Genomic DNA, 288,358 nt, shown 5'->3' with positions numbered 1-288,358 from the left:
GCAGCAGACCACTTTCCTTGCACCAGCCAGATCTGACAGTAGTAACAGATGCTCCACTACTGGCTGGTGCAGCCATATGGAAGAGGTGGGGATAATAGGACTCTAGTGTCTGGCGGAATACGGACTCCACATCAACCTGTTGAAGCAACAAGCAATCCTACTGGCATTGAAAGCCTTATTACCCTCCATCAAGGGAAGGCTAGTGCAGGTGTCCATGGACAAAACCACTGCTACGTGATATTGCAACAAACAGGGCAGGGTGGAGTTGTGCACCCTCTGTCTAAAGGCTCAGCTTTTCTGCACTTGGCTGGAACGTCGGGCATGTCCCTGGTGGTTCAACACCTGGCGAGATCTCTGAACGTCAGAGCGGATGCTCTTAGCCAAAGATACCTACCAGTTCACAAATGGCGCCTCCATCTGGAGGTGGTGTAAGGTCTCTGTCAGCAGTAGGAAGAACATTTGTGAGATCTGTTTGCCAGCGCCAAAAAAGCTCAATGTCAGCACTTCTGCATGCTGTAGTTTCCAAGGAGGCTCTTGCTTGTGGACGCTTTTCATCTTGAGTGAAGCTCCAGCCTGTTGTACGCCTTTCCTCCCATACCACTCCTGCTCAGAGTTCTCAAGAAGATCACGAATGACCAGTCCCAAGTAATTCTTGTGGCTCCAGACTGGGCTTGGAGAGTCTTGTATCCTGACATGGCCTTCTGTCCTTTGATCTGGCTGCCACTTCAGGAGGAACCTCTGTCACTGCCCCAGGGTAGGATTCTGCACCCGAACCCGTGAGCACTCCTCCTTTGTACGTAGAGGTTGAGCTGCGACAGTGGTCAGCTTTTGATCATCCACCTGAAGTCTATATGTTATCTTGACAGGTCGGCATCCCTCCACCAAGACAGTCTACGCCGGCTGTTGGCACAAGTTTGTGGCATGGTGTACAGCCAAACAGTTTCACCCCTTACATGCCACCTCTCCAGTCTTGTTGTTTATCCTTCCCCACGTCCAGAAGAGCTCTCCATTGGTTATGTTAAAGGGTTACTTATCTGCCTTATCTGCGTTCCTTATTGTAAATCGGTTCCTTAAAGGTCTCTATCACGTTTCCTCCAACTCCATTTGTTATGCCTCAATGCAACCTTAATTTGGTCTTTACTTCTCTAATGTACGCTCCCTTTGAGCCGCTTAATGACTGCCCTTTTAGGCTTCTCACTGTCAAGACAGCCTTTGTGGTGGTAATTACACTGCAGTCTCTGTCATCTCATCCTCCATCTGCGTCTTTCTTCCCAGACTGGGTGTTCCTTTGAACTTGAACGTCCTTGCCAAAGGTAGTCACCCCTTTCGAAGTAGGTCAGTCGATAACTTTGCCTACCTTTTATGCGCTGGCTCATTCCTCTAAAATTCCACAGGCTGGACACAAAAAGAGCATTTTCGTTCTACCTTGACCTCACAAAACTGTTCCAGGTCGACGATCAACTCTCCATTTGATATGTCTGACCATAAAAGGGAATGCCGTGCAGAAACGAACCTTCTCCCTATGGATTATACTCTGCATTAAGATCTGCTACACATCGGCCAAGACGCAGCCGCCAGATGGCTTGCATGCTCATTCTACCAGACTACAAGCACTAACCACTGCATTGGCACGCAGCGTTCCAGTCCTGGACATTAGTCTGATATGTCGGGATGAGTATTTTGCCCGTTCGGTCCTGCAGGACTTTGGTTTAAATCATGTTTACCGAACCACCTCAGAGAATATATTGCATGGGTATCTATTCTAAGGTGTGGAATCTGCGGCTAAAAGTCTCTATCAGATGAACAAGTCTTCCTTTGGTAATGCCTTATCTGTTGAGACTGTCTAGCTGCAGATTCCTTATCGTCCCACTCGTCCTCCCTGCAAACACATTTTAGAGTTGAGGTCTGTTCCCCTTTTCAGGGCCTTAGTTCCACACACCAGTGATCAATGTTCTTCATAGCTCTGTGCTTCTGGAGTGGAAAGTTGCTAAACAAAACTGGAGTGGCACCTATAAAGTCACCAAGCATGTCACTTCCGACAAGGATGATGCCACGAGGAGCCAAACTATGCCAACTACCAGTGCGCTGGGGTACGGCTCCTGAAAAAATTTCCAGATCCAGTCTGATGCCGGGGATCATTCTAATGTGAGGAATCTGCGGTTAGATAGTCTTTACCAGCTAAAGCATTACCTAGGGTAAGTAACTTGTTCATAATGTATATAACAATGTGTGTTATATGCTATAATGCAGTTCTTACCATAATTTTGTGTGGGGAGGATCATGACTCATTAGAGACGAATGGGCTATTCATCAAGGTAAACTTACACCTGTGAGTAAATTACACATGTAATTTACACTTTTGAGCAACGCTACAACTTTTGGCTAGTCACAAAGTCAAATGTAAAGTTACTCAAAAGTGTAGATTTACCTGTCTTCACCTCCTGAAAAAAGGAGTGGAGCCAAATTTAAGATTGTAAATTACTAAAGCCAAGAAATGAAGAGTAGTAAGTCCAGCACCACACATGGCCAACTTCTGATACTACAACATCCTCTCATAGAAAATATTGAAGACCGGGCCTTAAAACTGTATAGGAAATAATTTGGAATTATTTAAAATATAAATAAATATAATGTTGAAATGACCTAACAATAACAACGTTGAAAAAGTAAATTATTTTAATAACCTTTTTGAATTTATAAATTAATGTAACAATCATTTTTATTAAAATATTTTAAAACTTGTAATTATGTATATTACTTTTAACATTTGTTAATGCATAATCAAAAATATATATATTTTTACTTTAGATGGAAATTTATTTTTAAATTTAAATGACAAAATAATGTTGATTAATTTAATATATCTAATATAGACTTCTAGCCACAGATGCATTATCTTAGAATTATCTCCAGGCGTCAGACTCTATCTGGATTTTTTTTCTGAGCAGTATCCCTGCACGCGGGTAGGTGGCATTGTCAGCACCAGAAGTGACATGCACGGCGCTTATATAAGCGCACCCCAGCGCGCGGACTAGCTACCCCTAGTCACTTTTTGACAAGCTGCTTTTTTTATTTTTGTCTGTCTTTTGAGAGTTTTTCCTCCTGGTGTGGCAGAAATGTCAATTAGTAAGGCTGGCTTTCAGCCCTGTGTCGCCTGTCACCGATTGATGTTAATGACAAACCCGCACCATTGCCTCTGGTACCTTGAGCGTGACAACATGAAGACCTGCGTTGACTGTCGCACAATAAATCCAAAGGTCTTAAAAGAGCAGTCCCTCAAGTTCTTGGCAGCTCAATGTGCAGTGCAGCAATGATCTCGGTTGAGAGGAAGGTTCTGGAATCAATCGCAGAGCCTGAAATCTTCATCACACTCTGTCGTCGGGACACTTGACTAATTTCAACCACTAGAAGAAGAGTAGGAATTCTAAGAGGTAGTCGGCTTCACCTCATCGGTTGACCGACGAGGGAGCGTCATCATAAGGCCTGGCTCCATAGATGAGCCAGCGCCTGATTCGGCTCAGTGTTTCTGTGAGTTTCCAGGAGCCGCAGTGACCCCTGCTCAACTCCAAGAGTATTATGAGGCCATGCGCCTCATATTTGAGCGTCTCGCTGGTGTGCCTTCGGGCCCCATGGGCTTCAGAAGTGCCACTACTGGTTCCACACCGGCTGCTTTTGCATCATTCGGGCTCCCTGGATACACAGATAGATCCGGGCCGGAATTGGTCGTACCACCTCGACTTTTCCCGGCCCCGGTGTCTACACTCCCAGCACAAGTAGTGGCGTCGTCCCCATTCCGAGCCCTGACACAGACTGGAGTCATGCCTTCCAGGCTGGAGGCTGAGCTCTAGTCCTATGGGCTATGACTCGGGAAAGATAAGGAGGGGGTCACTGGGCTCTGGGAAATACCAGCTTTTAGATCCATAAATGGCCTGGTGTGAAGACTTGGCAGAGGCCAGTGGACTGGACACTTCTCCAGATACTGGCATGCTTTCTTCCGCTACAATGGCTACAGAGAAGTGAGCGTCCTTTGCAATGGTGGTCAGAAGGGCGGCTGAGGTCCTGGTCCCTAGTTTGCCCCGACTGGCATTCAAGACAAATGTCTTAGTGGTGGTGCTTCAGCTGAGTGTGTCCCCCTTCAGAACTGCTACTCCCATTTAATGATGTTCCTACAGATGTCCTGCTTGGGGCCTGGTACTGCAGTCCTTGAACACTGTGTGCCTCATGGGACTTTACTTCCATGCTCTATGGAATTTCGTTGTGGAGTAGCTGCCCATGGTTGGTGAAGAGGCCTGGGCTATACTCTCTCAGGCTATTGCCTACGGGAATGACGCAGCTACATCACTATCAGATGTTGACTGGATACTACCAACTCACAGGGCACAGCGGTTTCTTTGGCGGTAGCCTCAATGCGCCACCTCTGGCTGAGAACAACTAGCTTTTCAGGGGATCTCCAAGCCTCGCTTATGGATCATGCCCTTTCATGGTTCAGGTCTCTTCTGAGGCAAGGCAGATTCAGTGCAGGAGCGCTTTGAGGACAGCTGGGCTACAGCCAGGTCAGTGAGCCTTTCCATGGCCCCTCTCCACCCCCAATCTGTCTTTCGCAGCCACAGAAGAGGTTTTCAGCCAGGTCTATACTCTCCAAGCCACTGTGGTGCGCAAGCTTCCCAACCTCTGTGTGTCTGATGATGCGGTACCCACAAGCCACGTGAGTCGGGCAGCCAGAGGTCAGACAGGTCTACCACTGCCCTGGCAGCCACAGCCTCCAACCCCTTATAGTCTGCACTCTTACCATCATGGGCACTCATTGGGTGGCCAGACGCCATCACCTGCCCCACTTGAGGTCTATAACATCAGACTGATGGGTTCTCCAATTTGTCCAGAGGGTGTACTCCCTGCCCTTTGTGACTACCCCCTACCCATTTCACCCTCTTGCAGCAGAGTAACTGAGGACCATCTCTTCTTGCTCCGCCACAAAGTAACAACTTTCTTGCGCAAGGGAGCCATTGAGAAGGTGCTGTCGCCAGAAGTAGGTTGAGGTTGCTATTACTGCTACTTCTTGGTGCCCAAGAACAATGGAGACCTTTGTCCTATCCTAGACCTGCACCAATGTTCAAAATGTTCATGCTCACTCAAGTGCTGTCTGGCCTGAACCTAGGAGGCTGGATCATAACGTTGGACTTGCATGACTCTTATTTCCACATTTCCATCATGCCTGCCCACAGGTGTTACCTGCGTTTCACGGTGGGCCACAAACACTTTCAGTTCACCGTGCTCACATTTGGTCTTGCCATAACCACATGGGTGTTCACCAAGGTGATGGCAGTAGTTGCAGCTCCTCTGTGGAGATCAGGGGTGCAAGTCTTCTTCTACCTTGACTGACTGTTGAATGCTGACGCGTCCCAGGTTGCCGTCACCCACCTCCAGGACCTCCTACATTTGCTGCGATTCACTATCAATCTGCAATTCAAAGCTGTAATACTGTGCCTTAAGTTATAAATGGCTTTTTTCATTTTACAGCTCGGCAAGGACAGCACTGTGCTAGTCCTATGCTTAAAGACTTTGATGTACAAATGGCAAAATACTTTGACCTTTTCTATCTCGGCGTGGATAGCACTGTGCTAATCCAATGCTTAAAGACTTTGATAGAAAAACAGACATTTGAGGTGATCAGATCTAGAGGGTCGCTGGTGTTGAGAGTGCTCTAACAGGAGCTCCTTTCCACCTAAACTGGAGAACTACCCAGAGTTCTCGCCTTCTTTTTTGCATAATGTATGTGTCACTTTATGCCTGAAAGGGTTTTGTTTTGATATATATATATATATATATATCTCTTTCTGATCTCTTGCAGGACGTCCAGTGTATCTTATCTTGTATCATTTATTGTTTGTTTATTAATCAGTATTATAGTTTGCTCAGTTATTGATCCATGCCTTTAGACTATAAGTTTTCTACATATATTTGAATCTAATGCATTTGGTATCTGAGACAGCTTTTGTTTAGAGAGTATTATGTAATAAACCCCAAGCCTTATTCTAAAAGTTATAGTCTTTGCATTTTGTTAAATAAAACTCCTTTTCAAAAGGTGCTGTTTGTTTTGTGTTGCAGTCTTGTTGTGCCAGGGGTGGTAAAACATGCTTAAAAGTGTATATTATTCAAAGGTGTAATTATATGGGAGTGCAGTGATTGGGTGTGGCTTATTGGTGAGAAGCCACATTCAAAACAGTAAACAGTTAAAAGGTGCAAGACACAAATATGCAAATAAAAACGGTGGAGCAATGGTATTTAAACCGCTCCCACATTTAAATCATTGCTTAGCCTCGTTTCCCTTTAACGCTTTGCTGCCTCCAGTTCCTTCGGCGAAGTCCTCCATTTCTCCTCCAGGCTCCGACTTCCCCAGCTGGCTCCTCCTCCCTTCATTCCCTCTTGGCTTCAGAGGCTGATCTTCTTCCTGCTCTTCGGACCTCAGCTACCCCGAATCCTGCAAAGAAAGTGCAAGTGAAATTAAAGCATGAATAGGCAAGCAAGACAAGGTAAAACGTGCAGTCTTAGAGTTACATCAGTGAGTTGGACATTTGTTTTTCTTAAGAGTGCACACAGATTTAAGCTTGCAAGTAAGCAAAACGCTTTTGGGATAATTACAGAACTTGTGCTAGGATGCATTAAGGATTTCAACTTGAAAGAACTAAGACAGTTTTATGGTGCTTAAAAAGTCATAAATACAGAGAAGTCGGACTACCAGAAAAGTTGTTTGTTTTTCCAAAAGTTCTGTTTCTACAGGAAAGAATGAACGTGGACTTTTAAGGTCCAGTGCATTTTTATTGTTTATTTCTTACTTTCATTTTTTTCCCTTTGATAATATTTATCTAAAAATGTGTTGCAAAGAAAAAGTGAAGACTCAGTCTAACAAAACTCGGGTACATATTTGGCGAAAGTGTAAATTAGATAAGTTACACTAAGAAAAGGTTATCTGATAATTAAATGTACCTTTCTGTTTCTATAGGAAGATCATATGTAAATCAGGGTCTGTGGTTAAAAGAAATGTTGTGCTGTGATGACATCTTTAGAATTGTACTAAATTCATATGTTGGTATATCTCTCACATTAGTAGCCTTAGAGTTGGTAATGTTCATGTTTTTTCTTTTACACATTAGAACGTTCAGAAAAATCCCCTTTAGCAGAACTCACTGCTATTCCAAAATTCCAGACTCCGAGTTTTCAAAGCCATCCACCGACAATCCTAGTGGTGCTTCCTTGGATCAGCGAAAATCTTTGATACCTTCGTCTGTCTTGTCTCTTTTCTCTTGTCCCTGTCCCCTGGGGGCTTTCGAATTGGCTGTGTGTTGCTTTCAATTACTGCCTTTCTGTCCGTTCCCAGAGGATTTGAGGGACACCCATCGCCAAGGCACAGCAAATCTGGAGTGCAGGTGAGTGGCTTGACATTACAATAAGACGACCTCGTGGTCGTGCTGACGGCAGTTCCCTTTTTTCTGCGCTGTCAACCTCTAGCAGTTTTTTCCAGGGCTCTCCATTTCTGGGAGTTTTTGTTGCGAATCTTTGGGTCTTTCGAGCAGTGACTATGGCTACTCAGAGGAAATCCAGATTCAAGCCATGCAGGGAATATGGGGGTCAGATGTCTATCACTGACCCCCCATGAAGACTGTTTTTGGTGTCTAACATCAGACCATGACTCCGGGGATTGTTCGTTTTGCAGGCGCATGAACCCCAAGTCACTGAAGGCGAGGGAGGCCAAATTGTTCATGGCCAAAGCAAAGAAACAAAAAAGGGGTCGAAGAAGGTCGTGGTCCCGATCCAAGACACCGACTCAGCATACTTCGAAGTCATTGAGGAAGCAAAAGAAGAAGCGGCGCCATGGATCTCTGTGTCGTTCGTCGAAAGTTGCAATGCTGAAGTCGATGTCTCCAGTTCCCTGGCATCATCGGAAGGATGAAGTTTCTCAGTCTCCTGATGTGACTCAGGCCCTATTTCCGGCTCTGAGAGCGGTGACTCCACCAGCTCCAAGAGAAGCCATGCCTCAACTGTTGCTGACCACTCTATCTCTGTCTCCAGGATCCCCGGCGCCACAACGGGAGCTGAATGTCCTGCCTCGTCGAGTGGCTTCAGAGCCTGCAGTACTGGATCCAGGGTATCCTGCCTTCCTGAGTCTGGGTACGGATCCCTTGCATCAGCTTGTGCGCTAGAGTGGCAAACGCTACTGGTGCGCCTGTTGGCCCAATGGACCCTGGCATACTCCCTGGGAGGTTTACCTCCTCATTTCCCTCAGGCACCTCTTATGACTTTCATGCCGAGGGCTCCAGGGAGTTGGCCTATTCTCAACGCTGAGATTTTCGATGCTGGAATAATCTCTGGAGGGGCGAGTGCCACTGGAAGGATCTTCCCCAGCGCTTCTGGTTTTGAACCAGCGCTGACTCAACTTTGATCAAGGTCAACTACTGTCCCGGTAGACCTTCCTTCGACGCCGATCCCGAAGTCACTGGTGCCACGTCTGGCATCTCCGATGCTGGTTAAAAGGTCTTGAAGAGAGGTACAGAGGTTAATGGAAAAGGAGGAGTACGAGGAACATGTGGAGGCTAAGGAAGGGTAGTTGTGAATCCTGATCAGGATTTCGAAGGTCGCAGGAAGCTAGTGGCCTGGATACTTCTTGTGAATAGGAACTATCATCTCCGAAATGTTTCCCAACGCAGGAGGTGACTTCTTATCACTCTGTGATCAGCAAGACAGCGGATCTGCTGAAGTTGCCTCTTCCCATAGCAGAATTGAAATCTAATATTTTGACAGAAGAAGGGGAATGGAGCACCTCTATCTCAGAGCCTTTTCTCCCTTTCAACGAGGCTTTGATTCTTGATGTGTGGCAGAAGCCAATAACTGCTCCTGCGGTGTAAAGGTCTGTGGCGAGGAGGTATAAGGTGGCTCCGGGGATCTTGCTTTCCTGTCCACTCATCCATCACCAGAATGTTTGATCGTCCAGGCTTCGTGGTCATCGAAGCAGTCTGCAGGGTCATTCCCATCTACACCTACAGATAGGGAGTCCAAACACATGGAGCAATCTATGAAAAAGGTATTCTCTTTAGGCAGTATGGCTCTCAAATCAACACATGCGACATGCCTTTTGGGTCACTACATCCATGCACTTATGAACTCGGCAAGGGAAGTGCTCCCAAAACTACGGGAGGACGTTCAGGGTCAGTTTTCAGAGGTTCTTACAGATGCTCAAGCTGCGGACCGCCACATCATAAAATCTTGTCTAAACACTGCTTATCCGATTACCAAGGCAATGGGATTGTCTGTGGGGACCAGGAGGCATGCTTGGTTACGGGGTTCTCCCCAGATGTCCAAGCTACTCTGTTAAACCTGCCTTTCAATGGATTTCGCCTGTTTGGTGCCAGCGGACTTGATGCTGTAGCTCTTTAAAGACCGTAAAGCCATGGCAAGACCTTTGGGTCTCTAGTCTCAGTCCAAGGGTGTTTGCTATCGCACGTTTTGTTAGTTGGGCAGGACCATATCCTTTCTTGCCAGGCAGCAGCTGCAATAGCAGCAACCGCATGCAAATCTCCTGTGCAGATCATAGAGGGGAAAGAGTAGAGGTCGTCTGCTGGGTGCAGCACTGCAGCAAGTCTCCTCCTCTTCTGCCCCTCCAACTGGTGAGGCAGGGAAGACGCTCTAGCTCCGCCATCCTAGAGCATGCCTGTCCCGTGGGAGGACGGGTGTCCCATTTTCTACAGCATTAGATTCTGTTACTAAAGATCTCTAGGTGTTGAAAATCGGATAGAATGGGTACATCCTACCCTTCCGGGAGTTTCCCCCCATTTTACCCTCCCCCACTTTATCCGTCCCATCAGGGTTTGTGCTCAGAAAAGAACCTGCTGTTTCCCTAGCAGGAATTTCTGCCATTAGTGTAAAAAGTTGCAAACAAGGTGGTTCCGGAGCAGAAAGGGGGTCAGGGATGCTACTCCTGGTACTTCCTGATTCCCAAAAAGGACGATCACTTGAGGCTGATCCTAGACCTCAGAGTCTTGAATTTTCTATCTCAAATAGGAGAAATTCAAGATGTTGACCCTGGCTCAGGTTCTTCCTGCATTGCAGAAGGAAGACTGGATGGTGTTGATCGATTTGCAGGATGTTTATTTTCACATTACCATCCTGAATTCACATCGGAAGTATCTTCATTTTACTTTGGGGTCCCAACACTATCAGTTTGCGCTCCTTCTGTTCGGTCTTACTTCCACACCTCAGGTCTTCACAAAGGTGGTGGCGGTGGAAGCAGCATATCTCAGAAGATCGAGTGTCCCTGTTTTCCCCTATCTGGATGACTGGCTGCTTAAAGCGAAGTCACCAGAGATGGTGCTGCATCATTTGCAAGTGACAACAGAACTGTTGTTCAAATTGGGGTTTTTCAATAAATGTACCCAAATCTCACCTGGTGCCCTCTCAGCACAACCTGTTCATAGAGGCAGTACTGGACACTACTGTAAGTTGTGCCTTCCCACCTCTATAGAGGATTCAAGACATCCAGGCTATGATTCTACTTTCTTTGAATGGAGCAGCTGTTCCAGTCCTGAAGGTCTTGTGCCTGCTCGGTCTGTTCGCTTCCTGCATACTGTTGGTCAACCATGCTCGCTGGCATATAAGGGCCCTCCAGTGGTGCTTCTGCAGGCAGTGGTTTCAACACAACGGAGATCTCGAAGAAATGATCAGAATCTCCAGAGGGACTGCAGCAGAGTTGTTATGATGCTATGTTATAAAAAATGTATAAAGCGCACGTACACCAAAGTTTCATTGCGCTATTCTGTACTGGTCGCAGCCAAAAACAAAAAAGAAAGTGTTAGTCTTGTGCTAGTTTAAATAACCATGTTTTGAGAAGTTTCCTAAAACGCAATAGTTCTGTGTAGGACCGTATCTCCAAGGGGAACGACTTCCACAGCTGTGGGGCCAGGTATGCAAAACGACAGCCTCCATGTCTTTTCCGGTTGAATTTAGGAGTGACTAACAGGTCGAGATGTTTGGAGCGAAGATCCCGGGTAGGGATATACCTAGATAACAAATTATTAATGAATATGGGACTGTGGCTATTTAGTGATTTAAAAATTAGGCAGCCTGTCTTAAAACCAGACCGTTGGGGCAGGGGGAGCCAATGTAGTTTTTTTAAGAGAGGTCTGGCAGATTGCCACCTGGGCTGCTGGTGGATCAATCTTGTTGCCTGATTCTGCACCAGCTGGAGATGCTTAGTCAGGCAGAGTGGTAACCCTAAATAGATCAAATTAGCATAATCCAGGTGGGACAGTACCAAACCTATCACCACCTATATTAGTGCTGCATGAGTAAGCAAGTGGCGAATCTTCCGGATCTTTCGCAATTGAAAGAAGCAGGTTGAGACCACTGTCCCTATTTGGGTCTTCAGAGATCTGTCTATGGTCACCCCAAGGCTTTTTACGGAGGTTAAGGGCTTGGGGGGACCCAAGTTCTGGCCAATAGTGAGGGCCACAGGAGACCTGGCTACCCCCTTTCAGCAGCACCTCAGTCTTACCTGAGTTTAAGTTTCAGGTTATTGTAGTCCATCCAATGACGGATGTGTACCATGGTTTCCTGAAAATTAGTGATTGAATTGAGGGAATTATCTATGGTGAATGTAAGCAGTAAATCATCTGCATAGTTGAATGTCGTCACATTCCTGTCTTTGAAGGACTTGGTTAAGGGAAGGAGGTACAAATTAAACAGGTGAGGGGATAAAGAGGAGCCCTGTGGGACCCCGCATGTAGTAGTCAACTTGGGTGCTGTAAAGTTAGCCAGGCGTACTGCTTGGGTGCGGCCCTCTAGAAAGGATTCAATCCAAGCTAGGGCAGGGCCTTGATTACCAGCCTGTCTGACACGGTCCCCCAGTATCCTGTGGTCAACCGTGTCAAACGGGGCCGACAAGTCCAGGGCCACCAAGACCTAAAGGTGCCTGAATCAGCTTTCCTACGTATATCGTCCAGGACTGCCAGTATCACTGACTCCTTGGAGTGGGCAGGACGAAATCCTGCCTGATGGGGGTCCAAATAGCCAGAATGTTCCATAAAATTGGATAGGCATTTACCCACATGTGCCTCCAATATTTTAGCTAGGTAGGGGAGTAGAGATATTGGACGATAGTTTGAGGGGTTAGATGGATCTGCTCCAGCATTTTTAACCAAAGGGACCACTATTTCTTCTTTGAAAGATTTAGGGACACAACCCTGTAACAGTGACGCATTCAGGAGAGACAGAGCAGGCTGCGGGAAGGTGGAGAAAATTTCTTTCAAGATATATGGCGGGCAGCAGTCCCGCGGAGTGCTAGATTTTACTTTCGACAATAAGAAGGAGAACGCCTGGGGGCTAATCGCTGGGAACTGTTCCAGCAGTAAGTTGTTCATGGGTGTAGCCAGAAGAGATTAATTGGGAGAAGGGCATGGAATGCTGGCTTTAATTGTGGCTATTTTCTCAAAGAAAAAGTTGTTCAAATTGTCACAAAGCTCCTGAGTAGGAGTAGATTTGAGCGAGACTCTTTCGGCATTTGAAAGCTCATTCACAATCGAGAAAATCTCCTTCGGTTTGTTACTGGAATTCCGAATCCTAGTAGAGAAGTGAGCTACCTTTGCTGTGTTGATGGCTTTATTATAATTTTTCTGCGCCTCTGTATAGAGGAGCTTATCTTCGGGAGCGTAGTTTAATCTCCATTTTCGCTCTCTTTGTTGGAGTGCTAGCTTCTGTTCTCTTAGTTCGTTGGAGAACCATTTATGCGCATCAGCCCTTTGATTCTAAGTTTCTTATATGGAACAAACTTATCGCTGGCAGTTTGGAGCCATGATGCGATATGGGCTTCATGGAAATTCAGATCCTGAGTAGGCATTGGGATTGAGCCACCTAAGGAATTCATAAAATCCGTTCTATTGAGGGTACCCCAGCTTCTAATCATGCCCCCCTCAACCGGGGGGGACTTAATACTGGGAGGCACTGTAATCGAGAATGTTATAAGATAGTGGTCGGACCATAAACATGGAAATATCGTAGAGGCAGAGATAATAAGATTTATGGTCCAGACTTGGTCGAGTATATGACCCTTGTTATGTGTTGCCGAGGACAAGTGCTGAATAAAGGTAAGGTTAGTTAATAAATCTGTGAGTTCGTGTGAGTGAGGGCCACCGAGTGTGTTGCTAAACCAGTAGTTAAAATCACCAATTAGAATAATATTAGTATAGTTGGTCACTATATTTGCTATTTGCTCACTCAGTGTGAGGGGAAATAAAGGCATATGCTGAGAAGGCCTATAGATTACAACACAAATCAGTGAAGTAGAATCTGATTCCAATTTAATGACCAAATTATCCACTGTCACAAGATTCAGAAACTGCCGTAAATGTGTGGTTGTGATGGATAATTGCAGCCACTCCCCACCCGATTTACCAGATGGACGGTCCGCACTGAGAATATAATAATCATTAGGGAGTGCAGCCAGGATATCAGGTGTAGAATCGGGGGTCCACCAGGTTTCAGTTAAAATCAAAATATCAGGTCGATCAGTTACCAATAGCGTGAATACCTCTAACTGATGTTTAACTAGGGAGCGTGTGTTTAAATAGTATACGTGTAGCGCTACCTGTTTAGAAGAGATGACATCGACTTTCTGCTCCATACTGGTAGAAATTTCTAGAAAACTATTACGTAGCTGATAGATCCTATTCCTGTCCAGGCAGATTTTAGTCACCGGGTCTAGTGGGAGCGACGCCTGGTGAAGCCTTTGAAGTTCCTCTGAGGTAAAATTGAGGAATCGGGCAGAGTGACTAGCCCCTAGACCCGTGCTGGCGCAGACGGGCTTGCCTTCGGCGCGCCGCCGGCACACCGGCAGCGCGGGTCCGCTGCACTCCCGTGCCATTGGGGATTCAAATACAAATTCCCCGCCCAATTCTCCGCCCCGCCCTTAGTGATTGGCTGAGCAGAGGGAAACACCGTGGCTCGTTAAGGAGTCAGCGCCGGCTATGTTGGTAACAGTTTCTCCGTTTCGAGATTCAATTCAAATTCACAATTTTAAAAGGTACAGTAAAGTGCAACACAGCGGTTTTTAAAACAAGAGATTAAAAACATAGTGCAACACGAGCATTTTTCTCCCGCAAGGTAGCGGCACAGTTTTCCATTTTGGTGGGGTGTTGCAGGCAACCTGCCTCAAGAAAAGCTGTTTCAACCTCCTTCTCCGGTGACCACGGTGATAACTGATGCCTCCACTCTAGGGTGGGGAGCTCATCTTGGGGATCTAGAGGTCAAAGGCATTTGGTCTCCAGAGGAGAGGTTGTTTCACATCATTCTCTTGGAATTGCTGGTGATACATTTGGCTCTCAAGGCCTTTCTTCCCTCATTTCGCAATCAGTCTGTTCAGGTCCTAATGGACAACACTACCTCAATGTGGTACATCAACAAGCAGGGAGGAGTAGGATCTTATCTTCTTTTCAGAGAGTCTCTGTGACTCTGATCCTGAGCTAAGGAACGTTCAGGTTTGTGTGATCGCGAATCATCTGGCCGGAGAACTGAATGTGCATGCGGACAGTGTCAATCAGCAGTGTTCGGCTGATCACGAGTGGCTTCTCCATCTGGAGGTGGGCCTTCATATTTTGAGGATGTGGGGCTTTCCTAAGTTGGACCTGTTTGCCAATCACAAGAACATGCACTGCCTGTCATTCTGAAGTCTACAGTATTTGACATGGGGAGTGTTTGGGAATGCGTTTCAGTTAGATTAGGGCTTACAGCTTCTTTACGCGTTTCCTCCCATACCCTTGATTCCTCTAGTTCTGAGGAAGATTCACCATGACCGGGCCAAAGTCATATTGATCACCCCGGATTGGCCGCGAAGGGTGTGGTACACAGACCTCATTGCCTCCCATCGCACCTTCCACTCAGTCTCCCTCTCAGGGCAGACCTCCTCTCACAGTCACAGGGGCAGGTTCTACACCCCCAACTCCTGAGCCTGCCCCTTTATGCCATGAGATTGAACCGGCAAACTTGAGTTATTTCTCTCATCTACCGGAGATATGGTGAATGTTATTTTATCGCCCAGGAGACACTCCACCAAATCTGTCTATTCTGGTAGGTGGGCCAAGTTTATTAAATGGTGTGCAGAGAGATCAATTGATCCTTTGCCAGCCCATTTGTCTGATATTCTGACTTTCTTTCTTTCCCTGGCAAAACAGGGTTGTGAGTAGCTATTGTTAAGGACTATTTGTCTGCCTTGTTGTCTTTTCTCTGTTTGCCAGAATACCCCTTGTTGTTTTAATCTTCCATCGTTCTGAGGTTCATTAAAGGTATCACAAATAGGTTTCCTCCCACTCCCTTTATCAATCCTCAGTGGAATTTAAATTTGGTTTGCACTTTGATGGGTTCACCCTTTGAACCTTAACAGGGTTGTCTCTTAAGGTTCCTAGCATTTAAGATGATATTTTTGGTTGCAATCACTTCCGCTAGGAGGGTGAGTGAGTAGCTTTCCTGCCTAAGGTGGTCATTCATTTCTACCTAGGGCAATCCATCACTTTACCCTTGGTTTGCACTCCCCTCATCCTTCTAAAGAGGAGGAGTGACATAATTGCCTGGACCCTAAATGGGCAGTCAGCTTCTACCTGGACAGGACCCAGGCCTTCAGGTTGGACAACCAACTCTTCATCGGATTTGTGGGCAATATGAAGGGCAAGGCTGTCCACAAGAGAACACTGTCCAGGTGGATCATCCTCTGTATCTCGATCTGCTACGCCTTGGCCAAGAACAAGCCTCCTGAAGGAATTTGAGCTCCTTCTACCAGAGCTAAGTCTTCTGCTTTAGCTAGAGGTGTCCCTGTGGTATACATCTTCAAGGCAGCAACCTAGGGCCTTCCTCCACACTTTTAGGAAGCACTATTGCTTAGATTTGGAGGTGAGGAGTGATGGCTATTTGCACAATCAGTGCTGCAGGATTTCTTTTATATAGGTAGGCAGGCACCCTCTGCTGGGAGCAGAACTGCTTAGGGATTCAATTCAAAAGGTGAGGAATCCACAGGCAGATGTATCCATCAGAAGAAAAAGTTACTTACCTTCTGTAATGCTTTTTCTGGTGGATACAGAAAATGTCAATCAAAGAAATATGTAATACGTAAGGTATTTGAAGAGTTTCACTTGGACCAAATAAATCATAGATCCCTTATCCCAAACAATTCCATCAGGAGCTGGAACAGCCAAAATGTTCACCAGGGAAATGTCATTGCACGATGAAGAGTGGGGTTTCAAAGTCTCATTTACTAGTTCAACAGCAGAGCTTTCTGGGAGAGAGAGTCTATTCAGAAGCGAAAATGAAGAGGAAAAGTAAAAAAATTGCAATCCAAATGTATACACATGGAGGGATAAAGTATGTCTTTTTGAGCCAAATATAGAATTAATGTAGTCCCCTTTGTGTAGGTGGATACGGTTCTGACAAATCTGAAAAGAAGGTATCAAAGTCGATAAAGTAGCTGGAGGCTTTTGGCACAAAATTGGGAGACTTTTGGAGCTGTGTAGAACAGATATGCAGAATTGAAATCTGTGGTTCCGTAAATGATGATTTTATGGAGTTTGTTGATGTAACAGGAAGAAGTGTTATCTCTCCCCAGCAGGGAAGAAGAAGCTTCATCATCGGTCAAAGCTTTCAATGGGACTTCCTATAGGGTAGTGACATGAGACAGGTCACTACCCAGGAACCTTTTTTTTTTTTTTTTTTAATTTTTGAAGACCTTTATTGTGCATGTTGCAGAAGTACAAATACGGGCCTACAACCATCCGGCCGGCCACACAACTTATGAGCACAGGTGTCAACATTACGATCTACCGGCGGCAACAAATATTACGACAGCAATTGGTCACCGTTACACTGGAAGGGGCATGCCGCCAGGGAGAAGGAGCAATAAGGTCAAATTTTAAAGTTTTTGATGGAAGAAAAGTCAATGAAGGATAAATAGAAAGGAGATCCGAGTCCGTGCAATGAGTCCACATGAATAGGCGACAATAAAAATAAAATCAGTTACGTGAAGCTCTTTGTCAAAGCGGCAAAGCAATAAAGGAACAAAGCGGTCAACAGGAGCCACACTCGTGCCACTTCCAGTGCCACCCACTCCCAACCATCCCCTATCACTGACCCAGAGAGGAAGACAGCTTGAGAAGGCACAAGAAAATAAAAGAAAAGGCCCATAGAACTAAAAACAAAAATTAAATCTACCCCCCCACCCTGCACCAACGCGGAGGCTACGGCCTACCCCCCCCGACAATGTGCCTGTCGCCCCATAAAGAACCCGAAATGTAGGTCAAGCAAAAGAAGAAGAAAGGAAAAAGGAGGAAAAGTAATACAGATGTCACCGCAGAGTATTGAGAGTGAGAAAAGGCCTTCCTAATCTACAACCCCCAAAAACTACAAGTGAAACGGGAGGAGGAGCCAATCAAAACATTCCCGGTACCCCAGTCAGAAACACAGTCCCCACACAATCTTCGGCTGTTGAGAGCCAGTCATTAGTGCAAAAGCAGTTCAGGAAAAACATTGAGACATGTGCGAATTTAAAAGGAATGCACGACTTCCAACCCCGGTCCCATCAGCCCAGCAGCCGACAACACGTGGAGAACCTAGCCCCGATCCGACCCCAGACAAACCCAAAAAACAGAGCGCATGAAAAATACCCGCCCCCACCGAGACAAAGAACCATCATGGCCGCTCATCGACTTAGGCTTAGCCCTGGCCCGAACGTGGATACACCCCCAGACTCACCCCCCAAAAGAGGCCCGCCCACCACATAGCAAAGGAGTAAAATGGCAGGAGGGAGGAGGTCATCAACAAGAAAGCACAAAATGGCCGCAATGAGTCACCAAGGAGTCCCACGGATTTAACAAAATGTACCATGATCCCACCAAAGTCACTCGTTGTTACATGCAGGATAGAAAAGAGGCTCAGCGCAATAGGAATAGGCGGCTGCAACGGCCCAGGCAGGTCTCGAGGCACATACGACAGGGAATCCAGCCACAATGTTGCACACTGCGTCGGGAGGGGAAACAAAGTGTCCCATGTAGAATCTTCAATCCAAGGGTCTCGAGCAGCAGCGGGAGACACAGCGAACTCTGCTAAACCACAGGCGAGGGAAAGCGCAGATTCCCGACACGGTGCAGGCAGCGACAGGCGGCAACCTGGAGGTTCCAGTCCAGTAGTGCACCGTCCCGACCCAGACACCAATTGGTCCAGCCGGTCCCCCAATTCCAGGCGGCCGCGTCGGACGTCCAAGCGGAGATCGTGCAGGGCTGACAAGACGGTTGCAAGCGAGGGTTCAAGCTGTTGCCCCCAGGTCTTAGTTCTCCGGGGGGTCTCTCGAGTCGCCGGTACTCCTACCGTCAGGGCGGCACCGGTAGCTGGCATGGGCGAGCGCACCTCACCACAAAGCCTGGTGGCGCACTCCGCCATCATGTACAGATGGAACCAACAGTCGCCGACAAAAGGAGAGCACTGGCGCCCTCCCCTCGTAGCTGCTATCCGGGAGCCGTGCACCGTGTCCACAAATCACTCCGCTCGATATAGGCGACCCTCTGCGTCCGCAGGCGGCGAGGCACGGGGTCCGCGGGCAATGCGCGACCCAAGATGGCCAGACAGTCTCCTCCCGTACTCGCCGTCTCTAACAAGGGCTCCGCCGCGCCGGAGTCCAACAGCTCCGCAAGCCCAGTCCTCTCGCCGCCTGCCTCACTCCGTCTCAGGCGACCGAGCTCGAGAAGCGCCGCTCAGGGGTCACTCTGGTTCCGCCACAGCCAGCGCCGGCAGAGCGCTCCAGCCGGCAGCTAGTCCCCGGGGCACGGCAGGAGGGGTCCTCGTCCGTGGGGTCCAGGGTCAGGAGGCGAATATCTTCGGCTGCCGGGCGAATCGCGGGTCCGGGAAAGCACCGCCGAGATTAGCACCGTTTCGCACACCGTCCACCATCAAGTATGCCAGGATTTAAATGCAGGATTTTAGCGAGGCGGAAAAAGACTCGCGGAGCCGGGAGTCTACAGGTCCGCTCCGGTCGCCATCTTGGCTCCTCCCCCAGGAACCTTTTTGACCTTCTGCATAGAACCAGTCACATGATGTGGTTTGATGAGATGGATTGTCACAAATCTCTTGTGTTTGCTGCCAGCAAGGGGTGGCAAAAGTATAGTTCTGGTTCCTTCAACAGCCAGGATAGGTATAGCCGCTCTGTAGGATAGCCCAAATTCCTTCTTGTCCACTATCTTCTCCCAGACTAGATCACCAATCTTTGGAATACAAACTGGAGTTGCTGGTTCTTCCTTCCCTTTACCACTGGCAGAACATTTCTGCTGGGCGTTGTTGCTCTCAGCATCTCAGAAGTTGTACAGTTCCGGTAAAACATCAAAACATTCACTGATAGAAAAAGTTGTTTCCAGTACCACTGCACTTGGCCCATCGAGTTCAGGAACCCACATCTCAACCCCAAACAGGATCTCATAAGGAGTCTACCCACTCAAGTATTTCCTAGGCAGATTATTAAGGGCTCTCTGGGCCCTATATACATGGTGGCACCACATTCAACCTGAATCTAATACCCTAGCTGTTAAAGACTGCTTCAAGTCTTAGTTCTTCCTCCCCACTACTGCGTTTCAATTGGGATGGTGGGAGGAGTCCTGCACAGTTGCAACCAATTCTCCCATGTCTCTGTAATCCTTAGAGGTGGACGCCGGGCCCAGGTCAGAATGTAATGTGTCTACTGCATGTGTCCCAAAGAACACTTGCAAGTCCTATAACAGTTGGAGCATGAGCCAATCGCTGTGGCCAAATCCATAGGAATCGAGAGCAGAAATTCACTGCTACCATGATGTACTTGTAAAACCCATCAGAGTGTAAGGGTCCGCAGTGGTCCAAATAAACATAAGCCAGAGGCTTGTCTGAAATTAATAGAGGTGTCTGTCGTGGGCGTGCTATGGTATAAACCTGTATCTGCTAACCGATGTCACATTTAAGGACTACGTCCTTTGTCTGCTTGTATAAACGTGCCCACCAATAGGGTTGCTGCAATAATGAAATTGTAGCCACCACCCCTGCATGAGTAGATGCTAGGCCCTCATCTGCTGCTAGGCTTAGGCCTAACCTGTGATCTAAATTAGGTATTACTCTATCCCCCACATCGGCAATATGAGAAAATTGAATGTTTTGGGCGTTCAACTGGTAGGATAATTTAGTTGAAAAATCTTTCGCTGAGTGGTGCCATGGTGCGCAGCGTTGATGTCTCCATCTATCCTCAGATTAGAAAAAGTAATTGCAGTGACTGCAGCAGTTTGCACTGTTGCTTTTAAGCTTGAGCAGCCATGGAATTCCCAGCAACGTGTATTCCTATATGCTGATGACTCAAAGTGTGTATCACATGAGTCTGTGATAAACATGTATTTAGGTTGGTCACCTGTCCTCAAAGCATCGTATGTTTTATTGTGTACCCAGTAGTTTAGGTACACATTGTAAGACTGGACACAATAATATGGATCACACACAATGAGTGTGGGGAATCCATATTCTCTAGCACAAGAACTACAGCTTTCAGTACAGCTGTGGTGTGCAATCACCAAGTGACTTTGTGTCGGTTTTATCCTTGTGGAATTCTCCGTTCTGCATTTTACCCTTTACTGCTGAACATGCTGCAGAGTATTAGTGCTTTATCCCAATGGCAGGCTGAGCAGAACCATAAGGATATAAATGAAATGAAAAATTGCATTTGTATAGCGCATAACCGCCCTGGACCCTCGCAGCGCTTGAAGATAAAATGGTTTTAGCGCAGGCTCGGGGCATATCAGAGAGATTTAGCAAACAAATGCGTTTTTAGGGCCTTTCTGAACGAGAGGAGGTTGCTGTTACCCCGGATGGCAAAGGGAAGGGCATTCCAGAGTCTGGTCGCCGAATGAGAAAAAGAGCGGCCACCCCAACGGGCTTTGTTAATTTTAGAGGAGGTGGCCAGCTGCAGGGTACCAGACCGAAGGGGGCGTGTTGGAACATAAGGCATAACCAGAGGGTGCAGAATCGCTGGGCCTACACGGTGGAAGGATTTGTGCATGATGCACAGAGCTTTGAACTGCACTCTGGCAGCCATTGGGAGCCAATGAAGGTCCTTCAGAGCCTTCCTCGCCGACTGCCGACGGGACAGATTGAACAATAGGCGGGCCGCACTGTTTTGTGTGACCTGGAGCCTCTGAAGGACCGAAACCGGTGCTCCCAGGTAGAGAGCGTTCCCGTAATCCAGGCGAGAGAGAATGAGGGCCTGGACCATGATCCTCCTCGCCTGGACAGGGAGCAAAGGGAGCACCCGCCGGAGCATCCTCATTAGTCCGAAGCAAGTGGCAGCAGTCTTTGTAGCCTGGACAGAGAAATCAAGGGCAGTGTCAAGCCAGATCCCGAGGCTCTTTATCTGAAACTTGGGCGCAGGAGGAGCGCCAAGACATGGTGGCCAGACGGGTGCAAGAGCAGATGGGGAGGGATTTCCAAGGAGAATGATGTCTGTCTTCTCCCCGTTAAGCTTGAGACAGGAAGCTTGCATCCAACTGGCAACAGCCTCTAGACAGGGGCCTAAGGTGTTGGATGATCCATCTGCGTGGTCTAACGAGACCACCAGCTGCGTATCATCCGCGTAGGTGACTATACGCACACCAAAGGGATGGACTATCCTGTCCAGAGGTTCCATGTAGGCGTTAAAGAGGGTCGGGCTCAGGGAGGAGCCCTGAGGGACCCCACACCTGAGAGGATGTTTAGGAGAGACTGTCTCACCCTCAAAGACCCGGAAAAAGCGCTCACTCAAAAAGGAGGTGATGATATCATTATACTGATCTAGAGGCATGCTTTCACTTGGCAGAGGATATTCATGTTCATATTGCAGATATGCTTGTGTTTGTGGTGTAGAATCAAATGTGTAATCTACATCTGTTGCTGTAAGTGAGTTGGCCAATTATATTCATCTTGGATGTAAAGCTTTTGTGTTTGGAATGTTTGCCTTTGTGACCGTCTCTTAGGCTGGAACCAGAGTAATGACAATGACAATGATGTGTTTCTCCTCAGCCAATGATCTTTCTTTCACTGCAGAAGTCTGTACCTCCATCAGAATCTTCTCTGCAGCTATCGATTTGTATATAAATGAAATGTATATGCAGTGGGTACTGTGTCTCCTTCATTGAAAGTGACGTGTATTCTGATGCACCCACAATTATATGGATCACCAGGTTCATGGTATTTACATGTGTGTGGAAACAAACATGTCAGCTTGTACTGAATGTAACATTTGTTTGTGTTCAGCTGTTGAAAAATCTGGACAAATCAAATGAAAGAGCTGTTTTACCCGTTGGGCAAAGTCATGTATGAATGTTCTGCCAAAATGTTGACAGCCCAATATTGATTGGAGTTTCTTTAATTTGTTTGGTGGTTGTAAAAGTACACACTTTTCTAGGAAGTGTGTTGCAAGGCTTCTGCCCTCACTTGACAGCTCGTATCCCAAAAACAGGACACTGAGGTAGGCTATTGTTGATTTCTAGAAATTAAATTTGTAGCTCATGTGAGCAAATCCCAAAACTATGTGATTTACTCTAGCCAATTGAGTTGATAGATCTTCATCCGTTAGGTATATGTCATTGACATAGAATAATGCCTGATTGTCAAAATCTTGTAAAAGTTCTGTTACCCGGGCTGTTCTTATACCCTTGGGGCAATCGACAGAGCTGTTACTGAGAACCGAGGGTGCTGAGTGCAGTCAAGTCCCTATTTTCAAGCACTCTATTTTGGCAGAAATATCTATTTGATATGTGTAATGTGGTTTTGTATTTCTTTCGCACTGTTATTTATTAGTGCCGAGCTGTATGCGTTTTGTTCCGCGAATGTGCATGTAGCGGTATTCAAGTGTCTGTAATCTAACACTTAACAATATGAATGATCTAGTTTAATCAATAATAGTAAATCAAAATTGCCTGGTCTCGGGTTCAATGCTGTTTATTATTTATCAGAGTAAACAGAACAAGGTGGCTGGACAGGGAAAATTCATATCATGAGTAACAGCAACGCAGTCAACATGTACTACGTAACCACGGAACTTATGTACCAAAACAAATTTATTTTCTTTTTATCTAGTTTTTCAAAATTTCAAAAACACAAGGACAAACCAAAGACTGTCATGACAGTCAATTCATGAGTACAATATCTACAAATATACAAGAGCACAAGTATGCAATATTTACAAAATGAATGAAGCACAACAAATAAGGACAAATAGAAATGACACACCAATAAACAATAAAGTAATTCAGTATTCAAAAATCAATTGCATTTATATACAGTGAAAAAGATTCGTGCAAGAAGCAAGGGTACAACCAGTCCATGGGAATATGAAACCAAGGGACAGGCGGGGGCAGATGGAATGGGACGCCTGCCTGCCTGACAAAACTGTGGTTCAATGTTTATATTGGGTTGCACAACTAGGATCCCAAGTGGTGGACAAATTCTTTTCCTAGATGCACCCTTTTGAGTAACCACAGGGTGGAAGTGTCGACGCGTTTCGAACCGGAGTATTAACGGTTCTCTTCAGGACGGGGACTGGGAACAGTGAGTCTGTAACAATATACAGAATAGGTGTCAGAATTGTATACCATAGTATTGTGACAAATAGCAATGACTCCACACAATTGAGAAAACTTTTACCTGCACGTGGCAAAGAGTATGCCGTGGTGTCGGTAATTCGCAGAGAGGTGAGTGTTTCTGGAAAGACATATACAAAGAGTGCTTAGCACACTGGTCCAATGAGGAATAATAGGCGCCCCTCTCTTTGCTCTTTAAAAGAACAGGAGCATTGGGCAAATGATAACATCCACCAGACCTCCACCGAAAAGGGATCCTCAAAATACAATCTTTGGAGCTAACCCAGTCACGGGGCATCGCAAATGTGGGACATGTTCCGTCTGCGAACTTACAATAGAGGGGTCACTCTTCACAGATGGGAAGAAATTCTGGCGTCACAATGAACACACAAACTGTAAAACCAAATACGCCGTGTATGCCATCCAATGCCCATGCAACATGCTGTACATCGGCAAAACTACGCAGGAGGTCCGCCAGCGTATTATCCAACATCGCTCAAGAATCAACAACAAAACCATGACAGCTCCACTTGTATCCCACTTTTTACAAAAGAAACATTCCAGTCAAGACATTAGATGGACAGTCCTTGCAGTCATCAGGGGTGGTAGTGGAGACCCCGATCTCCGCCTGTCCCAGAAAGAAGCGTACCTCATCTTGAAGTTTGACACATCCAACACCGGCTTGAATGAAATGTCTGAAACTTCTAGTCTATGAACTAAATTTTAATTGCCCGGCTGAGCTTGGCTATGCTGCTGTCTAGAATTCTCTTTTTTTCCCACCTCCCACACACTAAAAAAAACTTCCGCTGTCTGTCAACCTCTCTTGGCACTCTGTTTTCATTGGGGAAGGGTCCACAGTATTCTTAATTTACCATGCGATTTTTTTGTTGATGTCAAGTGCCCAGTATTGATGTTGTACACATGACTGTAACTCCAACCTTGCATGCAAAGATCTATGTCAGGGCAGGACCAAGCTCGGGATTTTAGTTGTACCCGCCAGCCTTTAATTACCATCCTGTCCAAGGAGACACTTACTTTGGGAGAAGTACTCCACTGTTCCAAACTACATGTACCATCATGCTCCAGTAACCCCGCCCCCAGACACTCCTACCAGTCCACCGACCCGGTAGTTTCCAAATACCCGGGCTGAGCATCGCGTCTCACCGATAGACTGTGTGTTTCCTCGACTGAGAGAGATTGAATCTTCTAAGAAAAGTAAGTGTACTGCAGGCCTTCTGCACTCGTGTAAAGCGCTACACCGCTGTGGCTCCCGCTTAACGGGAACGTTTTTTAAACAAACACTCGCTTTGTTTAAACACAGGTCCCGGCTCACTGTGACATCGCCCGCCGGCTCCAAATTGGCCCTTGTGATCAGACGCCCTATTCTGCTAAAGCAGCTTTCTAAGGTAGGATTTGCCACTCTGTCCCGCAATCGCCACAACAGGTTTACAATAGAAAATCCGGCTAACCTTGCATACCTAATTTTCTGTGTCCCCTCCAGCTTTCTAAAGACAACACAGTTAAAATGTGAGCCGTTTCCTCTTTCGAGTTTGTACCGCGCGGCGGGCAACATATCTACGAGAATTACACTCGGCTAACCACAGGTATGAGCTATCATCCTCTATAGCCTCAGGTGACCTGTATCAGCCTAGACTCCCCATTATTCCTCATTGGACCAGTGTGCTAAGCACTCTTTGTATATGTCTTTCCAGAAACACTCACCTCTCTGCGAATTACCGACACCACGGCATACTCTTTGCCACGTGCAGGTAAAAGTTTTCTCAATTGTGTGGAGTCATTGCTATTTGTCACAATACTATGGTATACAATTCTGACACCTATTCTGTATATTGTTACAGACTCACTGTTCCCAGTCCCCGTCCTGAAGAGAACCGTTAATACTCCGGTTCAAAACGCGTCGACACTTCCACCCTGTGGTTACTCAAAAGGGTGCATCTAGGAAAAGAATTTGTCCACCACTTGGGATCCTAGTTGTGCAACCCAATATAAACATTGAACCACAGTTTTGTCAGGCAGGCAGGCGTCCCATTCCATCTGCCCCCGCCTGTCCCTTGGTTTCATATTCCCATGGACTGGTTGTACCCTTGCTTCTTGCACGAATCTTTTTCACTGTATATAAATGCAATTGATTTTTGAATACTGAATTACTTTATTGTTTATTGGTGTGTCATTTCTATTTGTCCTTATTTGTTGTGCTTCATTCATTTTGTAAATATTGCATACTTGTGCTCTTGTATATTTGTAGATATTGTACTCATGAATTCACTGTCATGACAGTCTTTGGTTTGTCCTTGTGTTTTTGAAATTTTGAAAAACTAGATAAAAAGAAAATAAATTTGTTTTGGTACATAAGTTCCGTGGTTACGTAGTACATGTTGACTGCGTTGCTGTTACTCATGATATAAATTTTCCCTGTCCAGCCACCTTGTTCTGTTTACTCTATTGTTGAGATCCGGGCTGGGTAGACGTAGGATCCAAAACCTTCACTGTATCACAGTTTATTATTTATCAGCAGGTATGAGCTCTTTATTGAGTTTGGAGACTCATTGTTACTTAACTCATTTCAAATGTTTATCTTACTTATACATTTGCAGTAAGAGGTTGTAACACGTCCTAGATCAATTTATACACATAAATCATAATTCAAAAACCAATTGCACATGAAGAAATCATAACATGAGTAATTTGCATAAACATTACACACATAGCATAAATCAACTTTATAGAAAGGTACACCAGAATTTTTAAAGTTCAGTCCCTTCTCTTGATTCCTTTTGTAGATTTTTAGGACTGACACACTATAGGCATATTGTTTGTAAAAAGTTCAAAACGTCCTGCATTGCGGGACATGTTTTCTATTTATTGCCTTGTAGTGGGTTCTAGAAATGGATGACGTGTGGAAATGCCGACGCGTTTCCAAACCCGGTGTAATTACTCGGGTTTTTCCTCAGGGCAAACCTGGGTACCTGTTGAATTAAAAACCAAATTTTAGTCTCTGCTCTTTCTCTTATTCTCTACGTATTAGCATGCTAGTGGGGCATGAAGTACCTGTTTGTTTCAAGTACGCGATGTCGTCTATGTAGTTGGGTTTCCTGACCTTGACTCTGTATCAAGAGAAAGGAGACCGTCAGTTATCGCTTTGTCTCACTCTCTTTTGAACACATGGGCATATCTATTATTTAAAATAACTACACTTACTCAATGTGAAGGTATGTGAACGTTATTCTGGATTTCAATCACGCTGTCTTCTTACTGCGGGCGCTGGCAGGAATGAATTTTGTTTCCGCGTTAGGCGCGTTTCCCTTGCTGAGGTTGCATCTTCATTTTGATTGCTTTTAGCTGCAAAGTTTACAAACGCTCAAATTAGTTCGGCGTTTCGCTTCGGTCATAAGTAAAGCTACGGGCGGGAGACTACGGGAGCTCACCTTGTTGGATTCGATCTCAGCATTCGTTCTGTCGCACTGCTCTGCCGGCTTTCACCCGGAAGTGACATAAATTAATCACCTGACATGGCCCGCTGACCGAGTTATGGGAGTTGTAGTGCACTTCTTGTGAAAGTTAAGAAAGGCCAATTCTTTAGTTTTGTTTGAAGGTTGGATGGGTACTCCAGAAGGAGCGGTGGCATCACAGGAGGGCTCACTAAATGTTTCTCTGTAATTCAGTTAGTTCATTCATCCCCTCAATTACACAGTTGAACTTAAGAATTAGGTATGCTTCTCGTTGTAGCAACAATGTTTCTACATCTCCTCCTCTTGGTGGAATTTTTATTCCTGACAAGACTGTCCATTTAAAATCTTTTTCTGTATGCCCACTTTGATTGAAGTGTTGAACCATTGGGGCTGTTAATACTTTTTGTTTGATTCGGGACCGATGTTGGGCCATTCGTTGATTTATTTGCTGGCTCGTTTTCCCAATGTATAGTTTGGGACATGGACAGATTACCGCATACACCAGGTTGCGGCTTTTTACAGTTTGTGAATTCTTTATGGAACCATTTAGCGTTGTTAAATTCAAATTCAGTGCCTTCAATTCAAAAAGCAATCAAAATGAAGATGCAACCTCAGCAAGGGAAACGCGCCTAACGCGGAAACAAAATTCATTCCTGCCAGCGCCCGCAGTAAGAAGACAGCGTGATTGAAATCCAGAATAACGTTCACATACCTTCACATTGAGTAAGTGTAGTTATTTTAAGTAATAGATATGCCCATGTGTTCAAAAGAGAGTGAGACAAAGCGATAACTGACAGTCTCCTTTCTCTTGATACAGAGTCAAGGTCAGGAAACCCAACTACATAGACGACATCGCGTACTTGAAACAAACAGGTACTTCATGCCCCACTAGCATGCTAATACGTAGAGAATAAGAGAAAGAGCAGAGACTAACATTTGGTTTTTAATTCAACAGGTACCCAGGTTTGCCCTGAGGAAAAACCCGAGTAATTACACCGGGTTTGGAAACGCGTCGGCATTTCCACACGTGATCCATTTCTAGAACCCACTACAAGGCAATAAATAGAAAAGATGTCCCGCAATGCAGGACGTTTTGAACTTTTTACAAACAATATGCCTATAGTGTGTCAGTCCTAAAAATCTACAAAAGGAATCAAGAGAAGGGACTGAACTTTAAAAATTCTGATGTACCTTTCTATAAAGTTGATTTATGCTATGTGTGTAATGTTTATGCAAATTACTCATGTTATGATTTCTTCATGTGCAATTGGTTTTTGAATTATGATTTATGTGTATAAATTGATCTAGGACGTGTTACAACCTCTTACTGCAAATGTATAAGTAAGATAAACATTTGAAATGAGTTAAGTAACAATGAGTCTCCAAACTCAATAAAGAGCTCATACCTGCTGATAAATAATAAACAGCATTGAACCCGAGACCAGGCAATTTTGATTTACTATTCTGAATTTGTCCTGCCTGGTCCTGTAGGACAAAACCCCTCTAGCGAATACTAGTTTAATCAATGGCAACAAAGGATTATTCATTGGTGAGGTGCAGCTTTCTATTACACCTTGGTAATCAAGTTGTGTCAGCATTTCGCTAACCTGTTTTTTAGCTTCATGTTTAATGGCATATTGTCTTTGTGGTTGTGGGGTTGACCTCGCAGGAATGGTGTGATAAGGGTAACCGTCATCCCACCCCACATGGTTGCCATATAGCGCTGGAGCTTGCGCTAAAGCTCACTCCTTGCCGTATGAATGTTTTACTGCATCTGGCACAAAGTCGGAAAAGATTAGTAAAATGGCTGGTTTTACTATAGGGCAATCCATAAGAAACTCTGGTGGGTAATTCTTTTCAGTAAATAGAATGTCATAGCCAAATGACAAGTTCTCCCAAAAGAAAACATTTATGGTACGTTGTATATCCCCCTCCATGTGGAGTTGCCATTCATATACTTGGTTAGGAATAGCCTACCTTGTGGAGAAGTGTGGCTCACTGGTTAGAGCAGGCAGACCCTGAAGCAGAGGTCAGACCCGGGACCAGGGTTCAATTCCCGACGCGGCAGGGTCTTGAGCTCAAATGTCCATGGACTCGATAATTCTCGCTTCGGTGCCTGACCTAATCATGGGTTCACACTCTGCAACTCTGGGCAATAAGCTTGCTTAATCTCCACAACGGCCCCCCCGCAGCGGGATACCTGTCTTTCACCTTGGGGATGCCCTGTAGGGGCTATCTCACAGGGAAAAGCCAGGACGGGTTCCCAAGGCAAGCGCGGAGATACCCCTTCGGGGGTCGATTCAGGCGCTATATAAGAAACATAATAATAATAATAACAACACTCGTCCCCTATCCGGTGTTTCCACCTGAATATAGTCACTCATTGCTACTTCCGCCAGACACTCCATTAGATTCCGGTGAACTAATATGACTTTTGCCATGCCGTGCTGTCCCAGCATAGCCCACTTCCCACTCAGAAACAGTGTCCTCATTTTCTTTGGCACGCTTGAATTTAGGACCAGATACCTTCTTTTTAAATTGAGGGTTGGGCTGTTTAGATTTGTCTTCCTTTTTTATTATGAAGTCAGAAGAGCATTGTGAATCCTTTTTTGGTTTCACATACTCCTCTGTCATGCGCTCTGATCATTCTCCTCTACCCGAGCTGGACGTGTATCAGTATCCTGATGCTTGTCAGGCGTTCTAATAATTTCACGGTTACTCGGGTTGTAGCATTTGTCAATGGGCTCCTGTTGAGGAGATCTACCCTGTGATTAATCTTTTCTTTATTTTTCTTACTATCCCACTTCTCAGAAGACTTGTGTCCGTGCTTCGGGTTATCCTTTTCACAATTACCCTTAATCTATAGTTTACTATGTCTGGCTCCCAAATTATCTCTACCTATTGATGCATAGGTTTCCTCCCAGATTTTAGGTAATTCGCGCTTCTGGTCTTCCAGAACCACCTGTGTGAGTCGCTGGCATATAGCCAATGCTGCTCCTTCCCTTTTTATGTTATTTAACATTATGGTGGATACTGCGACAAAGTTGCCCATCAGTTTTGTCCCCAAATCCAGGACAGGGGCTGCCCTCTACTGATTTTGTATCTGTTTAAGCACCTCTGGCAAAATGGCTAATGAGGGTGTAACATGTGTTCTGGCATATACTGCAGCAAAGTATGTTCCCCAAGTGGCGCAGTCTTCCACCGGGGGAACCATCCCCTTTGGCAGGTATATTGTGAGAATTCTGTTTTTCTTGGTGCCCCGTATGGAGTAAAACTGCTTCAAGCTGATTTGTTTTTGTGCAATCCAGAGCGGAATTCCCTCCCATCTGGTGGGAACCTAACACATGGCTTCTTCAATGGTTACAGGGCTAATTCCAGGCATGGTCAATTGTGCTTGTACAGCATGAGCAGCCCTTGCATTGTCATTGTTTGCATCACATATTGTGTCAAACATCTATATGCTCTAACCAGATCTGTGTATAGTATTCGTGGCTCTGGTGCCGTCAGATTTCCTATATCTGGGTAGGGGTGTGTAACAGACTAAGATTGGCCATGTTGCTCGCTCATTACAAAGGGGACCTAGCCTAACATTGTTTCTTGTATATAGTAGGATGCCTTCAAACCAATTTTGGTGTTATTGATATGTTAATGATATTTCTAGTGCTTCTTAAGCTGCGTATTTGTTAGGAACTGCAGCCTCAGTGTAAGTGTGCAAATATCTTGAGTGTTCATTTACTGCTGGGAATGTAAGCCATGAAAAGAATACATCTGTCTTGTACACTTTGTGGGACTCTAGCACAAGGGTAATATCTGCACCCGCAAGGGGAGTCCATGTTGTTGCATCATTTGTGTAACCGCATGGCTGAAGTTTACTATTATGCTAACTGGTGCCGCGTTAGCCATGTGAATATGTGGGGTTCAGAGAGGGTACCTCTTTTGGATGATCTATTTAAAGGTTTAAGCTTGTACAACCTACAGCCAATATATAGGATTCAGCTACTCAGCTGAGGATTTTTCCCTCACACTACAGACGTCTCTGGTAAATTGGTAAGTAGGGGTCTTTGGGTTCATAAAAGAAAAGTACTCTAGTGATCCATTATACTAGAACCCAAACTAGATTGCTGATGGCGTGTGATGTTTCAAGGATTTCAACGCAAGGTATCCGGTATAAACAAAAGGCAATCATTTTTCCACAAAATATACAGGCACTCCTGCTTCCTACGTCTTTGGTCCAGAGGTAGGGGAATCTGTAATTCTTCTTATCTTCCACCAAAGAAAAGGGCGATCCTCAAAAGATACAAAACAGAAAAAAGGCTATTTAGGACAACCTGTCCTGAGAAGAACCTAACTGGTGGATTGGGAGTGAGGGGCAAGCTAAACACCCGGTTTCTCCACCACCAGTGTCACAGTTTTCCTTTAATGCTGCCGGCTTTACGCGCTCTGAGCCCCACAGCTATTTTTCCGCCAAGCACGCTCAACCCCCTCTCTTCTCCTTTAGCAACGTCTGAGGTGCCCTTAACAAGCCACCCCCTGAGGTGGTCACGTACCTCAGAGAGCCACGCTCCTCCAGGAACGCAGCTGACCGTTTTGTGATCTTGGATAGAGTCCGGCTCCCTCCTTGCACTTCTCTCCCAGCTCTTTGGCTCCATGTCCAGTACGGGAGCCTTCCTTGCACAGCTGTCGATACTTCCGTTCCGGGTCTCTGTGTCCCATATGCTTTGGTTCTCTGTGCTGCCATCATCCCGCCTTGACTCCTCCTGCTCACTCGGCATGACGCTCTTCTTCCTCGGGACACTGGATATGTAGTCATTGTTCCAGACTTTGAGGGTTCCGATTGTTACATGTGATGAGGTCACGTGGGTCGGCTCAGCTTCCAGGAAGTTGAGCCTGTTAAAGGTATCTCTGATACCACCCTCAGCCAGATCTATGGGCGACTGCAAATAGAGTAGTGGAGAGACGTTAGCAGAAATACATCCTCACTCTCTTACTCACCCCGGCCCGACCAGGCAAGTGGTGACATGGCGCAATGTCGTATTGCTTATACTTTCGCAGTAAAACTGTGCATTTTTTTTTACTACATAAATGTCATAAATGTGACAGACTGATTCTAAGCATATCATGAGGTTATGTTGGCCATAGTCCTGCTAGCTCACAGCACACTATCTGTACCCCTACCTAGGTAAGGTGGCAGGTGGAATATGCAACCTCAGAACATGACAACCCTGACCCCCAAAGGAAATCACTGTAACAGATCTAGAATTGGTTTGGTTACTCATGCATACCTAAAGAGATACACAAGAAATACACAACCTGGTGTTTTAATATTTATTGAAGCATTGTGATTCTTGATTAAAATACCTTGCAAGGATCAATAGAAGCAAACAGAATAACATGATCAGCATTATGAGAATAGTGAATAATTAAACCATTGTGCAGTAACAGAGTATATATGCTTGCTTACAAATACTGTTCTATTTTGTACTCCTACCTAGTCCTACCTAACCTAGTGTGGCTAAGGCTGGTGAATCTGCCAATATCCTGTAGGGTGAGCTAATTCCCCCATTACCTGTGGGTAAGTGTCATCAGGGAACCCGTCTTAGTGGACAGCTGGGCTTGATCCCTCGCAGGAGGTAAACAGGAATCAGCTAGGCTGGCATTCTGGCATGGGGCAACCTCACAGTGCCAGCTAATGATCCTCTAACTAAACAAAGGTTGATGCAATTTATACAATAAACATCACCCATGTTCCCATGCTGATGTCCCAGTCAGGTTGATATTGTTGATTTTCTATGATACCTCAGTCGCCGAGTGAAGGATGACAAGCAACAACATTTTGCACAGTGAACTTAGCCCTTGTACAGAATGTTCAAGGTATTTGATAATGCGCCTACGAAGTGGAAATGTAAGAGAATATCATTCTACACAGAAATGCAAGCAAATGTGTGTTAAATGTCAGTGTGTTTAAGAAAAGAAACAACCTAAAAACATGAGCATGTAAAATGGTAGTGTTTCTACTCCGGCCACATGTTATCATACCCCATGACATAATGCTCTGCACATCTCTTAAGTATTATTTCTGCCATGGAACCAGGTTGCAAGGAGTTACATTTGCGCAGTGTGTAAAACCATACATGGAGACTATTAGTAAAGCTGGTTCCCTGTGTAAAGTTAATGTGGCATGCAATCTGTAAGGAAGTCAAAATAATTTTTCTTCTGTCGGTTTTACTGTACTGTGGTGATATGGAATTTGAAATTTCAAGTTGTTTTTCTTCGAAGAAGTCTTTTGGGTCACAAGGCCTCTGTTACTCCCCCTCTAGGTGTAGATGCGCATTGTCACAAACTCCATTGTTAGATTGTTTTTTTTCTGAAATCAGGTTAGGAGGTGATCGCGTGAGCTTCCACTCTCGACAAGATTGCTGGTTCCCATTGTGGCCCTGAGTTTGCAGACTACCACCTTGTCGCAAGTACAATCTTCGATGCAGCACTGTCTACGAGTGTGTCTGTTCCGAGTGTTGGTTTTGTTCAACAGCAAGCATCTGGGCCTCTGGCTCTTGGGGGCCCTTTGGGCCACTGCATGCTCTGGCCTCTCTTCAGGGGATGACAAACTCCTTGAAGGGATGGAACGGACGCCTTTAATTAGATGCGCCCAGTGCCATTCTAAATATACCTGAACAGATCTTCATGTAGTATGCAATTTGTGTCACTCTCCGGACCATGACAAAAGCCGGTGCAAACTGCTGTTCGCATTCCGAAGTAAAAAGACTCTCTGTGAGCGCCTACATCATCAGTGGTCTCACCCGTGGATGGCACAGTCCACTTTGGAAACACCCTACATCTTCGAAGAAGCCGACCAGAAGAAGAACAGCAGGTGGATGTCGGTGAGTCACTCAAGCTCCCAGCTTGACAGCCTAGTCCAAAGTACATCCACTCTGATGCCTCAGACTCTGGGAAGTAACTCCTTTAGGAGGAAGAGGAGGTCTTGTAGGGAGCTGCATCCTTGTCAGTGGGACCCGAGCAAAGCGCCAAAACAGCAGAATGCGTTAGCAGTGTCAATGCCCCTCCTTCAGATACCTTTCGTAGGCATCTGCATGTCAGAGATGAACACTGCCTTGTAAGGTGTTGAGCCACCTGCACAAAGCACTGCCACCTTCGGTTGCTCCACTGCTCTCCAGCGCTGGTTTAAACTAAAGTAAAGTCTCTGAGCTGATGACAGACTACTTCAGACCATGGTCTTCAACCGGCCTCGAGTCTGAAACCACATGTTGGTGCTCAGTCACAAGTAGACTTTGCGACGTCCAAACCAACCTCACCGCCGAAGGTACTCTTGATGCTGAAGCCATTAGCAAAACCACCTTCGATATTGAAGACTCGTACTCTCGACGTCGAAGAACAACCCCTCCTCAATAGGTTACAGGAAGAGCTGGATGTGAGACAACGCAAAATTGTCATCCACATTCTCACAGGAAACATTGAGACTTCTACCCCAAAACCGTAAAACACCATCCGAGGTTGCTCCACTAGAATGTTCGTGGTCCTCCAAAAAATCCCATCCTGCTCCTTGTACTCCTCCCGCTCCTCTTACCCCATCACCTCCTCTTCCTCCGTCTTCACCTCCTACCCCATCTCCCATACTATCGCCACAAAGGTCTCCACAGTCCTACTCAGACACAGGCAGCCCAAGCCCTTATTGACCGGCAGAAGATTTTGCACCTGTGTACCAGGGGGTTTCTGGTGACCTTTCCGAGGATTATGATCTGGACCCTCCAACAGATCCAGACTTAGAACACATCCCAGTCAGGACCTTACCACCCAATGACACAACAGCATATCATTGTGCCATTCAGCATGCCGCCACCGACTACATGGTGGATTTGCATACTACCACAAAGAAAAATAAAGTCCTTCTAGAGACCCTCTTTACAATACCTCTCTGAAACAGAACGATCTATCCAGTATCTCCCAATGCTCAAAGGGATGGTTAAGTTAGTTCCTGATATTTTTTAAAGAGCCTGGAAATCTTGCGTGGTTACGCTACGTATTGACAAGAAATGTAAACCAGCTCCCTCAGACCCACTCTACATCAGTGGTCATGTCTTCCCGAATTCCCTAGTGGTCACCACTGCGAGGAAGCAGGCTGCAGCCCACGCTTCTGGGGAAGTGCCACCTTCTGATAAGGAGAGAAAAGCACATAGATGCTGGAGGAAAACGAGTAGTGGGAAATATGGCAAAACACTGGTGCATCACTACCTCAGTGGGTCTCCAATCTAGATATGACCGGGCCCAATGGCAGGACATGGAGGAGCTCTTGCAGCACCTCCTGCCAGAATTAGGTGTTCCTTGGATGCAGCAGACACTGCTGCAAGGGGCTTAAATACTTCCATCATTTTGTGGGAAGCACCTCTTTGGACTACAGAGGGGCACAATGTTTGAGAAAACAAGCATTTTCAAGGCCAAAAGGTCTTGCCTGTGCAATAGCTATTGGCTTTGCCAATATTCTTTAGCCGTGTTGGTGTAGAGCAGAGTGAAATGACGAAGAGTGAAGCAGAGTGTTGTGGCAGAGAGTGTCTTATATTAGAGTAGCATAGAGTGGAGTGGTGTAGAGTGGCATACAGTGGAGTGGCATAGAGTGGGCTGGTGTAGAGTGTATTGGCAGAGTGTTGCGGAGTATAGTGGCATAGAATGAGGTGCAGAGTGCAGCGGCATAGAATTAAACTGTGTGCAATGCAGTGCCATAGAATGAAGTGGCGTAGATTAGAATATTGCATAGTAGAGTGTAGAGGTGCAGCAGAGAGTAGAGGGGCATAGAGTGCAGTGGTGCACAAGGGAGTAGAGGGGCGTAAAGTACAGTGGTAGATAGTAGAGTGGCACAGAGTTAAAGAGAGTGCAGTGGTGTAGAATAGAATGGCGTAAAGTAGAGTGAGATGGAGTACAGTGGTACAGAGTAGAGTGCAGTGGCATGGAGTTCATTAGCAGAGAGTGTTGCTGTCATATAGCTATTTCGTTTCTATATACTGTGTTAAGTTAGCATGAGCTTATTTAATGTTTAAACGCCATTTTTCCTTTTGCACACGACACATAATTGTTGTTTTTGCTTTCTACCCAGAAGAGCTTTGTGATTTACTTGAGAAATAATATGTTATTGCTCTGATATCAGTTTTGCTTGGTACACTGTTTGCACAGTGAGTGCTGAAGGCTCCACTCGACACAGTGTTGTTGTGAGGTCTGATCTTCGCACCTCCATAGACATAACACACATGCTGCTGCCAAAATCTGTCTCTAAGTGGGTTTTATATTGTTGTGCTGAAAACACACGTAACACACTTGATGTTGCTTCGCATGCAGAGAGCTGGTGGAAGATGATGTGATCCTGTGCCACTGAGATTTTGAGGTATGGGCCCGCCCTGCTAAAACCCAAATGAGACCTTCATAGATATAAAATACTATGCTAAATAGGGAGGGTGAGAATTAGGTGTTGTTAATTCCTATTCATTACAGCATCTTAGTATGCTGTCACCATTCGCCTTTTATGGACTAGTAACTATGCTGATAACTTTGTTGCTATTGCTTGCATTATATAAGATACTGCTTTTGAGAACCCTGCATTAGTAAATAAATATTTCAAATATGCACGTGTCCTCATTTACTCCACGTTCTGGTTTGAAATGATTATATAGCGAAAGAGTGTTCATGTGTTTCACGATACCTGAGGTAATCTAAGTTCGTGTTCTGGTTTGTCTACACATTGAGAGTTTGTTATGACCAATGAGACACTGTAGCTAGCTCGGTAAGGGGATTTTGGGTACTGAGGTGAGTTTTGGGCCATCCTAATTCACTGAGGTTCCAGGTCTCTATGCACAGTTCTGTAGAAGAACAGAATTCCCGCTACATTGCAGAGTATGCTCACATAATGTGCAGTGGCATAGAACTCAGCACCATACAAAGCAGCATTGTAGAATGCAATGGCATAGATTAGAGTGGTGCATAGTAGAGTGTACTGGTGTAGTTCAGTGATGGACATTGCAGTGTTGCATAGTAGAGTGACATACATTTCATTGGCATAAAATGCAATGGCATGGAGGGGCTTAGAGTGTAGTGACATAGAGTAGATTGTTCCAGAGTAGAGTGAAGTGGACTTTTGCAGGGTAGAGGCTAACTGAGTAGAGTAAAGTGGTGTAGAGTTCAGTGGCATACATTGCAGTGGTGCAGAGTAGATAAGAGTGGTGAACAGTGGATTGGTGTAGAGTGCAGGGGCGTAGAGTTGAGTGTTCGATTAAAGTGCATGATGTATGGTGCAGTGTTGTGGAGTGGTGTGCAGTGGAGTTGTGCAAAGTAGACTGGAGTGGTGTTGAGTGCAGTGGCGAAGAGTGGTGTGGTACAGAGTGCAGTGACATTGAGTGGTGCAAAGTAGAGTGCAGTGGAGTGGCACAGAGGACAGTATACATATTGTGGTAGCACACTGCCATTACAAACAACACACTTTCAATTTAAATGACCATAACATTTGCACCGACATTCAGTTTTACTAATAAAACTATACAGCACAGAAACAATGTGTGGCAATTGTATCACCTAGTGTATTGATTTGTTTGGTCATATTAAAGTATTTGTTTACAACACACTTATAAATTAACAAAACATTTGCTTCATTTGTGTGCTTCTAATTCTGATATATTCTGAAATACTTGCACAGATCATTTAAATGCTGTTCTGTCCTAGAAAAAAATCCTTTCCTACCCCGGTATCCATTAAGTGTAACATAAATACTCTCACTTTGAAGTCAGAGAGAGAAAAGTAAACACCAATCTCCCTTGGAAGTCAGAGCATCACATTTTACCTCTGTCTTTGAATGCATAGCAAATGTAACAAGATAAGGACAACCTTTACAATCCATTTTAGAGAAAGGAGCACTTGTAGAAAAATGTAAGTTACAAACCGCAAAGCCAATGGTAAGCAACAGGTAGAATACATTCCCAGGGAAGCTTTAAAAATGTTCCCAAGCTGTCATTAGCAAAAATAGGTTTCAATCTAATAAAAAAGAACACAGTTACTGCGAAGGCCATGGGCGCCTTGCAGAGTTCTTCTGGTAGAGGATCCTTTTGCAAGCACGAGTACAGATGAGGTTCCAAGCCCACCTTCCCAGGACCCTTCCACTCATACCAGTGTCACCAGCAGGGTTATCAACTACAAGCTATTAGAGGTTTTACAGAGGACTCTTTTAGGGGTAGCAACTGCCAGGGCTGAGGCATCCCGACCTGTGGAGTTTACCCTTCCAAAAATTGACTTACCCAGCCCCACCAATCACACAACACCTGTCTGGGGTAGGACTTAAGGGATTTTTTCCCCCCTGGGAGAGATCACGGATAAGTGGGTTCTCTCTATTATAAAGAAAGGCTTCTGTCTAGAGCTTGTAGCAATCACACCAAGCATCCCCCTTGAACCCTCAGCATCTCATATGCCTACAAGAGGAAGTTCAGGCTCTTCTATTCAAAGGAGCCATAGAGTTTGTACCCCTGCATCACCGGGGCAAGGGTATCTTCCCTATATTTCCTAATCCTCAAGAAGAACAGCTCACACAGACCAACCCTCTCAACAGGTACTGAGAGGTCAGAGGACTTCCGCATGGTACCCCTACAGTATGTGATCCCTCTACTGCAGCAAGGTGACTTCATGTCCATGCTCGACCTGAAGGATGTCTGCTTTTACATCTCAATCCTTCCAGCTTATCACTGCTGCCTCCAATTCGATTCATGCTAAGTAGTCAGCACTATCAGTTTAAGGTTCTAGTCTTTGGAGTCACCACAGCAACAAGAGTTTTCACAAAATGTCTAGCAGTGGTAGATGCTCATTGAAGGAGACCTTAACGACTGGCTGATAGAGTGCTAGCAGACAAGAATGCCCGGTCCACACTCTGTCCACAGTCTCCCTCCTTCACACGCTAGGGTTCACAATAAATGCCAAACAATCCCATTTGGAGCCACTTCAAATCCAACCCTTCCTAGAGTCGGGCCTCAACCAAAAGAGAGGAAAGCCTTTGCCAGTCCACAAAGAGTATAATCTTTCCAACAGTTGCCTCGTTTTTAGCCACAAAGTCACATCCCAATTGGCACTCTTGTGCATTTGCTAGACATGATTGGCTTTTTGCATTTCTATAGTGCCCCATGCATAGCGTTATGTGTCCGCTTCAGGAGTGCCTCTCCAGTCAACGGTCACAAGTTCAGGGCCATATGAAAGATCTAGTGTTGATAAGGCCCACCACCCATCGCTCTTTGCAGTGGTGGAACAGCAGCAAGTTGTTGCGGTGCAGGCCATTTCTAGACCCTGTTCCGCAAGTGACCATTACCACAGACACATCCCTAAGCGGCGGGAAGGGGGGAGCACATCTGAACAACATGACAGTACAAGGTCTGTTGTCACCTCATCGCAGGGTTATGCACATCAATTGCTTGGAGCTTTTAGCCCTTCAATTAGCTTTATAAGCGTTTCTCCAACAGATTCAAAGAAAAACATATCTGATACGTACCAACAACATGAATGCAATGTTCTATCTTCAGAAGCAGGGAGGCACTCGCACCCCGCTTTTGTCAGCGCTAGCTCAACAGATATGACGTTGGGCCATCCATCACTGAGTTCCTCTCTAAGCAAAATATCTGCCAGGAGTGGACAATGACTGTAGACCTACTCAGCAAGGTAGCAACTAGTCTACGAGAGGGAACTCCACCCGCAAGAGCTGCTCCCTTACTTCAGCCGGTGGGGCACACCAGACATAGATCGGTTTGCCGCAGCAAAAAAACACACACAATGCCAATACTTCACCACCAGATTTCCTCACCCCCATCCCGTAGACCGTGCTCTGTCAATCAATTTCAGTGGCGGTTCCTCCTGCAGGGCGGAGGGAGCGTTGTCTCTCCCGCTGTGAGTGCAATAGCTGCAGCAATTTGATTTAGTAACCCACACTCACTGTCGCCTCTTGGGGCAGGGCCATTCCTACTGCTGATTGGCAGCAGGAATTACTTGCCTAAAGAGCGCATGTCAGTTTGGTCGGCGGTCTTGCGACGGCTGGCCCCCATTGCGCTCTGTAGCCCTCATCTATGTATTAGCTAGGTGAAAGCTGGCAGACTGCAATGCAAGCGCGGGCTCCTAACCTGAAAAGGACCAATCATGGAGATAGCTCCAGGATTGGGTAGGTTCGTTGGCACTTTACTTCAGGCTCTGTGCGTTTCTTCGGGGGACAGCGTGAACTACCGTTTCCGAAGACACAAACCGGATGAACCGACATCAGTAAGTAAGTACTTAAAAATATATATATTTTTAAAGTACATGATTTCCCGGTTCACAGGGAGGTGCGCTCAGTCTCTTGCTGCATGGGGTCACGTCTCGGTACTTCTTGGTGAGCTGCGCCAGCACAACATACATTGTACTGGGGTTCACTCTTGAGCGAGCTTTCAGCAACAGTGAGTGGGCGAAGCGGGCTTCGGTGCAGCTGACCAATGGAGCATCCTTGAGGGTAAAAAGCATTCATCATCTAAGCCACAGCTTTCCAAACTTTCCACATCGGTGACACACCTTTTGGACAGTCTTCATCTTGTGACACGATAATGCGAGCGAGCGCAGCGAGCGAGGCAAACCTCCTACAGGGTGTTCTGGGGGGTACCAATGGTGCAGTTTCAAGCAAAGTTGAGAAAGCAGGAAGGTTCTAACAAAGACAGTGACTAGCAAAACTGGGTGTAAGCAAGGTTAGGTGTGTGCCTGAAACAAGAATATAACCATGCACACATTGACACATGCCCCATTGATTTACAGCACAAAAAGGGGGGTGCACGCACTGCCAACCCTTCCAACCATGCACAAAGTCCACCTGATGCCTTGCTGAATATGAGTTATACAAAAATCCGTTCAGGAACAATCATGCAACTTATCAGCCGTTCTCTGCATATTAAACTCAGGTTAGACCGCTTTTCTCAGCGCAGCGCGCCAAAAGGCACATCATCCTTACTTCACTGTGCCTTGCTATCCATCTCTCTCCCACCTCTCCCTCTCCCTCTCTCATCTCTCTCTCCTCTCTCTCTCCTCTCTCCTCTCCCTCTCTCCCTCTCTCCTCTCTCCTCTCCCTCTCTCCTTTCCCTCCTCTCCCTCTCTCCCTCCTCTTCCTCTCCCTCTCCCTCCCTCTCCCTCCTCTCCGTCTGTCTCCCTCTCACTCCTCTCCTTCCTCTCCCTCCTCTCCCTCTGTCTCCTCTCCCTCCTCTCCCTCTCCCTCTGTCTCCTCTCCCTCCTCTCCCTCTGTCTCTCTCTCCCTCCTCTCCCTCTGTCTCCTCTCCCTCCTCTCCCTCTTCTCCCTCTCTTCTCTCCGTCTCCCTCTCCCTCCTCTCCCTCTCCCTCTCACTCCTCTTCCTCCTCCTTCATCTCTCTCCCCTCCCTCTCTCCCTCTCCTCTCCCCTCCCTCTCCTCTCCTCTCCTCTCCCTCTCCTCTTCCTCTCCCTCTCCTCTTCCTCTCCCTCTCCTCTTCCTCTCCCTCCTCTCCCTTCCTCTCCCTCGCTCCCTCTCTCCTCTCTCTCCCCTCCCTCTCCTTCCCCTCCCTCTCCCTCCTCTCCATCTCCCTCTCGCTCTCACTCCTCTTCCTCTCTCTCCCTTTCCCTCTCTCTCTCCCTCCTCTCCATCTCTCTCCCTCCTCTCCCTCTCCCTACAGTCTCTCTCTCCCCCTCTCTTTCTCACTCTCTCTGGCTCTCTCCCTCAGTATCTCTCTCGCCCTCCATCCTTAAGTCTGTCTCCCCCTCTCTATCCCCGCTCTCTTTCCCTCCTCTCTCTTTATCTCCCTCTCTCCCCATCCTTCAGTATCTCTCTCTCTGTCCCTCCCCTCTCTCTCTCGCTGTCTCCCTCTCTATCACTCCCTCTATCTCTGCCCCCCATATCTCTGTGGCACCCTTTCGCCGTTACCCTTATACTGCAACTGCTGAGAAATAAATTCAACAAAATAGACAAATACAATGATGTAATGTTTATAAATAAATGTGGAGGTCATAAGATAAAAAAGCCCATGGACCTGAGGCTGGACAGAGTCCCTACCTCTCTAACGCCTGAGTTTTCGAAGTAATAAGATGCAGCGCCTTGAACCAGTGAGCCAAGCAGAGACTCCTTCCGAAACTGCTTGGAAGCTGCCACTGCCAGGTGTCCGACAAGGTCAAGGAATCTTGTTCGCAGCAGCCGGTGCCCCTGGCTAAAGCTGGTGCTTGGCAGCCGAGACTGGTGCCTGCTGGGCCCAGGGTGGCGGAGGCGCTACAGAGCATATTAACAGCAGCAGACACCCCCCCAGCGCAGAGGCGCAACTAGAGCCACATTTCAGGGGGGGGGGGGGCTGAAACATTAAGCAGTGGGTAGGGTGGGGCTGCAGGGGCTCTTAGAAGGGGTGAAACACCAACAAAGCCTCTTTAACATGCACACGGTCTTTTAATGACCTGTGAAGTGCTCGGATGCGGCTGTGTGTGTGCCCGGGAGCTGTCTGAGCCCGGGCTGCCACACACGAGGGGGGTCATTGTCAGGCGACACACCCACAGAGTGGAGGCGAGACAGTACGGTGTCGCGGCACACACTTTGGTAAGCTCTGATCTAAGCCCTGCAAAGGCAGACCCCAACCGCTCGCCCCTGCCTCTAGCAAAAAAACAGGGAACACTGGCAGGCCGCTGTAAATCCAAAAGGCCCAGAGCTCTGGAGGGTCGTATGCAGAGCTGAGAGGCACAGAGCTCTGGAGGGTCGTATGCAGAGCTGAGAGGCCCAGAGCTCTGGAGGGTTGTATGCTGAGCTGAGAAGCCAAGAGCTCTGGAGGGTCGCAACCCGTACAGAGAGAACCCGGTGCTTCGGAGGGTCGTATGCAGAGCTGAGAGGCACAGAGCTCTGGAGGGTCGTATGCTGAGCTGAGAGGCCCAGAGCTCTGGAGGGGCGTATGCTGAGCTGAGAGGCCCAGAACTCTGAAGGGTCGTATGCTGAGCTGAGAGGCCCGGAGCTCTGGAGGGGCGTATGCAGAGCTGAGAGGCCGGGAGCTCTGGAGGGTCGTATGCAGAGCTGAGAGGCCCGGAGCTCTGGTGAGTCGTATGCAGAGCTGAGAGGTCCGGAGCTCTGGAGGGGCGTATGCAGAGCTGAGAGGCCGGGAGCTCTGGAGGGTCGTATGCTGAGCTGAGAGGCCGGGAGCTCTGGAGGGTCGTCCTAGCTGAGAAGATCAGAGCTTTGGAGGGTCGTATGCAGAGCAGTGGCGGCTGGTGACATTTGAACCTGGTGAGCGGAAAATGATTTCCGCACTGTAGCTCGGGAGCGTGGCGCGCGTGCCCGAATACCCCTGTCAAGCCCCCTCCCCTCCCTCCCCCCCCCCCCCCCCCCCGAGAAAAATGTGAAAATCGCGTGGACAAATGGTGCATTTGCAAGCAATTTTGAGAAGGAAGGAAGGTTAATAAAGAAATTGTGAAATGCAGTTATGACGGTAATAAAGAGATGTCATACAACATAGGTAGCTACTTGCTTATCAATATGTGGCTTCATAACAGACTTTGAGATACAATGCATTTCTGGCTACCTCACAGAGGTTTTTTATTTAAAAACAAGTAAACAGATCGCAAACTAGCCGAATTCACCATATAGTTACTTTTTGTACTTAAAATCAACACGTCTGTCCTTAAGAGCAGCAAACTTTTCAATAACTTGTGTGTTGAACTCTGGTATTCTTTTGAGCAGCTCGCTCTCTATGGAAAGCATTGCTAAAGCATTCAGTTGTTCCTGAATCATTGTGTTCCTCAAGAATGTCTTAGTCCCCGCTTCTCGCCTTCTCCTCTAAATGAAAGGAACATTGCTCAGGGGTTCCACGTTTCCGATGGTTTGTGCTGATTTAAAGGGACAGGCAGGTAAAATCACTATTGTTGAAATGCAGTCCTCACAAGATGGCAGCTATTGTAATCAGACTTTTAAAAGCTCGAAATATCGCGTGGTATACAAGGTGTACAATCTTGCCACACACATTTTGCCTGCTCTGCCCACCATTTTATCCCCATGCGAGGAGGGTCACGGACCCTGCAATAATCACCAGGTTTGAAAATGGGCTACCGAGGTATAGCAGCGGGGTAATGAGTCACGGAGTTGGGAGCACGTAGAGTGATTGGGCACATGTAGATGTGATCACCATCACGGCTCACCTCAGTAGTTCTCGTCGATGTCCCCAGTTGCAGTAAGGTAATGGTCGTAGTCAGCTCCACGACGAGGCGGAGGCGGGTTTCAGTAGAGTTACCACCAGACCACGGCACCACCATCAGGACACGAACACTGAACACGATGTTTGAAGCGGGCAGCCAGCACTCACTGTGTGTGGCAATGGCTGCGGGTGCGGGGTCCGGGGTGAGAGTGACTAAGGAAGTGACGTCATGCCAGACATCATCAGGCAGGCAGGTTGGACTGACTTACTCCAGCTCAGGATTGGCTGGAGCAGCCAAATTCCCCACCCCATTAGGAGGCCGGGGGCTGCGGCATGAGGCAACCCCTGGTTTCCCAAGGGGGAGGGCTAGTGCGCATGATCCAGCTGGGCAGGAAAATGGCCTGTCCTCTAGGCGCACTTGCACTGCGCGTCTGCACAGCCCCACCCACCCCCCCTGTTCCCGATGGTTTCTGGTCCAGCCCGGTGACCGGCCGGTCAGAAACTACATGCTGAATTTGTGCTGAGCACAGAGTGTGGCTGTCCCGGGATGGCGGCAGTGCGCATTGGGAGGGCATCGCCCTAACGCCCCAATGGACGCACTGCCGCTGATGCAGAGCTGAGAGGCCCAGAACTCTGGAGGGGCGTATGCAGAGCTGAGAAGCCCAGAGCTCTGGAGGGTCGTATGCTGAGCTGAGAGGCCCAGAGCTCTGGAGGAGCGTATTCAGAGCTAAGAGGCCCGGAGCTCTGGAGGGTCGTCAGAGCTGAGAGGCCCGAAGGTCTGGAGGGTCGTATGCTGAGCTGAGAGGCCCAGAGCTCTGGAGGGTCGTCAGAGCTGAGAGGCCCAGAGCTCTGGAGGGGCGTATGCAGAGCTAAGAGGCCCGGAGCTCTGAAGGGGCGTATGCAGAGCTAAGAGGCCCGGAGCTCTGGAGGGTCGTATGCTGAGCTGAGAGGCCCGGGGCTCTGGAGGGTCGTATGCTGAGCTGAGAGGCCCGGAGCTCTTCCGGGTCGTACTCGGAGGCTGCACTCACCGCTAAAACAATGTATTTCAAGACCTAAAGGTGCATTATTGTGGCGCAGCCCTTATGGTTTACACCTGGGAGCAATGCTTTCCAGGCCAGGAGGGCAGATGCACACTCGAGCCTAACTGCCCTGGAGAGTTTATGGAAAGTGCAGGTTTGGGGTGATGCATTTGTAGATGGAGGGCAGGGAGGGAGAAAGTGCAGGCTTGGGTGATGCATTTGTAAATGGAGGGCAGGGGAGGGAGAAAGTGCAGGTTTGGGTGATGCATTTGTAAATGGAGAGCAGGGGAGGGAGAAAGTGCAGGTTTGGGTGATGCATTTGAAGATGGAGGGCAGGGAGGGAGAAAGTGCAGGTTTGGGTGATGCATTTGTAAATGGAGGGCAGGGAGGGAGAAAGTGCAGGTTTGGGTGATGCATTTGTAAATGGAGGGGAGGGAGAAAGTGCAGGTTTGGGTGATGCATTTGTAAATGGAGGGGAGGGAGAAAGTGCAGGTTTGGGTGATGCATTTGTAAATGGAGGGCAGGGAGGGAGAAAGTGCAGGTTTGGGTGATGCATTTGTAAATGGAGGGGAGGGAGAAAGTGCAGGTTTGGGTGATGCATTTGTAAATGGAGGGCAGGGGAGGGAGAAAGTGCAGGTTTGGGTGATGCATTTGTAAATGGAGGGGAGGGAGAAAGTGCAGGTTTGGGTGATGCATTTGTAAATGGAGGGGAGGGAGAAAGTGCAGGTTTGGGTGATGCATTTGTAAATGGAGGGGAGGAAGAAAGTGCAGGTTTGGGTGATGCATTTGTAAATGGAGGGGAGGGAGAAAGTGCAGGTTTGGGTGATGCATTTGTAAATGGAGGGCAGGGGAGGGGGAGAGTGCAAGTTTGAGGTGATTTGGAGAGAGTGCGTGTTTGAGGTGATGCATTTGTAAATGGAGGACAGGGGAGGGCGAGAGTGCAGCGATCCGTCTCTCCGTGTCTTTCTCTTCCTCTTTCTATCAGCGTCCTGTCTTTGTGTGCTATGTCCGTCTGTCTGTCTGTATTTTTGCCTCAGCGTGCTTGCCTCTGTGGAATGATTAACATGTTCTGTTGACTCGGGGAGAAAAAAAACTCTTCATGCCCAAAAGTTTGAGTGCAGCGTGAACTGAATGGAGGGCAGTGGGGACAGAATGGAGGGCAGTGGGGACAGAATGGAGGGCAGTGGGGACAGAATGGAGGGATGTGGGAACAGAATAGAGGGATGTGGGAACAGAATGGAGGGCTGTGGGAACAGAATGGAGGGATGTGGGAACAGAATGGAGGGCAGTGGGGACAGAATGGAGGGCAGTGGGACACATACTTCAGGGTAAATCGTGGCGAAGCTCCAGAGGGACTCACGTGAGTGGACACAGCTACAAATGCTGCTGATTTACCTCATTTCACCAACTCTTCCAGGATACCCGTATCCTTCCTATTTGGAACCGAGTCCGAGAGAAAGACAACGTGAACTGCCTGCGATTAATGGGCTTCAAACAGGAAGTTTGTAGTTCTGGTCTCCTTGTTCATTCTTCACACGTGCTTGTAGCTGCACTTCTAGAATTCATTCTGGAACTGTGCTGATAGCAAGTGTTTGCAGTACCCTGTTGGAGTAGAGAACACATCGGATCTACTTTATGTAGCACATTACACTGACATTTAACCCGTTTCTATGCTTGCAATTGTTGTAGCTAAAGGACTGGGGTAAAGGTCCCACTTAATGGTGATGATTGTGCTTTAACTCCCACCACCCTCCCCACTGACATACATTGATCTTCGCCAGTGGTCGAATTGGAGAATAAAAAGTAGGGGAACTGTGGGTGGAGAATCAGGGGGCGGGAATAACCAAAGATTGGATCAGTGGGCGGAGTCAGGGGTGTGGTTAGCAACCGCAAAACATATCAATTTTTTGTACGTTTAACATTTCACTGACCAGTTACAGCTTATAACGTTATTTAATTCAAACAATGGATATACATGTTTATTTGAAGTTTAATTCAGGAAAAAGCAAATACTCATATAGAATACACGTATATGTAAAGCGTACGCAATATAAGCAGGAACAATGGAATGGGCGCAAATTCAGGATGGTGAGTGTAAAAATTCAGGACAGGGGGTCAAAATCCCCGCTCCTTCCCTGTCATTTCCCCTGCCCGGTCACCACTCCTGCCCGGTCACCACTCCTGCCCGGTCACCACTCCTGCCCGATCATCACTCCTGCCCGGTCACTGCTCCTGCCCCGTCAATGCTCCTGCCCAGTCACTGCTCCTGCCCCATCACTGATCCTGCCCCGTCACCTCTCCTTTCCTGTTGCCTCTCCTGCCCCGTCACTGCTTCTGCCCAATCACTGCTCCTGCCCCATCACTGATCCTGCCCCGTCACCTCTCCTTTCCTGTTGCCTCTCCTGCCCCATCACTGCTCCTGCCCCATCACTGCTCCTGCCCCATCACTTCTCCTGCCCCATCACTGCTCCTGCCCCGTCTCCTCTCCTTTCCCGTTGCCTCTCCTGCCCTGTCACCTCTCCTTTCCTGTTGTCTCTCCTGCCCCGTCACTGCTCCTGCCCAGTCACTGCTCCTGCCCCATCACTGATCCTGCCCCGTCACCTCTCCTTTCCTGTTGCCTCTCCTGCCCGTCACTGCTCCTGCCCCATCACTGCTCCTGCCCCATCACTGCTCCTGCCCCATCACTGCTCCTGCCCCATCACTGCTCCTGCCCCGTCACTGCTCCTGCACCGTCACTGCTCCTTGCCCCGTCACTGCTCCTTACCCCGTCACTGCTCCTTGCCCCGTCACTGCTCCTTGCCCCATCACTGCTCCTGCCCCATCACTGCTCCTTGCCCCGTCACTGCTCCTTGCCCCGTCACTGCTCCTTGCCCCGTCACTGCTCCTTGCCCCGTCACTGCTCCTTTCCCCGTCACTGCTCCTTGCCCCGTCACTGCTCCTTGCCCCGTCACTGCTCCTTGCCCCGTCACTGCTCCTTGCCCCGTCACTGCTCCTTTCCCCGTCACTGCTCCTTGCCCCGTCACTGCTCCTTGCCCCGTCACTGCTCCTTGCCCCGTCACTGCTCCTTGCCCCGTCACTGCTCCTTGCCCCATCACTGCTCCTTGCCCCGTCACTACTCCTTGCCCCGTCACTGCTCCTTGCCCCGTCACCGTTCCTGCCCCGTCACCTCTCCTTTCCTGTTGCCTCTCCTGCCCCGTCACTGCTCCTGCCCTGTCACTGCTCCTGCCCCGTCACTGCTCCTGCCCCGTAACTGCTCCTGCCCCATCACCGCTCCTGCCCCGTCGCCTCTTCTTTCCTGTTGCCACTCCTGCCCAGTCACTGCTCCTGCTCCGTTACCGCTCCTGTCCCATCACCACTCCTGCCCCGTCACCGCTCCTGCCCCATCACCGCTCCTGCCCCGTCACCGCTCCTGCCCCGTCACTGCTCCTGCCCCGTCACTGCTCCTGCCCCGTCACCGCTCCTGCCCCGTCACCGCTCCTGCCCCGTCACCGCTCCTGCCCGTCTCCGCTCCTGCCCCGTCACCACTCCCGCCCCATCCCCTCTCCTGCCCCGTCCCCTCTCCTACCCATTCACCGCTCCTACCCATTCACTGCTCCTGCCCCGTCACTTCTTCTGCCACGTCACTTCTCTTGCCCCGTCACCTCTCCTGCCCCAGTCACCTCTCCTGCCCCAGTCACCTCTCCTGCCCAGTCACCTCTCCTGCCCTGTCACCTCTCCTGCCCTGTCACCTCTCCTGCCCCGTCAGTTTTCCTGCCCCGTCACAAAGCAGCCGTACACATTAAAGCTATTAACATAAGACACATTAAATAAAATAACATAAGAAAAAAAGCTGAGTAAGATATTAAACGTTTGTAAAAAAAAATGCACCAAGGTATTCTTTAATTTTCCCAACTTACGTGATGTTTATTTACGAGCAAGCGAGCATGGAGTTCAGAGGCAGTCCAGGCTCCTCTTGCAGACCCCAGTGCGGAGAAAAGAGCAGAGCTGTAAAGGAGGAGCGGGGGACCTCTGGGCAGGGACGCAGAACAATATCCAGAAGAGGCTGGTGGGGCTGGGTCAGCTGGGTGCCTGCCTTCCTCCTATTTTCCAGTTCTGGCTGGGTGGAGAGCAAATTTGCAGCCAGCCAGCTGATTCATCACTGAATCCCTTTTCTTCTTTTTCAGGAGGTGGTGTCCGTCAGTCTGGGTGAGCCTGAAAATAAAAGGCATATTAGGTCAGGGCGGGGCCACCAAAGCTTTCTGATGTGACTATTGTTTTGGTCACAGTGGGGGCAGCCAGGTAGTGTAGGCAGTAAATGAGCTGTTAATCACTGCACCATTAGAGCCATCAGAGGTAGCAGTTTTCGCACTGACGGCCCTTTCAGTGTTGTTTTACAGGCCCCTGTCCCCAGATACAGAACGGAAGGGGGAGGAGGTCTTGGGCACTTCTGAGGCCTTCCTCGATATGCACCAAACTGGGGACACGGCTGAATGATTAAGGCAGCTATAATTTTAATATGGCCCATTCCTGGGACGCTTTTTTAATAAAAAGAGGAAGAGTCAGAGGACTGTAACAAATTTAAAAAGTAAGGGCACGCCGTGCCCTTCCGGTCTTGCCCACTTCGACCACTGATCTTCGCAAGATCACACAGCTTTGCTCAGTTGTGAGGCAGCCACGACTTCTGCTTCCACAGCAGTTGACACCACTACATACCCAAAGTAGGGAAGAGAGCAGAGAAGGAATGCTGCTGGAGAGTAGTGTTCAAGGGTGGGTGCGACGAGAATCCCTGAAAGACCAAGTCAGTTCGGTCGGGTTTGAATTCATGAGTAGTTTGATGAATAAATAGAGTTCCAGGGGTTGACTCTACCAAAGCAATGGCCCCAAGGCGCCCATGGGTGCACTTGTGAATGGATGGATGGCGGGGTGAACAGACTTGTAGAGAAGGGTCCTATTGTTTGAATGCCGTCAAGCTGCCTTCTGTTTCTCTTGTGAATGCATGAATAGGCTAGTAGTGAATAACTCAATTGACTGAGTCACCTCAAGGACTATCTTGTGAATATGTGAATGAATGGGTGGATGAATAGGAATGTAGAGACTATTATGTTAACTGAATCGTCTCAAGGTGGTCCCTGGTCCTTTTTTTAAAATGTCGAAGAATTACTGAATTAATGAACTTTTATAGAATAGCTATTTTAAGTGAAGGGCTCAGGGTGGACCTCTTCTGAATGGATGAATAGGCTAGTACAGAATGGCGTAATCCAATTGCCTTAAAGTGCTTCCAGGTTTTCTTGTGGATGGATGGAAGGGTGGCTTATTAATTTATAGATTGCTTTCTGAACGTTCTTGCTTTCTCAAATGTGTTTGAAAACGCACCATTTTCCCATTTCTTTTTCAAAATGTTCGGGGGCGTAACCCCCAAATCCTTCTTATGATGGTCAGCCTCGCTCACTACACTCATTTGCCATAGAGCACTCATCCCGAACCTTTACACCTTACCACTTTCAAATGTCACCAGCCACCACTGGCAACAGGCAATAGAGTGCAACAGCAAATAGACACAGAGGAAAAGTAAGTGGCAAGCACATAAACCAATAAAAAGTAAGGGTGTGATGTAAGCCCCTTTTAAGATTTAAATTAAGCACAATAGGTTTCACAAACATAGTGCAAGCGCTGTGCAGGCGAAACCTAAAAATTACTAAATAATAAAATAATACTATCACAAAATGTTCCTCTTTAGGCCAGGTTATTTGCTTTTCTTGTTACATAATTTAGTCAACCCTGGTGATAATTTGGTCCTCTCCTGCCACATATTTCCAGTGGTCCTGAGCATAGGGCAATGGGGCTGCCCATTTAATTCACTGTCTCTCTAGCACTGTGAGTGATGGTATTTTCCCAGATCACATGCACACCCTCTAAAAAGAAGAGCAAATGTGCCAGGGCTGGTGTGTCTTGATTAAGGGGCCCCTACTTTATTTTTATTTTTTTAAATCATATATCATTTGTTTGGACAATAAATAAATAGCGGACTTGGTCAGGGATCTAATGTGGGGAAGATCTTGTAGATATTCTGTCACTTTGCCTGCAAAGTCTTGTTACACAAAACACAGCAACCACACTTCCATTCATGGCTGGAATAAAACACACAGGATTGTCTAGCCACTTGATTCTAAAATCCTTCAAGTTTGAGAAATGTTTTCTTTGGCATACTTTGGTCCTTCCTATTGAGCACCGGTTCCCGTTCTTGGAGTGAAGGGCACAAGAACAGTCATTTTACCACCACTTCCAGGTCGTAAGGAAAACAGGTTTATCTCTATTGACAATGTCAAGATACACAGGGTGGCCGATTCTTCATAGTATGACACCGGCAGTCTCCTGTCCTTCGATTGTGAGAAATTCTGTATTGGCCACTACTTCTAATGCTGAGCCAGAAGTGGCCCTCGAGATGCCTGCTGTTCCCAATCCTTTATTAAGTACATTTCCAGTGAATAACATTGATGACTTAGACTACGCCTATCCTGCTGATTTGTCGATGCCTGATTTACAAACGCGTTTGGCCACGGAATCCAGATTCTCATTTGACTCTGTTTCAGTTAATTCAAAGAAACCCTCACGTTTTGCAGTTTATGCTACATTATTTAAAAGACATTTTTTGATCCCCCCCCATGGACATATATTTGGCTGGTGCTTTTTTCAGTGTACCTTTTTATGTCAATTGGTTTTGTGTTTTCTTTTTTCCGTGTCTTTTTTCCAATGTCAATTGGTTTTGTGTTTTCTTTTTTCCGTCTGATTGATGGACACTATGTTGAGGAGAGAACATGCATCCGACATCTAAATGGAACTTTGGACCCCCTTTCCTCGTCACATTCTGCACACAGACTGAAGAGAGACTTGAATTTTGTAAACATCACTGCTTGGCCTGTTCTTGATGGGATTGGGCGGGGTGCAGTTACATTTCAAATCCATGGCCCTACTGAAGTGGTTAATTTCCCTAATGTACTCAGAGTGAACATGGGGGATGTGGTGAAACAAAACGAATGTTCTGATGATTGGGATGTTCAGGCCGTAGAATCATTATTCTCTGATTTAAAATATTATGCTACCTTTGATGCTGAAGATTTTTATTTAGAATCTGCTAATTATGGTGAATTATTTTGCTTTCAACATTTTGGTAACCATTTTCTGCATAAAACGAGTTCCAGAAGGGGTACTGTGAATTACACACAGTGGGAACATTGCCCAGTACCATTACAAGGCAGCTCCAGTACATTTTTGAAAAAGTACACTTATTTTACCGACTTTAATCAATCAAGTCCTGAGTCCTTTTATTTTAAGATGACACAAAAGTCCATGTCCAAAGTTAGACTTACCGATACTAAATTGTTGTATTCGAAGTCCTTTCTAGACAAATTAGCTGTAGAGGGCTACGAGCTATGGAAGGAAACCATTGACCTTAAATCGGTTTGGGGTTCTAAAAGTTGGCAGGTACAAGGCACTGAGGCTTTGCACCGTGCATGTCTCATCCCAAATCATATGTTGTTTTTAAATTCTACCATTTTCCAGACAACATGCTTTGGATTGGCTACTTCAAAAAAATTAAATACCCCTACTATTCCTGATTTGGAAGAATATTCCGTTTGGAATAATTTCACACAGTTTTCCATTCGAGAATTGCAAACATTAATGCACAATTCATCCTTTAATGCACGGGTACTCATAGTACGGCCCGCGGGCCAGGGGCGGCCCGGCAAGCCTTCCCTGGCGGACCGCGGACCTTGCAGACATGTACCCGTGTTTAAATTTTTTTTTTTTTTACAGTGTCAGCAAAAACCCTGCGGCAGCGCGACTCAGACTGCTTCTCTGTGGGGGCCGGGCGATTCCCTTCGTAGTCAGAGTGGGGCTGCAGGGGGGCTAAGAGGTGACAAAGACTCATTAACAAACGAAGTGTCTTTTGAAGACGTGTGAAGTGCTCCGGTGAGGCTGTGTTTGTGTGTGTGCCTGCCCAGAAGCTGTCTCAGCCCGGGCACACACGGGCAAGGTGGAGGGAGGGAGACAGGGAGGGAAAGGGAGGGCGAGAGACAGGGAGGGAAGGAGAGTGATGGCAGGAGAGTGATGGCAGGAGAGTGAGGGCAGGAGAGTGAGGGCGAGGGAGAGTGAGGGCGAGGGAGAGGTAGAGCGAGGGAAGGAGAGAGTGAGGACGAGGGAGAGGGAGGACGAGGGAGAGGGAGGAAGAGGGAGGGAGAGCAAGGGAAGGAGAGAGTGAGGGAAGGAGAGAGTGAGGGAGGGAGAGGGCAGGAGAATGAGGGAAGGAGAGAGCGAGGGAAGGAGAGAGTGAGGGAGAGGGAGGACGAGAGGGAGGGAGAGCAAGGGAAGGAGAGAGCGAGGGAGGGAGAGAGCGAGGGAGGGAGAGAGCGAGGGAAGGAGAGAGTGAGGGAGAGGGAGGTCGAGGGTGGAGGAGGGAGAGGGAGGGAGAGCAAGGGAAGGAGAGAGCGAGGGAAGGAGAGAGCGAGGAAGGGAGAGAGCGAGGAAGGGAGAGAGCGAGGGAGAGAGAGAGTGAGGGAGAGTGAGGGAGGGAGAGTCAGGGAGAGTCAGGGAGGGAGAGTGAGGGAGGGAGGGAGAGGGAGAGTGAGGGAAGGAGAGCGCGAGGGAGGGAGATTGAGGGAAGGAGAGAGTGAGGGAGAGTGAGGGAAGGAGGGAGAGGGCAGGAGGGGGATGGAAGGAGGGGGAGGGAAGGAGGGGGAGGAAGGAGAGAGCGAGGGAAGGAGAGAGCGTGGGTGGGAGAGTGAGGGAGGGAGAGTGAGGGAGAGTGAGGGAGGAGAGAGTGAGGGAGGAGAGAGTGAGTGAGGGAGGAGAGAGTGAGGGAAGGAGCGAGTGAGGGCGAGGAGAGGGCAAGGGAGAGGGAGGGCGAGGGAAGGAGAGAGTGAGTGAGGGAAGGAGAGAGGGAGCGAAGGAGACAGGGAGGGAGAGTGAAGGAGGGAGAGGGAAGGAGAGTGAGGGAAGGAGAGAGTGAGGGAGAGTGAGGGAATGAGGGAGAGGGAAGGAGAGTGAGAGGGAAGGAGAGCGAGGGAGGGAGAGCGAGGGAGAGCGAAGGAGAGGGAGGGAGGGAGAGCGAGAGAGGGAGGGAGAGGGAGGGAGGAGAGAGTGAGGGAGGAAGGAGAGAGTGAGGGAGGAAGGAGAGAGTGAGGGAAGAAGAGAGTGAGGGAAGGAGAGAGTGAGGGCGAGGAGAGAGGGAGGGCGAGGAGAGAGCGAGGGAAGGAAGGAGAGAGCGAGGGAAGGAGAGAGTGAGGGAAGGAGAGAGTGAGGGAAGGAGAGAGTGAGGGAAGGAGAGAGTGAGGGAGAGAGGGAGGGAGAGGGAAGGAGGGAGAGGGAAGGAGAGTAAGGGAGCCCGCCAAGAGTGAGGGAGCCCGCTAAGAGTGAGGGAACCCGCTAAGAGTGAGGGAACCCGCTAAGAGTGAGGGAGCCCGCTAAGAGTGAGGGAGGGAGACAGAGTGAGGGAGGGAGACAGAGTGAGGAAGGGAGACAGAGTGAGGGAGGGAGACAGAATGAGGGAGGGAGAGAGAGGGAGGGAGGGAGAGAGAGGGAGGGAGGGAGAGAGAGGGAGGGAGACAGAGTGAGGGAGGGAGACAGAGTGAGGGAGGGAGACAGAGTGAGGGAGGGAGAGAGAGGGAGACAGAGGGAAGGAGGGAGAGGGAAACAGAGTGAGGGAGAGGGAAACTGAGGAAGAGGGAAACTGAGGGAGAGGGAGGGAAACTGAGGGAGAGGGAAACAGAGTGAGAGAGAGGGAAAGTGTGAGAGAGGGAAACTGAGGGAGAGGTAAACAGAGTGAGGGAGAGGGAAACAGAGTGAGGGAGAGGAAGACAGAGATGGAGAGGTAGACAGATGGAGAGGTAGACAGAGATGGAGAGGGAGATATAGAGAGTGAGACATTCAGAGTGAGTGAGACAGAGGGAGAGAGGGAGTGAGCAAGACAGAGGGAGAGAAAGAGTGAGACAGAGGGAGAGAGGGAGTGAGACAGAGGGAGAGAGGGAGCGATACAGTCAGAGTGAGGGAGACAGATGGAGACAGAGAGACAGAGGGAGAGAGAGGGAGGGAGAGAGAGTGAGGGAGAGAAAGAACGAGAGAGAGAGAGAGAGAGAGATGTGTGTATGCCGGGTCTGGTGGCTCAGTGGACGAAGGCGTCCGCTGCGGGGACCTGTGATCAACCTCATGGTCACAGTTTTCTTTCTTGTTGCTCTAGCCCCGCCCCTTCCCCCACTGACCCCGCCCCCACCAGTGCGGCCCTCGGACATAAACCACACTGTAAATTTGGCCCCCTAGAGAAAGTTTGTGAGTACCCATGCTTTAATGTATCCAGTTTGGATCCAAAGGGTTGGCTGATGTGGCACAGAAGTTCTGATTCTTGCCAACGTCGCTTTCTGGGTTTAACGGAGGGTTTTACACAAGTCAGGCCTGATCCCCGTTTTGATACTGATCATTCTGTCACCACTTACTCAGTTGGCAAATTATGTCAGAATTGGCTACGACATTCTACATTAGCTGCAGTAAAATTACATCTATCCAAGTTGACTGATAATATGGATTTAAATGATTTCATAAAGGGCCCGGCTAGTGGTAGATCTAAACGGTGGATTTATGCAGTTTACAATGAAATCTGGAAACTTTCACAAATTGAGGCTGCTAAGCGCCTTAGAGCTATTGATCAAGCTAATTTGGAAAAGGTGCTTCGGTTGTTGATAACAGTATTAACATGCTTTCTTCCCGCATTTACACGTTGAATAATATTGTGTCATCTCATCTGTTGTTGATATTGTACATGATGAAGTGTCTGTGTTATACCATGGTCAAAATCAATTGCGTTCTATAATATAATTTGCATGGACCCTGCAGACGCTTAAGGCTGGTAAAGTGCCCTGGAATTACATGAACGTGTCCTCCCTCTTGCCCCATTTAATTTGACTGACAAACAGCGCATGCTTTCAATGCATGATGCATCCTTTTCCATGTTATACATTGAGAGGTTGGAATCTTTACCGTTCTCTGTACCGGAGGCCACTGCTGCAACATGGCTTACCCACGGATTAATCACATTACCATTTGCCTTGTACAAGTTTACTAATTGTATGTGGTATATTGCGATAGGGAGATATGAACCATTAGGTAGCTCATTCCTCCATTTATTTATTTTAAAAATTTATAAAGCGCAGCTTATACCCGTGGGTGTCTTGGCGCTATGACTCTACTAATTGTCTCTGTGATAAACATTATCGGACTTCAAAAGTGATACCGTGATAATTATTGGTCAAAGAGCCAAGTTTTCAACAGTTTTCTAAACTGAAGTAATGACGGTGAAGATCTAATCATCTTCGGAAGGGTGTTCCATAGTCTGGCGCGGTGTTAGTAAAACATCTATCACCCCATGTGACCGTCCTGGTCCGTGGCACTGCCAATTGGTGCAGCTGTTCAGATCTGAGTGATCTGTTAGGTTGATAGAAAAAAAGCTTCTGTTTGAGAAACACCGGGCCAAGACCGTTTAATGCTTTGAAGGTGAGGCATAAGGTTTTAAATCTGATCCGATTTCTCACAGTTAACCAGTGGTAGTTCCTGATCACTTCCTTAATAGAGTGAAATTTGGGAGTGCCAGATAATAACCTTGCTGCTGCATTTTGGATAAGTTGTAGCTTGGCCACCACCCGGGCTTGAGCGTTTGCAAATAATCCATTGCAGTAATCCAAGGACGAAAGGACCAAGGAGCTAACCACTGTTTTTCTTGCGTTGTCTGGAAGAAATGGTAGGATTTTTTTAAGGAGCCTAAGTTTGTGAAAGGCGGACGATGCTACTTGATTGGCATGGTTGGCAAAATTCAGCTTATCATCAAAAATTATCCCTAAGTTCCTAACCTTTTGAACGGGTACTGGAAGAGCTCCAAGTGGGGTGGGCCACCAGACTGAAGACCATAGCGGAGATAACTTTCCAAAAATCATTACCTCAGTTTTCTCTGAGTTAAGTCTTAGACAGTTCTCCACCATCCACTCCTTGATTGCCAACATGCCTTCCTGAAACCGAGCGGCTACTTCTTCACCATCATTCTTGATGACAATCACCAACTGGGTGTCATCGGCGTATGTGGTCAGGCTCATCCAGTAGTTTTTAAATAACCCTAGCTAAGTCCGACAGGTAGATGTTAAAAAGTGTCGGACTTAGGTATGAGCCTTGTGGAACGCCACATGGTAGGGCAAGATCAACAGATTTAAATGATCCCAATGTTACTGCCTGCGTTCTACCCGACAGAAAAGAAGCCAGTAGAGCCTTAGCCATTGAGTGAATGCCCATTTCTTCGACACGGTCAATCAAGATGGAGTGATTGACCGTGGCAATGAGGCATGGTTGCTTCCATTCACTTATAGGTGCCTGAAAGACGAGAAAGAAGTATATCTTAATGGAGAAGAATGCACAGTCCCCTGACCATTCATTGATATGCAGGCACATCCAGTTACATGGTTCTTGTAATCAGGATCGGCCAAATTTAGCCTGTGTTTTGAAAGGCACTCCGGTTCCCGCAATCGTTCCTACTTTCACATTACTGGCGAACTGTAGTTATTTACTGTTGATTAACGAGGAATGTTGTGGGTAAATTAAAGGTATCGCTTATGTGGTAACTGTATCAGAACGTGTTGTCTGTTGCAAAAATGTTCTGTATCCCCCTACGCATGGGAATTCAGATGTTTCCATCTGGCCGCGCATCCCAACCTTGAAGGCAGAGTTCAATGGTATGAGTAGAATAAGAGCCCTTTTGTCTCAAAAAGAGGTGGCCCTGAGTTCAGCCTGAGAAACATTCGTCCTTCACATAGCTAACACGCGCACAGAGGTGCAGGCGCTTTTAAATACTGATTTGCCGTTACATTTCAGCGAGCTGGTTCATCAAATCTTTAATTCCTTCTCCACTTCTGGCCTTGCTCACTTTTTTAAAATAGTTAGCAGTGGTCTTGTGACTTCATTCGAGAAAATATTTGGAGTCATCTGTGTCTTCTTTCATTCTATATTATCAAGTCTGTTTGGTGGCTTCCCTGTTTTGCTAGCATTGGCTGCGGGCATTTTGTTGATATTTTGTTTTATTAAACATGGATGCCCGTCCTGCGTTAGAAGCCGCAGAGCCCCTCCTGCCACTGTTTCGCAACCGGATGCTTGATTACTATGGCACCCTGCCGCTTGCGACTTTAAGCACGGCATTTGGATTATCGTTTCGTTTTCCTATTTCACATGTGTCCAGCCTGTGTTTCATTGCCTGAGCTCCGATTTCGACTGGGCCCTTGATTTGTGTCTCTGCATGACGGTGTCTCCTGACGTCGATTTTAATCATCTGATGAGCCCCGTAGTTGCTTACGAGTTGGTTTGTTCTGGCGAAAGGATTATGGCCTTGGCAGAGATGCATGGACTAATGGGTCATTGGGACATACTCGCAGCAGTGCATGAGTTCTTGGCACAGAGCTTTCTCGAGAACCCACCGAGTTGTCCTCTGATGATGCTAGAGGAACCAGTGCTGGAGGAGCACGTATGTTCTTTCCCACTATTTAATTGGATGGCTGAACTGTTTTCGGATGATGACAGTGATTTCATGTTGGAGGCTGTTGCTGCATATTTTGCATATTCAGTCCTATCCTGAGAAGCCTTGGAGACTTTTGTTATTAAGCACGTACCTGACTGCATTTTTTTGGGGGGGTGCTTTTTGCTTACAAACAATTATTTTTCTACACCCCAGGCCTATTGACTTGTACGAAAGTGGGCCTTGTGTTGAAAAGTTTAGACCATTTTATTTAGCCGCTGTAGGCCATCATATCTGCTTTTGAAAAACTAGCGTAGCTCATTATTATTGAACTCTGCTTTCATGTTATGCTCCTGTTCTGGTCTTACATTACCTTAATTTTTGACCGTGCTCGGATCATTGGGGGAGGTGTCATATAGCTATTTCGTTTCTATATACTGTGTTAAGTTAGCATGAGCTTATTAAATGTTTAAACGCCATTTTTCCTTTTGCTTCATTTTGCACACGACACATAATTGTTGTTTTAGCTTTCAACCCAGAAGAGCTTCGTGATTTACTTGAGAAATAATATGGTATTGCTCTGATATCAGTTTTGCTTGGTACACTGTCTGCACAGTGAGTGCTGAAGGCTCCAAGGATAACTCAACACAGTGTTGTTGTGAGGTCTGATCTTCGCACCTCCATAGACATAACACACATGCTGCTGCCAAAATCTGGCTCTAAGCGGGTTTATATTGTTGTGCTGAAAACACACGTAACACACTTTATGGCGCTTCGCATGCAGAGAGCTGGTGGAAGATGATGTGATCCTCTGCCACTGAGATTTTGAGGTATGGGCCCGCACTGCTTAAACCCAAATGAAACCTTCATAGATATAAAATACTATGCTAAATAGGGAGGGTGAGAATTAGGTGTTGTTAATTCCTATTCATTACAGCATCTTAGTATGCTGTCACCATTCGCCTATTATGGACTAGTAACTATGCTGATAACTTTGTTGCTTATAATATGTTTGCTTGTATTATATAAGATACCGCGTTTGAGAACCCTGCATTAGTAAATAAATATTTCAAATATGCACGTGTCCTCATTTACTCCACGTTCTGGTTTGAAATGATTATATAGCGAAAGAGTGTTCATGTGTTCCACGATACCTGAGGTAATCTAAGTTCATGTTCTGGTTTGTCTAAACATTGGGAGTTTGTTATGACCAGTGAGACACTGTAGCTAGCTCGGTAAGGGGATTTTGGGTACTGAGGTGAGTTTTGGGCCATCCTAATTCACTGAGGTTCCAGGTCGCTATGCACATTTCTGTAGGAGAACTGAATTTCCGCTACATTGCAGTGTATGCTGACATAGTGTGCAGTGGCATAGAACTCAGCACCATACAATGCAGCATTGTAGAATGCAATGGCATAGATTAGAGTGGTGCATAGTAGAGTGTACTGGTGTAGACTGCAGTAGTGCAGAGTGTAGTTCAGTGGTGGACATTGCAGTGTTGCATAGTAGAGTGACATAAAGTTCATTGGCATAAAATGGAATGGCATGGAGAAGCTTAGAGTGTAGTGACATAGAGTAGGTTGTTCCAGAGTAGAGTGAAGTAGACTTTTGCACGGTAGAGTAGAGTAAAGTGGTGTAGAGTTCAGTGGCATACATTGCAGTGGTGCAGAGTAGATAAGAGTGGTGAACAGTGAATTGTTGTAGAGTGCAGGGGCATAGAGTTGAGTGTTAGATTAAAGTGCATGATGTAGAGTGCAGTGTTGTGGAGTGGTGTGCAGTGGAGTTGTGCAAAGTAGACTGGAGTGGTGTTGAGTGCAGTGGCGAAGAGTGGTGTGGTACAGAGTGCAGTGACATTGAGTGGTGCAAAGTAGAGTGGAATGGGACAGAGTACAGTAGTGTGGCACAAAGTACAGTATACATATTGTGGTAGCACACTGCCATTACAAACAAAACACTTTCAATTTAAATGACCATAACATTTGCACCGACATTCAGTTTTACTAATAAAACTATACAGCACAGAAACAATGTGTGGCAATTGAATCACCAAGTGTATTGATTTTTTTGGTCATATTAAAGTATTTGTTTACAACACACTTATAAATTAACAAAACATTTGCTTCATTTATGTGCTTCTAATTCTGATATATTCTGAAATACTTGCACAGATAATTTAAATGCTGTTCTGTCCTAGAAAAAAATCCTTTCCTACCCCAGTATCCAGTAAGTGCAACATAAATACTCTCACTTTGAAGTCAGAGAGAGAAAAGTAAACACCAAGCTCCCTTGGAAGACAGAGCATCACATTTGAACTCTGTCTTTGAATATGCAGCAAATGTAACAGGATAAGGACAACCTTTACAATCCTTTTTAGACAAAGGAGCACTTGTAGAAAAATGTAAGTTACAAACCGCAAAGCCAATGGTAAGCAACAGGTAGAATACATTCCCAGGGAAGCTGTATAAATTTTCCCAAGCTGTCATTAGCAAAAATAGGTTTCAACCTAATAAAAAAGAACACAGTTACTGCGAAGGCCATGGGTGCCTTGCAGAGTTCTTCTGGTAGAGGATCCTTTTGCAAGCACGAGTACAGATGAGGTTCCAAGCCCACCTCCCCAGGACCCTTCCATTCATACCACTTTCACCAACAGGGTTATCAACTACAAGCTATTAGAGGTTTTACAGGGGACTCTTTTAGGGGTAGCAACTGCCAGGGCTGAGGCTGAGGCATCCCGACCTGTGGAGTTTACCCTTCCAAAAATAGACTTACCCAGCCCCACCGATTACACAACACCTGTCTGGGGTAGGACTTAAGGGATTTCTTCCCCCCTGGGAGAAATCACTTATAAGTGGGTTCTATCTATTATAAAGAAAGGCTTCTGTCTAGAGCTTGTAGCAATCACACAAAGTATCCCCAGCATCTCATATGCCTACAAGAGGAAGTTCAGGCTCTTCTATTCAAAGGAGCCGTAGAGTGTGTAACCCTGCATCACCGGGGCAAGGGTATCTTCCCTATATTTCCTAATCCTGAAGAAGAACAGCTCACTCAGACCAACCCTCTCAACAGGTACTGAGAGGTCAGAGGACTTCCGCATGGTACCCTTACAGTATGTGATCCCTCTACTGTAGCAAGGTGACTTCATGTCCACGTTCGACCTGAAGGATGCCTGCTTTTACATCTCAATCCTTCCAGCTTATCGCTGCTGCCTCCAATTCGATTCATGCTAAGTAGTCGGCACTATCAGTTTAAGGTTCTAGTCTTTGGAGTCACCACAGCAACAAGAGTTTTCACAAGATGTCTAGCAGTGGTAGATGTTCATTGAAGGAGACCTTAACGACTGGCTGATAGAGTACAAGCAGACAAGAATGCCTGGTCCACACTCTGTCCACTGTCTCCCTCCTTCACACTCTAGGGTTCACAATAAATGCCAAACAATCCCATTTGGAGCCACTTCAAATCCAACCCTTTTTAGAGTCGGGCCTCAACCAAAAGAGAGGAACGCCTTCCCCAGTCCACAAAGGGTATACGCTTTCCAACAGGTGTCTCGTTTTAAGCCACATAGTCACATCCAAATTGGCACTCTTGTGCATTTGCTAGACATGATTGGCTTTTTGCATTTCAGGAGTTCCTCTCCAGTCAATGGTCACAAGTTCAGGACCATATGGAAGATCTAGTGTTGATAAGGACCAGCACCCCTTGCTCTTTGCGGTGGTGGAACAGCAGCAAGTTGTTGCGGGGCAGGCCATTTCTAGACCCTGTCCCGCAAGTGACCATTACCACAGACACATCCCTAAGCGGCAGGAAGGGGGGAGCACGTCTGAACAACATGACAGTACAAGGTCTGTTGTCACCTCATCGCAGGGTTATGCACATCAATTGCTTGGAGCTGTTAGCCCTTCAATTAGCTTTATAAACGTTTCTCCAACAGATTAAAAAAAAAACAGATCTGATACGTACCAACTACATGAATGCTATGTTCTATCTTCAGAAGCAAGGGAGGCACTCGCACCACGCTTTTGTCAGCGCTAGCTCAACAGATCTAACATTGGACCATCCATCACTGAGTTCCTCTCTAAGCAAAATATCTGCCAGGAGTGGACAAAGACTGCAGACCTACTCAGCAAGGTAGCAACTAGTCTACGAGAGGGAACTCCACCCGCAAGAGCTGCTCCCTTACTTCAGCCGGTGGGGCACACCAGACATAGATCAATCAATCAATCAATCAAGAAATTTGTATAGCGCGCTACTCACCCGGAGGGTCTCAAGGTGCTTTGGGGGGGGAGAAGGGGTCCGCTACTGCTCGAACAGCTAGGTCTTGAGTTGCTTCCTGAAGGAGAGGTGGTCTTGGGTAAGACGGAGGTGGATGGGGAGGGAATTCCATGTCTTGGCTGCCAGGTAGGAGAAGGATCTTCCTCCCATGGTGGCTCTTCGAATGCGTGGAGCGGCGGCGAGGGCGTGGCTGGTCGATCATAGTTGGCCGGTGGGAGTGTAGAAGGTCAGGCGGCTGTTGAGGTACCTAGGGCCTAGGTCGTGGAGGGCTTTGTGTGCGTGGGTGAGGATTCTTTTGCTGACGGGGAGCCAGTGCAGGTCTTTCAGGTGTCCGGGATGTGGTTGTGACGGGGGATGCCCTGGATGAGTCATGCGGAGGCGTTCTGGATACGTTGGAGTCTTTTCTGCAGTTTGGCTGTGGTTCCGGTGTAGAGGGTGTTTCTGTAATCCAGTCTGCTGGTGACAAGTGCCTGGGTGACCGTCTTCCTGGTTTCGGTGGGGATCCATCGGAAGATCTTACGGAGCATGCGTAGGATGTTGAAACACGATGACGAGACGGCGTTGACTTGTCTGATCATCGATAGGGAGGAGTCCAGGATGAAGCCCAGGTTGCGAGCGTGGTCCGTTGGTTTGGGTGCACTGCCTAGGGCAGGGGGCCACCAGGAGTCGTCCCAGGCGGACGGTGATGATCCAAGGAGGAGGACTTCCGTCTTGTCTGAGTTCAGTTTCAAACGGCTGTTCTTCATCCACTCGGCTACTTCTTTCATCCCTTCGTGTCAAGTCAAGTCAAGAAATTTGTATAGCGCACTACATACCCAGAGGGTCTCAAGGCGCTTGAGGAGGGGGGGGGGGGTTTACTTATCAAATAGCCAGGTTTTAAGCTGTTTTCTGAAGGCTAGGTGGTTTTGGGTAAGGCGGAGGTTGATGGGAAGGGAATTCCAGGTTTTGGCCGCTAAATAGGAGAAGGATCTTCCCCCCATGGTGGCTTTGTGGATGCGCGGAACAGCGGCGAGGGCTTGGTAGGACGAACGCAGTTGGCGGGTGGGAGTGTAGAAGGGAAAGGCGCGTGTTGAGGCAGTCAGGTCCGAGTTCGTAGAGGGCTTTGTGTGTGTGGGTGAGGAGACGCAACGTTATTCTCTTGTTGTCGGGGAGGCAGTGGAGGTCTTTCAGGTGACCGGAAATGTGATCTTTGCGGGGGATGTCTAGTATGAGTCTGGCTGAGGCGTTTTGGATACGTTGGAGTTTTTTCTGTAGTTTGGCTGTGATTCCGGCGTAAAGGGTGTTTCCGTAGTCCAGTCGGCTTGTGACCAGTGCGTGGGTGACCGTTTTTCTTGTTTCGGTGGGGATCCAGCGAAATGTTTTTTTGAGCATGCGTAGGATGTTGAAGCATGATGATGAGACGGCGTTGACTTGTCTGGTCATTGAAAGAGTGGAGTCCAGGATAATGCCCAGGTTTTGTGCGTGGTCCGTCGGGATGGGAGCATTTCCTAGGGCCGTTGGCCACCAAGAGTCGTCCCAGGCGGAAGGGGATGCACCTAAGATGAGGACTTCCGTTTTGTCTGAGTTCAGTTTCAGACGGCTGTGCTTCATCCACTCGGCTACTTCTTTCATCCCTTCATGAAGATTGGTTTTGGCAGTGGTTGGGTCTTTGGTGAGTGAGAGGATCAGCTGAGTGTCATTGGCGTAGGAGATGATGTTGAGGTTGTGCTGACGTGCGATGGTTGCGAGGGGGCTCATGTAGACATTGAAGAGGGTGGGGCTGAGAGAAGATCCTTGTGGAACGCCGCAGATGACTTCGGTGGCCTCTGACTTAAAAGGGGGGAGTCTGACTCTCTGAGTTCTTCCAGCGAGGAATGAGATGATCCAGTCCAATGCTTTCCCTTGAATTCCGATGTTGCTGAGGCGTTGTATTAGGGTACTATGACAGACTGTGCCGAAGGCTGCGGAGAGGTCGAGGAGGATGAGGGCGACTGTGTCTCCGTTGTCCAGTAGGGTTCAGATGTCATCTGTTGCTGCGATGAGGGCGGTCTCGGTGCTGTGTTTGGCTCGGAAGCCAGACTGTGAGGAGTCGAGTGATTTGTTGGTCTCGAGGAAGGCAGCGAGCTGATTGTTGATGGCTTTCTCAATGACTTTGGCAGGGAATGGGAGGAGCGAGATGGGGCGGTTATTTTTGAGTTTGGTGGGGTCGGCTGTGGGTTTCTTCAGAAGGGCGCTGAGTTCGGCGTGTTTCCAGGTTGGTTCTGGCGGTGTCGGGGTCGTTGGTGAGGGAGAGGATCAGCTGGGTGTCATCGGCGTAAGAGATGATGTTGAGGCTGTGATGGCGTGCGATGGCTGCGAGGGGTCTCATGTACACGTTGAAGAGGGTAGGGCTGAGTTATGATCCTTGTGGTACGCCGCAGATGACTTCGGTGGCCTCGGATCTGAACGGGGGAGGCGGATTCTCTGGGTTCTTCCGGCGAGCAACGAGATGATCCACTCCAGTGCCTTTTCTTGGATTCCGACGTTGCTGAGGCGTCCAAGAGGATGAGGGCCGCTGTTTCCCCGTTCTCGAGCAGGGTTCAGATATCGTCAGTGGCTGCGATGAGGGCGGTTTCGGTGCTGTGGTTGGCTCGGAAGCCGGACTGCGAGTGGTCAAGGGATCCGTTCGTCTCGAGGAAGGCGGCAAGCTGTCTGTTGACGTTCTTCTCGATGACTTTGGCTGGAAAGGGGAGGAGCGAGATGGGGCGGTAATTCTTGAGGTCGTTGAGGTCTGCCGATGGTTTCTTCAGGAGGGCTCTGAGCTCGGCATGCTTCCAGCTCTCTGGGAAGGTGGCGGTGTTGAAGGAGCAGTCGATGATGTCCCGGAATTGGGGGGCGATGATGGAGTCGGCCTTGTTGAAGACGTGGTGGGGGCATGGGTCGGTTGGCGATCCGGAGTGGATGGTGTTCATCGTGTGGATGGTGTCTTCTGTGCTGACTGGGGTCGAGGCGCGGAGGGTGGTGGTGGGGGGCGTTGGTTGTATGGTTGGGTGCGTGGACTGTTCGCCGAAGCTGTTGTGTATGTCTGCGATCTTGCTGTGGAAGAACGAGGCGAGTGAGTCGCAGAGGTCTTGTGAGGGAGTGATGTTGTTGTTTCCGGCGCTGGGGTTGGAGAGCTCTTTGACAATGCTGAAGAGCTCCTTGCTATTGTGTGCGTTGTTGTCTAGTCGTTCCTTGAATGCTGACGTCTTGGTGGTGTGGATCAGCTGGTGGTGTTTGCGGGTGGCGTGCTTGAGGGCGGTCATGTTGTCTGCGGTTGGGTTCTTTCGCCAGGCTTTCTCGAGGGTGCGGCAGTTCTTCTTGGAGTTCTTGAGTTTGTCGTTGAACCATGGGGCTTTCTTGCTTCCGGTCCTGCTGGGATGGGTTTTCAGGGGTGCGAGGTCGTCGGTGCAGTTGGTGATCCACTGTGCGAGGTTGAGGGCTGCTTGGTTGGGGTCCGTTGATCTGGTGGGAGGGTTCTGGTTTAGTGATGTAGTAAGCTAGTCGGTGGTGATCTTGTTCGAGTTCCTGCGGGGAACCTGTTGTGGGAGGTGGTGAGTCGTGGTCTTTCTGAAGCTGAAGTGGACGCAGCTGTGGTCTGTCCAGTGGAGTCCGGTGGAGTGGCTGAAGGAGATGTGCTTGCTGGAGGTTTGCCGCAGCAAAAAAAGCATAATGCCAATACTTCACCACCAGATTTCCTCACCCCCATTCCGCAGACAGTGCTCTGTCAATCAATTGGACTCAGTGGCGGTTCCTCCTGCAGGGCGGAGGAGCGTTGTCTCTCCCGCTGTGAGTGCAATAGCTGCAGCAATTTGATTTAGTAACACACACTCACTGTCTCCTCTTGGGGGCAGGGCCATTCCTACTGCTGATTGGCAGCAGGAATTACTTGCCTAAAGAGCACAAGTCAGATTGGTCGGCGGTCATTCGACGGCTGACCCCCATTGCGCACTGTAGCCCTACCTATGTATTAGCTGGGCGAAAGCTGGCAGACTGCAATGCAAGCACGGGCTCCTAACCTGAAAAAGAGTGCTGTATGAACCTGCTCCGACCAATCATGGAGCTACTCTCATGCTGAGAGCAGCTCCAGGATTGGGTATGTTCGTTGACACTTTACTTCAGGCTCTGTGCGTTTCTTCGGGGGACAGAGTGAACTACCGTTTCCGAAGACACAAACCGGGTGAACCGACATCAGTAAGTAAGTACTTAAAAAATATATATATATTTAAAGTACATGATTTCCTGGTTCACAGGGAGGTGCGCACAGTCTCGTGCTGCATGGGGTCACGTCTCGGTACTTCTTGATGAGCTGCTCCAGCACAACATACATTGTACTGGGGTTCACTCTTGAGCGAGCTTTCAGCAACAGGGGCCGTGAGTGGGCGAAGCGGGCTTCGGTGCAGCTGGCCAATGGAGCATCCTTGAGGGTAAAAAACATCCAGCAGAGACCTGGCGCTTTTGAGGGTCGTATGCAGAGCTGAGGGGCCTAGAGCTGAGAGACCCAGAGCTCTGGGGGGTCGTATGCTGAGCTGAGAGGCCCGGAGCTCTGTGTAATGCCCTAGAATCAGTTAGCATTCTAGTGCTAACTCTGTATCTACACTTAACACCCACCCACCACTGATGTCACTGGTCATGTGACACAGCATCAATAAAAGAGGCCGAGCGCACGTGCTCTGGGCCAGTTGCACCATACCTCCAGTGTGTCCTGCGTCAGTGTGTGAGTGCCTGCCAGCATGAGGGCCTAGGGCCCATCACAGCCCTTTACACTCTGGAGGGTCGTATGCTGAGCTGAGAAGCCCAGAGCTCTGGAGGGTCGTATGCTGAGCTGAGAGGCCCGGAGCACTGGAGGGTCGTACTCGGAGGCTGGACTAAGAGGCTGTATTCATCGCTAAAACAATGTATTTCAAGACATAAAGGAGCATTATTGTGGCGCACCTGGGAGCAATGCTTTCCAGGCCAGGAGGGCAGATGCACACTCGAGCCTAACTGCCCTGGAGAGTTTATGGAAAGTGCAGGCTTGGGTGATGCATTTGTAAATGGAGGGCAGGGAGGGAGAAAGTGCAGGTTTGGGGTGATGCATTTGTAAATGGAGGGCAGGGGAGGGAGAAAGTGCAGGTTTGGGGTGATGCATTTGTAAATGGAGGGCAGGGGAGGGAGAAAGTGCAGGTTTGGGGTGATGCATTTGTAAATGGAGGGCAGGGGAGGGAGAAAGTGCAGGCTTGGGTGATGCATTTGTAAATGGAGGGGAGGAAGAAAGTGCAGGTTTGGGTGATGCATTTGTAAATGGAGAGCAGGGGAGGTAGAAAGTGCAGGTTTGGGGTGATGCATTTGTAAATGGAGAGCTGGGGAGGTAGAAAGTGCAGGTTTGGGGTGATGCATTTGTAAATGGAGGGGAGGAAGAAAGTGCAGGTTTGGGTGATGCATTTGTAAATGGAGGGGAGGGAGAAAGTGCAGGTTTGGGTGATGCTTTTGTAAATGGAGAGCAGGGGAGGTAGAAAGTGCAGGTTTGGGGTGATGCATTTGTAAATGGAGAGCTGGGGAGGTAGAAAGTGCAGGTTTGGGGTGATGCATATGTAAATGGAGGGGAGGGAGAAAGTTCAGGTTTGGGTGATGCATTTGTAAATGGAGGGGAGGGAGAAAGTGCAGGTTTGGGTGATGCTTTTGTGAATGGAGAGCAGGGGAGGTAGAAAGTGCAGGTTTCTGGTGCTGCATTTGTAAAGGGAGAGCAGGGATGGGAGAAAGTGCAGGTTTGGGGTGATGCATTGATAAATGGAGAGCAGAGGAGGTAGAAAGTGCAGGTTCGGGAGTTGCATTTGTAAATGGAGAGCAGGGGAGGGAGAAAGTGCAGGTTTGGGGTGATGCATTTGTAAATGGAGAGCTGGGGTGGTAGAAAGTGCAGGTCTGGGGTGATGCATTTGTAAATGGAGAGCAGGGGAGGTAGAAAGTGCAGGTTTGGGGTGATGCATTTGTAAATGGAGAGCTGAGGAGGTAGAAAGTGCAGGTTTGGGGTGATGCATTTGTAAATGGAGGGGAGGGAGAAAGTGCAGGTTTGGGTGATGCATTTGTAAATGGAGGGGAGGGAGAAAGTGCAGGTTTGGGTGATGCTTTTGTAAATGGAGAGCAGGGGAGGTAGAAAGTGCAGGTTTGGGGTGATGCATTTGTAAATGGAGAGCTGGGGAGGTAAAAAGTGCAGGTTTGGGGTGATGCATTTGTAAATGGAGAGCTGGGGAGGTAGAAAGTGCAGGTTTGGGGTGATGCATTTGTAAATGGAGGGGAGGGAGAACATGCAGATTTGGGTGATGCATTTGTAAATAGAGGGGAGGGAGAAAGTGCAAGTTTGGGTGATGCTTTTGTAAATGGATAGCAGGGGAGGTAGAAAGTGCAGGTTTGGGGTGATGCATTTGTAAATGGAGAGCTGGGGAGGTAGAAAGTGCAGGTTTGGGGTGATGCATTTGTAAATGGAGGGGAGGGAGAAAGTTCAGGTTTAGGTGATGCATTTGAAAAATGGAGGGGAGGGGGAAAGTGCAGGTTTGGGTGATGCTTTTGTGAATGGAGAGCAGGGGAGGTAGAAAGTGCAGGTTTCTGGTGCTGCATTTGTAAATGGAGAGCAGGGATGGGGGAAAGTGCAGGTTTGGGGTGATGCATTGATAAATGACGAGCAGGGGAGGTAGAAAGTGCAGGTTCGGGAGTTGCATTTGTAAATGGAGAGCAGGGGAGGGAGAAAGTGCAGGTTTGGGGTGATGCATTTGTAAATGGAGAGCTGGGGTGGTAGAAAGTGCAGGTTTGGGGTGATGCATTTGTAAATGGAGAGCTGGGGAGGTAGAAAGTGCAGGTTTGGGGTGATGCATTTGTAAATGGAGGGGAGGGAGAAAGTGCAGGTTTGGGTGATGCATTTGTAAATGGAGGGGAGGGAGAAAGTGCAGGTTTGGGTGATGCTTTTGTAAATGGAGAGCAGGGGAGGTAGAAAGTGCAGGTTTGGGGTGATGCATTTGTAAATGGAGAGCTGAGGAGGTAGAAAGTGCAGGTTTGGGATGATGCATTTGTAAATGGAGGGGAGGGAGAAAGTGCAGGTTTGGGTGATGCATTTGTAAATGGAGGGGAGGGAGAAAGTGCAGGTTTGGGTGATGCTTTTGTAAATGGAGAGCAGGGGAGGTAGAAAGTGCAGGTTTGGGGTGATGCATTTGTAAATGGAGAGCTGGGGAGGTAAAAAGTGCAGGTTTGGGGTGATGCATTTGTAAATGGAGAGCTGGGGAGGTAGAAAGTGCAGGTTTGGGGTGATGCATTTGTAAATGGAGGGGAGGGAGAACATGCAGATTTGGGTGATGCATTTGTAAATAGAGGGGAGGGAGAAAGTGCAGGTTTGGATGATGCTTTTGTAAATGGAGAGCAGGGGAGGTAGAAAGTGCTGGTTTGGGTGATGCTTTTGTAAATAGAGAGCAGCGGAGGGAGAAAGTGCAGATTTGGGGGCGAGAGTGCAGGTTTGTGGTGCTGCGTTTGTAAATGAAGGACAGGGGAGGAAAAGAGTGCAGGTTTGTGGTGCTGCGTTTGTAAAGGAGGGCATGCAGGAAAAGAGTGCAGGTTTGTGGTGCTGCGTTTGTAAATGGAGGGCATGCAGGAAAAGAGTGCAGGTTTGTGGTGCTGCGTTTGTAAATGGAGGGCATGCAGGAAAAGAGTGCAGGTTTGTGGTGCTGCGTTTGTAAATGGAGGGCATGCAGGAAAAGAGTGCAGGTTTGTGGGCCTGCGTTTGTAAAGGAGGGCATGCAGGAAAAGAGTGCAGGTTTCTGGTGCTGCGTTTGTAAAGGAGGGCATGCAAGAAAAGAGTGCAGGTTTGTGGTGCTGCGTTTGTAAAGGAGGGCATGCAGGAAAAGAGTGCAGGTTTCTGATGCTGCGTTTGTAAAGGAGGGCATGCAGGAAAAGAGTGCAAGTTTCTGGTGCTGCGTTTGTAAAGGAGGGCATGCAGGAAAAGAGTTCAGGTTTCTGGTGCTGCGTTTGTAAATGGAAGGCATGCAGGAAAAGAGTGCAGGTTTCTGGTACTGCGTTTCTAAATGGAGGGCATGCAGGAAAAGAGTGTTGGTTTCTGGTGCTGCGTTTGTAAAGGCGGGCATGCAGGAAAAGAGTGCAGGTTTGTGGTGCTGCGTTTGTAAATGAAGACCAGGGGAGGAAAAGAGTGCAGATTTGTGGTGCTGCGTTTGTAAAGGAGTCAGAAAAGGGGGTGGTGATGGACAGAGTTTCTGAATTAAGCAGAATACTCCTACCCAGTCAACAGATCAGGGCTTCATCCATCACTGTTTTTTAGCTCACTGCACCATCCCAGCTCAGAATCTGGCTAAATGCAAATTAGTCTGTCCCTGTCCCAGTGCATCATGGGAACAGGGCAAACCAAACTACCAAGCCAATTCTTTCACTGGGAAGGAAACAAGCTTCCGGGGACCGGTTTCTGGCATTACAGCCGTCAACGGACCGGCTTGCTTGAATCCTGATGGTGCAATGAGCAAGGGACTCACATCTGAGTATACCCTTCCACGCTTATGGTGGACAAAACGATTCAGAAAAGGGGGTGGTGATGGACAGAGTTTCTGAATTAAGCAGAATACTCCTACCCAGTCAACAGATCAGGGCTTCATCCATCACCGTTTTTTAGCTCACTGCACCATCCCAGCTCAGAATCTGGCTACATGCAAATTAGTCTGTCCCTGTCCCAGTGCATCATGGGAACAGGGCAAACCAAACTACCAAGCCAATTTTTTCACTGGGAAGGAAACAAGCTTCCGGGGACCGGTTTCTGGCATTACAGCCGTCATCGGCCCGGCTTGCTTGAATCCTGATGGTGCAATGAGCAAGGGACTCACATCCTAGTATACCCTTCCACGCTTATGGTGGACAAAACGATTCAGAAAAGGGGGTGGTGATGGACAGAGTTTCTGAATTAAGCAGAATACTCCTACCCAGTCAACAGATCAAGGCTTCATCCATCATCGTTTTTTAGCTCACTGCACCATCCCAGCTCAGAATCTGGCTACATGCAAATTAGTCTGTCATTGTCCCAGTGCATCATGGGAACAGGGCAAACCAAACTACCAAGCTAATTCTTTCACTGGGAAGGAAACAAGCTTCCGGGGACCGGTTTCTGGCATTACAGCTGTCATCGGCCCGGCTTGCTTGAATCTTGATGGTGCAATGAGCAAGGGACTCACATCTGAGTATACCCTTCCACGCTTATGATGGACAAAACGATTCAGAAAAGGGGGTGTTGATGGACAGAGTTTCTGAATTAAGCAGAATACTCCTACCCAGTCAACAGATCAGGGCTTCATCCATCACCGTTTTTTAGCTCACTGCACCATCCCAGTTCAGAATCTGGCTACATGCAAATTAGTCTGTCCCTGTCCCAGTGCATCATGGGAACAGGGCAAACCAAACTACCAAGCCAATTCTTTCACTGGGAAGGAAATAAGCTTCCGGGGACCGGTTTCTGGCATTACAGCCGTCATCGGCCCGGCTTGCTTGAATCCTGATGGTGCAATGAGCAAGGGACTCACATCTGAGTATACCCTTCCACGCTTATGGTGGACAAAACGATTCAGAAAAGGGGGTGGTGATGGACAAAGTTTCTGAATTAAGCAGAATACTCCTACCCAGTCAACAGATCAGGGCTTCATCCATCACCGTTTTTTAGCTCACTGCACCATCCCAGCTCAGAATCTGGCTACATGCAAATTAGTCTGTCCCTGTCCCAGTGCATCATGGGAACAGGGCAAACCAAACTACCAAGCCAATTCTTTCACTGGGAAGGAAACAAGCTTCCGGGGACCGGTTTCTGGCATTACATGGTAAATGGAGGGCATGCAGGAAAAGAGTGCAGGTTTCTGGTGCTTCGTTTGTAAATGGAGGGCATGCAAGAATAGAGTGCAGGTTTCTGATGCTGCGTTTGTAAAGGAGGGCATGCAGGAAAAGAGTGCAGGTTTCTGGTGCTTCGTTCGTAAATGGAGGGCATGCAAGAATAGAGTGCAGGTTTCTGATGCTGCGTTTGTAAAGGAGGGCATGCAGGAAAAGAGTGCAGGTTTCTGGTGCTCTTTCCATCAGCGTCCTGTCTCTGTGTGCTATGTCTGTCTGTCTGTCTTTTTGCCTCAGTTTGCTTGCCTCTGTGGAAAGATTAACATGTTCTGTTGGCTCGGGAAGAAAAAAACTCTTCATGCCCAAAAGTTTGAGTGCAGCGTGAACAGAATGGAGGGATGTGGGAACAGAATGTAGGGCAGTGGGAACAGAATGGAGGGATGTGGAAACAGAATGGAGGGCAGTGGGAACAGAATGGGGTGCAGTGGGAACAGAATGGAGGGCAGTGGGGCACATACTTCAGGGTAAATCGTGGCGAAGCTCCAGAGGGACTCACATGAGTGGACACAGCTACAAATTCTGCTGTTTTACCTCATTTCACCAAATCTTCCAGGATACCCGTATCCTTCCTATTTGGAACCGAGTCCGAGAGAAAGACAACGTGAACTGCCTGCGATTAATGGGCTTCAAACAGGAAGTTTGCAGTTCTGGTCTCCTTGTTCATTCTTCACACGTGCTTGTAGCTGCACTTCTAGAGTTTATTCTGGAACTGTGCTGATAGCAAGTGTTTGCACATGTTTGTAGCACATTACACTGATATTTAACCCGTTTCTAAGCTTGCAATTGTTGTAGCTAAAGGACTGGGGTAAAGGTCCCACTTAATGGTGATGATTGTGCTTTAACTCCCACCACCCTCCCCACTGACATACATTGATCTTTGCCAGTAGTCGAAGGGGAGAATAAAAAGTAGGGGAACTGTGGGTGGAGAATCAGGGGACGGGAATAACCAAAGATTGGATCAGTAGGCGGAGTCAGGGGTGTGGCTAGAGACCGCAAAACATATCAATTTTTTGTATGTTTAGCATTTCACTGACCAGTTACAGCTTATAAAGTTATTTAATTCAAACAATGGATATATATGTTTATTTGAAGTTTAATTCAGGAAAAAGCAAATACTCCTAGGGAATACAGCTTTATGTAAAGTGTGCAAAATATAAGCAGTAACAATGGCATGGGCACAAATTCAGGATGGCGAGTGTAAAATTTCAGGACAAAAATTTAGGGCGAGGTCAAAATTCAGGACAAAATTTCAGGGCAACAGGTACGCTTTGCAGACACATCAGTGGATGTCATGCAATAGTATATAAATAAATAGGAAAGGAACATAAGTACAAGTCACTTCTCCTACCCCGTCACCGCTCATTCCCTGTCATTTCCGCTGCCCGGTCACCACTCCTGCCCGTCACCTCTCCTGCCCGGTCACCTCTCCTGCCCGGTCACCTCTCCTGCCCAGTCACCTCTCCGTCCCATCACTGCTCCTGCCCCATCAATACTCCGTCCCAATCACTGCTCCTGCCCCATCACTTCCCCTGCCCATCACCGCTCCTGCCCCGTCACCGCTCCTGCCCCGTCACCTCTCCTGCCCCGTCACCTCTCCTTTCCTGTTGCCTCTCCTGTCCGTCGCTGCTCCTGCCCCATCACTGCCCCATCACTGCCCATGCCCCATCACTGCCCCTGCCCCATCACTGCCCCTGCCCCATCACTGCCCCTGCCCCATCACTGCCCCTGCCCCATCACTGCCCCTGCCCCATCACTACTCCGTCCCCATCACTGCTCCTGCCCCATCACTGCTCCTGCCCCATCACTGCTCCTGCCCCAATAACTGCCCCTGCCCCAATAACTGCCCCTGCCCCAATAACTGCCCCTGCCCCATCACTGCCCTGCCCCATCACTGCCCCTGCCCCATCACTGCCCCTGCCCCATCACTGCCCCATCACTGCCCCTGCCCCATCACTGCCCCTGCCCCATCACTGCCCCTGCCCCATCACTGCCCCTGCCCCATCACTACTCCGTCCCCATCACTGCTCCTGCCCCATCACTGCCCCTGCCCCATCACTGCCCCTGCCCAATCACTGCCCCTGCCCCATCACTGCCCCTGCCCCATCACTGCCCCGTCCCCATCACTGCTCCTGCCCCATCACTGCTCCTTGCCCAATAACTGCCCCTGCCCCATAACCGCTCCTGCCCCATCACCGCTCCTGCCCCGTCACCTCTCCTTTCCTGTTGCCTCTTGTGCCCTGTCACTGCTCCTGCCCCATCACTGCTCCTGCCCCATCACCGCTCCTGCCCGTTACCTCTCCTTTCCTGTTGCCTCTCCTGCCCTATCACTGCTCCTGCCCCGTCACTGCTCCTGCCCCGTCACTGCTCCTGCCCCATCACCCCTCCTGCGCCATCACCGCTCCTGCCCCATTGCCTCTCCTTTCCTGTTGCCACTCCTGCCCCGTCACCGCTCCTGTCCCGTCATTGCTCCTGTCCCGTCATTGCTCCTGTCCCGTCATTGCTCCTGTCCCGTCAGTGCTCCAGTCCCGTCACAGCTCCTGCCCCGTCACAGCTCCTGCCCCGTCACTGCTCCTGCCCCGTCACCGCTCCTGCCCCGTCACTGCTACTGCCCGTCACCACTCCTGCCCCGTCATCACTCCTGCCCCGTCACCGCTCCTACCCATTCACCGCTCCTACCCATTCACCGCTCCTGCTCCTGCCCCGTCACTTCTCCTGCCCCGTCACTTCTCTTGCCCCGTCACCTCTCCTGCCCCGTCACCTCTCCTGCCCCATCACCTCTCCTGCCCCATCACCTCTCCTGCCCCATCACCTCTACTGCCCCGTCACCTCTCCTGCCCCATCACCGCTCCTGCCCCGTCACCGCTCCTACCCATTCACCGCTCCTACCCATTCACCGCTCCTGCCCCATCACTTCTTCTTCCCCGTCACTTCTCTTGCCCCATCACTTCTCTTGCCCGTCACCTCTCCTGCCCCGTCACCTCTCCTGCCCCGTCACCTCTCCTGCCCGTCACCGCTCCTGCCCCGTCACCGCTCCTGCCCAGTCACCGCTCCTGCCCCGTCACCGCTCCTGCCCTGTCACCGCTCCTGCCCCGTCACCGCTCCTGCCCCGTCACCGCTCCTGCCCCGTCACCGCTCCTGCCCCGTCACCGCTCCTGCCCCGTCACTGCTCCTGCCCCGTCACTGCTCCTGCCCCGTCACTTTTCCTGCCCCTGAGGTTCCGTGAATTCTGAACCAGTTTTATAAATGTCATGGTTTTGTTACGAATTTGATAGTAGCGAACCGTAACTAGTGAGTGCGGCAAGTACGAGTGTTTTCGCCATGTTAGACCGATGGATTCACTACGTATTTAGGGATTTCGTTCTGAACCCTTGGGTTCCATTTTGTGCATGGTAGCCATTTTGTGGTTGCCCTCACATAGGCCAATGACTGCGGCCGAACAAGTACATGTTAGCTGACTTTTGGATGACCTGAGTGAACTGACCCTGTTGCCTGAAGCTGACCTTGTTAGGCCAGTTCCTTGCCCAGTATCTGATCAAGATTAAGGATCAGAGCACAGGAGATTGTAAAGTTTGGTATGCACACACACACCCCTTATCCTGCTTCTTATCTGTTTCTGTTCCTTCTTTTATGGTCTGCGTATGATATGGGTTGTGGTCCTTTTATTATGGGTTTGTCCGGCTTGTGTAAGAAGGAATGTTGGGCTTTTCTGAATAATTAATGGTGGGCCGGATGCTGAGTTTTGTAACCCTAATCCTATATAAGGCGTCTGTTCTCTGTACTCCTCAGACTGCCTCATTCAGTTGCTAAGGCTTCTGTGTGACGTAGCCTCACTCATTTGAGTTTAATAAGAATGTTCCTTTTATATTCCAGCTTCTGTGTCAAGTTCTTCTTAGCATTAGTGAGACCCCTGAGAATGAAGATTTCAGTTCTTCAAATGGCGCGGCCAAGGTGGGCTTCATCAGAGAAGTGACTATCTGTGGGAGTGATCTTGTCAGAAGACTGAAATCTACTGAGGAGGACAGAACAGGATTCTACTAAGAAGTTACTCTGTGCACAGGGTTTCTGGAGATTCTTTGTCTCTGCAGCCCAGTATATTTCTGATCTTCCTGATTTTGATCCTCCACATGATGTCACTCCTGACTGAGAACCTTTTTGGCGTGAGTATTCTAAAAAAGACCGTTAGGTCATGTAGAACTTGACAGTTAGAATTTGGATAACCTTTTGATTAGTAAGAGTAAGAAGTACAAGTGGGTCGCTCCCACGATTTTGTTTGGTTTCTTGGTTTTGATTTGGTTAATTCAATTACCAAAGCCGAGGGGTTGGTTTCTTGGTTTTGATTTGGTTATTGCAATTACCAAAGCCGAGGGGCTCATATATTTACGAGTATATCGTTTTTGATAACCCCTTGAAGTTTGAAGCTAGAGTAGTGAGCTATAAGATGCCTGGTCTTAGCAAATTTGGGACTGTAGCTTTGGAATTTTGGAATTTGTGTTGGTCAACTTTGTATATGTTTGGATTTTGGATATGCAAATTGCAATTTGTGTAGGCAGGTATTGAGGAGATTTTTCTCTGTTTGGTTTTGTTGAACGGTGCACGTACGAAAAGTACCTTAAGCACTACTTTGATTATAATATTTGCATATTCTGCAAATATTTTTGGCATGCCTGTTTTCAAGCTCACATCATAGAATGTGTTGCTTTTTTGAAAGGTACCATAGTATGATGTGAAGTAAATTAGCCGGCTCTCCTAGAGGGAATATCTAAATAGGTTTAGATTTAAAAACATATTTCTTCCTTGGTGATTTTGTATCCCCAAGGAATTAAAATATGACAAAAATACAAACAAGGACCCTTTGTTCTGCACAATTTTGTGAATGAAGATATGCAGAACAATTTTTTGGTGTTCTGCTAGCCAAAGCTAGTGAATTGAGTGTATTTTCGCTTCTTGGACATACATCAGTCTGTTGGGCTGTTTTTGCAATCTTTTAGAACACTATTGAAAAGCGTTTCTTGTAAATATGACTTACAACTAGTATTTGCAAATGGTTTGGTTCAAGTACAGTCTGTGGACTGTCCTTTGTTTCTGTCCGGAGTATTGATTTGTGGGTTAAATAAGTGTTTAAATGTCTATGTGGTTTTCTCATTAGTGCAACTTCTGTAGGTGAATAGCGATGGCGCTATTCACGAACTGCATGGCGCTCCGTATTGTGTGTCCTGAGTGTTTGACCCTTTTTTGGTTATGTCTGAAATGAGCTCAACTGTGTGTTTGTGTTTTTTTAATGTTTTCAGTCTATTAAGCAAAATGTCTAAATGCTTAAAAAATAAAGTTAAACATTCACATTCACGAGGAATAAAAAAGCCCCCAAAAACGAATGGTGTGTTTTGTAGAAAAACAAACTTATAGCATTTTTTACTTACATACATTCTATTAGAAATTTCCAGGCAAACACTTCAGCTGAAGTACATTTTTGCTGAACTCAGACACATATTATAGAACATGCATTGATGTGTTTTCGTTTGTAAAAGACTGCCATTGTGCTCATGTTGCAATGCTGAGAGACAAGCTAAATAAACAGGAGTATTTACTTAGCCAGGACTTTGCCCTCAGTTAAACACAGGTGAATCTTTGCATTTCAGAATTTTGTTTTCAAAAGGTTCCAAAACTAAGGTTCATTATTTTGTATTACAGGAAGGCATTTCAATTAAGGGTTTTCTCTCTTTAAGCATTTTTGTAAGCATATTCTTGGGTCTGTTGCTAAATATAATTGTCCTTTTTAGAAAGAGAAAAAAAAGTGGTGCAAACATTTTGTCATGTTTCAAGTTAGGCTTCGGTGTTTAGGCTTATAAATAAATGCATCTAAAAATGATAGGCAAGGGGTGCAGCTTGCTCTTATATGTGTAATTATCAAAAATGATTGGGTTTATTAAAAATAATTATTAATTATTAAAAATAATTATTAAAAATAAGTGCTACAAAATTCGTTTTTTACTATTCATGAAGCTTAATGCTCATACTGTGACCTCCTAGCATTATAATTTAATTTAAGTTGTGCTGTCCTGCATAATGAGGACATTACCATATGGAATTTTTACTTAGCGCAGGCGTAAGAAACTCATTTTTCTAAGGATTTACATGGGATATGTCTAATGTCCAATCTCTGCAATTTGTAAAGAACATTCTGAGGATGATTAATATGTAACACAATTATAGGATATTTATTTTTTATTTTGTGAATGAAGATATGCAGAACAATGTTTTGGTGTTCTGCTAGCCAAAGCTAGTGAATTGAGTGTATTTTCGCTTCTTGGACATACATCAGTCTGTTGGGCTGTTTTTGCAATCTTTTGGAACACTATTGAAAAGCGTTTCTTGTAAATATGACTTACAACTAGTATTTGCAAATGGTTTGGTTCAAGTACAGTCTGTGGACTGTCCTTTGTTTCTGTCCGGAGTATTGATTTGTGGGTTAAATATGTGTTTAAATGTCTATGTGGTTTTCTCATTAGTGCAACTTCTGTAGGTGAATAGCGATGGCCCTATTCACGAAATGCATGGCGCGCCGTATTGTGTGTCCTGAGTGTTTGACCCATTTTTGGTTATGTCTGAAATGAGCTCAACTGTGTGTTTGTGTTTTTTTTATGTTTTCAGTCTATTAAGCAAAATGTCTAAATGCTTAAAAAATAAAGTTAAACATTCACATTCACGAGGAATAAAAAGGCCCCCAAAAACGAATGGTGTGTTTTGTAGAAAAACAAACTTATAGCATTTTTTACTTACATACATTCTATTAGAAATTTCCAGGCAAACACTTCAGCTGAAGTACATTTTTGCTGAACTCAGACACATATTATAGAACATGCATTGATGTGTTTTCGTTTGTAAAAGACTGCCATTGTGCTCATGTTGCAATGCTGAGAGACAAGCTAAATAAACAGGAGTATTTACTTAGCCAGGACTTTGCCCTCAGTTAAACACAGGTGAATCTTTGCATTTCAGAATTTTGTTTTCAAAAGGTTCCAAAACTAAGGTTCATTATTTTGTATTACAGGAAGGCATTTCAATTAAGGGTTTTCTCTCTTTAAGCATTTTTGTAAGCATATTCTTGGGTCTGTTGCTAAATAAAATTGTCCTTTTTAGAAAGAGAAAAAAAAAGTGGTGCAAACATTTTGTCATGTTTCAAGTTAGGCTTCGGTGTTTAGGCTTATAAATAAATGCGTCTAAAAATGATAGGCAAGGGGTGCAGCTTGCTCTTATATGTGTAATTATCAAAAATGATTGGGTTTATTAAAAATAATTATTAATTATGAAAAATAATTATTAAAAATAAGTGCTACAAAATTCGTTTTTTACTATTCATGAAGCTTAATGCTCATACTGTGACCTCCTAGCATTATAATTTAATTTAAGTTGTGCTGTCCTGCATAATGAGGACATCACCATATGGAATTTTTACTTAGCGCAGGCGTAAAAAACTCATTTTTCTAAGGATTTACATGGGATATGTCTAATGTCCAATCTCTGCAATTTGTAAAGAACATTCTGAGGATGATTAATATGTAACACAATTATAGGATATTTATTTTTAAGTGCCCCTAATATCAAAGTCGAATTTGGGTAAAACAGACCATTTAAAACAGCATTCTTGCCATTTTTAATAGCTTTAAAATGCTTTAGGCTTCAGTAAATGCATACATTTAGGTACAATACAAATTTGCAGGTTGTCCCCATTTGGGTTTGCTTTTAAATGGCCCAGTGAGATCCATTTAAGGTTGATGAAATGAGTACCATTGCAACAAGCATTTGTTCTAAAAACTGGTATGTGTGTCATTAGGTTTTGTGCATTATTCACAGTAAATGTTGTTTAATAATCTGGGAATAGAGATCATTTTTTAGCGCCTAAAAAGTAGAAATTATTTTTCAAAATAGAGTGAATTATTGCAGGTTAGGAGACATTAGGAAGGTCTTTTGTCTTTGACAGCCTCAGAGTGAGTAGAAGGTGGGGGCTAGGAGAGCTGCAGAGGCTGGCTCAAGTCGCGCTGAGGTGCTATCTTTAGTTTCCCTGTAAACAATGGAAGGAGGCTGTCATGTTGACATTTGTGACCTTTTAAATTAGGGCCTTGTTTCCGTGAAGTGCAGAATGACCTTGCTAAAGGGCCTCTAAAAGGTGGGGTTTCTGGTTTTTCCATAAGAACATCAATAAAATTAAAGAACTTAATTCCAAAGGGAAAATATGAAAAGAGGGTTTATTTGAAAGCCCAACATCATGCTAAATGCTCTGCAGAACTGATACATTTGTGTCTCTGCTCTGAAAAAAAAATGTCTGCTAGTTGCTTTTATTTGACAGAAAACGAAGTATTGCATTAAGTCTTAGACAGAAAATAAGACAAAGCCCTTTACTAAAATTTTGAAGGCTACATGCCTAAGTGAGAACGATTTGCCAATTAATAATTATTTTTCACAGTGGAAATTGTAGGTGCCAAATTAATATGGAGTGTCAGTGAAACAATTCTACTTTTAGAAAGTTACAATTAAGGTGGCTTAATGTTGCAAGCTGACTGATAAGATGGTAACAGTTACATAATGGAAATTTATTTTTGTGTTTGTTAATCTGTATCATGTTTTGTCTTCTGATTGAAATTTATAATTGATATTTGTTTGTTATGAGAAATGTTTCTCTTTTGTGTGTTGTGTATTTTTTTTTGCTTCTGCCCACAGATCATTCATGGATTGTTCTGGGTGATTTTAAGGCTGACAAGACACGTAAGTTTGGTTGGTTGAAACGAGATGTGTTTTTGCGTAACTCCTTTGGAAAGAAATGTTTGTGTTTTTTTATGTTTGTGTATTTGGTCCTATCATGAATTGTTCTTGCTGGTTCTGTGTGTCAGAAGCAACAATAGGTTTTATTCGAGAGCAGATTTCCACTGCCTGGTAATCTACTGTCAAAAGGAGGGTAAGGATTTTAAACCTGACAAATTAAGCAGGCCCGAATATTGGGTTTTGGTCTTCAGGTTCACAGTGCATAAAGTACATGACATGGTGTTGTGTGTCACCGCTCATTCACATATGCTATTGTTTTGTCTATGCTTTTTGTGCTTGATATACAGCCAGTATATCTGATGGCTTGACGTTTTGTGCGTTTTTTTATTTTATGCATGTTTTTGTTTTATGTTGCTGCTTTTGATACTATTACAAGTTTACCTGTGTTGTGAAGGGATATACATGACGATGCGTATCGCTGCACAACAGTTGGGTTGATTTGCTAAATTTCACAGATATGATATTTTCATACTGTGCACGACACAGACAACACTTCACAAGTGTATGTCAATTTGGCTATAAATAGTATTCAAGATAAATAAAAGAGATACACAGGATCATAGTGTGTCACCTGCTGTTAGTTACGTTACTGCCCACTTCCCTTAAGGAAAAGGCAGCCCTAGATTTATGTATCCTGATTGGATGTAAGGATAACATTATAGATCTGTGACTCTTGTATATGGTGACCTAATTTCTATATTACATTAGTCAGTTTTGCTCTGCTTCCTAAGTAGTGTATGGCTCTGTACCATAAAGGAAAACAGGTTTAATTTTTCCCTGAAGAAGGAACTGGAACATTAGCACACTTCCAGACTGCAGTAATGTATCAGGAACCCCTATATTATGTATAATTCCCTTTTCGTATGACCAGATTGGTTTTTAAGAGTTTTCTTTAGGCCTACTTCGAGGTTTTCCAGTCTGACTGTCAGGGTAGTGATGGACTGGTTAACTGACTCAATACTATAGTAAGGCAAGTTTTCCACCTCAATAGGAGGGAGGTATCTTCATGTCCCTGATAATCTGTATTATACGATTTTTCTTTTGAGATGTTCTAGATAAGGAATTTAGGAATACCTAGACTTAATCATGTCGCTATCTACCCTTAGATGGGGGAGGATATGCTCTCACATGGCAACCCAATTGAAGAGTCTAGAGGCACTGTTTTGCCTACTGCCTTTGTCTTTGTATTGCCTTTGGAAATGACAGTGTATTCTAGACCAGAATTGTCCCATGGCGTGTGGCCACTCCTTTGAAGATTGCAGCCCACCTGCTTGCAGTCCCCTTGTTATACAATGAACTATTTAAAGCATCACACTTCCTCCATCAGACGGCATTGGACATCACAGAACCAGAATTTCAGTGCAAAAGAGCAAAAAAAGAAGGATACCTGTTGTTTTGAGGCATCCGTTGTCCACCTGTCATGTGCTGGTAACCTCTGACAGTGTGCAGTCCCTTGAGCCCCTTGGCCTGAGTTTTGGCCTCACACACCCCCCTTTTCCTTTGCTCCAACGGAAGTGCAGTGCACTGGAGGATCCAAGATTGGCAAAAGGCACTACATTCTGGTGACCATGAAAGAGCAGCCTGAGCGTCCTCTGACACTGAATGATGAGTATTGAAGCCTGAGAATGGTCCCGGGTCTGCACGAGATGATCTGTGCCCATGACAAATGAAGAGCACAATATCTGTAGTGTCTGCCGCAGAGGAGAGATACTGGTGCACTGCATTGAGACTTTTAAGTGAGCTGTGAGTGTTTGCCAGGAGGGCACTCCAACGGATACTGAGAAGCATTTCTTTTCATGGAATGCCTGAATTGAGAGGCCCAATGCGAAAACAATGGGAGCAGATTTGATGGACAATAGAAGCCTGCCAGAGAGGCTTGGAACGGACTCTGGGCACGGTTGTGGTTTCACAAGTGGTTTCCGTGCGATTGCATAAAATGGGTGTTAGGAGACTGATTCTTATTGTTTTGCTGGCATTATTTTAAAGTAGTATTCTGTTTAGTAAAAGCCGAATAAAGTCCATTTTCTGTGAGAGTATCCCCTTTTCACCTCAGAGCATTGATGAGGATCACCACTGTTTCACCTGAATATATAATAAGTTACTGAAATGCATAGGAGCCATAAATATTTTACTAGATAATTTTAGGATTTGCTTTCTGCTAAGGGTTGTGAAAAATTATAATTTTGTTTGTAATGGAGGTCATTACTTTCTCCTGTTGTCTATATGTTCTTAATAACATGTTTTCTAGTGTTTTTAAGCATGACGTTGTCTTTTATGGGTTGGATTGTTTTTTGCTACCCAATTTACATCTGTCCCCACCTCCCAACCTATGTCTCTTCCTACTACTACTTCTTTGCATTCTTTCCATACTTTACCTGAACATGAACTGGTTAGGAGGTCAGAGTTTACTAATAATTCCTTTGTACAGCTTCTGCATCAACACCAGTTAGTAGTGAACATCACTAATTGTTGGGTGTGTGGTCTTATGCCACATACTACAGATAGAGGTATTCCCTATTTGGTTCTGCCATTTAGTTACAATGGGTCTGTATGGGCATATCAGACGATGTTTATTTATGCCAACGAAGTCTATCCCCTGCGTTCCATGAAAGATAACTCGAGTAATAGTGCCTTAGTGAAGGGAATAACGGATATGATTTGGGACTGTTATCCACTTGGGGATGGAAGATTCTGATGATCATTGGGATGGCTTTAGCGAGTCTCTTCTCGTGTTGTCTTTGTATACAGTGTGGTCCTGCCATATGTGGTCTTTGTGCTACTACGTGTGTTAAGAGACCTGTCTCGAGAGAAGTAGTGAGTAATAGGATGATGCTCCAGCAGCATCTTGAAGCGCTTAGAGACCCCTGGGTTATAACGCGCTATATAAATCGAAAGAAATAAAATAAATAAATAAAATGAATATTGATATCGATTCAGACACAGACTGAGTGATTGCCTATGTAAGGGCAAAAGGAGGGTCTGAGGTTCCGTGAATTTTGAACCCGTTTTATAAATGTCATGGTTTTGTTACGAATTTGATAGTAGCGAACCGTAACTAGTGAGTGCGGCAAGTACGAGTGTTTTCGCCATGTTAGACCGATGGATTCACTACGTATTTAGGGATTTCGTTCTGAACCCTTGGGTTCCATTTTGTGCATGGCAGCCATTTTGTGGTTGCCCTCACATAGACCAATGACTGCGGCCGAAGGAGTACATGTTAGCTGACTTTTGGATGACCTGAGTTAACTGACCCTGTTGCCTGAAGCTGACCTGGTTAGGCCAGTTCCTTGCCCAGTAGCTGATCAAGATTAAGGATCAGAACACAGGAGATTGTAAAGTTTGGTATGCACACACACACCCCTTATCCTGCTTCTTATCTGTTTCTGTTCCTTCTTTTATGGTCTGTTTATGATATGGGTTGTGGTCCTTTTATTATGGGTTTGTCCGGCTTGTGTAAGAAGGAATGTTGGACTTTTCTGTATAATTAATGGTGGTCCGGATGCTGAGTTTTGTAACCCTAAGCATATATAAGGCGTCTGTTCTCTGTACTCCTCAGACTGCCTCATTCAGTTGCTAAGGCTTCTGTGTGACGTAGCCTCACTCATTTGAGTTTAATAAAAATGTTCCTTTTATATTCCAGCTTCTGTGTCAAGTCCTTCTTAGCATTAGTGAGACCCCTGAGAATGAAGATTTCAGTTCTTCACCCCGTCACTTTTCCTGCCCCGTCACTTTTCCTGCCCTGTCACTTTTCCACCCCCGTCACTGCTCCTGCCCCATCACTGCTCCTGCCCCATCACTGCTCCTGCCCCATCACTGCTCCTGCCCCATCACTGCTCCTGCCCCATCACTGCTCCTGCCCCATTCACCGCTCCTACCCCATTCACCGCTCCTGCCCCGTTCACCGCTCCTACCCATTCACTTCTCCTGCCCCGTCACCGCTCCTGCCCTGTCATTGCTCCTGTCCATTCACTGCTCCTTCCTGGTTACCGCTCCTGCCCCGTTCACCGCTCCTGCCCCGTTCACCGCTCCTGCCCCGTTCACCGCTCCTGCCCCGTTCACTGCTCCTGTCCCGTTCACTGCTGCTTTCCTTTCATTGCTCCTGCCTGGTTACCGCTCCTGCTCATGCTTAATCTCCACTACTGCCCGGTCACCTCTCCTGCCCGGTCACCTCTCCTGCCCGGTCAGCTCTCCTGCCCGGTCACCTCTCCTGCCCGGTCACCTCTCCTGCCCGGTCACCTCTCCTGCCCGGTCACCTCTCCTGCCCGGTCACTTCTCCTGCCCGGTCACTTCTCCTGCCCGGTCAGCACTCCTGCCCAGTCACTGCTCCTGTCCGGTCAGAACTCCTGCCCGATCACCGCTCCTGCCCCATCACTTCTCCTGTTCCATCACTTTTCCTGTCCGTTCACTGCTCCTGCCCCGTTCACTGCTCCTGCCCCGTTCACTGCCCCTATCCGTTCACTGCCCCTAACCGTTCACTGCCCCTATCCGTTCACTGCTCCTGCCCATTCATTGCTCCTGCCTTGGTTACCGCTCCTGCACATGCCTAATCACCGCTCCTGCCCCGTCACTTCTCCTGCCCCGTCACTTCTCCTGCCCCGTCACTTCTCCTGCCCCGTCACTTCTCCTGCCCCGTCACTTCTCCTGCCCCGTCACTTCTCCTGCCCCGTCACTTCTCCTGCCCCGTCACTTCTCCTGCCCCGTCACTTCTCCTGCCCCGTCACCTCTCCTGCCCCGTCACCTCTCCTTTCCCGTCTCCTCTCCTTTTCCGTCGCCTCTCCTGCCCCGTCGCCTCTCCATCCCTGTCACTACTACCTGCCTCTTCACTTCTCCTGCCCTGTCACTTCTCTTGCCCTGTCACTTCTCTTGCCCTGTCACTTCTCTTGCCCTGTCACTTCTCCTGCCCTGTCACTTCTCCTGCCCTGTCACTTCTCCTGCCCCGTCACTTCTCAAGCCCCGTCACTTCTCCTGCCCCGTCACTTCTCCTGCCCCGTCACTTCTCCTGCCCCGTCACTTCTCCTGCCCCGTCACTTCTCCTGCCCCGTCCCTTCTCCTACCCCGTCCCTTCTCCTCACCGTCACTTCTCCTGCTCCGTCACTTCTTCTGCCCCGTCACTTCTCCTGCCCCGTCACTCTCCTGCCCCGTCACCTCTCCTGCCCATCACCTCTCCCGCCCTATCACCTCTCCTTTCCTGTCTGCTCTTCTGTCCCTTCATTGTTCCTGCCCAGTTGACTCTGTGTATAACATTGACAAATTTCACATGGTGGCCAACTCCCCACAGTACTCTGTCTGGGGAAAGCTCCTCTGTAATCACTAACTCTGCATGATATTCTAAAGGCAGGCGGATTGTCATTCGAATGGGGATAATCAGCCTCAGTCGGAATGCAATGGGCCTGCCTACAGTCTGTGAGAGCTCAGGGAGGGGCGGCTGCAGCCTCTGGAGTTCAACAGAGAAGTGCGAGCCGCCCCTGAAAGCTGAAAGAAAAAGTTATCGTTTTCAAGTTGGACTATTCTTGCCGTCCTGGAATGCTTTTTTGAAAGAAAGAAGTAGGGGAACGGACTAAAATAATTTTTAAAAGTAGGGGCACGCCGTGCCCTTCTGACCCCGCCCACTTTTACCACTGGTTACAGCAGATGGGCACCGCCAGCTCCTTCTTGTACTGATGTATTTGAATGGGCAGCTCCAGGCTAAGAATCCAAATCAGGGGGAGGAGCCAAGATGGCGACCGGAGCGGACGTGTAGTCGCCCGGCTCCGCCGGCCCTTGAGCTCCGCAACGAAATCCTGATAATCTTCCTGGTTGAATTTGGCGGCGGACTGCGTGTGAGGACGAGCTGAGCGCATCGTTCCTCTTTCGACCTTCTGGCGTGCTCGGGTGCTGGAGAAACTTGAAGTACGACTCCCGCCCCGGACCCTCGCCTACATGGCCGCTCGTCGGCGGCTCCTGGAGGCTCGGATATGGTCCGCTCAGCTGGACAGCGCAGATGACTCAGTGGCGGCGCCCTTCCATCTGCAGCAATAACCACCGCACTGAAGCTGATGTCCATTGCGGACTACGCCTGTACCGGGACGGCCGATTTGAGAAGCCCGTGGATGATGTTTTCTATGCTCCGTAGGGAAGGTGAGCGGCGCATGGTGCCTGGCGACCTAGCTCAGCGCAGACAGTTGACCCTTTCTCCGCTGCCCAGCCTGGTGTGAGACGTCTTGTGGGAGGTGTGCATGATTTGCCTTTGACGCTGGTGGTCTCGAGGTCTCTAACGAGATACTCGCCTCTGCTGCACCCTCCCCAGATCCACTGTTTTGTGACCGGCGCCATGACTCCCTTTGTTCTTCCGCGGCTAGAGAGAGCTTCCACACTTCTGCCCGTGGACAGCCGTGCCCTACCGGTGCGGTACACTGACCTGCGAGCACCGGCGCTGGAACCTGCCTCAAGAGAACAGCAACCTGCACTATCCTACGGCACTATCCTGGCTGCCCTCCGTGATCTCCGTTCGGAGATGGTTGATGGCTTCCAAGCACTGGGTTATCAGCTGGACGCCATGATGTCTACCGTGACTCGCGAACGCAGCGTCTGCCCCCAGCTGAGTGTGTGTCTGCCTTTGCCTCTCCACGAAGCTACATTGTTTCCCTGTGCCTGTTCTGCAGCTAACCTTGCGGATGCCTCAGTCGGAGCCGAAGACTGGCAGCCCTTCAGTCCCGCGACTGCTACATTGTTTCCCCTTTCCTCCGGGCTTGCCTTCTTGTTGCCTGCGCCGCCGAGTTTAATGGGGGACTCAGCTGAGCAACTTTTATCCTACGTGTCGACTTTTGACTGCTGGCCTTCACTCTTCTCCCCGTGGAATCTCTACCTTTCAGATGCCATTACGGACCTAATCATGGAGGACAAAGGACCTTATACTGATGGCCGGTGGCCATTTTGGGATCCTGCTTCGTCTTCTTCTTTCAGGCAGCCATGTTATCCTGAGGTGCACGGGGGGAGGGGCTCTCCTGATGAAGTCTGCGTGAGGTTCCATCCACGATCGGGCCAGGGCTAAGCTGCTCTCTCACTGCTGACTGATTTTGCTGGCTGAAGGGGATGGGGTTGGACCTGGCTAACGTGTTTAATGGGCGCATATCGTACGATGTTTCTCCACAATTGCATAGCAAGATCACTTGCTACTGTACTGACGCTCCAACAATGGCCGATGTTTATGATGTGGGTCTCGGGAGGGCCGAGATCTTCGGGTGTTTTAGTGACGAGTGGGCTCCTCCCCGCCTTCTTCTTTTTGGGAATGTAGATTGATTTACTCTCTCTCACTCCCTATATTACAGGTATTAATGTTCTTTTTCTTTTTTCATTTTCTTCTTTATTCTTCCTCGTCGATATTTCGGGTTTTATGGGGCGACAGGCACTCTGTGGGGGGGGGGGGGGGCAGGCCGTAGCCTCCACAATGTTGCAGGGTGGGTGGGGTAACTTGCTATACTCTTGGTTCTATGGGCCTTCTTTTTCTATTCTCTGCGCTTTCGACTCTGGTTTGTTTCCGGGTCTGGGTTGGGGTTGGTAGGGTTGGAGCGACGATGTTTGGGGTGCATGAATGATAGTAGATTGCTGCCACTGTTTTGCACCGCCACACTGTATTTGATGTTAACCTCCGTTGATGTTTTCAGAATATAAGGTCGCCTACCCATAACGTGAAGACACTGTGCGGACTCGAATCCTCTTATTACTTTTCCTTCACTGCCTTCTTTTGATGAAAACGCATAAAAATTAAAAAATTAACCTTCACTCCTCCTCTCCCCCGGCGGCGCGACTCTTTCCAATGTAATGTTCATTGCTTGCTAATCTTCATTGCAGCTGCTGGGGGACTGTATTGATCGCACTTGTGCTGATGATGTTTCGTGGCCGGCCCGATGGTTGTAGGCCCGTATTTGTTCTTCTATTCAGGCACAATAAAGGTTTTCAAAAAATAAAAAAAAATAAAAAAAAAAAGAATCCAAATCAGACACCTTCCAACTTTAACTGAGCTGGTTTCCATGTACCCTCAATCTGTTATATTATGTTAAATACTTTTAAAGAGTGCACAACAATGTAGGGTCTCACGGCACTAGAAAAACAAAGAGGCATAGTGCCTCAGCTGGGAGCGCTGAGTATTGCCATGGGCTGGTGGCACGCGGAGATGGGAGCTCCGGAGTCTTCCAGCCTTGATCTTGCCTGCCTGGGTTGTTTTTGATCCCGTTTCCTATCTTTCCCCTGTTGGCCGCCAGGTTCCTCCCTCGCTCTTGCTCTCTGGTAGGTTTTAATTAGACACCCTCGGGGCGGGGTGTGTCATGATAGCCCTGCCTCCCCAGCGCTGTGTGTGACAGCCACATGACGGTCGGAGGGAAACTGAAAGCGTGCGATGCGTGTGCTGCCAGTCTCCAGGGACACGAGATGTGCACACGTACGGAGTGCACATCTTGTGTCAGTACGCATACACATCTCCTGTCCACGTGTGTCACCTCCTTTCTTCCTTCAAGACAGAAAGCGGCAACAATATCCTTGCAAGGCAAAGCAGTTCATGTGCTGCGTTCACACGCCAGACCTAAAAAAACAGCCTCCCACCCCTCCAGCCTATTGTCCCATGCCCGGTATGGCCAGTCTGACCTTGCTGCCAGACCTATTTGTTTTCACAGCCAGACCCTGGATGGGGTCTAAAAGGGGCTCTAGTGTTGGGGGTAACAAAACTTGTGCTGCTTAAATGCAATTTTCTTTTTTTTTTAAGGTCAACAGTATGGGGCATATTTACAAGCCCCTTGTGCCTCTTTTACGCTGCCGTTGTGTCACTTTTGTGACGCGGCGCAAAAGATGCACCATGGTGCGGGGTATTTACAACGTGACGCATCTGGGAGATGTGTCACGTTGTAAAGCCCTGCACCAGAAGTAGGCGTTCTTGCGCAGGGGGCGTTCCGGCACAGGAACGCCTCCCAAAAGTGGCTGAGTGAAATCTACAAGATTCGACTCAGTCCACTTTTGAGCCCATGCTGCGTCAAAACCCTGCGCCTGATTGAAGCAGGCGTAAGGATTGGCACAGAATTGTACAGATAGGGCTCCCCAGAGCATTGCTGGAGCTGCGTCGAGCTTGCGACGCAACTCCAGCAATGCGCCGCCTTTACGGCACAGATGCGTCACGCATCTGTGCCGTTTTCGCCCCATGGTGCTCCGCAATGTAAATGCAGCTCATCCATGGTGGCGGAGCCGCTGCGCACAATAACTGGCGCATCCCTGCTGATATGCAGGGATGCGCCAGTTATTGTGAATCTGCTCCTATGTTTATAACAGACCACATCCCTGAACACTGACAAAGCAGCCGTACACATTAAATCTAATAACATAAGACACATTAAATAAAATAACATAAGAAAAAAAGCTGAGTAAGACATTAAACGTTTGTAAAAAAAAATGCACCAAGGTATTCTTTCAGTTTCCCAACTTACGTGATGTTTATTTACGAGCAAGCGAGCATGGAGTTCAGAGGCAGTCCAGGCTCCTCTTGCAGACCCCAGTGCGGAGAAAAGAGCAGAGCTGTAAAGGAGGAGCGGGGGACCTCTGGGCAGGGACGCAGAACAATATCCAGGAGAGGCTGGTGGGGCTGGGTCAGCTGGGTGCCTGCCTTCCTCCTATTTTCCAGTTCTGGCTGGGTGGAGAGCAAATTTGCAGCCAGCCAGCTGATTCCTCACTGAATCCCTTTTCATCTTTTTCAGGAGGTGGTGTCCGTCAGTCTGGGTGAGCCCGAAAATAAAGGGCATATTAGGTCAGGGCGGGGACCACCATAGCTTTCTGATGTGACTATTGTTTTGGCCACAGTGGGGGCAGCCAGGTAGTGTAGGCAGTAAATGAGCTGTTAATCACTGCACCATTAGAGCCATCAGAGGCAGCAGTTTTCCCACTGACGGCCCTTTCAGTGTTGTTTTACAGGCCCTGTCCCCAGATACAGAACGGAAGGGGGAGAAGGTCGTGGGCACTTCTGAGGCCTTCCTCGATGTGCACCAAACTGGGGACACGGCTGAATGATTAAGGCAGCTATAATTTTAACATGGCCTATTCCTGGGACGCTTTTTTAATAAAAAGAAGTAGGGGATCGGACTGTAACAAATTTAAAAAGTAAGGGCACGCTGTGCCCTTCCGATCCCGCCCACTTCGACCACTGATCTTCGCAAGATCACACAGCTTTGCTCAGTTGTGAGGCAGCCACGACTTCTGCTTCCACAGCAGTTAACACCACTACATACCCAAAGTAGGGAAGAGAGCAGAGAAGGAATACGGCTGGAGAGTAGTGTTCAAGGGTGGATGCGACGAGAATCCCTAAAAGACCAAGTCAGTTCGGTTGGGTGTGAATTCATGAGTAGCTTGATGAATAAATAGGGTTCCAGGGGTTGACTCTACCAAAGCAAAGGTCCCAAGGCGCCCATGGGTGCGCTTGTGAATGGATGGATGGATGGCGGGGTGAACAGACTTGTAGAGAAGGGTCCTATTGTTTGAATGCCGTCAAGCTGCCTTCTGTTTCTCTTGTGAATGCATGAATAGGCTAGTAGTGAATAACTCGATTGACTGAGTCACATCAAGGACTCTCTTGTGAATATGTGAATGAATGGGTGGATGAATAGGAATGTAGAGACTATTCTGTTAACTGAACCGTCTCAAGGTGGTCCCTGGTCCTCTTTTGAAAATGTCCAAGAATGACTGAATTAATGAACTTTTATAGAATAGCTATTTTAAGTGAAGGGTTCAGGGCGGACTTCTTCTGAATGGATGAATAGGCTAGTACAGAATGGGGCAATCCAATTGCCTTAAAGTGCTTCCAGGTTTTCTTGTGGCTGGATGGAAGGGTGGCCTATTAATTTATAGATTGCTTTCTGAACGTTCTTGCTTCCTAAAATTTGTTTGAAAACGCACCATTTTCCCATTTCTTTTTTTTAAATGTTCGGGGGGCATAACCCCCAAATCCTTCTTATGATGGTCAGCCTCGCTCACTACACTCATTTGCCATAAAGCACTCATCCCAAACTTTTACACCTTACCACTTTCAAATGTCACCAGCCGCCACTGGCAACAGGCAATAGAGTGCAACAGCAAATAGACACAGAGGAAAAGTAAGTGGCAAGCACATAAACCAATAAAAAGTAAGGGTGTGATGTAAGCCCCTTTAAAGATTCATATTAAGCACAATAGATTTCACAAACATAGTGCAAGCGCTGTGCAGGCGAAACCTAAAAATTACTAAATAATAAAATAATACTATCACAAAATGTTCCTCTTTAAAAGGTTATTTGCTTTTCTTGTTACATAATTTAGTCAACCCTGGTGATAATTTGGTCCTCTCCTGCCACATAGTTCCAGTGGTCCTGAGCATAGGGCAATGGGGCTGCCTATTTAATTCACTGTCTCTCTAGCACTGTGAGTGATGGTATTTTCCCAGATCACATGCACGGCCCTCTAAAAAGAATAGCAAATGTGCCAGGGCTGGTGTGTCTTGATTAAAGGGCCTCTACTTTATTTATTTATTTTTTAAATCATATATCATTTGTTTGGACAATAAATAAATAGCGAACTTGGTCAGGGATCTAATGTGGGGAAGATCTTGCAGATATTCTGTCACTATGCCTGCAAAGTCTTGTTACACAAAACACAGCAACCACACTTCCATTCACTAGGAGTTGACTCTTTCATGGCTGGAATAAAACACACAGGACAGTCTAGCCACTTGATTTTAAAATCCTTTAAGTTTGAGAATTTTATTTTTTTGGCATACTTTAACCCATGCCCCAGTCATCACTTGTGGTAGGTGGAAATATGACATGGAAGAGAAACCGAATGAGTATGTGGGTGACAGTCTTTTGATTACATCTGTAATTTGTGATATTTTATATTGTTTAATATGGTATTGTATGTGTGGAAATGTTTTAATGTTGACAACCATATTTGGTGTAGGTAGGTGATATGGTTGAATGAGGACAGTAAGGTTGGAATCTATGTTTAAGCTACTACCACAACTTGCCAATTTCACATCTTTTTGGGGTTTGTCTTCTAGCCATCATTACATTCCTGTCAATTAAATTTAATTTTTCCAGGAGTGCCATTTAATTTTGTTTTTTTAGAGGAAATTCCCTTTCAATTGTTTAGGCTGAAAGTGTGTGAGGAAACCTGCCCTAGGCTTCACTCACCCAATTTTTATAAGATGAAAAAGCTGTGACACGTTACCGTTCACCCGCAGCGGTGTTCACAACTACAAACGGAGTGCCAGGGCAGGTGTTGCCCATCTCTGACCACCTTATGCTGAAAAATACCGAAGGCAAAGGAGGGCAAGGCAATGAACGCTAAGCGCAGGGGGGACAGACATACTGTGTCTTGGGCCCCTGCCTTGTCTGTGGGCAAGGGAGTAGATCTGCTAACCCCACCTTGCCCTTGGAAGTTGAGTTTGCCCTATGGGACTGATTTACCCCTCCCAATTGTTGAGAGAACTTTTTGTGTCATTCATCTTTACATCTTGTCCGCGAGCGGAGCGGTGCAGTGAGACACCATTGCGTTGCTCAGCCACAGAGGGTGTAGGCATTACCTTCCTCTGCTGGCTTTGCTTAGAGGCAGTGAAAGGATTTTTTGCATCACTGGCATTTGCCAACTCCCTTTTCTTGTAAAAAAGTAAGGGTATGTTTTTCTCTGTCCCTTTGCTCAAGGCCAGCAGTGATTTGTCACTTCGACATAAGTACGGGATGAGTGGTTTTGTTTGTCCTACAATTTGGTCCAGGGTGAGAGAATGCCCTCCCCCTAAAGGTGTTTCCCCTCTGCCTTCTGCAACGGCTGAGGAAGAATTGTGTGGTATTAACTTCCTTACCCAGCCCAATAGTTCAAAGCTGACATGTTTTCCCTGTCACCACCTTATCCAAGGATTTGGGTGAAGTATATTCCTTCCCCACACTCCTTTCATAAGTGTGTGGAACATGTTGTCACTTGAAACTCCCTGTTTTGTTCAATGGTGAGGTGTGTGATCCTTCAGTTTGTCCAAGCGTCTGAGGGTGCTATCTGCTGCGCCCCAGCCGGTCATATGACTACGATTTAAAGCTTAGAGGCAATTGGTAAATTCCAAACTGCAAGAGGAAACTCCAAGTACTGAGGAGATTCCCTCCGCTGAGCCTTCTCCACCGTAATCTCCCTATGAGAGAGGACGTTCAGCTGCTGAATTCTCCTCATATTTACAGTTTCTTTCACAATTGGAGAGTTGGGAGTCACCACTGAATTCGAAACCGGGGCTTTGTCTATTTTTTTATCCACTGGCGATTCTTTATTGAAATGTAGAGCGTACATATTACAGCAGTTGGGTAGATACACAGGATATCTCAACAAGTTGTATATTAGATACATTTGAGACACCTGTGGAGTGCATGTCTTCTGTGTAAGGCAGCCTTTACGTCTCATCGGTTGAGCCCGTGGTATAGTCCCTCCAGCTTAGTGGGGACAAAGCAGAGGTCATGATTGTGGGTAAGGATGCCTCTCTGTGGGGCTCTAGACACTGGCCAGAGTCCCCTGGGACCCTGCCCACCCAGTCGCCACTGTTGAAAAACCTGGCCATTCTCATGGATTATAAACTCTCCATGAAACCACAAGTGGCTGGAGTCACTGCTACTTGCATTTCAAATCATAGATGGCTGAAAAAGATCATTTGGCTGATTCCCTTAACAGGGCAAAGGATGGTCATTCAGGCCTTAATCCTATCCAGACTGGATTATGGTAACATGCTGTACCTAGGTGCTGATACAGCCCTGGCTCAGCGCCTTCAGGTTGTGCAAAATGCTTCTAGCCAACTTTTTCGTTTACCAAAATATGCTTCAGTTTCCCATTTGCAACTGGATTGGTTGAAGATCATCAAGTGCATTGAGTTTAAAGCACTGTGCTTTATGTTTAAAACCAAACAGAGTTTAGGACCTCGTTACATTCAGGAACTGGTAGTTCCTTACCAGCCGACTCGCACCCTAAGATCTTCAAATCAAATCCTGTTCTCGAAACCAAGGTTTTGTTTACCTTGCTTGAAAGGCCATTATTTTAGCTAATCTTGGCCCACAACTGTGGAACTCTTTTTCCTCAGCTTTAAGGAATTGTAATTCATTCCCTCAGCTTTTGTGAGGGTTTAAAAATCAGACTTATTAGGTACCCTGCGCCGGGAAACCCTTTGGGGTATTTGTGCACAGTAGAAATTGCATAATAATAGTGAGGTGCAGTGTACCCCTCCACTGAGCATAGTCGCTAGGTGTGTTGGTCACAAAAGGTCCACTAATAATAACTAAAAATAATGCCCTACAGGGGCTCAAAACAAAATGTGCTGTTGAGTTACTCCAGAATCTCTATCAGCTGAGGCGTATCACCTCCTAGTGTCTATGAATTTTGTCGTGTTGTGAGGTTCACCAGTGCAGCGTGGGAGCGGCTGATGGATTCAATACTATGAGCTTGGGTCAGGGGAAGGGGAGAGTGGGAGGGAGGGCCTGTGGGCTAGGCTTGGTGTGGTGTTAAATCAATCAATCAGGGTTGGTAAAGTGCTGCTACTCACCCGCAAGGGTCTCAAGATGCTGGAGAAATGGGGGGTGACTCCGTTGAGTGCGGGGGGCCATCCGAAGAGCCAGGTCTTGAGGTCCTTTCTGAACTCCAGCTGTGCAGGGATTTGCCGGAGTTGGAGGGGGGAGGTTGTTCCAAGCCTTGGCTGCGAGCTAGGAGAAGAACTTTCTTTTTCTAGATGCGTGGGATGGTGGTCAGAGAGAGATCAGCTGATCGGAGGTGTCTGTTGGGTGCGTGGAAGGAGAGGCAGTTGTTTAGGTATGCTAGTCCAATGTTGTGTGGGAGCCTTGTACGCGTGAATGAGGAGCTCGAAGGTTATTCTTCTTTTGATGGGGAGCCAGTGGAGATCTCAGAGGTGTTGGGTGATGTGGTTGCACTGGGGGATGTCTAGGGTCATTCTGGCAGCGGGTTTCTGGATGGTCTGGAGTGAAGTAGTTTCTTGTTGAGGGGGTGTTGCAGTTGTCATGTCTGCTACTGATGAGGGTGTGCATGACTGTTTTTCTGGATTCAGAAGGGGTCCATTTGAATGTTTTTCGGAGTATGCAGAGGGTGTTGAAGCTGGCCGAGGATACGGCATTGATCTGGTGGTTCATTGTGAGCGATGGGTCTAGTATTATGCAGAGGTTTTGTGCGTGGTCTGTCAGGGTGGGGGGATTTCTGAGGGCGGGTCCACCAGTTGTCGTCCCATGCGGAGGGGGTGGAGCCAAGGATGAGGACTTCTGTTTTCTCAGAGTTTAGTTTCAGGCAGTTCTTCTTCCTCCAAGTGGCGGCGGCTTTCATCCCTTCTTGGAAGTTGTGCCTGGTGATGTTGGTTTCTTTGGTGAGGGAGAGGATGACCTGGGTGTCGTCGACGAATGAGACGATGTTACGCTCGTGATTTCTGACAATGTTTTGCAAGGGGAGTCATGTAGATATTGAATAGGGTGAGGCTGATGGAAGATCCCTGGGGTACTCCACATCTGATCTTCATTGGTTCTGAGAGGTAGGGTGCGAGTCTGACTCGCTGGGTTCTGCCTGTGAGAAATGAGCACATCCAGTCAAGGGCCTTTCCACGGATGTCGGTGTCGTGGAGTCTGGTGGCTAGTGTGCGGTGGGAGACAGTGTCGGAGGCAGCCGAGAGGTCCAGGAGGATGAGGGCTGATGTTTGGACCTGTTCAAAGAGAGAGTGGATGTCATCTGTGGCAGCAAGTAGGGGGTTCTCGGTGCTTTGGTTGCTGCAGAATCCAGATTGAGAGATGTCTAGGTCATTGATGGGTTTGATGAAGTTTGCTAGCTGGTTGTTGACAGCCTTTTTGATGACCTTGGCTGCGAACAGAAGCAGAGAGATGGGCCTGAAGTTCTTGAGATCCATCGGGTGGGTGGAGGGTTTCTTCAGGAGGAGGTTGACTTCTGTGTATTTCCAGTCATCGGGGAATGTGGCGGTTTTGAGGGAGCAATTGATCATCCGGCATAGTTCAGGTGTGATGGCTGTGGTGGCTCTGTGGAAGATGTGAGGTGGGCAGGGGTCTGAGGGTGCTCCTGAGTGGATACTGTTCATGGTCTTCAAAGTGTCTATTGTCATAAGCGGGTTCCAAGGGAGCAGGGTCTGTTAGGTGGCGTCGCTGGGGAGGGGAGCTAGAGTGATTGTAGAAGTTGTCATAGATAGTCTTAATCTTGAGGTAAAAGAAGATGCTGAGTCTGTTGCAGAGGTCTTGAGGGTAGGGTGTCTGTTGTTTCGCTGCCAGGTTTGGCAAATTCCTTGATGATGAAGAAGAGTTCTTTGGAGTTGTGGGCATTGGCGAGGATTCTGTCTTGGAGGAAAATCTTCTTTGTGGATTTGATGAGTCGGTGGTATGCTATGGTGGCTGCTCTGTAGGTGGAACTTGTTTCCTGGGTCTTGTTGTTCCTCCATGACTTTTTGAGTTGTCGTCAGGAGTGCTTGGATTATTGGAGTGCAGGGGTGAACTAGCTTGCTTTCTTGACATGTCGTCTTGTGGTCATCTTGAGGGGGGCGAGCGCGTCATCTCAGCTCATGATCCAGCGGTGGAGGTTGTGTGCCACGGTATTAGTGTCTGGCTTAGTCGGTGGTGGGGTGCTGATGAGGGCGGAGGTGAGCTGGTCTTTTGTGACTCTGTTCCATCTACATTGCTGAGGTGCTGGGTGTTGCCACTGTATCAGACTTCTCCTCTGATGGGGGAGATTTGGGTCATCTGGGCTTTATTGTCCCATACTGCCTGGGAGTGTTTCTATATACTTAGACTTAAAAATTGCCTCAGGAGCATTTAGTGGTACTAACCCCACAGCCTGCTAAAAGGTGAGGATGTCGATATTTTTCTCCACCATTACCTTGCCATAGAACATAGGAGCTAATAGCCAAATGGAGAGAAGCTGACATCTGCTTCAGTGCAGATCTTAGCATGTGCAGACAGGACACTGGTGCAGTTGTGAACTTACCTAGTTGTCTTTAGCCCACCGAATGCTACAGACTATGGAGGACTAGGAAGAATTACAAATAGGGTGTCTCACTGCCCCATGGTCTACATCATTTTGTGGGCCGATAGAGGAATGGGAAACGTCACTAATTCAAGGCAAAGGAAATCGGTCCAAGTATTCCCCCCTACCCTTGGGCAAGATTGGTGGTGCGTTCAAATCCCCCTTACTTTTGATTTTGTGGTGGGTAAGGCAGATAATTATATCAACATCCTTAAGCAAAGATAGGGTGAAATTAAAGCCCCCACGCTTATTTAATGAAGGAAGCACTGTGCTTGATTAGCAAATACTCCTTAATATTGTGGGATATAGGAGAATAAAGATTACTAAGCCCCACACTTAGGCAAGGCCGGAGGAGTGTCTGTTATTACTGCTGCAGTTTCACATCCAGGAGGCTCTCAAGGGATACAAACTCTCCTCATTTGGATAATACAAATGAAGCATACCAATGCCCCTCCCACACTTGAGCAACGCAGGGGCCAGATGGGAAGTCTGAAGGGTGGGAGTATGATTTACCCTGCCTGGCCTTTTTCAAAGCTAGGAGAACTTCTCACCCTGGAACAAGGTAATCAAGTTATTTCCTCCAGAGGTGAGACCTACACACCCTTTCCCAGATGTGCTGCAAAGCTGTGGAGTGTGGTTGGATTTATCACCCTGCTCCCTCTACAGATCTGCCCTCCTATGCAGATCTGCCCTCCTATGCAGATCTGCCCTCCTATGCAGATCTGCCCTCCTATGCAGATCTGACCCCTCTACAGATCTGCCCTCCTATGCACATCTGCCCTCATATTGCAGTATTGGCTAGTTTTGCTGCTTTGGAGGGAAAGATGAGCAATCGGGGCTTCTGCCCCTTTAACATTGTTCGTTGTTTGGAATAAATTATCCTTTTTTGTCCAATGATCAAGAACAATTGTGTTCCTGATCACTGGACATGTCCAGAACTGCTGGTTGTTAATTCACCTAAGTGAGAAAAGGCACTAAATGTTGGAAAGTCTGCTGCGCCCTTAACGTTAAGTGTATTTTTTCGTAGTTTAGCAGATATTTTTAGACTAATCGCCTATGGCAGAGCACATGTTTATATGCAAGACAAAAACCAAACCTATATATTTCAACTGCAGCTTTTCAGCTTCCACCTTCCCCAGGTAGTGCAAGATTGCGTTCTCAGTGGCTGCTCATGTATCAATAATGTGTTTTCAATACCACTGGTGAAGATTCTACTTCGAAGGAAGAATCAATACAGGCCTGAAATCTCTTAGGATATGCAGTGCACCCGTGCTCTAGGCACGGATGTGCACTCACCTGTATGCCATGATTTCAAGAACTACATCCAAACCTTACCCGTGCAGTCCAGTCGTCCAGCTCTGAAAACATGTTCCTCGGTGAAAATGTTCATTTCCAACAGTGAATGGTCTGTGCGTTTCAAACGATTGACTCGAGATTCTTTGAAACTGTTGCTGATTTGCGCTTCTTCAAGCTGCAGTGAGGACATTTGTTTGGTCTACATATTGCTTGTTACTGTCTGGTCTTGGGCTTTGGATCACATCAATGACCCCAGTTGATCTGCAGTCAGCAGCTGATACTGCTGATGTTTGTACATGGTATTCACTTTCTAGATCCACAGCAGTCTGCCTGCATTGGTTTCCTCTGTGCTGATTTCTTCTCTCCACTTAAGAGCTTGTTAAGTGGGAACTCTATGTTAAGCAATGGCTAGACGCTTCGAAAAATACTTTTGTGGACTTTCAGAGGTGGACAATATGAGAAATGCTGTTTGCATAATGTTTTTGTTGCTGATGAACAATAGACTGTCACAAATTGAATTCTGCTACTTTTGTTTCAACTGTTTTTTTTTAAGTACTTTCCAGGATAACTGCAAGGACTTGCCAATATGCTGCTTTGTGATGTTCAAAAAGGAGTCACTCATATGAATGCTTTCACAAACTCTAGTGGATGCACTTTATAAGTGTCCCCATTGCTGCAGATGCCTCCTATTCTGAACGCCTGGCTGTAGATTAGAAGTTGTGCACATTTTCTGCGTTTACCCTTCAGGAATTTGACCAATGGAATTTTCTTTTTCAGGAGCACCTATTTGGACTGTCCGTGAACATCTTAGTTGGTTCGGTACCCTCCGCTTCGGCACAGTATGAGCCTTACTAATAATCATATATAAGGATAGTGTCATCACATCCCACATTAACCATCACCAGGCCCGCTCGAGGGGCAGATCACCACAGCGGGTGTGGGACCAGGGACCCCATGGTCCTTATGATTGCACAGTTTTGGCCGGTACACCAGAATGAACAATGTGCTCATAGTGGGGCTTCAAATCAGTGCTTCTTTATTCAGCCACAAAGTGCCTCATCTACAAGAAAATGACGCAGTGCAGTCCCACAAGCCGTTTAGCTGTGCCGTGCTACGTCAGTTCCAAAGTACAGGGATGCGTCGTATTAACAACAATACGACGCATCCATGTGCTTTCTCCTTCGCTGGCACACAATTGGCTGCCGTGCAACAGCACAGGCACTCTTGCGTCATTTTGCACGGGAGCCTGCGCTGTGGAAATGATTATTTATGTGTAGGAAGGGACACCTTCCTGCATAAAAACAATAATTAATTACATTTTCCTCTTTCTAAGCGTGCTTCAGAGTGCAGCATACATAGAAAGAGGAAGAACAAGGAGAAATAAAAGTATTCCTCCTCGTTGCGCCGTTCCTGTGCCTCCCCTGGCGAAGCATGGGATTCCGACACATCCCCAGTTTTACAAAATGTTGTAAATCTGGGAATGCGTCAAGTTCCATGGCTGTTGCGTAGGAGCACCCATAGCAACACCCATGGAACGCCCCTTTTAACACAGAGTAATGCGTGAAGGGGCCCATATTTACTAGGCCACGAAAAGTCACGCAGGGTGACTTTACAAGGCCTTGTAAATATGGGGAAGCTCATTGCGCCGCCGGTGCGTCAAAAAAGTGATTAATTGGTGGCACAATGGACTTGTAAGTAAGCCCTAGAGTCTGCAAGCTGTGGGCTTTGTGCCTGAATAAAGAACACTGGTTGGAAGACCCACCGTGAGCACAGGGTCCTTTCTGGTCTACGGGCGGAAGCTGTTTAATCACATATAAGGATGTATATAAATGGATGTGTAGACTCGTTTTGTGATTAATATTGAAGTGATTTACAATATTGGTTGTTTGTGGTAGTTGCTAAAGTTGCTTTTCATGTTTACATATCAGGCATGCTTCCTGTCCTCCTTCACATCCCATGTTCTCCGATGATTTCTTCATTTCCATGAAACTGAACGAGTGACTGTGACCGCACTTCATTCTAAATGATGCTCTATGTCTCAGCCTAATCAAGGATTTCATTGTATCGGAAGCAGATGATCTTCTGGACACAAGTGGCCTGAGCCTTAAAACTTGGCACATGTCCGACGTTTTTAAAAGAATAAGAACAAGAAAATAAAGTGAAGAACGGAATACATTTTGGAGCTCAGGTCTCATATGACCATTCTGCTCCTTCGGCTTCTGTTTTAGTTAAAATCTGAGTTGATCATGTTGAGTTGTATTTATTCCAGCTAGAGCGCTAGTTAATTTGACTATCCCTTTTATCCCTAAATTCAGCTGTGGCTCCTCCGCTATGGCGGAAGAGCGTCGCACCCCCAAAACGAAAAAAAATAAAACAATAACAAGGGGTTATTGTTTAATTTTTAAAACAAGCCTTGGGACAGGGCCAGACGATGAAAGCCTGGAGGGGGAGTGTTTCCGCACTGCTGTCAGTGCGCATGTCTCCAACCCGAGCTGCAGAGCTGGGTTGGAGACACGCCGGCACAGGCTTCCAGCCCCCCTGGGAGTGCAAATCGAGGGTGCTCAGGCAAATCCTGACACTGCTCTTATACATTAGAGCAGCAAAACAAACAAGATGATGGACGGAATGTTGCACATTGGCAAAACATTCACCCCCAGTCACAGATCTGGGTTTAATCCATCGTTATTTTGCTCACCAAGCCACCCCAGTTCAGACATGGCCATATGCTAATCAGTCTTGACCCCGTGCCTCATGAGAACAGTCCAGCCCGAACTGCCAAGCCACGTCTTCCATGGACCGGAATCAAGCATCCTAGGACCGATTTCTGGCTATCAGCCGTCTTCAGCCAGGACAGCTTGACTCCAGTGGCATAGTGAGCAAGGGACCCACGTCTGGGCATACCCTCCCCACATAGGGTGAACAGCAAAACAAACAAGATGATGGAAGGAAGTTTCACAATGGCAATACATTAGAGCAGCATCAGGATTGGCCGCAGGGAGGTCTCTGAGCCTGCAGTAAACATAATCAAATGTCCCACTGGACCTGCATATCTTCCTCAAGGGCTACAAAAAGCTCCCAAAGCTGGCCATATGTATATTACTGTGATATTGAACCAATAAATCCTTGTGTCAAACTCCTTTTATTTATTTTTTAATATATCAGATTCTCATTTCTTAACTTGTAATTTCTTTATACATTTTACATTTCTCCATTGAATTATATATACAATTTAAACTGACTGCCTCCAATATATACAGTGCTAGACAGATTGATTCAATATGTGTTAACGGTTCTTTGATCGCTCAATTGAATTTTATACGAAACATAATGTAAATACATACAAAATGTACATTACTATACAGTTTGGTCCAATAATTAATATCGGTTTTGTTGGTCAATCCTCTTCATTTCTAATACAGACAGAATCCCAAGAAGAACCTTAAAGACACAAGGAGACATGTCTATATATACAATTTTTTTCGTAAAAATAATACCTCATATCAATTTTTGTACTCCCCAAAAATACAACGCCACTCACTCTCAAGCTCGCACACATTCATTCCCTCACTTATAGCATTCATGCTTGTGCCAACCAATTTTCATAATCACTATCCAGGAACAGGAAAATTACTATTTTTTTAACCATTGCTGTGTTTTAGGTTGGAATGTTGTGCAATCCGTTCTACGTACGTTTTGGTGAAAAATATATTGAAAATCCACTTTCTTCAGGACTGCCTGAGATGACAACTCAAAATTTGGGGAATCAACAAATGGGGTATTTGAAGGACCTTAATTTGCCTACTGGGAGCACAAAGCTCTTAGAGGGTCCAGGGTCAAAAGTGGTTGTACTTCTGTTCCCAAAAACTCTTTTGTAGTGTTATTAGTTATTCTTTATATACATCCAGTGAGTCCTGTACAGTGTGTTCTCTTTCTTTTTTCGGACTGACTTGAATAGGCTTTTATGAGGGTCCACAAAGCCCTACATCAGACCATCACGAGTTCCTTGAAACATGGAGATCTAACTGACCAGTTCTCGATCACAAGGCGGGTCCTGGTCCGGGAGCCTGTGCTGTGCAGCCGAAGAGCACTGAGTTGATGATGCAATGAGGGGAAGGTAAGTGTTTTTTTTTCCCTCTAGTAGTCTTCCCCATCCCTCTGCCTCACCAGGCTGTCCTGATACAGGCCGCCACTGCCTATATTAAAAAAATGTACTTTATGATTGCTCTTACTAAGATTTCTGCTAAAAATACAAAATGTGGTTTAATAGTGGTAGTAATTTGCTCCTGGATTTCTTGCTCTGGCAACTATGTCGTGAGGAACACGTTCCGGTTCGATTTTAGCAGGGTTTGGCTTTTGGTTATTTTGAGTATTCAAAAGCCACTAGTTACTTATCATAACCTACTCTATATTTTCCTATATCTTGTCATTTCAGTCTGTGAAAACCTTATCCATAAGCTGGATGTTCCGCTTACTTAGATCTTAAATTCTAGGCAAAAAGATTTTCTCTAGTAAATGTTTTACTTTCTTGGGCTGCATTTACTGCCATTACACTGAAATTTTCTACACACAGAATAGTTATTACAAGATAATGTGTAAGAAGACACAACTACCTCCACAGTGTACATGATCATTGGTTATTACTAGATTGTTTTACTTATACACATTGCTTAAATCAGAACGTGTCCCTTAAGAATCAAACATCCCAGAAGAATGTGCAAAGTATTTATGTTTTTTTAGTTGGGAAGCATCCACTGCATAACTTAATGACTTCGATGTGCTCTAAGTGAGAGAGAGAGAGGCTCAACAGAGTGAGTACATTGAAAAGTGCTCATGATAGTACTGAGTTATCAAGTGGGGTGAGAGATCTGCATAGCTTGTGGTGATGATAGTTACAAAGGAATGTGTGCTAACTTCCTGCCATCTCTCACAGGGTTTTCCTGATGTGGCGTTAAGATGTAAAGACTCTCTAATGCTCAGCATTCCAACAGACCTGCCTCTGCCTTCTTGGATTTTGTGAGGACACTTTGTGCAACCTTCTCCACGCCTCGCGGAACCCGCTGCGCGGGTCCCGCTTCGCAGAGGGGCGCTTATCTTCCTGGGGTGAAGCTGCTGCTGGGGTACATCAGGGGCCGAGGGCTGCGAGCAAGAGGGCTGGGACTCCATTTCCCAGGAGCCCCAGCAACCCGCCCCCGCTCCACCTGGGCTGCTCTCCCTCCCCGCCCCGCCCCCAACGACCAGGTGAATTAAATACCGGCTTGCCCTGCAGTTCCTGGGACCTTCCAACAGACCTGCCTCTGCCTTCTTGGATTTTGTGAGGACACTTTGTGCAACCTTCTCCACGCCTCGCGGAACCCGCTGCGCGGGTCCCGCTTCGCAGAGGGGCGCTTATCTTCCTGGGGTGAAGCTGCTGCTGGGGTACATCAGGGGCCGAGGGCTGCGAGCAAGAGGGCTGGGACTCCATTTCCCAGGAGCCCCAGCAACCCGCCCCCGCTCCACCTGGGCTGCTCTCCCTCCCCGCCCCGCCCCCAACGACCAGGTGAATTAAATACCGGCTTGCCCTGCAGTTCCTGGGACCTTCCAACAGACCTGCCTCTGCCTTCTTGGATTTTGTGAGGACACTTTGTGCAACCTTCTCCACGCCTCGCGGAACCCGCTGCGCGGGTCCCGCTTCGCAGAGGGGCGCTTATCTTCCTGGGGTGAAGCTGCTGCTGGGGTACATCAGGGGCCGAGGGCTGCGAGCAAGAGGGCTGGGACTCCATTTCCCAGGAGCCCCAGCAACCCGCCCCCGCTCCACCTGGGCTGCTCTCCCTCCCCGCCCCGCCCCCAACGACCAGCCCACCTCCACCACAGCCATAAACTAACACGTGAGTACCGCTGCGCGGGAGCGCGCGGGAGCGCGCGGGAGCGTCCCGGGAGAAGGCCGGGACAAGGGCGGGACCGTCTGCGGCCGTCAGGGGCCGGAGGAGGCCGGGCTGGGCCTGACCTCTTTCGTTTGCAGTCCGGAGGACATTGTTCATTACATATTGGATATGGCAACAGAAGAAGAAACCCCGGGGAAAAAATCTAGATTACGTAATGGATCCCTGGAGAATTATTTTCCCAAGAGGAGCGAGGGAGAAAAAGATTCCATCCTAGCGGAGCGGAGGGCAGAGCGGCGTCGCTCTGTTGAGAATATGAAACATAGACCCCTCACTGATAGCCTACTTGAATTAAATCGGGAAGGTGATTCGATTGGCCTAAGTGAGGATAACGTAAGTCAAGAGGGAGTCCCCCTATTGTTTCGTGACTTTGTAGCCACTCCTAGTTTGCCCGGGGATAATATTATAACTGTTTCACCCACCCCTAGTGGTAGTCGTGTGGCCGACAAATCCAAATCTAGGAAGCAGAAAGTTAATATTTATCCTGTAGCCCAGATCCACCGCCCGCCCCCTAGTAAAAAAAGAAGGAAACAAAGGGTGGTATCAGGTAAAGCAAAAACATCGCATACTGATTTTGGTAAAGGGACAAAAACCCCGATTATAACTGAGACCCCCACAGTAGTAGAGCAGGAACACACTCCACAGGTAGTTGTTTCACCGGGTCTTTGTCCATCTTCAGTAACTATACAAGATGAGGTTCCTGATAATAACACTAGAGTCACCCCACCTATCACTTCACTAGTACTTCCTTCTTCATTATCAGGGAATCTGGAATTTTTGTTAAGATCTCTCCTTTTACCCATTAATGAGTCAATTAAAAAGGTGGAAATTAGATTAACCATATTGGAAGCCGCCATAACTAGTATGTCTACCCATACCAAAAATAAAGGAAGTGTGGCGGTACATCCCAAACCACCTTCGACCACACCTCAAAGTAAATCTAGAATTCCTCCCGCTCCTGCTCCGGCTAAGCAAACTCGCCAGCTGCCGGGGGGAGCTGTGCCCCCAACTCATAATACACCGCAGCCTAAACAACCAAAAGCACCAGCTACTGGGTTGGGAGTGGGCCCCTCCAACCCATCTCTAAAGGCCCCGACGAGTAACAACCAGAGTGCACACGGGGATGATGGAAAAAGCAGAATGCCTCAGAAAAGGGTTCCACAAGTAGAGATTCCCCCAGAAGCTGTGCCCTACGTGGTGATCTTAACGGGGGTCCCGCAGCTAACTGAAAATAAGAAGGAGGGATTTGTTGACCTCAAAAATAAAATTATCCATTGGTTGCGGTTGCACAGGCCGATAGCACCTAACATAGATGGGGACATAGTTCATGTTAGACGGATCAATTGGCTGGGGAGTAGTATTAAAGATATTGAGGGGGACCTAGTGGTGGTCAATTTTAGAGACCCTCGGGCAGTTGATTACATCCTAAACTGGCCACCTGGGAGTGGGGAAACCTGTGTTATCCCACGGGCTTTAACATACTTTTATCCCAGGTCAAAAGTCACCAACTCTAAATATTTAAACAGACCACAATTTTATAGGCCGCCCATTATTCCACCCTACATTAATAATCAACCTCAGTATGGTCATCAGCTGACTAGGGTGCCTGATCTACACTCCGCCTGGTCCATGGTCCCTCATGGACATAGGCAGAACCAGGGTCCCAGTATGAACCATCTGATGCCCTTTACCCCATTGGACACCTATATTCGGTTTTCTCAGCTGTCTGGGCTGGAAGACTGTGATTGAAGTTGGGGGCAAGGGGGGGGGGAAACTGATAATGAACCTCCAAGGGTGGAGGATCCTCGTCCACTCTGGGGTAGCATTGGTACTGAAGAAGTTAGTCTATCTACAGACCACATGGTGACCACCATTGACATTACTGAGGATTCTAGGCCAGCTGGGCCCGTGATGAGTACGGTTGATTGTTTAGCAACCCTAACTTCAATGGCCCAGGAGGGGGGGTGCCCCTTGACTAGGGTGGCTAATGAGAGGTTGCCAAAAGTGGGTTACACTTCCACGCCTAGAGGAAGGAGGGTAATAAACCTCCTCTCTTGGAATATTGCTGGGCTAAAGAGGAAGTTAGATATTCCAGAGTGGCACATACAAATTGAGCAGTTTGATGTCTGCCTGTTTCAGGAGACATGGAGTTTTGTTCCATTACATAAATCGGGGTATACCACCCACTGTGTGCCCGCAGTAAGTAAGGGAAAGGGCAGACCATCGGGCGGGCTCATAGTCTGGATAAAAATAGATCTGAATTGGGTGGTTACAAGACATATTGTGGAGTGTAATGATATACTCCACCTCTCGGCAAAAGGAGGGGAGGATGTTGTCAGGCTTGACCTTTTTAATGTTTATGCAAGAGGGACACAGGGTGACTCCCCCTCTTTGACCCTAACATCCCTGGATTTGGCTTTAGCCAATTGCCCCTGCTCAGCTAAAATTCTGGTGGGGGGAGATTTTAACTGTACATTTGAACCCCTTCTCGGAGACGACCCTTTAGGAATCGAAGAGGAGGATTCAAAATGGTCTATTCCAACTCTTTCCCTGTCCCCTGTTAGGAAGTGGTCGTCTAAGGCCATACAAATTAATGCATTGACAAGGGACCATAAACTAAGAGCCCTCAATGGTAGGACTATGTCTGACCAGTCAGGGGCATGGACCTTTAATAGACTTTCGGGTCCGTCCCGAATCGATTACATCCTAATGGATGTTGGATTCTGGCCGGACCTGATCGACATGGAGGTCGTCCCAAGCCAGGATAGTGACCACAATCCCCTGTGTTGCAAGTTCCATTGGGGTGTTCTGAATGACAGGTGTGCGATGGCCATCCTAAAAACAACTAAAGAAGTTATCCCATTTAATAACAACCGTAGATTGAAATGGGATAAGGCTAAGCTTAATGAGGGCGATATAGGAAGCATCAAAGCGATGGTTGAGGGTCTATCTTCCACCTTAGAAATATGGGCTGGTGAAAATTGGACCGTTAGTCCCCAATACCCCTCCCTTGACTCTGCCTATAAATCCACAATAGACCAAGTTGGCAAATTTTTTATCTCGAAGGGGAAAAGTAATAGGGCTCCTGCTATACCCTCTACCCTTAGCAAAGTATGGTATAATGAACTTTGTAAAAGTAAAAGGAAAAAATTGACAGAAGCTCTACTTTCAGGGGACCCTCCACTGGTTAGAGCGGCCAGGAAGGATTACCTGAAAGTATTATCATTGGCCAAACGGGAGTGGGAGGAACAGCACTGGCAGGACCTTTCCAATGCAGTGAGTGGCAGGAACCCAAACCTCTTTTGGGAACTGGTTAATAGATCTAGGCAGAGAAAATTGCAACCATTGTCTGATCATATAACTTGCCAGCAATGGTTTACACACTTCTCATCCCTATATGGAGACTCGGAAGAAACAACTTGTCCTGGGGTGAATAGCCTGGGTGAAGGGGTCCCCGTGGATGATACCGAGCTTTTGTTTTCAACGGGAGAAGTAGTATTGGCGATTAGACACCTAACCCCAAAAAAAGCCGCTGGGCAGGATGGGATCCCTGGGGATCTATTGTTGGCGGAGCCGGAGGCCTGGGCCAAACTAATAGCGATTATAATGAACCTGATCACGAGGGGACACCAGGTTCCAGACTCCTGGAAAGGGGCTGAGGTAGTTACTGTGTACAAGAAGGGGGCTAGGGATGACCCTGCAAACTACAGACCCATCAGTCTGATAGACATAATCCAGAAAGTGGTCGGCAGGGTCATCATTTCAAGAGTAGGCGACTGGATAGAGGAGGCTAGTATCCTCTCCCATTTACAAGCGGGGTTCAGAAGGAAGGTAGGTACGATGGACCAGGTCTTTCGTCTCTTTGCCATCTACTGGAAGGCGGTTACTATCATGAAGGGCAGTTTGTATATGGCCTTCATTGATCTTAAAACCGCATTCGACCTGGTCCCTCGTACAAAACTTTGGGGAATTCTAGAAGAGATGGGTATTCCCAGTGGTCTTCTGAGCCTAATCGTAAAGCTGCACGAGGGGAACTATGCGAGGGTGAGATGGGGATCCCAGGGTCAACTTACAGATAGGATCCCTGTGCGAAGAGGAGTGCGTCAGGGTTGTGTTATGGCTCCGACTCTCTTCTCCCTATTCGTAAACGGAGTGGTTGACCATCTGATGGGGGAGGAGTCGGATGCCCCATCCCTGGCGGGGGAGAGAATCCCCACACTTCTCTTCGCTGACGACACCCTATTAATTTCTAAATCCCCGGTGGGCTTGCAAAAACTCTTGAATCGATTTAGCTCCTTCTGCACCAACCGAGGCTTAACTATCAACACATCAAAAACCAAATTGATGGCATTTGCACCCTCAAGAAGATTTAGAAATAATTTTGTGCTTAATAACGCCCCCCTTGAGCTGGTTGAGTCTTTTGACTATCTTGGTGTCCGAATTAACAGTCACATGACCTGGAAGGATCATTTGTCTAAAATGCTATTAAACCATCATAGAGTATCCGGGGTGACGCTGAAGGAGATCCGGGAGTCAACCAGCAAACCGGTCTCCCCAGCTATGACCATCTATGAGGGCCAGATCCTTCCCGCAGCACTCTATGGCTCTGAACTGTGGGGGTTTGAAGGGGTTTCTGACTTGATGAGAGCGGAAAACAACTTTTTTAGGAAAGTGGTAGCTCTCCCCACTTCTACCCCAATGATCCCTCTAAGATTAGATCTGGGCAGAAAAACAGTAAAGGATTTGGTGAGGCTTCGCCCGTTGTTATTCTGGTCCCGACTAAGAAGAACTGAGGAGCTCGCAAAGTATGCAGAAGGGCTGGATGAACTGCTACTATTGGACACCTGTAAAAAAATAAGATGGTTAAATAAATTGAAAGAATTGGTTTTCAGCTTGGGTCTTAGAGAGGCATGGGAGTCGCAGTCACCACCACCGAAAGATGTTATAAAAAAACTGTACTGGGACTGGGTACAGAATAACACTATGAGGTCTACGAATTTGGGCTCACTCACTGACCAGTTTTTGTCTATTAAGTGTGTGCGTAAATTGGAACCCTTTCTAGACTTAATAACCAAACCATTGGACCGAGCGCTGTACCTCAAGTTGCGATATGGGACGCTCCCGGTGAATGAGTTTACGGTAAGATGGCTGGATGCAGATGCCTGCTCGCGTGTTTGCCCGGGCTGTGCGGCCCCTAAGGAATCGGTGGCTCACATGTTCTTTGCCTGCCCAGCTTACAAAGGGGCACGGAAATTTTGGTTGAAACCCGTCTGCAGGGAATTGGGGCTGAGGTGCCATAGTCTGGCACTACGCGTCCTTTCTACAGAGTCCTCATCTGCCAGTATGATCTGTGGGGTGGCTAAGTTTTTAGGAAGTGCGTGGATGACACGTTCCCGGTTACTGAAACTACAAATTGGAGGTCCCACTAACTGAGGACGATTATACTGTCAGTAAATTGATGAATGATGTGTCCATGCTTTTACTGTATTTTATAATCTTTTATTGGGATTGAAATGTTTATGTATTTGTATTCTTTTATGGTGACAAATTGCCGAATAAAGATATTAAAAAAAAAAAAAAAAAGAATAAAAAACAGCATGGTAGGCTACAGCTTCGCAGGTTTCCCCACTGCAGGAGAAGTGAGCATGTCGGAGGACAATAATGTCTAAACCATTCTGCATTGCAGAGGATATGCAAAGGGGTTCGTTTGTCATAGAGGATTCGCAGGCAGCTGTTCGAGCACAAAGACCTAATGTCATTGATTTGTTGACTTTATGTTATTGGTTATATTACATTGAAATCTGCTCCTCTGTGTATATTGGAGTCACGTGACATTCGAGTGTATTTGGGATGAAAAGGTACCCTCAAGAAATGGAGTGACATTTGATAAGACCCTGTTTGAGTGAAGTTTTTGACACAACAGACTTGAGTCCCCAGTTGCAAAAGTACAGAAAAGAGATTCTCAGTCACAGTCGGCAACATTAAAATATTGTGGGGCTAATGCCCAAAAAACTCACCTTATATGTTACACTTGCCGGCAAGCAGCTCTGGTTACGGTCTCTCTGTTAGTCTTGGTGATCTACTTGGCAGTCACTCAGACGGAAAGGGAAGGACTTCTTCCCTTGTGCAACGCGAAACCAACCAATCCTGGAGCGGTGATTGGTTGGAGCAGGCTAACACAGCGCTCCTTTTGAGGCTGGTGGTCTGTGGCTGCAATCCTTCTGCTGTTTCTCAGCCCTCCGATTGCTAGCTCTGAGGGCGCAGGTCAGATTGGCCGGCTCTATACCGCCGGCCAATCTGACATGTGCACTTGCAGGGGCTGAAGTAATGGTGCAATTGCACTTATCATCCCCGCCCCCACCCTAACGCTGCAGCACTGCCAGCGTGTGACATATTATAATATACTTGTATTTACTGTCATGTTATTACTGTGCGTGCCTGCTGCACTTTCAGCAAGTGGGGCGATGCTCCTCCGCCACTTGAGATTCTTGCAGATAGTGTCAGCTAAGCATGTGTTCATTTGCCAAAGCAAACATAGTGGTTTAATCAGCCGATATCCAATAAAATCTGTTTTGAAATGATTCTTGCAAGATTTTGGGATTCTTTGTGAATGGGGGTGATGATCGTGACCCCTTGTAATTTAAATCTAACTTGTACCTACCTTTTAGTCGGCAGAAAGGTAGCCTTGTCTGTTTTCACTTTTATTTATCCTGCGCTCACCTCCTCAGGCAGGTACTGCTCTGATGCATTTCTAATCAACAACCGCGGTTGTCATAGACATGAGGTTTCCTTGCAGCATGCTACCCCTGCAGTGGTCCCTGGCGTTGCACAAATCGGATCAGGCCTTTAATTCACGAATAAACTTCACACAATGTGGCTGTTGCACTGCAGTAAGAGACAGAAAGAGAGTAGACGAGGTAAATAAGGGATTCAAATTACACAGATTTTTTTTGTAATGCTTTTTCTATCCCATCGTGAGATTTTCACTCTAGATAGTTACTGCATTCTGTCCACACATTATTAAAGTTAAGACCTTCAACTAACCATTGTACACTGCAATTGGAGTTAGGTTTAACGTTGTTAGTATCTGTACATAATCTGCGGCACTTAATTACTTTTGCAACTGGGTAAGAGCTTATCAATATACTTTAAAATCATTCAATTATAAGAAAGATTATTTAATCAAACTATGTCACTGCTTTGTCACTGTGAAACAGTATCAACTTGCTTATTAACATAAATACATTAAAAAAAATACTCCCACTTCTACTCATCTCACATATGTCTCTGCACCCACCCTTTTTGGCTTCACGTCGTCAAACAGATAGGACCTCTGGCAAAGAGCCCCCCTGCGGGTCTGTTGGGCATTGCAGCGCCGGCCCAACGAGGAGCTGCCCTATGATGAAGCATGACACCTCTCGGGGTGTGTAGGGGCCCTTGCTCCTTATGGGTCCTATCCCACTCCTGTCTCCCTTTCCACACCTGGAGCTTCCCCTCCCCAGCTCAATCCATCGCACAGCCCTTCCCAGGAACTACATACTACTTTTCTTATTTGTAACAATTGCCTTGAGAAGTTGATAACTCCTTAGCTGACGTAACTTATACCATAGGACTGCAATAGTCCTGACTGGAAATTAGTGTAAAGGTTGTCTTTCTCTTTTTTTACACCTCAACACGATTGTGACTTTAATTATTGAACTTTCATTGCATTGGTGCTGGGAGTCGGGGAGGGCGGCGGTGCTGCAGCACTCCCAAATAATCATGGTGTAATTCAGAAGCTGAATGACCAATAAGGATGTCTTTAAAAAGTTGTGTTTATCTTGTCACGCCCGCTGTGCATACAAAAATGTAGGTCAAATGTCAGTCTATGTCTTATTACAAATTGCTGCTTGGTCTTTTATGACCATTTGTATTCACTTTTCTTTCTCTGGTCACAATGTTATAGTGTTTTGCAAAAATGAACTGTGTGACAATTTAGCCTGGTAAATGTGAATGTAAATCCAGTATTTGTAAAGCGCGAACAGCTACCGGAAGGCATCCTGGCGCTGGTGGCCGTCAGGAAGATAAAGCAAGCTATTGGCTAGAGTCACATCGTGCTGGACTGACCTGCCACCGGAGCCGGGATCGAACCGGGAGCCCCAGATTCCACCTCGCTGGTGGTGTGCAGGCAGTAGGAAAGGAAAGGCTGCAGATTGCCTTTTTTTCATACACACAACAAAATGTAAATGACTGTAAATTAACTGTACAAATATTTCAAAACATACCACCAGTTCAGAAAAGCACCAGAGGAGCACATTTTTATAATTCTGAAGTGTACTGGAAGCAAAGACTTTCATTTGATCAAACCAGATCAAGACACTTTGCTCAGTAATGGCCGAATACAAATATTTGCCTCAACCCCACCCACTATTGTGTGTATATTGTATAGTTTTGTCGGTAACACTGCAGGTCTGTGCGCATTTAGCGTCCATTTCATAGGACAATGTGCTGCCGGTAAATGACGGGGCACTGCCACATGATGCTGCAGTGATATATTTGTGACAGTGTGCTCCTAAATGCACCATTAACTACAATCCACACTCTACCACACTGCTGTTCATGGGCGGGGCTCATTTGCTATACGTGTTTGCCTGACGCTCGGGTTGTTTTAGGATCCCTGTGACTTCAGTCCTATAACATGGACGACAGCACCCCCACTCTGGAAATAGATCCTTCACGACTGCTTTCACCTTAGTATTTGCCCGGCTAAGCGCCTGGAAGCGTGCAGGTGAGCTGAAGCGGAGCCATTGCTTCCAGTCCTGATCACAGTTTGTGGCCTTCAAGCTTTTCAGCGCTTCGTGTGCCTCGTGTTTCCCAACTTCATCTCCTCGAGCCCATCCATGCAGTATTTCTCGAAAGGTTGCGATCTGCAAAAGCGGGACGTTGTTGTCCCCGGATGTCCTATTTATGGTCCCGACCCACCCTGCCAGCCTCCCCGGGTACACGAAGCAGCCCTCGTGGCCTGCGCGAGGGATGAGCGCGGAAACAGCTGTTGCTTCCGCGGTTAATTTTCAGATGGCCATGTTTATTTAATTTCCTGTTTGCTTCTGGACGGTAAGCCCAGCCGTGACAGAGCCCTGCAGACAGAGCCACCCGCGGCGGCCTCGAGCGCCGCCTGGCAGCGCCCAGACATGTCAGAGGTGGGCTGCAGGACCCCCCTTGCGCCCTGGGGCAGGGAGGGAGGGAGGGTGGCTGGCTGGCTGATGTGCCACGTCCAGTCACAGCCCTCCTCTCCAGTGTTAACGGGCAGACGCTGGAACATTTAATTCCTTTTAGATTCGGAAAGCGCCCACTCGTCGTACTATTGCCCCTTCGTAGCGCCCACAACTAACAAAGAACTCGTGAGAGTCGTCGAAGGATGCATTTTGAAAAGTGTGTGTCGTTGTGTAAGATTAAACCCCCCCCCCCCGCCAATTTTCCCAACTTCTGCCGTGCCTGCCCCCTACACAGTGACCTGCACAGACACTTTTGCGCTCCAGGCAAGGACACCCCGAGCTGCGTGTGGGGGATCCCTGAAGCCAGGCAGGCTGACCCAGGCGCTAGCACCCACCCCCTCCCTTCTCTGACATGGTGTATTGCAATTTTACTTTCTCTGCCGTTGATTTTCCTTTAAGGCTTCGTTGAGATTAAATCAGCAAAAGTCACGAAGGAAAGCTGCCGAGGAGTTAATCCCAGGGCAGGCTGTCCGTGGGAGCGGTGAGCCGGGGAGGGCGTCTTAATTCCTCGTGTCCGGCCTATGCGGGTCAGAGGCCGCGGGTTGCACGCCCCCACTTTCCCCCATCATGCATACTTCTGCAGAAAGGCGAGAAGCTTTATGCATCAATTGATTTGCAACGAATAGAGGAATATTTTTAGGAGGCACCATGTCGTTTTGCAGTTTTGACGAGAGGAGGCGCTCTCTTGTCTCGTGCTCCGTGGGGCTGGGAGGTGTCGTCTGGCGCGTGGCTGCAGTCAGCCCGGGGAGCTCCAGCCCGCAGCAGCCGAGCCTGAGCCCCCAGTCTGCTGCTGCCTGTCTCTCTAAGGAGCTTACTCGCTGCGGGCAGATGTTGATGCCGGGCGCTGCGCCAGCTCTCCTCGCCGGAGGGGGCGGAGGCGGAGAACCCCTCCTGTTGCAGTTAGCCAGGGTGCTGATTGGGGAGGGCTGGTGTGTTGAGCTGCTGAGGGTGATGCTGCTATAAAAGTGAGATGATGTCTGGTTCCCGGTCGCACAACTGGAGCTGCTCAAAACTTTAGTTCCCGGCGCTCCCGCGGGGAAGGCTTCGCGGTGTGATCTTGTGCGCTGGGATGGCCAGGCTCAGGGTGACCTACGAGTACTCGGAGGCGGAGGACAAGAGCATCCGCCTGGGACTGTTCCTCATCCTCAGCGGGGTGGTGTCTCTCTTCATCCTGAGCTTCTGCTGGCTGAGCCCGGCGCTCCAGGACCTGCGGGGCACGGCGGCCAACTGCACGGTGCTGTCGGTGGAGGAGCTGGGGGAGGCCTTCGAGTGCACCTTCACCTGCGGGACGGGCTGCCGGGGCACCGCCCTCTACCCCTGCCTGCAAATCTACGTCAACAACTCGGCGTCCCGCTCCCGGGCTCTGCTGCACCAGGACGAGCAGCAGCTGCTCTCCAACCCCAAGGTAAGGGGGTGGGGGGTGGGTGGACTAACTGAGCGGTACTCCCTCACCCCTGTGCTATAAGCTGAGAGAAGGGGCGATTGCAGCTTCCATTTGCACCAGCTTTGTGATCTTCAGCATCGACACTGGCAAAAAAGAAAGACCTGCTGCGCTCTTCACTTTAGGTGCCCCCGGCGTTGTCGGATGTGCTGCCCCTGTCTCACGGGCCTGTGTGAGTCTGTACCACCACCTCCTCCCTGCTGCACAGCGCCAAAAAGTGTAGTGAGTTATCTGCAACCCCCTTCCTAACTTCTCTTCCATTGTGCCAAATTCTTGCACTCTGCAATACCCACCCTCTGCCTGTCTGGTCTGCAGCACCCTGGATGACAAGCTGTTTGATCTTCAGCACCAGAGCCACACGCATATGTCTCTTCGAGCCCTCAGCATCTACTGCAACGAGAATAAGTGCGTCTGCACTCCATCAGCTCTCGGCGCCACAAATCCGGGCGAGCGCACCAACTGCACTTGTACCCCCGAGCCCGGGGTCTGCAATCGTTCAACAAACCACATCACCCACCCAGCTCAATTGTCACTCTCCTCTGTATTGTATGGTACAAAGTCCACCCCACTGACTCTAGCGGGAATCCGCGTCCCCTCAACATCTGACTGCCCCCTTGAAACACTGCTAGTCACTGCGTCGCTGCTGTACGGTCACCCACAGCCACCTCGGCCTCCTGCGCTCCAAGAAACTTCAGTTGGCACACATGCTGACTCTTGCCAGCGCCCATGCCTCCCCCCGCTGTCTGCGCGGGGCGGGCTGTGTTACCTGCAGCAGCCCGGCTTCTGTAGACCGCCCGGTCCCCTCGTCAGGCGCACACAGTAAACCCGGGCGCTGTCCGCGGCGGGAGTGCTGAAACCAGCGCGGGAAACGCTGTGAATCCGACAGCGGCCTGACTCCGAGCCCCTGTCACTCTCCCTGGTCGGGGTGCAGCGCACACCCGCGGATCCAGGTACGGGCTGCAGACCCCCTCGCCCGGTGCAGACCTGCTCTGACTCTTCAGAGTCAGTCGGGGGGCTGCAGTTTAACTGATGTGCGAGAGTAAGGGGAGCGGCACGGCGCAGCTTCCCCCGCTGACCTGAGGTGAAAAGTTTAGTTGTACTTTGCATTTTAGCGCTTATAGCTCAGCTTCTCTGTAAGTGTCCTTAGTTGTGCTGTAAGAGTGGGCCACAAGGAGAAACACGACGGTACCGCAGGCCATCGGCGTTGATGAAGTACGGTCTGTATCTGCGTGTGGCGAAGGGGGTTGGGGGGGGGGGGGATTACAAACTAGTCCTCGCCCCCCGTAGCACAGAACTATACACTGCTGCCGCTGTCCCCGGCAGAGCCCCAGTGCATCAGAGTGGATGCAACTAACACAAAACCCCCGCGCTCCCCGCCCCTCCCGTGCTGCTGTGTGGAGAAAGACTGGGGAAGACACTAATGCGGCGGTATACCTGAAGAGAGGCGTACTGGCAGGTACAGGAGGCCCCGACTCGACTCCCAGGAGCTAAGCTGGTTTCCGCACCTCACCACAGCCCTCACCTGAACCAGCTTCAACGAACGGAGGCTGGGCTGGCCCAGAAGTCGATGATGTCACAGCCAGGGCCGACCGGGCCAGCTACGAAGACCTCGGAGTATGATAGACATACGCGCACACCAGCGCGTGCGGACATAAACACGCACACACTGTATATTTATTTATTTCCTGTACTTCTCCCGTCCTACTAGGTAAGAGAATACATTACAAAAAGACATGCTGTAACACAAAGACGGATTCCCGCTACAAGAAACACAACATCAGCAGAAACAAATCGCACAGAAACTCTAACAACGAAGACCAGATATAATGAACTATAACAAAAGAAGTCAAACACACCTGCACTGATATTCAAACAATACGCCAAAGCTTCATAAACACCCAGAGGCCAATATAGACACCCACGGTTAAACACCAAGGCTGTATCAGAATGCAAACACACACCTATTCCACACTATCATCCACAATACACCCGCACCCTGACACACACACACACACAACAATAAAGAAAAGCTCAGTTAAACTTCCCTGCAGCGGATGCACTGCCTGCGGCCACAGACCCAGAGGTCCTGTCATCCCTTCCTTGCACGAGCCACACACACCATAACCCAAAAGAAACACAACTTCTTCTCATCCTCACTACAAGTAACAGCATCAGGAAACACTTCAAGTTCACATCTAAAGAGAGGGGTCTTGAACGGACACTTTCAAATGACCACAGGGCAAAGTCCAGAGGAAAACAGAAACTTGCACAGGCAGTACTAAAAACGTACAATAAAGAACATATCTGTGTACACGCACGTTTGCCCTTAAAAATAAACAAAAATGAACCTTGCAAGCAATATTAAACTAAATTTAGATATTTAAAATGCATGGGCTTTTAGCTTGATCTCCAACTTTATGTGCGAATTCGCGTGAACTAGCAGAGCCTATATGTGCCGAGATGAACCGTGTTTCGAGGGTAGTCGAGGCATATTTATATACAAGCGCCATTGTGGGTGCCCAGTGATGCCCGTAGTTCTCGTTGTAGAGCCGCACCCAGCAGTGAAGTGGCTGCTTCCACAAACTCCTGGGTCACGCGGTCTGGCCTCGTGTGTGTAACATGGAGGTGAATGATCGTTTAACCACAAGGCAGCAGAAGCCACCCTGGCGGCCCGCTGCCGCTAGCATCGGCTTTTTTTTTTTTTTGTTGTGTTTACCTTTATCCTCCAGGGTGGCACAGCCCACAGATGCCCAGGTTAACTTGGCACGCCACTTGGTGGACCCTAAGAAAGCCTACCCAAGGGCTTAGGAGCAGCGGTAGGCCTACCCTGCTGGCAAACATGTTTAAAGAGCGTGGGGACAGCTGTGTAACCAAATAAGCGAGCCCAGCCGTAAAGAAACGGTGTAGCACATCACTTTCAGAACCCGCCTGGTTTAGAGTTTGGTGGGTAGGATTCGCCACCACAGCCATGCGGTCAAATCCCGCCTGTCCAATAACAAGTACCACAGGGTATAGTGCACTTGTTATATAGTGGACAGGATGGCCGCCATGTTTGTGGTGGCGTTACTCTTCCAACTTTAAATCAGGCCCTTAGATTGGAATCGGACTTTTTCTACGACTATTCGGAATGTACCGAACTGCACTCGGGCCAAACACATCAACTCTGGGCATCTTCAGTTACCACAGGGCATAAAAACAATCCTTTAGGTTTGTGTTGTATGTCTTGACAAAGTCAAGACCGCTCCAGAGCTTTGTGAAATCAGAGATAACATTTAAGCAAACATTTTCTAAAATAACAAACATGCAAAGTATTGATGGAGCATTGTATGTGAACACTACTATTGCATATATATAACACAATACAACATCGTTTTTAAAAGCATCCAAACTGAATGAATTCCAAGTACATGAAGGTTACAGAGCCGCCTTATTTTGTGCTTTATACCAATGTATGTTCTGATAGTGTCGCCTGCACCATGATTTCTTTTGACCTTTGAGGTGGCATTTATGATTGCTTGCACACACCCCTCACATGAGGCCTGGGGCAGGTCCCAGGCCATTCCCACCCAGAGCCTTTTTGGGTCTGTCTTTTCAGCGCAACTGTCTGCATACCTACTATGAACAATCTATTAAAATACACATACGGAGGCTTTGTCTCCAGCAAGGGGAACATGACTCTTTCACGTCATTCAGCTGGCTGTGTGGTGAGCGATTCCGCTTTCTGGGACGACGCAGAAGGGACTATTTTACACTGAAAAGTACACTCAGTCATCGCATTGTAACAGGCAGTTCTTTATCTCCCGCTCGCGTTCTATACAGAAAGAATAACTTTTTTTTGATACTTTTGGTTCTAGCACTGCAAAGCCAATAGTTTTAGCTTCAAAACTGCAAGCAGTGTTTGTGGATGTAGCACAAGTAAACAGAATGTATGCACGCATCTGTTTGCATAGTCAAATGGTAAAGCCAGATCTACTGGCTTTGCCATTGCTTGTTACATGCGTATCCATTCGAACTATACATTACATGTTCAAGTGGATATGGCCAGTGTAATCTCGCAGCAACCGTAACATTATCAATATCACGAAAAATCAAAATATAATATTCGAAGTGTGTACAAATTCCTTTCTAATGTGGACTAGACACAAGATATAGCAGCGCACCAAAAACAAGAGCATTATGGGTCACTGGGCGTGCATGACCCTGCATCTCGGCGCAGCAAAAACAAGAGCATTATGGGTCCCTGGGAGTGTATGACCCTGCATCCCTCGGTGCAGCAAAAACAAGAGCATTATGGGTCACTGGGAGTGCATGACCCTGCATCTCTCCGTGCACCAAAAACAAGAGCATCATGGGTCACTGGGAGTGCATGACCCTGCATCCCTCGGTGCAGCAAAAACAAGAGCATTATGGGTCACTGGGAGTGCATGACCCTGCATCTCTCCGTGCACCAAAAACAAGAGCATCATGGGTCACTGGGAGTGCATGACCCTGCACCCCTCGGTGCAGCAAAAACAAGAGCATTATGGGTCACTGGGAGTGCATGACCCTGCATCTCTCCGTGCACCAAAAACAAGAGCATTATGGGTCCCTGGGAGTGTATGACCCTGCATCCCTCGGTGCAGCAAAAACAAGAGCATTATGGGTCACTGGGAGTGCATGACCCTGCATCCCTCGGTGCAGCAAAAACAAGAGCATTATGGGTCACTGGGAGTGCATGACCCTGCATCCCTCGGTGCAGCAAAAACAAGAGCATCATGGGTCACTGGGAGTGCATGACCCTGCATCCCTCGGTGCAGCAAAAACAAGAGCATTATGGGTCACTGGGAGTGCATGACTCTGCATCCCTCGGTGCAGCAAAAACAAGAGCATTATGGGTCACTGGGAGTGCATGACCCTGCATCCCTCGGTGCAGCAAAAACAAGAGCATTATGGGTCACTGGGAGTGCATGACCCTGCATCCCTCGGTGCAGCAAAAACAAGAGCATTATGGGTCACTGGGAGTGCATGACCCTGCATCTCTCCGTGCACCAAAAACAAGAGCATTATGGGTGCCTGGGAGTGTATGACCCTGCATCGCGGCACAGCAAAAACAAGAGCATTATCGGTCACTGGGAGTGCATGACCCTGCATCCCTCGGTGCAGCAAAAACAAGAGCATTATGGGTCACTGGGAGTGCATGACCCTGCATCTCTCCGTGCACCAAAAACAAGAGCATTACGGGTCCCTGGGAGTGCATGACCCTGCATCTCTCCGTGCACCAAAAACAAGAGCATTATGGGTCCCTGGGAGTGCATGACCCTGCATCTCTCCGTGCACCAAAAACAAGAGCATTATGGGTCCCTGGGAGTGTATGACCCTGCATCTCGGCGCAGCAAAAACAAGAGCATTAACGGTCAATGGGAGTGCATGACCCTGCATCCCTCGGTGCAGTAAAAACAAGAGCATTATGGGTCCCTGGGTGTGCACGACCCTGCATCCCTCGGTGCAGCAAAAACAAGAGCATTATGGGTCACTGGGAGTGCATGACCCTACATCTCTCCGTGCACCAAAAATAAGAGCATTATGGGTCACTGGGAGTGCATGACCCTACATCTCTCCGTGCACCAAAAACAAGAGCATTATGGGTCACTGGGAGTGCATGACCCTGCATCCCTCGGTGCATCAAAACAAGAGCATTACAGGTCAGTGGGAGTGCATGACCCTGCATCCTTCAGCGCAGCAAAAACAAGAGCACTATGAGTCACTGGAAGTGCATGACCCTGCATCCCTCGGTGCAGCAAAAACAAGAGCATTATGGGTCACTGGGAGTGCATGACCCTACATCCCTCGGTGCAGCAAAAACAAGAGCATTATCGGTCACTGGGAGTGCATGACCCTGCATCCCTCGGTGCAGCAAAAACAAGAGCATTATGGGTCACTGGGAGTGCATGACCCTGCATCTCTCCGTGCACCAAAAACAAGAGCATTACGGGTCCCTGGGAGTGCATGACCCTGCATCTCTCCGTGCACCAAAAACAAGAGCATTATGGGTCCCTGGGAGTGCATGACCCTGCATCTCTCCGTGCACCAAAAACAAGAGCATTATGGGTCCCTGGGAGTGTATGACCCTGCATCTCGGCGCAGCAAAAACAAGAGCATTAACGGTCAATGGGAGTGCATGACCCTGCATCCCTCGGTGCAGTAAAAACAAGAGCATTATGGGTCCCTGGGTGTGCACGACCCTGCATCCCTCGGTGCAGCAAAAACAAGAGCATTATGGGTCACTGGGAGTGCATGACCCTACATCTCTCCGTGCACCAAAAACAAGAGCATTATGGGTCACTGGGAGTGCATGACCCTACATCTCTCCGTGCACCAAAAACAAGAGCATTATGGGTCACTGGGAGTGCATGACCCTGCATCCCTCGGTGCATCAAAACAAGAGCATTACAGGTCAGTGGGAGTGCATGACCCTGCACCCCTCGGTGCAGCAAAAACAAGAGCATTATGAGTCACTGGAAGTGCATGACCCTGCATCCCTTGAGCGCAGTGAAAACAGGAGCATTATGGGTCACTGGGCGTGCATGACCCTTCATCCTTTAGTGCAGCAAAAACAGGAGCATTATGGGACATAGGGCGTGCATGACTCTGCATCCCTTGGTGCAGTGAAAAGAAGAGCATTATGGGTCCCTGGGTATGCATGGCCTTCCTCCTTCAGCTAAGTGAAAACAAGAGCATTATGGGTCACTGGGAGTGCATGGCTCTGCATCTCTTTGCTCAGTGAAAACAGGAACATTACCGGTCCCTGGGCGTGCATGACTCTGCATCCTTTGGTGCAGTTAAAAGAGCATTATGGGTCACTGGCCGTGCATGACCCTGCATCCCTAAGTGCAGCAAAAACAAGAGCATTATGGGTCATTGGGCGTGCATGAACCTGCATCCCTTGGTGCAGCGAATAGAAGAGCATTATGGGTCACTGGGCGTGCATGGCCTCACAAGGGTTTAGCTCATTAATAAACACAGATGCAGGGTCATGCACGCCCAGTGACCCATAATGCTCTTGTTTTTGCTACAACGAGGTATGCAGCGAAAGCAAGATCATTATTGGTCACTGGGCGTGCATGACTCTGCATCCTTCGGTGCAGCGAAAACAAGAGCATTGTGGGTCACTATGAATGCACGACCCTGCATCAGTGGTTGTCAATGAGCTAAACCCACATTTTAAAACATTACACTCTCGTTGTCTGCATTGAGACCAGAGGTTTTCATTCTTTTTTGTTGTGATCAACTAGTTGGAGGTTCACACGCACAATGCAAAAGTATCTTTTGTGAATGGAAGAGAGAGGGAAAGGGTGTAATAAAATCCTCTCTTTTTCCCCTGTAATTTTCGTAATTATTGGAAGGGGAGCAGGGGCTGTGTTTTGATATTATATTGCATTCAACAGGTTAAAGGCTTACCATATAATTAAAAAAAAAACGACTTTTATCATTCTACTACTCGGAGGCACTCTCTTTTTAGCCTTGAATGGACCTCAGCCCCTGCTGTTGCACCAATGAGTTGGACATATGATTTGCAAGGCACTTTGCCCGTCGAGCTATCTCACTGTGCTTTTTACAAGTAACCTGCTGATTACACAGTTCTCGTCTACGCGTCTTGACCTCAACTATTACCTGTTTATCATGTGCTCTCACTTCTTCGATACCAGGGCGTGGTGCAGGTCTGATCTGAGCTGCATGGTGTGAGCTCTAGTGCTCCAGGTTTGTGTCACAAAAACGATGTAAACCCCGCACAGTGTCATTTACTTTCCAGTGCAAATCTTGATATGCATTTGAAAGTAGCTTTGCTCTACTTTTGTGAAAGAGATGTTCCATGGTTGTACATATGCATTCCAATGCAACCATCCATGGGATGTGATGCAAATCTCTCTCTCTCTCTCTCTCTCTCTCTCTCTCCCTCTCTCTCTCTCTCTCTCTCTCGTTCAAAGATCTACCTGCAGACATTCGCCCAACTGTCAATGGCAAGACATGTAATTTTGTAGAATTTACATCTGTTACATGTCGTAAAATCACATGGCTTTCTCTTAGCCCAGGGTTTGCACCTAATTTGTGTCACAATAGTTCATCAGCGACCCTTGACGTCCTGGTAGGTCGCTCCCCCTCCCGCCGCAGCTCCTGTGCCGGTTCTGCCGCCTTGCCGCTCCTGAAGACAGCCTGCTTCTTACGCTCCCATGCCTCTTGCCCTGGACTGCCATGACTGCCCCTGGTCGCTGTCTACCACTCCTGCCACAGTTTCCTGGTCCTGTGGTTCCTTCCTGTGTAGCTCCTCTGCCCTGTTCCCCCCTATCCCTGCTGCCTCGACGCTCATCCCTTAGCCCTGCCCCCGAAACCTGCACTTCCCCTGCTTTCCCCCCGCTGCCCCATGCGGACTGCCCCCCCAGCGCCTGTTGGCCGTGCCGCCCCTCCTCCTGCCTCCCAACTGAGCCTCCCTCCCCTTAAATGCCAGCCGCATGCGAGGCCGCGCAGCGGGCGTGCTGCTGGCCCGCTGAGGGTGCACCTAAGGCAAGCCCGTCTGCGCCCATTTGTGCCCGTCTGTGCCTGGACCTAGCCCAGCGCCAGTACCCCTGGACCATGCACCATCCACGAAGACCGCATCCGGTACGACGCCAACACCCTCCTCTACAGACCACCCACACCCCGCCCCCAATTCTGCAACTCCATCGCCGACTTCATCAGCACACATGCACTGACCTCCAACGACTACATCCTCCTCGGCTACCTTAACTACCACCTGGAAAACAACAACAACAGCAACTCCTCCACCCTGATTGACAACCTCGCTACCCTCGGACTGAAACAGATCGTCACAACACTGACCCACATCGCCGGTCACACGCTCGACGGCATCTTCTCCTCCAGCCCTCACGTTGCCTTCAGTCACGCTGCCGAACTCACCTGGACCGACCACCACTGCGTGCACTTCACCTTCCGGAAACCCGCCATATGTCACCGCGCCCTGCAGATCCCCTGACGTCATTGGGGCAAGGTCACCAAGGAACCTCTACAAACACACCTCATACTCAACCCACCAACCAACCCGAGGAGGGGGCCCGAACCCTCAGACTCTGGATAGAAGACTGCGCCAACATGCTAGCCCCATTGAGACAGCACACCAACAGAGACACCAGCCAGAGAGCCAGCTGGCTCACCCCGGAACTACTAGCCTCCAAACGCACCTGTCGTTAACTAGAAAACATCTGGCACAAAGAAAAGACGCTCAGAAGCGCACAAAGACTCCATCTGCAACCACCACCACCTCATCAGGGTCACCAAGAAGGCCTCCTTTAAAGACCGTTTAGAAAACAACGCACACAACAGCAAGGAGCTCTTCAACATCGTTAAGGAACTCTCAAACCCCAGCTCCTGCACCAACGACATCCTGCAGCCAGAAGCCCTGTGCGACACCCTTGCTGCCTTCTTCCTCCGCGAGATCACCGACAACCACAACAGATTCAATCCTCGAACAAACCTGGCTAACCCCACCATACCAGACCCACCAACCATGACCTCCTCACTACTTGGACCAACGTAAACACCGAGGACACTATCAAGCCCATGAGCACCATCCACTCGGGCGCCCCATTGAAGGACTGGGTTCTTTTGGACCCAGCGGTGCCAGGGCACAACACCTGAAACCTTCGTGGGTAACCTGTTCCGGCGTACAAGTCACAGAGACACGGGACACTTCCTTCGGCGTCAAAGAGTCAAGGTTTATTTACTGCAGGGAACACAGAAGTCACGACAAGTACAACACGTGCAACTTGGGGAGACTGCTTCAAATTGGTTTTGTGGATCGCTCCTTTTATACAGTTTTTACCCATACGCTAACATTGAACACAAAGGTTTACAACTCAGTTCCCACATCAAGCTCCCAGAGGGGTCGCTTTGGTCGCTTTGAAACACATAAGGTCCAGAACATAAGTGCGGAAACATTTGGCGGTTCCCAACTGTAAAAACCCATCTTCCCACCATTAGCAAATTCCAATCAGCAATAAAGTAGATCGAAAATAGGAACGAAGACAGGTGCAGAGGAAGACGGAGACAGTGGGGAGATCGGAAAGGGTGTAAAAAGGGGGAGGTGTCGGGAGCACGAGATACAGGCATCAAAGGGACGTGCCTAATGAGATGCACGGCTGAGACAATAAGTCCGTGCGGCAAGATGAGCCTCGAGCGGCGCCATCTGCCTTACAGCAGCAACCCCCTCGTCATAAAGACACTTACAAAGGACATGTGTCTTCCGCCATATCTTGGGAGTCCCAGGGTCGCGAAGCGGACAGCGTCCGTTCGCTGACTACTTGAGGGCAAGAGACAAAATGGATGCCGTATCTAAGATGGAACCCGTGGGTACAGATAAAAAGCCCACGTAACAAACGAACGGTTTAAGTTAGCACAGCGAAACTGCGCACACTTACTAAACTCGTCATTTGCGGTTCGTAGATACCAGACTCGACCATATTCGTGCGAGTCGAAAACACCACTTATAATTGTCACGGAACCTCAGACGCTCCTTTTGCCCTCATGTAGGCAAGCACTAGTCGGAATCATATTCGATATTCATCAGACCATCAAGATGTCGTTGTAGCATAGATCTGTCCGACCGAGTCCCCTTGGTAACAGGTGGGTGTCTCATACACGTTGTAGCACAGAGGCCACATAAGGCAGGACCACACTGCACACAAAGGCAACACGTGAACAGGAACACTACCACAACCCCGATGATCGTCAGAATCTTCCAACCCCAAGTCGACATCAGGCCCCAAAACCAACCGAGTAGCGTCCAATCCCCTACATCCACGTGTATGGATTCGGAGATTTTATGCAACTTCGAGATGGCTTGATAGACAGTAGGAGCATTATCAGGTATGAAAATGCAACAGCTCGAATGGATCACTTTACATACCCCACCGCGATCTGCCAAGACGACATCTAAAACCATACGGTTTTGTAACGTCATAAGTCTCTCCGCCTGAAGTTCTGTGGTGATATTACCAAGGGCACTGGCAGTAACATTAGCTGTCGATTCTACCACTCGAGTCAAATGTCTCAGGTTCCTACTATTGACCATAGGTCCCCAAAACGGGAGGAAACCCTTGAAAAAGTCTCCTGCCTCTTGACCGGCAGTATCCTCTTCGCTAATTACGCCTCGTACAACTCTAGTCTTATGGTAATCGGCATCTACAGTAAACGTCGGAGGCAACAGATTTGCAACAAAACATGAGCCCATGAAGTCTGAGGGCAACCATGTATATGCACGATCATGACAGATGAAGTACGTACCCTTGGCAGCCAGAAGCACAGGGATCGGGGACATTGACAAAACGTAACTTTCAGTGCAAGCACTTACTCCAAGTGAGGCTTGCGAACCACGACCCACGATACAAAGATTACCAGTGTGGGGTACGACCCATATCGGAGGCGAGCTTTTCAGCTGCATTTCATTAATGAACGTAGTATATTCCCCTCTATCCGGTGCCCTATAGGCTTGTACCTCTGCCTTAGGGATGAGAAAAGCATCATAGATCTCATCTTCCAAATCCTGTATTACCATCGATACCACCCACTGCCACGAAGTAGGACCCGGTTTGGGGGAACGTTCTAGAGAGGGTTGGAAACCTAGTGCGCTTCGAAGCATTGTTTGGTATGCTCGAGCTGACCCTTGGGAACTATACGGTAACACCAGATATGGAATTCCCTTACCCGTAGTATGTGGCATCAACCCACACACCCAACAATTAGTAGTGTTAACCACTAACTGATGCTGATGGAGGAGCTGGATAAAGGAATTGTTGCGGAATTCTACACGTCTAGCCTGTTCGTGTTCCGGTAAAATGTGAAAAGAATGAGGAGAAGCAGTAGAAGTAATGTTAGGGTAAGGAGTAGGAGTAGGGGTAGGAAGTAAGAAGTAAGACATAGTGTAATACACCCCACCCGCCAAAAATGCAGAAGCAGTTAAAAACAAAACAAACAATTGGAATACAAAACATTTAGTACGACTGAGTTTCTGCAGTTTGACTCTATACGCCTGAGCTCCTTCCAAATCGTTCAGCTTCGAAAATGCCATTTCCCTATGACCGTCCGCAACGTTTCTTGACGCACTTCGTTCTGTGCAGCAATAGTCAATCCCCAGGAGTTCCTAGGAACCGACGGCCTTTAACCTAGCGTCAAGACCTACTGTCCAGAAGGAAGTACGCGCGCGGCCCTACGGCCCTCAATACACAATATGTATTTATTTAACACAATAATTCAGCTGTGGAAGGAAAAAGAGATACAAGGAAGAAGCTTAATATATGTACAAAACAAGTTTCAATGATACGAATGTTCAAAGTTGATCAGGGGAAACGAGGATATCACAGTTATCAATTTCAGCAAAGCAAGAAAACAATTTTATTAGTCCTTAATGCGAGAACGCAAAGAATATCGATGTTTCCCGGGACGTGTCTGCTCGTCGAACAAAGGATCCGTTGAAGAGACAGCGTCCTGCTGATCAGTTTGTTGATTTGGTCTCGAGTCTTTTGCTGACAATGTTCCAACAGTGGCTTTCTGCTGCGCTGAGTGTTCACCAACAAGCTGTGCGTCGCTAAAAGGTACAAACGCCGGCAATGTCTCTGCTTCTGTTGACGCAATGCCTTTCCTCACCCACGGGTCTGCCGACAAAGGAATAGGGACTCGCTTACAATGGGTAGCATGTACCCAGTTCTTCCGGCCCTCAAGACGAACGGCAGTCCTCGTGGCCAAGAGCACCTGGTGAGGTCCAACAAAACGGGGGTCCAGATTCTTCTTGCGCGAAAAATTACGGGTGACAACCCAATCACCAGGCTGGAGCTGGTGGCCTGGACCCTCCGTCTGCGTCGGCAAGGCGTCGTAAACCTGTTGATGAATTAACCTCAGTTTAGCAGTCAAGTCATGTAAGTAATCAATCAACATCGGATACTCAAGATCAACGAATATACCTGGCCTAGGAACCCCCCACACATTCGCAGGACGGCCGAACACTATTTCATAGGGGCTAAGCCCTATTCGGGAGTGTACAGTCGCCCTAGTTGACAGTAATGCTAGAGGCAAAGCGTCAGGCCACGAAAGTCCAGTCGTAGCCTGAATCTTCGCTAGCTTTAGTTTAAGGGTACCATTGTACCCTTCAACCAATCCAGCTGACTGGGGATGATTGGCGCTATGGAATTTTTGATTAATTCCAAGGCCCTTACACACACTCTTCATCACGCTTCCAACAAACTCACTTCCGTTATCTGACCACACGACTCTAGGCATTCCGTACCGAGGAAAGTATTCCTTCAGTAGGATTTTCGCAGTAGACAAAGCAGTATTATCTTTGAGGGGATAGGCCTCGATCCATCGGGAGAATGCGCAAACCACAACCAAAACGTATTTCAGGTTATTGCATCGCTCCATATGGATGAAGTCCAATTGAATCACCTCAAAGGGATACGAAGGAGGAGCAAAACTGCCAGGGGGAGTTGGGGTTCCTTTGCCAGGGTTGTACATTATACACACCATACAATTCTTCACCAGACGTTCAGCACACTTCGTAATACCATCATTCTTCCACACATCAGCCAACAACTTGCAAATGCCTTTCGCGCTAATATGTGCTAACCCGTGTGCCATTGTCACAACGGCCAGTACATACGCATCAGGCAACATCCATCTTTTCTGATCCGACAAATCAATCCAGCAACCATTCGCATCCAACCTTCCCGTACTTTCTTTCCATTTCATCTTTTCAGTGTCGGTGGCCTCATTCTGAATTGCTTTCACACTCTCTATAGTATTTTCACACATACTTGATTCTGTAGGCCACCTAACCGAACTCGTCACATACATTCGAGTGCTAAGGTTCCGGGCAGTCTCCTTAGCAATCTCATCTGCAAACGCGTTACCACGACCAACATCATCCGTCACCTTGCGATGCGCACTACACTTAACAATTGCAACTTGAGCAGGCAAAGTCAATGCATCCAAAAGATCGTTCACGAGCTGGCCATGCTGTATTTTCGTGCCATGCGACGTGAAGAAACCACGCTCTCGCCACAACCGTCCAAAGCTATGCGCTACACCGAAAGCATACTGACTATCGGTGTACACATTCACACGTTTATCTTTTGCTAATACACATGCTCTAGTAAGAGCAATCAGCTCTGCAGCCTGGGCAGAATTCTGATTCAATCTCGCAGTCTCAACAACAGTATTCAACGTCACAACAGCATAAGCAGTAGTCACATCACCATTCGGCAATTTAAAACATGACCCATCCACATACAGGGTGCCGTCAGGGTCTTCCAATGGGGTGTTTTTAAGGTCCACTCGACCTTTAGTTTCCTCCTCTGTACGTAAGTAGCAGTCATGTTCTGCTACTTCATCTGACTCTGCACTAATTGGTAACAAAGTTGCCGGGTTTAGGACATTACAACGTTTTATCTGAATGTGGCTTGCCAAAAGCGTCAATTCGTACCCAGACAACCTTGCACTCGTCAAGTGCTGAGTTTTCGTTCGGTTCAAAAGAGTATCGACTGCATGCGGAACCATCACCGTAAGCATATTATCCATGACCAATCCTGCTGATTGTCGGATGGAGACCGCAGCTGCCGCAGTTGCTCTCAAACAACTCGGCAATGCTCTAGCTACTGGGTCTAAGGTCGAGGAAAAATATGCACATGGACGTTGCTTACCACCAAAAGGTTGCGTTAAAACACTCAACGCACAGCCTTCCTTCTCGTGAACATATAACGTGAACGGTTTACTGTAATCAGGGGTACCTAACACAGGAGCCGAACACAATGAATCACGTAGTTCAGAAAAACTTTTCTGACATTCTTCCGTCCATGGTAAAGGAGTTGAAACATCCTTGCACGTAAGAGCCACCAATGGTTTCGCTAGCAATGAAAAATTAGGAATCCACTGCCTGCAGTACGACGTGATACCTAGAAAGGCACGCACATCTCTTTGGGTTTGTGGCACAGCCATTCGCGCAATTGCTGCAATTCTCTCTGGGGTCAATCTCCTTCCCTCCTTTGACAATAAGTGACCTAGATAGGTTACTTCTTGACAACAATATTGGAGTTTAGAAGGTGACACCTTGTGATTTAACTCACAGAGATGTTGCAGCAACGATACCGTAGCAATTTTGCAAATGTCCTGAGTATCAGCAGCCACCAATAAGTCGTCGACGTATTGGATTAGAGCCGCACCAACCGGCAACCTAAACGCATCTAGCTGGCCCTTCAAAGCTTGACTGTAAATCGATGGGCTTTCACAGTAGCCCTGAGGAGCGCGTTTGAACCGGAAGCTACGTCCACCAAGAGAGAAACCGAAAAGGTCTCTACTCTTCTCGGCAATCGGGATGCTGAAAAACGCATTTTTCAAATCAATCACCGAAAACCATGAAGCAGTAGCTGGAATCAGAGTCAGCAGCGCCGTGATGTCAGGCACAACAGGGAATTGAGGAACCACAATTTTATTTACCTCTCGTAAATCGATAACAAAACGATAAACAGGCGGTTTGGTAGGATCAGTACGTTTAAGAATGGGCAGTACAGGGCTATTGCACACGTTTCCCCGAGTCTCCTCAATAACATCTTTCTCGATCAAATCATAGATGATCGCTAACAAAGCTCGTTCACCATCAAGGGAGATACGATATTGGGGAATACGTGGCAATCGCACATTCGATTTCAACTGAACAACATAAGGGGAGATATCAAGTAGGCCCACATCGTTTGGACCCGTCGCCCACAAAGACGCAGGAAGAGAATCCAATTCCGGTGGAAGCTTATCGAGGGACAAATACATGGGAGAGACTACTTCCTCTCCGAACGTAAGCTTTACACCCGCAGGAGAACAATACAAAGTCGCATACAAGCGTTTAAGCAAATCCAGACCCAAAAGATTTTCACCACAACCAGTAGTCAAAATCAGTGGAGCTTCGAGCTCACGAAGCCCAATTTTAAGGGGCAAAGGGCGCGAAACTGGATTGCTAACAGGGGCGCCAGAGAATCCAACGGATACATTTGTTAAGCCAGACAAAGGTGCGCCAGGGAGTTTCGAATGCATAATAGAACTTTTCGCTGCACCAGTGTCCAACAGAAAAGGCTCAACGACGCCCGATGTAGCAACTGCGACGTAAGGCCCTCTCTGATCAACCGGAACTGATACCACTCCCTCTCCTTGTCTTTGGCTGTCCTAGTAATTACTATCGTCAGTTCCCTGATCGACGTAATAATCGTCTACATTGTACTGCGCAGATCGTCCTAGCGATGATCCACGTTGATCAAAACAATTATTAGAATTTGATGAGTTGTCAGAGCGGTCGTTCTGAGCACCACGACCTCTACCACGTGACGCATTCTGTGAACCACCACGGCCTCCTCTAGACGAATTACCACTATTACGATCATTTAAAACAGGACAATCAAATTTAATGTGTCCCTCCTGTCTACAATAAGCACATTGGTTGTACCCTAAGGAAGGTCTGTTGAAAGAGGAATCATTACGCGATTGCGATCGATTCGATTGCGACTGCGATCTATTCTGCTGAGGCGCATTCTGATTAGAACGCGGCGGATATGCTTGTTGTAACAACACTTTAGTTTTCAGCTCTTTTGTCTTTTTATCAGCTCGGTCATTTTCTTCTTTCTCCCTATTTTCATAATATTGTGCCGTAGCCAGAATCTGAGCTGAGGTAGAAACGGCCCACGCACTTTCTGAATTCTTCAATTTATTGCACAAATCGGGCAATAAGTTCGACACGAATTTATCCACAAACAACCTCTGTCCACCCTCAGTACCCATATCCTGTCCACTATGATCAACGAATGTTTCCTCAAACCTCGTGAAGAAGTCTGAAACACTCTCATCTCTCTTTTGCTTACAGGCTGACAACTTGTCCCAATTTACCTTCATAGCTGGCATAAGCGTTTTCATTAACGTAATGATTCGCTGGGGAAGAAGTTCGATCAGCTGATCGGGTTTAGTAGCAGCCGCTTGTCCAGCGTCTGCCGCTGTAATGGCAGCCCAATCACCACCTAATTCATTCGCGTGATCTTGGTGACGAATCTTGGCCCATACCGGTTGCGGTACGACATTGCCGAACAACATGTCAATATCGGCCAGATTCATTATCGTAGCGTCTACGAGCTGCGACAATTCCTTATAATACCCTGCAGGATTTTTACGAGGATCGGGCAAAGTCTGTTTCACCTGAAGCACTTCAGATCGTTTCCATGGGAGATGTATCCATACTCTCTGGAAATGTGCCGCCACTGGAGCATTAGCATTAGTATTATCAGCGGGTACCCAAACCGGCGGAACTTCACGCATAGGATATTGGCCAGACTCAGCTTGTTGGCGTTCAAGATCCTCTACAAACAGTGCGCGAGGAATGGGAGCTAGACGGAAAGACAGCAACTGCTCGATAGCACGTCGGACATTAGTGTCGACAATCAGTCCAGCTGCGAACTGAAGCCGAAGATTAGACAGGGCAGTCAGCACCTCGTCAGGCGCAACAGCCGCTATCTGATCATGTAAAAGTTTACACATTTCGTCAAACACATATCTCTGAGTCGGTATGTTGAATTGACTAAATGTTTCAAGAACAACACGGGGTGGATTTCTCTGCGGGTTGTCCATCCAACTCATCGCCATATTGTATAGCGCAACACGTTCTCTATTACCAGGAAGCTGGCTACGTCTCTGAGGACCATCGGAACCAGCAGACCCAAAAACAGGTCCGAGCGACTGAAAGAAGCTAGCCGCAATGGGAGAATTACGATTACGAGTAGAGGGACAAGAGTAAGACACAGGACTAACAAGAGGAGGAGTAGAAACATTGGCAACAACAGGAGTTAACAACACAGGGGCAGTAGTGTGAGCAGGAGTATGTGGAAGCGGAGGAGCAGTAGGAATAGACACAGGCACAGGAGCAGGAATAGTCGGAAGAGCGGGTGCAGGTTGAGGAACAGGCGGAGGAATAACAAGTGGGAGAACAGGTACGGCAGGGACCACAGGAGCTACGGTACCCTGTACGTACGGAGGTGGCGACTTCATAAGATAGGACATTAAAGGATCCTCAACTGCCTCTTCCTTCTTATCCGACTCCGTAGGCAAAGCAGGATAGCATTTATCTATGGTCATACGCTGCAGCCTCTCAAACACTTCCTTATCCTTATCTTCCTTATCACGCTGAAACTGCTCAGCTTTCTTTACAATAGTAGCAACATTATCTCGCTCACTACGTTTATTCTGTCTGATCTCTTTCTGTCGGGCTTCTTTGCGCCACAACCGAAAGGCATCAAACATGGCCGGCCTAGATTTACGTTCGAACAACTTTATCTCCAAATTATCCAAGATCGACGCTTCGAAGCTACCGTGAGGTGGCCAACGAAGATCGCCGTCTTTCTTTGTATATTTTATCCAATAATCGTTAAAAGCAATCGGGCCTAGCCCATGTTTGCTATATAAGTCATAAGTAGGAGTTCCTACCGGAGGTATCGGACACGAGTCCTCCAACAGGGAATCCGCACCACAAGGTCTAAAGCAACTGAACAAAGTACTGCGACCAGGCATCTTGCACGCTAGCCGAGTTTCACAAACTTCAAGGGTTACGGGATTTACCAAGTCCCAGCAAGAACAAAACCCTCGGTCTTTGGCGGCTGCAGTCGTCAAACAAATACAACAACAAAGTTACGCTAGCAAAGTGTCACCGACAAAAACACTCACACAGCGTGTACAACAACAACAAACCACTAGTGTTTACAACAAAGACACTCGCTAAAGTGTCTACAACCAAGGATTCTGGGAGCGACCCACAAATACTTAACTCAAAGATCAATGGCGTCCTCAGGAAGGCCCGTCTATCGTCTCGCTATACCAAGGTCTACGCCAGGCGCCAAAACAGGTCTACAGTCAGGGCAGCAGTCCGTCGCAGCCGTTAGGAGGCGGGAATCTTCGCGGGAAAAGTCTTCGGGCCACTTATTTCGACAACAGGATCGATGAAGCGGGGTGCACCTTCCCTCGGAGATTTCACACGAAGTTCCTCACGATCGTCGGGCTTGGACCGGTACCACTGATGCAGCCCCACGTTGGGCGCCAACTGAAGGACTGGGTTCTTTTGGACCCAGCGGTGCCAGGGCACAACACCTGAAACCTTCGTGGGTAACCTGTTCCGGCGTACAAGTCACAGAGACACGGGACACTTCCTTCGGCGTCAAAGAGTCAAGGTTTATTTACTGCAGGGAACACAGAAGTCACGACAAGTACAACACGTGCAACTTGGGGAGACTGCTTCAAATTGGTTTTGTGGATCGCTCCTTTTATACAGTTTTTACCCATACGCTAACATTGAACACAAAGGTTTACAACTCAGTTCCCACATCAAGCTCCCAGAGGGGTCGCTTTGGTCGCTTTGAAACACATAAGGTCCAGAACATAAGTGCGGAAACATTTGGCGGTTCCCAACTGTAAAAACCCATCTTCCCACCATTAGCAAATTCCAATCAGCAATAAAGTAGATCGAAAATAGGAACGAAGACAGGTGCAGAGGAAGACGGAGACAGTGGGGAGATCGGAAAGGGTGTAAAAAGGGGGAGGTGTCGGGAGCACGAGATACAGGCATCAAAGGGACGTGCCTAATGAGATGCACGGCTGAGACAATAAGTCCGTGCGGCAAGATGAGCCTCGAGCGGCGCCATCTGCCTTACAGCAGCAACCCCCTCGTCATAAAGACACTTACAAAGGACATGTGTCTTCCGCCATATCTTGGGAGTCCCAGGGTCGCGAAGCGGACAGCGTCCGTTCGCTGACTACTTGAGGGCAAGAGACAAAATGGATGCCGTATCTAAGATGGAACCCGTGGGTACAGATAAAAAGCCCACGTAACAAACGAACGGTTTAAGTTAGCACAGCGAAACTGCGCACACTTACTAAACTCGTCATTTGCGGTTCGTAGATACCAGACTCGACCATATTCGTGCGAGTCGAAAACACCACTTATAATTGTCACGGAACCTCACGACCCTCTCCCCCACCACATCATCAACAAAGTCAACAGCTCCATCGCAACCCACCTGTGTAACATTATTAACCTCTCCTTGGAGACGGCAACCTTCCCTGAGAGCTGGAAGTACGCCGTGATCAATGACCTACTGAAAAAACCCAAGCCGGACCCGAGCGACCTCAAGAACTTTCGGCCCATCTCCCTGCTTCCGTTCCCAGCTAAGGTCATCGAGAAGATCATCAACACCCAACTCACCGGCTACCTAGAAGACAACTGCATCCTCGTCCCCTCCCAGTCAGGCTTCCGCAAGAACCACAGCACAGAGACCGCTCTCATCGCCGCCACAGACGACATCAGAATCCTGCTCGACAATGGCGAGACAGCAGCCCTCATCCTCCTGGACCTTCGACACCGTCTGCCATCACACACTATGCACACGCCTCCACTACACAGGAATACGCGACACGGCCCTAGACTGGGTTACCCCCTTCCTCTCCGACAGAACGCAAAGAGTCCGCCTCCCCGCTCTACTCCGGAATCACCAAGACCCGCAAGGCTCTTCCCTCAGCCCGACGCTATTCAATGTCTACATGGCACCTCTCGCACGCATCACCAGACTGCACGACCTCAACAAAATCTACGCCGACGACACCCAGCTGATCCTCTCCCTCACCAAGGATCCCCTCACCGCCAAAGCAAACCTCCACCGGGGCATGAAGGCCGCCGCCAACTGGATGAAAGAAAGCCGGCTCAAACTGAACATGGATAAGACAGAGATCCTCATCCTCGGGCCCAACCCCTCAGCCTGGGACGACTCCTGGTGGCCCGCATCACTGGGCTCCCCCCTACACCTACAATCCACGCACGCAACCTTGAGTAATCCTCGACTCAAAACTCAGCATGCCAACTAAGTCAACGCAGTATCCTCTGCCTGTTTCCACACCCTCCGCATGCTCCGTCAGATCTACAGATGGATCCGGACAGACACGCGAAAAACCATCACCCACACCCTCGTCAGCAGCAGACTTGACTACGGCAACACCCGCTATGCCGGAGCCCCGTCCAAATTCATTAACAGACTTCAAAGAATCCAGAACGCCTCCGTGCGCCTGATCCTTGACGTATCGCGCCGGGACCACATCACACCCCACCTCAGAAACCTGCACTGGCTCCCCGTCGACAGAAGAATCAGATTCAAACTCCTGACCCACGCACACAATGCACTCGACAACACCAGCCCGGCGTGCCTCAACGACAGACTCTCACGCTACGCACCTAACAGAAAACTCTGTTCCGCCGACCTGTCACTGGCCGCCGTCCCACGCATCCGCAGAACCACCTACGGGTAGTAGGTCCTTCTCCCACCTCGCCGTTAAGACCTGGAACTCCCTCCCTCTCCTACTACGACAGACTGAAGACCCGCTGTTCTTTAGGAGACTACTCAAGACCTGGCTTTTCGACCACTAGCTGCTGTGACCCCTCCCCCAGCGCCTTGAGACCCTCGCGGGTATGTAGTGCGCTCTATAAATTTGCTGATTGATTGATCAGAAATGAATCCAGGGGGTGTGTGTACTGTTCCTGCCCCTTGCTCCCACTTTGCATGAATTGTATGTGATTGGGTTCCATGCGATGCAAAGCCTTTGGGTGCTGCATATTTGCACACAAAAGTTGGTCAACAGTGCTATGTGCACAACTTTGCATTGCACTGTTCCACTTACCATTGCACAAATGCGTAGTAATTCTGTGCAGTGATATATTGCAATAGTGAATCCCACTACTCCAAAGCCACCACATTAGAAAGACTACATTGATAATACCAATTCAGAGACTGCTGTGCACTCCCTATCTTACATAAGGAAAATTCAACATTTAATTCAAGGATGGGTTGGAATTATTGCTAGGTTAGTTTATTTGTTTATGTTAGTGAATTTAATTTAATATAAATTAATTTAAATCATTTTAGAGTTGCTAGGGTTATGTTTAAAATATGTAGCCCTGATTACGATGTTGGTTGGAGTTGCCTTTGATCGACATCGCTGAGAATGGGGGACTGATCGACCTTAGGTCGGCAGTTCTCACACCGCAATTAGGATGCAACCGCACATGGTGCGGTCACAAACTTTCATTTTTCAATGGGAGCGTGTGCGTCTGGCCAAAATCGCCCACAGCACAGGCTCCCATTGAAAAATTTAAGTTTTTACACATACCTGCACCATGAGGCAGGCATCTCATAGTGCAGGGATGTGAAGGGGTCACCATATGTGCCCCCAAGCCACATTCCGAGGGTTAGGCGGGAAGGAGACCCTACTAGGGGCCCACAAAGACATGGAACTGCTGGTGGAAAGTGCCATCATAATCCCGATGATGGAAACGCAGTCCTTTAGGGATTATGAGACCTTTCTGATTGGCCAGCGGATTCTTTGAGCCTGCCGGCATCAAATTGGATTCCGCAGCCAGTTTAAAATCTGACCGGTGTCATTGTTATATGGCAAATGCAAAAACAACAATTATTGGACAGAATGCAGAACAATGTCATACATTTACCCCAGTACAGAGATCTGGGCCTAAATCCATCGTTTTTTTGCACTCCACACCACCCCACCCTTGATTCCGGTCCAGGAAAGACATGGCTTGGCAGTTCGGGCTGGACTGTTCCCATGAGGCACAGGGTCAAGGCTGATTTGCATATGGCCATGTCTGAACTGGGGTGGTGTGGAGTGCAAAAAAACGATGGATTGAGGCCCAGATCTCTGACTGGGGTGAATGTATGACATTGTTCTGCATTCTGTCCATCAACTGTTGTTTTTGCATTTGTCACCCCGAGTGGGATGGGTATGCTCAGACGTGAGTGCCCTGTTCTCCACACCACTGGAGTCAAGCTATCCTGGCTGAAGATGGCTGATAGCCAGAAACCGGTTCTAGGATGCTTGATTTAGGTCCAGGAAAGACATGGCTTGGCAGTTCGGGCTGGACTGTTCCCATGAGGCACAGGGTCAAGGGTGATTTGCATATGGCCATGTCTGAACTGGGGTGTGGAGTGCAAAAAAACGATGGATTTAGGCCCAGATCTCTGTACTGGGGTGATTGTATGACATTGTTCTGCATTCTGTCCATCAACTGTTGTTTTTGCATTTTGTCACCCCGAGTGTGATGGGTATGCTCAGACGTGAGTCCCATGCTCTCCACACCACTGGAGTCAAGCTATCCTGGCTGAAGACGGCTGATAGCCAGAAACCGGTCCTACGATGCTTGATTCAAGTCTAGGAAAGACATGGCTTGGCAGTTCGGGCTGGACTGTTCCCATGAGGCACAGGGTCAAGGCTGATTTGCATATGGCCATGTCGGAACTGGGGTGTTGTGGAGTGCAAAAAAACGATGGATTTAGGCCCAGATCTCTGTAATGGGGTGAATGCATGACATTGTTCTGCATTATGTCCATCAACTGTTGTTTTTGCAATTGTTATATGGCAGGCGGAGATTAAACCCACAATTTCAGCCGGTTACTGATATTGTAATTAGGCCTATAGTCTTTGGTTTTGAGTAAGGTTTAGATTAAAGTAACTTATTCAATTTAATTTGATTTAATGTTAATTTCGTTTAAGGTTAAGGTAATGTTTATTGTAATTAGATGAATACATTTTAATTGAATTATAAATACATATTTCTATTTATAGAGTTTAGTTAAGGTTTGCTCTGAGGATTGGCAAATGTCACCAATATTAGTTAATTTAATATACTTTTTAAAATCTAATTTAATTGAATCTGTTGTTATGATAAGCATTAGGGGTATGTTAAGGAGGCATATTTAATTTAATTACACTCATTTTAAATTGAATGACATGCCATTTAAAATAATTATATTTCTATTAACCAGACGTCGCTTTATTTAAGGTTTAGTTTGGCATTGGAATTTATTTTGTATTCATTATTTCATTACATTTGACTACATGTAGTTTTACGCTGTTGCATTATTATTATGGTTTATGCAAGTATAAAGCTGTCATATTAGGGTTGAAGTAGTGATACATTACATTACATAGTTCAAGCAGTAGGAGTCTTTATGGTGGCTCCAATTTAGTGAATGGTTTTAGTAGTGGACCCTGAGGTAATAACATTCAACCATTGTTATGCTTTAAGTTCCCACATTCTTCAGTATGTAAGAACACTATAAAAATAAAACATTTAGTGCCAATCAGACTGAACGTTTCAAATACATATTAAACAAACTGAGGCCTTAGTTCGCTTATGTAGCTGCTTATGATTCCCTACATTAATAGTATCCAGAATGTTGTTTGCTTTTCAGCAAACTATTCTCACATCTACCACTTTTCCTCTGACTCCCGCCACCGGACACACCTGTCACATCATATTTCTATTACAAGGGCTGACTGGGCATGGGTGTTCTTGTTTGAGAGATGTCTAATGGTTGTGTAGAAAAACACACGTAGATTATGTATTTTGCACATAAAAACAAAAAAATACTGCATTCAACTAATTAACTAATTCATCTGAGAATGTGTCTTTGGTTGGCCTTTAGCTCTTGTGTGTGTTGAAAGTGTGGGTTTGATTTTGGTTGGTGTTGGGGAGATCTACATGTAATGGGGAAAGGACATAGGATGATGTCAGCATCTGCTGTTGAGGCAGATGAGAGAGCCTGCTGAATGCTTTAATTCAGAAACTTTTTTATGGGCCCTTATGGTGATTTTTGTTGGCTTGGAGTAATCTTCATTGATAATGAGGGAGTTAAAATGGATGGAATTTTGGTCAAACTGTTCTAGAGGATAGAGTTCTGCCCTGATGAGTGTGGAGGAAATGATGCGAACCAGCGCCTTTCCCTTGAAGTGGGAGGTTGATGTTATGTAGGAAGTAAAGTTGTGGTCAGTGCTGAGTGTGGAAGTTAATTCACTGATATACAGTGGTAGTGGAAGTGAGATCGTGTGCTACTTGACCACTGATTACATCAGTGAATTAGTCCCTTGTTCCACCCTAAGCCCTTCATCAGCCTATTTCAATCAATCAATCAATCAATCAATAAAACATGTATAGAGCGCAGCAAATCACCCATGAGGGTCTCCAGGCACTTGAGCTGTTTGCGGCTGCATGAAGGTTTGACCATTCAAGCATATTTGCTTCTGAGGGTGAGGAGGGAGGACAGGTAATGTAAACTGCAGCAGGGGTGTGTTTACCTCCACATCCTCTTAGACCATGATTATCAAGGACAGTGCTAGAGATGCTAAAGGACACGTTGTTATATTCCATATAGGTGCAGGTAGCATTGCAACCTTTCACCTATATTCTTCCCTACATTACATACATAACGGTTCATAGGGACTGACCTTTTACCTAGATACAACACTGCATTAAGAACTCGGGTTTTCCCTAGTTCGAATCTCATACATTATGCAGGAGGTTTCTTGGAAGCACAGCAGGACTACCATCTCCTGTATAATATCTCTGTATAAATTTAGGCCCAACATCATCCTTTAGGCCTACACAGTAACACAGCAAGGTAGGACCCCCGGGGAGACCCATGGGATTATATATATCACATCTTGCTTAGAAGGACATAGGAGACCAAGACTTCCCGGCTAACACTCTGACCAGACACGCTGAGGTTCCTGCATGCAGACACTCCAGCTCCCAGTGGTCTAACATCCCATGCGGGGTGTCCAACTCGAGACCAGGACATGGTCCCATATTCTCTCATTCCCAGGTAATGGGGTTAACTAGATCCTAGAGGGATTCTTGGCATAACACCTACACAGATGCTAGGTACATTTAGGAACATCTAGTTAGGAAGGCTCGTAGGATTACGCAATTTTTATCATGTAGTTTATGTACTTGTATATATTCATGATTACTGCAAAAATGTAGAACTGTACCATCCTTTTACTTTCATAGTACTTCTAATCATATATCTCTGCTACTGTCTAATGGTTGTTGCAGCTCATCTATTCTACACTAGAATAACACCTGTTCAATGAATTCTTAGTGACAAAACACCCTGTATGTTTATTCTGTGTATCTCTGAGACAAACTGAGCACGATTGACTGAGCGAAAGGTAGTATGTTATTTCCACGATTCTGAAGGATCAGGGTTGTCATGTTCTGAGGTTGCCAGGAACTAATCTCTCCCCAATAAGAGGAGATTCTAGTGGCACTGTGAGCTAGCTGATGCAGACAAGCTAACATATCCAGGGGGGTGCACCGAATCAGTCTGCCACCAATCCCACGGTTTATGTTATTCAAACGGGCAGATCCTGTATAGGTTATATAGGAACTACACGCCAACGTTTTGGGTAGCGGCTGCAAACTGCTGACTACCTATCTGATGTCTATAGAGATGAGCTCAATGAATGCTTCTGTCATAGGCTGCCATCAGTGCACATGTAAACACACTCCTCTACTACTGAATATTATTCCTCACAAGTTGTTCCATTGTAAGGAACTCACATCAGAGAAACTAGAATGACTGAATGAAATTCTTTATTGTTTAACCCTTTCGATGCTGATGACGAGCTGGGCTCGTCATGGTGCACAGTGGTCGTGTGCTGATGACGAGCCCAGCTCGTCATAAAATGAGGAAAATAGCAATTTCCAGCACAGGAGGGGAATTGCCTTAGCAGCGAAGGTGTTAAGTTAATTAAAACAATAACAATTTTGATAAAATTAAACAATCCCTAGAAAAAAATATAATATACATATTAAAATCATTAATTGCCATTAAGAAGGTTCACAGCTTTTGATAAAATCATATCAAGACGGTATTGTTACCAATGTTATATACATATTAGATTTGCTGATGGTCCACCTGAGAACCAATTGCAAGTAGATAAGACAATATTAAACAGTGCATCAAGAATATTCCTCTCTTTGATAAAATGGCATTTAAAATACCAATTCAAGTTAATTTCTCATATAAAAGTAAAGAATTTACCAATTTGCAGTTAAGTTGTGGGTCATTTGGATCAAGACAATTTAGTATGGCAGATCTACAAGTGCCTAGGCCCCTGGCATTAAAAGAATTTTTAAACAGGCCATATACAGATCAGATGAACAAAATTCTGCTTCGGAGCACCACATAGAGTGCATGAGGTCGGGCCACTATATTTCCAGAGTGGTTGATCAGCATTAGTTGGTAGTGACCCAAGAAGTATTGCTAGCAGTGTCCTTTTTAAATATATAGAGTACGTTATGTTCAAGTAAGCTGCCGGTTGTAAGATCATATAAGATTGTAGTACCATCCAGGCATGAGAGAGCTGGCTGAATTAAATGTTATCCACCGTTAAGGAGTGTCTTTTTGCTGCTTTATTTACTATTTGTCGAAATGCTGTGAATGGTAAGTTCAGATTCCATAAATCCGACACCTTCATTAACTTCATTGATAGCTGCAAATACTTATGATAAGCTGATCGTGGATTATTTTTCTGTGCTTCCCAGATGGCACTATTTAGTGGGTTCTGGCAGTTTATCCAGATTTTGTTCCATAGTTCTATTGTCACATACATTCTTGCTATACGTTGCTGCAGTAAACTAAATTCTAGGTGAATCTGTGCTGGGAGGAATTTCTCGGTTACCCAACAACTGTTTTATATGTCTTAATTTGCATTCTTTCAAGGACTGTTGTTTCCTTGCCATATTGAACTTCAGTACCATAAGCTAAAGTCACCAAGAGCATTGCTTTAACAACGGGCAATAGTGGTTTAAACAATGGACCACTTAAAGGCTTTTCATACTGCATTTATTGTGTTGTGCCAAACCCAACAATTACCAGTTTAGCGTTATTTTGTTTAGAAAGGAAATGCGCACACACATTCATGCATCCTTTGCATTAAAAAAATTACTTGACTTGCACCTTTGACCTTACTGTTGCACGTCTCTGCTGCAGGGTCCACTAATTGAGCTATATGGGCACTTTCAGGCCATGGACAGAAACTTTCACAAATAGCGCCACATCTGGGGCATTATCAGACCTATTGGCAATATTGAACACACTAGCACTGTTCATATACTAATTATGTTTGTTTTGAAGCGGTAAGGAGTGTGTTTGGTATCAAATCTTAAAGTCCTTAGGCTCAATCCTTGCTTGTATAATCAGAGTCAGAAGTCCTTATTTTGTAGAAAAGTTGCTCTTTATTTTTTTCGATAAAAACATGAACAGCCGACACGTGTTTCGCCCCTGTGGCGAATTGCGCCAGGGCTTTTTCAAGGCTATTTACAATATATTTTGTTCTTTACAGTTCTTCATCGTTTGTGCAAATTTCCAAAATAGAGTCCGGTTTTTCAATTTGTGAGGGTAAAAATCCCTGAAGTACTTCGTCTGTAGTCTGCTAGGTAATCCTTCCGCTGGTCAGATCGGACCATCGGAAGGATTACCTAGCAGACTACAGATGAGTACAGATTCCTGAGTAGCCCCTACAGAACATACAGCTTTTTATTTTTAGCAAAATGCATATGAAAATTGTGCTGTAAAGGTCTCTTTTAGTTTAACCCCTCCTGACAACTCAAAATGGGTGTATTTACCATCCTCTCCCTTCTTCCTATTTTTTATATCTGTAAGTGCTTCCTGATGAGGTTTAATTCCTTGGACAGGTGCCTCTTTGCCTACTTGTAACTAATCTCTGACCCTACTTCAAGGGTCAGAGCAGGGTCAGAGAATAGTTGCAAGTAGGCAATGAGGCGCCAGGAAGCAATTAGCAGCAGGTGTCCAAGTTGAAGTTATTTGTTTGTAACCCTTTTGTAAAAGGTTACAAAGAAATTAGGTTCAACTTTTGCACCTGCTGCTGTAACCCTTGCTTTGCTGAAAATTCATCCCCACTGATTCGCGGATTTTACCGCGATTTCGCGACATTCGCGGATCGCGAAATCGCGGAAAATCCGCAAATTCGCCCGCGAAATGGATTTTACGCCCACCCTTACTAGCAAGTTGTTGAAACGGTTGTGGTTTGTCTCCTTGGGCGTTCCGTCGCGCCCTCTCCATTATTTCACACACAGATCCCATTTTCTGTGCCAGGGTCTGTCTTTTTCCAACCATGAGTAGCAGTAATTGCCTTGCGGTGTATGGGATTTGCTGGTCTATGCCATGTAATGAGTTGTGCATTAGTCATTATTTTATCTGGTTTTAGTTGCATCATCCTGCATAAAAACACTGGAAACGTCTTCCAACAAGACCACTCAGTTTTTTGGTCCAAGCCAGCAGGAGCTGCATGGCAGTATGCTAGAAGAAAGATATGTGCAGGTAGCTGTACTCAGGGGTGTAACACAGCCCCCCGAAGCCCCCGCTTTGCGGGGTCCCTCGTGCTCCACGGGCCGCTAAGCGAGCCGGCAAGCACTAAGCCTCCGTCAGGTATTTGGTAATTAAAAAATTACGCGCATCACCGTTGTTCATTGCACCAGCTAGTTTCGGAGCTGCCAGCACCCAGGTATACTCGTGTCTGCTCAGGCATGTTGCAGCTCCTGACACTCTGCTTGGCACAAGCCGAGATGGTAAGAGGTCATCGATGTTACATTTCAGAGTACAGAGGATAAGTTTGCCATTGGCAGGGATGTTGGCAATATGAAATGCTGGAATGTGCCACATAGCAAGCAATAGGACTCTTAATGTTGTGGTGTTTGCAAGAAAATGTGTTGTAGTTGTATCTAAGATGTACTTTTGTGTTGTCATCTGGAACTATTTGTTACAGTGTCAGTCATTCTTATTCTTTAGTTGTCTCTTTGGGTTGTTGACCAGCTAATAGGCATATATATAGCTAATACATAGCCAAAGAGAAAATAAAGTTTTTTATTTACACCCAAAAAAAGCGTCAAAACAATAGACACAGCAATCAACAAACAAAACCTATGCACACTTTCAAAGCAAAGATAAACCAACTGTCACTTCCTATGTGCTGGGAGGATGGCCACTCCTTTATCAGTCATTATTCTACACAATGTACACAATTCTATTAGCCTCTATCATTCTTGTTAACTTATGACATTCATTTCTATGCTAAGGACTGTCAGGTCTGGTTCTCTTTTTCGACTCTCTCCATGATTATATGACACCCTGATTATCTGCTCTAGAAAATCGAATAGTTCTGCAAAGAAAAGTGAAATCCTTTTACCTGCTTTGGATTGGGTTTTGTGTGTGTCATTTAAATTTTTTAGCATGCAATTGGCTAATGGTGGGAGCGTGTCCAACCTTTTCTGAGAAGTTCACTCCCATGGAGTATTGCCACAGGTACGAGCTGTGACGCGCACGCTGTCCCTACGTGCAGTTATGACCTTGGAATGCTTGCTTATCTAAGCTGAAACAATCATCTGCAGTCACACATTGGTGTCTATGGTCACAAATGTAGTTTGAAAAAGACATGGGACATGTTGGAAGTAAAGATTGTTTTTGACCAAGCTGACACTCGCCCTGTCACTCCCCCACCACATGACATGCCAGTGCCTCTGAAAAAAGTTGGGTTTAGGGGGAGTGTTTTCATGTCAAGCACAGAATAGCACTTGACTGACTCTGTTCCAGCCCCAATGTCCTGTGAGATCCTTCACTTTTACACTCACCCTGCACTCAGAGGCCCATGGAAAAGACATTTTGTGTATAAAGTTCAGCAAAAAAATAAATTGTAGCAAAGGTGCAGAATGGTTAAACTCTGCATAAGTGTTTCTGGGGAGGTGCACAAACAAAATGAAAATGTGTTTGACTAAATAGGTTTGATTTATGTATGCTGCTGCTTGTTGTACTTGTTACTGTTTTGCTAGTCACTTTGAAATATTTGAGCCTTCAAAAAGGGAATTGTTAGTTTAAATCGGTTTGAATATTGTACGGTGCTGCAATTGTTATTGTTTTGTTTTGTTACACCCAGGGCCGGACTGAGAACCAGAACCGGCCCTGGCAAAGTGCTCGACCGTCCCCCTCCCCCCCCTCCGGGAGGAGGGGGAGGTGTGGCCGCGATCTGTGCCAAGGCCGATTTTCGGCCGTTTTTGTTACAGGGCCGTTTTTGCAGCATAACGGCCCTGTAACAAAAACGGCCCCCAGGGGGCCAAAACCGGCCCCCAACCATGCGGCCCACCGGGGGATTGCCCGGTGCCCGCAACGGCCAGTCCGGGCCTGGTTACACCACTGGCTGTACTCACATTTAAAACACAGTTTAGAAAATAAATTCTTAGGAATGAGATCTAATTAGTATATTCAGTGACGTTAAAGGTAGTGATATCATAGAACCAATTACATCAATGACAATGCAGGAAGTAACATTGGTGAAGTGCTAAAAAAAAGAAAGGTGAAATGAAAAGAATAGCAGCAAAATCTCACTAAAGTAGACTTATTGCTTACAAACATAGCAGCGTAGCAAACTGATGTATCCAAAGCAGCTTCCCCCCTCAGACAAAGGGGTCTGTAGGAAAGTGCTCCCTGTGGTTGGATTGCTTGTAAAAGCCTCTACAGTGCTCCTTGTAACCTGAAAGGGACTGCAAATCTTTCCGGCTGTTGATTTAGCCCACTTAGCATTTGCATATTTCTGTGTTCTTGGAGATTTGAGCTGCAGGTGACATTTATTTTCAGCTGTGTTATTAACCCAGGGCTGCTTTTCCTCTAGCTCCCACCATTGATATGGTCACGGGGATGAAACCTTTAACCCGCAGAGTACATGTTAAATGTGCTGTTGGAAGAAAACAGAGAACAAGTAAATTTAAAAAAAAATGCTTGTATACAGATGTAGAGGCTTCCACCCACGCTATCGCTGGAAACTGTCACTCCAGTTGACAGCATTTCAGATCACAAACTTTACACCCTTAACACTGAGCCATGAATATTACCGTATGAACGATACTGTATACATCATGATCTATTTTGTTGAAGACTTTCGTGCACTCATATTTATGGACATCATGAACAACTTGCATAATGTAGTTATACACTAGATTACACTGTAAACATTGATATTGGGCTATTATTTCTTTAAATAATTTTCCTATGACATGCAGAAGTGATTAGTCACTTGTTTGCTAGGCATCAATTTAAGCCTGAGAGACATGTTTCATTTAAAATGGATGTCATTCTGTCTTCCTGCACATTTCACTGTTCCTTATTTGTGCAGAACACAGACAAACGGCTCCTTTTCTGTTGCCCTGGCTGCTCTTCTCTAGTTTTGGTTTTCTTACTTGCTCCCTTCCACCTCCGCCTTTCCAAACTTCCGCTCAGTCTTTGATAATCCTTCCCTCAGTTAGTATCTCATTTTTAGCACAAACAAGCTTGCTTTAGTGTGCCATTGTCCATGGGCGTCCGCAGACATTTTTCCAGGGGGGGGCAAAATGTTAACGTCATCACTATCTTCCGACATGATGTGTGCCAGGTGGGGCACAAGAAAGACTGGGGCGCAGAACTGGGATAGACTCAATTAAATGCCAGGAATCCAGAACATGTGACTGACCGTGCCACAGGCCAACAAGCACCGCCTGTAGGGAAAACCCTTTTTCTGACAAGCTGCTTTATCTCTGTCTGCTAGGTGTGCAGACTTCCGGGTCCTCGATCCAACACCAATCAAGGCTGTCTCCAGCACGATTCGATTTTTATCAGAATCCTTTAAAACAGCCTATGATTAAAGCACCAGATTAAATATACTGTATGCACAGTTTATGCTAGGGATTATTTGTAGCACACATATTTACCAATATTGGCTTCTTGGTGCTAGAATTCATGATAACTTTTATCCAAAGCTAAAGCACAACGTCAAAGTTAGTAATAAATAATGCAGCAATCACACACACCTTAGTGATTCGCAAATGGGTGCTCCCTTTACTAGAATTCCCTGTGCATTGCTAAATTTGACACACATTCAATTAATTTATACAAAATAAAATGTATAGGTCCAAATGTTAGCTATATTTTTGATAAGAAACTTAGTCACGTGTCCACGTCAATGTCAAACTGACAACGTGCGCAAGTTTAGGGATACAATAATGGCCAGCTCCCTTATGCGGAAGCCCGGCACCGTAAATGTGTGGCACATGCGGGGCCTGAAGCGTCGGCACATCCCAGGTCCAGGGATGCTGAGTCTTACACATTGTTCGAAGTGGGTGGGAATAACCCAAGGATTGGATCTGTGGGTGTAGCCAGAGGTGTGGCCAGAATGCACAGACATCCCAATTTTTAGTATTTGTTTGGTATTTCACTGCCTAGTTTAATCAACCAATGGATACACATGAATATTTAAGGTTACAATGAGTTATTGACATTAAAATGTATTCACAAAGTGGGATATGCTTCTATTCACAGAATGTACCAAATACGATAAAATGTGGAAACACAAGCCATTTGTTCCGAGCCATGTTGTTTCTGTCATCAGCACTTCTCCCTTTTTCCACAACAGCAGTTCAAACATGAATGGCAAAATATTTTATACTAGTTTGCAAATGTTTTCTCTAAAATTATGGCTCTGCCAAATTTGCCTCATAATGCAAGATCTGCTGCATGATCTGACCATTTAAACTAATAAATTGTTTGTAGCTCAAACATATCAAAAGTTAATATAAAATGTGACTTGTGTTGCTGCGGAGTGGATGGCCTATTGCAAAGGTTGACTGGTCACCTTTCTCACTGCTGCGTTTGTATGTTACTATGGTACTAATAAGGCAAAATCTTTCCAGAGACTGTTAGCATGTGTACACACGTCAAAATAATAAAATATCTGAAAATATACTGCATTACGCTGCAGCCTTTTTTTTAATGCATAATTTAGTCAACACTACGGCATAATGTTGTCATCCTTTGTTGCATAATTAATTCCAGTGGTACCACAGCAGGCAGCACATGTTAAAAGTGCTTGTGAATGAATCAGGGAGACAGTGAAGTTTGCGAACTTAGTTTGGTGTGCGTGCAAATCCTGCATTGCCAATCCCTGGTGAGTTGCAGCTACAACTGCTGAAACAAGGCCAATGGAGGTACCTATGGGTGAGGCAGACTGGCCTCAAGGGCAGGGCCAGCCATAGCACTGGTGGTGTCCTGGGCATTATTGTTTGTTAGTGCCCCTCAATGACCACCTCTGCCATGGTTTCCCTCACTACCACCTTTTAACTGTGCACCCCTAAGTCTCCATAACCACTCTCTCTCAGATGCATTTAAATTGATTTACAGAGCCACTCATACCATTGTAGCGTGTCAGAGAACTTTACATCACACACATTACACAGAGACAAACAATATGTGTGTAAGTCACTGTATAGAAAATGTTACATAAGACTAAACACTACAAGGTGTAGGAGTCACATGACAACCATACTAGTAGCCCGTATAGTTTTATAGTGATTGGTCTGGAGAAACACAATACCTAGAATTTAAAACGTAATACCATGGTTGGGCGTTCTCCTTAATAATCAGAATAGATTTCTGTCCAAAAGAACACTTTTTGGTAGGATAATCAAAAACTGGGGGTGGAGGGGGGGAACATAATGCTCTAATTTATACCTTGTAGTTTGTATGCTGCTCTTAGATGACAGCGAATAGCTCACTGTTCTAAGTTAGGATTTTAACTTATAAACTGCACGTAACTGCAAGTAACAAAAGGATCTCTCTGACAAAAGCAGTAGCCCACTGCCCTATTTACATTATGTGCACTTTGTGATCTGCATGTCGCATGCTCTTTGCAGCTGATACATTAACCCTCTGAGCTACCTTTCCATGAGTCAAAACTTCCACTGGACACAATTCTGATCTCTCTCTAGGAAGAACATTAATCACCAGAGTCATCATGACATTTTTATTGTTGCCGAAAATTGCTGGAGGCCAGGAAGGAGACAGCAAGCGTTTTAAAATCATAATATACTTGCAAACATGATGCCTCCACCTGAAGTCAGCACCCAGTGCGGTCTCACTGGTTGCACCGACCTAGAGCTGGCCCTTCTAAAGGGTCCTGTGAACTCATTGACTGTTGTTCTAGGGTGTGCTGCTTCATAGGCCTGCCCGCAAGACTGGAGGTGAACTTCAGTATGGATAGTGGTGGACAAGCCTCGAAGGTTAACCTACTCTTGTCATGATAGGGTCCACCTGCTGGTGCGAAGACACCAGGACTTCTAAGGTCTTGCGGAGCCTTCTAAGGTCTAGCATGTGATTGTGCTCTCGCAGGAGAGTGGTCTGGTGGACTGGTTATTAAGTATGAACCTGGTTCCCAGTTGCAAATTCAGCAGCTCTGACCATAGTGCCACATCCTCTCCCCCACCGAACGCCGTACTGCCCCACTGAGAAAAACTCCCACTGTCTTCAACTACAACCCAATTGTTGCCCGTATAAACACCTGGAAGCGGCTCAATTTAAATTACGCACTAGACAAGAGCAATATGCGGCCTACAAAAAAAAAAGTAACAACATCTTGGAAAAAGCAAACACTTATAGGGAATGCAAAATTTAGCAAACCATGGGAAATGTAAGCAGGAACAACATGGTTATCTTAATGCTTTTACACTCACTATTCAGAAATCAGTGAGTGCTTTTGCCTGAAAAGTTAAGGGCACGACTACAGGGCCCTGAATGGACCCATTTCAATGGCCATTTCTTATATCCTTACAAAATGTAAGCAGTATGGTAAAAAGACCACATCCCTGGACGCAGAGCCGCAGCACACATTTTGTTTTCCAATCCATACATTGCAGTACCTCCAGGATTGGTGCACTAGTTCCAAGTCCAGGAAAAATAAAGATAAGAAAACAAAAATAGCGCTTCACTGGCAAACTCTGTAAAAGTGGCGCAAATGTGTTCCAGTGTGAATAAAATCAGTTTGGCCAGTTTGCTACCACTCTGTCTTACTTTATTTAGGTATTTATCTATTTGTCATATTTTTAGCCTTTTATTCCCAATTCTGCACTTTAGAATTTAATTGTCAGAAAAATATGACATTTCCAGCAAAAGCGTCTTTCTTTTTTGGATCCTTTTCACAGGGAAGCAAAGAAAAGAAAGGAGAGGAAAGAGAGTGAGAACCCCGCCTTGAAGTCACGGTGTTCATGGGCGTCCGCAGGGGGGGCAATGAGGGTCTCTCCGGGGGGTCAAGCGCCCCTCCTTGCCCCCCTGCGGACGCCCATGCCATTGTCCCCTTCCCCTGTTCACTGGTCCAGTGTGCTGCTGCATAATATGGAGCCTTTCTCGTTCTTATCTGGAATAATTACCACCACCAGTTGTATGGTTACTCCTTCTATCCCTTTCTCAAGTATATGGTCTGTTCCTCTTTGGATACTCATTGTACTTTCTTGCTGCAAAATAAAGAAGATGGTAGGGAGGGATCAATCTCACAATCCTTTTGAAAATAAGGGACTATCAATTCCCTTATACTGGGAACAAAATTCTAAGCATTCGTTTTTCCATATATACACAATGATCACATACCTAATCATAACAAGATTACCAATTTTATTTATAGTAATCCTTGATGCAAGTAATCCTCTTATATAATGCTATTAATAAACATACAATGTACACACCTGTATATATACACATACATCTACAACAATTATATACAAATGACACAAAAGGACAAACAATATTCCTATACAAATTCAACCTTTTTCACCCAGAAGGTCACAATAAATTTTTTTCCTTCTTTCCCCGGGTCCGATGATTAAACCTAAGTTTCCATGTCCAATGGGAGGCACCCCACGCCATAACGTCACTGGACTATCGGCCGATAAAGGGCTCGAATGGAGATAGTTCGTGCGGGGCTCTTTCTCGCCAAGACATCAGGCCTGCCCTTGTAGAGGTTATGAAACCAACTTCTGGTTTCTTGATGGCACAGAGGCGACTGTCTTTCTGCAGCTAGAGCATCCCTGGAAAGATCAAGTGGCTAATGAGGACACACAAAAAAATAATAATAATAATAAATAAATAAATAAATCGGTGTCCCCCTATTCATTCAGGGAGTACACTAAGAGGTTGTCCTATAGAAACACAATCGGTTCCAGTAAATCCTGAACCTTAATTCTAAGATTGCGTTAAATAAAAATGAATATAATACAAAAGGTATCATCAGACTCCGCTTGTCAAAAATTGACATGCCATATTTGACAAGAGGAGTCTGATGATACCTTTTGTATTATATTTATTTTTGTTTAACACAATCTTGGAATTAAGGTTCAGGATTTAATTATGGAAAAGCTAAGGCTTAGAATTTTGTTCCTAGTATAAGGGAATTGATAGTCCCTTATTTTCAAAAGAATTGTGAGATTGATCCCTCCCTACCATCTTCTGTATGTTGCAGCTTTGTGTCCTTTTCCCAGGTGTGGGAGGGTTATTTGGGTATACCCCTATTGTTTCTGATTACATCATTATACTTTCTTGGGCTTATACTGGGCTCTTCCTACTTTGCTTTCTAGTGTATAACGCTACATTTCTCTCATTGCTCTCCTTCATTCTACCTCCTGCTGCTCTTCTCCTCACTGTCTGTACTTGTGCCTCACTCTGCTCCTCTCCTCCTCACTCTCCTTCCTTATGCCATCACGCAGCTCATATCCTCACTCTCCTTCCTCGTGTCTCACACTGCTTTTCTCCCTGCCCTCTGTCCTGGTGCCTCATGCTGCTCTTCTCCTCCTCTCTCTCCTTACTTGTGCCTCACGCTGCTCTTCTCCTCACTCTCCTTCCTGGTGCCTCACGCTGCTCTTCTCCCTCTCCTTCTTTTGTGCCTCACACTACTCTTCTCCTCCTTACTCTCCTTCCTTATGCTTCATGCTGCTCAACAACTAACTATTCCATTCCAATCCGCATAATTTCACTACACACCACCTAATACATCCATAACACATGGGTAAAAGCCAAAAGATCAAAATCAAGCAAATGTGAAACCTATTGCCTTTCAAATACTTGTTATTACATGTAAGCCACACCTAGAGTAGAACCTGGGCAGCTCAGAGGGCAGGGCACAATGTGTTTAAAAAGTAGGACACACAGTTTTAAGTTTTACAAGCCATTGCAGTGAAAAGCTCTTAAAATAGTTGTTCTCTACTGCAAGGCCATCTCACCCATAGGATAACATTAGAGTTGCATTATTACATTTTATAAGTGTAATTTCCAAATGAGAAGTGATAACCAGTTCATGTTTGTTATCTCTGGATTCACAATTTAAAATCGATCAGGTATTAAATTGCAATTTTAAAAATGCCACTTTTAGAAAGTTGGGATTTTCTTGCCTTAACCATTTAGTGCCTGTAGCCTGTCTCTGGCCACATGACTGGCTGTAACTAACGCATGAACTTTGTGTATTCCACCTAGACAGCCCAAAACAATAGGTAACTTAGGTGTGCCTGGATGGGCCATCACTGGCAGGGTGGGAGGGAGGAGCTGGGTATAGCCGCATTTTCACCTGAATAGGCTGTTTACTACCTCAACACAAAGAGCTGCATACCCTCTGTGGTTAGCCTGGATCAAGGACACAGAAAGAAAGATACTTGGGGACTTCAAGGGAAACATCTAGAATATTCTCCCCCATTTCAAAAGTGCAATTGGGTATAAATACTGGCCCTCAGACACCAACTCTTCAGTACTTTTCTGTACCTGTGGATAATCTGCCAAGAAGAAGGACTGCTGAGCTGCTGCAAGGATTGCCACTCTGCTGGACTGCACCCTGCCCGACTCTTGATTTGCTGTGCTGACCTGCTGCCCTCCTGCCTGGGTGAGGAAGACTGGACCTGCATCTCTTGAACCCAGAAATTGAATGAGTCCAAGGGCTAGTTGGCTGGCATCTTGATCTGAATCCTCAGGGACATAACAGGTGTCTAGCAACCTTGCACCTGCACTTGGACTCTGCCATCTATGAGTTTATCATGCCAAGTGATGTCACCCCGCTTCTGAACCATTGGAAGAAGGCTTAGGGTGCTTACAAGCCTCTGTAGATCCAGCGGAACTGACACATCTCATCTCCTCTGCTGTGTGGTGCAAAGCCAAGCAGAACTGATGCATCTTTGCAGGACCCAACGCGAAGACCCACATTGCCAATGGAGCCCACATCAATGGAACCAAGGCTGAATATGCATCCTTGGTGCAGGCCTCACATCTCTCGTTAACGGCAGTCTCTACGATGATGCTGGACCCTACACCGCAGCCTCGCAGCTCTTAAGATCCGACACATCACCCTAACTATGCCCTGCATCCTCGACATCGGAGTTCACATTGCAAGCCCTGTCAACAGAATCCTTGACAATGATGCAGGACCTCACATCATAGCTTCATCTCATCTCTGAACCGGTGCATCGCTACAGCTGTGCGACACATCTTCGACGCAAATCTAAGGAATGCTTTGCAAACCAGGACTGAAGGTACTCTTGTTAAGCGGGTCTTTCTGGGTCTCTGTAGACAGCCTGCGCTCCATCATGGTCAGTCTAAACTTATGACTCTATCCCGTTCCAGCGCAACCAGATATCCACAGTTGGCGCTTTATGCCTTTTGGACCTAGTTTCAGTAAAAACCTTACAATCCAATATCCGTGGTTCTACTGATTGGATTTTTGTCGCTTTGATCTTCATGTATTTAATAAATTAAGCTTGAAGGGGGTGTGGTAAGGCGCCAGCGAAGATGGCCGCCTAGCCCGTAGCTCCGCGGAGCCGTCACCTTTTGCCCCACAAAGATCCGTCAAGAGTCCGTTACAGCTGCTCTACTGTGCGTCGCTGTGCGGGTGGGAGCAGGCGGACCCTGGGGAGCCTGCTCCGGTGACGCTGACTGCCGCGGGAGCCGAGCGGCGCCTCAACATCCCTCGGCCAGTTGCCGGCAGGGCACTCTGGCATCCCGCGGGCGGCCTGGGCGCTACGGCAGGCCCCGGCTTTGCGGCCTGGTCGGGTGGCACCGGTACAGTAATAAACTGTGTGCGGCCCACCTGGCGGGAGGCCGCGTAGTGAGGCTCAACATCGGGCGGCCCCCAGCGGTCAGCTGGGTGGGCCGCCGGCCTCCAACCGCGGGGTGAGAGCCTGCGAGGAGCCCAGGGGGACCCAGATGCAGAGCATGAGCCCAGGCCCAGTAGTATCACGAGGAGACCCATCAGTCCAGAGCAAATGTGTGCTGGAGACCTAGCGGGGTGATGATCTCTCACCCACGAGGGGGGCACTGACCGCTGGCCATACTGGAACCCATCACATCAAGTGGCCCCCCTTGTCACCAAGGAGGGCCACAGTAATCGCAGCAGGGGTGCCAGCTGGGAGCGGAGATCACTGTGTTGGTCTCTCTGGGTCTCTGTAGACAGCCTGCACTCCATCGTAGTCAGCCTAAACCTATGACTCTATCCCGTTCCATCGCAACCAGATATTCACAGTTGGCGCTTTATGCCTTTTGGACCTACTTTCAGTAAAAACCTTAAAACCCAATATCTGTGGTTCTACTGATTGGATTTGTGTCGCTTTGATCTTAATTCATTTAAAACATTAAGCTTGAAGGGGGCGTGGCCAGGTGCCAATGAAGATGGCTGCCTAGCCCGTAGCTCCGTGGAGCCGTCACCCTTTGCCCCGCAAAGATCCGTCAAGAGCCCGTTACCGCTGCTCTACTGTGCGTCACTGTGCGGGCAGGAGTAGGCGGAACTTGGGGAGCCTGCTCCGGTGACGCTGACTGCCGCGGGAGCCGAGCACTGCCTCAATATCCCTCTGCCGGGTGCCGGCAGGGCACTCCGGGATCCCGCGGGCGGCCTGGGCGCTACGGCAGGCCCCGGCTTTGTGGCCTGGTAGGGTGGCACCGGTACGGCAATAAACTGTGTGCGGCCCTACTGGCGTGAGGCCGCGGAGTGAGGCTCAACATCAGGCGGCCCCCAGCGTTCAGCTGGGTGGGCTGCCGGCCTCCCACCATGGAGTGAGAGCCTGCGAGGAGCCCAGGGGGACCCAGAAGCAGAGCATGAGCCCAGGCCCAGTAGTGTCACAAGGAGACCCAGCAGTCCAGCGCGAGCGTGTGCTGGAGGCCCAGCGGGGGTGATGATCTCTCGCCCACGAGGGGGCACTGACCGCTGGCCGTACTGGAACCCATCACATCGAGTGGCCCCCCTTGTCACCGCGGAAGACCACAGTAATTGCAGCGGGGGTGCCAGCGGGGAGCGGAGATTACTGTGTTGGCCCCTGGAGAGGAGGGCTTCTCTGGAGAGAAGGTGCTCGCAGCTACTTATGAGAGCTCCCAGTGCCCAGTGACCACGGAGTGGAGGTGAGACCGACAGCAGGCCGGTGTGCCTGTGGGGGAGCTTCTCCTTTGTGACGGCCCTTCTAACTGGTCGTGGGTGGAGACGACTTCTGTGGCCCCTCACAGTAAAAAGGCGAGAGGTGGACTGGAGGCATCGTCTACTGGTGTGGCGAGGAGAGTACGAGTGGCCTGGTGTTTGGGGAACGACGGGAGGAGACGCCGGCGACCCTAGTCGAGGGGCGAGCTGCCCGCCCGGAGGCATCGGACTCCCTGCTGCGCTGATACAGCTGTTCCTAGCCAAAATGCGGCCCAAGCAAGCCACAGCCATGCAATTCAATAAACTGGACAAGTACACGGTTCAAAAGGGTTCACCGCAACCTGAGGGCACATCGGGCGAGTCGGCTTGGCAGAAAGAACCGTCGCTGGCTTCAATCATGGCAGCTATACAAACACTTGGCGCCACCCTCGAAACAAAAATTGACAAAGTCTCCATCGAAGTTAACCTGCTCAGGGCGGACCTCAATAAAACCTCTGAGAAGGCTAAAACCAATGAGGCTGATATCCGTAATCTACAGTCCTCGTCCAAGGCAATGGAACACAGGTTGAACAAGCTAGTGCACCAATATCGCCAGATGACCATGCGCCTTGAGGACCAGGAAGGGTGCGCCCGCAGGAGTAACATCCGCGTCGTGGGTGTGCCGGAAAATTTGGAGGGGCCCAGCTTAGAACTATTCCTAGAGGACTTAATCATTAACAATACGAAACCTAAGCGGCTGTCAAAAATCTTCACTATCGAGCGGGCCCATCGTGCGCCTGTTCCCAAACCAAGCTAGGGGCTCCGCCTAGGACCATCATTGCCAAAATCCTGAACTATAGGGATAGGGACGCCATTTTGCAGACGGCCAGCCAAGTGGGAGACCTGAGCTATGAGAACACCCGGTTCTTTACGGATCCCTACAAGTGCAAAGCGAACGGTGTTCTTTCATGGGCGTCAAGGCGGCGCTGCAGGAGAGCGGAATTAAGTACATGATGTTGTTCCCGGCCAAATTTAAGGTTATCGCAGGGGGCAAATCCCTGTTCTTCACCTCGCCATCAGACGTCCAGGAATGGATTGATCGCCAGACGGCACGGCCGCGAGACAGATCTGATGGGGACAATTGGCGGGACACTCAAGCGGCGTCGCCAGCATCTACGGTGGGGAGGACGGAAGTTGATGGACAGAGTCAGCGCTCCTGGAGGTCGAGGTCAGCGAGCCCGCGCTGGGGGACCCTTCAAGAGGCATCCGATCCCTGAAGAGGACAGAACATCGGCAGTGAACCTCTCCATGTTGTAAAGTATTCTGTGACTTGGCACTGAGGGGCGGGTCAAGTGGGGATCTTCTTCTAGTCAGTTTTGATGTGGGGATGGAGGGGAGTGTGAGCATGCCTCCGCTAAAGAAGTGGGGCCCACTATCGGACTGTTGTGGCTATTGATACACTCCCTCCTCCTCACACTGTCCGCCTGCCCTGCTCTGACCATGGCAGGCTTAATCAATGGCCACCTGGGAGGTGGCACTGATTCATACCTGGTGTGGCATGCCGGAGTAGCGTAGCGGGCAAGTTGGGTCAAATAAAGAAAGCAGTGGGGTGGAGGGGGGGCGGCGGCTGGAGTTGGGGCTCTTGCACGTTCCTCATAGGAAAGGTCTAGTAGGGAGGGAGTGGGGTATTGTTAATTTTTGCCCTATTCCAAGTTGGGTCAAAAGGCGCTCTGCTAATTGGGGATGTGGGTAGTTCTAAACCTGCGGAGCAGGGAAGCAGGGTGGGGGGAGTTGGTGGGAGGGGGGTAGCGATTGGGGGTGTTGGGAGTTGTGTTGTTGTGGGGGGAGGGGGAGGAGGGAGGTCGGGGTGGGGGGAGACGTTGATATGGTTGCTCCTGGGACTGTCATTGCAGAGTTGTACAGTGCATCAGCTTACACAGGGCTGGCTCTCCAGTGAGAAAGGGTTATGGCTAAAAAGTGGGACAAAAGCCTAAAGATCCTGAGTTGGAATGTGAATGGGTTGGGGGACAAGCTAAAACATACCATTGTATTCCAATTTGTCAGACGTCATCTCCCCGATGCTGTATTGCCGCTGGAGACCCACTTGCTGGGAAATACGTGTAACGCCATGAACCGATGGGGATACTCCTTGACCACTCATTCCGGCGTCACCTCTGGGTCCCGGGGGGTGGGATCCTTCTCCATCGTAACTTCCCCCTTGTTATTGACCATGCAGAAACTGACCCACAAGGCTGATTTGCGGCTGTCTCAGGATAATGGGAGGGGCGTAGGCTAAACCTGGTCTCGGTATATATTCCGCCGGGACTTCAGACCAAGTCCTATCAAGATCTGGGCAGGCTTCTCCTTTCCCTCCCTGACGATCAAGTCATAGTTGGGGGCGACTTCAATGCGGTGGCCTAAGGGGACCTCGACAGACATCCACCTAAGGACATTCCAATGGGTCGCAAGTGGCTAGCCGACTTCATAGAGGCATTCGGGATGACGGATATTTGGCGCCTCAAACACCCGACAGATAAACAATACACATTCTTTTCTGGTCCACACTGCTCTTTCTCACGCTCAGACTACATCCTTACTCCTAACGCAGCAGGGCACTACAATTCAAGAAGTCACACACATGGCGAGAGGTATATCGGACTAATCCCCGCTGTTGGCCCATCTCACAATAGGGGACCGACGGGTGGGCTGTATTGCTCCTATTAATGCCTGGTATCTCCTAAGTGACGAACTGAGAAGGAAGCTATCTCACTCTATAGATCAATACTTTGAGAGTAATGACGGCTCCATGGAGTCCTCTGTGGTTTTGTGGGAGGCTTTCAAGACCGTCCTTAGGGAGGAGGCCCTGTCGGCGAGAGCAGGCCGATGCAAAGAAAAGGAGGCGCAGATGGTGACCATTGAGACCGCTCTTATGGAATTAGAAAAGGCAGCGCACACTGACGGGGACCCGGGGAGTGCCCACCGGATGAACATAAGGCGGCGGAGTATAGGGCCCAGGCCACGGACGCTGCTAAGACACTGGCACGAGACAAGGAGGGTAGAATTTATGACCAAAGCGATAAAGCGGGTAAACTCATCGCCCGGCTCGTCAAAAAACAGCAGGCTAACAGGGTAGTGGCTGAGCTTACGACTGACTCCGGTACCGTCCTCACTGAACCCCGCGATATTGTCGCCGAATTTGCATGTCACTTTGAGCGGGTGTATAGTAGGAGGTCTGATCGCCCGGAAGAGGACTCTGTCGCCTTATTAGCCGCCATTCGGATGCCGGCTCTATCGGACATCGAGAGGAACACCCTGGAGGCGCCGCTTACCCTGGATGAGCTGGGGCGGGCGATTAGGGATCTTCGCCCGGGTAGGGCCCTCTGGCCCAATGGCCTCCCGATTGAGCTCTACAAGCTCAAGCCTGATGGCCTTACTCCATACCCCAAGCTTATGTTCGAGGAGAGTAAGGAAAAGGGAGTGTTACCGCAGGATCAACGGTTAGCCACGATCGTGCCCTAATTTTATATGGTGGTTGCGCCTCCTTTACTCAGAGCCCTTCGCACAGGTTACCGTCAACAATAAAACCTCTTAGGCCTTTTCACTGGGAAGAGGAACATGGCAGGGATGCCCCCTCTCTCCCTTGCTGTTCGCCCTCTCGCTCGAGCCACTTGCCGCCTGGATTCAACAGGACGTTTCTTTGAAGGGGCTTTGGTGGGCCGATGGCTGGGAGGATAGGATCTCGCTTTACACAGACGACATCCTCCTCTACCTCACGTGGCCTCGGAGGCCCCTGATGGTAGCCCTGGACATCTTCACTAACTTTGGGAAGAATTTGGGCTTCAGTATCAATTGGAGTAAATCCCTTCTATATGTCCTCCATGGAGACCTCGAGTTGTTCCTACAGACTGCCCGATCACGGTTGCTGAGGACGGCTTTAAGTATCTGGGAATCTTTATCTCCAAAGATAAGGCCACAATGTTTGACAATAATCTGCTGCCGCCTCTCCAGCGCTTGAAACGAGACTCCTCTGCCTGGCAGAAACTTCCGCTGTCCCTACTGGGCCGAGCGGCTCTTTTTAAAATGATGGCATTGCCGCGATTCCTTTATGCCCTCCAGAATTACCCCGACCTGGTCCTGCAGTCATACTTTGCGACCATTGAGGCCGGACAGAGAGACCTCCTGTGGTCAGGCACTCCCAGAATATCCATTCAGAAATTGACACTTGGATGGTTCAACAGGAGTATAGCGCTCCCGGACATACGCAAGCACTACTGGGCCGCACACCTCTCGGCTATTAACCAGGGCACATATTGTGATGGCGGCGACCCGGGATATGGAATGGACAGGTGGCTCCTTCCGGGTGGTAACTTTGAGGCGGCGCTCTATTAAAAACCGGGCAGATATCCTCTCACAGGGCCAACAAAACATTCGGTCCAACATTCGGTCCAACTATGGCACACAGTACAGCAGAAACTGGGTTGGGCAAACATGCTTACCATGGCCACCCCATTCTGGGCATCTGAGAGGCTTGGAAATCTAGGCCGCTCCAAGAGATTCCGTAACTGGGATCTTATTGGCATCTCTCGAGTCGGGGACCTTTGGGGTCCGGACGGAGTTAGGTCCTTTGCCTCTCTTCAGGCAACTTACGAACTCGCACAATCGGAGTGCTTCCGATTCCTGCAGGTTAGGCACTCCCTCTAGAAGAATATTCCACGAGGGACCACACCCCCAAAAGTCTCCTCCCTGGAGGATAGGCTGCTAGATGGGCATCTCCCGGAACATGCTATCTCCCTCACATAGAAAAAGCTAATCAACAGCTCTCCAGACCCGTTGCTAGCTCTTAAAGGGAAGTGGGAGGTAGACGGACTGGAAATTGTCGAGGAGGAGTGCGCTTGCCTCCCCTAAGGAGGCGGCGATATCAGCCAGGCTCCGACTCATTCAGCTCAAAATACTGCATCGGGTGTATATTTCTGGTACACGACTGCAGCTGATGGGACGTAGCGAGGACGGTCTCTGTAGAAGGGGATGCGGGGGGTAGGCACCTTCTTTCACATAGGATGGGAGTGCCCAGTGATACAGACCTACTGGAAACGGGTGATGCGATGTATGCAAGAAGTGTGGGGGTGGCATTGAGAATGGAGGCGAAGCGGTGCCTCTTGAACATCTAGGAACCCACCGACCTGCCAGCAAAGGGGAGGCTGTGGGTGACGCTGGGGCAGATGGTGGCAAAATGCAACATTGCTAGACTGTGGGGGGCGACCGAGGCCCCAAGAATTGGCTCCTGGAAAAAAGATATGGATTGGTGCATGCTCCAAGAGAAGACAGTGTACATGGCACGAGGGTGCCCTAAGAAATGGGGGGCGGTGTGGTCAAACTGGAATGACTACAGAGGGAACATCTGTGAGCCCCTCCACCCAACCTCAGCCCGTAGTCGGGGAAATGGAACAACCTCAGCCCGTAGTCGGGGAAATGGAAATATGATTGGTTTGAATAGGCTAATGTACTCACTCTAACATTTGATCGTGAACTGTCGGCTTTGTGTTTTCATGGTGCACTGGAATAATTGTACTGCAAACACGTGTTGACCATTACTTGCTTCAATATGTTAATAAAAAGAATTAAAAATAAATAAATAAATTAAGCTTGATTATAGTAACCTGGTGTGGGATCTTTTTGAGCGGTAGTTTTACTGTTTGAAGTGTTGCACAAATACTTTAGACATTGCCTCTAATTTAAGCGTGACTGCTCTGTGTCAAGCTACCAGACAGTTGACCCCAGATTAATTTGAGGTTTGTTTGTGCTTACCCTGACAGGGATTGCGGTTCCTGCTTGACCAAAACTTGTACCGCAGTCAACCAACAACCCAATTTCTTACACTCAACCATCCCGGGATGCTTAATTCCAAACTTTGAAATGCTTCAGCTGACCTGTGCTGTGAAACCGAGGGAGGGGCAGACAACTAAATAAGGAACAAGCCTTCTTGCCAGTTGTTAGAAATGGGGTCTCTTGTTGGCAGTAATTTGCACCCTGTCCAAGTAGGGACCCTCACTCTAGTCAGGGTGAGGAGATTAGACAGATTACATAACCCCTCCTCACCCCCTTGGTAGCTTGGCACGAGCAGTCAGGCTTATCTCACAGACAATGTGTAAAGGATTTGTACATACACCCACTGTAACACAGTGAAAACACTACAAAAGGGCACCACACCAGTTAAGATACATAACCAATATTAACCTGAATAAAACAAGACCACAATGACAAAAATCCAATGTACACAAGTCAAGATATCACTGTAAAAAGGTTCAAAATTGTTTAGTCCATAGGAACCTTTGGATGCATCACTTTTAGCACAAAGTACCTGGACTGCTTCAAAATCAGAGATGAAAACAGGTGTAGGGGTGGTGAGATGCTGGAAAAGCAAAATGATGTGCTGGTTCCTTACTTCCAGGGGAGGTGATGCCTTGGTTCCTTACTGCCAGGGGAGTTGACACGTGTGTTCCTTACTGCAGCCCTGGGGAGGTGATGACTTGGTTCCTTACTATCAGGTGAATTGATGCAATGTTTCCTTACTGTGAGGGGAGGTGATACATTGATCTCCGGACACGCAGCCACAGTTCCTTACTGCTGGGCAATATCAAAGAAGAACTTGGTGCACAGGGACGATGCATTGAAAATCCAGATGCGCTGCGTCAATGCAGTGGCAGCGGTACAGGCACTGCGTCGATTTCACAGCTGCGAAGCAGGTGATGCATCGATTTCTTCAGATGCACTGCAGGGCCCATGTCGGAGTTGGAGTGTGCACCCTGGACGTCGGTGACACACTTGGGACTCAGGTTGCGGTGATCTTTCAGCCGCACAGCAGGCACTGCTTCGGTTTTTCGGCTGCACAGTGGTGATGCATTGGTTTTTACAATCGCACTGCCATGCTGCATTAAAAAAATGTGCTCTGAGAGTCAATGCGTGGATTTTCTTCTCAGATTTACCAGATTCTACTTCCAAGGTCCCAGGAACTGGATTTGGCACCACTTGACAAGTCAGGGCTCTCAGCAGAAGAGCCCAGGCACTGGTAGGTGAAGTTTTTGATAGCCCTGAAACTTCTTAACAGGAGGCAAGCACGCACAAGCCCTTAGGAAACCTTAGAAATCAGTATGTAGAAAGCAAAGTGCAGCCTTTCACTCCAAGGACAGAAGCAGCAAGCTGCAGGCCAGCACAACATAGCAACAAGCTTAGTGTCAACCCCCCTAGAGCATCCATCTCTTCTTCCGGGCAGAATATCCTCTTAGTCCAGAAGTGTTCTGAAGTCATGGTGTCACAGCTCCAGTACGTATACCAGTTTCTGCCTTTGAAATAGGCAAACTTAAAAGAAAATACTTTGTAGTGCACGAGACCCTGCCTTTCCCTGGCCTGGCTCTAGACACACTACAGAGGAGGTAGAGAAAGCTTTGTGTGAGAACAGGCACAGCCCTACTCAGGTGTCAGTGACAACTCCTCCCACCTCTCTAGCTCAGGAAGACCCATCAGCCTGGTGATGGACCATTAGGATAAGCAGGTCACACCTCAGCTCCCTTTGTGTGACTGTATAGAATGAATGCACAAACAGCCCAACTGTCAGCATAAACCAGACGTGGATTCTACAGGCAGGCAGAGACACAGAATGGTAAAGCACAAAAATGCTCACTTTCTAAAAGTGGCATTTTCAAACCTGTAATTTAAAAACCAAGTCCACTAAAATATATATTCTTAAATTGTGAGTTCAGGGACCCCAAACTTCAAATTTCTATCTCTTCCCAATTGCAAGTTACACGTGTAAGAGATTACAAGGTAGCTCAAATGATAACCTATGGGAGAGAGGGTCCTTGAAATTGTGAAAAACGAAATTAGAGGACATGTAAAACACACCAGTACATATCCTACCTTGTAAATACACTGCACCCTGCCCATGGGGCTACCTCGGGTCTAACTTAGGGGTACCTTGCATGTACTAAAAAGGAAGGTTTGTACCTGGCAAGTGGTTGCACTTGCCAGGTCGACATGGCAGTTCAATACTGTACACACAGTCTCTGCAGTGGCGGGTCTGAGGCATGTTTGCAGGGCTACTCATGTGGGTGGCATAATCAATGCTGCAGGACCACTAGTAACATTTGATTTACAGGCCCTTGGTACACACAGTGCACTTTACTAGGAACTTATCAGTAAATCAAAAATGCCAATCATGGATAACCAATTTCAGATGCAATTTACACAGGGAGCACTTTCACTTTAGCACTGGTCAGCATTGGTAAAGTGCTCAGAGTCCTAAAACCAGCAAAACAAAATGCAGCACACAGTAAAAAAACGGAGGTAATGAGCAAAAAATACAGGGCCTTGCCAAAGATGCCAGGTCTAGCACACTCTGTCCAAGCAGGAACCTCCACTCTAATCAGGGTAAGCTGGTTACACACTACGTAAGTGTTCACCCTCTGGTAGCTTAGCTCAGAGCACTCAAGCTTATCTAAAGAGGTAATGTATAAAGTATTTGTGCAAAACAAACATAGTAACACATTGAAAACAGCTCAAAAATACTCCACATAGGGTTAGAAAAATAGATTCCAATTCTATGAGTAAATCAAGACTGAATTGACAAAAATCCAATAAGTAAAACCGGAGTTATGAATTTTTAAAGATTATTTAACGATATAGTGCTTAGAGTCATAAGCACCATTCTTTTTGAGTGGTATTGCAAGCAATATGCTGACCTGCGAAGTGTGTGCTTTTAAAGGACAGTTATAAATTAAATTTGCATTGCCTACAATCTGGGTATATTAAAAACTATTTTGAACACACTTTTTTGTTATCTTAATCCTTTTTGTGCATTTTGTAGCAGCCTATCTTATACTGTGTGTAATGCCATTTTAAAATAATGACATACATATTTACAGTGCTTCACTAACCAGGACTCAATTCTATCTATGGCTCTCTGGTTACACAAACAGAAAGCTGCAGTGCATTAAGAAATAGAGGTTTCCCACTGATTAACTTGACTTACATTTATTTTTCTTTTAAGCTGTGCGATTTACCTGGAGGTGAAACACCAAAGAAAGTTACAGAATATTTTATATTTTAGCCATGCCTTCGACCCTGCCCCCACTCTCACACACCTCACCCCTATTGCACACAGTATCACTGGTCCCATACTGTTTTTTAATGCACTTCGACCGCTGCTCATAAGACTTCAAGTTTACAACCATCAAATTAAAGTGCAAAACACATTTTCCCAAGTGTTTGCTGCTCATATGGTAAGGAGCAGAATGTGTCTTCAAAAGTGAAAGTTAGGAGTAAGCAGCTGCGATGATAGCAAATCAATTTTTATATTTTGTACCACGGCAAAAAGTGTGTGCCACATGATGTGGTTATATACATGTAACATGGGAGGTAAAACCCATACATGTAACATGAGTGGTAAAACTTGTTATGCATTAAGGATCAAAAGTGAAAGTTAGGAATAAGCAACAGAGGTTATACCAAATCGTTTTTTAGATCGAGGTAATATCCGGTCTGCCGAAGGCAGAACAGGAAGTACCGAGATTTAATGTTTCTTAGTGTGGACTATTTGTCCCGCCTCTGTTTTTGCCTCTCTCCCATTGGCTGGCTTCCTAAACGGAGGCCAGCCATTGGAGGAGAGAGCTGTCTCTCCGAATAGGCTCCGTCCTTTTCGGATTTTGAGGTGTGTTCGGTGTTCTTCTTTCCACTTTTAGGCAACGCCCATTCTGAGAACACCGAACATGCCCCCAATACGAAAAATTTTGGATGCTTGAGGCCGCCATTTTGTTTCATTCGCAGTGAAGGTGAGCCGTTCCTCGCTGTCCTCTTGCCTTCTTCCCCCTGCCTTCTGCCCCGCTGTCTGTGTATGTTTCCCGCCCCCCTCCCGCTGTCCGTGTCTTTTTCCCACCCCCTCCCGCTGATGAGGTCGCCAGGGCTGAGAGCCCAGGCTGCTGGGAAGCGAGACGGGCCGTGGGGAGCCGTGAACTGTCCGTGTATGTTTCCCGCCCTGGTTCGGCGCTAGGTGCCTACCTGGAATCGAATTCTCAATTTCTGTGTTTAAATAAACACATTTTCAAAGAGGCACAGGTCTCTCTCTCAGGAATGTTCAACATGATTTACTGCTTCAAGTGAAGGCAAGCGCCTTGTGTACCCGAGGGAGGGGCCCAGCGCCTGTACTTTGTAGTACTTCCTGCTGTCTGTCCACTAGGCTCTCTTTACCCTTCCTGTCTAGGACTGCAGTCGGCCCCTAAATTGTACTCCGTGATTTACCGTTAAGGGAGCCTCAGCCTGGCCCTTGGCAGCATCTCACAGCGCCCGACCATCCAGGATAAACATGCGGAGCACGGATTACTGATTTATCCTGTCCCACGAGGCACCACCAACAAAGGGTGGGTGCTCCCTTCTCTGCACATACCCTCAGAAATACCAGTATACATGTCACTGACACTGATTCCAATACCCGCCTATTTCTGGCGAGAAAGCCTACATCCAGGGTAATAACGGAAATCCGCACTCGTTAGGCGGTTCTGCGGCCGGTATTCCCGCCGGTTATCGACGTCTTCTAACGAGCGGGAGGCATTGCACGCTCTTCTGAAATCTTACTGAATAATGCGTTTTAACATTTCTGGCAGATTTTTTCATCAGTGGCTCTTGCTCTCTGCCTGTGGGAATCCGCGGGTTGGTTTCAATATCGGATGCTGCTTCAGTGAGCAGGGTCGGTCCCGAGTGATTGAGAGATGCAGGGATTCCAAAGATGAACAGTCAGACTGAGCACGAGCTCTCCAGGGTGGCGCCCGTGTGTAGAGTGACCCTCCCTCGAGTCCAGATGTTTCCAAGATGAATAGGGATTCTCTCATTTCAAGCAGAAATGTATTCCGTCGAGTTAAGTGCATGTTCTCTCTCTCTGCTGTGCTAATGTTGGGAGTGTAGGTTTTGATACTGTAGAGTGTGAGTTTCAATAATGTGCGGAGTCTGATAATGCTTGGTGTGATTCCTACTAATGTTGAGGTGTGGTTCTGATCATGTGTGGTGTGTGATTTCTACTAATGTTGAGGTGTGGTTCTGATCATGTGTGGGGTGTGATTTCTACTAATGCTGAGAAGTGGGTTCTGATGATGTGTGGTGTGTGATTTCTACTAATGCTTGAGGTGTGGTTCTGATCATGTGTGGGGTGTGATTTCTACTAATGCTGAGAAGTGGGTTCTGATGATGTGTGGTGTGTGATTTCTACTAATGCTGAGGTGTGGTTCTGATCATGTGTGGGGTGTGATTTCTACTAATGCTGAGAAGTGGGTTCTGATCATGTGTGGTGTGTGATTTCTACTAATGTTGAGGTGTGGTTCTGATCATGTGTGGTGTGTGATTTCTACTAATGTTGAGGTGTGGTTCTGATCATGTGTGGGGTGTGATTTCTACTAATGCTGAGAAGTGGGTTCTGATGATGTGTGGTGTGTGATTTCTACTAATGCTTGAGGTGTGGTTCTGATCATGTGTGGGGTGTGATTTCTACTAATGCTGAGAAGTGGGTTCTGATGATGTGTGGTGTGTGATTTCTACTAATGCTGAGGTGTGGTTCTGATCATGTGTGGGGTGTGATTTCTACTAATGCTGAGAAGTGGGTTCTGATCATGTGTGGTGTGTGATTTCTACTAATGTTGAGGTGTGGTTCTGATCATGTGTGGTGTGTGATTTCTACTAATGTTGAGGTGTGGTTCTGATCATGTGTGGGGTGTGATTTCTACTAATGCTGAGAAGTGGGTTCTGATGATGTGTGGTGTGTGATTTCTACTAATGCTTGAGGTGTGGTTCTGATCATGTGTGGGGTGTGATTTCTACTAATGCTGAGAAGTGGGTTCTGATGATGTGTGGTGTGTGATTTCTACTAATGCTGAGGTGTGGTTCTGATCATGTGTGGGGTGTGATTTCTACTAATGCTGAGATGTGGGTTCTGATGATGTGTGGTGTGTGATTTCTACTCATGCTGAGGTGTGGTTCTGATCATGTGTGGGGTGTTTTGTTTTTAACACTTCCTATGCTTGGGTGATTTGTATATATTTTTTGAACTGTGTATGCTTGTGATGAAGTAGTATACTTATTAAACTGATCCGCTCATTACCAGTCTTATTTGTACTATGTATTGCAGCTAAATATTAGCTCTGATTCACTGTAGTTACATCTGCAAGCATTTTCTGTTTCCATGCAAGTGGAAACCTTTTTTCGTTAGCTTTTAATTTAATTGCACAAAGCATGAGCAGCCTAATCCATATTTACTCTGTTATTAGTGGTATCATTCATCTTAAAATAAATAATACAAAAAATGCTACTTCATCTGGACACAAATTTTCCCTTTGATTTAGTGATTGTTTATTTAATTTGGATCATAGCTTGATGTGGTGTATTTTGGAGATTTGACGCAAATGTCACTCAGTGGGCGCCTTTAAATACTGTCTTAAACATCTTCTATTGAAACCGGTTGTTAACGGCAGTACATCAGTCTTGAGGAAATTGGCTACCTTTTTAGGACTTATCTTCAGTGCACTGCAGTAAAAATGCAAGTTAGTTGTCGGGATTAGAAAACTGTAAATGATGTCATCTGTAACCTGATAGCTATATCTTTTAGTAATTTTAGAAAAAGCAGTTGAGTTGCAGGAAGTGTGTGACATCATTTTTTCCCTTCAGCGCTGTAATTGACAGAATCTGAACTTGTTCTGGACAGTACCATTCTCACCATTGTAGTGTGCAGAGTGTAAAGGACAATATCCTGGGCTACTGTGTCAGCAACTAATTTCCTTTAATGAATAGATATAGTGCATGGTCAACAATCTTGTGTCATAGTTTCTGTACTGTGTCTAGTTCTAAAGCGAGTCTGGTGATTCCATAGGTGGTGGTTTTCTATGTAGCATTCTTCTGGAGTTCCTATTCAACTTTAGTGAGTGTAGTAGTCGGGAAGACAGTTTTCTTCATCTACATATTATACAATGTACTGATTGCCTTTAATCATTTGACTTTAGAGACTTTGTCTGTCTTTTTGTTTTTATGTATGGGTGTCCCCAGATTATCCATAATTCTACAATAGGACCAGAAGTGAGGCTTTATCTTTCTCTTTTGTCACATTAATAAACAGCGGCTCACTGTATCAAATTTAAACTTCAATATCCAAAACACATGAGAGATCCTCAGTTGTGTGACTTAAAAAACCATTCAGCAACAACAAAAGTTCATATCCATCATTGGCCTAGCCATCATGACCTCATTCTTTGCTGTTGCGCAGGTCGAGTTGGGCCTCTCCCAAATTCTCTATTTAGCTGTCACTTAATTGTGCTGTTTTTACTGCTTGATATGTTCATTTTGCTTATATTTCGCTAATTAGCTTGTAGGTGCTCTTTTTAGCAGTGCTCCTGGGTTACGAAGTCTATTTTTCCCATCATATCTTATTCATTCTTCTCACAGGTTTAAAGGCCTTGAGCGCAAATAGTTGGTAGTGGGCTCAGTGTGCATCCGTGTGTGTGGCTCTGTGTGTGTGGCTCTGTGAGTGTGTATGTGGCTCTGTGTGTGGCTCTGTGTGTGTCTCTGTGTGTGTGTGTGTGTGTGTGGGTGTCTCTGTGTGTGTGTGTGTGTGTGGCTCTCTGTGGATAGCTTTTTTTGTAGGTGGCTCTATGTGTGGGTGGCTCTGTGGCTCTGTCTGTGTGAGGGTGGCTCTGTGTAGGTGGCTATGTGAATGACTCTGTGTGGGTGTCTCTGTGTGGGTCGCTCTGTATGTGTGTGTGGGTGGCTTTGTGTGTGTGGCTCTGTGTGGATGTAAATGCAATAGGTCATGCATTTGCGAGCGATTAGGCTATTGGCATTCTAAATGACAATGCCATTTATTTAACGATTAAGTTATTGGCAATATAAATGACAATGCCATTTATTTATGATTTAAAAAAAAATTGTCATGAGCAATGCCAATAGCTCTACCTTTATTAATGCCAAGACCATTGCATTGTAAATGCTTGTTATATTTTGCACCACAGGAAAAAGTGTATGTAACATGGTGTTGTAAAACTTGTCTTGCATTAAGGAAACTGCATTTGTTCTCCCGCCCTCGTGCAAACCTGTATAATACGGTGGGAACCGCTTTCTTTGGTTTAACTCTCTGTTGCAATAAACTAACCCAGTGAGGCGAAGTAATAAAACGCCAGGCTTACACAGCTCTTGGGGTAACTCCCCGAAGCCTTTGACTGACCGCTGTAATAAGCCTGGATCTAACTGACGTCAGCTTGTTTTCATTAGGCAGAGTAATCTTTCTCTCGGAGGTTTCCTTGGTTCTTACTCCTTCTGTCCTGCTGCTGCCTGCGGCCTGCTCGTGCACACGCATGTTTATGAGGAATTAATACAATTTACAAGAGAAGGCAAAACACCGCATGCAGCAGATGTTTGATGACGTTAGTAAATTCTCCAATGCCTGGCTAATCATTTAAATTAAGATTGCAGGGTCTCATCTATCTTCCTAAATACATCGACTCAAATGTTTACAGTAAATACCCTTAGTCATTTTATTCGTTTCCAATGTATTAGCACTGCATAAGCTATCACAGTTCCAAGAGATTTGTAAAAACATTATGATTTGTGGTGCAAACTATAATTCAAAGTACACAACCCGCCCAGTTCTCAAGGTGTTGACCTGTGTCCTGTGCAACAAGGCACCGAGTGCTAGTAAGAGGGGAAAAAGATTGAATAACGTGGGTGCTGCCTCTGCTGGGAGGACATAGTAATTGGTGAAGCTCCCTTCTGCTGACCTCCTTCTGCCACCCACCCACTATAGCACCACTTCTGAACAACCTCCAAATGCAAGCACTGGCGATGCCGATCAGTCTGGCTTATGATGAAAGTGCCTTTTGTCATTGTCATTGATGGGTAAGTCATCAGACCTGCCCTCCTTACTCTTCTTTGCACTCATGTATCCATTCATCCATGCCCTGACTGATTCTTGCACTCACCTTCCTACACAACCACAATAAATCACACACAAACTCAATAACATATGCAAGGTACATTAAAAGAACACTAGTAGAAAAAATAAAAAATGCTGCTATCAAAATGCTGCAATCATAAAACTAAACTTAACAGCCGGTGTTCGTTTTACAAAGGCTTTGTGAACAGTCTATTCAAGTTCAAACATGGCTGCTACATTTAGAACCAACGTGTTGCCAATCTTGGAATGGTAAAACAATGATACACTATTTGCAACAGCATTCCATAGGGGTCTCTTGGTTTAAGAGTAAGTAGTCTAATGGGATGCCGCAAACTGCAGATGAGATGAGAAGCAAGCAAGTGACCCATTAATGCTGTCTGAAGAGATGAAGTATTCTCTTAAGAACTTTAATATAAACAGAAGAGAAGCAAATACATTCAAAACTAAAGCACTGGCTGTGGAGTCCCAGAGTTGCACCCAAATAACCACACTGCTACAGGGTTGGTGGTACAAAGGATTTATTATAATAATGCACTATGCAGGAAGAGCGCCGGGCGTCTTACTAGTCTTGCGCTCCGACTCACTCTCCCGAGGCGCGAACCGCCGTTCGCGCATGCGCACACCTTAGCGCTCTAGCCCCTTGCGTGTTGCATCACACGCACGCTCGCGCGGCTAGAGCGCTAACACTACATATCTCCTCTTTTTTATACAACGTTTAAATGCAGTCCAAAGTCCTCTCACTCAAAGTCTCTGAGATGTGCAGGCCTAACTATCATTCTTCCAGCACGCGTGCGCCTTACCGGTGTGGCAGCTTCGCGGACACCCTCGGTCACGGGGCTCCCCACCTCTTTTCTACTCTGACCATGTTCACTTCTCCTGGGCGTCGCTTCTTTAGTTGCTGGTGTCGCCTTCACACTCAGTCTTTCCAGAACTTCTCTCTCCATGCACGCGTCTTCTCCTCCATGGCTCTCGCCGTCTGACACTCTTTCTTCTACCTCTCTTTCCTGTCTCTGATCAGGAATGCTACTCCCTTCCTCCTCCGGCCACTGCACGATTTTATTGATCTTCGCCATGCGATCCTGGGACCACACTTTTCCGTCGCTGAGTAGCGCGGCTCTGCTATACACTTCTTCCACTTGTAGGGGTGGGCTGTACTTGCTCTCTCCCTTCTTTCTCAGTACTGCCTGCTTGACTCTCACCCATTCCCCTCTCTCCAGAGCAGATTCTTTTACATTTCTTCGTTTGTTGTAATGTTCTGAGTACACCTTCTGGGCCTTCTCCAGATTGTGCTGGACCACAGCCGGCGACTATCTACTGGTGATAGTTTTTTCTCTCCATACCACATTGTCTTTCGTAAACGGGTGTCTGCCCCGTAGGATCTGGAAGGGACTATACCCCGTTGAGGTGGGGGTGATCCTGTACGCCCACATCATCCTTTGGATTTCTGCTTCCCAGTCCTTGCCTTGCATGATGGCAGCTTGAATAGACCCCATGAGGACTCTGTTAAATCTCTCCACCTGTCCGTTGCTTGCCGGGTGGTACATTGAGGTGTGTTTGGGTTTGATTCCGTTTCTTTCCGTGTATCGGTACCATTTTTCCAATGTAAATTGCGGGCCATTGTTGGTTAGAATCGTTCTCGGGATGCCTTCTCTTAGGAACACTGAGGTGAGAAATTTAATTACTACGTCTGAGTCCATCTCCTCCTGCACTTGTACTTCTGGCCATTTGGAGTATTTGCCTACTAAGACGCACAGATATTTGGCTGTCCCTTGGCTGTCTAATATCGGTCCTAGAATGTCAACTGCAATTTCTTCCCAGGGATTACAGGGTTGGTCAAATCTCCCCTACGCTGGTCTTAATGGTTTGAGTACTTTGTCTGCTCCTTGGCACTGGGCGCAGTCCCTCACATCAATGTAAACAACAAGGACCCCCTGTTCAAATACTGAATTTGTAATGCAGGGAAATAGACAATATGCGAAAAAGGAAAACACAATGGATGATATAACTAGGGAAAAGGACAGTATGTAAAGCACAACAACCAATTAAAAATTACAAGTTCGATTTATTTATAAAAAAATACATCATCATCTTAAAAAACAAGCAATGAAATGTTTATACAAAAATTCACAAAATTATGTATGAGGGGAATATTTGTAACACAGTTATACACAAAAACATATAAAAACATTGGTGGCGAACAATAAAAAGCATCGACGCGCGTTTCGGCGTTAACAAAACGCCTTCATCAGGAGCCACATTCAATCTGTAAAACATATATAAAATAAATTAGAGAAATCTAATGGTCATGCTTAACTCCTATCAAACAATCAACAGTCCATAACATATTGCTGTGCTTACATAACAAAGAAATCCCTACACAGAGCAGCTACAAATTATATTACCTAGTTTGTACCAGTTGTAGCTATAATTTGTAGCTGCTCTGTGTAGGGATTTCTTTGTTATGTAAGCACAGCAATATGTTATGGACTGTTGATTGTTTGATAGGAGTTAAGCATGACCATTAGATGTCTCTAATTTATTTTATATATGTTTTACAGATTGAATGTGGCTCCTGATGAAGGCGTTTTGTTAACGCCGAAACGCGCGTCGATGCTTTTTATTGTTCGCCACCAATGTTTTTATATGTTTTTGTGTATAACTGTGTTACAAATATTCCCCTCATACATAATTTTGTGAATTTTTGTATAAACATTTCATTGCTTGTTTTTTAAGATGATGATGTATTTTTTTATAAATAAATCGAACTTGTAATTTTTAATTGGTTGTTGTGCTTTACATACTGTTCTTTTCCCTAGTTATATCATCCATTGTGTTTTCCTTTTTCGCATATTCGCAGTCCCTCACATGCCTTTCAACTTGGATGTCCATTCCTGGCCACCAGTACATCTGTTTCACCCTTGATTTGGTCTTAACTATTCCGAGGTGACCTTCATGTAGTAGGTTCAGCAGGGTTGGAACCAGCTTCTCTGGTGGCACAACTTTGTCACAGCGATACAGGAAGATTCCGGAGTCACTCATGGATAATTCCTCCCGCACTTCGTACAATTTTCTGGGCACCTCTTTTAGTCTTTTCTTTTCTGGCCATCCTTTGACAAGATATTTCTTGACTTCTTTTATGTTTTCATCCTCCTCGTATGCCTGTTCCCACTATTGTATGCTGATGGCTCTTTCTGTGTCCTCCATCACCGCTACCATCTCCTCATTCTCTGCTGTAGGGGTGGGCGCTCCTTCCATGGCTGAGGCCCTACTGAGGTAGTCTGCCACTTTGTTGCGTGTCCCCGGGATGTACTCCACATCATATGTGTATTCTAGCGGTTTAAGAGTCATCTTTGCTATACGCGGGGTGGCTGTGGCATGTCCACTTGAGGTGAGCACTTTGACTAAAGGCTTGTGGTCAGTCTGTAAGCGAAACCTTGTACCCCACAGGAACTGCCGGAACTTCCCCATAGCCCACGTGCCCGCCAGCATCTCCTTCTCAATCACGCTGAACTTCTGTTCAGTAGGAGACAACGCTCTGGACGCAAAGCTGAGTGTTTCTACGGTGTTGCCATCTCTTTCTTGTGCGAGGACTGCTCCCAAGCCCTTTTCACTGGCATCAGTGGTGAGAATTGTCTTCCCTGAGGGGTCATGTCCGTGTAAGGGCACGGCCTGGCTGATGTTTTCTTTCAGATCCTCAAACTCTCTCTGCACTTCATCGTCCCACTGGAACGTTGTTTTGTCTCTTATTAGTTGTCTTAACTTGTGAGTTTTCGTGGCAAAGTGCTGGACGAACTTGCTGTAGTACTCGGCCATTCCTAGGAATGACCGCACCTCGTCCTTGTTGGCTGGAGCTCTGGCATCGCAGATTGCCTTCACATTCTCTCTTTTGGGAGTGATCCTTTGTCCGCTTATCTCGTGCCCCAGATAGGTGACGGACGTCATACCTAATCTGCACTTCTCCCACTCTGCCGTCAGTCCTTTCTCCTGTAGTACGCCCAGTACCTTGTTCAACTTGTTGTCGTGGTCCTTACGGTCCTTCCCCATTATCAAGATGTCGTCCTGAAAGTACTGGATGCCTTCGACTTCTTTGAACAGACGGTGCATGAGATTTTGGAACACCGCTGCGGCGGACGCTAGCCCAAAGGGCATCCTGTGGAACTGATAGCATCTGTAGGGCGTGATGAAGGACGTTAGTTTCCTGCTTGACAGGTGCAGGTCAATTTGATGGTATGCTGACGTGAGGTCCACCGTGAAGAACCATTTCACACCTCTTGTTTTGGCCAACATTTTTTCGATCCTGGGGAGCGGAAATTTCTCTACTATCAAGCACTTGTTCAACTCGCGCAAGTCCACACACAAACGCACTTTGCCGTTGGGTTTTCTGGCGACCACCGAGGGAGCCAACCACTCTGAGCTATCTATGGGCTCAATTATTCCCTGTTCTTCCAGCCTGCGCATTTCACGTTGCACGCTTCCCTCGCTGCGATGGGCACATTACGGACTTTGTAGGACACTGGCTGGGAGTTCTCCTTGAGTATGATCTTATGCATGAATTTCTACAGCTTTCCTACTTTACCTCCAAAGACTTTGGGGAAATCTCTTCTCACTCTCTCCAGGTCCGGCTAATTTTCTATGTCCGTCAGCAGCACTTGTTCTATGCCTCCTGGGTCCAGTTTGATCCCTAGGTCTCCTTGATCCCTCCAACCTAGAACCGAGGGTCCTTTCTCCGCGACTTAAAACTTGCATGTCGCTGTTCTCCCTCTGAATTCGAACTTCAGGCTCCGGTACCCTATCATAGGGATCGGGTTGCTCGTGTATGACACTGGTCGTATGTCGGGCGGTTCCAACTTGGAACCCAGGCTGGGTTTGAATTCTTCCTCCCATACCGACCTCTGAACTATGGTGTATGGGGATCCTGAGTCTATCTCGATTCTGATCTTCACTCCCCCTATAAGCATGTCTGCACGCGGTTTGTCGGAGCGCTTTTTGTCTATGCCTAACACTTGCTCCTCAATACATAGCACTCTGTCATCTTCATCTGATTCTTCGTCAGCTTCTTCTTCTGGTTGCGGTTGCGCTGTGTATTTTACCACTGATTTCTTTTCTTTCCTTCGACATACCTTCTCGTAATGTCCTATCAGACCACAGAACATGCATTTTGCGCGGAAAACGGGGCAGCGTTTGTCTTGGGCTGCGTGGTTAGTGCTTCCACATCTGTAGCACGTGGACTTGTTGTACGAGGTCTGCTTCCCCGACTGTCCTGGTCTTCCCGCCCATTTGTTGGTTCCTCTGCTGTCTCCGGGCGCCATCTTGTGTCTTCCTGATGGCTCGGCGTCATCTACCTTGTTGACTATGATCCTTTGTGCATTTTCTCTCTTCGCTGCTTCGGCACAACGCTTTGAGAGCTCGGCTTTCTTCACCATCGCAATTACTTCCTTTAGCGTCGCTTCTCCGTGAGCCCACAGCTTGTCCTGTACAGTCTTATTGGTGGTGTGCATCACAATTTGGTCTTTGATAAAGTCTTCTTAAAGCGTCCCGTACTTGCACGTGACCGCTAGTCTTTTTAGGGCTGCTACGTAGTCGTCAATCGATTCTCCTTCCCCTTGCTTCCTCTGTTGAAAGTTGAACCGATCAATGGAGACACATACCGCTGGGCGGTAGTGAGCGTCTAGGTCTTCTAGAGCTTGCTTGAAGACGTCTGCATCGGCTGCTTGTTGAGTTGTCGTTGCTATGTTCGTGAACACTCTTATTCCTTCAGGGCCCAGGTTATGTAGAAGTATTCGTTTCCTTCTCGCGCTGGTGAATTCATCTCCAGTTTTGTCTTCCAGGGCTTCAAGGTAGTTCTTGAAGTACTCCCTCCAGTCGTCCCATTTCATCTAGGGTTCACCTGGCTTGGGTAGAAACGGGATCGGTGCCGTGAGTGAGGACGCTTGGTTTCTCATTCTGGCTCACCTTCCTGGTTCCTGGGGCTGCCAGGCGCGCTGTTGTTTCCTCCCTGGTTCCTGGGGCTGCCCGGCGCGCTGGCGTTCTCCTCTTGTGACGTGATTCTCCTCTTCCCCCTTCCACGTGGTCTGCCTTTTCTGTCAGGGCCTTGGTGGGGACACTGTCACTTTCCTACCGTGCTTCTGTGCCAGTTGCTGCGTTGCTTGGCTCCTGGACCGTGGTGCGTGTTGTCTTGACCTTTGAGCCTCTGCCGCGCTCTTCCTGTGCATCCTGCGGTGATATTCCACCATCACCTTTTTTCTGTAGGCTTGTGGTGTCAGTTGGCGCGTCCTGGGTTCTTCCTTCTCCTCCACTATTTTTAGGGTTGTGTCTGTGGGGAAAGATCCCACTCCTCGTCGCCACTGTGGAGTCCCAGAGTTGCACCCAAATAACCACACTGCTACAGGGTTGGTGGTACAAAGGATTTATTATAATAATGCACTATTCAGGAAGAGTGCCGGGTGTCTTACTAGTCTCGCGCTCCGACTCACTCTCCCGAGGCGCGAACCGCCGTTCGTGCATGCGCACACCGCCGCGCTCTAGACCCTTGCGTGTTGCGTCACACACATGCTCGCGTGGCTAGAGCGCTAACACTACACTGGCCAACCAGCCCTGACCCTGAAGTGCACTCATTTGCAGAAGGCAACCATCAGGTATACTGTAATCAAATTGCAAATATTACAAATTGCAGTTGCCAAAACAATATAAAATCATTACTAATAGAGCATAAAAAGGATTAATCTTTGGTAAATCGTCTATTCTATGGTTTTTTCAGGAAGGTCATCAACACCAAATCCCCTGCTTACTACAGTAATCTGTGAGATTTCATTTAACAAAATACCTGCCTAGAGGCTTTTGCACAGTGTAATAACAAGTCACACTTAAAAGTCCATTGCCTTTAACACATGCTTTTCTCGAAAGGTAAATAAGGCCTGTTTGGCATAAGTTTTCATTATACACTGATCACTCCTACAGAATCTGACATAACGTCTCTGAGTGCACAAATTAACCTCTAGCCTTTATCAGTGGCTTGACGCTATACAGAACCCATGTCTACTGAAAAGCGCATAAACTAGCACCTATCAGATATACTTTTATAAAATTACAAATATATCTAAAATTACAAAACCATATACAATTAATACGGTCTAACAAGAATCATCATAGTTAAACTCCACTCCCAGACCAGCATTAAAACATTTGCCTACTATGGTAATCTGTGAGATTACATATAACCAAATACCTTTCTATGGCCTGTAACATAAAGTGATAACAATCCACTATTAGAGGCCTATAACCCTTACCATATGCTTTTCACAATAAATAAGCCAGACCTGTGTCCTGCGTAATAACATTTCATAATAGATAATATACCAATAGATCTATGGCATCAGGCATAACATTTCCCCGCAGACTAATTAAACCTATAGCTGTACTGAGTGTAAGCTTTCCACAAAGCAACAAGGAATATTGTACTGCATTCCTTCAATCCTCAAGTTTGTTCTGGTAGGTCAAACCCTACAGAAATCTGGGAGTATCCATGTCACAAAATACCTGCCTACAGGCTTTAGCACAGTTTAAAAACAATCCATTCTTTAAAGCCTTTTGTTTTTAAAGCATGCTTTTCACAGTAAGTAGTCAGGCCTACTGGCTGTGTCAAAAAGTTTCATAATAAATCAAACGTATGAGATCTGGCATGACTTTTCTCAATGAACCAATGAATCCATAAGCAATTAATGTTGTTAACTTTACATTTTATCCAACACCGGCCTATTAAGTGACCTATTCAAGTTCACATAAACTGGCACTGATCGTGCACACAGGTATGAAATTACAAATATGTAGAAAAACACAGTGTGGAAAACAATATAAAACCTCTCTCAAACCTCACAAAAATCATCACAGTGAGAACCCCCAGGTGTTCTCGGAGTGGGTGGCCAGTGCCAAACCCTTGCCTTCTACATCAATCTGTGAGATTCCATGCACCATGACCAAATAACTGTATTTTGTCGGTAACACCATATGATATCAACAAACTGTTATAGACTTTCTGGCATTAACCTAAGGTTGACCACCTATCTTTGTCATAATGTTTCATATAAGCACACTAAAACCATTGCTGGGAACCTATGAGATTCCAGGTAATTAAATGCCTATCTATAGGTTTGAAAATAGAGTGAGAACAAGCCACACTTTAATGCCCATCTTCTTGATCATATGCTTTTCACAAAAAGTATGTAACGCCTAGTGCCTTTATCATAACATTTCATAGTAAACAGGTCAGACCGATAGCAATGATCATTGGCTTGTCTCCATATTCAACTCTGCCTTGCTCTATTGAGTATAAACTTTGCCTTTGGCAATACTTATTTAGGTTCCACTAGAGCAGGAGAGGGATGGTAAATCACGGAGAGGGCTTGTTTTGGAGTGAAGATAAAATGAACTATGGATAACTAGAATTCACTGTATTCAGTATTTTAAAAGTGCCCACTATTTTTACACTTGTGGACATATAAAAACCACTCTTACACTTGTGTTACTTGGCAGAAGATTAGGGTTTTATTTAGGTCTTGAAAATTTTTTGCTGACCCTGTAAGTGAAAGAAAGGCGTTAAACATGTAGACCAGTTCATGGACTCACAGACCTCTTAAGTCCTAGGGGTCTTTTTTTGGTGTAATTTTACTGCGAATAATGCTCATATATTAAAAAATTGGTTTTCCAGAGTTTTAGTTCCAGAATTTTATCTTCACAAGAAAAAAACCTCTCTCCCTGATTCACCGCCTCCTTGACCATGTAAACCTTATGGGTAAAACAAAAAAATTTGAAGTGGGATCTTTATTTTATTGGTAGCCAGTCGAAGAGACTGATGTGTCTTTATCATGTCAGGCCAAATAGCAGTGAAGTCATATGATTCTGAACTCTTTGTAGTTTATGTCCAGATTTCCTATGGAGTTCTCTGTAGATGCCATTGTAGTAGTTTTAATGGAAAGCTACATTGCTATACACAACGTTGGTATCTATATTTTCTTAGAATCTTTTTTATTAGTTTTAGTGTATATTTGTGTTTACAATAATTGCATAGAATCACATGGGCAGCGTGACATGTACAGTAAGAGTGCTTAGGCTAGTAGTTAGGCATGAAACACATTGCAGTAGTATTTACGCATATAGCAAAGTTAAGCACTACAATGAAAGAAAAAACTAAATACAAATAAAAAACAGCACAAAAACATGGGGGAACAGAAAGTGTTGGCAAATAGAGTGTCTGCGTGAGAGAGGCATGGAGGCATAGAGGTGTTGATGAGATCTGATGAGCATCAGGGTTGATTTGGGTGTACTGCTGTAATGTATGTCTGTGACACACTGCAATAGACTATGTGCAGGGGTGGCAGAGGTAGGGGACTGAGGCAGTAGGCAAGCAGTAGATTATTGAGTATCTTTCTACAGAAGACGAGAGGAATAGGGCCGGGGTAAAGGTAAGTGCATCCTATGGAGGTAACATGTCTTCTTTTTAAAAAAAATTTTTTTTTTAGTCCTCATATTGCCCCAAAAAAAAGTCTAAATCGAATACCTCCATCTACTCCGTGCCATTTTACCTGCCCTCGGGATAGGCCAAGGAGAGAGATAAGGTGTTCTGTTCTTGATTACACCGATTCCTTCTCCAATCCAGTTCACTCTTTCCGATTCCAACCCTCTTAGTTACTAGGGAGATTTGGACCAACTGTGTTTTTTTTTTTTTTTTTTTGCTAAATCATTGGACCCAATGGGCCTTATTTATGAAGGCCTTGCGCCGCCGGTGCGCCACTTTTAACATGGTAAAAAATGACCTTCATAAATAAGGCCCAATGTCTTTTTCTCTCCAAGTTAACAGATTTGCCCATATCGTCACCCTACTTTTTACATCACAAGCCATGTTGCTCTCACTTATATATATCAAATTTCTTAGGAATTCTGAGAATACCGGGGGGTCTTCTGATTTCCAAAGCCTACAGATCTCTCTCTTGGCCAAAATTATCACATAAAATATAAAGTTATATATAGATGAATTTCTTTGGTAATCATTTGGTAAACCGAAAAAAAACGTGCTAATGCTTATATCTATGAGTCTCTTCAAAACCGCCTCCAAAAAGGAGCATACGTCCCTCCAATAGGTTTTAATTTCTACACACTCCATAAATATGTGAACATCATCTGCATCTGGATATTTACACCTCTGGCAACAATATACTGTTCCTGTAACCTTAGTCAGGTTTTTTGGAGACCAGTATACGCTATAGGCTGTATAGAGATGATTTCTCTTCAATGCAGCGGGTTTTACTAATTCCTGTAACATTACAAAAGAGTCAGACCAGACCTTACATATATCTCTTCTATTCCCCGCATTCTCTCCTTATTTCTCCCCCCATAATCTGATTACGTCTGTTTTTCCCTGGTCTTCCTGATTAAGTAATGCACCATACCAATATGCAACTTCCTTTTTCCATATGCCTCCTCTCACCGTTTGGTCTAAGACTTCAGAATACGTTTCTTCTGCTTGCCAAATCTGTGTCAACCACCATGATGCTATTTGATAATATTTAAACCTTGTCAATAATCCCTGAGTAAACCTACTCAATGCCTCCCAACTCATGAGGTTGCAACCTACTTGTAAGTCTCCCCAACACTTTATTATCCCTCTTTTAAGAGGTGCACTCAATATATCTTCTAAACACTCAGGGGTCCCAGGTGAGTCCCACACTGGAGCGTGTGTCGCATAATAAGGTATGTCCATTATTTTCCTTATAATCATCCATGTTTCTAAGGCTGCCCTTAATATCTTTAATCTTACTTTTTTGTAAAAGTTTGGGTTGCCGTATTTATACAAAAAAGAGACCTGGCCTTGAGACTTGTTTCTTAACATGGCTTTATACAAAAGACCTAATAGTGAAGTATCTGGGTTATTCAACAAAATTCTAACGTTTTTAAAATGAAAAGCATAACAGTAAAATAATAAATCTGGTAAGGCTAGCCCACCCACTTTTAGGCCTCTTCTCAGTTTTTTCCAGGCTATCCTAAAACCCTTTGTTGCCCATATAAAAGTACCGATTCTGCCTTGCAATTTAGCAAAATCTTTTCTGTTAAAAGTTAACGAAATAGTATTAAATAAGAACGTTATTTTCGGCACAATAATCATTTTAACTAAGTTCACTCTTCCATAAATATTCAGGGGGAGGTTTGCCCATCTAGTTAGTAAATTAACAACTTCCTTCGAAATCCTCTTCCAATTTTCTTTTGGGATATCCTCTAAATTCTGCACTAAATGAACCCCTAGATATCTCATCCAAGATTTTACCCCAGGGTGACTATTGACTTGATTTCACTCCATTATTTCTGCTTTATCCTTATTAATTGTGTATCCAGAGACATGTCCAAATTCTTCCGCCAAATCTAATAAGCGTGGTATAGTGTCTGTGGAATTATTTGTATATAGAAGCAAATCATCTGCATAAAGAGCGGTTTTAAGTTCTATCTCTCCCAGCCAATAAGGATGTATATCGGCATCTTGCCATAACTTGCTGACAAAAGGTTTGATGTAAAGATTAAATAATAACGGTGACAGGGGACACCCCTGTCTTGTCCCCCTCTCAACGTTGAACCAACTTGTCAACACCCCATTCACCAATACCCTAGCCCTAGGGCTGAAATAAACATTCTTTAGAGTTTGGACAAAGTCATCAGGGAATCCAAATCTTTTCAGGGTTTGCCAAAGGTATGGCCACCTAACCTGATAAGCGGCGTCTATTGCTACTATTGTAAGTGGAATTGTATTTACTACAGCCATATTATTAGCTCCCATTAGCTGGAAAGTCAATTAATTTAATTGTCTCCCTGGTATAAAACCTCGTTGATCCGAATGAACTACCGTCTTAATAACCTTTGCCACTCTTGCAACCAAAATTCCTGTAAACAATTTATAATCTGTATTGAGTAGCGATATAGGTCTATATTATTCTGTTCGTTGTGGGTCTTTATTAGGTTTTAAAATGAATGTAACTGTGGCTTCTGCCCAAGAACTGGGGGTACTTTCGCCTTCCACATAATTTTCAATATCGGTACTAAACCTTCCAAAAAAAATAAATAAAACTCACTAGGAAGACCATCAGGTCCTGCGGCTTTCCCCCTGGCTGCCTTTCTGCAATGAGTCTGGATTACTTCTTCTGTGATTTCAGATTGTAAAAAAACCTTAGATTCCTCTGACAAGTTAGGGAGCGTTACCGCTTCTAGCCACCTCTCAGCATCTAGTTCTGAACTTATTGCTTCTGTATACATATCTTTCATAAAGCATATTGCTTCCTCTAATATCTCATCCTCAGAACATGTTGTCTGCCAGAGCCCCGCAAAGTTAAATTCTTTATCCAATTCCTAACCCTATCTGATCTAGCCTTCCAAACCAGCAGGGAACCACACTTTTCTCCATATAAAAAATGCTGGAGCTTACTGACTCTTCACTTATCTGATAACTTCTTATCTATCAAAGCTTGGTATTCTGCTTGTAGCATGTCTAGATCTTTTTCTAAGGTAGCTGCAAATACTGGGATCCTCTTTCTTCTCGTGAAGCTTTCTGTAATTCTGTCTCTTTGTTTTTAATCCTAATTATTTTCTCCGATTCTTCTTTTCTCTTTGCTCTTATTCCTTACTACTGATAATGAGGTTAATACCCCTCTTATGAATGCTTGTATACCTCCCATACTGTCTGTGTTTTAGCTGTTCCAATATTAAATTTAAAATACTTGTCAGTTTTATTTATCACCTCTGCCTTCACATCTTCATCCAATGAGATGACTCTATCCAGGGTCCATCTCTTTTGTACTTCCCTATGCTTAATTCCCAGGGTCATTTCAACTGCAGAATGGTCTGACAGTATGCCTGGTACGTGTTTTATATCTATAACATCCGGACCCAGTGCTTGATCTACCAAAAAGAAATCAATTCTTGAGTGATGCTTATACTTTTTGCTGTAAAAGGTATAATCATAAGATGCAACATTCCGTCTTCTCCATACATCTATTAAATTAAATTCTTTAATTACATTGTATTGTATTGTATTGTATGGCATATTTGTATAGCGCTAAACTGTCACCCATAGGGTATCCTGGCGCTTGACTTGGTCAGCCATACGCAGCTTTATGCTGCCTAATACCTTTACACCAACCTGGGGAAAAGGTGTGTTTTTAGACCTTTTTTGAAGGAGGAGAGGTCCTCTTTACTTCTCAAGGACAAGGGTAGAGCATTCCATAGCTTGGCTGCAGTGAACCTAAAGGAGCGCCCGCCCATTCGCGTCCTTAGGATTTTAGGGATTACCACCAAGCAGGCAGAGGAGGAACGGAGAGATCTAGTAGGGACATACCAGGAGAACATCATCTGCAAAGAGGAAGGTCCCTGGCCATGAAGGGCCCTGAAGACAAGACATAGTGCTTTAAAATCAATGCGCCGGGAGCTAGGCAGCCAGTGGAGGTCCATGAGCGCCAGAGAGGATGAATCAAGACGTCGTCTGGAGAGAGCCAGCTTAGCCGCCATGTTCTGCACTCACTGCAGTTTACCCACTAGGGCAGCAGGCGCGCCCAGAAGTAGCGCGTTGCAGTAATCAAGCCTGCTTAAGATGATACTATGCACTACCTCTGGGCGGGCATGAGCCGGAAGGAAAGATAGAATCTTCCGCAATGTTTGGAGCGGCAGCATGCACGTTGCCACGGTTTTGTTGACAAACGCGTCAAGCTGTAGATTAGATTCAAACAGCACCCCCAGGTTTCGGGTGGAGACTGCTGCTGCCCCCGTGCCCTGGAAGGAAGGAGGCCAAAATTCCGGTGGCAAGGGGCGAGGAATACGATCCGAGGAGCAGTGCAATACCTCGGTTTTTGAACTATTAAATTGCAGTGAATTCAGACTCAGCCATTCTGCAGTAGCTGACATGCAGCGGTGATAGGTCTCCTGAGACACGGCAACCCTACCCTCAAACGAGAAGATAAGTTGCGTGTCGTCCGCATAGTTGATGACCACAATGCCAAAGGACTTAATTAAACTGACCAGGGGGCGGAGATATAGGTTGAATAAAATAGGGCTAATGGCCGACCCTTGCAGTACGCCCTGCCCCACCCGCCTGATGTCCGAACGGTAGGGCGGCAAGGCTACCACCTGTGTCTGTTACCAAGGTAAGAGACCAACCAGTCAAGGGCCAGGCCAGATACCCCAATCTCCTCTAGTCTCCTGATCAGAATGGCATGTTTGACCGTATCGAACGTGGCCGACATGTCGAGCAGCACTAGAAAGGCTGCTCGACCAAGGTCAACACGCGAACGGAGGTCATCCAAAGCGGTCACCAGTGCAGACTCCGTGCCGGGGGCTGGTCTGAAGCCAAACTGAGCCTCGTCCAAGCAGGTGTTGGTCTCTAAGAAGCTGGACAGATGTTTTGTCGCCAGTTTTTCCAAGATCTTGATTGGCAGAGGAAGCAATGAAATAGGCCTGTAATTTACTGAGCAGGTCGGGTCCAGTGTGTCCTTTTTCAGACGTGGCGATACCACGGCCAACTTCCAACAATCCGGGACTTGAGCCATACAGAAAGACTGGCAGCAGATGGCGTGAAGAGGGGGGAAAGCTCTTCTTGAAACAGTTTCCAGTATTTGTATGGCAGCGGGTCAAGGGGGGAACCCGACGAGATCCCGTCCACCACGGTGCAAAAATCCTCAAAGGACGGGAGGGGAAAGCTGTTCAGCCGAGCCTTCCTAGCATCCGACTCCATCAGGATCTCAGGGGTCGTCCCTCTTGCCAGGTTAGACGTAGCATGAGGGGTCGCCGAGGACGGAGACCCAAGATTGCTCAGAATAAGGGTGATCTTGTCCTTAAAGGCCTTTGCCAAAGACTCACAGAGCAGTTGGGAGACTGATATGTCCTTGGAGGCACAAGCGGGGCGGGATAAATCCCTAACTATCTTAAACAGGGCCTGAGATTTATTTGCCACTGTCAATAGAGTTTCCTCCAGGAAAATGGCTTTGGCGCATTTAATCTGGATTTTATAGGCCAGTAGTACCTGCTTAAAGAGAACCTTATCAGATTCAAGATACTGTCTCCTCTAGGCACGTTCCGCGCGTCTGCACTGGAGTTTCAACTGGAGAAGCTCTTTAGTAAACCAAGGCATAACCGGTCTAACCCTATCTCTAATTTTCCGCAGCGGGATCAGTTCATCCAATGATTTGGAAATTTTCTGACTGAGGATTGCATAGCTCTCCTCGGCGCTGTTTCCCAGGGAAGAGCCATCAGCTAACAGGGTTGGCAGGCTCAACTGTTTCAGGAGCCGTGACCATTGCCTACCCAGCTTTGAGGTGGCTCCTATCCTGCCACTTTTCAAGGAATCAGCTGGTACTGACAGAGAGAAGTGGACAAGAGAATGGTCCGTCCAGCATTGGGGGATGATGTTCCGTACCGACACCCGACTAGCATCTGCCAGGATCAGATCCAGAACATGACCCTTTGAGTGAGTCAGGGAAAGTATCAGCTGCTGCAGATGAATATTGCAACATGACTGAACCAGCTCTTTGTAGGCTGAATCCGTCGACCCTCCTGGCCACAGGTTAAAATCTCCCAGGACCAGAAACCTAGTGTGAGAGTTAGAGAGCTCGTAAATCAGATCTACCAACTCAGGTATGGCCGGAAAGGCATTAGCTGGGGGTCTGTAGCCCAGCAGCCCGGAATAAAGGACACCTACTTGTCCCTTTAAGGAGAAACCCATTGTTTCACATACTGGGATTTCTCTTGTCTCTAGTTGGGAAATGTCCAAGCTTTCTCTGTAAATAAGGCCTATACCCCCACCCCTATTCTTTACTCGAGGCTTGTGTCTGATTTTATAGCCCGGAGGGCAGGCGAGACCCAGTTCTACTGTGCTATCTGGTCTGGTCCATGTCTCTGTCATGCAGAGCATGTCTAAGTTATGTGACTCTATAAGTAGTCCAATTTCATTGTGATGTTTACTAAGGGATCTAACTTTAGGCAGCCCGCAGGACAAGCTCTCTAGACGAGTAGCGGTGGTGTGAGACTGACAGCTCGGTGTGGAATGAGGGTCCATGCTTATGAACTCATCTCTTGAATAGACAATAGGGGTTGAAAGCTGAGAGGCAGCATTCCCGGCGCCCGGCGCAACCTGTGCGTGAACGGGCGCAAATGGGGTTACCTCTGGCGCACCTCTGGCGCGCCTACGTCGTGCCCGCTGCGCGCCAACGCTGCGCGCTTGGGAGGTGTCCATCCTTTATACCGTAGAACGCGGAAGTCCCGTGAGGGCAAGCCGCTGGCCCCTCCACCAAGATGGCGCCTAAACTGTGTCGCCTCCTGGAGCCCCCACCCAATATGGCGGCAAAAATACGGCGCTTAGCAGCCCCAGCCCACCCTGAAAGTCCCCCTGTCCCACAAGTGCGGGTGAACAATGATTATAATGCGGGTAAGCACTATCAGAGATGCCCAGTATTTCTAGTGAGGCGGTATAACCGAAGGCGTCTGCATCCAATATTCACGCAGTGCAGCGCGATAGAGCGAGTGCCACAGCAAAGTTACACTAATTGAATTATTTTTAAAAACATACAAGTGCAAATGAAAAGATAAAAGAGTAAAACAGCGCGGTCGCGCAGGTCAGCAAGTCTTTAATATTGAAAAGGTTTTCGGTGGGTGATTATATTTTACTCTGGAGGTACGATCTTCCTCTTTGTTCAGAACAAGATTAAAATCTCCCCCTATTATTATTGGCCCGGTCGAATTCATCAGACAGGCCTCCATTCTTCCTAGGGCACCTGGGTTGTCATAATTTGGACCATAATCGACTGCACATACTAAGGGTAAGTCTTTAACTGTTAACGTAGCAACCAACCACCTCCCTGAATGATCAGTCTCCTTTTTCACTACCCTGATGCCTGCATTATTCCTAATAATAAGGGCTACTCCTCTGGTACTCCCTCCTTGTTCAGAGCAAAGAACTTCCTGTACCCACCTCTCCTTTTCATGCCCCAGTCTACATTCATGAGATTCTAAATGAGTCTCTTCTAAGCAGAGAAGATCAGCCATCGTGTTCTTTAAAAACTCCCTAACCCTAAATAATTTCCTCTCACTTCTCAAACCATTAACATTCCATGTTATTACTTTAATACTACGCATCCTATCCATTTGTCTTACTTTCAAACTTAGAAAAAAGCTTTTTTGAACATATATGAGAACATTTTTTTTCTCCCAATGCTTACCCCCTCTCCCCCCCTATACTCATCCCACCCTCTCAACCCATAAGGAACCCCTCTCCTATTCCCTTTGCAGTTTACCAACCGCCTTCGGGACCTATCCTTCGCAGACGAGACCTCAAATCATAATGCCTAGCACATCCTTTTTTAAACTAAATCCAAAGATCACCCCCCAAAATTAACATATGTTCGTATATTTACAATTCCACCCATATATTCAACTTTACATACATTTTTTTCATTTTTTTATTATGTTAGTGAATCAGAAACCCCTTTTTTTTAAATAGTTACCTATTTGTTTCTATCATCACATACCCCATTTTCACATGTTTCAAACATAAACATAAACATTACTGCCTATTACTACCATTTACTGCCCCAGTATGAAGTCCAGAGATCTTGAAACCTAGAGATCTACACCCTTACACCCCTACTACATTGTTTTTAAGAGAGAATTCTCTTCCTCGGTGGAGCTAAGATTATGCATTTTGTTTTTCCACATTATTTTTAACATGGCCGGATATCTCATCTGGACTTGCGCTCCGCGACTTCTCAACTCTGGCATTCTTGTGCCCAATTCCCATTGCCTTTGTGCCATCCTTTTTCCAAGATCTGACCTAATTTGATAAGTTATAGCGCCGTATGCTTGTGCAGGTTCTTTCAAGGCTCTTCCCAATATCAGTTCTTTTACTGAATATGAAAGGAAATTTATCAAGATTTTCCTCAGTGCCTTCCTTCCTGGATTCAATCTAAAAGGGTCTCTATGGACTCTCTGGACGTCATTATCCAAATCGATATCCGTCTGTCTTTTAATATTCCATCTTTAAGAATCCGGCAAATTAAGGATTTTATATCTCCCCCTTCTGCACCCCCCGGGATTTTTAAGAGCCTAAGATTGTTCCGTCTAGCCTGCGTTTCCAGCCTCTCGAGATCATCCTGTAAGATCTTATTTTGAGTCTTTAAATTTTCTAATTCTCTGTTAATAACTGATACAGCTTCAGAAAGAGTCTTAACTTCAGACTTTAAAACCCCTGTGCGACAAGCTATATCATCTATTTTACTCTCCAAGACCTCGCTTTTATCATGTATGCCTTTCTAATTGGCCTCAGAGATCTCAAACTTTGAGAACAGATCCTTCTTCAGGTTTAATAAAATGAACTCTAGCCTCTGTTTCCCATCCTCTAACTCCGGGGTAAGATCTGTCTCGGTCTCTGTATCCCCTCTGGACATAGAACTAAAATCTGCTAACACAAATGTCTGTGGTGTAGGCTCAATTGGCGTAAGAGCTTCCGAGGATACATGTTCCCTATCTTCTTTTTCCTTTTCTTTCTCACTCTCGTTGCCATCTCTCATTACTCCACCATCTACTAGCGGGGTATAACGGTTCTCTAAAAGGAGGGGGGTAAGAGTCTGCAATGAGGCCAATCCACCTCCCCGTGAGTTTATCTCCTGCTCCATGGTCTTAAAATACTTTTTTAGGGAGGGGGTAGCCTTAAATTGGAAACACGCGGCCTTAACCTTGGCCACTCTTTTCTTTCTACACTCCCCTGCTTTAGTGACTTTCTATTTCGGGGTTAATGGACTCGTTTTTTCACCAATTTTTGCTTGAGTAACTACTAATTTTTCCTTTCTTACTCCCCCGCTCTTCAGCTCAAACTGTGAGCGGAGATGGTATCTATCCCTTGAAGAGACCTCCGCCCCTCCGCTTAGTAAAAACATATTTTTTTTTTCTATGGACTTTTCAGGCTCCAACAAACTTTCCTGTTCTGCCTTCTGTGGGTTAGTCTGCGGGGTAGTCTGTCTCTGAATGTCACTGCCCCCCCTGAGATTCCTCCTATAAGTTCCCCTACAGGACCTGCCAGAGACCGACCCTTTCCCTCCGGGCAGATCTCAACACAGATCTCACCTCCTTCCTCGATGTTATCTACTTGCCCCCTTGAAGAAAAGGTGGATGGCAAATTTTCCATCTGCCGACTGCCGAGTCTCCTCAGCACGCACAGACATAAGGCTTATCCGAGTCCTGGTTTGTTTCTGACAAAAGTCTCTGCTATTCCCTGACAGGTCCTTTCCCTGCCGCCGTAAAAAAACAAAGCCAAAAGCTCCTCCGGTTTGGAAATCTATCCGTACTACTGCAGCCAACGCTCTCCGCCACAGCTCTGCTCTCCGCTTTGGTCTCGACGCTCCGCAGCCGAGCACAGATGTGGTGAGTGATGCGTCCGGCTCCACCTCGGTTCCCATGCGGTTGAAGCCGTCTTACATGCACCACACACGATAGTAAGAAAAAAAAAAGAAAATAGTTTTTAAAGCGTTCTTCGTTTTACCGCGACTGCATCTTCACTAATTACCTTTAGGAAAGTTTCTCTAGTCAATCGTGCTCTCCTTTAAATTATATTCTCCATGCCGACCTCACTGCTGCTATGGTGGCTCCCGCTACCGGCGTCAACCCGCCGCCAAGTTCCTCGTCCCCACGTGTCTTCTTGGAGAGGGCCATGAATTGGGCGACTAGTGCATACCACTCCTGCAGTAGCAAGCATTGCGGAGGCCTCTAGCTTCCTCGCTGCTCTGGGCTGTGCTTTCAGAATTAGCCCATGAGATAACCAAGCAACACCATTCGGCCACCAAAGTTGGAGTGCTGGCTTTCCAGCGACTGGTAATGCAACGTATGGTTAACAGCATGGCTATGTCTAGAAAACGAGTCCAAGCATTGTGTCGGTTAAGGCACTTGAATAGTCCCAGTGCCCATACTTCCCAGCTATGCCAGACAGTTGTGTCAGTTGCACCATTGTGTTTCTCCAGAAGTGAGTTTGTGCTGTGCATTCCCAAAGCATGTGGGTCAAATCTATGGCTTCACATCTGCCCTGCCGTAGAATAGCTAGGGAAAATATTATTTGGGGGTTGTCCTCCACGATCGGGCCCATCTGTCTTGTATGCTGAGGTATGGCACCGTAGTGGAGCAGTTTTGCTAACAGCCTGAGTCTCAGACTTGTACTTGCTCCAGAATGTCCTCCATCTGGAGCTTACTCCTGCAGGAGGGGCCCTCAGAATCTTTTGCCCTCCACTCCAAGTAACACCTGCTCCTACAGGCCAAGTTGCTGGGTCTGTGCATCTTTTGCTTGTGGTTGGAGTTCCTGGAGTGATAGTTCAGTCAGCGAGTTTTCTGTGATTGCTGCGGAGGAGACTCACCTTGATAACCACAGCATCGATTGTGTTCTTTCAGCAGATGCACACATTTTCTATTGCTTTTAGTATTGAGTCCAGATACATCATATGTAGATAGTTGTAAGGAAATGCCTCTTTTTTAATGATAAACTCCAAAGTTTTTGACTGATGCTGCTAATTTTTCGACTCTAGGTTGAGCTTAGAGAGGATGAACAGTTGACGTTTCAGTCTCTTGTGTCCAAGAGGTCCATGAGACCATCATCTGATGACCACCACGATGGTCTCGTGGACCAACCATAAGAGACAGCACACATTGACGGTTCATCCTCTGTAACCTCATTTAAAGTATTATTTTGTGTATCAGTCCTCATGATTTTTGGAGTAAGGAAGAAGAAACTGAACTGCACTCAAGACTTATAAACACATGTGCTTAGGTGGATTTATCGATTCCCTGTGATCGTTTCTTGAGAATGATTCTGTAATTATTCATTTGTTCCTATGGGTTGCAACAGTGTTGTTGCATTAATATCTTTCAAAATTGTATTGTTGTCCCTGAACATTATATGTTTTTTATGATCTATGTAAAACTGCAAGAACTAAATAAGACCAGTTAGACCAGGAAGACTAAAGTCTAATTTTTTTTGTTAGGATTTGATTATGTTTTCTGTATATTAATTATACTGTTGGATTGAGAGACCAACTAATTGAAAAGAATACTTGAATATTTCCTCCAGGAACAACTATATCAAAAAGTGGTGCATGTATTTTTATATATCCTAGCAGTAAAACCCCCAAATTCTTATTATTCCAGTGGAAAGGCTCGTGGCCTGAATTGCGAGTGCTCGGTTATATGCTGACAACTTATGAATGAGACTATTGAGTTGGTACTTCAATGTGTCAAAAGAATCAAGAATAATTATATTAAACCTGACTTGATGCCCAAGTTGAATTTAATGTAATTTTTGAGTAGAAGGCAACTTTCGAAAGTTGCCACCCTGTTACCCATTTTTTCCTGTGGCCATTTGCAGATGCTTGCCACAAGATAGCTTTCAGCCCTCGTGGGAGCAAGTTTGAATGGCTCCCAGGAAAGAACATAATACAGGCCTGCCTGTTGAAAGAGGTGTTTCCTCTCCCTTGCAGGAAGACACACTGGGTGCGAGCCCAAAAGGTGAGCTTCAAAGGGGAAGCTGCCTTTAAAGGGTAAATGGTGGACACACTCGAGTGGAACTGCTCTATTTTTCTGGTAGACACGTTGGCATTGGGGACAGAGAGGGGAGAAACAGTTGCCAAACCAGCTTTCACCCTGTAGGATGGGCTATTAAATTCCACACACTGAGAGAAGAGCTCTGCTATCTTGGAGGTGGACAGAATATTACACTCTGGAATACCTTGATGCCACATATTGCAGGAAGTCATCATCAGGTGGTAAGGGACTTGGTTGTCCATTAGCCGCTGCATTCCCCGAGGACAAGCTGTGGTAATAAAAGTTAAACCCAAGGCACCCAGACCTCAGATTACTTCTGTACTGGAAATATGACCAAAGAAGAACTGCCCTGCAGTTTGGTGGTCCTGGCAAAGAGAGGCTGCATCCACAACTGGACTGCACCTGCTGCTTCTAGGGCGAGCAAGGAGTACTGTGCCTGTTGTGCCCTGTTCGAGGAAAAATTAATCCGAGCCCCAGACAGAACAGGTGAACTCCAAGAGTCAGTTGGCTGAATTCCTGGTACAACACCAGGGCCACAAAAGCTGAAGAAGCCGCCTTAGCAGAATTGGTAGCCACAATTGCATGTTTGCCTCTAACTGCCAAAGCGCAGCCCGGTAGACCGAACCCTGACACTCAAAATTTGCACCCAGGTCTTGTTGACCCAGGAGAGTCATCAAAATTCATAAAACATGCTACTGCTTCTGAACCAGGAAACCATCTGGGAATGGTATTGTCCATAGGGCTTCATTTATTGACTTCCCCAAGAAGGACCACTATGTCTAGTAGAAGTATACCGACCATCTTTTGTTGATATACAAAGATACACTGCACACAATACCACTAACTACTGTTGGAAAGTGGGTTATTAGTAGTGGTAAATATATGTCTACCACTGGCAATAAGACCATTAACGAAGTCTAGGGCTCAGAATAGGGCTCAGAAAATTATTCCCATGCTCAACCCTTTGTAGCTTGGCTGTGAGCAGGCAGGCTGAACTTCCGAGACAGGTATGTAAAGCATTTAAAAACACCAATTCAGTAAATAATTAAGACACATCACAAGTAAAAATCCAATACCAATTTTAAAAATAGGAAATATTTTATCTTTAAAATGACACCAATATGAAAAAAAATCCAATTTAGTGAACCAGAGTTATGAATTTTCCAGGATTTAGCAGCCAGTAAGCATGCAGGGCCTGGGTGGTGCAAATTAAACTTCCAGCATGGCCCCTTCTTCTTCTCTTGTTTAAAGCAACAGATCTGAGGGGCCCTGCCCCTCTTGAATACATATTCAGTGTTCTCTGGGATCAAGCAAGAGGACACTCCTGCCCAATGAGGTACAGGGCAACAACACCATAGAGCTTGACCATTTCCTCCAAAGTGTGGCACAATGGTCTCCCAGAAAGCATAATTCTTCCAAAATTCAATATGGCTGAAGTCTTGGCAGAAAACCAAGAGCTAGCCAAACCAAACTCCAGAATGGCTAATTTCCACAGCTCCCTTCCTTAAGCCTGCCAACATGCTGGATTCAGAATGGAAGGGTATAGATGGACCTGGTTGTCTCTGCCTGTCCCCCTCTTCCTTTGAAGCTGATGCTTTACGACCCCTCGCCCTTACTCTGGCATTCATGTGGAGCTGGGTCCTCTTATAGATAGCCTTTCTCCCTGGCTGCCACTTATCACTTCATCAAAGCAGCCTGGCTAATTCACTTAACTCTGACCAATCAGCGCAGACCACTAGAAGGCTGAATTTCGACAAGAAAGTCTTATAACTTACTTTCTATACATTTTAGGATAAATTCAACAACAGTATATTGTGGGATTCATCAATACCATTCTCCTAAGTCCTTGAATTATATATATATTTTTCTGTTGTCCCTTGCAGTAGTTTACACTATTGCAATGTTAACCTATGTGGCTGGGGATCTACAATGGAGAAAATAAAATGGCCAATTTCTCTAACACAAAGGCCTATACAACTGCTTTTATAAAGACACTGCTTATATCTACATATTCCCCACCCATGGGACACCTAGGGGAGACTTCAGGGGTACTGAATACACAAAAGGTATGTAGAACATCACTCTACAGGGTTCTAAGCACAAAAGTCAATTTTGTGAAGCACTTTACTACAATGAGGAAAGTGAAATGTGCAATTTCTCTATCCCCAAGGCATATAAAACCTATTTTATAAGGGTCCAATTATAAGTACCTGACCTCCCCCCTGGGACACTTGGGGGAGACCCTGCAGATACCCAAGATGTACCAATATTGTAGTTTAGCAATTTGTAAGTCCCCCTAATACCAAAGTCGAGTTTGGATACAATTTACATTTACAAGCAGTTATACAACACAGGGCTGCTTTTAAAATGACCCCAGGCTCTCAGCACTGCCCATACAGAATGGGTTGCTGGCCTTTAAACTGCCATGCCCTGTTATATACTAGGGGCTTAAGGGTAGTTTTAATCCCCCTGCCCTATTATGTAGTAGGGCCTTATAGGGAAGGTCATGCTAATCATGGGATACTCTAACCCATAGTGTACCCTAGTGTATAGGAGTTTTCACTGTATCCTAAGTGTTTTCAGCATAGAACTGGCCCTGGGTCTGGTTAGGCAGAGTTAGTTACCACCAGTCCCAGTCAGCAAAAAATGGGGGTGCCCAGGCCACAGGATGACTTTGCAACAGTTACCCAGCAAAATTTACTGTCAGGCTGTTTTAGAATGTGCATAATGTACATTTGTAGCCATTTAGATTCTGGCTCATATCTGCAGTGTCACTTATGGGCAGGGAATGTTTACCTAAAGTGCTCCTGTCAGCACAGCAGGAGCACCTTTGGCAGAAATGCATGCCGAGCATGCTGCCATGTTATGGCGGTCTGCCTGGTATGTTTTTTTTTTTACAGAAACAAATCCTCAAAGCAGGAGTTTGTTATTGAAAGAAAATGTGTCCCAGGCGTGATGGGATATTTATAAGTTTGTGCCTGCTGGCAGGCCTGGGTGGATGGTTCTCTGGCTAAATGTCTCCAACAGCAAAGTTATCTAAGGCACTGAAGTCTGCAAACCAATCACGCTGGATCAACTTAGCGGATTCCTCACCTCGGAAAAGCTCCCACATTCTGCCTCTTGGAATATACATTAGGGAAGGTTTTCTAATGTGCAGTAAACCTACCATAATTCACAGAGCATTATGGAGCACACCCTGAACTTCCATGCTGGATTTTTGGGGATCTTGTTGTTTTTCCCTACATTGGTTGGTTGAGGACGGACTTTGATTCGTTCACCTTAATGGTGCACATAAAATATATTCCAATTTGAAATGGGAGGGCTAATCAGCCCGAACATTATTATTTAAAAAAACAATCAGGTGATGAGTAGTAAGGCTGGACCTGTTCGATTTTGCACTGACGTTCGCTGCTCAAGAATGGCGCCAGTTATGTTACTGTTATTTTTTATTTGAGCGATCTGCCTTTGTATGCAACATGTAATTGACCATGACTGCTAAACCTTTGTAAATACGGGTGGGTATTTATAGGTATATCAAGAGTGTGAAAATCCTTACTGGTGCTTTTTGTCTCAGCATTTAGGGATGTGACTGGCAGTACCCTCAATCAGGGGCATAGGCGGTGTACGGAAGGAAATGCCTCACCTGGCCGCTGTTTGAACTGTGAAATACAGCAATGATCAATGTTTGGTGGGGCCCTCAGACCTGTGGGCGCTGGTGCCAATGCACCTGCTGCACCAATTAAAGCTATGCCCCTGCCCACAATGAACATTAGTAATGGTCAGTTTTCATGTTATCATTCTTCATTTCACCTTCTATTTCAGCTCCTAATGTCAACTTTCACTTTTTTCCTTACCCGTTTTTGTTGAGAATTGCTCTTGCTTTCCTGGAGACAAATCTTTGTAATCTCTTTGCCCTCCATCTAAATTAATTACTGATTAATTTGCTATGCTCTGTAAGCTAAATTTGTGCTGCGTTGCTCTCATTGATTCCTGTTTAGCTTTCGCATTACTCTCTCTGTCAGTACTGTGATGTCTGACGCAATTTGGCTTATGGGTTTAATATTGAAGGATTTTGCCTCGAGGCCTATTTGTGATTTGTCTGTTTTTAAATTATCTTAAGTTACTAAAGAGAGTCACTGTTCCTGAGATAGGAATTAGACGAAAGGGTCAGTCGTTTTTGAAAGGTGGAGAAGCGTCAGAGAGACTCTTGCTTGATGCCATCACACACCCCAAAGGATGTCATGCCTCATCATCGGGCGATGCTCCTCGTTGGGCCGGCGCTGCAAGGCCCTACGGGTCCCCTGAAGGTTCACTTTGTCAGAGATCTTTTTCAGAGCTAAGCGTAAGGTGTGTGCGGGTCTGTGTGCAGTGTTAAGTGAAGGGTAAAACTTAAAAATGACTAGAGCTTATCTGTGGTAGACTAATCATTGTGATCCCTCTGTCATAGGTCTGTCAAAGGTTATGTGCTGTACGACAGTAGTTATGACCCTCAGTAGCTAGACAAGGGCAGTGTTTTATTAAAAAGGGGTAAGGTCGACATGTTTCACACTATAGAATGGTCTCAGGGGGAGATCCCATGCGCTTCTTCAGGACCATAGGAAAGTAATAAGTAAGAGGGATTGTGCAGTGGCCTTATTGAAAGGAAAGTGCCACTGCAATGGACCCAAACAGTGATCCTCATCTAAAACGACAAAAAAGGGAAAGAAAGAAAAACAGATAATTCAAAATGTAATGAAAAAGTGCCATTTCAGTGCAAACTCGAGGTCCCTAGTTGGTGGACCACAGTATCATAATATGAGAGAGCGCCCCAAGTTTGGGTTGTTACATGTGCATTGGTTCTGTGAATAGTTAAATAGACATATTATTGAGTTTCACCGCACAAAATGAAATTAAAATAAAACATGAGCGATGAATCATCTAGTCATGAGCAATACACATGGTGTACAAGTTGACATAGAATGCCCCATAGGATATCCGCATAGAGGCGGAAGGGAGCGTGCAGGCTGTGTTAGAGGATGATCATGTCATGACCATTAAGAGCGTCACGGTAGTAGTGATCAATTAGCTAGTTCCTATTGATGGCAAACCTTTTAATACTCACCGTAATAGTAGGGGTAGTAGGGATAGGAAGTGAAGGGAAAATGGCTGAGGGCAGTTTACCTATTCAAAGTTAGGCAGGATGTTCCATAAGTCATAGCGAGAGAGCTTGCCACCACCATTTACATAACAGAAAGGTATTATTGCCGCATTTACCAGTGAACTCTTAGCATATGTAGTGGAAGTGTGTTGATACAGTTTTGTCTGAGGGCACAGAATCTTGCACCAACCCGACCTCTCGCCAGCTTGGGAATTGTTTTGCGTAACTGCCCTGATATTTCATGTTACTGTTGGGCACCGAGGGAGGTGGGTGTGGTGGTGGACACGCAAAGTGTGACAGTCGTCACGTGTGAGAAAGCCATTGGTGGGGACGGTGGTGAGTATGGGCGCCATCCTAGAGTGGTTGGGAGTGACATGGTGCGCATGGGAGGAAAGGGATATTCTTTGTGAGTCCATGTCTACAATTAACTGTACCTTCCATAGTCCATGGAGCAGTGAAACAATGTGCATGCCTCGTGGTTGAGTGGTGGTCAGAGTGGTAAATGACATCAGACGGGCCAGTTACATTATATGAGGGTGAATAGCCACTCAGGTTGGTGTTGTTTTATATCAATTTATAGATTGATCAGTGTATTGCCCTGAGAAAAAGGGTATGATCAAGTGTATGGGGGGGTAATGTCCATACACTAGGGACTATGATTAGTAGGTATTATAGTATAAACATCATGTATATATGCTGCGTGGGGAGTATCAACAAACAATGGTGTAGTAAAGGATCTTCGTGAGTCCATATATACTATTAATTAGAGTTACCAAAGTCGATGGTGAAGTGAAACAATGTGCAGCCCTCGTGTGTGAACGATGGTCAGAGTGATAATAGACCACAGGCATTGTATGAGGGCGAATCGCCACGCAGATCGGCCTATTTATCAGTGTATAGATAGATCGGTGTTGCCCTAAAAGACCAGGTATGATCAAGTGTAGATAAAGGGAATGTCAATACACTAGGGACTAATAATAGTGGGTATCGCAGTATATCACTCAGGTATAAATGCTGCTTGGGGAGTGTCACCAACAATGGTATGGTAAAAGATACTGGCAAGTGTTAGTCAGTGATAATCCACAGGGAAAAGAGGCAGACTAGGCTCAACCTTGTAATTCTATCCAACGTACCTCGTTGTTTAAGCCGGTGGTGTTTGAACACAACCGGAACACCCACTGTTGTTCTTTCCGGAATAGAGTGGTAGCATTCCAAGATGCATTGGCTTCCAGAATAGTCCATCTTATTTGGTCTGTGGTATGGCGTTTCTCAATATATAATGGTTGCACATTTTGGTTGTGCTGCGGCCGCAGCAAATGTTACTTTTATGTTCCCCGATTCTGATATTCGCAGGTCTGGTGGTCATGCCCACGTAATATAAGTCACACAGGTATGTGATCAAGTAGACATAGTGTTTTGTGTTACAATTGGTGTATTGTTGTTGGGGCCATCTGATATTGCCTAGCTGGATATCTTTTGTGTGGTGTGTAGAGGCACATGCACTGCAGGTACTACAAGGTTAGTGGCCTTTGACTGTAGGGAGGTCCCACAGTGTGGTTTGTTGTGTCATCCTTTTGGTCTGCGGTCAACTGTGGAACAGCAGGCCTTTTAGGTTTTGGGTTTTCTTACAGGTAAATCTGGGACATTCTAACTGGAGTTCTCCTATGTTGACAATGTCCCAGTGTTTTAGAATGATGTTTTTACTTTATTGGATGTAGGGGTGTGTGTCGTGACACAGGTCATGGTATCATCTTGCATTCTCCGGTGGTTTCCAGAAAGGCATTGCGTGGATGTTGCGGGCCCGCTTTTTTGTGTAGCTTTTGTTGTATAGATTTTGGCTGAATGCATCCGCTTGTAGATCGTAGTCACTTGTGTTGCTTAAGTTCCTCCTCAGCCTCAAGAATGGTCCATATGGAAGATTCCCGCAGAGTGCTTTTGGGTGGTGGCTCTTAAAAGGGAGGAGACTGTTGCAATCAGTGAGTTCTTTGTATGTTTTGGTTTGTAGTGTGCCCTGGTTCAGGGAGATAAGAAGGTCCAAGAATGGGATCTCCTATTGGATTTGAAAATGGTGAAATTGACATACAGGTTTTTTGTAATGATCCAGTGATGGCATTCTTCACTCCTTTCCTTAGTTCCCAGACCAGACAATCATAATATTGTCAATGTAACGTTTTCATTTGATGATGTGCGTCTGGTAGGGGTTTGTGTCAGTGAATACATGTGAGGATTCAAAATCTGCCATGTAAAAACATGCCAGGCTCAGCACAAAAGTGCTGCCCATGGATGTTACGTCTATCTGGTGGTATAGTTGGTTCTTGTATTGGAAGAAGTTGTTTTGAAGGCTATACTTTCACACTCCATGATAAACTCCATTGGTATGGGTTAGTCGATCATGCTGCTTCTGAGGATATTGCCGATGACCCTGATGGTGGCGTCTTGCGGGATGTTAGTGTAAAGGGCTACCACATCAAGGGTGACGAGGAAGGTTATTTCTTGTTGATTGGGTAGGTTGTAAATGAGGCAAAGGGTTTCTTAGGTGTCCTTAAGAAATGACGGTGTACTCTGTGCCAAGGGTTGTAGGAAGTGATTGCAGAATTGGCGCTAAGGTTCTAAAAGGGAGTCAATGACGGACACTATAGGTCGTCCCGGAGGAGGTTGTATATTTTTATGGATTTTTGGAAGAATGTAGAAATATGGGATTGTCAGTGATGTCTTCACCCGAAAATCTGCTTCGCTCTTCGTGATACATTCATTAGAGATTGCTTCATTGACCAGGTTTTTTATTGTCTTTGTCAAGGTTTCCGTAGGATCTGTATCCAGTTTCTTGTAGTATTGGGTGTTGGCTAATTGTGTCTGGCATTCCCTGCCATAGTCGTCTGAGTTCCTGATGACAGTGGCACCGCCCTTGTCACCTGGTTTTATGACTGTATTGAAGTAATTGTTGTAATCCATAAAGGCTCTTCGTTCTCTTGCTGGGAGATTGTTGAAGGGAACCCTAGGTGTTAGGAGGTTGACATCTTTCAGGACGGCCTTCTCAAAGGTAAGAATCTCGGTAGGAGTCATAGCAACATTGGGTGTAAATCTTGATGGATTACGAAGTCTAGAGTCCGAAGGGGTGACGCTCACTTGGGTATTGAAAAACAAGCGTAATCTTCATTTTCTGAAGAAGATGTGGAGTTCTTCAGTCAGTTTGAAATGGTCTTCCTTGGGTGTAGGGATGAAGCCTAATCCTCTGCTGAGGACCGCTGTTTCATCCATGGTCAACTGTCTGCTGGACATGTTGACAATTAGCTTTTGTTTGTTGTCAGGCTCCCGGTTTGGCATTGGTTCCCGGGGTCCATCCATTGGTCCTGTTTTTGGTCTTTTCTCCTACTTCCTCTGTTCTAAATAGAAGGAGGTTCTGGTGTTGGAAGGGCGATTGTTGTGGTCCAGGGAAGCCAGGGTACTATAATGGAGGAGCTCTTGGATTTCCTGGTTGGTGATAACCGTACATCGGTGGAGTAGGTAGGAGTCCCTGGGCTCTCTAGTTGTTATTCCAGCTTCTATTGCTGGAGTTGCTATTTGACCGACGTGTTCTTGTAGAGGAGCCGTTGTCTGAAGATGTATCGTTTCCTGGTGTCAGGTAGTCCTCTTTGGTATAAGTGTAAACCATTTCCTTCTCATAATTCCTAATACCATTCTGGAGTTTGTTGATCTTCTTCTGCGTCAAATAATCCTTATGTTCATTCATTTCAATATTGATCTCGGAGAGACGTGACTTGACAGCCTATATGCTAATGCTGGTTTTCAGGGCATTCTCAGTAATATTGATCTTGATGTTGAGTGCCTCAGAGAGGCGTTTGGCGGTGCTGATGATTAAGATGAGCTAATCTCTTGTACATTTCCATGCGATTTGGCTCCATTCTTTTCTGAAGATAGTTGCAAATTTCGCAGCGCCACAATACGCCATTTCCAAAATGCAGGGATGCGCCATATTTACAGTAATACAGCACCCCCTTGTATTTTTCTTTGCTCTGGCACTAAAAATAGCTGCCTAACGCCAACACAGACACCCTTGTGCCATAGTGCAAGGAATGATTGTTTGAGCGCAGGAAGATGTCCACCTTCCTGCACATAAACAATCAATAATGGTGATTTGTAGACTGCAAAATGCAGCACACATAGAATTAACACATCGGCATTATTTAATGATTGTTTATGTGCAGGAAGTGACATCTTCTGTTCATTATCCTGTTCAGTCAGGACGTATCCTATTACCAATACTTGTCACTACATTCTATAACTTGAGAATACCAGTCAGTCAGACTGTGGGTTAGTCTGCCATTTCTGTGATGACATCGGTACTGTTGGACAGAGGAAGGTACTGCACATAAAGAAATTTAACTTCTGGCCTTCATGGTTGCCTGTGTCTTTATATGTGACCACCAGCTGCAGGTAATAAACACTGCTTCACATCCGTGTAGGTAAACTTCTTTGAGGCAGGCAAAGTGTCCTTGGACTGACTTCATCAGCCAAGCATACAACTTAACGCTCTATTCCTACGGAAGGCCCTCCAAAGGGGTAGTTTATGTTTCATAAAGGAGGAAAACATGTGCAAGGTATGCTAAAAGAGCAGGTAAATACATTTTCGTTAGATCTTTTTCTCTTCCACAGCTTTGAAGAGCTCACTTATTGCACAGGGAACAGAAAAGAGCATTTAGTTGTGGGTTGCCTATTTGTCTGCTTACATTTATTGTGGAAGAAAGAATATCCCACATTCCTATCGAATAAACTACATAAAGATGCAAATTGGCCATCTGATTAGGTACCGGATTTCATATAGCAAGGCGCTTCTCCCGCAGCAAAAATCCAATGTTCCTATTTTGTATCCCAATTTTATTTCTAAATGTATTTTTAAATTAGGTTTTCATTCACTATCAACAGCAGTCAGGTGTGCCACATCTGCACACTGCAGACATCTGCAAGCAGGCAGGTGTGAAAGACGAAAACCTACAGGAAGAAAGAAAGAAATTAACACTGCATTATGTATTAGATGACATTTATGGAGCTCGAGTAAACAAACACCGCTGAAGCGTTACTTACTGTGCCTGGACTGTGAATTAGTCGGTAAATTAGACTCGGTGCTTTTTCATTAAAGGACAAATTGAAACTTGGAAGCACCTTGGAGGTGTTTAATAATTTGCGTCGCCGAGGCAATCTGCAGTGATAGAGAAAAAGATGTAACATCCCCTCCACCACTCCACTGTTAGTTCCAATAATTTCATCTTACGTTTGTCATTAAGAGCAAAAAACCCTACAAATACACATCAGTAGACAGCCCCTCTGAAGGGTGTGTTTATTAACTTACACAGATGAATAAACAAGCCCGTTTCTGTCTTTAGAATGTTTTTTGATCAAACTTTGTGTAGAAATGACGCATCTTCAACTGTAAGCTTAATGCAAACTATGCATTTGTGTGTTGTTGTCCAGAGTGGGGGTTTTCTACTCTGGTCATCCTAATGTGAAATGACCATGGCCCTCTGTATGAGTAGTGTAGAGGTGTCCCTGGAATGGACTGCCATTATGAGCCATTCTGAGTTGTCCTGTATTTCCAGGGCCAGAATGACCAGGTCTGCAAATACCATGGACTCAGTCATTCAGGGCCCGGGAACCACCAAACCTGGACATGGCTGTGGAACTGTTGGGGATGGGGCATCTGCTCAGCCCGACCTCCATGTGCCCTCCTTCTTCGCAATGGAGGCAGTTGCAAAACCTGCCCAACCTTTGGCAGCCTCCCTAGGCCTTGGATAGACCCCCAACCTGCAAGCGCGCACTCCCACCATTGTAGTTTAGCGCCTGCTTCAAGCAGGCAGCACTATACTCATAATAAACCTCATAGCAGAGAATGATGAAGACATGATCAGTTTTATGTCGTACAAACACTTCTCCTCATGTGCCTGTCCATGAGCTACACTACAATAGAGCAGCCCATTCATGGGAGAGGAGCAGCTTTTCAGCTGACCTCTCTTCGGGTATCATGTTAAATATGAGGGTAATGCTCCAGGAAAATAAAATGTATCCACTGGTTTCCAGCAAGGCTTTCCACTCTGGACAGGGGAGTAATGCCTGTGGCACAGGGGGTGTGCCAACCGTTCTGGGACCCCCAAATCCTTCAGAGGGACCCTGCCATATGATATTTTATGAAAAGTTAAGCATCAGAGACTGTGGGGTCTATTCACAAAGGCATTTAGGACTACATAAAGAAGTCCTCCTGTAGTAACCATTCACATGCTATTACCTGCCCTTGTAAATTGGCCCCCAAACATCTAAATGCATATTATGAGGATATTGATACATAATTAGTGGAAATGGAAAGGACTGTATCCTTGTTGAACGTTTTCTAATAGGAAGGTGGATGTTTCTGGGATGATTCACAAAGTCATGTAAGAATTTGGACTCCTGTAGTACTGTTTCCCGTGCTTATAAATACTTCTGTGAATCAGTCTCCGACATATCAAATGTACCTGCTAAACATATGCTCATTTAAATAGCTTAATATGAAAAAATTATAATAGCCCATGAGAGAGCGCAATTTGAATAGAAAGTATATAGTAGCCATATCTAGACGTATATGTTATAACCATAGGAATGAAACGCATATCGTAATGTAAAGTTGGCGACTATAGCATAAAGGCCAATGGATGTGATAACATGATATAGGAAATATAAATGTATTCATACGTTAAACTGCATTAGATTTAGAAGACCCGTATACATGAAGGGTAAATGTATAGAAATGTGTAGAAATACTTAGGAAATGTAGAAACGTGCACAGCAGACTTCGTGTACGTGTGTAACTTTAAATGTGTAACTTTACATTGGGAGAAGCGGCGAGAAAATAACGTGGAAAGGCGTAAACGTGGAGAAATGTGGATAAATGTATAAGAGAACTTACATAAAGATGTAACCAAGGAAAATGTATAGGTTATATTCTATGTAGTCGTATTCTATGTATTTCATGTATTTGATGTAGAATGTTTAAGTATAACTAGGGCTTTTGCTAAAGTACGAATATATAAATGTATGCCAAAGGTTATACTGTGTAGAGGGCTTTTGTAGAAATGCTGGAAGAGTTTAGGTCATTTGTGTTTATAACCTAACTGGTCAAGAGTTCGAGAGAGCATAGTCACATGAATGTAATTTAGTGGTCTTGTGAAGGTCGTAAATAGCTTGAAGTGGACGTGAGAGCCGAGAAGTCTAGCACTTGTTAGATTTAAGGTGACAATGCCGGACGGAGCTTATTGCTCGAACGTGAGGAGAGACACTTTGAATATAGACTATGTTTTGACAAGACCATTCACAGGACCTAGCAGGGTCAAGTTAAGAGACATAAAGTTAAGGCCTTGTCTAAAATTCACATGTTACATGATCTGAAGGAAGCAATAAATGTCGACGATGAAATGATGAAGATGACATCCAAAGGAGAAGGGTCAACTTAACGGACGACGCAAGGAGTGGACCAATGGAAGAAGCAGGAAGTTGACATCATCGGGGAAAGTCCGTGGTGGGCGTCAAGGGGCGTTCCACCCACACGGTGATTGTGTATTTTAGGGACAGCACCCCGGGGAGGGGGTAGCAATTGGCAAGCAGGAGAGGGCAATCAGAGAAGGGCGAATTGCTCAGAGCAAAGGCAAGGGTAGATGCCTTGAGCAGATGCGCTGAGACATCAGAGCGCAAGGGAGCAGTAGGCCGAGGACCCTTAGAGAGCGGATGGGTAGGCAGATAGGGTACTGCTTCTGAAACTTAAGATTTCCTTTAGAGGCTAAGAGAGTTTGAACTTCTTTGGAAGTCAAACTGCTGACACCTTTTTAGGGAAGAAATTTGCGAAGTAGTGAAGGACTGGGTTCTTTTGGACCCAGCGGTGCCAGGGCACAACACCTGAAACCTTTGTGGGTAACCTGCTCCGGCGTACAAGTCACAGAGACACGGGACACTTCCTTCGGCGTCAAAGAGTCAAGGTTTATTTACTGCAGGGAACACAGAAGTCACAGGAAGTACATCGAGTGTAGTTCGGGGAGACTGCTTCAAATTGGTTTTGTGGATCGCTCCTTTTATACAGTTTTTACCCATAGGCTAACATGATACACAATAGTTTACAACCCGGTTCCCACATTTCGCTCTCAGAGGGGTCGCTTTGGTCACTTTGAAACACATAAGGTCCGGAACATAAGTGCGGAAACATTTGGCGGTTCCCAACTGTAAAAACCCATCTTCCCACCATTAGCAAATTCCAATCAGCAGTAAAGTAGATCGAAATAGGAACGAAGACAGGTGCAAAGGAAGACGGAGACAGTGGGGAGATCGGAAAGGGTGTAAAAGGGGAGGTATCGGGAAGCACGAGATACAGGCATCAAAGGGACGTGCCTAATGAGATGCACGGCTGAGACAATAAGTCCGTGCGGCAAGATGAGCCTCGAGCGGCGCCATCTGCCTTACAGCAGCAACCCCCTCGTCATAAAGACACTTTCAAAGGACATGTGTCTTCCGCAAATATCTTGGGAGTCCCAGGGTCGCGAAGCGGACAGCGTCCGTTCGCTGGCTACTTGAGGGCAAGAGACAAAATGGATGCCGTATCTAAGATGGAACCCGTGGGTACAGATGAAAAGCCCACATAACAAACGAACGGTTTAAGTTAGCACAGCGAAACTGCGCACACTTACTAAACTCGTCATTTGCGGTTCATAGATACCAGACTCGACCATATTCGTGCGAGTCGAAAACACCACTTACAATTGTCACGGAACCTCAGACGCTCCTTTTGCCCTCATGTAGGCAAGCACTAGTCGGAATCATATTCGATATTCATCAGACCATCAAGATGTCGTTGTAGCATAGCTCTGTCCAACCGAGTCCCCTTGGTAACAGATGGTTGTCTCATACACGTTGTAGCACAGAGGCCACATAAGGCAGGACCACACTGCACACAAAGGCAACACGTGAACAGGAACACTACCACAACCCCGATGATCGTCAGAATCTTCCAACCCCAAGTCGATACCAGGCCCCAAAACCATCCAAGTAGTGTCCAATCCCCTACATCCACGTGTATGGATTCGGAGATCTTATGCAACTTCGAGATGGCTTGATAGACAGTAGGAGCATTATCTGGAATGAAAATGCAACAGCTCGAATGGATCACTTTACATACCCCACCGCGATCTGCCAAGACGACATCTAAAACCATACGGTTTTGTAACGTCATAAGTCTCTCCGCCTGAAGTTCTGTGGTGATATTACCAAGGGCACTGGCAGTAATATTAGCTGTCGATTCTACCACTCGAGTCAAATGTCTCAGGTTCCTACTATTAACCATAGGTCCCCAAAACGGGAGGAAACCCTTGAAAAAGTCTCCTGCCTCTTGACCGGCAGTATCCTCTTCGCTAATTACGCCTCGTACAACTCTAGTCTTATGATAATCGGCATCTACAGTGAACGTCGGAGGCAACAGATTTGCAATAAAACATGAGCCCATGAAGTCTGCGGGCAACCATGTGTATGCACGATCATGACAGATGAAGTATGTACCCTTGGCAGCCAGAAACACAGGGGACGGGAACATTGGCAGAACGTAACTTTCAGTGCAAGCACTTGCTCCAAGTGAGGCGTGCGAACCACGACCCACAAGACAAAGATTACCAGTGTGGGGTACGACCCATATTGGAGACGAGCTTTTAAGCTGCTTTTCATTAGTGAACATACTATATTCCCCTCTACTTAGGACCCTATAGGCTTGTACCTCTTCTTTAGGGATAAGAAAAGGATCATGAATCTCATCTTCCATATCTTCTATTGCCATCGATAGCAGCCTCTGATACGAGGTAGGACCAGAGTTGGGGGGACGTTGTTCTTGAGTGGGGTGGAAACCCAGTGCGCTTCGAAACATTGTTTGGAATGCTCGAGCTGACCCTTGGGAACTATACGGTAACACCAGATATGGAATTCCCTTACCCGCAGTATGTGGCATCAACCCACACACCCAACAATTAGTAGTGTTAACCACTAACTGATGCTGATGGAGGAGCTGAATAAAGGAATTGTTGCGGAATTCTACACGTCTAGCCTGTTCGTGTTCCGGTAACATATGAAAGGAATGAGGAGAAGCAGTGGAAGTAGTAGAAGTAAGGTTAGGGTAAGGAGTAGGAGTAGGGGTAGCAAGTAAGAAGTAAGACATAGTGTAATACACCCCACCCGCCAAAAATGCAGAAGCAGTCAAAAACAATACAAACAACTGAAGTATAAAACATTTGGTACGACTGAGTTTCTGCAGCTTGACTCTGTACGCCTGAGCTCCATCCAAATCATTCAGCTTCGAAAATGCCATTTTCCCTACGACCGTCCGCAACGTTTCTTGACGCACTTCGTTCTGTGCAGCAATAGTCAATCCCCAGGAGTTCCTAGGAACCGACGGCCTTTAACCTAGCGTCAAGACCTACTGTCCAGAAGGAAGTACGCGCGCGGCCCTACGGCCCTCAATACACAATATGTATTTATATAACACAATTTTTCTCAGCTGTGGAAGGAAAAAGATACAAGGAAGGAAGCTTGATATATGTACAAAACAAGTTTCAATAATACGAATGTTCAAAGCTGATCATGGGAAACGAGGATATTGCAGTTATCAATTTCAGCAAAACAAGAAAATTTTTTATTTGTCCTTAGTGTGAGATCGCAAAGAATATCGATGTTTCCCGGGACGTGTCTGCTCGTCGAACAAAGGATCCGTTGAAGAGACAGCGTCCTGCTGATCAGTTGGTTGATCTGGTCTTGAGTCTTTTGCTGACAAGTGTTCAACAGTGGCTTTCTGCTGCGCTGAGGGTTCTCCAACAAGCTGTGCGTCGCTAAAAGGTACAAACGCCGGCAATGTTTCTGTTTCTGTTGACGCAATGCCTTTCCTCACCCACGGGTCTGCCGGCAAAGGAATAGGGACTTGCTTACAGTGGGTAGCATGTACCCAATTCTTCCGCCCCTCAAGACGAACGGCAGTCCTCGTGGCCAGGAGCACCTGGTAAGGTCCAACAAAGCGGGGGTCCAGATTGTTCTTGCGTGAGAAGTTACGGGTAACCACCCAATCCCCGGGCTGGAGCTGGTGGCCTGGACCCTCCGTCTGCGTCGGCAAGGCGTCGTAAACCTGTTGATGAATTAACCTCAGTTTAGCAGTCAAGTCATGTAAGTAATCAATCAACATCGGATACTCAAGATCAGTGAATATTCCTGGCCTAGGAACCCCCCACACATTCGCAGGACGGCCGAACACTATTTCATAGGGACTAAGCCCTATTCGGGAGTGTACAGTCGCCCTAGTTGACAGTAATGCTAGAGGCAAAGCGTCAGGCCACGAAAGTCCAGTCGTAGCCTGAATCTTCGCTAGCTTTAGTTTAAGGGTGCCATTGTACCCTTCAACCAATCCAGCTGACTGAGGATGATTGGCGCTGTGGAATTTCTGATTAATTCCAAGGCCCTTACACACACTCTTCATCACACTTCCAACAAACTCACTTCCGTTATCTGACCACACGACTCTAGGCATTCCATACCGAGGAAAGTATTCCTTCAGTAGGATTTTCGCAGTAGACAAAGCAGTATTGTCTTTGAGGGGATAGGCCTCGATCCATCGGGAGAATGCGCAAACCACAACCAGAACGTATTTCAGGTTATTGCATCGCTCCATATGGATGAAGTCCAATTGGATCACCTCAAAGGGATACGAAGGAGGAGCAAAACTGCCAGGGGGAGTTGGGGTTCCTTTGCCAGGATTGTACATTATACACACCATACAATTCTTCACCAGACGTTCAGCACACTTAGTAATTCCATCATTCTTCCACACAGCAGCCAACAACTTGCAAATACCTTTCGCGCTAATATGTGCTAACCCGTGTGCCATTGTCACAACGGCCAGTACATACGCATCAGGCAACATCCATCTTTTCTGATCTGACAAATCAATCCAGCAACCATTCACATCCAACCTTCCCGTACTTTCTTTCCACTTCGTCTTTTCAGTGTCGGTGGCCTCATTCTGAATTGCTTTCACACTCTCTATAGTATCTTCACACATACTCGATTCTGTAGGCCACCTAACCGAACTCGTCACATACATTCGAGTGCTAAGGTTCCGGGCAGTCTCCTTAGCAATCTCATCTGCAAACGCATTACCACGACCAACATCATCCGTCACTTTACGATGTGCACTACACTTAACAATCGCAACTTGAGCAGGTAAAGTCAATGCATCCAAAAGATCGTTCACAAGCTGGCCATGCTGTATTTTCGTGCCATGCGACGTCAAGAAACCACGCTCTCGCCACAACCGTCCAAAGCTATGCGCTACACCGAAAGCGTACTGGCTATCGGTGTACACATTCACACGTTTCCCTTTTGATAACACACATGCTCTAGTGAGAGCAATCAGCTCTGCAGCTTGGGCAGAATTCTGATTCAATCTCGCAGTCTCAACAACAGTATTCAACGTTACAACAGCATAAGCAGTAGTCACATCGCCATTCGGCAATTTAAAACATGACCCATCCACATACAGGGTGCCATCCGGGTCTTTCAATGGGGTGTTTTTAAGGTCCACTCGACCTTTTGTTTCCTCTTCTGTCCGCAAGTAACAGTCATGTTCTGCTACTTCATCTGACTCTGCACTAATTGGTAACAAAGTTGCCGGATTTAGGACATTACAACGCTTTATCTGAATGTGGCTTGCCAAGAGCGTCAATTCGTACCCAGATAACCTCGCACTCGTCAAGTGCTGAGTTTTCGTACGATTCAAAAGAGTATCGACTGCATGCGGAACCATCACCGTAAGCATATTATCCATGACCAATCCTGCTGATTGTCGGATGGAGACCGCAGCTGCCGCAGTTGCTCTCAAACAACTCGGCAATGCTCTAGCTACTGGGTCTAAGGTCGAGGAAAAATATGCACATGGACGTTGCTTACCACCAAAAGGTTGCGTTAAGACACTCAAAGCACAACCTTCCCTCTCGTGAACATATAACGTGAACGGTTTGCTGTAATCAGGGGTACCTAACACAGGAGCCGAACACAATGAATCACGTAATTCAGAAAAACATTTCTGACATTCTTCCGTCCATGGTAAAGGAGTTGAAACATCCTTGCACGTAAGAGCCACCAATGGTTTCGCTAGCAATGAAAAATTAGGAATCCACTGCCTGCAGTACGACGTGATACCTAGAAAGGCACGCACATCTCTCTGGGATTGTGGCACAGCCATTCGCGCAATCGCTGCCATTCTCTCTGGGGTCAATCTCCTTCCCTCCTTTGACAATAAGTGACCTAGATAGGTTACTTCTTGACAACAATATTGGAGTTTAGAAGGTGACACCTTGTGATTCAACTCACAGAGATGTTGCAGCAACGATACCGTAGCAATTTTGCAAATGTCCTGAGTATCAGCAGCCACCAATAAGTCGTCGACGTATTGGATTAAAGCCGCACCAACCGGCAACCTAAACGAATCCAGTTGACCCTTCAAGGCTTGACTGTAAATCGATGGACTCTCACAGTAGCCCTGAGGAGCGCGTTTGAACCGGAAGCTACGTCCACCGAGAGAGAAACCGAAAAGGTCCCTGCTCTCTTCGGCGATCGGGATGCTGAAAAACGCATTTTTCAAATCAATCACCGAGAACCATGAAGCAGTAGCTGGAATCAGAGTCAGTAGCGCCGTGATGTCAGGCACAACAGGGAATTGAGGAACCACAATTTTATTTACCTCCCGTAAATCGATAACAAAACGATAAACAGGTGGTTTGGTAGGATCAGTTCGTTTAAGAATGGGCAGTACAGGGCTATTGCACACGTTTCCCCGAGTCTCCTCGATAACATCTTTCTCAATCAAATCATAGATGATCGCTAACAAAGCTCGTTCACCATCAAGGGAGATACGGTATTGGGGAATACGTGGCAATCGCACATTCGATTTCAACTGAACAACATAAGGGGAGATATCAAGTAGGCCCACGTCATTCGGACTCGTCGCCCACAAAGACGCAGGAAGAGAAGTCAATTCCGGTGGAAGCTTATCGAGAGACAAATACATGGGAGAGACTACTCTCTCTCCTAACGTAAGCTTTACACCCGCAGGAGAACAATACAAAGTTGCATACAAACGTTTAAGCAAATCCAGACCCAAAAGATTTTCGCCACAACCAGTAGTCAAAATCAATGGAGCTTCGAGCTCACGAGGCCCAATTTTAAGGGGCAAAGGGCGTGAAACTGGATTGCTAACGGGGGCGCCAGAGAATCCAACGGAAACATTTGTTAAGCCAGACAAAGGTGCGCCAGGGAGTTTCGAATGCATGATAGAACTTTTCGCTGCACCAGTGTCCAACAGAAAAGGCTCAACGACGCCCGATGTAGCAACTGCGACGTAAGGCCCTCTCTGATCAACCGGAACTGATACCACTCCCTCTCCTTGCCTTTGGCTGTCCTAGTAATTACTGTCGTCAGTTCCCTGATCGACGTAATAATCGTCTACATTGTACTGCGCAGATCGTCCTTGCGACGATCCATGTTGATCGAAACAGTTATTAGAATTTGATGAATGGTCAGAGCGATCATTCTGAGCACCACGACCTCTACCACGTGATGCATGCTGTGAACCACCACGGCCTCCTCTAGATGAATTATCGCTATTACGGTCATTTAAAGCAGGACAATTGAATTTAATGTGTCCCTCCTGTCTACAATAAGCACATTGATTGTACCCTAACGAAGAACGTTGGAAAGAGGAATCATTACGCGGCTGCGATCGATTCGATTGCGACTGTGATCTATTCTGCTGAGGCGCATTCTGATTAGAACGCGGCGGATATGCTTGTTGTAACAACACTTTAGTTTTGAGCTCTTTCGTCTTTTTATCAGCACGGTCAGTTTCCTCTTTTTCTCTATTTTCGTAATATTGTGCCGTAGCCAATATCTGAGCTGAGGTAGAAACGGCCCACGCACTTTCTGAATTCTTCAATTTATTGCTCAAGTCGGGCAATAAGTTCGATACGAATTTATCCACAAACAGCCTTTGTCCACCCTCAGTACCCATATCCTGTCCACTATGATCAACGAATGTTTCCTCAAACCTCGTGAAGAAGTCTGATACACTCTCATCTTTCTTCTGCTTACAGGCTGACAACTTGTCCCAATTTACCCTCATAGCTGGCATAAGCGTTTTCATTAATGTAATGATTCGCTGGGGGAGATCAGCAATCAACTGATCGGGTTTAGCAGCAGCCACTTGTCCAGCGTCTGCCGCTGTAATGGCATTCCAATCACCACCTAATTCATTTGCGTGATCTTGGTGACGGATCTTGGCCCATACCGGTTGCGGTACGACATTGCCAAACAACATGTCAATATCGGCAAGATTCATTACCGTAGCGTCTACGAGCTGCGATAATTCCTTATAATACCCTGCAGGATTTTTGCGAGGATCGGGCAAAGTTTGTTTCACCTGAAGCACTTCCGATCTTTTCCATGGGAGGTGTATCCACACTCTCTGGAAATGTGCCGGAACTGGCTGGGCAGCAGTATTATCAGCTGGTACCCAAACCGGCGGAACTTCACGCATAGGATATTGGCCAGACTCATCTTGTTTCTCAATGTCCTCAACGAACAATGCATGAGGAATAGGAGCGGGACGAAGAGATAGTAACCGCTCAATAGCACGTCGGACATTAGTGTCGACTATCAGTCCAGTTGCGAACTGAAGCCGAAGTTCAGACAGGGCGGTCAGCACCTCGTCAGGCGCATAGGCCGCTATCTGATCATGTAGGAACTTGCACATTTCATCAAACACATATCTCTGAGTTGGTATGTTGAATTGATCAAACGTTTCGAGGACAACACGAGGTGGATTTCGAACAGGGTTTACCATCCAACCCATCGCCATGTTGTATAGCGCAACACGTTCTCTATTACCAGGAAGCTGGCTACGTCTCTGAGGACCATCAGAACCAGCAGACCCAAAAACAGGTCCGAGCGACTGAAAGAAGTTTGTCACACTGGGAGAATTACCGTTACGAGTAGAGGGAGAAGAGTAAGACACAGGACTAACAAGAGAAGGAGTAGAGACATTAGCAACAACAGGGGTTAACAACACAGGAGCAGTAGCGGGAGCAGGAGTATGTGGAAGCGGAGGAGCAGTAGGAATAGAAACAGGCAAAGGAGCAGGAACAGTCGGAAGAGCGGGTGCAGGTTGAGGAACTGGTGGAGGAATAACAGGTGGAAGAACAGGTACGGCAGGGACCACAGGAGCTGCGGCACCCTGTACGTACGGAGGTGGCGACTTCATAAGATAGGACATTAAAGAATCCTCAACTGCCTCTTCCTTCTTATCCGACTCCGTAGGCAAAGCAGGATAGCATTTATCTATGGACATACGCTGTAGCCTCTCAAACACTTCCTTATCCTTATCCTCCTTATCACGCTGAAACTGCTCAGCTTTCTTCACTATGGTAGCAACAGTATCTCGCTCACTACGTTTATTCTGTCTGATTTCTTTCTGTCGGGCTTCTTTGCGCCACAACCGAAAGGCATCAAACATGGCCGGCCTAGATTTACGTTCGAACAACTTTATTTCCAAATTATCTAAGATCGACGCTTCGAAGCTACCGTGAGGTGGCCAACGAAGATCGCCGTCTTTCTTTGTATATTTTATCCAATAATCGTTAAAAGCAATCGGGCCTAGCCCATGTTTGCTATATAAGTCATAAGTAGGAGTTCCAACCGGAGGTATCGGACACGAGTCCTCCAGCAGGGAATCCGCACCACAAGGCCTACAACAACTGAACAAAGTACTGCGACCAGGCATCTTGCACACTAGCCGAGTTTCACAAACTTCAAGGGTTACGGGATTTACCAAGTCCCAGCAAGAACAAAACCCTCGGTCTTTGGCGGCTGCAGTCGTCAAACAAAATACAACAACAAAGTACGCTAGCAAAGTGTCACCGACAAAAACACTCACACAGCGTGTACAACAAAAACACTCGCTAAAGTGTTTACAACAAAAACACTCGCTAAAGTGTTTACAACAAAAACACTCGCTAAAGTGTCAACAACCAAGAACGTCTGGGAGCGACCCACAAATACTTAACTCAAAGATCAATGGCGTCCTCAGGAAGGCCCGTCAATCGTCTCGCTATACCAAGGTCTACGCCAGGCGCCAAAACAGGTCTACAGTCAGGGCAGCAGTCCGTCGCAGCCGTCCGGAGGCGGGAATCTTCGCGGGAAAAGTCTTCGGGCCACTTATTTCGACAACAGGATCGATGAAGCGGAGTGCACCTTCCCTCGGAGATTTCACACGAAGTTCCTCACGATCGTCGGGCTTGGACCGGTACCACTGATGCAGCCCCACGAGTTGGGCGCCAACTGAAGGACTGGGTTCTTTTGGACCCAGCGGTGCCAGGGCACAACACCTGAAACCTTCGTGGGTAACCTGCTCCGGCGTACAAGTCACAGAGACACGGGACACTTCCTTCGGCGTCAAAGAGTCAAGGTTTATTTACTGCAGGGAACACAGAAGTCACAGGAAGTACATCGAGTGTAGTTCGGGGAGACTGCTTCAAATTGGTTTTGTGGATCGCTCCTTTTATACAGTTTTTACCCATAGGCTAACATGATACACAATAGTTTACAACCCGGTTCCCACATTTCGCTCTCAGAGGGGTCGCTTTGGTCACTTTGAAACACATAAGGTCCGGAACATAAGTGCGGAAACATTTGGCGGTTCCCAACTGTAAAAACCCATCTTCCCACCATTAGCAAATTCCAATCAGCAGTAAAGTAGATCGAAATAGGAACGAAGACAGGTGCAAAGGAAGACGGAGACAGTGGGGAGATCGGAAAGGGTGTAAAAGGGGAGGTATCGGGAAGCACGAGATACAGGCATCAAAGGGACGTGCCTAATGAGATGCACGGCTGAGACAATAAGTCCGTGCGGCAAGATGAGCCTCGAGCGGCGCCATCTGCCTTACAGCAGCAACCCCCTCGTCATAAAGACACTTTCAAAGGACATGTGTCTTCCGCAAATATCTTGGGAGTCCCAGGGTCGCGAAGCGGACAGCGTCCGTTCGCTGGCTACTTGAGGGCAAGAGACAAAATGGATGCCGTATCTAAGATGGAACCCGTGGGTACAGATGAAAAGCCCACATAACAAACGAACGGTTTAAGTTAGCACAGCGAAACTGCGCACACTTACTAAACTCGTCATTTGCGGTTCATAGATACCAGACTCGACCATATTCGTGCGAGTCGAAAACACCACTTACAATTGTCACGGAACCTCAGTAGGATTGTCACATAGTATAGAGTAGGGACAGTTTTAACTTGATTATTGTTTTGTCTTACTGCAGATGACGTAGAGGAACCACTTCACATCGAAGCTAAAGCGGCTGATATTGAAATTGATTTTGTATTTTGTATTCTTTTGAGATTTTATCCTGAGTGGATTGTATCGTATTCAAATTAATCTTTATATAAACTTTTGAAACTTCATCAGTTGTAAGTGGTTCTTCAGAGTGGCGTCAGTTAATGGGGTTTGTCTAACCAATGCGGGGGTGGTCCTTTCCTCAATGACAGATAACAACGATCCAAAAACAGATGAATGGGATTCTTTATTAAATTTATCATAATTATAAATTGATATCAAAATCCCGTTCCCCGCAGTTGGTAGCAGAATTTGATGGTTATCTTCTTGAGGAAGACGACCTAGGCCAGGTTAGTTTACCCCAAGGTCCCTAGTCATCGTCGACCAGAAGAAGAATTGCAGCCGAAGACGGTGCTGACGGTGCGTCGAGAGAAAAGCAGCAGAGTCGGTCGAGAGTGAGTATAAGGGTCATGCGTTGTAAGATTGCGGTGTTTTATGTTGTTCCTGTGTTGTAATGTCAAGCGGAGTTGAATGCCTGTAGTGTGATTGAGGGAAAGTTGTGAGCGCGCGCAACTGGATGAAATCTTATGTCCAGAGGACTTAAGTGGTTCAGGTGCATCGAACACCTAGAGTAATTTGTCTACCATTGAAAGGGGGTCATGAGGTACCATTGATTTCCCGACAGACCGATGATAGGGGGAGCGTATGTATGAGTGAATGAGTAGCGGACGCTGGTCGTACGTTTACTGTGTGTAAGTAACCTATCAGTTGAGGCAAGTGTCCGACCGTAAGAGGAAAGACGCTGTGCCAGTTGAGGTAGCAATTACAGTAGACTGTGGCCGTACAGTCAGAGAAAAGTGATCGCTTGGACGGAAGTAGTCATTTTTCAATGTATGAATGAAAACGCATGTGAAATCGTGAGACGAGTTGAGAAACGAGGGAAGCCGCTGAAGAAGAGAGAAGTGACGTCAGCATAGAACCGTGCTGGGATAGGCTGATTAGCAAGAGTCGCACAGGGATTGGCGGTTGTTATCTAGACGCAAATAAGTAAGAAATATCGTACGTCAACAAAATGAAGTGTTTCAAGGGTTTAGGGAAAATCTTTAAAAAGAAAAGGAGAAATTTATATGCCGGAGAAGAAGCTCCACCAGAAGGCACACCAGCATATCATATGGCAGTAAATGTAGGTTTACACTCAATACTGTGGATTTCCGAGTGGCATAGGCTAACAGAAGGGCAAAAAGAACTAGCGTTTCCAAGATTTGGAACGTTTAAATTAGAAGTGTTGAACCAACTGAAGGCGACAATGCTTTCAATGAGACCTTTACCGAGGCCAACACAATTTGAAGCTCTTGGTGTGTGGTTTAGAACAGCACACGAAAGGGGCGTAAAGAGGCGACAAGAAAGAGTGAGAAGATCGGTAAAAGCAGTGCAGGATGCTAAATGGGACGATGAAGCTAAGAAATGGAGGGTACAAAAGATAGAAGCGGACAAACTGTTCACCATGATAGAGGCTACGGGAGAAAGGAAACCTCTAGAACAAGAAGATGAGGAAAGTGAGTCGGAGGAGGATCTAATAGACAGGTTGTTAACAGATAAACCACCTCCATATAGCGGTGAACTTGCGAGTCCCATATTACCGCAAGTAGACGGGACTAGGTGGGGAGAGTATAAGTCGATCCCGGTATCAGAGTGGGACGCTACTAAGACCGTAGAAATACCCCAAGCTAGTCCTGAACAGAGAGTAGTGGGAAGATTTGTGGTCCAGAAGGTGCCGGAGACGCAATGCGCTAGGTCATACCAAATGCCGGACGCTTTGCAGGTCCCGGTCACCATAGGCCCTATTGTGTCAATCTACAACCCGGAAGGGGTCCAGCAGGAAGAACAGGCACGATGGGATAATGAAAGAGCAGAAGAGGAGAATAGGAATGCCACAATGAATCCCCACAGGCAGATACGGGCACCAATAAGTCGGAGTACCCCATTTGATTCCGCAGCAGGTCCCAGGGTAGAACAGGGAGGTCGAAGAGGACCAATGGACTTAAGGGGACCAAAACCGAAAACCCATAAGGAATTAAGAGAATACCTGAGAGAATGGGATGCGGCCGAAGAGGCTCGGAATAAAAGTTTAGAAACGGGATCCGAGTGGAGAGAGCAGGATAACAGGATTCTCTCTCATTGTGGAGCTGGCGAAAGCAGCCCCGAGTGGGAGGGAGGAAGCCAAGAGAGCAGAAGAGATACTTATCCTACTGATAACAGCAATAGGCTAATGTGCGAAGACAGGAGTGCAGGGTGTGGCGAAGTGCCTCGTGTCACCTTCAGTGAAGGGGAACATAGGACACAGGAGTACCGGAATACCTTCAGGTGCACACACCATGCCCCAGGTGAGAATGCGAGACATTGGAGTCACGGAAATATGGAGAGTCGCGAAGCGTCTCGACATACATCCGGGGACAGCGGAAGGAGTCATGAGAATTCAGGGAGTCGCGAAACATCTCGCCATGCATCCGGTGATCACGAAAGAGATCACGGGAACACGGAAGACCGGCGAGGGCCTTTCGTTTTATTAAGCGACACCAGACAACAAGCAAGTTATAATGGGTTAGAACCGAACGGTAGATCCTATCTCACATCTGGAGAAACCGAGCTTAGAAATCGGAATGTAGGGTTGGGGGACGGAGCGTTATTCCACCATACCCCACGGGACGATGGAAAGGCTTGGGATCTAGAAGGGTGGGAACGAAGAGATGGAAGGAAGACTCCTCATAACTCACCTGTACTCAGGCGTAGGGCGCATAGTGGAGGTGAGAGAGACATGAGAGAAGAACATAGAACTGAAATGTTGAAAGCTGAAATAAAAGCAAAACGGCTTGACGTAATGAGTTTGAAGGCAGATCTGGATGAATTGATTGACGGTACAGTGTCATTAGAGAGATTAAACTCGTATTCACCAGATGAGATACTGTTTCTATCCAAAGATATTACTCGAAGAGCGAGGTCAGTTCATGAGAACTTATCTAATTTAGCAAACAGGTACATGGTAGACCTGTCACGAACTAAGGCTTTACAGAGTAACCACAGGCTAACTTGCACGGATCAGGATTTGGATGATCGCAGAACGATCGCGCTGAAAGTACACATAAGGGAATTGATCGTAAGTATCAGGATATGGAGAGATCTAGATAGATGGGAGGAAAGATGGTCCAGAAAGGGCTCTGTTAGACGGAGTGTACTTGAGGGCTCCCAGGACACAGGCTTGATGAGAATGGAAGCCTTCCCTTTGCGAGAAATCGCGAACGGAAGTTACGTTCATGTGCCTTGGACTAGGGGGGATTTGGCGGCATTCACCAATTCCTTCCCAAAGCTTAGAGATAATCCTGTCGAATGGTATAAGCAGGTAGAAAGATTCGTGAAGATTTCAAAGGTACTGTGGGTCGATTTGAACACACTGTTCGATATCGTAGTACCCGGAGACCTATGGACGGCGTGCAAGCTTAGTGTTGAATGGCCCACTCGTGAGCCATCAAGGGATACCCGGACGAATGGTCCATCTGATAGAGTCATGGAAAAGTACGAGAGAGTAATAACATGGCTAAAAGAGAAAGTGCCGGTACAAGACATAGACTGGGTAAAGATAGATCGGACTACCCAAGAGCCGAAAGAGACAGTGCATGAGTTTTACGAGAGATTGCTGAAAGCATTCAAGCAATACAGCGGGTTAGATGTAATGGATCCCAAGGACATAGGACAGTTTGTTTCAAAGTTTGTCTTAGGATTAAGACCAGAAATATGCCTAATGATCCAACAGCATCTGATCTGTTGGCAGAACAAACCTTTAGATGAAATTCTGAGGTACGCAAGGTATTGTAGTGACGAAATAGACTCTAAGGCAAAGAAGCTTAAAGAAAAGTTAATGCTAGTGCAAATGCAGGCTGCTGGAAAGGATAAACCGCGGCAGCAGGGAACAGGAACACAGGCCAAGAAACAGAATAATCAGAGCAGAGACGAGGAAGAAAGACCGAGACCGAGAATGGATATCGCGACACTGAAAAAGACGACGAGATGCCATCAGTGTAATGAGGTGGGACATTGGCGACGCGAGTGTCCTTACAATGTTGAGTCAGGGGAATTAGAGCAGGAGGAGGAAGAGGTCCAGAACAACGTGGTTAAGGGAGCCATAGTCCCGAAGGGCAGGCTTGTCAAAGGGGGGACTCAGACTCCTCGAGCCCCGTTTCCTCAACCACCTCGCATCACGAACGGAGGAAAAACCTACAGACAGATGCCATTGTTTGTAGGAGGAGAGGAATGTTACTACGTTGATCCTCTTACAGGGCAGCGGGCGAGTAGGGACGAAGACTGTACTCTAGGAGCCGCCTTGGAAGTAGATCAGAGAGGACCATACGTAGAGGCTGAAATAGCGGGATGTCCTACAACCTTTTTGGTGGATACAGGGGCCACTCGATCTACGTTGAGATCTGCGGTAGTCCCGGGTCTGCCAATGTCAGGAGAAACGGTACAGGTGGTAGGAGTTGCGAACAAAAGGATGACAAATCCCTTGACCGAACCAGTGTCGGTAAGGATAGGGAATTACAGTGACGAACATCAGTTCGTGATCTGCGATTCTAGTCCTGTGTGCTTATTAGGGAGAGATTTGCTGTGCAAACTGAATTGCACGATACATTGCACACCTGAGGGGGTAGAAGTGCAGACCAATGATGAGGACGCTGATTTCAAAGTTGTAAACTCAAGGGAATGTGTGGAACTTTATCCTACCTTAACAGTGGAGGAGCTTCCACAAGACTTGAGAGAGAAAGTCTCAGCTGAGGTATGGGATTTTACTGGGGAAGAAATAGGATTGATCAAAGGAGTAGACCCGGTAAAAATCTTGGTAAGACCCCATGCTGAGTATCCAAGAACACCACAGTATAAGCTAACGCCAGAGACGATTGCAGGGATTAAGCCTGTGATCGAATCCATGATTAAGCAGGGAATACTGAAGGAGATCGTGGGAAGTCCATGTAACTCCCCGATCATGGGTTTGCAGAAACCTAGTGGAAAATACAGGATAGTGCAGGATCTCCGAAAGATTAATAACATTGTTGTTTCATGTTGTCCAGTGGTACCGAATCCATCAGTCATATTGTTTCAGATACCGTTCCAAGCTGAATGGTTTACCGTGATAGATTTGTGTCAGGCTTTCTTTTCGATACCATTAGATGAAGAGAGCCAGTATCTTTTCGCTTTCAAGCTGGAAGATCGCGTCTTAACATGGTGTCGTATCCCTCAGGGGTATACAGAGAGCCCATCGATCTTTAACCAGTTATTGAAACGAAATCTTGAGAGTCTAGTACTGCCCAAGAATTCAGTTCTAGTCCAGTACATAGACGACCTCCTAGTTGCGTCAGAAACTGAGGAAGCTTGCAAGGAAGACACCATCACCTTGTTAAATCACTTGGCTGAGAACGGACACAAGGTGTCTCCAAGTAAGTTGCAATATTGTAAGACTGAGGTGCAATACTTGGGCCATAGGATTGAAAAGGGAAAGCGGAAGGTGTCTCCAGACAGAATAGAGGCGATTATGAAAATGAACGCGCCTACAACACAAAGAGAAGTCAGGATGTTTCTAGGCATGGTTGGTTATTGTCGACAGTGGATAGCAAACTTTTCGCTGAAGGCAAAACCGTTATTACAACTGACGCACAAAGGAGTAAGTGATCCGGTACCATGGGACAAAGATTGTTTGATGGCGTTTTTGCAGCTGAGGGAGGACTTATGTCGCGCCCCGGCTTTAGGAATGCCAGATTATAAAAAACCTTTTTTGCTTTACTGCTGCGAGAGAGAGGGATGCGCTTTAGCGGTATTAGCACAGGTCCATGGAGATGCGCGCAGGCCAGTGGCGTATTTCTCGGCTACATTAGATCCAGTAGCCGCAGCGTTGCCCGGATGTCTCAAATCCGTAGCTGCAACGGGTGTCAGCATTGAAAGATCTGAAAGTGTAGTTATGGGTCATCCGTTAGAAGTGTATGTACCACATTCTGTAGAACTGTTAATGACAAGGACGAAGACTCAGCATCTGACGAACAGCAGGCTCACACGCTACGAGCAGGTCATACTGGCTGCCGAGAATGTGACCCTAAAGAGATGCTCTGTCTTGAATCCTGCAACCTTGATGCCACTTCCGAATGAAGTGGACGACGAAAATTGTACGGAACATGACTGCCTCGATGTGACTGAATTATGTACCAAACCGAGACCTGATATCGTAGATGAGCCATTGACAGACCCAGACGAAATTTTCTTCGTTGATGGTTCATGCGTAAGAAACGATATCGGTCAGTTGAGAGCAGCTTATGCAGTATGCACGATTACCAGAGTTATAGAAGCCGCTTGCCTGGAAGGAGTACACTCCGCACAGGTAGCTGAAATTGTGGCTTTGACTCGTGCTTGCTTAGCAGGCGATAGACTTCGAGTCACTATATACACCGATAGTCAGTATGGTTTCGGCGTAGTTCATGATTACGGGCAGTTGTGGTCTCAAAGAGGTTACATGACCTCCTCGGGTTCTCCTATTAGGAATGGAGAATTCGTGAAACTACTGTTAGAGGCTTTGCAAAAACCAATGGCCATAGCTGTGGTCAAATGTGTAGCTCATACCAAAAACACGGATTTTGTATCACTAGGAAATAAATATGCAGATGAGGTAGCGCGTTATTGCGCAGAGCAGGGATATTCTCACACTGATACAAAAGTGGGGGGAATCCAGGAAATGACTGAATTGACCATGTTGTTAGACACTGTAGATACGTGGGATGAATTGAGAGCAGTACAGGAAAATGCACCAGATGATGAGAAAAAGGGCTGGGAAACAGCTGGGTGCGGAAAAGGTGAAATGAATTTCTGGGTGTCTGCCGACGGAAGGGCAGTATTACCAAATGAGTTTGTTAGTCCCATGGCAAGGAAATTGCATGGATCAGCACACATAGGAAGAGATGCTATGGTGAGAGTATTCAGACAAACGTGGTTTAACCCTAAATTTAGAGTAGCGGCAGAAGCAGTGTGTCAGCGATGTACGATCTGTCAGCAACTAAATGTGGGTAAGAGAACACCAGTTACCTTGAGTCACGTAGGAAGGTCTGGGGGGCCTTTCAATAGGATGCAGATTGACTTCATAGAAATGCCTCCATGCAACAGACTCAGATACGTGCTAGTGATTGTTTGCATATTTTCTAGATGGGTTGAGGCTTACCCTACACGTAGGTGTGATACACTTACAGTAGCAAAATTGTTACTTAGAGAGTTGATACCGAGGTTTGGGGTGCCATCCTCTTTGGAATCGGACAGAGGAACTCATTTCAATAGCGAAGTGGTGAAGATGCTGTGCTCAGCTTTAAATATCGATCAGAAGTTACACTGCAGCTATCGACCGGAAGCCTCAGGGATCGTAGAGCAAATTAACAGTACTATCAAGTCCAGACTGGCTAAAGTTTGTTCATCGACATCCCTGAGTTGGCCAGACGCACTTCCAGTAGTTCTCATGAGTATACGTAGCACACCTGATAGAAGAACAGGCCTCTCTCCACATGAAGTGCTAATGGGGAGAGCTATGAGATTGCCATCGGTTCCGACTGCAGCGCTAGTGAACATCACAGACGATTTGATCTTGGACTACTGCAAGGGACTATCTGATGCCGTTAATTCTGTGTCCCTCCAGGTCCAGGCTGCAGAGGTTCCATCAATACAAGACTTGTGCCATGACCTGAGTCCAGGAGACTGGGTCCTGGTGAAGAAGCATGTCAGGAAGAACTGCTTAGACGTGCGTTGGCGAGGGCCGTTTCAAGTCATACTTGTAACGAATACTGCAGTGAAGTGTGGAGGTCTGCCAAACTGGATACATGCCTCACACACCCGAAAAGTGCCAACACCTCCAGAAGACACAGCTCCTCTCTCGGATGAGAATCCGGCGGGAAGCGGAGAAGCCATAGAGGGGGAAAGCCAAGCTGTGGAGGTGATCGAAGAAGTTGAAACTGTGTTGGAACAGGGCGACGAAGGTCAGGACACGAGTGGGACCGAAGTTGCCTCAGGAGAGGAAAGTAATTGGGAATCCGACACGGATATCGGACAAACTGAGAGTGATCAAGAGACAGTTCCTGGAACAAGGAGCGGAAAAACAAAGAGTGAAGAAGCCAGTTGGCCGGAGAGAAGGAAAAGGCCAAGTTCGGAAAGGAAAAAGGAAAGAACTCTTGCCCCGATCGCTGAAGAATCGGACCAGGAGGAAGAAACGACAGATTCAGGAACTGAGAGTCCATGAAGATCAAGAAGGGTACGTGTGCCCTGCAGAAGGTACGCCACCCCAGAGTGGACTTATCTAGCAGATGTATTGGGGACAGAAATCTGGGAGAGTGAAGAGTGTGAAAGTAACCACTCTCGATCCAGTCGTGACAGTGGAGATATGGATGTTGGCGCCTGGGCTTGAGACTGAGGGGTTACTGACTTTCACACTTCCCATACCCCCACGTTTGAGTAAAATTCAAGATTTAGTGTTAAAAAGACTACAATTTCCAACAGTTGGTCAGCAAATGACAGAAGAAGAAGAAAAAGTTATTCGTTTTGAACTGTTAATTATTGTTGTGAAAGCTGCAGGTCCGACAATAATTGTTGATGCATAAAAGACTTTTTGTACTTATGTTATAAAGAAGAAGATAACCTAGCGCCGAGTGGAAAGAAGAATAAAATTAGGGATTACATTTAGAGGACGGAGAAGGGCTAGGGTTGTCTGCTGCTAAGAAGAGAAAAAAGACATTGTGGTGAAAAGACACCTGTTGATAACAAGCACTTTAAAAGACTGTGAAAGCAAACAAGCAACCAAAGACTGGAAAGAGAACTTTCGCTGGAGAACGAGGTACGCTGTTTTGATAACATGGAGAACGGCAACCCAAACAGAAAAGCTAGATGTATAGTAGGTACACTTATAGCAATAGTGATATTTCTCATAATCATAGTAGTAACGATATCTTACATGACAGGACATGATAATGATAAAAGAATAGCAAATGTAAAAATTGTAACGACTTTGAAACCTGCTCTCGTGGGAAGGAAGGAGGAGAGCAATGTTATACGTGAAAAGGCGTTACTTGCAGATGAAGCTCGTAGATTACACATAGACGAGTCACAGGGAAACTTTAGGTCAAATGCATATGCCAAATTATTGTATGAATATATCGATGCCATGGAGGCCAAAGATTGCTACGTTTGTATGCAATTGCCGGCTTCTGTAGATGAAGGCATTAGGTATCACCATCTCCCATTGACTTATGGGATCACATGTAGTTTACTGCTTAGTATTTTTTATGGTAGAGAAGGGTTTGAGTACTACTTTTCAAATTATGATTCGGTACTGCCTGAAGTCCCGAATTATAAGCAAATGAATAAGTGGGACTACTACAAAAAGGAAGATAGACTGGCTAAATTCTTTCTTCCTTGGGATACATTAGATACATCATATGCACGTAGAAATAATCTGACTTGCAAAGTATCGGAAGTAGAGAAAAGGTTTATAGCACAAGTAGATGATCGATGCAGACGGCAGAAGATTCTAAAAATGTCAGGACAATGGAAAATAGACTGGACAGAAGAAGAGAAGGCACATAAGAGGAAAGGTAGCAATGGTCCAATAGCATTGGATAGAACGCAGAAGGGAAAGTTATGTTTAGCTCGAAGCAAGACATATTATGAGAGTGAATTTGTAGGTGAAGTTAGTTGCGAGCACTCTTTTAAACTGGAGTACTACACGAAAGATTTTATGAAAGGGATGCAAGCTATTCCGAATGTGTATTTTGTATGTGGGAGAAATGCCTATGTAAAACTTCCTGATAATTGGTATGGTTCGTGTTACTTGGCAATTGTCTTCCCCAAAATATATCATGCAAAGGATTTAGCAATCATAGAAGGAAAGGCTTCGAGGAGAACGAAAAGGGAAGTAGGAGATGCAGAAGTAGTAGGAGATGTATTTGGAGCGATGTTTCCATTGTTAGGTTTGATTCTTAACGATGTTAAGATTAGAAGGTTAGCGACAGTCGTGGATAGATTGTCTGCCAGCACTGCAAGATCTTTAATGTTAGTAGAGGGTGAAATGCAGTCGATTAGAGCAATGGTTTTACAGAACAGACTTGCTTTAGATGTAATATTAGCAAAGGAAGGCGGAGTTTGTAAAGCTTTGAAAGTTCAGGAATGTTGTACTTATATTCCTGATAATTCAAAACCACTTGAGAAAGTCATACAGAACATTACACAGATTCATCAAGAAATTGAAGATTTATCAAACGTAAATGTCTGGGAAAAAGTAGGAAATGGAGTGGGAAAGGTTGGAAGTTGGTTTGCTAATCTAGGCAAAAGTATATTTTGGTATATTTTGAAGCCTGTATTAATAGTAGTAATTTGTATAATTACATTATTAGGATTAGTAAAATTGTATAAATGGTATAGGTCGAACCAGTTACAAAGATCGATGAGAGACCAAGAAAGGAGACTAGCTGTTCTACAAGATCAACAGTATAAAAGTCTGAGAACACTTGAGTCGATAAAAAGAGGAACTGATGTAACTAGTTCGGTATAAAAGATATATTCAAATTGTTTTAGTGATGACTCCTAAAAGTCATCAAAGGGGGGAACTGAGAGAGCGCAATTTGAATAGAAAGTATATAGTAGCCATATCTAGACGTATATGTTATAACCATAGGAATGAAACGCATATCGTAATGTAAAGTTGGCGACTATAGCATAAAGGCCAATGGATGTGATAACATGATATAGGAAATATAAATGTATTCATACGTTAAACTGCATTAGATTTAGAAGACCCGTATACATGAAGGGTAAATGTATAGAAATGTGTAGAAATACTTAGGAAATGTAGAAACGTGCACAGCAGACTTCGTGTACGTGTGTAACTTTAAATGTGTAACTTTACATTGGGAGAAGCGGCGAGAAAATAACGTGGAAAGGCGTAAACGTGGAGAAATGTGGATAAATGTATAAGAGAACTTACATAAAGATGTAACCAAGGAAAATGTATAGGTTATATTCTATGTAGTCGTATTCTATGTATTTCATGTATTTGATGTAGAATGTTTAAGTATAACTAGGGCTTTTGCTAAAGTACGAATATATAAATGTATGCCAAAGGTTATACTGTGTAGAGGGCTTTTGTAGAAATGCTGGAAGAGTTTAGGTCATTTGTGTTTATAACCTAACTGGTCAAGAGTTCGAGAGAGCATAGTCACATGAATGTAATTTAGTGGTCTTGTGAAGGTCGTAAATAGCTTGAAGTGGACGTGAGAGCCGAGAAGTCTAGCACTTGTTAGATTTAAGGTGACAATGCCGGACGGAGCTTATTGCTCGAACGTGAGGAGAGACACTTTGAATATAGACTATGTTTTGACAAGACCATTCACAGGACCTAGCAGGGTCAAGTTAAGAGACATAAAGTTAAGGCCTTGTCTAAAATTCACATGTTACATGATCTGAAGGAAGCAATAAATGTCGACGATGAAATGATGAAGATGACATCCAAAGGAGAAGGGTCAACTTAACGGACGACGCAAGGAGTGGACCAATGGAAGAAGCAGGAAGTAGACATCATCGGGGAAAGTCCGTGGTGGGCGTCAAGGGGCGTTCCACCCACACGGTGATTGTGTATTTTAGGGACAGCACCCCGGGGAGGGGGTAGCAATTGGCAAGCAGGAGAGGGAAATCAGAGAAGGGCGAATTGCTCAGAGCAAAGGCAAGGGTAGATGCCTTGAGCAGATGCGCTGAGACATCAGAGCGCAAGGGAGCAGTAGGCCGAGGACCCTTAGAGAGCGGATGGGTAGGCAGATAGGGTACTGCTTCTGAAACTTAAGATTTCCTTTAGAGGCTAAGAGAGTTTGAACTTCTTTGGAAGTCAAACTGCTGACACCTTTTTAGGGAAGAAATTTGCGAAGTAGGATTGTCACATAGTATAGAGTAGGGACAGTTTTAACTTGATTATTGTTTTGTCTTACTGCAGATGACGTAGAGGAACCACTTCACATCGAAGCTAAAGCGGCTGATATTGAAATTGATTTTGTATTTTGTATTCTTTTGAGATTTTATCCTGAGTGGATTGTATCGTATTCAAATTAATCTTTATATAAACTTTTGAAACTTCATCAGTTGTAAGTGGTTCTTCAGAGTGGCGTCAGTTAATGGGGTTTGTCTAACCAATGCGGGGGTGGTCCTTTCCTCAATGACAGATAACAACGATCCAAAAACAGATGAATGGGATTCTTTATTAAATTTATCATAATTATAAATTGATATCAAAATCCCGTTCCCCGCACCCATATACTGAACAAAATTGACCTTTGCACTGTGGGGAAAAATGTGTGCTTATTAGTACACTAGATCTTAAAATCTTGTTATTAAGCCACGGTTATTTTCACTGGCACGGAAAAAGTCAGTTATTTGAGATGTCATTAGCAATGTAATCAATTATCTAATTTACCACCTCATGAATGATGTAATGTGTCAGGTAATGAGCAGTGCATAATGAGGGCACCAGTTATAGTTTGCACCTTAAACAATATCATAAATTACAGAAGGTTTTGTTTTTTAAACAATAGTTTTACCTTATTATCTGATTATAACATCACTTTAACCTTTAGTTTTTTCAATATATAAATATATATAATCCAACAACTGCCACACAACTGCCAATTCTTTCCAATGGGTGCCTCCGGTGTGCATGAGGCTTGCATGCTTTACCATCATCACCAAACTGCCTCCACCAGGGAAAATGGGGCACTCTCACAGGTATGGCAATGCATTTATTCAGCTCAATGCTTCCTTTTCTTTAACCCCTTCGCTGCGGCGGCTATTCCGCCGCAGTGCTAAGGGGGAGGCGGGGCTGCGCGACGGTCCCGTGCTCGTGACGGAACCGCTCCGTCACGCCCCGCGGGTGAGTGGTGCTTGTGATGGAACGGTTCTGTCACGGCCCGCCCGCTCTTCAGAACGTCCAGCGCAGGCGCGGAATCCGCGCCGCGCAGGCGCGCCGAGCGGGCCGTGACGGAACCGTTCCGTCACCAGCACAGCCCACCCGAGGCCCGTGACGGAATGGTTACGTCATGAGCATGGGAGGGGTTAAATGAATATTTCTTTCACAAGCATGATGCGTTTCGACGAACAGCCTTTTTCAAATGCTTACAGTAAAAGTCCATTATGTGCCGGTGGCTATGTAGTTTACAATGCTCCTCCTATAATAAAGACAAAAGAGAACTACAATTTAGTTGTAGTTCTTTCGATTTCTATCACTGCCATCTTCAAATGTTTTAAATGCCATTTGGTATTATAAATCTTGGTGATCGCATTTCATTTTGAGTAACTTTTCATAATATTGTTTCTGATGATGGCGTTTTTCACTTTACGCTATGACTCAGGGGTAACTGCATGGCACATTGTCCCGTTCGTCGGCCGCATATCTCCCATACAGGATTCCAATGCCTGAAGGTGTTGGCCATAGTGACTGCCTCCTTGCCATGTGAGTCATGCCTAACTCTGTCAGCAGGCAAAGTTCAATCCTTGGGCTGTGGCGGTTTTGGCAGATCCATATTCACAATCCAACAACTGCCACACAACTGCCTGGCAACCTTCCTGGTGGAGGAAGTTTGGTGATGATATGAATATATATATATATATATATATATATATATATATATATATATATATATATATATATATATATATATATATATATATATATATATATATATATATATTTATTTTTATTGTTATGCCTTCCCTGTTTTAGTGTTGATTTTCGGCTGTGGCCAGCATCTATATGACGCATTTGGTCCGTTAGTGAAACACATACATTATAGTATGTTTTCTATGTTCATACATCAGTCCGGTGGGATGGGCCTTATAAGTGAAGCATTATAGCATACCAAATTAGATTGACAAAGGCCTCTTGAAGGCTGAAACGCGTCAATAAAGCAATGTCGAATTCTGAACCACTTGTGTCCGTGCTTCCTTCCATGGTGTTACTGTGGGAGGTGGATTGTTTGTTTGGTTCACATATATATATATATATATATATATAATACACACACACAAACACTCACACTCACATATATATATATATATATATATATATATATATATATATATATATATATATATATATATATATATATATATATATATATATATATATATATATATATATTACCTACTGGCGGTCGCCAGTAGGTAGTTATAGTTAGGATTTTTTTCAATGTTAAATCTCAAAATTCTATTTGGAATAACTTTAGCGCCGGTTGACGAATCTGCCTCAAAATTTCCTCAAAATGGCCTCGCGGCGTTCCGGTCCTTCCCTGAAAGTTTGGGGGGGATTCGTCAAGCGGGGGCCGAGATAAAAGGGGGGTCCCAAAACGCGTTTTCCCCATGTTAATTTCCATAGGGCGGTCGATTTCACTTTTAGCCCGAACGGCTGAATGGATTTCCACCAAATTTGGCAAAATTGTAGGGACTGGTAGCCCGATGTGCCTTTGCTATGTCTCAAGATATGTGCTCCAGTGGATTTTGAGTAATTAAGGTTCAAAAAAATATATATATCTATAGCCGCGCTCCGGTACGCGCACCGGTACGCGCACCGGGCGCTTACCGCGACTTGCGCGCAGAAAGCTGATTGGCTCTGGGGTGTCTGTAAACATTCTAAACAGTCCGGAGCGGCCGCCATCTTGTGTCTCGGTAGGATCGAGACACGAGAGGTGGCCAAAACAAAGAGGGAAATGACCATAAGGGGGCAGAGTAGACCCCCCTTGACCCCCTAGGTTTGATGTGGGGGCCATAAAAGGGCCCCGCGGAGCAAAAAAAAAAAAAAAAATTTTTTTGATTTTCGCGGGGTGAGCGCCCGGTACGCGCACCGGTACGCGCACCGGTAAGCGTACCGGGGAGTGTACCATGGGGAAAAAGAATGACAGTTTTAAAAGTAGCTGTTTAAAAAAAAAATGTTTTGTGGTTTTTTTTATACATACACATACATATATATAAATGCATATGCATATATATATATATGCATATATGTGTATATGTGTGCGTGTAGAGAGAGGTAGAGAGGTAGAGGTGTAGAGGTAGAGAGGTAGAGAGGTAGCGGTAGAGAGGTAGAGATTAGTAGAGAGAGAAGAAGAGAGAGGTAGAGAGGTAGAGAGTAGAGAGTGAGTAATAGAGAGTAGAGAGTGAGTAGTAGAGAGTAGTAGAGAGCAGTAGAGAGAGTAGCAGAGAGTGAGTAGTAGAGAGTAGTAGAGTGAATAGTAGAGTGAGTAGTAGAGAGTAGTAAAAGTAATTTACAATCGTTCGGAATATCGGTGTTTGGGCAGATATGATCCAGGGACCCCCAGTATGCAAGGGGAATTAGTCCCCCCTCTACAAACGCGCCAGTGGCCTGCATTGCAGAGAGGTGTAACAAGGGTGCGGCCTCATTACACTTCTCTGCAATGCAGCTCCCTCGCGCATACTGGAGGCTCCTGGTGGACCAGTTGACCCCAGGGACCCCCAGTATGCAAGGGGAATTAGTTCCCCCTCTGCAAACGCGGCAGTGGGCTGCGTTGCAGAGAGGTGTAACAAGGGGCATAGTCTCATTACACCTCTGCAATGCAGCCCCTGGCGCATACTGGAGGTTCCAGGTGGGCTAATTGGCCCCCAGGGGACCCCAGTATGCAAGGGGAATTAGTTCCCCCTCTTCAAACATGCACGGGGGCTGCGTTGCAGAGAGGTGTAAAAAGGGTTGTGGCTTTATTACACCTCTCTGCAATGCAGTCCCCTGGCGCATACTGGAGATTCCTGGTGGGCTTTCAGGTCTTATATAGTTAGGAATTAGCATTAAAAAAACCTTTGAAATTCACTGAAAAAACCATAGGTTTCACACCAGTTATAGTTAGGAATTAGCATTTAAAAAACCTTTGAAATTCACTGAAAAACCATAGGTTTCACACCAGTTATAGTTAGGAATTAGCATTTAAAAAACCTTTGAAATTCACTGAAAAAACCATAGATTTCACACCATTTATAGTTAGCTGGAAATTTTACTGACATAAAACCATTGAAATTCCCACGTTATAGTTAGTTGGACTCACTATAACTTGCGCGCCTGTAATGCACTGCTGATGACGTCACATATTACATCACTCATGACATGGTCAGTGACATCACTCATGACATCACTGATGACACCATCCTTGTGACAGGGTGACAGACCTAATTTCAGTGTAATGTAACGCTTGAAACACATATTCAAAAATAGAAACAAACATTTTCAAAAAAATGGAGATACCCAAACCAGTAACAACAACCAATTCAGTAATTCCACCATCTATATACACATCCACTCATTCACCAACAGTTCTATATAGTCACTCATATATATACTCACTCATCATATGTAGTGATACACCTATACATCCTGTTACACATCAGCAGTCATCCAAAAGTTACTCACACACATACTCACACATGCAAATAAACTATTGAACATCCATTTATTTGCATATACATTTATACACACACTACCACCTTACTTCTAAGGAAACTTACCCATACTTACTCTCTTAAACAATCACTTATAGAAACACATACTTATTTAAACAGGAACTTCTACAATCTCTCACTATATATACTATACTCACTTATATACATCAATACTCACATATACTAGATTAAAACATATGTCGTTACTAATGAAGACACTAGTGAGACAGTCATTCACTCACTAACACACACATATACACACTCATCCACCCATACAGTCCTGCACATATGCTGTCTTCAAAACACATACAAACAGTGAGTCAGTCACCAACCCCTGCAGCCACTTATACACAAAGAGAAACACTGATACAAACATTTAAATATTTAAACAATACTCGCTAATATATGTATTCACTAAGATACACGTAATAAGCCAGTTACCCAACCAATTTTTTTTTTAAAAAAACATCCATTTACACACTTATTTAAACATTTATTCTTCCATCGACCTTTACAAATACATATATAAAACAAATTTATTTTTCAGAAAGACACACATTCACTGGATGGTGTCATCAGTGATGTCATGAGTGATGTCACTGACCATGTCATGAGTGATGTAATATGTGACGTCATCAGCAGTGCATTACAGGCGCGCAAGTTATAGTGAGTCCAACTAACTATAACGTGGGAATTTCAATGGTTTTATGTCAGTAAAATTTCCAGCTAACTATAAATGGTGTGAAATCTATGGTTTTTTCAGTGAATTTCAAAGGTTTTTTAAATGCTAATTCCTAACTATAACTGGTGTGAAACCTATGGTTTTTCAGTGAATTTCAAAGGTTTTTTAAATGCTAATTCCTAACTATAACTGGTGTGAAACCTATGGTTTTTTCAGTGAATATATATATATATATCTCTCTGTTTGGCTACTAACTTTGGTGCCAGTGCCGAATCTTCACATACATTTCCCCAAAAAACGGTTTGGTGTAATCCGTGAAGCGGGGGATGAGAAAAAGGGGGGCTCCAAATTTCATTTTCCCATGTTAATATCCATAGGAAATTTTGAGAAGTGATACTGAAAAAATGGCTGATCGAATTTGCACTAAATTTGGCAGAACGTTAGAACTGTAATCAGGAAAAGTGATTTGTGTTATTTGGTGTAAATCCGCTCAGCCATTTATGAGAAGTTTGTATTTAAAGAGGTGCTTGTGGTAGTCATGAAGGGGTTGAAAAAGAGGTACATCTGGACCGTTAGTCCTGTGGAAGTCCAGGGGTAGTCGCCCTGTCCCCTAAATCAAAAAAAATTATAATCTGATTGCCCAATTGAGCTTCTCTTACCCTCGGTTGATTCAGTTGCGGGGCGGTTACCTGTCCCCCAGAAATGAGTGATCTAATTGCCTGTCCACTACCTCAAGGAAAATGTTGCCGCACCCATTACAGGCATCTTGGGTACTCAGTCCCCGTGTCCTGAGTTTAGTTTCAAAATAAAGCATAAGTGTAAACTGCCTGTACCGCAGTACTACATGCGTCCCAGAGCAGCCCTCCCTTGAGATACTGTGGTACACCTGTGTCACCCTGTGATGCCTTCTTATGAAGTGCCTCTGTACTCGCACAAGAGTCGTACTGCTGGACTGTGGAATGTTCACTGGGTACCAAGGAGATGACGGTTGGTCACTATTCCACAGTGCAGCAAAACATATTAAAAATAAATCAATTACAAAAATGTGGGGTAGGGGTCCGTGAGAGGTTGTACATGTGGGTGGGGTGGGGGGGGTTGTTGGTTGCCCATGGTGGGATTAAGGCAGGGCCTGGCCTGTGCCAAACCTTCAAACCACATTGCCAAAGGTAGGGTTGGTCATAGGGCCTGGCTGCAGGTGCTCACTGAAATTATTATTATTTTTTTAATTTTTTTTATTTATGCGATTTTATATAGCGCGAACTTTACCCGAAGGTGTCAGAGAGCTTTACATAGGACCCAGTTTCAAACATAAGGACTGACGGTACAAAAAGAATTTGCAAATTTTTGACTTACATAAGAACCAGTTGAAAACATACGGATTTAGGATTACATGCGTTATAAAAAGGTACAAACAGAAAAAAATTGCAAATGTACAAGAGATAAAGTCACACAAGGAGGAGATACAGATGGATATACTCTAGGCATATACTAGTGAAATCTCTATCTACTTAGGGAGGGGATACACATGGATATACTCTAAGAGTCACATAGGAATGGTAGAGAGCAGAGCGGACTCCTGCATAAACTAGCGATTAGAGTTATCTCTATATACATAGGGGAGGGGTAAGACTGGATATACTCTAAGAGTCACATAGGAATGGAAGAGAGCACAACGGTCTACTGCATATACTAATTATTAGAGTTATCTCTATATACATAGGGAGGGGATACACCTGGATATACTCTAAGAGTCACATAGCAATGGAAGAGAGCACAACAGTCTACTGTATATACTAGTGATTAGAGTTATCTCTATATACATAGGGAGGGGATACACATGGATATACTCTAAAAGTCACATCTACTGCATATACTAGTGATTAGAGTTATCTCTATATACATAGGGAGGGGATACACCTGGATATACTCTAAGAGTCACATAGCAATGGAAGAGAGCACAACAGTCTACTGTATATACTAGTGATTAGAGTTATCTCTATATACATAGGGAGGGGATACACATGGATATACTCTAAAAGTCACATCTACTGCATATACTAGTGATTAGAGTTATCTCTATATACATAGGGAGGGGATAAGACTGGATATACAGTCACATCACCAAGGGAGGGGCAGAGAAGGGCAGGAAAGTGAGACAAACCAGAGAGGGAAGCAGATAGTAACAAGTAGGCATCAGGAGAGACAATAGAGAGGTCACTAGGACAGAGCGGGGAGGTCAGAGATCGCTAAAAAGGCGGAGGAGAAAGGTAGAAGAAGAAGTGAGTCATAAAAAGAAAATGGCGGGGAACACAGAGGTCCAGGTCTGAAAGTCCAGGAAGAGTGCTGCCATAGCCAGCAAGTCCGGGGGGAGAAAGGCAGTCCGCAGCAACGGTTGGGTGTTTACCATCGTGTGTTAATTATGTCCTTGCTGCAGAGAGAGAAAATCCCTTTAGGTTTGTCCCTGGAAGTGCGTGGTCCGCTGCTCACCTCTGTCCCGATGGTGCGGTACACCCCCAGATATTCAGGATCGGCTCCATCGGTCTTTTTCAACACTGGACGCCATTTTGGAGTCAGGCGATTGTTGCCGATCGGGGGCTATGTCGTGCTTCAGTGCGGTGTTGGGGGCAGCAATCGACTCTCCAGCTCCCAGATCGCCGCCGATGGATGGGTGGCGTCACGACCATGCTCGGTGTGATCGCGGGTCTGTGGAGCCTCCTCGTGTGCCCTCCAGAACTCGCATCAGGGAATGGCACTGTCGGAGTGCCGCCACTCCTCCGCTGCGGCCGCAAACAAGTGCCCCCGTGCTGCTCCTGGTGCATAGCTCGAGGCACTGGTCCGGACTCCCAGAGCCCCGGCGGGCGCCATCGTGCCACCGGGAGCATGCAGTCCAACTCTACCCGGTCTGTTGTTGGGAGCGCACCCAGGCATGACTTCGCAGCATCTCCCAGCGCTGCATGCGCTCCGACACCCGGACGATGACAGTACAGGTCGGGGCGACGCTGGGAAGCGGGCAGCATGAGAGCCCGATCGCGGAGCCTCAGCAGGACACGTCTGCCTGCTGAGGCTCCTCCCTTAACTTCTTAAAAGACAAAGTTTAAAGTGATGATATAGTTAGGGATGATAATAATATGATAATAATATCTTACTAAACTAAAATACACTGAAATTCACCTGTTATCGTTTACTGAGCCAAATGTTACTTACGCCAATGGCATCTACTGGTTATCACCTCGCATATTACATCACTCATGACTTAACAATAGAAATCAGTGATGACATCTCAAATTACATTTTTGATGAGATCACTGATGACATGACTGATAACACAATCTTCCTGTTGCCACTGGGTAGTTATAGTGAGGATTGTGTTTCCACAGGAAATGCCTTTGCTAATAACTTTGGTGCCATTAGAACAATCTCAGTCAAACATTCCAAAAAAGTGCTACTTTTTGACTGGTTTGCACATCGAGTTTCATGGTAAACCGTCAAGCTGAGGCCAAGAAAAAAGAGAGGTCCCAAAACGCAAAATTTGCATTAATTTTCCACAGAATCGTATCAGAAGTGTTTTTACAAAAACTGCTGAACTAAATAACACCAAATTTGTCAGGAAGCTAGATCTTGGTCCGGAACGCGTGCTTGTTGTGATTGTATGTAAACCCATTAAGTAGTTTTTGAGAAATTAAGGTACAAAAATAGTTGTTTAGATGGACTGTTTGGTACGTTGGTCTCTTGCAAGAGTCCCTTGATCCTCAGTTGTGAAAAATAGAGCCTTCTAATTGGGCTTTTCTACCCTTGGACCAACTTGCTCCCATGGAAGCAAGGCCTCTATGTGAGCAAGGCTATCATTTGCTGGCAGCAACAAGAAGAAAAAGTTTGCTGGCAGCCACTACAGGACTCAGGACTTAGTCTCACGTCCTGCAATCTTAAAAACCAAATCATATAAGGAGGCGCGGTAAGTATACCCTGCTCCCATAGCCCTTGTGGTGGGTCCCACAGTATCTCCCTCAAAAGTAAAGGAAATTTGGAATTGTTTCATGATCCTCCTGGACTCCCATGGAATCGTGAAAATAAAAAAGTGAAAATGGCCACCCACCACTTTTTAATTATTATTTGGGGGGAGGGGCGTGAGTGAGCACATTCATGTTCTTGATTAGTTAAGGAAGATGGGCAGTCTATAAAGTTATCTCCAGAGTATGAAGGCTACAGGTAGTATAACCTTTAGCACCTTCAGGTCTTAAGTATTTTTAGTGTATAGTCTCTCTTTGGACACGTTTTGCATAGAGTAAACACTGTTCTTAGTAGATAGTTTTTAATACTTTATGGTGTATTCCACATCATAGTTTCACTGTCTGCAAACAGTGTGGTATAGAGTAAACTCTTTCCATAGAGTAAACATTGTTTACAGTACCCGCTTTTCTATCCCTTTCTCACTCTAGGTTCAGTGAGTGTGAAGAGTTTGATAGAGGTAAATGTCTATACTAGGACTTTAGTTATGACCCGAAGTTGAGTATCTGGGAGAACTTGGCTTCCTCTCAGTAGTTGTATGCCGATTGAACACCGTGTGAAGTAGAGGCCACAAATCTACTTGTGGTTGATTGTTAACATGAACTTGGTTATCCATGGTATAGGGTCAATGCTGCACATAACACAATGTTGCTTCACCTGAGGCATATGTATATGTGATGTTATTAATGATGATTTAAATTATTCTAATCTATTTTGTACTTATTTTCATATCTCTAAAGCTATACTCCTTTATTGAGGAATGAGTAAAAACATAGTGTGGATAATGTCATTGATGATTTCATAATGATGTCATTTGAGATGTCATCAGTGATGTCCTAAATAATATGTTTGAACACGACATGAGTGCTGTCATTTGTGAGGTCATAAGCAGTAGATGGCGGGGACGCAAGGTACAGCTAGTGCTGCTAACTATAACTGCTGAATTTCTTTTTTTTAGTTCATAACGTTAATATTGTCACTGAAAAATGCACGTAACTATAACGTTATTTTAATCTTTGGTTTTTGTCAGTGAATTTCTAGGTTTTATTATAAAGTAAATTAATTATTTTTGGAGTGTATATATGGTAGAAAAACTTAATATTATATTCTGTGTGCTGACATTATTTTGAAAAGGGAATATCTTTTGTACTGTAACATGAGAGAAATGTTTCTAAAAAAGACCTCTTCTCAGCAAGTTCATTAATATTCTAATACCATACTTTTCGTAGCCTTTGTATGTGTTTTTACATTAAAGTCATAGTTCTAATTCAGAAAGAGAGTGATCAGTTTTTGCAATATTGTATATTATTAGTGTGGATCGCCTAGATGCTCCTTTGAGACCTCTCTCTCACAAGACAGGTTTGCATAGTAGGGTGTCTGGATAGAATAGACTGGCCTCTCTTTTGAGACCCTCTCTCAGATGACGGGTGTGCATAGTAGGGTGTATGGGAACTACTGGCCTCTCCTTTGAGACCGCTCTCTCAGATGATGGGTGTGTGTAGTAGGGCAATGGGAGTGCTAGGTCTCTCCTTTGAGACCTCTCTCTCTCAGATGACAGGTGTGCGTATTTGGGTGTGTGGATTGTCTGCCCTCTCCTTTCAAAGCTCTTTCTCAGATGATGAGTGTGTGTAGTAGTGTTTGGGGAGGGACTGCCCTTTTCTGTCAGACCTCTCTCACATAACAGATGTGCTTAGTAGTGTGTGTGGAGGGACTGGCCTCTCCATTCAGACCTCTCTCTCAGATGATGGGTGTGCATCGTGGAGTCTGTGGAAGGATTTGCCTCTCCTTTCAGATTTCTCCCTCTCAAATGATGGGTGTGTGTAGTAGGGTGTTTGATTGAACTGGCCTCTCCTTTCAGGCTTCTCTCTCTCAGATGACAGGTGGGCATAGTAGGGTTTGTGGATGGAATGGGCTCTCCTTTCAGACCTCTCTTTCAGATGACTGGTGTGCATATTAGGATGTGTGGATAGACTGGTCCGTCCTTTCACACTCCTCTCAGATGATGAGTTTGCCAGTAGTGTGTGGGGAGGGATTGATCTCTCCTGTTAGACCTCTCACTCGGATGACAGCTGCTTTTAGTAGTGTGTGGGGAGGGACAGGCCTCTCCTTACAGACCTCTCTCTCAAATGATGAGTGTATATAGTTGTGTATGGGGAGGGACTGCCCTCTTCTGTCAGACCTCTCTCTCAGATGACCAATGTGCATAGTAGAGTGTGTGGAAGGACTGGCATCTATTTTCAGATCTCTCTCTCAAATGATCAGTGTGCATAGTAGGGTGTGTGGATGGACTGACCACTCCTTTCAGACCTCTCTCAGATGACAGTTGTGCATAGTAGGATGTGGCAAGAACCTTAACTCTACTCACAACTCTTCCCAAACCAATGGGCATAAATAGTAGACTCAGATAAACACCATCTCTAGTAAGACTCCTTTCTACAGTAGCAAGTGTTCATACTGAAGTGTATTCAAAGATCACCTACTCCTTCCTACTTTTCACAAGATCATAACTTTAAAGTATGAACCTTTTACTCAGTCATCACAGTACTCATCTCTTACACACTTCTCAAAAACAAGGACCCCAAAATGCATTCTGCGGAGCCACGAGCCAACAGCAATGCAGTGATTGGCTGTCACAACTTGAACCAGGGAGTGGTCACAGCCATCTTCATACTCAGACTTGGCCGAGTCCGAAGAAAAAATGCATACAAAACCATAAGGGGGGGTATGATTGAATGAATGAATGAATCTTTATTGTTCAATTAATCAAAATTATTACAATATTCTATCAATGAACAAAAGCTTGTTTTAAATCTCACACAGTTAGATAGGATGGAAAAGAAGTTTAAAATTATTAAAATAGTAAAAAGGACTATCACTGGAACTATTGCCCTATCTAGCAGTAAGGTGCTGTACATGGGACTTGAGGATAGGTTTTAATATAGTGATAGGGGGCAGGGTAGGAATATTCTGACTCCCTAGGCCTGGTGGTGGAGTCCCACAGGTACCCTGTCTAGGTCCAAAAAGATTTGTTTTAAATTTTGCCATGAATACACATAGGATCTGTGGCACAATAGAAAGACAAAAAAAGTGTGTATTCCGGCACTTGATCTTCTGTGACCCCCCGGAAGGGCCAGGCCCGGGTGGGGGTAGGGGGGGGGGATTTGTAGGTATGTGGGGAAGAGGGGCGGTTGTGGGCACCCCTCCGCAGGCAGAATTTGGTCCTGGGGACCCCATCCCTCGCGGCCCAGCCTTTAAAATATATTGAGAGGGGGTGCATGCCACCCTCTTGACTGATTTCAGCCCCAGAGACCACATATGCGGTGGTCCAGCCATAGCTCCAAAGGAGAGGGGCCACTCAGCCCCCCTCCCTGGGCCAATTTTGGCCTTGTGGACCCCACTACCTGGCCAAAATTGGAAAAGGGAGGAGTCCGCGTTACCCTCATCCCAGTGTGATTAATACCCCTCGGGATCCCAACCCCTAGGGCTGTTCCAGCTATCTCCTGAGGTGCTCAACCCCGGGATATAGTGGGTTCCCTGCCTGCACTAGCATGAGCAGGGAGCCCTGCATTTGCGCTTGCTTGGCTGGAGCAATTTTAAAGCTCTCACCAAGCAAGAGCAAACACGAAGTCCGCTCCCAGCTGGCTGATGTTTTGAAAATGCTCCTGCCAGCACGGAGTGGACTTTAGATCTGTGATCTGAATATTTCTCCTGCCCGCAGGGAGCAGCAATTTTATCTGCTACCTGCGGACGGGAGCAATGCTGGATCCCGCTGGATTCCGGGGACGTTGGGGCTCCCACCTTTGGTCCCGAACAAGGACATGGTGAGTGCCCTGGGTGGGCACCAGTGTTTATTGTTATGGAGAGTGATCCTGTTGCGTCCCCATGCAATGCGAGGAGCCTGCCCTTGTGCAACATAAGGTCAACACTTCCATGGTAAGTCCCTACACATGGCTGTCATATGTGTCAGTCCCTGCAATGATTATATTTTTTCCAGTGTACCAAAAATGGGGATTACCCAAAAGGTCTAGTGAAGTGGGGACAATTGGGGTGCACCTTGTGTATGGTGGTATATGTTCTGTGTAGTTACCATGCAGAGAAGTTTCCTCTTGCTAAAAGTTCATTGAGGCCATTCTCTGTGGTGTGCATACGCAGAATCATTTGCTCTTCCAATCTTAGTAATATTGGTTCTGAGTTATTTGCTTTCACGTGTCTGAGTTATGCCCATTTAATATCAGCTGCTGAATGGTTTAGTTTGATACAATGGTGGACCATTGGTGCACTCAAGACTTTGCAGCCAATTTGCAATATATGTTGGACAATATCTTTGTGTATCTCTTGGTTGGTTTTTCCTATATAGGCTAGCTCACAAGGGCAATTAACAAACTAAACAACATTCTTTGTGTTACAGTTTGTACATTCTGTATGTTTGATCTTGATTTCTCTGTATGTAAGCTCTTTGCTATCAATTGTACTCTCACAGCAGAAGCAATTGCCACACCTGTAGTGTCCTTTAACAGGCAATAGGTTCAGCTTGGTGCTCAAAGTAAGTGTCTTTTGTTTGTGGAAGCTGTCTCAGATATTCGTGTTTTTTTTCAGTGCAAACATGGAAGATTGCTTAAACTGTTTGAGACCTGTGACGATTTTCTAGTTCTTCCTGAAAAAATCCTTTACCATGTTAGTTATGCCAGAGAACGTTGTAACACACACCCTCAAGTCTGTTTTAGCTTTGTTTCCTGGTTCGAATAGGGTCTTGTTTGGGATATACCACAAGCACATCATTGCCCATTTAAGCAACTTTTTAGGGTAATTACGTTCTTAAAATTTAATAAATAAATTCCCTGCATTTGTGAAGTAATCTGCCCTTTTCGTGCAGTTCCTGCTTATCTTCAGTGTGAGAAGTTGGCCTGGTATATAATGCTCACTAATTCTGGTGATCACTTTGTACCATGCCAAGCAACCCTTATGATGATCGGTTGTAAGTCAACCTTATAGACCAGTTATCCTAGTGGTAACGTGGACAAAGCAGTCTTAGGCTAAACTCTGAAAGGCATGTGAAGCCAGCTGTATTACCATACACAACCCCCTTGAATACCAGATGAAAGGACACCACACAGATATATATTGAAAATATATATATATTTATTAACTACAAATATCCCCTGAACTCTTTATGAGCACAGAAGCACAAGCGTTAAACAAAACACAGTTTAAAATACACAAATGTTGCACAATATGGATGAGCCCTAGGGGCCACCTAAACCATATACTAAGAAAGTGGTATAAGAGATACCAATCTAAAAGGAAACAGGCCTAGGGCTTTGGGAATCCTTGGAGCTGTTCGGGACTAGCAGTGACTAAGTCGGGAAAGGCCCGCGGGACTCGGGTTCAGTGTTTAAAGTGCACGCACTCACCAATACAAAGTCTATGGTGCGTTAAAGTTACAAAGTTAGTTAGTTCGGAACCTTCCGAGTGACCTAGAAAGCTGAAACTTGAGACACAGGCCCTAGAGGTGTGTACCAGTGTAGGAACACCGGCGTTGCTGATTTACCTCACCCACAGGAAGCGGGTGCATAGGCTCGAAGTAGTGTCGGGTTTCGTCACGCTGGTCGATGGTGCTTGGAGCTGAAGATGCTGCAGGCGGCTCGATGTGAAGAGTTCCGGTGGATCCAAGGTTGGATCTGAAGATGTGAAGACCTGAAAGCAGAAGGGACAATGTTCAAAGTCACTAGCCAGTGACTACCGTGGAACCAGATTGGAACCAGGCGATGTCGGGTGCAAACAGGCGTTGAGGTGTAGCTTCTCTCTGCCGCCACGTGGACACCGGGGGTCGAGGACATCCAGGAGTCGGTCACAAGCTGTCCCACGCAGGCTTCTCGCTGTTGGCAGTGTCGGCAACTTGATCGAAGCAAACAGGCCTTGGCTAATGCAAGCCATGCAGGAGTTGAAAAAGGCTTCCTATTCGGACCAGCAAGGTCAGAGCGGGTGCTCCTTTTTACAGGAGCGAGGGCAAGTCTGGAGCAACCAGACCCGCAGTGTAGTTCTTCGGTTTCATTGCCAATATGGCCGCTGACCACGTGGCTAGTGGCCGGGATGGCGCGTCAAGTGGCACAATGCAAAAGGGCCCCGCGCAGATTGTGGAGATGCTGGGGGGCTGATCTTCAGTGCAAGGGCTGCTCGGTGGTGGGGGTTCCCGGTCCCCAAAGCACAACGTTGAGGATGCCTCTGATGCTGCGCAGTCAGCTCTTCGGGTGTCTTCCAAGATGTCCGGTCCCACGTCTCTTGGTGCCTCCACGGCTCCCTTCTTTGCAGGGTCTGTGGATCGGGCTTTGAGAAGTCTGGGAGTGTGGGTCTTGTCAGGCTTTGGGCTCGGCTCCGGCGGGAGGCGGCGGCAAAGCAGACGTCGATTCGCTGGTTGGTACCTGTATTCACAGGGTGGCCACTCCTAGGCCACAAGGGAGATTCTCTTCAGTCTTCTGTGCAGCAGAATGTCGAAGTCCAGTCTTCTTCTTTGTTTAAAGTTGATTTCAGGATGATCTGCTGTGCAATGGCACTGCTCCCACTCTTATTCCCAATCTGAGGGGTGGATCACCTACTAGGTCCCTCCTCTGGGTGGGACCAGGAAGGGGGGCGGTTACACCCCCTTTCCTTTGTCCAGCTCCTCGCCAGCCCTGGGTCTGGAAAGTCCCAGGACCGGTTTGGACTGGCTTATGCACGGGGACACCTTGTGTGCCCCGGGCATGTCTCAATCTATTCAGCCCTGTCCTACCCAATACACAAAACCCTGTCTGGGGTGGTGCTCGCACCTCCCAAGGCAGGAAACCCTTTGTCCAAGCCTCCCTCGCTGGAAGGACTCCCAGCAGCAGGAGGTCAGACTTGTATCTGTGGTGGCAGCATCCATTTTGTGATGCTGAGGCTCTGGTTAACTTTAACCGGGGTTAAGGCTATACACATGTCGTGTCCCTCTAGAAGGGTGGAATGCTATCCCCGTTGACAGAACTGTCGAGGGGATAGTATTCCAAATCGTATGACACCTTACTCGACATGTTTTGATAAATCCAAACCAAAGTTAGCATATAACCGCAGGATTATAATGCACTTGAGAGTATATGGTATGGCAATATCCCGGAACAGCTAAGGGAGTGGTTTCCGACAGCTGCAGACAGGCTCAGCTCATGCTAGAGCACCATCTCACATATTTCCAAGCACTCTATCTCCAGGATTGACAAGGCCTTCCATAGGAGTGGATGATAGGAACATATGTGTCCAGTTTAGGGTTAGATATAGGGATACTATATCTAAGTAAGAGGTGATTACATCAACTTACCCCAGCTGAGTGATCAGCCAGTTGTGTCAAATATGGAGGCCAGGCCAGGGGTGGCACAATACATGCTGCAGCCCCTGGTAGGCCTTGGAAACACCTATGCCCTGGGTACCTAGGGTACACTGTTACAGGGGCCAATAAGGTGAACCAGTTCCAATTCGTAATGCACCTAGGGTGCATTGGCTGTAATTTAGAGAGAGAACAGCAGGCTGTGGGTCTGATTAGCAGGTTCACAGCCACATTAAGTCATAAACCAGTGAAGCAAAAAGCAAAAATTTGGGGTGACCATAGGATAGCAGACCCTACTCTCCTACACTCAGGAACTGACTGAAGGGTAGATTATCACTAAGGTTCCTTTGATAGAAGCTAGAGTAGTGCAGGAAAGTGTTCCTGTCTATCTCATCTGTGTAGAGGATGATATACATTTGATTATTCTCATGCCTTAGAATTATATTAAGGAAATGTATCTCCCTTTTCTTAGTTGTTATGGAAAATTGAATGTCCGGGCCTGTTGTGTTTAACTAATTGGTGACGTCTTTGATCTTTTGATCTGGGGCCCTCCAAATCATCAACACATCATCAATATACCTTTTCTATATATGGATATATTCTCTGAAATTATTATTGTTATAGATCCATTTTCTTCATATAGTGCCATAAACATTATGGCCATTTCTGGTGTGAAGGGACATCCCAACGCAGTCCCTTTGATTTATAAATAGAATTGCTCGTTAAACTGAAAAAAAGTAGATTTGAGGCAAATCTTTGTGAATTTCAGTATATATTCTGTCAGTACTTCAAAGGAATGCTGTCTTTTATTCAAGAAATATTTAATGGCTTCCAATGCGCACTCTTGGGGGATATTGGGGTAGAGGGTCTTGATGTCAAGGGTTACAAAGGTATCAGTTATTTCATTGAAGTCCAGACCTTCCAGTGTGTTGATGGCAGGCATTGTGTCCCTTAGATAGCTTGGTATGTCTGCTATCAAAGGTTTGAAAAATGTATCCAAATACTTTGCTGGGGGTTCTAAAATGTACTTCACCCCTGAGATGATCGTCTCCCTGGAGGATTTTGTGGGTCTTTATGAATCTTGGGAAGGATGTAAATGAGGGATATCCAGAGATTGGAAATCCATCCTTCGCACCTTCCTTCATTTATGAGCTCAGCAATCTTTCCATTAATAATGGGGCTGGGATTCTCCTGGATCTTTTTGTAATGTTCTTCATTCTGCAATTTCCTTACGAGGTCTTGTTCATACCTATGCCTGTCCATGATGACTATTGCGGTGCCCTTATCTGCTGGCATTATTATTATCTCCTGATTGGATTTGAGTCCTAATAGGGCTTCATGTTCTTCTTTGGACAGATTGTGTCTGGTGTTTTCTTTTTCCTTTAATCACATCTATGTCTTTTAGAACAGTTTTCTCAAACACATGTAGTTCAATTGGCATGTTGGAAGTCAGTGGACAGAAACTTGAGGGTTCTTTTAGTCCGGTGTAATTCCTCTCTTGTGCAGTTGATCTGTGAAAAAGACTTTTAGATGCATTTTTTTCGGAAGAACTGGAGAGCTTCTGATCTAATCAGCATAACGTCTGGTCTTGTAGTGGGGACAAACGACAGTCCTCTGCTGAATAACCTCGCCTCATCTTGCTCCAGATCTCTCTTTGAAAGTTTGTAGATTGGGATTAGTTCTGATACCCCCATCTGTATGTTTGCCATCTGGTCATTATCTCTCCTGCTAGTTGGTTCTGGTTGAACCATCTCCTTCCTCTGCTCCTTCCCCGTGTCCATCCTCGGTCTCCTACTAAAAAAAGGAGAAGGGTCAAGGCTTGATTTGGGGCAGTGCTTGCTAATAGTTTTGAGTCACTCGAGCTGTCCGAGTATAGTAAAGTAGCAGAGTAGGAGATGGGTGGGCACCGGGGGCCACACCCTTTCTTGGCCGGGTCCCGGGAATGGGGTCTAGGGGCTGAAATTGGCCCCGGGAAGGGGGGTCGTGCAGCCCCTCTTCTCCTTTAATTATGGGCCAGTCCCCAGAGGATGGGGTACCAGGGTCAGAAATCTGCCTGGGAGGGGGGCTGCATGCCCCCTTTAATTATTAGCCGGTCGCCCGGGGAGGGGGTCCCTGGGGCCGAAATCAGCCAAGAGAGTGGGTTGCTTGACCCCCTACCCCTTTTCAGTTACGGCTGTGCCAAAGGGGATGGGGTCCCCGGAGGCAAAATTGTCCTCGAGGGGGGCGGCATGCCCCCTCCCATATTTTGATAAGGGTGCCTGGAGCCAAACACTGCATGGGGGAGGAGGCCATAGACCCCCTGCCTTACAAAAATGCCCTGAGCCACAGAGGATGGTGTCCCTTGGGCTAAAACCGGCCCAGGGAGGGGGATACATACCCACCTACCCCCAAAAATGTGCCAGACCGGGGAATGTGATCCACAGGGCTAAAAGGAACCCAAGGTTGAGGCCTGCAAGTTTGCTGCCCTTTGGGGAATTGTGCAATTGGATTAACCTATGCAATTAAATTTTACTTTACATTTAAAAAAAATTCAAAATCCCCTAAAAAAAATAAAGATTCCAAGGACATTAAAAGTAGGAAATAGAATTTAAAAAAGCTTAGAAGTTCAACAAAAAAGCAAAGGTTACAGGGACGTAATAGTTAGGTTCAGATTTTATACACAAAACCATGGAAATTCAGCGGCAAAGGAGACTAAGTGTTGCCAGGATGGGACATACTGACAGGATGGTAGGGAGCTGTGCCCTGCCCCACTTACACTTCAAAGGGCTTGCTCCAATACACACCAAGAACCCTAACACCAGCCTATTGTCACTCCAGACAGTCTGGAGCCTTGAGAGGAGAAGGGTAGAACTTTCCATATCCTGATGTGAGGGTAGAACATGGAGTCACCCCACACACAAAGGCTGGCACCAGGTATAAATATTGGACCTTCTGAGTCACTCATCAGAACACTCTTGGACCTTTGGACATTAAAGAAGGACTGTCCTGCCCCTGGAGGACTGCCCTGCTGCTTGGAGACTGCCTTGCTGTCTGAGAAGGAAGACTGGACCTGCTTACCTTCATCTGAGCTTACCTGAGTGACTCCAAGGGTTAGCTGGCTGACCTCCTGTTTGAGCTACAGTGACACAACAAGCCTCATAGACCTCCCAGCAAATGCCCAGTTGTCCTCCTGCCTCTGGACCTGCCTAGACCTTCAATTGGACCTGCCTGAGCCCTGCTGGCCTCTGCTGGAGTGAGTTCCTGATCCCCTAGAGGTACCTCACAAGACCTGGACCTTTGACTAGCATCAGTCTCAGCTCCTCCAAAGAAGAACGGTGAAACCTGAAGTTTGGTCCCTTCACAACTACGAATGGGTCTGTTAGCTCCAGGACTCTGCCACTATGGATGACTGCAAATGCGAAGCTCTGGTGAGGGCTGCTCTTCATGCTAAAGTGACCGCTAGAGACGACCGGCAATGCGAGATCTGAGTTTTGCGCTACAGCAATGACAGCCCATGGTGACCGCCAATGCAAAGCTCCAGCAACGACTGTCCTTGCGCCCGACAAGATCTTCACGCTACTGTAACAACCTCCTGCGACACCTGCTCTCCACGCTACAGTGACGACACCCGTGACAACCACCGATGATACTCTGCCTGCTCCTCTTAACTGTCTCCACCGTGAATGGAACTCTTTGAACTGGACTTTGAGATGGTAACTTATTCAGTAGGAGTAACCTGATCTCTGTATCTGACCCCCATTCCATCGTAGTCGGTCTCAACTTATGGTATCATTTTGTTATTAAAATGCACTCTATTTTCTAAATTGATTTGGAATTTTTCTTGTGTTGTTCCACTTTATTACTGTTTGCGTGCTATTTAATTACGTCACACAGTGGCTCTAAGTTAAGCCTGACTGCTTTGTGCCAAGGTACCAAGGGTAAAGCACAGGTTTATTTAGTGACTTTTGTGTTCCACCCTATTCTCACAGATTACATTACTGAACCACATTGCAGGAGAAAATAACTGCAGTAATCCATCCTCACAAGGCCAAGTGTTTGCTTTAATTTAACCTCCTTTTCTATGCTTATGGTTAAATAGGTTTGTTGAAGGCAAAATGCTATCACCATTATTGAGAGAAGGGAAGGAAATCATGACCCACTCAAACTTGACCTCTCATAAATCATGACCCCTTGCCACACTGATCAATTGTAATATGTACCATATTACACTCTATCCATCTCCATATATACAATGCATACACAAGCACACGCTTAAAGCACTGCTAAGGTGGTTATGGTTACTAAACAAAGCAAACAAAGAAGCTGGACATGTATGGTTAACTTCGCATATCTTAACTGATATCCATGCCGTGGAAACCATAACATGAACCACAAATGCAATGCACATGACCTCACCTATCATGTTTCAGAGATGGCTTGATTGTTCCTGAGGCGTGAGCCTGCTTGAATGCTCATGATACTGCTTCGTTATTTGCTTCATTTTGCACAGATATAGATTGCTGCTATTTGGATGAATTTTAGATCGTCTTTTTAAATATTTGTAATATTTTTTGGGGTGGTCGCTTTAGGCTTCACATTTGAGGAATACTAGCGGGGAAATCGAGGTGCTCGTTTTCATGTGGTTAAAACACCTGAAGGGAGGGAAAGGCGATTAGGCACTCACCCGGACGGCCGCCACCTTGAGTGGGCCAAGGTGAGCGCTCTAGCCTTTTCCCGCCCCAGCACTTAAAAATCGGGCTGGCGCGATCGCGCTGCCTTGATTGCTCCTGAGGCGTGAACCGGAAGCCTGCTTGAATGCCCATGATACTGCTTCGTTATTTGCTTCATGTTGCACAGATATAGATTGCTGCTATTTGGATGAATTTTAGATCGACTTTTTTAATATTTTTAATATTTTGTTGGGTGGTGGCTTTAGGCTTCACATTTGAGGAATACTAGCGGGGAAATCGAGGTGCTCGTTTTCATGTGGTTAAAACACCTGAAGGGAGTGAAAGGCGATTAGGCACTCACCCGGACGGCCGCCATCTTGAGTGGGCCAAGGTGAGCGCTCTAGCCTTTTTCCCGCCCCAGCACTTAAAAATCAGGCTGGCGCAACCGCGCAGCGGATGCGTGCGCGCCGCTGGCGCGCCAAAGGCAAGCCCGTCTGCGCCCAACCGGGCCTAGAGGCCACAACCCCTGGCAATTTACTGAGAGATATCCTCACCTACAGTGCTCTGACACTACGGAGCCTGGCAGGCACCATGGACCTAAAATGCTTGCACTCAATAGACACTGCAACCGGATCGACCGGCTGCTCCCAATGCCACTTCACGTTCCAAATAGTAAAGGTAGCCGCCCAGTCCCCTGGCCCTTCCCTAAAATGTTATCTATTGAATTGCCGCTCGATGGCCAAACACACAACTGAACTTCAAATGTTTAGAAGACCTCAGCCCGGACGCATTATTTCTTACTGAAACTTGGCTCCAGGCCGAGTCAGACCCAGTTGTCACGCAAACTCTTCCCCCAGGTTACCTAATCCTAAGAGCGGATCGCAAAACTGGCAGAGGGGGAGGGTTAGTGATAATCTATAAGGACCAGTTCCAATGCTGATCCTCCACAGAAGACCTCCCGGACTGTGAAAATATGAATTTTTCATTAAAATTCTCACCGACTAACACGGTCTCTGGCCTGCTGCTCTATCGCCCCCCAGGACCTCTGGGCCAATTTATGAATGCACTCCTTACTATGGCTGCCAATTTAGCACTTTCCCCATCCAACTACACGATCCTAGGTGATCTCAATATTCACTTCGATGACCCCACTGATAACATGGCCAACAAACTTGTATCCAATTTATCAGCCCTACAAATCACCCTGCAAGGTTCCGCTCCTACTCACTTAAAAAGGCATCTTCTGGACGCCGTGTTTAGTAATTCACAGCTTCTCCAGAGTGACACTGCTGTCCCCATCCCTTGGACCGACCACGTACTAACCCCAATCACCTGGACAATCCCAGTCAGCACTTCCTCTTCGAACAACTCAAAGACACACAACAGGAAATGGTTGAACCTCTTCGCTAGTCAGTGGTCCAACCTTCTAGAGAATACCCTACCACCCTCTAGCCCAGATCCAGAGAGAGCCAATATCAACTTCAACCTCTGGATTCAAAATTCTTTAGACACGCTAGCCCCCTTAAGATCTACCCATAAAAGTTCGAACCGGAGGCCTGCACCATGGTTTTCTATCAAATTAAAAGAGCTCAAACAAAACTGTAGGAAGTTAGAAAGGAGTTGGAGATTGAATACCACAGAAGAAAGCAAATCAAGCTACCGAGAGGCAATAAGGAAATATAAGGAAGAAATAAAAATCGCACAAGCCTCCTTCTATGAAGAAAAGATTTGCGCTGCGGTAAACTCCCCCAAAGAGATTTTCCGTATAGCCAAATCCCTGATTACCATACCCCAAAAAATCCCCAATCAGGAAGATGCACTCCCTAGGTGCAACAGTCTCGCAGAGTTCTTTGACCCAAAAATAGAACTCATTGCCCGCTCCTTTCCTCCATCCCAGGACGCATTTGGAGAGGCCGACTCTAGGAGCCCTCCCCCTCTCACCACTGTTCCCTTGCAGAGTTCCCCTTATTAGATGAGTACTCATTTAAAGCAATCATGCCCAAAGTGACCTCGGGTTCTCCACTCGACCCCGCCCCTCCTCGTTTCCTTCCTCTAGTCGCCACTTTCATAAGCCCTGTCATCCTGGCCACTATAAATGCCTCCATCTCTGATAGCACAGTCCATCTCGCTTGGAAACGCGCCCAGGTAAAGGCCCTGCTGAAAAAACCTAGCCTGGATCCCACTAACCTGTCAAACTACCGACCCATATCCCTCCTCCCCTGGCTAAGTAAGATAACAGAGAAACACATAAACTCCATCCTAGTGCAATACCTAGAACTCAACAACTTACTCCACATATCTCAAACAGGTTTCCGGCCACGACTAGGGACAGAAACGGCCCTCCTGGCCACAACTGAAGAAGCCCAAAGACTTGTGGACCAGGGTGGCTCAGCAGCTATCATCCTGTTGGACCTCAGTGCCGCCTTCGCCACTGTGGACCACAGGACCCGGCTGAGCCGGCTGGAAAGTCTAGGAGTGACTAACTCAGCTCTCTCCTGGCTTCAATCGTTCCTTAAAGACCGGGGGGCATATTATCAAGCCTGTGCGCTAAAATTATCGCCGCTTTATCGGCCGAAAACGGCCGATAAAGCGGCGATAATGGGCTTGATAATATGCTCTGTGGAATTCCAATCGAAGCCCATGTTAGATGTCTTCACATCTAACATGTGCTTCGATTGGAATTCCATAGAGCATATTATCAAGCCCATTATCGCCACTTTATCGGCCGTTTTCGGCCGATAAAGCGGCGATAATTTTAGCGCACAGGCTTGATAATATGCCCCCGGGTCTTTCAGGTGTTCGAAGGTAATGCCTTCTCTGACTGCTGGCCGCTTGGTTGTGGGGTACCCCAGGGCTCCTCCTTGAGCCCCACACTCTTTAATACGTACATGGCACCACTAGCAGAAGTAGTTTTACTTTTCGGAATACAAATAATTACCTACACTGACGACACCCAAGTGGTGGTATCCCTGAACCATCCAGAGGGCTCATCATGCTCCCTCGGCAGCTGCCTAGAGGCTGTAGCCGACTGGATGAAACTCGCCCGTCTAAAACTAAACAGCGATAAGACAGAGCTTATGTTTTTAGGAAAACCTCCATCACCCCTATCATCACAGCTATGGCCGACTTGTCTGAACTCAATGCCCATTCCTAAACAGCAGATTAAGAGCTTAGGCATATGGCTTGACAGATCCCTTGGTTTCGGCCACCAGGCCACTATGCTAGCAGCTACCTGCTATGGCCTGCTTAGGATGCTCAGGAAAGTTCTGCCCCTGCTTCCTTTCAATGGCAGAAGGATCATGGTACAGGCCCTAATTTTGTCACGCATGACTAAATGGACAGGTTCTGGTTTGCCCTGCTAGTAATCATTATTTTGGGGGTTTTTTTTGCAACCAAAATGTTAAATTATCGGAATTTTTTTTATATTTCTTTTTTGTCACAAAATACACTATTATCTTATGACCAGAAGAAACCATAACCTACTATTCGGAAATGATGAGGATTTTATGATGATATATTTCCAACCCGTTTGGACACTGGGCCTACCCCATGGCCAGGTCCGACACTTAATCCCCGTGAGCGCAATCCTGCATTGGACAGGTTTGCCTCCACCCAGAGGGGGTTGGTCTCAGAAGCAATCTGTGGCCAGGGTGTTCACTCAGCCTCCCATGCACCCAGCTCTGATAGTTCACTGCCTTCAGCCGGGCCATAGGTCCAACCTTCCATTCACCCAACTCTTGCTGTAATTGGCCATGGGCAGCAAGGGTTAGCTCAGGGCCTGGCCTACTGTTAGACCCTACTCTCAGCCTCCTGCATACCAAACCCCAGTCGTGCATGGCCTTTAGCCATGTGCAACCTGGACTGGGTACACGACCTAGCCTTTGGCAGCCCCTCTGCCCTACCTGTCCAACCTCCCTGTGCACAGCAGGGGCTAGCTGCAGACTGGACACCCATCCCCCACTCTTTGGCATAATGGATATGCGTGCATTCAGCTGTTCCTATGGCACTAAGGGCCATATGTATGAACACATTTCCCCATAGAAAGAGTATGGGAAAAAACCTTTGATACATCTGGCCCTAAATCTTTAGAGATGTTGATGTTTCCAGAGACAGTGCTGGAATATGGTACTTGCATTAAGGGCACATCAAGCTTTGTTTCTTACTGACCGGTCTCTTTTCTATTTCTTTTCCCAGTGCTCGTACATTCCGCCCTGCGAGAGAGAGAACCAGAAAAACTCCAAAAACGTTAAGATCTGGCAGGAATACTGGAATGTGGAAATTGGCCTGCGACCTTTCACCTGCTACTTGAACCAGCATCGGAGGTACATCCCTGGGTGGGAATCAGCACTTGCGTTGTTTTCGGAGCTTCAATCGTGGCTGCAGAGAGAGTATGCCCAATAAATGCCCTCACAGACCTCAGCTCAGACAGTACTGCTCCGGACGCCTGTTGATCTCTGCTGTGTTACTGAGCCCAAAGCTGCCTCAAACATCTTTTACCCCATTGTGAGTGGGAGGGTGTGTGTGTGTGGGGGGGGGGAGAATGGGGGGGGGGAGGGGTTGGGGTTGGGGGTGGAGGGGAGTGGAGGAGAAGGCACAACACGACAGACACAGCGTGTCGCAGACGGACACTCTCCAGAGCCCTTCTGGAGCGTGTTAAAACAGAGGTGTACCTTGAGGCTTTTCCAGCCCATTTACTTGCGCCATCTTGCTTCATTATCAGACCTTTTATATGGGTCATTGTTTATATAAAATGTCATATAAACGCATGGTGTAATATTTCCTGTAGACTCGCGCACAGTGGGTTTAGTAAACTGCCCCTCTGCGCCAACAGTGTTGATTGTGCTGCAGATAGGCGTTTCCATGCAACCGCCCATGGGTTTTGACACTAGTCCCTGTCTGCTGACCTCGGTAGACAGGCTTTACACAAGCACTTCCACCTCTCGGATGCAGGTGTAACTGTGCAGGAGGTTTTAAAATGCTCCACATTTTTCCAACTTTGCATGTGTGCTGCACTGCACAGTTCCCCTTCTAGAACAAAACCGATGCTTAATGGAACTCCCACCCTTGCAAACACACGCCTTTTCACTATGGTGCAAGGGTGTGTGCGCTGGTGCATGCGCCCTAAGATGCGCAGGAACAGAGATAAACAGCACCATGTCTTGATATATATGGTTCTGTTCTGTTCTATCCCTTTGAACCAGCGCAGGAACTTTGGTGAAAAGTTAATAAATATGACCCAATGTGTTTGTAGATAATGCCAAATAGCTACTTTGGTCATCTGTTGATAGCCAATGTGTTTTCCAGTATTTCGAAATGCACTACATTTTATGCTCCAAAAACTAATTCAACCTATAGAAAACAGGAAAACACACTTAAAGTAATTATTCCTACCACTCCCTCCACTGTATCTGAAATAAAAAAAATTGCATTAAAACCTCAAGATTTTCATCAAAACAGGATCTGCCTAAAATTCTGATCTACTTTTCTGAAGAGGAATGCCTGTGACAAGCGCCTTATCCTAATACCACTTCATATATATATATATTTGTGCACTTTTATACAGTGCAAACTTGCCCAAGGCCATTGGAGCACTTTACATGAGCATCAAATTACGTTACACAAGGTCAGATTATGTTTTAAGACAAGAGGAGATTAGTTAGCTTTTTCCAGAATCACAGGATGTCGAGCAATGCCATACTTGAACCTGGTTCTCCAGTTTCAAAGTGGGCAGCTCTGGCCATTAGGCCACAACTCCTTCTTTATCAGGAGTGTGTTACCAGGTGTATTATACCATCATCATGGAGAGGCAGTATATTACTCCAAATTCATAACAAATGGGTGAACGATAGTACACAGAACTAGTGAATCATCTTAAACTATATTCAATACATTATTGGTAAAATAGCATGGATGTCATTTAGGGGTCGCCAAGGGTCGCAGCTGCGACACCTGGATTGTCCCTTACGACCGCTGGCCTTAGAGGTGGCAAAATTAGTGCCAAGAACACACAAGTAGCTCACATTACTACCATAAGACTCCAACCTGGTTTTCTGCTCATTTATTTTCTTCAATAGTGAATAATAATCAATAACTCACAATTAATGTAATAAAAAGTAAAGCAGTAGGATCTAGATTGGGACCTTCCCTGGCGTATTAGGTAAGTAAAAATGCTTTTTTTTATTTTTTATTTATTAAGTTTTTATGACAGCATACATTCAGCAAAGAAAAACAAAATACAACTTATATTTATCAGGCTACGAGCAACATCGTATCTTTAAAGCAGTTCAAAAGAAAACCGCAGCTAAAAGAAAAAAAACTTAAATAAACATAAATCATAAACATAAAATATACCACGTTTTTTCTTAGTTTCATACAGTGCAATCTCGAGATAATACATAGACAATAATTTAGTTTGCCTCATAAGATACATGAAAAGCATAGATGATACCATGGTTTTTCTTACAATCCTACCCAATTAGTTATTGGAGACCATAATTTATACCCAAGAGTTTTTTTCTTGATTCCCTTGATTTTATACAATGCAATCTCGAGATGGTACATAGACAATAGTTTAGTTTGCCACATAATAAAATTTGGTGGTTCCTTATCAAGCCATTGAGATGTGATGCATGAACGATATACAGACATGCAGATAAAAATAAAACCTTCCTCTGCTTCTGAGCCCTGATAAGCCTTGCTTTCATCACATCCCAAAATGACCAGTGGAGCCATTAATTTAACTGGAATGCTCAGACTATTCGTTAGATAATACTCAACATCACGAATAAATTGAGACAATTTAGGGCATCTATAAAACATATGGGCAGCATCAGCTGCGTATAAACTGCAGGAGTTACAATTTGTCCCTCGCCCTGAGTTCCATTTAGCCAGTTTCCCTGGCGTGTAATATAACTCAAAGACTGACATAAAATGTTGACTGATCATTGATCCATTGAGTCCTTAATCGCAATCTCCATACTTCTCTCCAAATTTACATGCTCAACACTTAGCTTATTTTGCCATTTAAATGCCCTATCCTCTAAATCATCTTCTACCTTCTCCAAAAGCAACTGATATAAGGGCCCTATTTTATTCCGTTCCTTTATGGCTTCCACAATCCTAATTTTCCCCGGTAGGATCATTTGTTTTAAGAGTTTCTGAACACAGAAACTACGTATCTGAAGATACTTAAAAAAATCAGTGTGGTATAGATGATATTTCTTCCTTAAATAGTCAAAAGAAACAAAATCAATCCCTTGAAACAAATCTCCAAAATTGCATATCCCCAAGTTATGCCATCTTTGCATCACCCGATCTCGGAATAAGTCTGGAAGAATAGAACAATTCTGCAAAGGAGTATACATATTTATATTGGGGCCTATTCTAAATCTTTTTTTTATTGTCCTCCATATAACATAAGTGGAATATATAGTCTTAAATTTAGTTTTTTTATAATAGCTGGGCTCAGTAATCCAATTTAAGCACTGTTTGGCCTCAGCACCCAAAAGCATCTCATAAATAGACGGCGCAGAAAAATCCTCGATAGGATCTTCAGGTAAAATTAAAATTCCCATATGCTGCAATATCGCAATCCAGTGATAAAACTGAAAATTCGGTATACCCCAGCCTCCTCTTTCTCGGGGCAGCACACATTTATTTAATGCTCTATGAGCCCGATGATATCCACAGAGAAATCTAGAGCACATTCTGTTTATTCAGGAAAAATAACCGGAGGAGATAATAAAGGGGATAGACCGAAATAAATACAAAAACCTAGGGAAAATAAGCATTTTTAACACATTACTGCGCCCAAGGAGAGAAAATTTTAAATTATTTATTCTTTCTAGTAGTTTATTAGAAGAAATAATAATGGGGTCGAGATTTATAGGAATAATTTCTTCAATATAGGCTGTAATCATAATCCCTAAGTAGTTAGCCTCTTTTTCAACCTTGATATTCTCTGGGCAGCCAGCTTCTGAGTGAATAAACTGCGTCTTGTCAACATTCAGTTTGTACCCAGAAAATCGGGCAAATATCTCGGCAGCCTCTATAATAGCTGGTAATGCGGCACACATATCTGATGTCACTACCGCGATATCGTCCGCTTATGCACAGACTTTAAAATCGTGACTCATTATCTTCACAGGTTTAATTACAGTATTTTCCTCCAAACTGTTGATAAAGGGATCAATATATAAGGCAAACAGCAAGGGGGAACAGGGACACCCCTGTCTTGCCCCCCTTGCTATTGACACTTTCCCAGACACCTTCCCAGAGATTCGAATAACAGTAGACGGGTGAGAATATAGTGTCTGGATTGCCCTAACGAATCCCACGGGGAACCCCTTCCGTCTTAAAACCAACCACAAAAAGCCCCATGTGACCCTGTCGAACGCTTTTTCGGCGTCCTACAGCGCCACACCAACAGGAGACTGCATACCCTGAGCCCAGTCCAGCAAAGATATAATCCGCCTTATGTGATCTGTAGTACCTCTATACTGTATGAATCTGTGTTGTCTAGGAGAAACTAACCCCGGCATCAAATTATTTAACCGATTAGCAATTAACTTAGAATACATTTTTCTATCTTAATTCAATAATGATATCGGCCGATATGACCCCATCTCCTCCGCTTTTTACCATTTTTTTTAAAGACTACAATAGTAGCTTCCGACCAGGAGCAAGGAGCCTTCCCCAGAATTGCTTGCTGGCAAACTTCCACTAATTCTTTTTTTAATATATTCCTAAAAATTCGGTAGAATTCCAATGGGATGTTATCAGGTTCCATGGCCTTGCCCTGAGCTAGACCTAAAATTGCAGACTCAATTTCTCCCCAATCTGGTGGAGCCAACAAAACTGTCTTTTGTGCCTCCAACAGAGTTGCTGGAATCAGGTCCCTTAGATATTCGTCAGCGTCTATCCTGCCTGACTCATCAGTATATTGCTGTTGATAGAACCCTTGAAAGGCAGTTAACACACCTTCCTTAGTCTCTCGTAACACCCCCTGCAAATCTTTAATTTTAGAAATACTATTATACACCACTTTCTCCCTTGTCCTTTTTGCCAGCACTCTTCCTGTTTTTTCCCTAAACTCATATGCCGCTTCTTCACAGCAATTTGATCGGCAATATTGCCATATACACTAGATCTTTTAACTGTGAGGTCTATTTGAGCCTTCTGGATTACTTCTGACTCTGCTCCATGCTTAATGACTTCTGCCAACTTCTCCTCTGCCTTAAGAACCTGCTCAAAATTCTGCCGATATTTAAACTGTATCTTTTTACGTTTAAACTTGGAAAAACTAAGGGTTTCCCCCCGGATTACTGATTTGAACGCGTCCCAGACTATCTCCTGGGGAGCTGTGCCCATATTAATAACAACAAATTCCTGAATTGTTTTACCCATTGCCTGACAGTACTCCTCATCCAAATGCAACTTCCTCTCATAAGACCACTGTGGGGGTTCCACTTTATCTTCCAAATCTAAAGCCAACTCTAACACTATTGGATTATGGTCGGAGACCAATTTAGGATGAATCTCGATTTTAGCTTTGACTAGCAGCTCAGATGTTATAAAAAAGTAATCCAAACGTACAAATTTGGAGTGGGGGGCAGAATAAAAGGTAAACCCATAATCCCGTGGATGTTTTGCATTCCAAACGTCATGAAGACCATGGTCCAAGAGCAAACCTCTTATTGCCGCGAAAACTAACTTCTTTCTTCCTGTATATGTTTGATTGAATCTGACATTCATACACGAGTCAATATGGATATTGAAATCACCACACATTAACACAGGCAGTGTCCATTGTGCTTTTTCTAAATTAAAAAATTTAAAAACTTCAGCATCGTCCAAATTCGGCCCATACACATTACACAATGAAAACCTTTTTTGCCCCACCATAAATTCGCAAATTGCCCACCGGCCCCATTTATCTGCCTCTGCCCTTACACAGTCTCCCACACCCCTTTTTTAAGTATCGCTACCCCTCTTTTCACTCCAGTTTGCTTAGAAAAAACAACAAGGTCCATTCCCATATTTTTTAAATATTCTCTGTTAACCCATGCAACATGTCTCCTGCAAACACAATATGTCTAGTTGTAATATCTGTATAATTTTAGCTAAAATTTGGCGTTTCTTAGGGTCATTTAGGCCACATATATTTAAAGTACAAATCCTAATTTTCCAATCCATTAGCATCATTATTCAGATCCTGTTCTATACTTGTATAACCAGTTTTCTCCATTTTATGGACGATTTTACATCTTTCACATTTTTTATGACTCTTCTCAATCATTTTCTCTGCCGTCTGTACTTTATCAGCCTGCTCACAATCCTTACTGTCTGTTGCTGTCTTTTTCACCCCCAACACCACAACCCCGTGCCCCTCTCTTTACCCCTCCCACCCCCCCCACCCATCCTTCCTAACCTATGAGGCCCAAGGACAATTAGTCTCTGCAAAATATGGAGTGCCGGCCCCCCCCTAGCCTGAAGAACCAATAATTAGACCAATATCATCCCCTCGAGAAAAAACCTCTCGATCTTAATAGCTGAACCCCCCCCGGCTTCCCCCAATTTTTCCTCTTTTGCCTCCTTTACCTCATGATACCACACCCTATAAAGTATCCAAGTACTCTTTAGCTTGTATGACCAGAAAAATTTACTTTGGCCTTTAAACATAATTTTCAATTTCGCAGGGTTCTGCAAATATACCACAGCCCCCTTTTTTTGAAAGTCTGGTATCAGTTGTCGTAAATGCCAGCGCTTTGAGACTGTGGCCTGGCAAAAATCTGGTCTGACAAAGAAGCTGCAGCCCTTCGCCTTTGCTTTCTTATCAGGCCGAGCCCGATTGTATATATCCTCTCGGGCCAGAAAGTTGTTAAAGCAGACTAATATAGCTCTGGGAAGGCTTTCTTCTCCATGACGAGGCTTTCTTGCAGTAAACGGAAACCAATGTGCCCGCTGTATTTACCTAGACCAGTCCCATGTTATTAGTTCCGGAAAGGCTTCCTTCAGCAATTCTGCAACAAAAACACGCACATCCGCCCCCTCTTTTTTCTCAGGGACCCCCAGAAAGCGGAGATTATTTCTGCGGGACTGATTTTCAAGCTCCGATATTTTATAACTCAAATTGTTACGATGGGCCTTGATGGATTCTAACTCCTCTTTTTGCGCCGAGGCATAGACTTCGAGGGCAGAGATTCGCGCCTCTGCTTCCGTAACTCTGTCCGCTGTTTCTGCCCCTAATTTAATTGCCAGCGGAACTGCATTCTTAACCTTGCTACAGGTAGCCTGCATTCTAGTATTCTCTGCTTTGCATGCCGCTCTATGACCCATCATTGTTTCATATATGGTAACCAAAGTAATCTCCTGGGGCAGTGGTGCACCTGATGATCCTTGTCTTTTTTTTCCCCCACGTGCCCGATTATATTTGGCGGTTGAGCTTCCTTTGAAGTTTCATAGGGGTTTGGGGCATTTTCTGGTGTAACTTGTCGTGATTTTTTCCTCCTCTTCTTTCTAATGGTTGTGACACTACAGTCGGGGGATGGGGCGCTTTCTCTTAGCTCCATCCCCCGGGCTCATACCTTCACTATAGTCTGCCCAGTCCTTGCTCATGCTTGAGCCCTCATCAGAAGATGCCACAGAAAGTGAATAAAAGTTTTCACCGGGCTCTGGTGCCCCTGCCCTCCCCTTGCTTCCCCTGATTAAACATAGCCGAGTCTTTTTCGGTCACTAGGTTATCCACACTATGCTTTTCAATGTATTTTAAGTGTGTGCATCTGCGTAAGAAAGAGTTTGGGTGAGAGAACTTATGTCTGAGCATGTATGTTAGTATCTGGGATAGTGTATGTGTTAGATCTGGGGTCTCTAGTTGCCAGAGGTAGGTACCAATGTCCAAATAGGGACCCTTGCTTCTAGTCAGGGTAAGGGGAATAACCCCTGCTCACCCCCTTGGTAGCTTGGCATGAGCAGACAGGCTTATCAAAGGCAATGTGTAAAGTATTTGTAGCAACGCTCCCAGTAACACAGAGAAAACACCACAAATGGACTCCACTCCAGTTTAGAAAAATAAAGTATTTTTATCTAAACTACGCAGGACCAAAATGACAAAAATCCAACATACACAGTTCAAGAATATGATTTTCAAAGAGTTCTAGGGTTTGCGTCAAAATAATCCACAGTTGCATTAGTTTTAGCCCAAAGTACCTGTAGATGCGACAAAAGTTCCTAGCGGCAACTGCAGAGTCGAAAAACAAGCGATGCATCACTCCTGAGACCCTGGGGAGGCGATGCGACAACCCCGCTGCACGCAGCGGGCGTGTTGTGACAAATCTCGTCTGTACGGGGAGCGGTGCAATACCTTGTGTGGATTCCGGGGTGCAGGTTCTCCGGTAGAAATCGTCTCGCACAGGCACGATGCGACGATCTTCGGTGCAGCGCCGATGCACAGCGCAGCGTTGCTCCTCTTCTGTCGGTGCCCCTCGATGCAATGGCGTTGGACTCTGCGACGATGTTCGCAGCGACGGGATGCGGTCCGCAAGCAAGCTGTGCAATGGTTCTCACAGTGACGACCAGCTCGGCGACGATATTCGCAGCAACAGGAATCTTCCTGCCCCGGGGCAAAGCGCTCTGCTAGTGAACGATCAGTTGGTTCTTGGCAACAGGTGCTGCGACGATCTTCGCGATGAATGGAATTCTCTTGCACTGTCAACGATGCGCTCCACAAGCGAGCGATGCGTGCAAATTGTAGATCTTCTTCTTTTCTTTTTGTCCAGCTCCCCAAAACAACAGGAAACAACCTCCAGAGGCCCCACAAATGGATCAAGCACTCTAGGCAGGTCAGAACTCACACATCAGAATTCAGGGGGGAAGCTGGGGGTGAAGTACTTTTGTGCCCGGAACTTCTTAACAGGAGGACAGCTCTTTTCAGGCCCTTGGAGATCTCTTTAAGCAAGGGGACACAGCAACAGCAAAGTCCTTCCCCTCTCATTGGCAGAATAGCAACTGCAGGTCAGCCCACAAACACACAGTAGGACAGTCCTTCCTCTTTAGTCTTCCAGCTTTTCTCCTTGGCAGAGGTTCCTTCTTCATTCTAGGATGATCTAAAGTTCTGGGGTCTGGGTATCCCTTTTTATACCAATATTTTATTTGTTCTCTGAAGGCAGAGAGGTCTTTGCCTAGTCCAAACCAGTTCTGGTCAGTCCTGGAGCACACTGTTTACATAACTCCTTCTTTCCATTGAGAGAGAAGGGCAGGGTCGTCAGCCGCCCAACAGGAGGTGGAGCCAGCATTGTGGAAGGCAGGCACAGCCCTATTCAGGCACAAATGCTATCCCCTCCCACCACTCAAGATGCAGAGGGAGCTATTCAGCCCAGCGCTGACTCATCCAGCCTCCTGGAGCCACCCCAGCCCCGTCACTCACAAACCAGGCAGTCAATTCCCAAACTGGCAAAGGCACACAGAAAGGTTAGACAATTAAAACAGCTACTTTTTAAAAGTGCTGTTTTCAAACACAGGATTTAAAAAACATCCTTCCTAAAAGATGGGTTATTAAATTCTGAGTTCAGGTATACCAGACGTTTTTGCTCCTATGGGAAGATATGCAGGTAAACATTATACACAGCATTCCCCATTATAGCCTATGGGCAAGATATCCTTTCAATAGTGAAAAACTAAATTGGCAGTATTTCACTATCAGAGCATGTCACCCACAAACGTACATGCTCTACCTTTCGCATACACTGCACCCTGCCCAGGGGGGGGGGGGGGGTGGGAGGGGGAAACCTTAGGCCTTCATTAGGGGTGTCCAATATGTACAGAAAGGGAAGGGTTAGGCCTGGCCAGTGTGGTGGACACTGGTCAGCTCAGCATGGCAGTTAGCAACTGCACACAGGCACTGCGGTGGCAGGCCTGAGACACCATTTTAGGGCTACTCATGTGGGTGGCAGAATCAGTGCTGCAGGTCCACTGGTTGCATTTGAATCACCAGCCCTGGCACACTCAGTGCACTTTACTAGGGACCTACTGCTGAAACAAATCTGCCAATCATGGATAACCAATCATAATAACAATTTATACAGAGAGCATATGCACTTTAGCACTGATCAGCTGTGGTAAAGTGCCCAGAGTCCTATAGCAAACAACCACAGGTCAGGAAAAATAAAGGAGGAAGAAGCAACAAGTTTGGGGATAACCCTGCAAAAAGGGCCATTTCCAACAGTATGCATCTGTGTGTTTGTGTGTGCGCAAGTGAGTGAGAAAGTATAGGTTAGTCAGAGTAAGAGTGAGCAAGAGACTACAGATGAGTTAGTCAGAGTAAGAGCGAGTGCAATTACTGTGATGTCAAGAGGGTTAAGGTTACGTGACATCACTTCCTGTGCTGCCATTAAGGTTAAAGAGTGCAGGATTTCGTTTCTGCTACTCCTGGTATTTTGGTAAACTGACCCCATGTAAAAAAGTGTGTCCATTTTGGAGTAATTTTGGAGAAAATTAGATGAATACATTAATAAGTATTGATGGTGCGTATAATTGACTGGAATTAATAATTTGTATAAACATGTTAACTGTTTTCCGATAATTAATTGCGAAATTGTTAGCCTACTATTTCACACACTTTGATGAAGGCATGTGTCACACAGAAAACACCAGACACGCTTAAGACACCTATTTTATGGATATCCTTTTTCATACAGAGCCGTAATCCTTTTTGTGTAAATAATCTAATCCAAGAGCAGCCATAGTTGCACCAACCTTTTGTAAGGTAAAAAAATAACTTAAAGTGGCTGGTTATGCATTTTAAACTTCCCTTGTGTTTAGACATTGTCATTTGTACTCGGAAGCATTGTTTTGACATACGGACTGTCGTCTCTACAGATAATTCGTAGAGGATATGTCTGAAGTAATCATTTTACGACAAAGTAATCCCCTGCTACCAACAAAGGAATACTGTGTGCCTATCGGTATACTCCCCTTTTCCCCTGTACCCTGTTGTAGGTGCGAGTGGTGCAGCCAGTGAATAGGCGAGGGGTGCTACTTCCCTACCATGGTTGAGATCAGCAATCTGAATTCTTACAGAAGTGCACATGGCGGAAAGGTTTCAGTGCATCAAGTGCCCACTTTTCGGGTGCCACAACTTCACTTACATTTAGCAATGTGGTGACTCAATGCACCTTTTTTCCTTTCATTTGATTATTCTAAAGTGCCACCACTTCTTTCTCAAATATATTTTGATTGGAATCAGATAAGGACACTCCCGGTCACATTCTACGTGTCATCTTTTTGTTGAACAATGACCACTCTCAATATATCAGGTGTAGAGTGTCCAGCTACTTTATTTGTTAGCATGACTTATTTACACCAATAACCCTTCACCCATTTAGAAACTACTTCATAAGGCAGGCTCTGTAAAGCAATCCACATTACTTTTGTATTACTGGATTCTGCCTTGCAGCAGTGCTCTCATTCTCTTTTCTTCCAATCCTGGAGCAAAGGGGAGAGTTTGTATCCTGTAATCATTTTGTGATTTGTTTCTTGTTCCTGGGCAGACTTGTCCACTAGGAGCGGTCCTCCATCCAGATGGTCTGCTCCTTACATATCCTTTTCACCTCAATTTACATGTGCTAGGCTACTATGTCATCAGGCCCCGGGGGTCTGATATATGCATTTTCCTATGCTTCCTGTCAGTGTATCCCCATGACGCGTTATAGATCACAATCCAAGGACCTTGTGTGGATCCATTACTTCTAACCACTGTACCCCTTTTAGGGATTATCATAGGAATATTACGTTTGCAGGATCGTCCTGCCAAAATATTGTGCCCAACGCATCAACTATCACAATTATTATGAAGGTAAATATATATGGGTAAATATGGATTTTCTTTTTTTAAGTCCACATTTCTAGACCTTGACAATATGTGTATATTGCCAACTATCCATAGATGTGGTGTTGAGTAATAAAATACGCCTTATTTTCATAATATTATGAAAATAATTAAGTGGCAGCAATATTTTGGTAGAGTGATATTTTTCCCCTTTATCTCTTTACCCTGATTCACTCAGTTCCTGGTTTCTGACACCTCGTTGGATCTGAATTCTTTCTGTGAAAACCTATGTTCATGTGGCATTTCAAAGCCTCTACTCTTCCGTTTCATTCCATGATCTATAAAGACATTTAGAAGCAGTTTTCAACTGATATTGCTATTTCATTTTAGGAATTCAAGTCCCTTTACCACATCCTTCTTCTAATCCTTTGTACATGATGTACACATATAATCCCAATCTGCCACTAAAAATCCGAACTAACCGCCCAAAGAACTCCTAGACGCTGCTACCTTTCTAGTAGTTGCCCTCACTATGCCGAACTACGGCCTCCTGTTTGTGGAAACACTCCCCTAACTGTTTCCCCTACCTCCTTGTCTGACCACCCCCAAGAACCAACCTCATTTAAGGCATGCCTTATTTTTTTTTTTTTTAAATTTTTGAAAACCTTTATTGTGCACCAGAAGCAATAACATATACGGGCCTACAACCATCCGGCCGGCCACGAACGATCAGTTAGCACGGTAGCATACGTTATGGCAACACAGTACTGTATCAAAAATCGTAAGCATTTACAGGAGAAAGACTGAGGACTGTACAGCACCATGTCTCAGGATAATTGCAGGTTAAATTTTAATTTTTCATTATGCAACTGTGAGGATCAGGTCATAATATTCCGAACTAAGAGAAAAGATACAAGCAAAGTCCATGCAGGCGGGACTCGATTATAGCGCCTGTGTCAGACTGGTCCCAGTGCGGCATTCAAGTCCCCGCCAGGCAGGATGGCCACATAATAATTACGCCACGTTATAGCAGCAATAACCCCAGTCACCGTTCCACTGCCACCCTACACCCAGCACTCCCAACATGGAAAGATAAGCGAAAATCATAGAAAGAACAAAACAGGTCCCATAGAAACGAACAAAAAGGAACAATAACCCCCCACCCTGCACACATGCAGAGGCTATGTACTACCCCCCCCCTAGCAGCGTGCCTGTCGCCCCATAAACCCGAAATTTAGGAAGAAGAAAGGTGGAGAAAAGAAGAAAGAACAGCGAGAAGTGTAGAGGAAGAGAGAAAGGAAACAAGAAAGAGAAGAAGAAGAAAAGAAAACACATCACTCTTGGACTCAGGGAGGGAGAGAAGGACAAGCTAATCAACCACTCCCCGAAAAAGAAAAGGCGGGGGGAGGAGCCCTATTAGTCACTGAACTCCCGGGATCCCAGCCATCCACTACATGCCCACACCAGAGCCTCCGGCTCCAAAAGCGACTGAGCTGTACTGAATTGCAACAATAGTAGCGATGAAAAAGAACAGTACACTATGCGTGCATACAGCATGTACAGGAACAGTTTCAGTCCCCGGGCAGCCCACATGAAGAAACACCGTGTAATAACGCGCCCCTAACACGACCTGATAGGGAAGCACTCGTATAGGCTAATCAATAATAATCACCCTTCGGACCCCGGACCCAAACAGAACCCCCTCCCCATCGTGAGAAGGCTCAATTGTACAGGATAGACACAGGTCCCAACTGTGAAAGAGGCAGCAATCGTGATGAAGCACCAAATCTAAACGAAAAACAGTCCAAGACACCGCCAGCCGATCCAACTAGCCGAAATGATGGGCCACTTCAACCCTGGCCCGATTGATGAAACTGCTCCAGGCGTGGCCATTCCATTGGAGCAAGGTACCAGAAAAGAAACTTAGCCCTGTCCCGAACGGCAAAATCCGGCCTGGGCTGGCCATTGCCGCGAGTGACCACTGGGAAGAACAAAGGAACAAGATGGCCGCTCCAGGCAAGTACGATACTCCGGTGACGAAGAGGAGCGTCCCCGATCACCACCAGTGCCAGCAAAAATTCCGTAAACCACCTCCTCCGTCACCGGACAGTACAGTGTCCGCAGCTGCAGGGACACGACTTCAGAAAGCAAGTCTCCAGGGAGGGTCTGGCTCTGAAAAAGCGGTATATATGGAGACTGAGTCACTGAACCCAGAGTGGGGGGCAACACTGTAGCCAGAGCCTCTCCGAGGGGAAGATCGCCCACACTGTTACCAGAGGCACTGCTCACCCCTTCCCTCGCAGAGTGCAACTGTGTAGCTTTCCCGGACAACACTGAAAGCGGTGGGGGGACAGCCTGCCCCGGTTGGGAGGCGCAGGATAATGCTCCCTCGATCTTCGCCGACAGCTCCTGGACGGTCCGCCGCCATGTTGCCCCCAAATCTGTGATGGCGCGCAGAATGTCCCCATAGGTCAGGGAGTCCTGGGATAGTAAGCCATCCATTGCGGGCGGCGATGTCCCGGAGTACTCCTCTAGTCCGGGGTCAGGCTGGGCAGCGTGGAGCAGGGACGGCTGAGCAGTCTGGTCCCCATCTCGGGAGGCAAGCGCCATTATCGCCACTCCGGGCTCCACGGTGGTGAAGGGGGGGGCGAACAAAACCCCCCTGGAAGCCAGCGTTGAAGCACGGTGAAAGTGCAGCCCACAGTTAGGTGACCGTGCAATACGGGAGTCCCCCAGCTTCTCCCACCAAATCAAAGGGTCCACCGCCGTAATGCACCCCCGGCCGGGGAAGTCCCAGACAAAGCGCAGCGGAGCGGGGGGAAGCGCCGCGTCGAAGGCAGCACTTGGATGTGGACGTACCTCGACGGAGGCGAGCAAATCAGGGTCGAAAGGGTGCCAAACAGTCCATCGCCGAGGTCATCCCATTCCTGTAGGCAGCGGTACCACCCCCGCCCGTCCGACCAGCTCGGTCACGCAATGGCCGGCAGCAACGATCAGCACAGCTGCCCGGGCGGCTCCGGAGATCGAGAAAAGTAGTGAATCCTGCACCGATTCGGGCGGCGGAGATCTCGATGGGAAGCCAGCCGCTTCTGCGCGATTATCTCGTCCTTTTGGTCCGGTGCGAGCCAGGATTAAAGACAGGATTTGTAACAAAGGTTGGTGGCGTACGGAGCCGGGAGCTCAGACGTCCGACCCGATCGCCATCTTGGCTCCTCCCCAAGGCATGCCTTATTAATTGTAGATCCCTTTCTAAATATGCTTTAGACGTCTATAATTTACTCTTAGAAGATACCTAGGATTTCATGTTGCTTAATGAAACATAGTTGTAGGAAACTTCCAAACTCGATATTGCACTCTGACCCTTCCAGCTTTCTAATTCACTTTGTAAATCATAAAGGCAAAATGGGCAATGGTATTGCTATAGTCTACCACATAAGATTTTCTCCACCAAGTTGATGAAAGTGGGAAATATTGAAGTCTAATATTTACTATTAAGCTGCCTCCTTCATCTTCCCTCTCAGGGTTATTGATATATAGACTTCCAGACTGTTGGATTCATCATCTTCGTCAGCTCCTTGATATAATTGTTCAATTATGCCTTCAGTATGGTAATTGTACTGTTTTAGGAAGTTTAGTCTATACATGGATGATCCCAACTGTCACCCTGCCTTCCAGCTCAATCTTGGCTTAGAGGGTATTACATGTCCTCAGCTGGTTACGACCCCAACTCATAAGGCAACGAAAATTCTCGATTTAATTTTCTATAATTTCCCTGATCTGCGAGTTTCTCCTGCGGTTATATTTACCTAGTCTGATCTCTTCCTGGTGCCTTTATCTTTTAACCGTAGACTGAGGCAGAAAGACTTAGGAAAATCATCAATCTTATCTAGAGCATGGCATAACATTTCAGACTTTGCAATCTCATGTTCCATCTTTAATATCAAATCATTTTAGGTTTCTTCAAGTTCCAAACATTTTTAAAACCAGAAAAGGTGGGAGATCTTTTGTATTTCTTACAACCATACTTTGAAACTCACTCCCCATCAGTTTAGGGCTGGCTCCTTCTGAACCGATCTTTACAAAGAAGTTAAATACTTTCCTGTTTGATGAGGTTTAATATCAATTGTTCCTTTCTGTTTTTTACAGTTCAGCTTCTATGCATGCACTGAGGCGCTTCTTCAGAAGCAGCTGTGCGCTGTATAAATGTAATTGATTGATTGCTTAGTTTACCCATCTTGGTTACCAATTTGTGGCTTCCCAATGAGTCCAGATATCCATTGAAAATGTATTAGTTCAAACAGTTCTTTAAAAGACTTCACCACACATCTTGAGGGTTCATCAAATCTCTGCGACACTGCCAGTTTATCATACTGAACCCGCAGTTCCTTGACCGTATTTACAGGTGTATGAAAAGCTGGGTTACCATTGGCAAAGTCTGAAATGGCTCCACCAATGGTAACTCTTGATCCAACGGGCTGTCCATCCCTTTGAGGTTGGCTGCCATCACTGATATTTCCATCCTACCCTGCCCTACCCAACTATCTTTTTCAATGTGAAGCATAGCAAACATAGGGACGGAAAATGTAGAATAGCCTGATGTACATATGTACATATGTACAGTGAGGAAACTCTCTGCATGTTGGGCCATTGTAAGTTTGTTTCCTCTAAACAAAAACGTCTGTGCTTTAAACATAGCATCCACTCAGCAAACCTGGAGTGCTCTTAGGGAAGCTGCCACTACTGTTGGTCCCATCACACCACAAAGATGTCTGCCATGCAGGTGAGGATCTCTAAGTAGGGTGCAGGTTCCACTTCAAAGTTGGTGGGGGGCATTATCTCTGCTCAGTTGGTGTACCAGCAGACCATATGCCTTAACCCTTCTTCATTTCTTCTGTAAGGACCTAAAACTCATTCCCTTTGAGTTCTGCTGAATGGATTTCTTTTCAAACTTCAAGAAAGATTTGAAAAATTTCCTGATAGACAGCTACCAAACACCAACCTGAAAAACCTATACATATTGGTATACCATGAATGAAAATGAAAACTGTTACATTGCCAAATCAGTAGATTTTAAAAAAATGTATTTATTATGAAGATTCCAATATAGTTTATCCTTACTGAAACATGTTGCTATTTGGAATTGTACTGAAATCTGTCTCAAAATTCTAATACTGAACTATTTCAACTGTTCAGTGCTCCAGTGGCCATTGTGAATAAATAAAAATTAGGCAAATACAGGGCCGGCTTTAGTGCTGGTGGGGTCCAGTGCGACAATAATTTTTGGTACCCCCAAACCCCATTACCCCCTCCTAGGATTCTCTCACTGCCACCCGGCATACGTGCCCCTCATCTCTCCAATCATAAGTTATTGCTAAACACAGCGTCCCCCCTCCCCTAAAGGTCCACACCCCCTCCACAGGTGTAGCCGCACTTGTCGCACTGCCCTAAAGTGGGCCCTGAGCAAATATCATGGTTCTCCAAACTACCCGCAAAGTACTCAAATACTTAAACGGGTACATGGATAGTACTGCATGTGTGTGTATATTCCTGAGCAACATATTTTGATGCACTAAAACGATGGATTAGCTAGTGATCTCGAGGGCAGAAGTAGATCGCACTTAGTGTAGTGTGTGCACTGTGTCAGACACGAGAGGGTTAATTAATTAACAAAGAGACTGTAGGCATGCATTGTAGATGGTACAATAGAAAAAGAAGCAAGCATCTAACTTGTCCGTGTTGCTCTAGAGCCCTCCAGCACTTGGACTATAAATGCTGTCAATTTTCACCAGCTGCAACAGTGCTGAAAATGATAACCTTTTTGTTTATACATAGATCCATTGTGCTGTTTTTGAAAAATAGTTACCGCAAGTAGAAAGACTATATTTTGTTATGAATTATAGAACAAACATAGATCATGATTGAAAGAGCAGCTTTAACACGCCAAGTGTGCCTTGGGTTCATGGTTGGTAAGCTCCTGTTAAACAATCTGGATTATTTGCTAAGTAAGTGAACAGTATAACACGTAAAAATATGGGAGGAAAATGCGAGACTAAATTAAAAATATGTATATATATGACAGTAAAATTAAAGATACTCATCAGCTTTAGGGCCTCAATTATAATTTTGATTTTGATTCATGCTAACTTATCCTGTAAGTATGAGTGTATATACACACACTCTCCTTTGTGTTTTTGAAAATTACTCTTCGTCCAGGAGAGAAATATATGCAGTATTTTAACAGAAACAACACAAAGGCTTTTGGTTTACAGCCTTTACATACCTCCTTTTATCATAGCCAATCAGACAAGACATTTAATTATGGGTATCATAAAATGACTACAATTGTGAATACTTTTCCTAAAAATTGCTGGTTCTAGGCACAAATAACAATTAGGGCATGATTTAGATCTTGGTATATGGGTTACTCCAACACAATGGTGACAAACATTCCGTTTGCCGAAATATAACTCCCATTATATCCTATGAGATTTATATTTTGGTGGACAGGATATCCGTAATCGTTGTGACAGAGTAACCAGTTCGGCAAGATCTAAATCAGGCCCTTAGTCTTGCAAGAATGTGTAGAAAGTGGGAAATTGAATGTGTGAGAGAGCTGTTTCCTAAAAGATAGAGATGCCCCAGTTCCTCACCATTATGACCAAGATAAGTAGTTAATGCAAACTTGCTTTCGCAGATTTGTGGAAGTCATGACGTGTGCCAAGAATATTTGGGTGTATTTTAGCAGACAGAATATGTTGAGCTACATCAACAATACTTTTCCATAATTTAATAATATTCTACAAAAAGAGTAATACAGCACAACAGAAAGCAAGACACTGCAACAATAACAAAACAGAAAATATATAAAACAGTACAACACAGCAAAATACCTTAAACCAACTGCACCACAATGGCAATATGACAATATAAAAACAAAACTAATCACTAAAATAACACATATCAACGCAACACATGAACATAACAGCACAACCCAAAAGATACCCACACAAAATAACAGAGCAGCAAATAATTGCAAGTGTCCTGAGTTAAAATTGTGCTGTTTTGTAATCTGATGTTGAATTGTGGTTGTGAATTTGTTTCCTTTTCCTTGAGTTGAATTTTATTTGCGGCACGTTGTTGTGCTGTTCTAAAAGTGGGCACAAAAATGTGTTGTCTGCTCGGCATTCATTAGTGCCTTCTGTGTAACTGTTTGCTTTGCTGGGCCTTTGGTTGGCATTGTATTTTTGCCTATACCTTTGCTTGGGGTGGTCCTAGGAGGATGGGACCACCACAATCATTGAGCATGATATGCTATTTGTGTTCAAGGCATCTGCTTGGTCCTCCCCCTAGGTTAGAGGAGACCCCAAAATCATCACCTTTGTCATTGCCTGATATGTTTCAACGCTCACTTTTGTGAATTGGTTATATGCTTTGGGTATTAGTATTTTTGTTCACTACTATTCCAAAGACACCAAAATGAACGGGTTACCTGCTCCCAAAATGTGGAAATGACAGCTTATTAAGTGTAATAAGGTAACTCCAGTGTTATCCTGTGTTAGAAGTCGGCCATGTAATAGTGAAAAACTAATTTCAGAGTTTTTCACTACCAGAACATGGAAAACTAAAGAGTGCATCTCCCACTCTGTAAGTGCATTGTACCCTGTCCTCTAGGCTGCCAAGGCCTACCCTAGGGGTGACTTACATGTATTAAAAAGTTTGGTTTGGGCCTGTCAAAAGGTTTATTTTGCCAAGTCGACATGACAGTTTAAGATTGCATACACAGGGTGCAATGGTAGACCTGGGACATGTGTAAAGGGCTACTTAAGAGAGTGGCAAAATAGGTGCTGCAGGCCCACTTGTAGCATTGAATTACGGGCCCTGGATACATGTAGTACCAATTTACTAGGGACTTATATGCAAATTATATGTCAATCTAGGATTAGCCAATGTTACCAGGTTTTAAGGACTGAGCACAGGCACTATAGCACTGGTTGGCAGTAGTAAAGTGTGCAGAGTCCTAAGGCCAGCAAAAACGAGATCAGCAAGAATGGAGATGGAAGGCAAAAAGGTTGGGGTAAGACCACTCTAAGGCTGACAGATCTAACAGTAGGGTACTGCCTTCTTCCTTTAATGACATCCTCTGCAAGTACCCTTAGCATATTACGAAGGTAATTAAGAGTATCTGCATAAGAGAATATTATTTAAGATACTCTTAATTACCTTCAGAGCATCTTTAAACCTAGGCCCAACGTACCTCTCAGCTAGATTCACCCTGTACACCATGGCCAGGACTCTCAGATCCTCATCGACAAACCTCCTCAAAACCCCCCTGTTTTAGATATAAAACCAAGGGAGGAAAAACAGTAGCCGCTCTAGGAACCAAAGCCTGGAATCTCATGCCAACACAGCTGAGGCTCTTGAAAACAGAAACACAGTTCAGGAAGGCACTGATGACCTGGATTTTTGGATCCTCAGACAAATGCTGCCTATCCCTCATATAGGGTCCCCCCCCTGCTCAGCCTTGACTTTCCTCCTCCCATTGCCAGGATGCTCCTTCCGGAGTGACAACCTGCGCTTTATAAATATACAATTCAAATCGAATAATATGTGCTCCATACCTGCAAACGCAGTCATAATTGTAGCTGGTTTGGTTTCACAAATTATCAATGTCAAGAAAAATGTTATTATACACTGTGGGCACTATTTGCAAAGGTACATTTACATGTGTAAATCTACCGTTGCACCTAGGTACTACTCTGCACAATTTTTCTGTTTACTATTTCTGAGTGTAGATTTACATCTAAGTGTAAACCTACATGTCTCCACTTCCTCAGTTCCGGTGGTGAAACTTTCTAAGCCCGAATTTCCAAGCGTAAAGTTTCTACTTATATTTGTTCACAGGAACAAAGAACTCTCCACCACTGGAGCTCAATAGAACCTTTCCTATGGATGCATTAGTCAGTATAGTAACCTTGATGGGTTTGCTATTTAGCAAAGAAAACATGATTACAAAACATAATAGCATCACCGGAGTGGTGACCTAAATGGTAAGGAACACACTGTACATAGACATCAGCATGGCCTCACAGTCTAGAGGAGATAAATGTGTATTGGTCTTTGAGCTTGCGAAGCAAGGATAGCTCAAATGCGTGAATGGATTTAGATGGGTTACATATGTTAAGAGTTGTGAAGTCTTCTGATGTGGAATCTTGAGCTGGTGTTTCTCAAAATGCCGTCAATGAACAAAGGCCCCAATGATGATCTACTTTTGTCTTCTTCTGCAGACCGGACGATGCTTTGCTGAGGCGAACCCATGATGAAAATGTCCTCATGCACTGCTTCCTCTGGCCCTTTGTCAGCTTTCTGGTCGGAGTCCTCATTGTGGCCCTGACCATCTGTGCGAAGAGCTTGGCTGTGAAAGCTGAAGCCATCCAGAAGAGGAAGCTTTCCTAGGAGAGAACAGAGGTGAAGAGTAAAGTGAGAGAAAAATGACCAATGCTGAAGAAAACGTCCTGAGGCAGGCCACTGGAGAATTGTTATTACCACTCCCTATAATCCTCACCATCGATCTGAGCTGGCTGCCTCTGTCCAGGACTTTTTGCCAAGGACGCTCTCTACAACCGAACTTGATTGCTGCTCTTTTCAAAATGTACATAATTGATTTTCACAAAATGACAAATCCGCACCAAAAAATACCAAGCGCTTATGAGATTTCAAGAAAAAGACTAAACAAAATGCAATCCCAGAACTCCAATACTAATTAATATATTCTTTCCTTTTAGTTCGTAATTTAGAAGATTAAGTAAGAGGCTGTGGTTCATTCTTTTTTTCATAAATGTATGAATTATTAAAGAGTACGTTTTGCACATATCCCCTTGGGTGTCATTTGATTTGCTCTATGGTTTCTTTCTTGGCACACTTGCCCAAAATGCTTCTAAGCATGACCTACAGAAGTGCTTGCATACCTAAATATCACGGTCAATGATAGCAACCTATTGACTCCATGACATTGGCTACCAACATATTCAGGAGGTAAGCAAACATGAACTAATGTAGATTTAGGGCGTGTATTAGAGTTCACAAACTTGACGGATATTTTGTCCACCGTATTCAAGTGCCTTATATCCAATGGCACTTGTAATATGTCAGACAGGTTAGTCTTCACGTTTGTGACGGGGATATCGGGCTGCTGAACTCTAAATCAGGCCCTGAGTATTGTAACTCCACAATTATTGACTTTGAGAATTTGTCAGTAGCCTATATTGTAGTGGGGAAATACATGTAGGTCACTAGTAAAACTTTGATGGTATGGTTCAACACCACAGGGGTTGGAGGCATATAATCGCCTGAATAGCAAATCATGGCTTGCATAATCAGATTTTTTTTTTAAATGCTCTTTGATCTCAATCAATATCAATGAGACAAGAGCACCCAGTGAAGAAAGCTGGATTTTCTTACAGACACTTTCATCTGGATAACCAGAGCAACATGCTCAGATTGTGTGGTCGGATCATTCCTTAAAAGTGGAATTAGCTTTGTTGTTTCTTTTCTAATGTGCTACTATCTCTTAACACTTTGGAGGAAACAACTATATTTGGGGACACAACTGACACAGTAGCATTGTCCATTATGTTTTATTTGTGGGTCCACCACTGGGTGATGGTGTTATAATTTTGGAATAGCCCAGGTAAGCGCCAAATATGGTCAGTGATCCGGGTGCCAGGCAGGGCAGGTTTATTTTTCCATAAGATCAACTGTCAAATGTTATCAATGAGATATAATCCCGGGAGAGAGGTGCATGTGTTTTAAAGCACAGTGCAACATGTTACCATATGGTAAAAACACTGCCCTGTCTTAGCCATCTGACTGTAAAAATGGCCAGGCTACTTTATGAAATGGTAGGCTGTGAAATGTTGCAGGATGGTCAGGGAACTGAAATGGTATCAGTACATCAATTATTATTTTGAGTCTTTAGCATGATGTGTTTATCTTTTTCCAGATGTTTGTGTATCTTCAGGGTTTGCATTGGTTTATCTCCAGCTCACTGTAGAACTTTTTATGGACAACCTTGAGAAGGAAAAGGCTCCGCCTTTGGCCACCAAGGGAGCAACTGTTAGACCCAATCAGAGCTGGGACTGTGGTGAAATGTGAAGGTTCTCAGTGCTGCAGTGAAAATGAGGTCCCAATATATTCCCAGTATTCTGACAGAGGGGCCTACAAAAACTAACATTGATCCTGTGACTGCCTCCTGGCAAAGAAAACTCAGTTTCACATTTCGATTAAGACCATAATGTTTTTATTAAAAAATGAATTATCTGTGTATGTTAGAGATTACTGACAGGGAATGCAACATACATCAACAAAAGACGCACATGGCAATCTCAAACCTTGGCAGCTATGCCCCCAGCAGCCCCCGTTTTCCAGTCTCCAAGGGACCCATCAGCACTGTAGCACACTCAGGCAGCAGTACTCTCTCTCGACAGCGTTGGCTGCAGAAATGAGTTGCCTCATAACAGTCTTACCTCATAAATTAAATGGTGCATGGCATGTGCGGTGGGTACAGGTGACCTGAGCTTCAAGGCCCAGAAGCAAGGGGATGGAAGGCAACTCCCTCGAGGCAAGATACCATTTGCATATTTACATACCTTTGTAAACTGGTTACAGAGACTTAGTTTTTTTTCTGGTTCCAGTACCCCATGGTCCCCCACTCTGCCTATTCCTTACATTTGAAATTTACATTTACTGCTGTAGTGTGAAAGTGAAAATGCATTTCATGAAAAGGAATATAAAGTAGGGTTGCCAAAAGAAAAATGCCAGTCTATTTCTATTGACTTTTTCACAATGCTGAGTTCTATCTTGTGTACTTCTCATGTATATTGTCAGTCTGGTTTTTATGGAACTGCAGGTTTGGGTTTGTCTTTCAAAGTTTCAAGTTATCTGGGAGGAAGGGCTACGGATCCCTCGGCAGACGACAGGTGTTTCAGCAGGTCAGGAGACCATAGCAAAGTGCATAGAGTCCCGACCTACCGGCAGGAGATCCTGGGAGTTTGTCCCCTGTAGATAGGAGTACGAACTGAGAGGAAACACCTCTCACACATAGAGCACCTTAGCTCGTGCCACACATTCAGGGTACGGAATCATATATATCCCTCACCCACTCATAATAGGTCCTGATGAAAGCCAGTTTAAATAGAATGCCTGGCAGAAACTAGTCAACCACACTGGACGTGGGAGACCATAAGTCTACCACTACACGTCCTTAGCCTTTGTTTTTATTTTTTGCCTGCGGCCCACCAATAAACTTACTGCTTTGGGACCCCAAGGACAGCATTTTAAACCTCACGCAGCACATCAGCACAGCACACTCACGTTCCAAAAACGCGGTCCACAGTAGCCTGGCATCGCAGCACACCTGAGACGCACTCAGTGCCTCGGGTGGGGCCCGATGATGAAGCATGCCACCAACTAGGCTGGTGGGTGAGGGCCTTCCTAACAAACCAAACGGTTTCCCATACTAAACACATAGTACACAAACACTCACTACCCTAATAGCTAGTTCTTGTTGTTAACTCATTTAACCCCAGGGGAAACAAACTAGCTGTTCTAGTTCCTCTCTCTCTTTTGGATTGCAAGACAGTTTCATAGATGTCACTAGCTCTGGAGTCATGTGGGTGCAAGTTGGCTTTGATTGTTAGAGTCAGTGTCAAATGAAAAACGTGACTGATTAGCCACACAGGTCTGCAAATCTGGCATCAATAAATCTGTGGGGTAAGTGTACTCAGTATCATCCAGAGGATCAGCAGCTGGTGGATTCAATAAAGGATTCGTAACTGTATTCATCTCAATGGCAACATTAGGCCTGGTGGTTGGTGACTGGGCCAAAACAGAGTTTTGCAGCATTGCTGGACAAGAGACCGCAGGTGTCATACTAAGAAGAATTGGCCACTCTGTGTAGTTTGACATTGCCAATGGAGATGTACCTGTTTTCCTTACGACTAGGAAGTGGAAGTAAAATGACTGTTCTTGTGCCCTGCACAACAAGTACAGGAACTGGAGCACGATATGAGGGGTCAAACTCCTTTGTGTTCTTGACCTTCTCTCGGACCAGTTCACCAACTCAGGGTAGCCAGCCAACTACCGGAATCTGCAACGCAGCATCAAATGTGGAGGGCAAATGTTCCTTTGCATTACTGTCTCAGGTCTTTTGTAGATTCTGGAAAACAGCACAATGTTCATCTACGTCAAAAGGAGCGTCAGACGGCGCAAGGTCTAGACCCTCAAGATCCGGAACAAACATTTTGATACCAAAGAGCCCACCCAGAGACCTTCTAGGGAGATTATGAAGTGCATGCTAAACGCTATTGAGGTGAGCTAGCCAGTTCCGGCCTACACCTAAAACCCTAGCTGTCAAGGATTGCTTTAAGTCACGGTTCATCTGCTCCACAACACTATTGCCCTCACGCCGGTATGGAGACAGAAATTTGATTTGGACCCCCAATGAACGCATGGCATCCTTGTGCACCTTAGAGGCGAACGATGGACCCTGGCCGGAGTGGAAGGTACCACATTCAAAAATTCCTACAAAGACACGCAAATCCCTTATAACAGTTTGAGAATCAGCACTCCTTAGGGGCCACACCCACACAAAGCGCATACAAGAATCAACTGCAACTAAGATGTACTTATACGTAGTATCGGAGGAGAAAGGACCACAGTGATCGAAATAAACACAACCCAGTGGTTTATTAGAAAAGGACAACTGTATCTGGGGCGGGCGTGCAGCACTTGAAGGTTTAATCTGCTGTCAAATGTCATAATGAAGGACATAATCACGCATTTGTTTGTACAATCCGCACCACCAGTAAAATGCTGTTGCAAAAGTGATACAGTCGCAGAAACGCCGGCTGGGGCGGATGCCATACTCTCGTGAGCGTCTGTAATCAGTGTGGACCTGCGGTCCGCGTTGGGAATCAATCTGTCACCAACGTCATTCATTCTCACATAAGGAACTTTATCAGGACTTAAGTAATAAAAGTATTTGGAAGGGAAATCTCTAGGGTAATTACTTCCCTTCTCTGTTGTGGCAATAGCTGCCAAGATGTAATCATCAATCTTACTTTTGGAATGTGTAACTGCTGCAACCAAATATGTCGCTACTGCTGTCTTCACCACTTCATCAGCGAGACTGTTACCAACAGCGTGAATTCCAACACGCTGGTGACCAAGAGTATGAATCACAAACACGAGTGGCAGCCTTTCTTTAAGCTCAGCTACTCAAACCCAGATCATTTTATGTTTTATTGTGCTACCTTTTGAATCACGATAGTCATTTTGAGTCCAAAAGAACCAATTGTCATTGTAAGACTGTACACAGTAGTAAGAGTCACTTACGATAAGAGTAGTCACACTAGGATCAGCGTACTCCAATGCAAGCAGTAGAGCACGGAGCTCTGCCAATTGGGCGGTACAGTCCCCTAATGTCTGTGTATGCACGACATCGGACTTGAATTCTCCATTCACCATAGTACCAACCACTATTGCGTAGGCCGAAGAATATGCATGCTTTGAATCCGTGGCCGGTTGCACCTAACTGTCAGTGTAAATGATACAATGGAAATCCTCCAGCGGGTGCATGGTTAGAGGAGCTGGATGAACGAATTCATACTGCAAATACTCCTGAGTCTGCAAAGAGGAGTCAAAAATTAACGTGACATCCGGAGATGTCAAGGACGTAGCCCATTGTCTCCACCTAGAGTGCAAATCTTTTGAATTTGGTACACTGGCTTTCGTCGCTGCCTCCAGGGCAGGATACGGGGTAACAACGAAAATGCGTTTTGTTGAAAGTAGGTTGTACCAAAGTGTAAAGCGGCTTGATACGCTGGGCATATACGGGAATGAGCAAGATGGCGGCCGTGAGGCACGGCTGAGCAGCAGCGCTAGCAGTGTGGACACGGTTGTGGCTAACCTCAAAACACTCGTTGTTTAAATGCCTTAATTTTACTGACGGGAATATTTCCCGTTCGCTGGGCGTTCAACGGAGAGACATCTTTGAGTAAATGGGGCATAAGAATCGTGGTGTAAAGGCGATTAACTGTTCGAAAACGCCCAGATTTGACACGGCGGTTTGGATGCCTCTGGTCGCTCCTTACCGCAAGGCACTCCCCCCCGGACTGTTGAGGGTTGCCGCTGCGCTGCTCCTGAGGATCGGGTTGGTCGGTAGGCTCTCCTGTGGGGCTTGCGGAGTTCGCGGAGCCAGGGGGCGGAACAGCACAGGTCTGACGGAGCTGAGCGGAGGCAGAGGCAGCGGCAGCAGTAGCGGCAGAGCGTTATCCAGGGGCTGTGGGGACAGCCGGCAGAGCAGAGCAAAACGGCAGTTCTCTCCACGGATGGCCCCGAAAACTAATACCGGAGGTAAGCCGTCGACTAAGAAAAGAAATGTAGCTGAAAATGCCGGTGTAGTAGACAATCCCGTAAACGCCGCAAGTGTTGCTGCAGGTTGTGTCGGCGCCGAGGCAGTATCGTTTGAAGTCGAGACTGGGGGTCGGACAAGACAACCGACATTAGTACAGGGGTACCCCTAAAGAGATGAGGCCTCCATCCGTCAGAACCAGACAAGCCGCTGCCACAGCCTCCGCCACTGCCACTATAAGTATAGTAGAAATGATGAATCGTAAGGACAAGGCAAAAAAGCTTGGAACTACGGAAACGGCCCCAGTAGCAGCAACTACATCATTAACAGCCACCGAAGAGGATGAGGGGTTTGAACCAGAGCCAGAGCTCGAGCCGGAGCTAGAGCCAGATCCACAGCCACAGTCACAACTACAGTCACAGCCTCATCCGGAGTTTGGAGGTGAGGACGCTGTATGAAATGGTGTTCGGGGCAAGACGGCTCTCTCGGCGCTGTCAATTTCAATGACGGTGGAAGCTGATAAGGGTGTCGGTAATGAGGGCAAAGTTCCTATGTCGGTCAATGACATGATAACCACGTCTCCAGATGGTGAGGTGGTGCAGTTTGCCGCACCTTCCTCTGCAAATATCAACAGCGAAAGTGATCAAGTTGGCCAAGTGGGGAAGACCTCAGGAGGATCTAAAGATGACTCTGTTCTTTCGGCCACATGCGAACTAGTGAAAGAGACTATCGCGGTCACCGTGGCTCCGGGTGAACAAAGACAAGGAAGACTAACAACAAACACTAATCAGAGTGGCCCGATCCATGGGGAGAAGGAGAAAGAGAAGACCCCCAGCGAGTGTTTTTTCTCTGTAACAGAGGAGGCCGATTGGTCCGAGGATGAGGATGAGGAGCTGCATAGTTCTGATATTGACGGCAGTAATCCAGAATCAGAGAGCGACCTCGAGGTGGGGTTACCATCAACGGCCGTTAAAGCTATGTTTCCTCAAAGAGATCAAGCTGAATTCTCCAACAACTTCGCTACAAGGAAACTCAAATCAGGGGATGAGTCATGCACAGAATCAGGAGACCACACAACTTTCAATGATGTCAATGATGACAATGATGGAATCAATCCATCAAGGAATCACAGCGCACCGGGAAGAGACAAGATCAGATAGTCTTAAGGCCCAAGCAGCAATGAGAAAAATGAAAGGAGTGGTCAGAAAGCTTTCAAAAGCCTGTGTGAATGTAGGAGATAGGGTCTCAAATTTGGAAGAGAGGATAGTCGCCACTGAAGTGGAGGCGGCGGCAGCCACAAGTAGAGTGGAATCTCTCGGAGCACATGCACAGGATGTCCAGTGGAAGTTGGAAGACTTAGAAAACAGGCTAAGGAGGAATAATCTTAGAGTCCTTGGGATCCCGGAAGGATGTGAAGGGCAGGATGTTAAAGCCTTCATTGTTAAAATCTTCGAGAAAGCTTTTCCAGACGTTGCTGGGTGGAACTGGACCACTGAAATCTAGAGGGCACATCGGATACCGTTCAAGTTGAGGCAGAATGCTAGAGCAGATGATAAGCCCAGAGCAATCCTGATTTATATAGGGAACTTTCTGTTGCGACAATCTATCGCAGAAAAGGCGAGGCCAGATGCCAAAAGAACCTTCGAGGGGGGTTCCTTCTTTGTAAGGCCCGATTTTTGTCACATCACCGTTGAACGGCGTTGGAGATTAAGACAATTAATCAAGCCTTTTCAGGACAAAAGAATACAGGTGTATCTTATCAATCCTGCCCAGCTAAAGGTAATTCATCTGGGCAAGACAATATATTTCTCCTCAGAAATTAAAACTCAGGAGTATCTGGACTCAGTATAGTATCAGACTATGTTCAATATAGTAACCTTTATTGTGCCCTCCTACTAGTTCTCAAATGATTCATTTAAAAAGTATGATGAAGTTCATGGGGGGCAGAATATGGGCTATTGGGGGCAATGTATGACTTCTGAGGTCTGGTTTTCCTGGTTCTCTGGTGTTATGATTAGGTGGTTTTTAGTTTGATTTTGAGGTGGGGTTCATCAATTCGTATGTAGTGAGTCCACTGCTCTGCTGCATCCATCACACGCACAGACTTAGTCTGCACGCTCCACTAGGGTGGGGGTTGGGGTTGGGGTTAGGGGGGGAAGCGGTTTGGAGTGGGAGGGGGGTGTGGGGGGGAAAAAGCTAAAGAAAAGAAAGTTCATGCAGTAAATGTGTATATCAATATAATTTGAATGTTGAAAGAAGAATTGTATATTCATGATATGTTCAGGAGTATATTTGATCGGTTAGAGCGATGGCTACGTTCCCTACGGGGTTATGTCTAGGCTTAGGGTAGTAAGCCTAAATATAGGTGGCTTGAACAACTGGAAAAAGAGGGGCAGGTTTGAGGAGTATATCAAAATAATAGGGGCTGACATTTTATGCCTACAAGAGACTCACCTACCTTGACCAGACATCAATGATAAAGGGGGTAGCAATCATTGGCAGGGTAGGGTTGGGGGGGTAAAAAGATGTAAGGCCGATGTATTCGGAAGATGGGCAATATGCGAAATGAACCTAGGCATCACTCTATGTTCAATATACGGTTCTAACCTGGATGACCCGGGGTGATGGATCATATAGAGCGGGAATTAACTAACTGGCCAGCACCTATAGTAATCTGCGGCGATGTAAATATCTCAGCAAATTTTGTAAGCGGTTCCCCATACACAGGTCGCAAGACCTGGGTATTCAGAGCAGTGTCTTCTATAATCCAATCCCATGGGTTGAGGGATGTGTGGGGAAGCTTAAAGAAAGATGACCCCGGGTTCACATATTTCTCACATCCATTCAATAAGCACACAAAATTGGACTATTTCATGATATCGGCTAATTATCTTCCTAATGTGGAAATAGCAATGCTCCCTAGGCTAATATCAGATCACAACCCCCTTGTCCTAACAATGGCTATCAACAAACAAAGGAAAAAAGCTAGACCCTGGACTTTTGACAGAGAGCTTCTAGAGGATAGCAACTATATAGCGCACGTAAAGGATTGGTCCCAGTCATTTTTTGATGCGAATAGATACAGTGCCTCCCGTGTCGCTGTCTGGGATAGTTTTAAAGCAGGTTTGAGGGGGGAGACAATTAGTTACATGGACCGAATGTGGAAAGGAGCTAAGGAAGAGAGAGAACGCCTGTTGGGAAAACTGGCAGAGGTAGAGGAACAACATAGGAGAGATGTATGTCATGGGAATCAGGGCATTTCAAGTTTAGAACGGCTGAATAGTATGAAGGCCGAAATTCAGAGGCAATTGGCTAAAAAAGCTGCAGCAGAATATCAAACCCAGAGAGCAAGAATGTACGAAACAGGGGAAAATGCAGGTAGGGCTTTAGCTTTACGGATAAGGCAGGCTACATCTAAGAACATTATCACTGAAATCAAAGAAGGGGACTGAACCTTCAACAAACCAGCTGAAATTCTTGATGTTTTCAGGAGATTTTATCAAGATTTATATAAGGAAGAGTCGGGTATTGACGATCCGGGTATAAATTGGCCGGAAATGGGTACTAAACTCACCTCTAGCGAGAGAGAAATTTTAGAACAGAGTATTACTATAGACGAACTATCCGAGGCACTACAAGATTTAGCAGCTGGCAAGGCAGCAGGCCCTGATGCCATACCCCTGGAGGTCTATAAATGCCTGAAGGAAGAAACGTCACCTCTTCTCTTGGATTTATTCAATGGGGTTATGACTACCGGAGTTATACCGGAATCTTGGACCAAAACAAATATCGTGGTATTCCACAAAAAAGGTAAACCTAAGGAAAGCCCTGGCTCTTATAGGCCAATATCGTTAATAAATAGTGACAATAAATTATATGCTAAAATCATGGCGACACGGCTCGGGAGGATTATTGGGACTCTGGTTTCTCCCTGGCAGCATGGTTTTGTCCCGGGCAGGGGTACGACTGACCATGTAAGAAGAGCCATCACATTGTTTGACATCCATGCTGCCGGGGAGGGGGGGGGTCGCAATGATCCTCCTCGACGCGGAAAAAGCTTTCTACCGCGTTAGGTGGAGCTTTTTGTGGAAAGTGATGGAAGATAGAGGATTTGGTCCCAGATTCCTGCAGGCAATCCAGGCTATGTACTTTAATCCAACCGCGAGTATTCAGCTTATGGGTGAGAGTTCTGGGCAGATTCATATATCGAGAGGCACAAGACAAGGGTGCCCGTGCTCACCCATCCTTTTCGCACTATATATAGACCCCCTAATAACTCTTATAATGAATAGCATCAGTATTAAGCCAGTTGTTATCAATGGATTCCACACTAAGGTCCTTGCTTACGCGGACGATTTAGCTATAACCACCACGGACCCCGACAGTGCCATGAGGGGAATAGTTAGTATCACCTCCGATTTTGGGAGGTTATCCGGATATCGTTTAAATGTGGCGAAGACGCAGGTATAATGCTCTAGAAATATAGCCAAACGGGATGATAGATATGTGGACTCAGTAGTATACCTAGGTGTAACAATTAATGCTCAGCCAAGGGATATTATTAAAGATAACTTTGTGCCGTTATTGGAAAAGATGAAACAGGACCTAAAGAGAATAGATACTCTCCACTTGTCAGTCATAGGCAGGGTTAATGTTATTAAAATGTCAATGTTCCCGAAGATCTTATACAAATTCAGGTCTATTCCCTTTAAAATAGAAGACATACTGATCAAGTAAATGGAGGCTATCTTTATGAACTTCGTCTGGCAATACGGCAAGGTGAGGAGATCAAACAAATTCATGTTTCTCCACCAGGAAAAGGGTGGGCTGGGAATACCAAACCTTAGGTTTTACAACTGGGCTGGTCTTCTTACAGAAATGGCTATACTCTTTTTTCCAGAGGACACTATGCATAGCCAGGGAAATATCCCCTCTATTTATCAGCTGGCCCTCGGGAGCGAAGCATATGGGGTACTGTTGAGGAAATATGACAAGCGTTTTTTTAAGGCATCAGGGTATAAAATATTGGAAGACATCTGGGGGTTATGGTCTTCTGTACAGAAAAATCAGAGCATCCCAAGGTATAACCAACATACTCTACTCTGGAATTCAGGATTATTCCCGCATCTAAGTGGTGATGGCCCTTGGAAACATTGGGAAAGACAGGGAATTACTACACTAGGTCAAGTAATGATAAAGGATGCATGTAGGCCCCTCGAACTTTTGAAGTCACGGTATTCATTACGAGGGTGTCAAGAGTTCAAGTATATGCAGTTGGTTAATACAATAAAATCAAAAAGACCGTGCATAAATGTATCCAAAGGATGTGCAGTATTAGATTACATGAAGGGGGGTGGTTTCAGAATCAGGGAAATATATAGGCTATTTCTGGAAATGCTCCCCGATGACATGGTCAAGACAGAGGCAGCTTGGGCTTCTAAACTGGGGGATCCAGATATTGACTTGAATAGAGCCATTCTAATGGATAAAAAGTTTCTGCGATCCTCAAATCTAAGAGCACAGCACTTTAAGACCCTTTTTAATTTATACTACACACCAGCGAAATTGTTCGATTGGGGTAAGAGGGCGGACAACAACTGCCCTAGGTGTGGGAACGGGCCAGCTGACGTTGTGCACATGTTTTGTAGTTGTGAAAAATTAGGCCCCATTAAAAAGGAAATCGAAGTGTTTTTAGAGGGGCTGCTAGCTGTCAGAATAGACCTATCCCCGACACTTTTAATAATTGGTTGTGATGCTAAATTGGGTCTAAGTACAGAGATTGAGGCGCTTGTTTTTATATTAGTAGCTGTTTTTAGAATATTAATTGCTGCTGTATGGAAGGATGTCGAGGCCCCAACCTTCCAAATGTGGATTTGCAGGATACTAGGGCTCCATAACATTGAGTCA

At 46.2% G+C, this 288,358-nt stretch overlaps 1 protein-coding gene across 1 annotated transcript; it reads left to right on the top strand.

Moving 5' to 3' along the window:
• Window positions 1–115,986: 115,986 nt before the first annotated feature.
• KCNMB4 (potassium calcium-activated channel subfamily M regulatory beta subunit 4) lies at window positions 115,987–276,912 on the top strand. Its single transcript, XM_086939259.1, has 3 exons — window positions 115,987–116,689; window positions 255,414–255,541; window positions 276,327–276,912. The coding sequence occupies exons 1-3, from the start codon at window positions 116,354–116,356 to the stop codon at window positions 276,493–276,495; spliced, it is 633 nt and encodes a 210-aa protein (XP_086795385.1). The 5' UTR covers window positions 115,987–116,353; the 3' UTR covers window positions 276,496–276,912.
• Window positions 276,913–288,358: the final 11,446 nt, after the last annotated feature.

This window comes from Lissotriton vulgaris, chromosome 1_1 (genome assembly GCF_964263255.1).
Source record: "Lissotriton vulgaris chromosome 1_1, aLisVul1.2, whole genome shotgun sequence".
In the NCBI taxonomy this organism is placed as follows: domain Eukaryota; kingdom Metazoa; phylum Chordata; class Amphibia; order Caudata; family Salamandridae; genus Lissotriton; species Lissotriton vulgaris.
This window is presented reverse-complemented; position numbering and strand designations above follow the sequence as displayed.

Coding starts and splice junctions, on each gene's coding strand:
- KCNMB4 (XM_086939259.1), top strand. CDS start 116,354: ATGGCCAGGCTCAGGGTGACCTACGAGTACTCGGAGGCGGAGGACAAG. Junction 116,690..255,413: donor AGCTGCTCTCCAACCCCAAG/GTAAGGGGGTGG, acceptor TTCTTTTCCCAG/TGCTCGTACATTCCGCCCTG. Junction 255,542..276,326: donor TACTTGAACCAGCATCGGAG/GTACATCCCTGG, acceptor CTTCTTCTGCAG/ACCGGACGATGCTTTGCTGA.